Below are 288,358 nucleotides of genomic sequence, written 5' to 3' on the forward strand. Positions count from 1 at the left end.
TGTAGCTGTCCAGTTTTCCAGCACCACTTACTAAAGAGACTGTCTTATTTCCATTGTATATTCTTGCCTTCTTTGTTGTAGATTAATTGACCATAAGTGCAGGGGTTTATTTCTGGGCTCTCTGTTTTGTTCCACTGATCTATGTGTCTCTTTTTGTGCCAGTACCATGCTGATTGATTATTGTAGTCTGAAGTCAGGGGCTGATTCCTCCAGCTCTGTTCTTCCTCAAGATTGTTTTGGCTATTTGGGGTCTTTTGTGTTTCCATACAATTATTGAAATTATTTTTTCTATTTCTGTGAAAAATGCCCTTGGTATTTTGATAGAGATTGCGTTGAATCTGAAGATTGCCTTGGGTAGTATGGTCATTTTAACAATATTTTTCCAATCTATGAACATGGTATATCTTTCCATTTGTGTCATCTTCAGTTTCTTTCATCAGTGTTCAAGTACAGGTCTTTTACCTCCTTAGATATGTTCTCAGCCCCTTTCTCTCTCTCTTCTCCTTCTGGGACCCCTGTAATGTGAATATTAGTCCACTTGATGTTGTCCCAGAGGTCTCTTAAACTGTTCTCATTTCTTTTTATTGTTTTTTTCTATTTCCTGTTCAGAACAGTGATTTCCACTACTCTGTCTTCCAGCTTGCTGATCCATGCCTCTGTATCACTAAGTATACTGTTGATTCCTTCTAGCGTATTTTTCATTTGTTATTGTATTCTTCATTTCTGTTTGGTTGTTCTTTATATTTTCTAATTCTTTTTTAAAGCTTCTAACTTATCTCTCTGTGCATCCATTCTTCTCCTGAGTTATTTGATCATCTTTATGATAACTGCCCTAACTCTTTTTTTTTTTTTTTTTGCGGTATGCAGGCCTCTCACTGTTGTGACCTCTCCCGTTGTGGAGCACAGGCTCCGGATGCACAGGCTCAGTGGCCATGGCTCACGGGCCCAGCTGCTCCGTGGCATGTGGGATCTTCCCAGACTGGGGCACGAACCCATGTCCCCTGCAACGGCAGGTAGACTCTCAACCACTACGCCACCAGGGAAGCCCTGCCCTAACTCTTTATCAAGTAGATTACCTGTTTCCACTTTTAGTTCTTCTGGGGTTTTATCTTGTTCGTTCATTTGGAATGTGTTCCTCTCTTGCCTCATTTTGCCTAAGTTGCTGTTTTTGTTGTAACATAACTGATAAGTTAGTTACATTTCCTGATCTTGGAGAAGTGGCCTTTTGTAGGAGACAAACTATGTGTCCCAGCAGTGTACTTCCCTTTCATCACCCTAGCTTTCTAGGGCTTCCCCCTATGAGGGCTGCATGGGTCCTGCTGTTGTAGTGGGCTGACTATGTGAACAGTCTGGTAGGCTTGGTTGGCCCCTGGTCTGGTTGGTTGCCAGGCCCTGCCTTGTGTGGAGGCTGCTGGCCACTGGTTGGCAGGACCAGGTCACATGGTGGCTGACTGCAGAACCCAGGAGGCCCTGGGGCTAGGGCTGGCTCACTGGTTAGCGGAGTCAGGGTCCAGGAGACTCTGGGGCTGCTGCTCACCCACTAGTGGGTGAAGGTAGGTCCTGGGGTTAGTGCCAGCCTATTGGCAGACAGAGCCAGGTCCTGGAGTCTGGTTGCAGGGCCGGGTCTCAGAGCTAGTGTCAGATAGCTGGTGGATGGGGCTGGTTCCTGACACAGTTGGGTATGGGGTCTGGGGTGTCATGAAGCTTGTGTTGTCCTGCTAGTGGGCAGGCCCCAAGAAAATTCCAATATCTGTTAAATTTTCCTTGGAGTTTCTTATCTAGCCTGTGGAGCTCAGGAGCTTCAGTAGGAATAAGTGCCTATGTTGTGACTGGTGGGGAACTGGCAGTTAGGCAAAGTAGGACCAACATTCACAGAGATTTTGTTTTCACTGTTAGGGCTTCTGTGGCTGTGCCCTATGAGCTGGAGGAGGTGGGGGCAAACCAGAGGCTCCATTCCTCTCACTCCTGCTTTAATCTGAGCAACTTTGCTTCTATTTATTTCCTTTGTTGGACTTCCAAATAAGAATTTGTTTGACAAAAGAGTTACTTTGAATTCACATAATAGAGAACCAAGTTTTGCTACTGAAATTTGTTGCTTCAACTCTAACTTTTTAGCCGTTTTTTTTATTTCTTATGTAAGAACAGAGTATAAATTAGTTAATTTTTGCAGCTATTGTATTTCTAGTGCTGCTTGAATGTTTTAGGCTTCCAGGTGTTAGGAACAGAAACATGCTCATATAACCTTGAGCAGTATGGGTTTGGTAAGGATATAGAGGGAGGAAAGGAGTCTCATAAACTAACTCATTTGGCCTCATGGAACTGGAATTTCAGGATATAGTGGCCCTAGAATCCCAACAGCACTCTAATATTTGTGCTTTCTCACTGTCATTTGTTTCCAGCCCATCTACCCTCCCCTTCACTCCTTTAACTCAGCTCCCCTCTCCCTATCCCCATCCCTATCCCTCTCCGTCATGGTTCCCACTGCTTCCTTATGCCTTTCCTCTTTTTTAAAAAAATTTATTTATTTTTGGCTGTGTTGGGTCTTTGTTGCGGCATGCGGGCTCTCTCTAGTTGCGGCGAGTGGGGGCTACTCTTTGTTGCGGTGCGTGGGCTTCTCATTGTGGTGGCTTCTCTTGTTGCAGAGCACGGGCTCTAGGCATGCGGGCTTCAGTAGTTATGGCACGCAGGCTCTAGAGCGCAGGCTCAGTAGTTGTGGCGCACGGGCTTAGTTGCTCCGCGGCACGTGGGATCTTCCTGGACCAGGGCTCGAACCCGTGTCCCCTGCATTGGCAGGCGGGTTCTTAACCACTGCGCCACCAGGGAAGCCCCTATGCCTTTACTCTTGACCACTGTGTCTTCACTTTACTTTGCTCTGCCTCAGGACTACGTGAGAGGCTCCTGACTTTCAGACATGTGTGTTACTGCTTCCTCATGCCTGGTCCTGAGCCCTGTCTCTGAAAGGTTAGATACTAGGGAATTGATTCGTTACAGTTTCATATAAATTTTAAATTTTGGGCCAGACCCATCCTAAGCAACTGTTTATCCTATAGAATCTCCTTTTGGCTCAAGCACTGATCCTCAGACTTTACCACTGCAAATAAGGGCAGTAGGCTATTTTGCTTACTTATAATAATAACTTGTAACATTTCTTGAGCACTTGCTGCATGCTAGGTATTTTCTAAACCTTTTACATGTATTCATTCATTTTATCCTTGCAACAGCCCTATGAAGTAGGTTCTATTATTAACTCCATTTTACAAATTGGAAACCAAGGCATAGAGAGGCTGATAAACTTGTCCAAAGGTTACATAGTTTATAAATAAGGTTTTCAGAATTTGAACCCAGGCAGTCTGACCTCTCAGATTCCAAGCTTTCCATTTTAAGTTAGACGCTATAGCCTGCTCACTAAAATTAAGTAGATCATTAAAAGAACCAGGCTTTACTTAGAAATTATTCTAAGCAATTCAGAACAGTGCCCTCATCTCTAGAATGAAAGTTTCATGCTGCAAGAGCAGGAAAATAATGTGTCACCGTTCTGTAGGAAATAAGCTGTCTCATGATTTAAATATTTATTACTGGAATTACTGTATTTCACTGGAAGAAATTCAAGATTAAGTTCTCCAGATTCTCCATATGTATCAAATATTTTAGGGGCCTGTTAGTTCACAGCTTCTTCAGACCCACTCATTCACCTGTCCAGATACAGCTGACTTGATCTGGGTAGAGCTTAAGAGGAATGGCGCCTCCATAATTGGCCAGTAACCAGAAACTTTTATCTTTAATTGAAAATATGAGCAGACTAGTAAAATCAAGAAATGGAAGCTGCCAGTGAGCTAAGGCCATTATACACAGGTGCTAGCTGTGAGACAAGAAAATTTCTACTTTGTCATTTTATGTTCCTGAAGCCTGTTCACTCCAGAATATTGAATATACTACTCAGTCTCCTGCCCTCTACTTTTATTTGCACTCATCTGAAGTAGGTTTGTTCCTTGAAATCGCATGAGTCTTAATGTGTATGTCACCAGTATTGTGATTGGATACCTTTGGGAGTCTAGCCATCACCCACCCATTTAAATTTAAATTGATTTAATTTTAGTTTTTAATGTAAAATTTGACTCATTTTTCGGGCCCTATGTTTCCTTAGGGAGCTTTGACCATGTGCCTTGTATATCTTGGTTTGCTGAAAATTGGCACTGTCTCTTCCTTCTACAAGTGGCCATGTTAGCTTAGTGACCCAGTATGGGCCTGGGATTAAACTAGGTTTGAATCCCAGCTCCTCCACTCAGCAGTTGAGTGACATTGGGTAAGCTATTTCCTCTCTCTGGTACAGTGTCGTCAAATGTAAAGTGATGACAATAGTCCCTCTTTCATAGGGTTGTTACGAGAATAAAACGAGTTAATACATGTAAAATGTTTGTAAAGCACCAACCACATAGTAAGGGCTCAAAATCGAAAACATCTTACCATTATGATGATGATGGTTATGATAGATGATATTTTTGCTGCCATGCTGCATTTGGCACTGAAGCCATTTGATGGGCTTCGAGAAATGGTTCTTAAGTTCATATTGTCGTGTGTGACTTGACTGCAGGACATTCTGATTTATTAGGTCTAAGAGAGTCCAGGAATCTGTTTTCAAACCACCTCCACTCCCCCCACAACATCCTTAGCTCCCCATGATTCGGAACAAAAGATAACGTACTGTGATTCCATTTATATGAAGTGTCCAGAATAGACAAGTGTAGAGACAGAAAGTACATTAGTGGTTGCCTGGGACTGGGAGGGTGAGGGAATGGGCAGTGACTGCAGTAGATGTGGAGTTTCTTTTGGGGGTGATGAAAATGTTCTAAATTTAGATTGTGGCGATGGTTGCACAACTGTGAATATACTAAAAATCAGTGAATTTTACACCTTGAATAAGTGACTTGTATAGTATGTGAATTATATCAATAAAGATGTTTTTAAAAATGGGAAGGGAATAGTTGAAACCGGGGGAAAGGATGCAAACTGGAAGCCTGGAAAGAGGTTTTTTAAAAAATCCTTTTTCTTTTTATTCACTAACACAAACACATAATAATCCAGTTATCTGAAAGTTAGACTTCTGGGAACTTCACCTCTTGGAAAACTGCCCTGTAAAGGAAATAAGTTTAAAAGAGAAAAAGAAAGCCTTTTGAGTTCAGAAAACACCTGTACTAACGCCAGGGAAGGAATCATTCAAAGGTAACGAATGGTGCTGGAGAAAAGCCTCAAAATAAATTCAACTAAAATAGAGACCAAAAAATTCATAGTAAAAGTTTCTAAATGAATTTTTATATTTGACAGATTTTAGATTATAATTCCAACTGAGCTAATTCTTAGAATAAATAACCAGTTGGTGTTTTTTCCCCTTGGCGTAGGCATGGCACAGATTTATACATAAAATAGAGGTGGTAGGAGAGCACAATAAGATATCCTTTACTTTCTGTCTGACTCACAACAAAAAAATAAGTCAGTTTTGGGCTTCCCAGGTGGCGCAGTGGTTGAGAGTCCGCCTGCTGATGCAGGGAACACGGGTTTGTGCCCTGGTCTGGGAAGATCCCACATGCCGTGGAGCGGCTGGGCCCGTGAGCCATGGCCGCTGGGCCTGTGCGTCCGGAGCCTGTGCTCCTCAATGGGAGAGGCCACAGCAGTGAGAGGCCCGCGTACCGCAAAAAAAAAAAAAAAAAAGTCAGTTTTGTAAAAAATAATTATGGACTTAATCATTTCTCTGAATGGCCTTAGTCATTTAGTGTTTAAATCATTCTTTATTTGAAGCACATGTCATTACCCTGTAGCTTTCTCTTTGGTTATTAACTGGTCTGAGTCTTCTGTCACTTTTCACTGGCTTTGCTTTGATTCAGCCATCTCCAGTATCACCTTTAAAGGCTTCCTGGGAGCCTGTTTGTTTTGCAAGATTTGCAGTTTCATTTCACAGCTCATTTGCCTTGTGTTGTTGGATCATCTGTGAGAGCCTGATAGAAGCTAAGTTAATTATTAGGAAGAGACGAGTCTGGGATTAATTTTATAAGGAGACAGTTTGTTAGTAGTTGTTTTTAAATGACAGCTTTGTATCCCAGGTAACAAACGTTCATGTAAAATGGTGTATCTGTATTTGTTGGAGTGCTGATTTACTGAGGTGCTAACTCAAAACTTGTGATTCTTATTAAGTACACAGTTTATAAAAAATAAGATCATCTGTTCTCAATGTATTAGAATTGGAGAGGTAGCTGGTGCAAGGTGCGGGTGAAGATTAGGGGTTAGGTGGCACTGCCTGATGTTGAGGGAAGGGAACTGATTTGCTATATAATAATGCATACAATAATTCTGTTTTACCAGTGAGGAAACTTTGTGTCTAGAGAGGCTAAGTAATTTGCTCAAAATACCACTATTAACTCAGTTGGGCCCATCTTATTTCAAAGTCCATGTTTTTTTAAAATTATACTGTCCTGTCTTTTTTTTTTTGCGGTACGCGGGCCTCTCACTGTTGTGACCTCTCCCGTTGCAGAGCACAGGCTCTGGACGCGCAGGCTCAGCGGCCATGGCTAACGGGCCTAGCCGCACCGCGGCATGCGAGATCTTCCCGGACCGGGGCATGAACCCGTGTCCCCTGCATCGGCAGGCGGACTCCGAACCACTGCGCCACCAGGGAAGCCCCTCTATCCTGTCTTTTTAACAAAGTTTTAGCTATCTGGAAAAGTCTGTTCTCACCAGTTAATAACATGTAATTTCCAGTTTTATATAATTTAGTCTAAAAGCATTATAGAATAAATGATATTGATGTCAACTATTCATCAGACCTTAATTTTTTTTTTTTTTTTTTTTTGCGGTACGCGGGACTCTCACTGTTGTGGCCTCTCCCGTTGCGGAGCACAGGCTCCGGACGTGCAGGCTCAGTGGCCATGGCTCATGGGCCCAGCCGCTCTGCGGCATGTGGGATCTTCCTGGACCGGGGCACGAACCTGTGTCGCCTGTATCGGCAGGCGGACTCTCAACCACTGCGCCACCAGGGAAGCCCCAGACCTTAATATTTTAATAACTAACACTTATATGATGCTTGTTAGTTTACAAAAGCACTTTTTCATCATAAATTTCATATAATTCCTATAAAAACCTATGAAGTAATCCTTGTTTTACTAGTGGGTTTAGGCTTCAAATCTAAAAGACAGTTGCACAGAATTATGACCCCAAAACATTAGGGCCCAGCTCTTTAGCTTCCAGATCTGATTTTTCTGTTATACTACACTGCTTCTTTGTAGAATGACAGAAGCCCTACAAATATCCCTTTTGTGGCAATAAAATAGCCCGAAAATCTTACTGTCCATGATGTCTGTTGGACTGGTTTACTATATCATATTTAAATGATGTGTTTTAATGAAATTCTAAAATTGTGGTATGGTAGAACTATATACCTTAACATTAATTTCTGTGGATTTGATAACAATGTCTATCCTTTTACTTCTTAATAGTTAATGATATATGTTTAAGTAGATTGGTTTATAATGGAAATCTATGTATAATCTAATTTTTTTTAATCTAGTCTCTATAGAAGCTGAAATCCATCAATCTTCGTTCTTCAAAATGCAATGGAATGTACCAAAGACTGTATTCCGACTGGCACATAGGACATGCATGGAACCAGATAAAGCTGGTCTTTTGGGACACTGTCAAAACATGAAGGGACCATTACTTTTGTATACCTTGGAATCCAGAGTGGTTTGGGTACAGGGCCCTCAGAAACGATGGCTGCACTTACCTGCTGCCCAGTGTGTTGCAAAGGAAAGGAAGCCATTCATTGCTCACCCACCCCAACCAGGGGTCCATAAACAGTGGGAGCAGGATATCTTATCCAAGAGGGTTCTGTCATCCAGTGCTACATCCCCAGGAACTCCCTCTGAAAAAAAGGAAGAACCTGATCCTTTACAAGACAGATCAATTAGTCTTTATCAACGATTTAAGAAAACATTTAGACAATATGGAAAAGTTTTGATTCCAGTGCATCTAATAACTTCTGGTGTTTGGTTTGGAACGTTTTATTATGCAGCCATAAAGTAAGTTTTTGCTTGATTGAGCACCTTTCCCTGTTTTATCAGAATGTTAATTGTACTAATGAAAGCCTTTAAGTAGTTTTTTAAATGCTTTAATGTCTTCAGTTGATAGAGGATGACTATTTTTCATAGCAGTTTTCCACATTTTAATAACAGTAGCTAACATTTGCTTACTGTGTACAGCAGGTATTATGCTAAAATTTTTATAACTGTATCATCTCATTTAATTCTCACAGCAACCGTATGAAGCAGGCAGTGCAATTATTCCCAGTTTATTAATGAGAAAACAGATTAAGCAAGAATAAGTAAAAATAACTTAGTTTTTCCCAAAATAACTCGGAATCTGATTTCAAACCTTAATCACTATGCAACATATAGGATAGCACAGGAGTAAAATGACAGCTTCCAGAGATTTGGCAGCACCATGAGTTAGTTCCGTACTTATATGTTTCTTACAGTGTTTATCAACGTGAAAAGATAACTTATTTTGCCATGTGTATGGTTTTGGTTGGAAATTAGTAAGATTTTGCAAAGCCTGGCTTGTATCTGTTGTAGACACAAAAATGAACAAATTACAGACTTAGGCTTTAATGTTACATCTGATGAATGTCAAGGTAAGGTCTTTTGTTCTGATCAGAAGTTGATTTGTTGTGCACTTAAAATCTTGTTAAGCGGGAGGGTATATCTCATGTTAGGTATTTTTTACTACAATAAAATAAATGTTTTTTTAAAAGTTAATTTAGTGGGGCTTCCCTGGTGGCGCAGTGGTTGAGAGTCCGCCTGCCGATGCAGGGGACACGGGTTCGTGCCCCGGTCTGGGAAGATCCCACATGCCGCGGAGCGGCTAGGCCCGTGAGCCATGGCTACTGGGCCTGCGCGTCCAGAGCCTGTGCTCCGCAACGGGAGAGACCACAGCAGTGAGAAGCCCACGTAATGCAAAAAAAAAAAAAAAAAAAAAAGTTAATTTAGTGGTCCTAGCCTCCAGGTATTATAAAACATAGAATTTCTAAATGTACCTTTCTTGTTAATTACTGTTCCTTTCTTTTAAAGTGAGTTGTATCATTCACACTGTTTTAGGAGCAGGAGTACAAGTAGAAAACAGATTCCCAGTGATTTCCAGTTTCTTTCTGCCACCAGCAGAACTGAGTGTGCCAGCGTGTGCCTGTCCCGAGTGCTCTGTGGCTTTTCTTGCTGTGGCCTGGGTGTGACCTACGAACAGTATGCTCACCATCCTGCAGGCAGTGAGATGCACAGTGAAGACCACTTTGATGTTTTTGTAAACTCCCCTGATGGGTTTAGAATTATTTTATACTTTCCAAAAGTCCACTGATTTTCAGTTTTTGGTTATATTTAATGGTTTGTTAGTAAGGTATTAAATATTTTAATGTAAAGCTCACTCATTGGAAAAAGCTTATCATTTATTAAATTAAAAGATGATGGAATGGAGACTTCTTATTCTTGGGAAACATGGGATTAGAATTGTTTCTTTACAAAAGTTCTATTGAATAAAAGGATTTTTTTTTAACCTTGTGTAATTGATGCTGTTCTGTTTCTTTTCATATCTTTCTATTTAGTTCTTGTTATTCAGTTATTTCCTTCTTCATTATGTATTATTATTTTCTTTAAGAATTCTTTTCTTTGCAGAGATTCTTTTTTTTTTTTTTTTTTTTTTTTTGCGGTACGCGGGCCTCTCACTGTTGTGGCCACTCCCGTTGCAGAGCACAGGCTCCGGACGCGCAGGCTCAGCGGCCATGGCTCACGGGCCCAGCCGCTCCGCGGCATGTGGGATCTTCCCAGACCGGGGCACGAACCCGTATCCCCTGCATCGGCAGGCGGACTCTCAACCACTGCGCCACCAGGGAAGCCCTGCAGAGATTCTTATATGTGCATTTTATGGAATTATCTTTTTGTTTATTAATGACATTTTCTGGACATATATAAAAATATTTATAGAAATCTTCAGAACTGCCCTTAGTTTTTTAACAGAGCCTAAAATCATGTACCATTTTGCATAAAAATTTCATAGGCATTCAGTTCTTCTATTTAATGAATAGTTTTCTACATATTGAATTTTCTTTTTTGAGGTGTTTAGGATTTTTCTGATTCGGTGTTGTGGATGATGATGAGTTTCTTCCATGTTTCTTTTGCCTTCGCTAGGTTGTCTTTAATAAGCATTCAGCCTCCTGGCCTCAGGGGGAGAAATCTAAGTTTTTAATAATTGAATATGAGATTCTTATTTAGACTATAAAAAAGAGTACTTTTGTTCCTTTTACTTTTCTTTGCCTTCAGTAAAAGAGTTCTGTAACCCAAAACACAGACCTTCAAATAACCTAGTAATATTAATTAGACTTAGGACGTTTTCGGTGGTGTCTGCACTGATGCAGTTGTGGTGACGTTCTGCTGTCCCCTGTAGAGTGCACCTTTCTTGGTTTTGTCCTTCTCCCTCTTTTTTCTGTGAATGCCTGTGTGTAAATGTGGTGGGACTGTCCACTTTAAAGTCAGATACCTTATCCATCACCGCCTGCCTTTGGCTCTTTGTCAGCATGGAAATTTGGTTCCCAGACCCAGCTCTGCTGCCCCACCATGACCACTGGTCCAGTTGTGTTACAGCATCACATAGCTAAGTTATATTAGGTAGGATGTGTTGCTTTCCAGAACAGTCCCTAATGTTTTTTTAAATCCTTAATGCTTGAGAAATTGAAAGTTGATTTGTTCTAAGGGAAGTGATACTTAGAAAATATTAGTGTATGTTTGCATGGCAGTGTATCTTTCACTGTGAGATGATTTTATTCTGATATTGGAGCTGATTGTGTTAAATACAGGTTTTCAATTCAACTGACTAGAGGCTGGGTTTATTTTATTTGGTTTTAGCTGGAAAAAGTTCGTTCTCTGTTATTTGCTTGTTGCCTACTTACTATTAAAAGAAAAGGGAAAACATAGTTTGTAACTTGAGGGACAGCTAGCATTACTGCCTCTCAGCACCACAGAGCAAAATGCCATTCTGTATTTAGTTAACGCAGTGATGAAGATCTCAGGCTTTTGAAACATTTTATTTCAGGGAGATCTAAATTGTGCATCCTCATAGATTTTATTTATTTATTTATTTATTTTTAAAATTTATATTATATTTTTGGCGGCATTGGGTCTTTGTTGCTGCGCACGGGCTTTCTCTAGTTGTGGCCAGCGGGGGCTACTCTTCCTTGTGGTGAGTGGGCTTCTCATTGTGGTGGCTTCTCTTGTTGTGGAGCATGGGCTCTAGGCACACGGGCTTCAGTAGTTGTGGCGCGTGAGCTCAGTAGTTGTGGCTTGTGGGCTCTAGAGCGCAGGCTCAGTAGTTGTGGTGCACGGGCTTAGTTTTAGTTGGTCTGCAGCATGTGGGATCTTCCCAGACCAGGGCTCGAGCCCGTGTCCCCAGCATTGGCAGGCGGATTCTTAACCACTGCGCCACCAGGGAAGTCCATACATTTTATTTTAAACTAAGCTTTGTTGTTGCTTCTCTCTGGAAAAGTTGCAGAGATCTTTCATCTTCTAACAAGAAGTTCTCTGTTTGGTCAAATAAAGCTCTTTGATGATGGCTTTGTCTCTACGTTTAGATGCCTTGTGTTTGGGCCTCAAGTTTCTAAAGTTACAGATCCATTCTGAGACACAGTCCTGACTGGTTTTCACTGCACTTCATCCAGACTGTGGATGTACTTTTGCATCATTTGGAACATCCATAAAGCTGGTGGTTTGTGAAGCACAGGTTTCTCTCAGGCTGAGGGAACTTTTGTGACGAAAGTGGATATTACTGTTTGGATCAGACCCTCATTAATGCTTCATATTTAATAACTCCAAAGGAAATGAAAGTTATTTTTTAAAAGTTAAGTCATCAAATCAATAGTTTAGAAAAAAGTGGGACCAGGTGGTTGCTTCTTTATTTTACACAGGATACTTGTGCAAGATATCTTGGTCATTATTGTTTGTTTTTATGATAGTTTTTTTTGCGGTACGCAGACCTCTCACTGTTATGGCCTCTCCCGTTGCGGAGCACAGGCTCCGGACGTGCAGGCTCAGCGGCCATGGCTCACGGGCCCAGCTGCTCTGTGGCATGTGGGATCTTCCCGGACCGGGGCACGAACCCATGTCCCCTGCATCGGCAGGCGGACTCTCAACCACTGCGCCACCAGGGAAGCCCTATGATAGTTTTTTTTTTTAAGATTTATTATTTATTTATTTATTTTTGGCTGTGTTGGGTCTTAGTTGCAGCACGTGGGATCTTTGTTGAGGCATGCGGGATCTTTCGTTGCGGCGCAAGTGCTCTTCGTTGTGGTGTGCAGGCTCCTCTCTAGTTGTGCTCGGGCTTCTCTCTAGTTGTGGCCTGCGGGTTTTCTCTTTAGGTGTGGTGCATGGGTTCCAGGGCACGTGGGCTCTGTAGTTTGTGGCACACAGGTTCCAGAGCTTGTGGGCTCTGTAGTTTGCGGCACATGGGCTACATGTTGAGGCGCACGAGCTCAGTAGTTGTGGCACGTGGGCTTAGTTGCCCTGCGGCATGTGGGATCCTAGTTCCCTGACCAGGGATCGAACCCGCATCCCCTGCATTGTAAGGCAGATTCTTTACCACTGGACCACCAGGGAAGTCCCAGTTGTTTTTTGTGTTTTTAAATCACTCCGTTTTGTCTTATATTTAGCCAAATGTTTGTCTTTTCCCCCCGCTGCATGATTGCCATTAAATATGTAGATTTTACATACTGGGCTTAGTCTGAACTAAGAAATGATTAATGAAATAATTTGGTAATTGTACGGGTACCAGAAGAGATGATTAGCATGTTATGGTAGGATGTTATTGTACCTAGTGACTTGATTAGATCCACAGAATCGCTAAATCTTTGTAGTACTAAGTCTTGCTTCAGTGGGGTTCTGTTGTTTAAGAGATTTGAAAAGGAAATGAGGGTGGAGATAAAAGAAACTGGATTGGACTTGTAGTTGATTTTAAAATCTAACTCTTTAAAGTTTCCTTCAGTTATCTGGTTTCCTCTTGTATAGATGGCCAGTGATTCCTGGTGATGATCATCCATATCTATTGAGATTAGTCTCTGATCTCCTAGTATTATAGTGAAATCAGAGAGGGACTTTTCCCCAGTTAAGCAAATTATTTTTTAATATTAAAAATAAACTAGGAGATTACTACTACTGTAATAATAATGGATCCAGGCTGTTCCCTTTCTTAATTACAAAGAGAAAGAGTACTTGTACAGAGGAGCAACCTGTGGACCCGAACTTAACCACAAGTCAGACTCACACCACAAGTCAAACACCAGGTCAAACTCACAGGACAGACTGAGTGTGTGGCTCCTGTTGTGATGCTCTGAGATGGACATAGAATCAACTCTGCAGCTTTCCTATCTGAAAACATTTACCCCAAATTTAATCATGAGGAAACAATCAGACAAATCCAAATGAAAGGCTGTTCTACCACAAAGCTGGCCTGGGAGCTTCAAAAATCTCAGCATCAAAAAAGACATCCTGCCTTCCTCCTCAACAGAAAGTGCTGAGCAGCGCTTCTGGAGAAGAACTGGAAGACATGACAAGATAGTGACAAGGGACTCACCGGACAACTCAGGGAATTTTAACATTAAATAACGCACTGTTGTATTAACTATATACTGTCCTACATGTTAAGTTTCCTGGCTGTGATGATTATATTATCTTCATGAAGGAGAAGCACAGAACAAGAACCTTGTTGTGGTTTGAGGTGAAGGCTCACAACGTCTGCAAAACTACAGGCAGTGAGGGAGAGACTGGGAGAGCATGAGTGTTCTGGCGTGGCAAACTTGACACTCAGGGAAACTAAAAAGAAATTAGGGCTTACGAGTTGGATTAGAGACTTTTTCTGCCTTCTTTCCCTCCCTCCAAAAATTTGTTGCAATTCATGGTAATTGCTTCTTTACCTGCCTTTTAAGTCTGATAATAGAATAGAAGCATCTTTTTAGAATAATTGAAGTTTTCATGAAACCCATAGAATCATTTATTTTTTGCATAATAACAGTAAGTGGTGTTATAATATCACTTGTTTTTATGATAATAGTATAGTTTGACATGTAATTTTAGAGGTAAAAAAATCTTAGGTCTTAAACTTTGAGTTGGATCATTCTAAGGAACTAAAGATTCTAAGATCAGGAGAATGATTAGAATCATTTCTGATCATTTCTCTTAGGTTACTTAATGCTATTAATTTTTCTCTGATAAATGATTCTATTTTTCTCAGTGTGCTAATTAGGGTTGTCCATGAACAAAAGCTGTGAACAGTGAGACACAGCAGGACGCTGGTGTTCATGCACATGTTGTTCCTTTAGAGTGAAATTAGAGTGCTTGGTGGTGTAGAATTGACTTTTAAACAGAATTTGGTTTTGATGTTTTCAGATAATCTTTTGGAAATATTTATCCCTAGAAGTTTATCTATATGTATATATAAATTACTTTCTGTTTCTTTCTTAGAGGAGTGAATGTCGTTCCTTTTCTAGAACTTATTGGGTTACCTGACAGCGTAGTAAACATTCTGAAAAATTCCCAGAGTGGAAATGCACTAACAGCATATGCCCTGTTTAAGGTAGGTACTGCTGTGGGTAGATGGCTCCTCACGCTGAACCTCTGTAACACTCTGTGCTTGCTCCCAGGGTTACCTTTGTAACTTAAAATACTGTGTTTCATCTCTTACATGTCTAATGATTAAAAGTAAACTAAAATTTTTAAGGGTAAATAAAATGGTGGTTTAGGAAGAATTGCCTTAAGAATAGGTAGGTTTTTCATAACCTGCTGTGATGAGACAAAGTGAGATTTCTGAATTTCTAATGAACAGGTTGTCCCTGTGACATTTCTCCTATTGATAGTACATTAATTTTCCTTTTTCAGAGATCCACATGCCACCTGACATGTTAGTGAAATTTAGCATTTATTTTACTGTTCATACTAGTTTATCTTTCTAAAAAGTAAAATAGTAAAGTTTAATCAAATTGTTTTATGTGATAAACCTTAGACTTAGTTGTTGATGTAATGTATGTTTCATTTTGGAGTTCATTGTCTTTACAGTTGTTGTCTGGATTCAGACAATGACATCTTTTTAAATAGATCGTTTTTACACTTATGGGTCGTTATTTTGGAAGAGAAGACTCATTATTGTAAATTGTGGAATTTAGCTATATTAATCTAATTTTTCTCAACTGACAAAAAATAAGGTTCTATGTAGCTTTATCCTAAGAAAACAGGTAGAAGACATTGGGAAACTAGATGTTATTTTACTTCTGTTATGAAAATACTTAGAATTACGGGTGTATAGTAGTACTCAAAAATAGTGTTGTTTTATTCTGTCATCCTCATTAAAATCCTCTGAAATATTGAGAGATTTCTTATATGATAATTTTGACTAGAGGGCTAAAGCTTAATTGCTGAGTTTTTCAACATTAAAACGTATTAAATTAATAAATTATCAAGTTTTTAGTTAACAGTGTGTATAATTTAACCTTAATCCAACTGTCATGATGGTTGAAACCATTTCCCTAATTATAACTGTTCCTTATCCCATGCTCTCATTTCACTGTGTGTTAGGTCTTTTTTTAATGTCTGTTGTCTTTGATCATGAGCTCCTAGGAATTTAGAGTTATGTCTTCTTTCTTTGTGTTTCCACTGTGCCTGTGCTGTGCTCTGGAGGCACATCAGTGCTCAGTGCCTGTTGGCCTGCTTGGAATTAAAACACAAGGCTGGCACGCAGGTGGGCTGGTGTCAGCAGGGGCTCTGCTCATGTTCCTGTGCAAGGAAGGAGGTGTGGAGGGTCCATCTGGGTGTTTGGTTTCTGTAACCTGGTTTCTCAGGTAGAGCAGCAGACACTGAGGTTTCTTGCCTCAGAATGTGATGCAGCCTCTGCTCTTAAAATTCTCCCTTTGTACCAGTTCATCTACTAGTTAGTTTGGGACCTTAAACCTCTGGTCAGTTGACATGTGTACATGTCTCCTATAGGTGTGCCATTTTACCACTTTTTGGCCTCATGGAAGTTCCTGGTTGGGATGCCAAGCCCAGCATGGACTGTAATGAGAAAGTAGCATAAAGCCTGGAACAGCCAAAGAAAAGAGATTTGGAAGTGAAACTAAACTAAACTCAGTGAAGAACAAACATTTGGCCCGGGTTTGCCCCTCAGTTTGGTTCCGGTTTAGATGAACAATATGTGCAGGTCGGCAGGGTTTCTGGGGAGTGGAAATGCATGTGCCTTTGTTATAGGGAGGGTCCTGAGCCCTTCCTCTGGTTCTCAGTGAGTCTTCCCCCCAGGTTCACTAGCACATGGGTACAGAACTTTGGTGCTGCCCCTGTTCTCTAATCCTGGGTCAGTGTCTCGGTGACAAATACGGAATGTTAGGAGGGAAAACCATATAGCATATAACAGCCTTATGAAGCAATAAAGTAATTGATAGTTTGGTTATTAACAAGAATTTTAACTTCACACTTTTTGCTTAAGACAACAGTTATAATCAGTACTGATCTGCCCATTTCATTTTCCCGCAGATTGCAACGCCCGCGCGGTACACTGTGACCCTGGGGGGGACCTCCTTCACTGTGAGGTATCTGCGCAGCCGTGGCTACATGTCGACGCCACCTCCTGTGAAGGAGTATCTGCAGGACAGGATGGAGGAGACAAAGGAGCTCCTCACAGAGAAGATGGAGGAGACAAAGGACAGACTCACTGAAAAACTGCAAGAAACCAAAGGAAAGGTTTCTTTTAAGAAAAAAGTGGAATAGGGTGCCTTATATACCAGATTATAGACAGTTCCTGCACTTTAACCCTTGGGGACTATGGACAAAGGTACATGCTCTTGATTATTTTTTTGGTTAGCAGCCTAAATATAGCAGTTCTCTGAGGGTTAAAGAACTAAGATAACTTCTTTTTTTTTTTTTTTTTTTTTTGTGGTACGCGGGCCTCTCACTGTTGTGGCCTCTCCCGTTGCGGAGCACAGGCTCCGGACGCGCAGGATCAGCGGCCATGGCTCACGGGCCCAGCCGCTCCACGGCATGCAGGATCTTCCCGGACCGGGGCACGAACCCGTGTCCCCTGCATCGGCAGGCGGACTCTCAACCACTGTGCCACCAGGGAAGCCCTAAGATAACTTTTTAAAGTTAAACATCACTAGAAAAATCAGTGTTTTTTGAAAAGAAAAAATGAACCCAGTATAAGAATTTCATGTCAGTAGCAGCGTTAAGCAGTGGTCCATGTCTTCAGTCATCCTTGCTTTGTGTTTAGATAGCTGCTGACTCCTTGAATAGCTGGTGTGGCCCTACACAGATGTAACACTGGGTCTTCATATTTGTTATTCTTTGAGGTTTTAATGATATTCACTTCTCAATGTGGAGACAAACTTATCATCAGAACTGCCTGTGAATAAGAGGATATTTAGTGTTTCTCTAAAGATAGTATATAACGGTTATATACCAGTTAAAATGTAGACTTCATATAAAGAAAGCTGAATGAAAATAGGGTCATATATATGTAAATAAGGTATATTGGTTATATGTAAATGAAAAATTGACCCTTTAAAAATGATTTTTACCTGAAGCTTGCCATAATCAAATTTTTTAAGCAAATCTGTGCGGTCATAGCACTTTCTCACCCAGAATGTAAAACTGTTATTCCTGCATCATGTCCTCTCCAACTGATCTCTCAGAGGAAAAGGGAAAATCATTACACCTTAAGTTTATGGTGGAGATCAGATACCCTTAGCAGTGCCTGCAGCTTGTGGTTCTCGGCAGTGCAGGTTTGGGAGGATGGGACCTGCCTGTCCCTGCCACCTGGTCTCCACCAGCCAGAGTCGGTCTTGATTCCATTATGGAGTAAAATTTTAAGATTGTAGCTGCTGTTTTCCTCTTGCATTGAAACATCCTTACTTGAATTTTTTAAATAGCAAAGCTGTCATTAAAACCTGCTTGGAATAAAATTCAGTCGTCGTCAGATGTGAAAGTTGCCACGATTTGTGTGGGTGTGTTTGAGGATGTGGTTGTGTGTTTCTTTTTGCTCTAACTGCCTTTACTTCAGTTCTAACCTTTGAGTTGAAAGAGGGAATGGCCTCTTTCTAGATTGTCTTTGTTGTGAGTGATCTGATAAGGCCTCAGGCATCACTGCTGTGAGGCAGGGTTTTCGTATTAAATACTGAGTTTGGCCAAATTTAGAGAATACTTTAAAGGGAAAAAAATGTTTGCATTTGATACGTCTCATCATTATATTGGCTGTGCTGTGGTTGGACTCTTCTTTGTGGGGGTGGGTGGAGTGGTGAGGGGGCAGGGCTCACTCTGCCACATGCAGGCCCGATCAGGCAGGATGGTTTGTCTCCTGATACAGATCAAACGTGTGATTTCAAATTGACAGCACATTTTCAAATCCAAAAACAGTGAACATGTTTTAGCTTGTTTATTAAATAATTCACATTTTTGCATATATTAAATGCTAAGATGGATACTAACAAATTTCTTGTTTGTTTATTTTTAACCACTGAGACTGCTTGGTTTAAAATCATGTGTTATATGAAACTTTCTTTTTACTTTTCACGTTGCATAGGGCGTGTTTTCCAATGAGGATAAATTGTGGGTCTTAGAAGCACTAATAACCCTGAGTTTCCACCTTTGGTTCAGCCCGTTTGAGATTTGTTGCCATCCAGTTTCATAATTGTGTTGTGTTTGTCCAGTTACAGAAAGTGAGATACTAGGGAGTGCTTTGAAATTCTCTAGTAAAACATTCCTCTGAAGGTGTAAGAAGTTCTTTTGTCATTATTTGGTATCAGGAATATCTGATCTTGTCAAATGCTGCTGCTCTCATCTTGCTAACCTAGTCCTTAAGGGAAGCTACAAAGAGCCGAAAGGGGGACCCCTGGAATATGCGTATGGAGTATTCGTAGCAAGCCAACAGCACATAGTGGGCATTGAGTTCAATTATCCGGGTGTGTGTGTGATAAATATCATAACCATTTCATTTACCATAAGCCTTATACTTGCTGTGTCTGGTGTGCACATCTGTATTTAAGTAGGATTTTTGACAGGGTAAAGAGGGAGCCATGGCTGAGATTTAATTTAACACCTATAAAATAGATTAAAAGTGTTTGCTCAGCAAATTAACAATTGAAATGAAAAATAGATTAGGTAAAAAAAGACTTAGTTTATTCAAGAAAAATAGCAAAACCAACCTTTAAAAGTACCACAAAAATGTCTCTTACTGAACCAACATTTTGCATACAGTAGGGTGCTATTTGCAGATTCCAACAAAGGAGAAAGAGTTCATGTATTAAGGTCACCTTCCTGCCACTAGTGAAAATAATAAAACTATGCCTTCAAATATAATCTTCAGCTTATTTGTTATAGAATATGCCTTCCATTTATTTACAGATGGAAGATGTTACTGTAGTCCTTTATGCTCTAGGAAGCAATGGAGCTATTGGCTGTCTTATTTCAGTGACCTCAGAAGGTAATTCCAGGAATTGTATAAACATCTTAACAGTTTGGGCAGAAGAGGTGTTTGAAGAAAAGAAGCAAGTTGTGCGTTAGACATATCTAGCTCTTTCTTGTGTTCTTTCCACTTGGTTCATCTTCAGGATTTCTTATCCAAATTCAGATGTTCTGAACAAAGCCACTGTAGAAGATTGTAGAGTATGGTGATGGTAATGAAATGGACAGAAAATGTTTTAGCAAATGAGTCAGAAAGAGTACGTGCATCTTTCCTGATACCTTTGAGATGATACCGTTTTTATAAAATGCATTGGTGAGATATACATTTCTGAATTATTAAAGGATTCTGTCTGAAAAATACTTGCTTTCAAAGGATTCTGTCTGAAAAATACTTGCTTTCATGGTAATATAGACATATTTCTTCTGTTGGCTACAGCTTACTTTTTAAAATGGGGACCTTCATTTATTTCAGATTTTCAAAATTGAATCTCCATAGGGAACATATGGAGTTAGTTTAGAAGAAAGTAAAATACATTTAGATTAAGATTAAAATACATTTAGATTAAATACATTTAGATTAAAAATATTTAGAAGAAAGTAAAATACATTTAGATTAAGTGTTACCAACATTGGTTTGAAGTAGTTTTTGGTATTAGATGCTTACTCAGTTGGCTTTTCCTGAGCCATGGTCTACGGTGCGTCCAGTCACATTGGCCTAGAGGCCGGAGTTGCACAGGAGTGTTCATAAAAAGTATGGGCCTCTCTACCGCCTTGGAATTTAACCACCTGAACCAGAAATCTGCAGAACCAGAGGTGGGTGCTTTTAATTATTCATTCTGCAAATAGGAGCTTTGTTTGGTCTCTCTTGGTACATCTGTATATTACGGAGTACCCAAAAGATTCTGCCTCCTTGACCCAAAGGAACAATAGAGGCAAGAATTCTCCTTCCCTTAGAGACTTGGCCGGAATTCGTCTTCAGCTGTGAATTTTGGCCTGGCTTTCTGATTTTTGAAAGATATTTGTCCTGCATTTTGAGCTTGTAACTTACATTTGAGAAATGCTAAGTATGCGCCGATTGGGTATAGTTTTCCCTCTTTGAGATTTTTTTCCTTTGTGACTTCCATGTCAGGCTGGTTCATTTTAACTCATTAAAACAAGTTTTTGGTTGTCTTGCTTCTTCAGGGTTAGGCTTTGAAAATCAAGCTGTATTCTCTGTAAATCGCTGGCAGCCACCAACAGTAATGATGACAGATCATAATTATCTTGTGGCAGTTATCTGGCTATTTTGATAAGAATGATTCTCTCAGCAGAGAGAATGCGGCTTGACTTCAGAAGCCTTCAAGGCAGAGTATGACATTATTCCGCTGACTTGGACAGTGCTTGTGGGAAGTGCACAGGCAGCCCCAAAGTCCTCCTCAGCACTTGTGGTTTCTATCTACAGGTAGAGGGCTCATGGAGCCTGAGACAGCAGAAAGCACTTTCACGTTGTGTTTTCTCTGGGACAGCATGGTCCATAAGAGCAGAAGTTGTAGGACAGGTCTGAGATGTTGCACATGTAGCCACAGTATATTCTCATTCTTCCTGACTGTGAGGAATGCATAGAACCTTTCTTCCTTCTTGCCTTACCTCTCCCTCCCTCCCTATGTCCAGCTTTTTCTGCTTTGAATTTTGACCATTTTAAATGGTAGAAACTCTCTTTGAAGTGAAAAAGAAAAAGGCGAGTTTGCATGCAAACGTGCCTGGTTGTCCTGCGGTAGCTGGTATGTGGTTCTCCCTCCCTCTGGTGGGCAGGCGCTATGGCCCACTCCTCAGTAAGAGCGGGACAGAAAACTTGCAGGTATTTCCTGACTTTCTAATCGGGTACCTGCTGAAAGTCAGCCTTTTACTCCATTTGGGTAATTTCATAAGATTACTTTTAAGTGTACCATATATGAAATATATCTAATATTAATCAACAATTAAAATCTACCTAGTATAATCTAAATAGGGTAAAACAATGAGATGTTTCAGATCCTTAACACTAATTGAGGGTTTGTTTTTTTTAAAAAAAGAACATATAGCATTTCCTCTATATACACAAATATTAAGCTGTTATTTTGTGTGCACCTCTAAGTATGAGGTTTGAGATTCTGTAATGATTTGAAGCACATTTTGACTAATTTGTATTTTATTGAATTTGAGTCAATATTTTCTTTGGATACAATCTTGCGACTTAATTATGGCTGTTGCTTTACTTCTCTAAGAATAGTGGCTGTTTGGGTTCTCTCTTTGCAAGGGTCCCAAAGGCACAGTTTGTCCAGTCCTCAAACACTGACTGCCCTGCCATTCACCTTGGTCTGGAGGTAGAGTTACAGGGCTTGGTTGCCATCGTGCTCCATCACCATGTGGTTGTCATTCCCCTCCTGAAGAAGATGGAAGATACGGTAGGTTGTAATTGCATTCCTCACTTCTTTTGGTTTGGAAATAAGGGACGAGTCTTACTTTCCAAAAAAAGTTGAAAATATTATTATCAGTCAAACACTTGTCCACAAAACCTAATGCAACTTCTGTTGATAAATCTAGATCATTTTGTAACTGCATTATTTTGGAAGCATGTTAGATTAATAGAAGTTTTCTCGGTCATAAACCCAATTTTCCCTCTAGTGGGTCACTTCAGAATGTTGAGGCCAGTAGTTGTAGTTGAAGAAAGGTGCAGGAGAGCCGGGTCAGACGTTCAAATCCAGGAACTAAGTAAGGTAAAGGAAGTACCTGCTTTGGAATTTTTAAAATTCTTTGTATTTTTGGAGCTGAAGCCAATTTATGAATATTCCTAATCCCCTGTCCTCTTCTGGTGACTTCCATCATCTTTTCCCTTTTAACTTCATAATTTTCTTTTTTTAAATAAATTTTTATTTATTTGTTTGTTTGTTTTGGCTGCGTCGGGTCTTCGTTGCTGCACACGGGCTTTATCTAGTTGCTGTGAGCAGGGGCTACTCTGTTGTGGTGCTCTGGCTTCTCACTGCAGTGGCTTCTCTTGCTGCGGAGCACGGGCTCTAGGTGTGCAGGCTTCACTAGTTGTGGCTCGCGGGCTCAGTAGCTGTGGCTCACGGGCTCTAGAGCGTAGGCTCAGTAGTTGTGGTGCACGGGCTTAGTTGCTTCATGGCATCATAATTTTCTTTAATTCTTTCTTTAGAGTGATATTTCATTATCCAAAGAGGATTCAGCCTCAGAAAATACCCCATCCTCCCGTGGGAAGAAAGTGAGTTTGCTTTTCCTACTGCACTTGTGTGGAGGGTCATGGTGGTGGTCACAGCACCTGAGCCTGCATTTGCGACACTTGGAACAGCTCAGATTGGAATTTTCCTTTTCCTTGGGGTCAATCGGTGGAACATCTGAAGCATCAGGAGCTGGCTTTTGTGGTAACTTTTCTCACTGGGAAGTTCAGTGTACCCCCGACTAAGAACTGTTAGGCTGGCCTCTCTAGGAGTGGAGAACATGTGTGTGGGAGGTTAACGGGAGGTTGACAGTGAGGCAAAACCATGTGCTCGTGGATGGTTCCAGAAGAAAGGGAGTGTGCCAGCATTGGTGAAGAGGATGCATACGTGGTACAGGATCCCGGCACCAGGGGCCTGGGGTCCATGCGATTTCCTTGAGGCCGTGACAGCACTCAGATCAGTGTTAGCTCCCCCACCCCACACAGAAAGGAAGCCAGAGAAGGAAAAAATGGGGGCAAGGTGGGAAATTATTTTTTTTAAACTATTCTCCCTTCAGATTTTCACATTTTATTGCTAAGGTTGTAAGAACACTCCCCAACACATACACAACATAGTTTGTTAACCAAAAAAGCTGCCCACATCTAGAGTAATGAGAAAAGAAACAGATGTATTTTACTTAAAACCGTGGCGAGGAGGTTTGGGTCCTGGTGGTTCAGTCTCTGCCTTGACACAGGTGCTCCAACCCCCTTGGCACTAACTTGGCCCGTTTCCGTCACTGGCATTTTAAGCTGCAGTGTTAGCGTAGAGAGCATGCCAAGGCAGAGTGCTATTTACAAGTCTGTAGGAATTGGGCGAACCTGGAAAGTGAAAGCTGAACGGCACAGGTCCCTCTATGGGGGCCGCATGTGGCAAGCACACCCTCTCCTCCAGTCTTCGCACAGGTGACCCTGTTGTATGCGTGACATTTGAAGACATTAACCTGAGACAGAGCTAATATTTGAGGCCGCCAGGTCTACAGGCTCCAAAGCCTGTGCTGCCCTTGGACTGTAAGCAGGAAATCTCAAGCAGGACCTCAGGGTCCCCCACCGAAGTCGGGGTAGCAGACACAGCCTGGCTTAGGTGGGGCCAAGGGGATGGGTCCCTGGCCTGCCACGTGTGAGAGGCCAAAGTCAGCACTTTGATTTGAAAGCATGCTTACTCTGTCTGCTAGTGTAGACTGCTAGAATATTTTGTGCTTCCAGATTCTGGTGGTAGTACCACAGTAAACTCTATAAATGCAAATGGCTTTGTAAACAGGTTAAGTCATATAGGAGCAGTACACAAATGTGTGTAAATGTATATATACTGCTTCCTGGTAAAGCCTTTTGGAAGTCTGTATTGCAGTTAACACCACGCTGTGTTCAAATTACTAAGACTGTAGCTTTTGAATTTTTTAAAGTAGGGTGAATGAGGTTTACATTATTAGGGCAAAAGCCCAAAGTCTGGACAGACATGCCATCAAAACAATGAAATTTACAAATGCACAGCTTTTACCTTTTGGCTGCTATTTTAAAACATGCATTTTAATTAGAATCCATTCAAAGCAAAACGTCAAAACAGTGTAACGAGAGAAATCTAACTATGATGTTTTAAGTAACAGGCTCGTTATAAACTGTTTTGTGCAAGTGTCATCATGGAGAGTCAGAAATAAGTGTTTGTTCCAAGGCCACTGTGAGTGGCTCTCTGAAGGATTCTGGAGGTTTCTTTCGAGCACACTGCTTTTCTAGATGTCCTCAAGGGTGCAGGGAGAGGGCTGCCTGAGTTGCTAGTCCATCTCCTTAGCTGTTGGCAGCTCTGCTGTTTCACAAACGACCCAATGAACAGAAGTCGGTACAAGAAAGCCAGAGACTGATGGGGTATGGGATCTGGTGCAGGCCCTGAAGTGCAGTGGGGGCTCCCCATGTACCAGGTGGGTCAGCAGGGAGCCTGTCGCCAGGGAGGGAGGTGTTGGGCTCTGTTATGTCCTGTGCTGAGTGTAGCCTGAGCAGAAAACGGTGGGTCCAGACCCTGGTGTCTCCCTCCCTGGCTGGTGGTGCCTCGGCTTTCGAGGGCCCACAGGGGCTCCTTGGCCTCTGGCACTTGAGCTCCAGCCCGATGGACAGCTCCTGGGTCACGGGCAGCCTCCAGGCCTATTGTCTGTTTTTGGCCTGGGGCTTCCTCTGAAGTCTTCAGAGCCTTCTCAGTGCACAGCCAGGGCTGCAGGAAGGGGTCCCACAGGCCCCCGACAGTGGAGATCAGTGTCCCGCCTCCTGTCCTCCAGGAGTGTAGTCTCTGGTTTCTCAGCACCACACTGAGCCCCGCGCTGCCCAGATGGACACCAGTGGGCCCACCCTGACCATCTCCTGCCTCCTCCAGAGCAGCTCCAAGTAACCTTCCTGCACCCAGACCCTAGACCCAGCCAACCAGGTGACCTCATATAGAAATGGGTTTACTGAACCCAATCCAGTAGGAATCAAGCCTGGAATCTCCTCTCCTTCTGTGACGAAAGTTTATACTGGTCTTACCTTCACTGAGGGATATAAGTTTGGGGAATATTCTTTAAAATTTCTCAAATATCTGCTGAATAAGAGATTATAGAATTTATTCAAGAGCATAATGTGGTTTATCAGTGACTATTTGCTGTTTTAATAGAAATCCTTTTCTTACAGCTATTTTCCTCCTTATACCTTTCTAATCCCCTTTCAAAAATTGTCTTAAAAAATTAATTCAGAATCTAAAATGGGTTTTATGGGAGCTCCTTAGCGGTCCAGTGGTTAGGACTTGGCGCTTTCACTGCCGTGGCCCAGGTTCAATCCCTGATCAGGGAACTAAGATCCCACAAGCTGCGGGGTGTGGCCAAAAAGTTTTATAACTAGAGTTTGGGGCCCATACAGTTACATTTAAATGGTATTTTAAGATTTCAGTTTCCAAAGTTCATTTGTTTCCACAGTTCATTACTAACGTATAGAAATGCAAAAATATTTTAATTGTATTTCCTGCAACCAAGCTAAACTCACTTATTCTAGTAGTTTGGTAGGTTGTATGAAGTTTTATACATTCACAATTATGTAATCTGTGAATCCATATACTTACTTAGAGCTTAGAGGTATCATTCTAATCTCTCAGTGAAGGAAACTTAGATTCCTTTTGCTCCATCATCGCGAACTGAAAACCTCTGATGCCAATGACCTTATTAGCCTCTGAGGGTGTCTGCTGAACAATTCTCTTAGAAGTCTTGCTCACGTTTTGGGCTGAGTTGACTCAGTTTGTCTGTCACAGCTTCCAGAAGCCTGAAGGTGACACCTCATCTCAGGTGACGATCCCTGAGTGTTCTTTGTAGAACCCAGAACTGTATGATGTGATCTGCCAGGGTTTATAGCAAATATAATGATTTCTGAAAAGTCAGAGTGAATAAGAACTGAATGGGACAGTTACCTGGGGAACCATAAGAACCGTTTCTGAGACGGGTTTTTAAATACAAGTAGTTTCCCCCCCCCGCCCCCCAACATATGTGCTTTGTCTGTGAAGTATTTTTTTAAAAAAACAGGAGACGTGTATCAGTGATCATTTTTAATGATTTTGAGCTGTGGTTCGAACACAGCATTAAGAACAAGCAGAAGAGGCTGATTTCATAACACACAGCACTTAGAGCAACATCTTCCTTTAAAAGTCCGGATTGCGGTTACAGACCTTGGGTCTAAGAACTACATCCCCTCGCTCAGTTAAAGAGGCAGATACATGACAGCTGGAAATCTTTCTCTGTGTATAACTGGGAATTATGTTGAACAGTAAGCACAAATGTCTGTTTAAAAAAAAGACTTTAACAACTTCAGATTATTATAGATCACGTGAACAACTGTTGCAAAGTTCAGATACAGTTGTACTTTTTCACTATAAAGCAGCCTAGTGAAAATTAAGTGAATTAAATGCTATGAATAGTATTGTACATATTTAAAAACAGCTTTTACACCAGAAGGTGTGATTTTTGAAAGCCATGAAATGAAGAATAGCAATATACCAGCAAGCACATTAAGATGAACCAGTATAATTAACAGTAAAGTTTAAGCCTCTATTAGTCCTGTAGAAAAGCCATGACGTGGTAACAAATTTAGTGCCTTTGAGTCCAGAACATCATCAGATGACACTCCTGCTCAGCAGTCCTCCCAAGAGGTGAAGCCTGGGGGAGTTTTTCTAACAGGGAGGAGCCTCCACCCTTGACCTGAACCACCAGGGCCGCTGCCATTGGCAGTGAGCAGACAGCGGGGGCAGTGGGTGCAGAAAACACAGATCCCCATCTTCTTGTGGGCCTTGCAAAGCACAAAGAAGGGCTGACCTCTGGTCCATTAGCATCAAGAGGTGCAGAGATGTTTTCAGTTTAAGGATAATCAGTAATTGTTTTGTGGAGGACAAGAGTATGACTCTGTCGTGATTCTCAAAATCAAAACATACACTACGGAACAAATAAAAAACGAATTATTAGAATTTACATCCTCTGATGACAGAATAAACTGGAAATATGGATCGGGTGGGCAGAATTTCACGAAACTGTGGATGGCACTGGGAAGGATGCCCACACCCACGATTTCATCCATGGTTTTAATGAACATTGTCATAGGCTCTTCTTTTTTCTTTTTTCAAGATTAGAATATTTGAAGATAAATGCAGAGGTCACCGTCAGCCACTAAAGACAGAGCTGTAAGTAGATGCTGAGTCAGGGGGTGTGACGTGGTCCCTGGTCAGTGGCAAAGCCTAGTCTGTTTCTGGGGTCGTGATCACCAGGAGACACCAAAAGGAAGGGACAGGACATAAGAATTCACTCGGCTGGCTGATGTGCCAATCTGCTAATTATAACCCATAACAAATCTTTCTGAGACTGGGGTCTTCTCAAGTGGACTGGTTTGTCCTAAGTTATTTTTCCTGCAAATGCTACTGTTCATTCACTGGTTCCACAGCTTCCGTTTGTCAAAAAGGCACAGAAAGACAGATGGTCACAAATGCGTCTGGACTGCACAGTCCTCTGCTGCAGGCTAATGTGCTCACTCTGACCTAAGTTTTGCAGTTTCAGTGAAAAGTGCACTCTTCACTGGGTTTACCCTCTTCATTCTACAACATGAGATAGAATATTTTTTCATAAAGCAAGTTGAAAAATCCACATTTTTTTCTGATTATAGCTAATACTGGTCCAACTGAACATTATCGAAGGGATTAAAATAAGCATCTGGTGACTCCAAAAGGCTGTGGTATTTTAAAAAATTATTTCTTAAGTGTTTTCACAGCAAAGATGCAGCTCTGATTGCTGTACATATGTTGTTCATAGGCTGTGCTTGCTTGTTCAGACTTGTTTCCCTTGTGTTATAATACTGATATTTATTAATAAACTACATAGACTTTTATCTGTATGCATCCATTTGCAAATTTCCTTATAAAAGAGGACAAAGCACATAGGCATTCACAAATTCTATGCCATTTCTGTTAAAATTGGTATCTATACCTTATATTGCAGTATTAACAAAGTTTTGTTCTACCCATTGGGTAGGATATGTGCGTAATATAGTCAAGTTATATACAGCACCTTACAAATGAACGCCTGACAGACACTGAAAGCACCATCGTGAGTGAGGCACAACAAAGGGGGCTGGGTTCCCGCATCTGCAGAAGTTAGAACATGAGACACCTTGGCCGCTTAAAAACTACTGCCACGCTGAGCTCTATGAAAGGACGTGGATCTTCACCATCTGCATCTTTGTACAGCTCTCACCCCAGCACCTCACACACACTGAGGACAGCGCTGCTCACAAGGCGTCCCTCCCTGCACACCAGCCTCAAGGCAGGAGCAGCAAGTGGCCGTCTAACCCTGGCCGTGAACATAAAATCCTGATACCTGTGGAATTCGCACAATTCAGGTGAGCTGCTGGGACCCATTTGTGGTCGGGATGAGAGCAGGTCTTTCATCTGCTTTTGTTGGGCCCCTTTAGACACAGCGTCCTCACACTGGGGAGGACTTGCCAATGCATCTCCATTTCGCCAAGGCCATGGTAACCAAGGTGACCGTGCAGAAGGGGAGCCTGGTCCCTGCTTCTCCACCAAGGTTGGGGGTGGGGGCTGTCACCGCAAGGCCCTGCGCCCCACACCAAGTATCTTTCCCAGTTTTTCCTTCACAGACACTGCTCAGCTCTGGAAATTTTAAGAAAAATGAATGGTACACTAACATGTTGCTGTTCTAAGCAGCAGACCTCAAGCAGCAGCCTTGGCACAGTGAACACAAGGCTTAGAGAGCAGCCCCTAGCCGCTGCCTCGCAGCCAGACCAGTGTGGGAGCCTGGTGGCCAGCAGCAAATGGAAGCTGCTTTGGAGGGGCTCGTGGACCCGGACAGTCTCTGCAAGGACTCTCTGGACCGAAGAGCAGGTGGAGGTAAGATCCAGGCCCACCTGTCAGGATGCAGCCACTGGTTCTGAGGAGGGTGGGAATTTGAATGGATTCTTCCAGATCTGAGCTGCTTTTGAAAAGTGCTTGCCTTTGAGCCCTTCTCATTCTTATGATGATAAAATACAGGTGAAGAGGGGGATAATTTGAAGCTGGAGACACGCTCATCTGAGTACAGGTCCCTATGCTGGGATAGAAGGCCCCCCGCTTCCTGCTGGCCGCTGTGTCCTCCTCTCCCAGCTGCAGTTAGTGGACTTAAGTGTCGTCCTCATGACAAACCTTCCCAAGTTTTGCACATTCTCCTCTGCTGTCTGGGCTGTGTGTCCAAGTGAATTTGTGGTACGGAGGACAGAGGGTATGCTTGTCAAGCTTTTTTAACACTGAATTTTGGTCACAGATAGAACTTTGTGTTGGGTTGGCCAAAAAGTTCGTTCAGGTTTTTCCATAACATGGAAAAACCTGAACGAACTTTTTGGCCAGCGCAATAAATGCACAGTTTCTTCAGCAAAATCTCTTTTGTAGTAAAGGACAACCTTAGTGTCTGAGGAACACTAGCCTTTCTGAAGCCAACAGACACATGAGTGTTCCTATAAGTGGGACTCATGGTGCCTGGAGTTCATATCCAGGGAGTCGCTAAGACGATGGAGCCCAGCTCCCACCCACTGCTCACTGATTCCCTAACCGTCTGGTTTCTAACCTGGACCCTCAGGCCCCACTGATCAAGCTGCAGCTTCACAGTCATGCCTCTTTCCACACCATGTCAGCCACAACCTTCAAAAGAGCAGAGGTCTAAATCACCTTTTTCCTGTGTTGAAGGGAAATTGACTGTTAATTCAATTTATGACCTTGGCTTTTAAACTAATTCATTACAGAGCCCCAGCCTCAGAGACCATTCAAGTCATGGTTTGATATGTCTGCATCATTAAATAACTATTTACATTAGAGGCAATTATCTAATAGGGTGGCCGAAAGGGAGCAATCTCGGTTTTGAAGAACAATTAAAGTTATTTGAATTAAATAATTGTTTTACCAGTACTGTGAACATGTGCAAAATGTTCAGGTACTTGCAAAGTGACTAAGGAGTTTATAAGTTTCTGAGCATAACTCACCATTTTGAGCTAGAACTACTGGGCGTGTTCACCCACTCTACCAGAAGTGCAGGTGAGGTTTGGAATGATGACACCATCAGCCAACCTCCTCATTCTGCACCTAAGGGGAACGCCTGACTGATAATCTGCCTGAAGATGGGGAGGACAGGCACCTTCCCATCTTCACCAGCAACACAAGGGGAAACCTCACACCACGCAGAGTCCCAGCCTCCTTTAAGCACAGGCTTGAGGTCGAGGCCATCTGATACGGTGGGTGGGCGGGGGTCCTCTGGTCAGGCCCCCAGGACTCTGCCCGTCCCAGAGCTCCTGCCATGGCCCTCAGCGTGCACACTGCTCAACAGGATCTGAAGCATGAGTGACAGTTGTTGACCACCATCTTCTCCTTTTAAGAGATTGACTACTTGTGTGGATGTTACTGTCTGAAATGGATGAAGATTCCAATTCTCCAAACAAAACCCAGGGACCTACCAACCAAGAGGAACCTCGGAAAGGAGCAGCAGAAAGCAGTTTGAGAGCTTTCTGCCAGCAGCACGAGGGCACCTCACCGGGCAGCCACCTCCGAGACCACGATAGCAGACACCCGGAACTGCAGGTCAGAGTCCTAAGTCATCCCTCCAGCCCTCGGTCCCTGCGAGAGCGGGCTGCACAGAAGCACCCCACCCGGGTGCAGCAAAGGCAGATGCTTCTGTAGAAGGAAGTTACTTATTTTAGGTGAGAATGTTACAATATTTAAGGTTTTCTAGTTGATTTTAGCTGCAAGTTGTGCTTTTTACCCTGTGCTCTGAGTTGCTCCCCACCCAGTTCTGGCCTCCACCGCAGAGGCTTAGTGACCCCTGGGAGCGCATCTGGTTCTGAGCACTGCATTCCTCCCGGGTGCTGGTCTGCATACTTGGCCACATGGGTCCCTTCCTCAGTCCCAGGGGCTTCTATACAGAATCTGCAGCCAGCGTCATGCACATGCCAGGGCAGCGGGCTGCACAGAAGCAACTGCTGAGTCTTGCTTACCAGCCATCCAGGCCTGAACTCCACTATCCGGGAAGGAGAGACCGCAGGAACACACTGGAGTCATGTGTTTCAACAGTATAAAAATAGCCACCTTGCATTTTAAACAATTTATTGCATAAAATAGTGTATTATCTGAGTATATTTCATGCTACAGTGAAAAAAATGTAAATTACCACAGAAACTGCACTGCTGGAGGACCAGGGCAGCACTGCGTGGTGTGTAAATGCAGGTGTAAAACACGCAGCCTGAGGCTGGAGGGACTCAACACACCAGGGATGCAGGAGTTTACTCCATCCAGAGTCTCCAGGTGCCTCAGTGACGCATTCACTACTGTGTGGTGACTTTCTTGGTGAATGTAAGTAAGTGACGTACGTTAGGCTACCTCCCCAAACACCCTTTCCTGCATGATTATGGGGGAGATGATTATGGGGCCTAATTATAATCCACAGGTGAAAAGACAACATACAGAACTTTGCGTAAAGCTTCCTCATCTTAAACATGAAGATAGTGCAACTTTTAAAACACAGCATCACAACACTGATTAACCCCTTGCATTCATCTGACTTCTCCACTTTATACCTTGGCACATAAAACAGGAATTTAGAATCATATTTTTAAAACAAAAGTTCCACGGTTTGGGGGTGGGAAGCAAACTGGCGATTCTTCCCCATAATGTATAATAACGTTTTCCTCTTTATTCAGTTAATTGTAAAGCAGGCCATTCTGGCCTCTTCCCCTGCTGCGTCTGCTTTCATAATCAAGTCAGATGCCTCTGTGGGTTTTATTTCATGATGTCTTCAAAGCACTCCTTTGTATTCTCATGCCCACCCTTTGCCAAAACCTGCCCTTTCCTATCACTGCCCCAGATGAACACCGTTTGCGGCCAGACTGGAGGAGGTTTGTACTATTTCAGCCTGCATGCGGCTCCTGTGGAAGGAATCATTCTGTTTTACTGAACTTGCTGTGCTGGGGATGGAGGAGTAGTGCCACCACCTCCCTCCTCCTTTCTTAAGTCAGGTATGCACGCAGGTCAGATGAGGTTCCCGGGCTTCCTGTCCTTGCCCTGGACGGGCAGCTCGGTGCCCCCCAGGGCCGTCCCGCTGGAGTGGCAGTCTGCTCCCCCTGTGTGTGCTGCTGTGCTGGGGGTGGAAGAGAGTGGCGCCCAGGCAGTGGCCCATCACCTCACTGTAGGCCGGGGGTGGCCCCTCCATCCTCCTGTTACTGCTGCAGGTGCTGGCACTTATGCCTGAATTGCTGCTGGGTGGGCGTGGGCCCCCGCTGTAGACGGACACATCTATCAAATCGCTGTCAAATATGGTTCGGTTGGGCGGGGCCCTCACAGACTCTCGGTTGAGTTCCATCTGCTGTTCGGGATCCCGGAGCTGCAGGGTGCAGGGCCCCTGGTAAGGAGGTGGCTCCTCCCCGTCCGACAGGGAGATGGTGGGGGGAAGGTCGATCTCGTGTTGCACGTAGGGGTAGGTGGGCTGGAATCGGCTGAACCGATCCCTCTGGAGAAAGGTTGGGGCAGTCCCCCCATTCCTGGACTGCGGGGCATACATGATCTGCAGGGAAAAGAGCAACACCTGGGAGACGTTCTTGGCACAGTGATGACCACGGACGTGATGGCAGCAAGGAAATTCACGTCTGTTCTCACCCATCTGAAAACTTTTCCCCCCCAAAAACATGTAAAGGCTATTCCAGAAAAGCAGAGGTTTCTCGTTCCTAATGACTTACATCACTCACCTTGCCAAACCCAGGATGGTTCAGCAATGGATAATTGCGGTTACCTGAAAATGTAGGCTTAATGGAGTTACTGTGTACATTTCCCACTGGTCAAGGAGAATACAGGAGCCCCCCACCCCGGCCCGCCCACCATGTGACCTTCTCCGGGCCCCACTCCTGTGTTTCAGAGGAGTATAGAGGGTGAAGAATTTTCATTGTAAATGTAAGTTGTAACTTCACAGGATGGTACTTGGAGCAGGTACAAGACATTGGGTCAATTTATGAGTTATTTATAGGAGCTTGTTGCCCTATCAATTACTTTAAAATATGGAACAACTGACATGAAAACTTTTATATTCCAAAGTAAGTATGATTATAGATTTTTTTTCCCCCAAAAGAATCCAGGTACTCTCTTTCTTGCATAACTTCGCATCTATATTCCACCATCTCATTTTCTTCTAGAGGAAGGACATATGTATATAAAGATATACATCCGTCAACTTCTCTCACACCATGTTTTTAACTTAAAGGCAAAAAACGTTATTTTTACAATCATACTATTAAACTGAGAGATGGGGTGAATCAAGCGGTGATGTTTATAAGCTACGCTGACACCCACCACCTCATTATCAGCAGCCTAAGGCATCAAGTGAAGATCCTGGATTCTCGACCTGTTTTCTGGAAGGAGCTCTGGCCAGGCACAAAGAATCCTTGGGAGAGTCTAGGGAAGACCCCTCCCCCACCTCTTAAACCAAGTTACAGGCACAGGCCTTGATCTTCGTCTGTGCTGGCACGTTCAACCCTTCCACCAATTTTGTTCATCCCCCTTTACGCATCTCCTGCCACCCACACCCCGCCTGTGTCCAACCCCTTACCTCTGAGGTGGGCCGAGGTCCAGATCTGTCTGAAGGCCACAGGCGCCCTTCCTGGTTGGGGGGTGGGGGACATCACAGGAAGATCATTAGTCTCATTCAGCAGCACCCAAAGCCAAGGGATCACACTCAGCTGAGCGCAGGCTGTTTAACACCCGGAACAACAAAGCCCCAGCCTTTTGTTACCTACCTGCACTCCCAGAGGAGTCATGGCCACAGGAAAGTCAAATAGTTCGGGTCTCCCCACAGTAGCCTTGAAGGGTGTGCCCATCCACACCGGTTGGCTTTCAGACTGTTCCCCAAACTTCAGAGCCCTCTGTGCATCTTCTCATGAATTGATTCGTCAGTGCAAATGCTCACGAGGAGTGTGGAACCTGACGTCTAGTTGCTTAGTAATCTTTCAGAAATGGCCAGGGACTTTCCTGGTGGTGCAGTGGTTAAGACTCCACGCTCCCATTGCAGGGGGCCTGGGTTCAATGCCTGGTCAGGGAACTAGATCCCACATGCATGCCACACCTAAGAGTTCGCGTGCCGCAACTAAAGGAGCTTGCATGCTGCAACTAAGGAGCTGATGAGCCACAACTAAGACCCAGCGCAACCAAAAAAAAAAAAAACCAGACCAACAAGGTGATGAGCAAACAGTAGGCATGATTAAGGATCACTTCTAACACCATAAACTTGTCTACAGAGCATTTCAGTGTGGTATCCCTTTTGAACCCCAATTGTTGGCTATAGCAGGGTCTGCGGGGCTTTTGTGACTAGTAAGAGAAGAACGGGGTGGGGGGTAGAGAAGTGCCTGTATTTTTGGATTCCCAGGAATGTGCACGTACGACCTCCTGCCATCATGGCCTCCTGTGACCTGAAAGTGCCCACCGGTAGACTTGGGAGGTCAAACAGCCCCAGGTCTTCAGAAGTGAAAGCGACCTCCCCTGCTCCTTGCAGGTGGGCATCCACCACGGCCCCCCTCGCTGTGAGCAGGTGGCATCCCTAGATCTGACTATACAACTATGTAACGGCGACAGAGTGGCTCTAACCAGGTGTCCGAGCCCTAGGCATGCTTCTTTGCGTCAAGGGAGATGTCACTCCTGCGTTGAGAACAGCACAGAGCATCCTTCACTATTCCTAAGAATTCCACCCTTGGCAACAGCAGATTAAAGCACAGGGCGCAGCCTGTCACAGCACCAAATGAAGTGGGCAGGAAGGGACCCAGAAGAGGGGTAGTAGCACGTTTTCTGAAAACGGCAATAACTATTCTCAATGGCTTTATTTCCCTAGAAATTAGCAAAACTGGAAAAATGCCTAAAAAAATCCACACCAAGCCTTGCACACACAATCCTGTATTTCACCAAATTCACACCAACCTACCTGTTTCTAAATCCACGCGCTTCCCGGCCTCCTCCCAGGCTTCCTGCTGCCCCTCCCCTTGACCCCACCCCTCCTGGTCCCTCCCGACCTCTCTGGCCACTTGGCCTGCTCGTCGCGGGGTGGGGGGCGGGGGACGGGGACGGACAGGCGCCTCCAGGTCTGCTCAGGTGGAATGTTGTGGTTCCGCAGGGACCCCCTCCTCTCCAGGGGCCATCGTCACGGGAAGGGTCTGCACCGCCACAGCCTCCGCTCCTCCCCTTGGCCACCGCCCCTGCTGCTGACTTAGCTGCTCGCTGGCGGCTGCCTTGAGCTCAGGCTTCGGAGGGGAGGCCCTGAGGTTGGCCTCTTCTGGTGCACCAGGAACAGCCCTGCGAGACGACGGACCGGCCGCCCCGCAACCCATCGCGGGAAGCTGGGTCCTCTGACCACGACGGTATAAGCTGGGAAATAAGATAGCAGCTCACAGAGTTTTGAACAACAGGAACAAAATCTTGCTAGTATGGCTACGTGGGCCCATACACACTGCGTCTTTCGTAGCTGTTTGCTTGTGAGAACTGTTCCCTCATGCCGCGTTGCATCCACAGAGCACCTCCGGCGCCCTTGCGTCCCTGGTAGCCCTGAAGACGCCTCCGTGGGTGCCCCGGGGAGCATGGCCACAAGGACCCAGGCCCACAAAAGCCTTGGGCCACCCTGAGGGGCTCTAGTAGTGAATCTGCATCTTCTGAAAAAGGGACACAGGACAACTCCGGATCTCGCAGGCTTGAAGATGTGCATTTTCAGATTCCTTTACCCTCAAGGAATCTGCATTGTATTTTCCTCCTTCTGAATGGTAAACAGCCACGTGGCCAGAAAATTTTCCCATAAGTTGAATCTGCCTGACACTAAAGATAAAACGTCTGCATTAAAGATAAAAAAATCACGTGCTCTTCCAAGTGATTGTCTTTATGATCCCAACGATCCAGATGTGTCATCTGCAGGCCTGGAACACAATGACTGGATTTTTTCCTTTTAAATCTATTTGGCACTTTCTGTGGGCTGGGTGGTGAGTGGAAAATCAAAATTGTCTTTTCTAAAGTTGTGGTAAATTATACATTTACTATTTTAATCATTTGAAAGCATACAGTTCTGTGGCATTAAGTATATCCTCGTTGCCACGCACCCATCACCCCCATCCATCTCCAGAATTTGTCTTCTTCCCAAACTGAAAACGCTACTCACTGAACACTAACACCCCATTCCTTCCTCCCCTCAGCCCCTGGTGACCACCATTCTACCTTCTGTCTCTGTGAATCTGACTATTCTAGGAACCTTGTCTAAGTGGAATTGTACAATACTGTCCTTATTTCACTGAGCATAATGTCTTTAAGATTCATCCATGTTGCAGCCTGTGTCAGCATCTCATTCCTTTTTAAGGCTAATATACTCCATTGTAGGTACATACCATATTTTGTTATTCATAGATATCTTGGTTGTTTCCCCTTTTTGGCTATCATGAATAATGCTGCTATGAACAGGGGTGTATAAATATCTCTTTGAATCTCTGCTTTTCATTCTTTTGAGGATACACCCAGAAGTAAAATTTCTGGATCATACGGTAATTCTATATTTAATTTGGGGTAGGGGGGAACCACTACTGTTTTCCGTAGCAGTGGTACCATTTCGGTTCCAATTTCATCACATCCTTGCCAACACTTGTTATTTTCTGGTTTCTTGCTAATAGTCACTCCAGTGGGTGTGATGTGGCATCTCACTATGCTTTTTTTAAAAAAATAAATTTTTGGCTGAGTTGGGTCTTTGTTGCTAAGCACGGGCTTTCTCTAGTTGTGGCGGGCGGGGGCTACGCTTCGTTGCGGTTTGCGGGCTTCTCACTGTGGTGGCTTCTCTTGTTGCAGAGCATGGGCTCTAAGCACGTGGGCTTCAGTGGTTGTGGCTCACGGGCTTCAGAGTGCAGGCTGAGTAGTTGTGGTGGACGGGCTTAGTTGCACCGTGGCATGTGGGATCTTCCCGGCCCAGGGCTTGAACCCGTGTCCCCTGCATTGCCAGGTGGATTCTTAACCACGGTGCCACCAGGGAAGCCCCTCTCACTATGGTTTTGATTCGTGTATGATTAGTGTATTAAGTCAGGGTTCTCCAGAGAAACAGAACCAATAGGAGATTGATTGATTGATTATAGGAATTGGCTGCATGTTTCTGGAGGCAGAGAAGTCCCACAATCTGCTCTGCGCAAGATGGAGACCCAGAAAAGCCAGGGGTAAAATTCAGTCCAAATACAAAGGGCTGAGAACTGTGGGGGGGGGTGTCCACTGGTATATGTCTTGGACTCTTAAGACCCAAAAACCAGGAGCTCTGATGTCCAAAGGCAGGAGAAAATCGACATCCCAGCTCAAGAAAAGAGAGGAAGAAAGAACTTGCCCTTCCTCCATTTTTTTTTTTTTTTAAACTCAGGTCCTCAAGGGATTGGATGATGCTCACCCACATTGGTGAGGGCAGATTTTCTTCACTCCATCTACTGAGTCAAATGGTAATCTCTTTGGGAATTACTCCCATAGACACATTGCTTAGCTCAGTCAAGTTGACACATAAAATTAACCATCACAATTAGTGATCTGAGCTCTTCTCATGTGCTTATTGGCCATCTGTATATCTTCCTTGGAGAAATACCTACTCAGGTCCTTTGCCTATTTTAAAATTAGGTTCACTTATTTTGTTGCTGAGTTGTACATGTTCTTTATATTTTTTGGATATTAATCCCTTATCAGATACCTGATTTGCAAATATTTTCTCCCATTCTACGAGTTGCCTTTTCACTCTCTTGATAGTGTCCTTTGACAAGTTTAAATTTTTAATTTTTGAAGTCCAATTTACCTATTTTTTTCTTTGGTTGCTTGTGCTTTTAGTGTCAGATCCAAGATATCATTGCCAAATCCAACATCATGAAGCTTTTGCCCTATTGTTTAAGAGTTTAATAGTTTTAGCTCTTACATTCAGGTTTTGATACATTTTGAATTAATTTTTTGTATATGGTAGCAGATAAGGGTTCAATGTCATTATTTTGTAGTGAATATCCAGTTTTCCCAACACCATTTTTTTGTTTTTTTTTTGTTTTTCTTGCTGCATGCGGGCCTCTCACTGCTGTGGCCTCCCCCATTGCGGAGCACAGGCTCCGGACGCGCAGGCCCAGCGGCCACGGCCCACGGGCCCAGCCGCTCTGCAGCATGTGGGATCCTCCCGGACCGGGGCACCAACCCGCGTCCCCTGCATCGGCAGGCGGACTCTCAACCACTGCGCCACCAGGGAAGCCCCCCAACACCATTTTTTAAGACTGTCCTTTTTCCTTGAATGGTCTTGGCACCCTTGTTGAAAATCATTTGACCATACATCGGAGAGTTTATTTCTGGGCTCTCTATTCTATTCTGTTGGTCTAAAAGTTTGTCTTTATGCCGGCACCACACTGTTTTGTTATTGTAGCTTTGTAGTAACTTTTGAAATCAAGACGTGTGAAACTTCCAACTTTGTTATTCTTTTTCAGTATTATTTTGGCTGTAGGTGGGGATGGGGGTTCCTTGTGATAGCACAAGGATTTTTAGGATGGGCTTTTTTTTTCTGTTCTTTTTTTTTTTTGCGGTACGCGGGCCTCTCACTGTTGTGGCCTCTCCCGTTGCGGAGCACAGGCTCCGGACACGCAGGCTCAGCAGCCGTGGCTCACGGGCCCAGCCGCTCCGCGGCATGTGGGATTTTCCCGGACCGGGGCACAAACCCGTGTCCCCTGCATCGGCAGGTGGACTCTCACCCACTGCGCCACCAGGGAAGCCCTAGGATGGGCTTTTCTATTTCTGCAGAAAAACATCATTGGGATTTTGACAGGGATTACACTGATTCTGTAGATTGCTTTGGGTAGTACTAACATCTTAACAGGATCAAGTCTTCAGGTCCATGAATACAAGATGAATACAAGATGTCTTCCATTTATTTGTGTCTAATTTCTTTCAGCAACGCTGTATAGTTGTCAGTGTACAAACCCTTCATATCCTTGGTTAAGTTAAAATCCTAAGTATTTTGTTCTATTTGATACTATCGTAAATTGAACTGTTTTCTTAATTTCTTTTTGGATTGATCATTGTAAGTGTAAAGAAATGCAACTGATTTTAGGGGGCTGACTTTGTGTCCTGCAACTTTGCTGAATTTATTAGTTCTAGTGGAGCTTTTTGTGTGTTTATTAGTTAATTGGAACGTTTAGGCTTTTCCACGCATAAGATCATGTCATCTACAAAGAGAGATAATTTTACTTTTTTTCCTTTCTCACCGGAATACTTTTTCTGCCTTGTTGCTCTAGCTAAAACTTATAATAAATACTATGTTGGACAGAAGTGGTGAAAGCATGCCTGCATCCTTGCCTTTTTCCTGATCTGAGAGGGAAAGCTTTCAGTCTTTCACCATTGAGTGTGATGTTCGCTGTGGGCTTTTCATAGATGATCTTTATTATGTTGAGGTAGTTTCCTTTTATCTTAGTTTGTTGAATGTTTTTATTATGAAAGGGTGTTGAATTCTGTCAGATACTTTTTCTGCATCAATGAGATGATCATGTAGTTTTTTTCCTTTCATTCTGTTAATGAGGTGCATTACATTGATTGATTTCATAATGTGGAAACATCCTTGTATTCCAGGAATAAACCCCACTTGGTCATGGTGTATAATCCTTTTGTTATGCTGCTGAATTCAGTTTACTAGTATTTTGTTGAGGATTTCTGCATCAGTATTCATATGGGATATTGGTCTTTGGTTTTTCTTTTCCTGTTGTGTCTTTGTCTGGGGCTTTGGTATTGGAGTAATGCTGGCCTCATAAAATGAGTTAGAAGGTGTTCCATCCTTTTCAGTTTTGGGGAAGAATCTGAAAAGGACTGGTGTCAGTTCTTTAAATGTTTTGTAGAAATCACCAGTGAAGCCAGCTAGTCTAGGAATTTTCTTTGTTGGGAGGTTTTTGATTATTGTTTCAATCTCCTTACTAGTTACAGATCTATTCATATTTTCTATTTCTTCATGAGTCGGTCTTAGTAGGGTGTGTTTCTAGGAATCTTTCCATTTCATCTGGGTTATTCAATTTGTTGATATACAGTTGCTCACAGTACTCTTATAATCTTTATTTCTGTATCTCTTAGACCTTTTTCCACCCAAAGGATACAATGCTTATAGCGTTGAAAGAGCGTCATCTGTGACCATGACTCACGGGCTTCTGCTGTGAGCTGCGGCTGAAGCCTGCTTGCTGCCTTGGGTCCTTGGGCACCACATGTGAGACCACCACATGTGAGACCACCACATGTGAGACCACCCCATGCTCTGAACTTTCTTGGTTTAGCTCTCAGCTAAACTCTCCTTTCCACACACAAAGGACCACAGGGATCATCAGATTTGGGGACTGGAAAGACCCAATATAGTGTTTTTCAAACTGAGTTGCAGCCTCTTAGCTGGAAAATCAATTTAAGTGGGTCACAGCCAGCATTCCACAGATAAAACAGAAAACATCTTGAGTACATTTTAAGTACTGTTTGGTCAAAGTTCTGCCTCAGTTGCGTGTGAATATTGTGGATTGTGATGTAAAATGTGTTTCCTATACATTTGGTCAGAGGGGTCAAAAGCAGTCTGAAAGGTCTCTGATCTAAGCTAGTTCTCCCTCATTTTGGATGGGAGGAAACTGGAGCCCAAGGAGGGTATACGACTCACTGGAGGTGACATGGCCAGTTTGTGTAAAGCAAGGCCATTGCTGGATATTTTGGCTTCTACCCAAGGGTTCCGCCCAGTGCATGAACATATCATATGGCCTCAAATATTTGAAAATCGATTTTACTCCCTTTCCCAGGGTGAATTTCAAAGCATAGCTAAAACTGATGTTTGGATATTCAGCAACATCTTTGCCTTCTGATAAAATCACTTTTCTCTTGTTTCTTCCCTTTTCCCAGGCAACTTCTCCACCATCCAGATGCTTTACTAGTTCTGACTTTTCCACCCTAGACAGCAGTAACAGCTTAGATGCTAATGACTCTTCTCTCCAGCATTTCCCCTTTATCCTCCTTGGGATTCCATCATCAGACTTCTCAAGACTATTTCCCTCCCAACTTTACTCAATCTAGGGCACATCCCTTAAGAGAAAGACAAATCAAGAAGGAAGCTCTGCTGGGAAGAAAAGAAAGGGAATCCTTTATATTTCCACAACAATCAATAGCTCTGGGAGGCCTACAGGCCCCTAAGAGCAAGCAGAAAAGGAGGAATGTGATGCCTCCTGGGGCTGGTGGTGGGGGAGAGTGAGCAATCAGGCTTCAAGAGAAAGCAGCCTGGAATCAGAAAGCTCAGGGCGACGTGGAACCACACACTGTGAGCCTCCTTTCACGCGTGAGCGGCACAAGCCAAGTGCCTTCCCCGCGGTCTCGGAATTGGTAGGGGAGTAACAGAGCCGGATCCCAGCTACCTCCCATGCAGTCTCTGACGGCCCTGCACACCTCCCCAACAAGGGCCTCTCAGAATTAGGATAATTTAGAGAGCTTTTTTTTTCCCCCCAGAACAAACCACACCAGTTTTTTTTTTTTTTTTTTTTTTTTTTTTTTTTTTTTTTTTTTTTTTTTTTTTTTTTTTTGTGGTATGCGGGCCTCTCACTGTTGTGGCCTCTCCCGTTGCGGAGCACAGGCTCCGGATGCGCAGGCTCAGCAGCCATGGCTCACGGGCCCAGCCGCTCCGCGGCATATGGGATCCTCCCAGACCGGGGCACGAACCCGTATCCCCTGCATCGGCAGGCGGACTCTCAACCACTGCGCCACCAGGGAGGCCCCACACCAGTTTTTAAGGACTAAGTAAAAACAAACTAAACAAACTTTACCATTAGATTATTAATGCTAATGCCTATTTAGGTTACTAAAAATTGTTTATAAAATTTTTTATCAATTTTATTAAAAAATCTAATTTTAGCATACTTTTGTCACAATACCAACCGTGTAGATTACAGATGCTCAGAATGTTATTGAAACTGTCTTCGGCATCAGTTTATGTGAGCATAGTGTGTCTTTTAATTGCAAAAGTAATGCATGAACACATCCTCATCACAAGAGCCTTAACAACACAGACAAGGCCCTCTGTCCACCTCCCCCTTCCTGGGTCCTTCCTGGCCTTTCTCTGTACCATCAGCTTGTAGCGTGAACAGCATCAGCCTTACTAATGGTCACATTTGACTTTGAACCAAAATTGTATCAGTAACTTGATGAGCTACATCTAAATGGATTTTGGCTGGTACCAAAAATCAAAGCCAGCCTCAGAGAACAAATTAAAAAAAGGAAGGCTTGCCATCACTGAGAATTTTTTTTAAATGTCTCTTGAAAATTTTACTAAAAATGACCTGTAAGCTTTGAAGGTAATTTTAAAAGTCTTCTGAGCAACATCAACAGCAGAAGGATGATCTAAGTTACTAGCTTTAAAGATCTTGGAGATTCTGCTGTGTAACAGCTATGGCCCAGGATCCTTATCCAATTTTCGCCAGCAATTTGGCCTCCTTTCTCTTACTTGAAGGAGACATTCTCATTTCAAGCTGTTAAAATTGTTTATCTTCTAATGCTTCAACGGTAAAACCTTTTCAATGGCCAGTCTGCAAATGCCCCGCTCCTGCTGAGACAAATAGAAGGCAGACAGTAGGATCCCATGCTTGATGCTTAAAGGAGGCCTGACCTGCTGCCTGTGGCCCCTGGACACTTGGAAATGCTCATGAAACGAGGTGGGCAGCAACACCCCCAGTCTCACAGTTCAGCAAGAATCCACCTGCTGCAGGGAGCCTGCGCCCTGGACCAGCCGATGCTACACTCAGACCGTCACAGACTCGCCTCCTCCACCTGCATTATCAGGCTCATTTTTTGCGCCTTCCTGAAAATGGTTCCTTCCTGTTTTAGAAATGCTTTCCTAACACAGGCTGAAGTAGGTAGAAATGAGACTAGGCAGGTGCGCAGTTGCCGGGCTCTCAGCCACAGTGGGAGTGAGCTGTGTGGGGCCCCAGGACACACCTGCACGGAACTGCCGGCCCTGGTTCGCAAGGTGTCCGGGCCAGTGGAGAGGAGCCCAGACCCCGTCACAGAGAGGAGGGCCCTGCTCCGAGCGCGGGACTGGTCAGCAGGCCCGGGACACACTGTCCTGTGACCCAGACTCACCTCACCTGGCCGAACCACTCATCTCATAGGAATGATCTTTACTTCCACAAGGAAGTTAGCCCATTTTTTGGAAGCCAGTGGCCCCCTTGGTCCATCTCTGTTTTCATTTTTGTGGTAGAGGCATGAATGCAGAAGAATGTTTGCTCCAAAAAACATCACCTCTGTGCAAACCGGCCCACCTCTGAGGCCCGTGCAGGGGCTGAGACCACAGCAGAAGGTGAGCACAGGCTGCTTGGCAGCCCTGGCCTGGGGGAGCCAAGCAGGAATACAGGCCAGTGTGGCCGATATGCTCACTTTTCAAGGAAAGATGTAAATTTCTATTTTTACGTGAAATCTCCCAGTTTTTTCAAGTTGGATCAAGTTTTGTCAAAATACCCTGAGGGGGGAACCACACACACACTGGCCACACCCTCGCCCAGGTCTGGCCATCTGCAGGGAGGGTCTTTGGACCTGGACTTGCCCCACACCCGAGTTTCTGCAACACAGACCCGTCCCTCCCCACGGGGCTGGTGCACCCACTGCCCGCCAGGCGCTGCTCTGGCTCCAGGGAGGCCGGGCACTGCACTTTCACAATTGATTTAATTCCTGCAGCATTTGGTCATGAAGAAATGCCTGATATGACTCCTTTTGTTAATTTTTAAAATTGAAATTGCTGCTTTTATAGGTCAAAATGGCTGAACACCCACAATTTCATATGATTCAAACTAAGTACAACGTTCCCGTCCCTCTGCTGTTCCTGGTAGGTGGGCAGCCACCTCTGCCTTGCCCGCCGTCCAGGCAGGTTGGTGGGCCTTACGGGGTGGCCTACAGGCAAGGCTGTCAGAAAAGGCCATGCGGGCCTCCCCTGGCTCGGGAAAGAAAGGCTCCAGCGACGTGTGTGAACATCTCTCAGGGCTGCGTCTGGAATATTTATGCCCTTTAATTGTTTTCCTATTACTTGGTGGTCTAAGATGATGAAAAGAAACCTAGACAGTCTCAAAGTTCCGAACTCACGTAAGCCAGGCTCTAAACACTAAGGCAAGGCTCCCTCAGAAAGAACACGTACGGCTTTTTATCACAAACCCACTCACTGCTGCTGCCACTATTTAAGCATTTACTTTTGTTGAAACTTAACTGAAGCGGATCACTCTTTTTCATTTTCATCCAGAAGTGGCTGCTTCCACCAAATTCAGGCTGGTCCATCCCATCCCCCTGCTCCCCTGGAATGGCGTCTCAGGGACACTGTGGTGATGCAGGCTGACTGGCCTCGGCCAACACAGACTCCATCCGTCCCTCCCTTGGCACAGAAGTGTGTCCTCCCATAGGCATTGGAGGTGGCAAGGGGCCACGTGAGGAAGGGGCTGTGACTGCACAAAGCAACCCCCCCGAATCAGGGCAAACGGGGCCCAAAGGGGCAACTGGTCCAACCCACCTTTTTCCAGAGGACTCTCCCTGGGAACCAGGGAAAGCCCATTAGTGCAGAGAGGGAGTCAAGTTTCCTCAACCACATCAGAACATCTACATGTTCAGCCTCTTTCTCAAGAACAAAAGCCAGGGACTTCCCTGGTGGTCCAGTGGTCAAGAATCCGCCTTCCAACACAGGGGATGTGGGTTCAATCCCTGGACAGGGAACTAAGATCCCACATGCTGCAGAGCAACTAAGCCAGTGCACCACAACTACAGAGCCCGCGCACTCTAGAGCCCATGTGTCACAACTAGAGAAGCCCGCGTGCCGCAACAAAGATCCCGAGTGCCGCAACTGAGACCTGACGCAGCCAAAAAAAAAAAAAAAATCCCAACTACTGTCCTGTATTTTTCCATCTTGACTATCAAGTCTAACATAGGAAATACATAAAGGTAACCTTAACCAATAGTGTTAAGCCAGATCACCTAGAAGCTGACAAATTAGATGCCCAGCCCTTCTCATAGCAGTTTAAAATAAACACACTTTTTACTAACATGGTCATGGAGACCTCACACAGTTCTGGAACAAACAGGCCAAAAGGCCCCCAGAAGTGCGGAGGTCCCAGCAACGCATAGGCTCAGAGCCATGGACGCTTATCCATGGTGAGGCCAGCAGGGGGCACCCCACACCCACCAGCTGCCAAACAGCAGGCACAGCAGCTCCTGGGATGCGGGCCTTTGATGCTCCTGGGATGCTCTGAAAGCAGACACGGAACCACCCTGACAACGGCGACCCCAGGCACCTCCAGCCTCAGCCACCTTCTCCCTAGGAGAGCACAAACCACACAAGGCCACGGGCAGCCTGCCCCTCTAAGCCCCTCGGGAGGAGGCTGGTTGGATGCTGGGGGCAGGGCAGGGGGCCACCCAGAAGGGCACCTTGAAGCTGCTCCACCCCACACCCTTCTACGGTTTACGGCCTCCTGATGTGCACCCCTCCCCCCACACAAATGGCCCCTGGAGACCCCTTGGCCTCCCTCAAGATTGAGAAAATACCACCAAGCCAGGTGGGCGCTGCTGATGGGGGGAGGCTGGGGCTCGCTGAATCATTTCTTCCTTGTCTGGTGGGTGCCAGGCTCACATCCACTGATTGACAGAGTGAGCAAAGGAAGGCAGAGCCCAGACCAAAACCGTCTGATGGGGCAGGTTCCCTGTGGACACCTCCCACCCCCACCGAGCTGTCAGCAAGGGCTCTCTTCACTCTGCTGACGCCCCCGAGCCTGCCATGTGATCCACGTGTATTAACAGCATCCCCATCTCATGCTGAAGGGCCCCCAGGGAGGATGGCAGGGCCGCCCCATAAGCTGAGGACGTTCAGAGCATCCCTGCAACACCGTCCCTGAGCCATCGCCGAAGGTCCCCTGGTCAGGAACAATGAGTATGAAAGAAAGGATCACACTGCTCTCCCAGAGCCCGATGAAGGGAAGCAGCATCTCTTAGAAACCGCGAGGGAGGAGGTACTTAGGAGGCAAGAAGCCCAGCCCGGTGGGGGGCCCGTTCCCAGGCAGTGACCCCCAGTGCTCCTGGGATCTGGATCTATGTCCCTGTCCAGGAGAGTGAGGCTTCTCCTCTGGACTAGACATGAAATGGAGGTCTGGCCTGCGCCTAAACTGTCTCTGGTCACTGTGTAAAAGTACATCATGAGTTTGTGAAACCTCAGTGAGCAGTATCCACACTCCCATTTTATCAGAAGGAAAACCCAAGCCTCGGGACACACCTGCCCTGCACGGGCCGCAGGGAGGAAACACAGCAGGGAGGGAACAGCAGAGGATGAGGGAAAGCCAGAGGGAGAGAGTGTCTTCCTCAGGGCTGAGCTGCAGCCCCCAGCACCCATCTCGTCCCTGTGGGTCTGGGGGCAGCACACAGCAGCCTCACCCTTCCCCCCAGCTCTGCCTGCCACGGACACAGGACACTGGGCAAACCTCAGCTCTACCCATGGGGACAGCAGACCCAAAGGCTGGCCGAGCGACTCTGGCCCCGATGAAGTGTGTGGGGGGGTCACCCCAGGACAGCTGCCCCCACACTCAGGGCAGCCTCCCTAGGCCAGTCACCAGGCAGCCCTAGTCCCAACATGCTTGGGGATTCAGCCTCCTTCATCCACCACAGAAGTCAAGAATATAAAATTGTTTAAACTCAGTGTCCCCAAGCTCTCACTGACAGCCACTGGAACCACAGACAGCAAAGCCAGCTTGGACCTGAACCTTCCATGGCCCCTGGGCTCCTGCCTTAGATCACAGAGCAGTTTAGCTGAATATCAGTGTTTTATTTCCCAGAGGAAGGCGGTGATTCAGGGCAGGAAGTAGCTAGGAATTTAAAAAAAAAAAAAAAACCAACCTGAAGAGCCTTGCTGTTCTGTGAGGCCCACACAACCTGCCCACCCTTGTGCCCCAGAGGGCCCAACCCCCTCCCTGTCCTGCCCCGCTGAGCCCCCGTCTCATGGGCGTAGGTGGGGATGCAGGATGCGTTGCTGACCCTGGACCATATCCCAGCGTGGATGGAATTCACATGTATGACACTGAGGGAAGGAAGCCAGACGTGGAGAGGCAGGGACTGCACGGTCCATAGAGTTCAGAGCAGCAGAAATGAGTGTGCTGACTGCCGTCCAGGCAGTGGTGACTGTGCTGGGGGTGGGGGGCGGGGACTGGCCTTACGGTCGGGCCCCCGGACTGGGCATTCTGTGTGTGGGATTCACACGCTGAGCCCAGGGCCATCCTGCACCCAGGCTCCCGGCCCCGCTCAGCCCACACTTACCGGCTGCGGCCCGTCCTGCCTCCGGCCCTGCCCCGGGTGGTGGATAAAGGACCGGGTGGAGACTCTGTAGTGGTTCAGCAGGCAGACGACAACCACGACCATCACCGTGACCACCACCACCACGACGACCACCTGGGCGAACTCCAGCTCCGCTGTGACGAAGAGGAGAGTGCGTCAGCCGGGCCCAGGGCCACCCCGCTCCCCGGACCCTCCTGGGACAGAAACGGCTTCCCCCAGGCCTGCTGCCCGAGAGCCCCGCTGTGTGGCTAGCAGGTGATGGAGGGAGGCCCAGCTGCATGGACAGACCTCATCTTTGCGGTTCTGTCCTGAGAAGGGCCTGGTCGAGTGTGTCCCACTGGCCCCACGGGACCTCCCGAAGGGCTGCGCTGCGATGGGCCGGTATCACACAGGACACCAGGTCCAGCCCTGTGTGCACAGCACGGGCAGCCACCACACAGGGACCTTCCCAGGGCAGGCAGCTCCTGGGTGCCATCTCCTGGGAAACAAGAAGCTCTGGGGCCCCATCCCTGCCAGATCCCCCAACCCCCAGGGGGGTGGAAACTATGATTCCCAAAGCACCTCCACGCAGGGGCCGTGCAGCACACTGGAGGTGTGCTGACAAAGAGCCCCAGCTCCGCTCTGCGAAGGCCCCACCAGGGGAGGTGATTGAGGAGACGCATCTCCATGGTCTCCAGCCCTGTGGCACTACTGGGTTCTGACCGCACCGTTACAGAAGTCCGTCTAAACCGCTACCACGCACTCCCCACTGGGCGCCTTCACGGGCAGTTCGAGGAGAGGGTGCCAGTTCGAGGAGAGGCTTCTCAGGAGAAGCGGAGCCCAGGGCCAAGGTCAGTCCAGACTTCCCGCTCCCGCCAGGCCAAGTGCTGCCCTGTTCTCCCCACACTTGGAGCGGAGGTGGCTGTGCAGGGGGCGGGGGGCGGGCACAGTGCAGGAAGGGCGAGAGGGGGACAGCCCTGTCTGCGGTGGTGCTGCCTGGGATGCACATACGTGTGGACACGGGCACACGAATGTGCACACACGTAGATACACACACACGTGCACGCACGGCACACCCTCTTGTTACAGCAGGGCTCAGGCCACCGGCCAGTGGGTACACTGCTCTCAGGTGCGGGCTCACACCTGCGCAACGCAGGCAGGGGCTGGATGCCGCCCCACATCCACCCCGTTGGGGTAGAGGGAGAGTCTTCCTGGATCCCACTGTGTCCTGTCCTGTGGCGCCATCCTCCACCCCGGCTCTCCACCCCGCACACCTGATGGACAAAGACTTACAAACATGCCTGCTGGACTGGGCGGGAAGGCCAGTGGCCCCAGGCAGGGGAGGGGGTGCGCTGCAGAACAGATGGTGAGTGTGAGGCCGTGGGGAGCAGCAGGGCCCAGGCGGGTGTGCTGGACGCACCCCTGGCTGGAGGCTGAGCAGGTGTGGGAGGCAAAGCCCCAGCAGCAGGAGGGGCAGGGCCGCTGGGCCCACACGTTGGGCTCCGCACCGTAGCTTTCTGCTCTGGATGCCCAGAGTCCTCGTGGCTGATGGGCAGGAGATTGCGCTTGTACTTCCTCTGGGGAGGAAGCCCCCAGGGAGCCACCCAAGTACCTCCCAGGGACGATCAGAATCTTCAAGGTGGAGTCTCCAGGAAACTGAAATCACTCTCTGTCAGAGGGTCTAGGCTGGGACTTTGCAGCTGGGGTACAAGACACCAGCGTGACCTCGTTTATCCTCACATGCTATGGGGTGTGTGACACACCTGTGAGGGAGAAACACGTCTTCACAACCGCCTGCCTTTGCAGACAACTGTCCCATGTCCAGGACACCCTGTGTCACAAGGTGCCCACGCATCTGGACCCCAAACCTCGTCATCGACGACACAGGATGAGGCTGTGTGTGTAAGCGATGAGGGACCTGCCTCCATCACCTTGTGTTCCTGGCATCAGGCATGGGCGGGCCCAGTGTCATCATGAAGAGGTGGACTGAGGACAGGCTCTGGAGCCCACTGCACAGGTGCCCACGTAGAGGACGGCTCCCGCAGGCAGGGGGTGAGGCCCGCCCTGGCTGCCAAGCACAAGGGGGCATCTCAGGAGATGAATGGAGGGTGAGCCACCAACCCACAGACCCCTGCTCCAGGGACAAGCAGATAAGAAGCAGGGAGTCAAGGGTGACTAATGCAGCATGAAGACTGAACCCAAAATAATGCTTTGTTTTACCAACTTTTATTTTTATTTTGTGAATGAACAGCAGAGTATTCAAAACTTGCCTTTCAGACAAGTTTCAGGTTTAACCTTTCAGGTTAAATCGTGCCCTGGAATTGACAAATGTTTCCTCTTCTTAAGAAAAGTGCTTTGCTTTTTGGATGATGATTACGGCGAGGGGCCCCGCACACATCTTTGCGTGTTAATTCTTCACTTGGAGGATGTCATTCTAGGTCATCTTTTCTTGAATATGGAAGGCTATGCAGATGACCATTTGCAGCAAAACAATCAAATTACATTTTCATAATTCTATGCACATTTGGGGGTATATATGTGTTTCACTTGAAAAGCATTTTTATTATAAAAATAATGAAGACTTCCTTAAAATTCAAAGAACATAGATGGAAATAGTGTGTAACGTGTAAGTTCCCCTGCACAGGCCGGCAGCTCTCACTGCGACCCCAACGCCTACGCCGTCCGAGAAACAATTCACCCGTTGTGTGTATCTGTGTGTTGCCTGTTGAATAAGGGCTTTCTTCTTTTTAATGAATGGAATCACTGTACAAATATATTGTTCTTTTTTCCACTCAATACATCACAGACACCTTTAAACAAGAAAATACGTAAACCAACCTCATTCCCTGTGGTGCCGCTGGTTCCTAAACACAGAACACTGGGACTTGCATTCTCCAAGCGATGGGTGTTAGGTGGTTGGGTTTTGCTTTTTTTTTCTACCATGACCAAAAGATTGTGTGTGACCCACATTTGTAAGCATCCCTACGAAAAAATTCCAAAAACTGATACAACCTTGTAAATGCTCCTCTTGTCAAGGAGGAGGCAGGGTGTCTCCTGCCTCATGGCCCCAGACCCTCGGTCCTTTCCTCGTGTACTAATCTGATGGGCAAAAACACGTATCTTGTTTTAATTTGTATTTCTCTGGTTACTAGTGATTGTGATCCTTCTCTATGATTACTAGTAAGTTTGTATTTTTCTTTTTCATAATATTAGTTTATAATTAGTTTATTTGTAGTTTTCTCATTTATTTTATTTGTAAGCAGTCTTTACATATTATGGCTATAAATCTTTATCCGCTACATGTGTTGCAAATATTTTCTCCTGGTCTGTCACTTCTTTAAACTTTGGTATGAGTTTCTCTGTAGATGATATAATTTTTTTTAATTTTTATGTCATCAAATATTGTCGCAATCTTTTTCCTTTATGGCTTCTAAGCTTCCCATTGATTAGGAAGGTCTTCTCTCTAGTATTCTAAAAATATTTTTCTTCTAAGATTTTTCTGTTCAGATCTTTATTTGCTCTGGATTTTATTTCTTCTGGTCTGAGACAGCAGCATGTAGAACCCTTTATGTTGTCTGATAGGCATGAATCTTCTGATCTAATACCAAACTAAAAAGTTCAGCACAAGTAAGGGTAAGACAGACTTCAGCTGTGGGAAACTGTATAGAAGCTCCCACCTTTCTTTCAAAGGGAACCACCTGCCCTCAGGCTGTGGTCGGCGTGCCCTGGGCCCTGGGCCCTGCCGCGTCCCTGCTGAGGCGCCAGCACCAGAAGTGTCCCCCCACGTGTCCAGACTGGCAGAGCTTCCTCCCCAGACCCCCCCTCCTGCTCTGAGACCAGCCGCCCTTAAGGGCTTTGGTCCCAGGGCTGCTCTGTACAGCAACATGACCAATTACCCCAAAGACCTCTGTGTGGATGACGTCTACCAGTATTTACCATATTTGAAATTAAAACTTGAAGATGTTAAATATTTATTCATTAAAAAATAAACTCACCACATGTTAACACATGTAACAAAATAACTTCCCATTGCCACACTTTACACATGCCCACCTCTTTACTCCCAGTGGCCTCCCCTCTGCTTCACCTGCACCGGCGGGGACATGTGGCTGAGGTACAAGGAGGAGGTCTCGCCTCACTGACCCCTGGGAGGGTCTTGGGGTCCCTGGGGGTCCTGTGGCCACAGCTGGAGGACGGGTGGTCCACACAGACTGATGACAGGCCCTCTAGTACAAACGTTAACGCCGGGACTCGAGATGTGCTCGGAGCAGCTCCTGGGAGCCCGGGCACAGGATGGCAGGAACCGGCCCCCAGGGCGCCACTAGCTGAGGCTGGCAGCCCTGGGTGACAGAAGCCCTTCACTTTGAACTCTGGGCGAACCAGTCCGTGGAAACAGACTGCTTTTTCAAACGCTAACGACTGGAAAGTGCGAGGCCTTACTTTCTTTGGGGCCACACATACTCCCCCTCCCTCCCCCGCAAGAGTGGTCCAGAGTGAAAACTGGAGGAAACAGAGATGGTTCCTGGGGAGAAGCATGGTGTCATCCAGACCCAGTTCCTGTGCTACCAACAGCCCCTCTGAGCTTAGCAGGGGGTATGTGGGCACCCCTGTCCTCCCACGGCCTCCTTCACTTTAAGCAGGAACATCCTACTAAAAACACTTCATAAAAGGCGAACTATGTAAAGACCACACATGGCAGGACATCTGAAGCTGGGATGGTAGGTGGGAAGGGGCTTAGAGACCCCCAAAGCCAGCTGCTACCCCCACATACATTCTGTAGTAACAGTGACAGATGAGTGACTCCCGTCCCCTCTTCCTTCACGATTCCTGAGCCCCTCTCCCCCTCCCGCCACCCCGCTGTGGAGACGGCTCAGAGGCACTCAGCCCCAAAGTGTTTACCAGCCCCCGGATGTGGCTCTGTCGCCAACGGCCTGACTTTACACCTTCTCAAGAAAATAACTTCCACAGGACAAGTAGAGAAGCTTCACATTAAAAAACAAAAACAAAGCCCTGCATTCCCCACTTTTGAATGGAAGAATCGGATGAAATTCAGCACACCTGTTCATCACGGTGTCGTCTCCAGATTTCTCACTTCTGGTCTCAACCACAGACGTTGCGGGGCTTCTGGGGCCCGAAGCCCAGCCACACCCTGGACTGCAGTCAGGGCTCCCCGCGTCCTCTGAGACCACCGCCCTCCTCAGGAGCAGTTTCCCCACGCGGGCGCACACACACACCCGCCGCCTCACACCGCATTCATTTATCCCCAATTTCCCCCCAGCCCGGGAGGCCCAGGGTGCCGGCTGTGCACAGCGCTGCAGAAGGTGCGGTGAGGCCTGTCACCTGCCCCCTGGGGAACTCCCAACAGGCCCTGAAGAGCTGCACCCATGGGACAGACTCGAGCCCACCATGGCTTCCCAAGAACCGAGGGGGCACCCAGCCCTAGGCCTGGGCGACACAGAAGTGTGGCAGGTGGGGCCCTGCTGCCTCTCCTACCCTGTCCGCCCGCGCCCAGCCCCGCAGGATGTGATAGGGGAGGGGATGTGCAATGGGGGTACACAGAAAGCAAGGGTGGGGAGGCCAGGGGAAGAAGAGAATGAATTCTGGAAGAACTATTAAAACAAGTATACAGGAACCATAGTATTCTGAGAAAGTAACAGAATCCCTCAGGGTTTCCAAATTTTCAAAATGGAGTCTGAACACAGCCCACTGGGCAGTTCTTGATTCCAACAGGTACCGACGTCAGCAGAAGGACGCCAAAAAGCAGGCCACGAAGGGAAGACTTTTAGACCAAAGTCAAATGTTCACGCCCCCTGCTTTCCAGGGCCTGTAGGCTGATGACGCTGTAGTGATGAGTCACTGCCACCCAACCAGGGGTTTTACAGCATCGCGTCTCAAGTTCACAGGAAGACATCTCAGACCTTGATTTCATCTCTCACAGTGACAGGGACAAGGTGATGATGGCATCTCCCTATTTTTATGGAAACGTCTCCAAGAAACTCCAGGCTGCACGGAGAATTCCAGCAGCAAGAGAAGCACATCGTCCAGGGAGGGCTGGGCTGACTCTGCCAGAGGCACGAGTGTCTGGGCTATTTTTAAAGAACGCGGGGCCTGTTTCTGCTGCCTGAGGCCCCCAACACAACAGTCGCTTCTGCTTTCGGGAGGGTGGACCCCCCATCCATTCCACGAGGCCTGTCCCCCAACGAATGCATCATCCTCCACACACGCCCTCTTGTCAACATTTAACTACTCTGAAGCCCCAGATGTATAGTTTATGCCCTTACAGCCCTGATAATGGGGCGGGGGGCAGGCGGACACCTCGGCCACACTCAGAGGAGGCATCACACAAAACACGATGACGTCACAAGACCTGGGGTTGCTGTCCCCACCCCCCATGGCAGCACCCCCATCGCTCCCCCAAGTGCTGGAACCTACAGGGACGTGGAGACCCCAGGGCTGCCCTCCAGGTGGCTTCTCCCAGGCCCCCGTGTCCACTGGGGCACAGGAACTGTGCCCTGTGTCTCCCTGGGCATGAGTGTGGTGATGACAGCCTTGGGGTGTCTTATTCTTACGGCTCTGTGACACTCGTAAAGTGCTAGATGTTCCTAAAGGCCAGTGAATTCTTTCCCAGATCCTACAGACATGGGGCAGTGGGGGGCAGGGAGACTGTGGGAGCAGGGGGTGGAGTCTACAGACCAAAAGTGCCTCAAGTCTGTGAACTCAGTATAAAGATACTCTTGGAGACTTTAGCGGCTGAATGAAAATTCACACTTATTAAACACTGTGGTCAAGGGGGGAAATTCAGCCCGTGTTATATGAATACCTTCACAGTTTGAAGTTCAGAAGGCAAAACAGTTAAGAGCCATCATCAGGATGATTATATTCCATACTTTGAATTTTCTTTTCCTTGGGGTGGGCTGGCTACTCTCATCCATCCTACGACAAGTAGAACAACACAAGGGGCAAAGAGCCACCCCCAGAAACCCCAGCTACGGTGCCACCCTGGCTTCCACTTCCTTCAGACGCCCCCTCACAGCGCCTTAAGAGCGGGCTTGCAGCCCCGGACCAGCGCCAGCATGGAGCGACCCTGGGGCACATCGCGCTCTGTTGCGGGGTCCCCGGCAGGCAGCACCTCAGGGCTCGTGACAGACAAAGCGAGGAAGAAATGCCACCTGCTCTGGACAGTGTTGGCACAGAACCCCACTCCACCAAACCCTCGCTGACAAATTCCGTGCTGCCCAGGTTCTGCTAAAGGCTCTCACCTGTAACCACCCCCTGCCATCCCGCTGGGCTGTTACTGCTCCTCAGGAGCCCCACGGTTGATAAAAGTTACTGTTTCTATTCATATGTTTACCTAAAATGTCTTGCCTGATAATAGAAGTGGGAGGTGATACCTACTGTCTGTGGGAGGAGAGAGGGGAGCCAAGCACAGGGCCTCTGGGGCAGGTGTGCCCGCACCACGCCTGCTGACGCCAGGCCAAGGCTGGGGGACGTGGACGCACCAGCGGGCAGGCGGTGACAGTTACACTGCGAGTCCATCCAGCTAGAAGAGCATCTTTCTAATCTACTGAGGTCCAAGCAGGCACCCAATACAGCTCTTCATGCATTTTATAATCTAGAGCTTCATGATCTCTTCAGAAAGAAATTCAGTTAAATATGTTCCCATCAAAGATGATTGACAGGATTTTATGAAAACATAGAAGAGGACTAAGAGCAATTACAAACCTTTTAAACGTCTATCCCTTTGCTATCAATAGGGGGAAATGCATACATAAAACCATAATTTCCTCCACAGGGTTCACTTAAAATCCACCCTCACCTCCACCCCCACGTCATTAATTTAGCAAAGTGTATCAGGAAGAAACACAGCTGCACAAGTCACTGCCTTGTTCACGGTTAAGAGCAGTCGCGTCTGAGGGCTCCCCAGCTGGCATCCATCTGTCTGTCCGTCTCTCCCTGTCAGGGTCACGGTTCTCCTTCCTAACCTCTGCTGTTACTCCACTGCTGACCTGAGAAACTGCCCAATAAACCCCCCACATCCTGAGAAATGCATCTTTCCTTTAAAATGCTGTTTTCAAAGAGTCAGGGTGAAAAAAACAGTACCCACACGTGTGGCAGCAAGTGACAGAATTTCCAGGGGAGGTTTCAGCCTCAGGCACAGAGCATCTGAACAAACAAAACTCCAAACTGACAACCGTTTGCACTGTGCTCCTCCCCCTAGGAAACAAAGAGCCTAGAGCACACCTTCCTCAGGAGGGCCAGCCCTGCAGGGTTCCCAGGGCAACAGACCCTCCAGGCAGACGCCAGCTTCTCTGGAAAGAGTTTCTACTCTTCTCAGCTCTGTCCTCAGACCAAACTCTGCGAACCACTGCAAGCCCAAGAGCAGCCTCCCCGGCTGGCCTGGAATGTACCTTTTTTCAAGACCAGGTTTTTAAATGGGGCTTCCTTCAGGGTACCATTGCCCAGGGGCTCAGTGGACATAATCGGTCCTCTGCCGGGGGTCCTGCCGTGACGCAGCCCCCTACCCCCCCCACCCCGCCCCCGCTGAAAGCATCCCTTCGGCTCCAGGCCGCCTCCTCGCCTGCCTCCCGGAGCTACAGTGGGAGCCTGCGGGAGGTGGGGGGCTGTCTGCCTGTCCCTGCCTCACCTCATCACATCATATCAGCGCCCAGCCCGTGTGCCAGACTCAAGCGCCGTGGCTCCAACCACAGGCCATGGCCACCAATTATCAACAGCCGCCCAGGAATCAGGACTGTGGCGGGAAGCAGGGTGTCACAGGGTCTCGGAGCGCCCCGCCCCCCAGGGCAGCTGACCACCCGGCGATGGGCTGACAACACAAAGCAAAGACCCGCCTGCACCAACCGCCTGGCCTCCCTCGGGCCAGACAAGACAGAAAGGGGGGTACCTGCACGTCAAATACCACACTCCTGCCCTTAATCTCCGCTAGAAGCTCGCCAAGTTGGAGAAGTGGAGAGAGCGCCCACAGAGCGCTGACCTTGGCAGGTTGGGTCGCCTGGCCGCATGAGCACGGCATCCCTCCCGCAGCCCAGAGCCTGGCCAACCGGCTCCTCGTGCCCCAGGGCCGCTTGCCTCTGAGAGCAGCTGTAAGGCCCCTGCGGCTAAGCTCCAGCGGCCGCAGCCCAGCTGGCAAAGTCAGGGCCACAGCGGGGAAGCCTTGCTGGCTGCCTCCCTCCACCCTCTCCTCCCCCACCACCACGGGTCTCTCTCTCTCCTTTCTCCGCCACCCATCACCGCCTCGGGGAGCACAAATAGACCACAGAGAAGTGATACAGTGAGGACGCCCCTTACTACCCAGTGTTACTTTACAAGAACTCCAGGTAATGAGAAGAGCAGAGCTTGTCCCCGGAGGAGACTTCTCTCTGCAGGGTCTAGACAGCTTGTTTCATGCACAGAAAATACCTCCAGTGGTTCTGCTATCCTGGGGCTGCGGGGAAAGGGCATCAGGCCAGCCCCCGCCCAGTAACCCCGCCACAAGCACTGCTCGGGACCCAGAATAGCCTCTGTTTTCCTTATTTAGGGTAAATAGCAATGGCACGTGGGCCACAGGATGTGTGGTCAAAGCAAAACTAAACTCTGTTGGAACGACCAGCAGAGAAACAGGACAGTGAGTCGGCCCCGCCCCGTGGTCAGCGGTCAGGGGCTTGATGTCCACCGGCCCCGGGTCGGCCAGAGACACCACCCCTCTGTTCTAATTACTGGGGACAGGCAGGGAAGGAACAAAAGGATCATCTAGAAGATTTTTCAGAGATTTCACGTGGATAAAAGAAATGGGAATTTCAGTAGGAAAATTAAGTTGTACACATTTGCACGTGCCACTCAACACAGCCTGACTTTTCTTGAGCAAAAATCCTAAAACATAACTCCCCTCCCTGTGTTACACTTTCCCTGATTTCTTCTCAGTCATAGGCTGGGTGAGGACCCTCCCTGTCCCTGCAGCTGAGGTCCTGGCCGGCAGTTCCAGTCAGCTCAGGCAGGGACGTTCATAAGACCCCAAGTGACTTGGTTCTTGAAAAGTAGGGGTTTTATCAACTTGAGACCTGAAAACCTGTTCTGTCCTTTGCTGAGGGACATAACTGCATTTTGAAATGGTTGCAAAGAGTCCACTTTGGGGTTTAACTTTTTTTTTTTTTTTTTTGCGGTACGCGGGCCTCTCACTGTCGTGGCCTCTCCCGTTGAGGAGCACAGGCTCCGGACGCGCAGGCTCAGCGGCCATGGCTCACGGGCCCAGCCGCTCCGTGGCATGTGGGATCTTCCCGGACCGGGGCACGAACCCATGTCCCCTGCATCGGCAGGCGGACTCTCAACCACTGCGCCACCAGGGAAGCCCTAATGTTATTTAAGATGTATATTTCACGCATCAAAACAATCAACATTTTTTCATTTTTGGTGGCCGCTGGGCCCCCTCTGCCTTTACACACCCACTCGTTGGGCTGGCTTCCTCACCACAGGGCATTTTGGAGGCAGGGGAGTCTATCTAAATTAAGCCCCTTGTTCATTTTGTTTAATCGTTTAAAAATCACTTAAACAGGCTTGTCTTTATGGATGGCAGGCACCCACACCCCAGAGCGGGTGCACGCTGTCTGGCTGCGCCCGGCCGAGGGGAGCCCAGCAGGGCCAGTCTGGCCTGTGAGCCTCGCTGCCTGGTTGATGCGGGCCCGGCCCCGCTCCTTGGCCTCAGTGAAGACTGGCAGGGCTAAGCCTCAGGAACTGGTCTCACTTTTGTTCCTCTGCCCTTTTAAGCAGTGGCCTCAGGAGGACGCTTTGGGAGGAACGCAGGACTGCCTGACCTGATCCAGGAGTCTGGCCCTAACACTCACTCACTCCCGCTGGCCCTGACAACGTTTTTAGCTGACAGGTGCCGGGATTTCTTCTCCCTTCACTCAGAGAACACAGCAGCACCCACGCGAGAAGGGTGTGGGGAGAGTGCTCGGCTGAACACAAACACACAAGCAGGAAAGTGTAAAACCATGTGCGGCCAAGAACTCTTTGCTCCCTCCTCACTGTACACGTACATCTTTAAAATGAGTGCTCTGATGGGCTGATTTCACTAATGTGACAAAACGTCTCCGAGCTGCCTGAGGCTGCCTATGTGCAACGAGGCCCTGGAGACGGTGCCAGGAAGGGGCACCTAAGACACACACTTTCACGAGGGGCTGTGATGGCAACCAGGACCAAAGCCTCTGCCTTCATCCCCATGGTTCCCTCCGCGAAGGTCCTCCGTTCATCGATCCGTGTGACACATACACACCATGTGGACAGTCCTTAGGAGGAAATGTATGGACCTTGAACGTGACTGACAGGCAGGCATTCGCTGTCGGGTGGACTCGTCCTGGGTTCTGTCTGCAGACAGTTGCTGATCTAAGGAACTGAATAAGCTCCAGGCATTGGCTTCCAGCCAAGATCCAAACATGACAAGCGGAGTGACCTGAATCGCCAAACGAGGCAGCACAGGGCAGGGATTTTACCTCAGAGCTCATAAGCTTCAGAGAAAATCTCGGGTGGCAAAGAGCTGCTCTGCTAGGCCAGAATCTCTGTCACAGAGAACCTGGGTCGGCATCCAGCCTGGTCCAGTCTTCCCATTTACTCACCATGGGCGTCTTGGCCCTGCCTGCTGTGTCCCCACCAAGTTCCACACCCCATGGGTGTCCCACAGACTTTCACAGGTAAACACCATTTGGAGAGTTAGGAATGTCTTTACGTGGCTGCATAGCAAATTAGCATCTGTCAACCTTCAGGAAGAGGCACTGCTCTGTTCTAGGTACTTTCAAGCAGGGCATATCACCTCATTCCCACCTTACAGGGGAGGGAGCGAGGCTCGGGGAGGGTGAGCATGTTGTCCAAGGTTCAAGGGCTGCGGAGAGGCAGGCTGGGAGCTCAGAATTCCCCACCCACAAACGAAGGGCCCTGAAACTAACCGAAGGAGGTCAGCAGATCGCTGTGGACTTACTTGGATTCCTTTGAGGCACTAACTTGCAAAACCATGTTAAAGATTCTGTATCTCTACATGTTGCCAGAGGCCCTTGGAGCCATTTAAGTGTCTCATATGCCTGTTAACGCGACTCCAGTAAGAGTCGATGCCTCTGTCCATTACAAATTCCCGTTCTCTGAGGTTTATGACTACGCTGTAAAAGTCTGACCTGAGATGAAATTTTCCACATAAAACTTAAGCCCTGGAATTTGGCATTTAAAAAACAAAACAGTACATTTTAGTAAGTTTGCGACACTTAAAGTCATGAATGAGGATTTTAAAAGAACACAAACTTTATATTCCTGCAGACTCAAAACACAGTAATAGTTTACTTGATATTTGTGGACGTCAGCCTAGAGCAGGGAATAATACAGTAATGTATTCTTAGTGCTTAAAAAACTGCAACACAGAGAAGTTCTTATATAGAAATGTGAATGCCCTATATGTGCTCCAACCACAGCACCTGACGCCCATCATTTTGTAGAAAAGTCTTGCAGCATGACAGAGCTAGCAAGCTGACAGCGGATTAAACATTTATTAAATAAATCAGTCTAAATTACATAGCCCTAAAATAGTTTCCTAACATGCAATGATACCCCTATATTAACAGACCATGGAGTTTACCTACACACTGTCGATGCTATTATGGTACTTTTTCCCTCTATTGGAAAAAAAAATTACTGTTATTCTGCGTTTATGGTAGTATTGATTTTCACAACAGCTAAGCTACTCCTTACTAAGTGGCTTTTACTCCTGTGAGAACAGCAGCTACTCTTGCAAACCCAGAAGAAAATGGAAAGCAGTATGAAGTCTTTATAGTGGATAAATTCAGGGCAGTTAGACCCCAGTCTGGGTTCCAGTCCTGCCACCTGACTCTATCAGCTGTGAAGCCCGTTTCCTCATCTGTAAAATGAGGCTAAGAGTCCTCCATCAAACAGCCATTGGGAAGGCGAAATAAAACAACCCATCTAAGCCTTGCACTCAAAGTGTGGTCCAAGGAGCTGGTTAGAAATGCAGGATCTCGGGCACCACCCCTACCCTGGCTCAACCAGAGCGTGCGTTTAAACAAAACCCCCAGGTTGCTTCTGAAACTTTGGACCAATCCAAACCCCTCATTTGGATTAAATTAGCAAACTGGGGCTCAGAGAATCTGTGACCTGTGCGCACCACACAGAGGAAACAAGGCAGAATCAGGGCCCAAGTGATTGCTACTCAACACAATTTTCAAGAGTGGTGCTCAGCACGCACACGTCTGTGTGCACACGTGTAAACTGGGCATGCTGCCCCCTGGGCTAGGGCAGCCCTGGTCCACAGGGCAGGTGCTTCCCGCTGTCCTCCCACCATGCTGACCCATCACACCCTTTGGGCGGACGGTGCTGTCAGGGCTCACGAGAACGGCACAGCCAACCAGCTTGTGGTAACAGAGGCTATGGTGTCGGAATACAATTTCTGGGATATTTAGCAATCTGCATAAGAACTCCAAAAGTCCCTCAGGAAAGAAGAAAGAATTCTAATTTTGCCTCTGGAAAAACTCAATCGCCAGAAGCAGACTCTTTCTAAAGACAGAGTTATGCAGCTGCCATCGGTCCCTCCCTATGACCTGGCCTAGCTCTCTCACCAGCCTCCCCAGCCTGAGAAAGTCAGACGCCAGGAAAGTAGAGTCCTGGCTGGAAAGTTCCAGAAACAGCTTCCATGTCTGCTGCATGCGTTCTGCCAGTGGTCAGCTCAGGGCACTCCCAAGCTGCCTTCCCCACCAGCAGGGCTGTGTGGTGGTGCCCTCACAAAACTGACACCAGGGTCAAGGGAGGCCCTAAACTGACACCAGGGTCAAGGGAGGCCCTTTCAAGAGGTGGTGGAAATGTCTGCTCTGCCACTTCACATTTCAGGTGAAAGGTATATGTATCGTAGTTTAAAACCCACTGAATATTTTAATATTTAAAATATTCAAAGTGGCTATTCAGAAAAATGTTTTATTTTGCTTTTCAAATATATTACATTTCTCAATTTCATCCAAAGGCTGGAAGGCTGAAAAACCTTCACAAGTCTGGGCGGGCCATAACTATGGTGTAACTCAGATCCTAGACACAACTATGCCAGTTCCCACAGAACTCCGACTGTCTCAGGAGAGCCGGCACCCACTGCATTAGCCTGCACTCCACATGGGCGCCGTGACTCTGCACACACGGCTGTGGCACGCGCCGTGTCCACGTTTGGTGTGTGTTGTTGCTAAATTACAGAGCAGCGCTGGGATCACTATTCTGGAAGATTCTAAGGCAGTGGTCCCTCCGCAACCACAAGCCTTTCTCGGAGGATCTGAATGAGGAGAGAGGTGCCCGCAATCGTCTCTGGGGCTCCTCTTCATCTTGCTTATAAATTCTGGGACATGTCCAGACAGTTCTGAGACCTTTTAGGTTCCTGGTTTTGGCAAAAGCATTAATTTCTTCAAAAGTTGAGATAAAGTCACAGCACATTCCAGGGTTTTAGTTACTGTGTTAGAGCACAGGCCAAACACTGGAAAAATCACAGGCCAAAATACCGAGTTAACCCCAGTCTCCCCGGACTGGACACCTGCCCTCTGCTCTCACCCTCGGCTCCTCCAGCCCCACGAGTCACACAGATGCTCCAAGACAAGAAGCACGGCTCTCCGGTCTCAGTCACCTTTGAAAACGGGAGGTCAGTCCAGAGCCGAGCAGTGACCATACGCCAGTCAGTGTGAGGGGACAGGGGTACAAAGAGAGAGACAGCTGTCCTATTCCTCGTCCAGGTGAGTGGGCAGATGGGTGAGGGTCCTGTGGGAGTAGCACAAAGCAGGACGCTTAACCTAAACAACCACATAAACCCCGCACAATGGGCACGCTGCTTCCTTTGTGTCAGGCAGTATTCCAATGCACTCGACTCGTTTAATCAAGCCAGGGAAGCCCTACGAGTGTCTCAGGAGACCGAGGACATGTGACTGCCTGTCTCACAGAGAGAGAACGTGTGACCTGCCCGGTGTCACACAGTGACTGTGGCCGTGCCGGGACCTGAATCAGAAGTCTCCTCTGGAATCTACTCCTGACCGCTTGTCAGAATGGCTCTGCTCATGGCAGGTCCCAGGATGGCCCCTGAGCCAAATCCTATTTTTAGAAGGGCCCTGGTATACAAGCTCTGTGTAGAAGATTCAAGGAATGAATCACCCCTCTGAGACCCAGGCTCCTGAGAGGGCTGGAGTTGCACAGACAGAACCTTGACCTCCATCAGTGGAGAAGGGAGTCTGCACACCTCAGGGGAGACAGTGCTGGATGCAGAATGAACTGTATCTGTGGGCATTTCCTTCCTGTTAAATTAGACCTGCCCTCCGGTAAATTATCTATCTTACAAATGTAAAAAGGATTATAACAGAATATACATAAACAACTGTATGCCAACAAATTAGACAACAGATAAAATGGAAAAATTCCTAGAAAGGCACTACCAAAACTGACTCAAGAAGAAACAGAAAATCTGAATAGACTTATAAAAAGAGATTAAATTAGTAATTTCATAACTTCCCACAAAGAAAAGCCCAGGCTAAATGGCTTTATTGGTGAATTCTACCAAACATTTAAAGAAGAATTAACACTAAGTCTTTACAAATTCTTCTGAAAAATAAAAAAGGAGAAAACACTTCTCAATTCATCCTATGAGATTAATATTACCCTGATAACAGAACCATAAAAAGACATCACAGGAACAGAAAATCACAAATTAGATGCAAAAATGTTCAACAAAATACTAGCAAACTGAATCCAGCAATATATAAAAAGGATTATGCATCATGACCAACTGGGATTTATTCTAGGACTGCAAGGTTGGCTTAACACCCAAAAATCAATTGAAGTGATACACTGCTATCAATAAACAAAGGACAAAAACCACATGATCATCTCAAAAGATATGGAGAAAATATTTGGCAAAACTCCAACACCCTTTTATCATAAAAACACTCAACAAACCCGGAATAGAAGGGCATCTATAAAAAGTTCACAGCTAATATCATACTTAGTGGTGAAAAGTTGGCTTTCTAACTAGATCAGGAATAAGACAAGGATCTCCACTCTTACTACTTCTATTCAACATTTTAATGGAGGTTCTAGCCAGGGAAAGTAAACAGCAAAAAGAAATAGAAGTCATCAAGATTAAGAAGGAAGAAGTAAAGCTATCTGTATTTACAGATGACATGATCTTGTACATGAAAAATCCTATGGAATCCACTAAAAAACTGTTAAAACTAATAGGCCCATCAAGGTTGCAGGACATTAGTTCAATAGACAAAAGCCAAGCATATTTCTATTCACTAGCAATAAACAACTTGCAAGTGATATTAAGAGAACAATTCCACTTTCAATAGCACCAATATAAGAAAATACTCAGGAATAAATTTAACAAAGAAGTATAAAACATATACTCTTCCAATTGCAAAATATCATTGAAAGAAACTGAGGAAGACCCACTTAAACGGAATATTCCCCATACTCATGGACTGGAAGACTTAATGTTGCTAAGATGCCAATACTTCACATATTAATCTAGAAATTTAACATAATCCCTATCAAAACCCCAGTTGGCTTTTTTTTTTCCCCCAGAAATTGACAAGCTGATCCTAAAATTCATATGGAAATTCAAGGGACCCAGAATAGCCAAAGCAAGTAATCCAATGATGACATACTGGCATAAGGCTGAGCATTATCAATGGAATCGAACTGAGAGTCCAGAAATAAACCTTCACATTTACAGTTCGTTCATTTTGACAAAAGTGCCATGACCGGTCTTTGGGGAAGGAGAGTCTCTTCAACAGATGGTGCTGGGAAAACCGGATGTCCACACTCAGAAGAGGGAGGCTGAGTCTCCTCCCCAAACCAAACACAAAAACTAACACAAAATGGATCACAGATCTAAATGGAAGAACTAAAAAACTAGAACTCTTAGAAAGAAACACACCAGTAAATCTTTGTTATCTGTAATCGGGCAAAGCCTTCTTAGTTATTCCACAAAAAGCACAAGCAACAAAAGCAAAATAGATTGGACTACGTCAAAATTAAAAACTTTTGTGCTTTAAAGGACACCATCAAGGAAAAGGGAAAAGACAGCCCACAGAATGAGAAAATTTTTTTACAAATCATAGAGCCGATAAGGGACTTAATACCAAGAATATATAAAAAACTTTTACAACTCAATAATAAAAAGGTACAATTAAAAATGGGCAAAGGGTCTAAATAGATAGTTTTTCAAAGAATCTGTACAAGTGGCCAACAAGCACATGAAAAGATGCATTATTACTCATCAGGGAAATGCAAATCAATGCCACATTGAGATTCCACTCCACACCCACCAGGGTGACGAGAATCAAAAGACATTAACAAGTGTTGGTGAGAACACGGAGAACTGGAAACCTCCTGCATCGTGCGTGGGGTGCGAACGGGGCAGCTGCTGTGAAGAACAGTCTGGCAGCTCCTCACCAAGTTAGACAGACAGTTACTACACGACCCAGCAAGTCCACTCTAGGTATACACCCAAAAGAAATGAACACATATGTCCTTACAAATCCTGTAATACTCATAACAGCCAAAAAGTGGAAACAACTCAAATGTCCATCCATAGGTGAATGGATAAACAAATGCCATATATCCACAGAATGAAATATTGTTCAGCCATCAAAAGAAATGAAGCACTGATACATGATACCACATGAGTGACCTTGAAAATATCACGCTAAGTGAAAGAAGCCTGTCACAAAAGACCATTTACATGAAATGTCCCAAATAGGCAAATTTACAGAGACAAAAAGTAGATGAGTGGTTGGCTAGAGCTGGGAGCTTGGGAGAAAAGGTAGATGACTGGTAATGGGCTTGAGGTTTCTTTTTAGACTGACAGAAATGTTCTAAATTTAGACCATGGTGATGGTTGTGTAATTCTGTGAATATACTAAAAACAACTGAATTGTACACTTTACATGGGGGAATTGTATGGCATATGTGAATTATATCTCAATAAAGCTGTATAATAAAAAAGAACTATGAAATGAAATTATAACATTAACAATTAACAATCACTTTTAATGATGTTTACACTTTTTGTATTTCCAGGTTTAATAATCAATGGGCTTGTTTTTGTAATATTTCTGTTTTGTGCCATTGATTGCGAGCATCTTTCTAAGCTGTGGATGATCTTTATTCTCAATAAATATAAAATTAACCTGCATATAATTATCAACATATTTTTCCTCTTTAACATTAAATTTTGAAAACAGAAACCAGAAACCAGAAAAACCAGAATAGTATCATTATTCTGATATTCCATTATCAGTATCATGGAACACAGAGACCCGAGACCACACTAAAAGAAATCTGCAGAGCGATTATGATTTTTAACGTCCTCACTAGTATTTCAACATTAGTGTTTCTTTGTTAACCAGTGGTTCACAAAGGGTATAAATTAAACATTGCTTAGAGAAAGGTCTAGTTGAACCAGTAGGGTCAGAATCCACTGTGGTGGCTGGCAGTGTCAGCTGAGTGGCAGACCGACCAAGGGACGGAACCAGGAGCTGCCTCGGAGGGGCGAGCGGCCCCCCAGTACCGCTCTGGAGATACAGGCTCTCTGGGACCCTGGGATGGGTGTGCACATACGATACGGGCGAAGGTTAAATGAGGTCAGTGATGGAAAATCAGGGTATAAGGAAGTTCAGAAGGAAAAGAAAAATGTAGAAAGGCTGCCGACGCCCCAACGCCGTGCTCCTGCACAACACTCCTCGGTTTCTGCATGCAGGCCAGACCCCCAGGGTCTGTAACCACCACCGTGCAGCATGTGGACGAACAGGAACTGCCACGGCCAGGCGAGCTCACAAAACCTCACAGTCTTGCTGGGGAAACAAGACTAGGCCAAAAAAAAAAAATCAAGCTATTAGAGAAATTTTTAAAAATACTATTATTTTGCAAATAGCACTTCATAAGTTTAAAAATATCTTTACATGTAAATGCTCATTCCTACAACCAAGTTTTAAACTATGAGAGTCAGATAATAAATTCATAAGAAACAGCTCAAACTTAGATCACTTCACCAAGTTCCGGTTTCCTTCTGTACTCCAACTGGGAACCATGACTTCCAGAAAAAACTAAATTCCTTCTAAACTATTTGTAGATTATACATTTTATCTTTTGTGGCCCTGTTTCTCATCTCGGATTTCCAAGAGTTAAATGCAACATTAAAAACTGAAGGGCTCACACCATTCATCATCCCACCTTGGAAAAATCATACCTACACTCTTTATTGTGTAAGAATTTTCCTTAAAAGGGTCAAAAGCCTAGTTGACCACCCAGTGCCAAGCCCATCAAGCATACAAGTGACAATACATCTTATACATTCTACCAAATACTACTAATGTTTTGGCCCACAGCACATCTTCCCGCATGGCTGTGGAAGACAGCTCACCCCCTTCCCTAACCATCAGGTTACCCTTCTGGCCTTCAGAGAGAAAGGAAACTGAACAGTGATTTTTAAGCCCAGGCTCACAATCCACTAGGCAGTCAGTGCAATAGTGCATTTAAAGACACAAAATAGAATGGAAAATATCAGAGAGCAAATAGTGAGGATAAGCACTGTGGAAGGTGTGCTTGGGCTCTGCATGTATGCATCTGTGTTTGAACTGGGTTGGGATAAGAGATGTATTTCTCACTGTAGGTCAGAGTTAAAAAAGTTTGAAATGGGCTTCCCTGGTGGCACAGTGGTTGAGAGTCCGCCTGCCGATGCAGGGGACACGGGTTCGTGCCCCGGTCTGGGAAGATCCCACATGCCGCAGAGTGGCTGGGCCCGTGAGCCATGGCCGCTGGGCCTGCACGTCCGGAGCCTGTACTCTGCAACGGGAGAGGCCACAACAGTGAGAGGCCCGCATACAGCAAAAAAAAAAAAAAAACAGTTTGAAGGGTACCCATTGAAAAAGTAACTGACTATTCATGTATTTCATTTCTCCCAATTAAACAAGGTAAGTCAGCTTCTTCCCCAAAACTCCATCTTCATGGGAAACGTACTATAAATACATTGATGATAGTCTGACCTGCCTGAGCCACACAACCTTCTTCCTCATCACCCCTACATGCCCTAAGAGTGTCATAAAAGGTCAAATAAAACCACGTGTGTGTAAGTGTCAGACAACTACAGGGTGCGTCACGTCTCATTGCCTCAGCCACAGGTGACCGCTGAGCTCTGCACTGTTGTTGTCATACCTGCTAACACAACATACATTCTGCAGCCCAAGGATCAAGGAGTAAGTCTTGACTTTCAAGTCTTATCATTTAAGAAATACATTTCGTAAGACTATAGCTGCCATGGTGATTCCTCTGATGGATCTGGGCACAGTAAATTGAAAACCTTCTGGAAAGGATTTACATTCTAGATGCCATTAAGAACATTCATGATTCATGAAAAGAGTTCAAAATATCAACATTAATAGGAGTTTAGCAGAAGGTGATTCCAACCCTCAAGGATGAGTTTGAGAGGTTTAAGACTTCAGTGGAGGGGAGTAACTGCAGATGTGGTGGAAACAACAAGAGAATTAGAATTAGAAATGAAGCTTGAAGATGTGACTGAACTGATGCAATCTAATGACAAAACTTGAACAGATGAGGAGTTCCTTCTTAAGGATGAGCAAAGAATATGGTTTCTTGAGATGGATCCTACTCCTGGTGAAGATACTATGACTAGTGTTGAAATGATGATGAAGGACTTAGAATATTGCCTAAACTTAGTTGACAAAGCAGGGGCAGGATTTGAGATGACTGACTCCAATTCTGAAAGAAGCTCAGTGGGTAAAATGCTATCAAACAGAATTGCATGCTACAGAGAAATCATTCATGAAGGGAAGAGTCCATCAATGCAGCAAACTTCATGGATATTTTAAGAAACTGCCAGAGCCACCCAACCTTCAGCAACCACCTCCCTGATCAGTCAGCAGCCAGCAAAAATGAGGCAAGACCCTATAACAGCAAAAAACTGTGACTTGTCAAAGGCTTAGATGATGGTTAGCATGTTTTAGCAATAAAGTATATTAATTAAGTATTTGGATATAATGCTACTGTACACTTAATAGACTACAGTATTGTGTAAAAATAACTTTTATATGCACTGGAAACTGAAAAATTCGTGTGACTCACTTTATTGTGATATTTGCTTTCGTGCAGTGGTCAGGAATCGAACCTGCAATATCTCTGAGGTATGCCTGAATATACAAATATCCAATCATTATGTTGTATACCTGAATCTAATAAAATGTTATACATCAGTTATTTCTCAATAAAAAAGAAGTTATCATGGTTTAAAAAAAAAAAGACAGAGTAGGGGCTTCCCTGGTGGCGCAGTGTTTGGGAGTCTGCCTGCCAATGCAGGGGACACGGGTTCGAGCCCTGGTCCAGGAAGATCCCACATGTCATGGAGCAACTAAGCCCGTGCACCACAACTACTGAGCCTGCGCTATTGAGCCCGCGAGCCACAACTACTGAAGCCCGCGTGCCTAGAGTCCGTGTTCCGCATCAAGAGAAGCCACCACAACGAGAAGCCTGCGCACCACAATGAAGGGTAGCCCCCGCTCGCTGCAACTAGAGAAAGCCTGTGCGCAGCAACAAAGACCCAACTTAGCCAAAAATAAATAAATAAATGAATAAATTTATTTAAAAAAAAAGACAGAGTGACAAGAAACAGTAACCCTTCAGGTACCCAGGGTAAGCCATCAGGTCTGTGCCCAAACAGTCAGAAATGGGAAGTTGGGGTTTAAGCTTCCTCCACTCCTAACCAAGGAATGACCGACCGTGCTAGGGACACTAGAGCAAGCAGAACAGTCTCAGTCTAGAGGGGAGAGCCATTCAAGTCTCATCTACTTTAAGTCTGCAGCACAGGAAACCTGGCAGCTGAACGTTTCCAGAAGCCAGGGCGCCACTTCCCGCCTTCAGCTCACACACGAGGGCACAGCCTGGGAGAAACAGGGGTTCCATGCACGGGAGGGCGCCAACTCAGAACTTCCATCTCTCATAAGTTCATCAACATCCTGTCAATGGCCTTTACTGAATTTTTTTAATTGAAATTCATTGAAAACAAATTTGAAACGGAAAAGGACATAATTAAGAGGGTGGAGAAATGAGAGGAGCTCAGATTGAACTGAGTTAACGTCAGTTTCAAAGTCCCAAGGTGGCCAGTCTGGGGGCCAGGGATGATGTCGTCCAGGGCAGCCCCTCGACCAAACACAGGGCTCATCATCATCGACGCCCACAGCAGTCTACCTATAAAGCAGGCATGTTGTCACCTTTCACAGATGAAGAAACAGAAGTGTACAGGTACCAAACAACTTGCCTGAGGGCAAACAAAGTTATGAATCTGGGGCCTGAATCTCCTTAACCCCAAAGTTCTCAATCACTCTGCTATCCCAGAGGTGATGCCAGATAGCTGAGTAAAATTAAGGATGTATATAACGCTTATTAGATATTTTAAGACTTTCTACTTTTTCCTTCTTACTATTATTCGCTGTTGTACGTCCTCGGTTTTAAAGTTTTTTCTAGTATATAAAACAATAAGTATTTATAATTACACGAGGATTTGACAATCAGAAGAACCTTTAGGTTCATAGTGTATCCTCCTAATATGCTGGATCACTAGAGTAAACCATGCACATTTTCATGCCTGATCTCCCACAAGGCCCAAGGACCATCAGCGTAAATCCTCCATCAAATAAAGGTAATTTTCACGGCATGTGCTCATAAATGGGCATCACCACACTCTAGGTCTCTGGACAGCTGTCCTGAACTACCATTAGGACAGCCCTTGGGATGGTGGTGAAGTGCACTTCCAAAAACACCTCCGCTGCTCATCAAGTATCTCAGCCGCACTGTTTAATCACATGGCAGAAACCGCTTATCCTCTCATATACTTCTTCCTGAAAAATCTTAATTATCTCATCTGCTCCAATATAAAAATGGTGCTCAAAAATTTAATTACAAGCACAAGATCTTAAGGAGCTGTAAGTGTGTATCTATTTCTCATTGAGAAATTTTCAGAATTCCAAATTCTATGACCTGAGGAAACATAAGTGGGTGGTGCCCTAAGGAAAGGGTAAAGTGCAACAGATACACTAAGAGGCCCATTTCAAAAGGACAAACAAAACGAATTATCTACATATTGTCCCCTAAATAACATGAACTGTCCAGTTAAAAACCCTAAAATCTTTCAGTCTTTCAAACACAGAACCTAAAGAATAGCTACAGGGCAGGGCCCCTAATACCTACTTGGGACGTCCCCTGAAATGGTAAGACCTGCAAACTGGGGTGTTTTACACACCCCCAAGGCACAGGACACCATCAGAAGCCATTTTACAAGTGAGAAAACAAAGCTCTCGAGACTCTCCTAAGGTCATACAGGTCATGTGGAAACACAGGATTAGATTCATGGTCTTCCTTTATTCCACACATACTTGACAGCTTTGTGTCAAAAGACCACAGTTACGGCACCGACCAGCTAGCTCACTGCTCACCTGCAGACTCTGACGGGTAACTTCAACCCCAGCTCCGCATTCCAAGCCCTACATCTCATCAACCACATCAACAGGAGCGAGCCCCACTTCTTCCTGCCAGTCTGGAGACAGTACTTAAGATGCAGGCTCTTTGGGGGCTGGCAAAGACAGAGTCACGGCCCAGGAAGTAAGGACCAGATTCCCTTTGGTTCTGAGATTGTGCCGAGTTACCTATCACTTCCGAAAACCTGCTCAGAAGCCACAGCAGAAAAGCCAGCAGCCATACAGACTCTTAGTGATTTGCGGTTCTTGCTGTAGCCACCTGGCCTACAGTATCTGGGGACGTGGCTGGCACCTGCCAACAGACACAAAAGCAAAGGGACACTCGTGCAATCACCTCACCTACTGAGGGCTTCAAATCCCTGAAGATAATTCCCTGGTTCCTCTATTTGTTTTGAACAACATAATTTTGGAAAGAAAAAATAGAATCAAACCAGGAACTGAGGAGTTCTACCCTTACTGCTAACACTTAACCTAAAAGCTAGAAAGTTCCAAGCAGACGAGAAAACTATCAGACGGAAGGAGTAGTCAAGGGATCCTTGCTGCAGGTTTCAACACCCAACCCGGTAGATTCCAAATGGCAAACTGGACATTTCACAGGCAGAGACTGACACCCTGCCCTGGTTAGAGGGCATTAGGGCACTGCCCAGATACAGGAGTAATCTCAAAAACCATGTGATCTTGGAACTAGAAGAGGCCTCACTGATCTCTATCAGCTCCTCAGACGAGGAATCTGAGGCCAGGAAAAGGCATGATTTAGCCAAGGTCATTGAAAAAGTAATTTTTGGAGCTGCTATGAGAACTCAGTTTACTGACGCTCAAGCAGTGTGACCTTGGTATCCAGACTTTGAGGAAATAATATGTAGATTATGTGTACATATATGTACACACATACATACAGATGTGTTTATCCATATGTGCATATATACATACAAACATGTATATGCACACACACACATATATATTTAGAAATTCCAACTCTAGACAAATAGAGGCTAATACTCCTGTTGCAGTTTTTAGTGGACTGGGCTTCATATGTAATTAACAATTTATAAAAATAACTTGGCTGAAGCATCTAGACATTTTCCATGAATGCTGTTTTAAGGCAGGTGCCATTCCCAGGTCCCTGCTGTTCCTTCATCCCTTCCCAGGCCAGGGGGTGACTCCCACAAGAAGCTGGCAACGCCTCAGAGCCCTGTCGTGAAGCTGCTGTTGTTCTAATCACCACTGGACTCTGGAGGAACCCTTTGTTAGTAATTAGTCAACAATTATTTATTGAGGAAAAATCAAAGTAGGGATTTGCTCTTTTTTTCAAGAGACCTTCAGAGCCACTAACGATTGGTGATTCACCGTCAAGACTCATGGGTTCCTTTCAGCTACAGCAGCTCACGGTGGCCTTGCCGACAACAGAGGCAACCGCATTCCCCAGGAGCAGCGCCTCTCCCCGGCATTTCAGCAGCTGCCCCGCTGGCCAGAGAAGCCGGGTGAGGACCGAGAAGCGGGGCCACAGCAGTGCCCATCCTGGGCTGGTCTCCCAGGGAGTCTTCCTCCTCATGAGAACTCATTGCTTCTTGTTTTCTTCTTCCAGAGACACGCCTCCTGGAAGGTATGCTTGAGTGCGGTGCTGCTCCATTCTCCCTGGTCTATAGTTGTACAAGGGTAAGAATTTCAACCAGCTTGGATAACATACAAGTTGTATAATGTGCAGATAAATCTGGCAGTGGTTGGTTAGAAACTGATTAACAGTACAATCAATAGGCAATCTCCCAGAGTGGCCTATACCAACATCTTTTAAAGTGCCGAAGGTTGCAAAACCATTCATTATATGAATGGCTTCAACATATGAAATTCCTTATACCTTGAAAAATGATTAGATTTTGTTTTTGTTTTAAAAATTTTTTTAAAATTCAAATTCAAAGTGGAAATAATGAGATTGGTTATCAAGAATTTGGGTATGCTGGTGTCCAGTATCTGGGAGCTTCAGCTATTCAATGAGAGTGAAGATGATGATGATGATGAAGGTGATGTTGGAAATGAAGCCTGACATTTACACAGTAATGAGTCCACACCAGTCGCTAAGACAAGTGTCATTTCTTAACTCATTTCTTTAACAACTTCTGGTCTTCCTATAACAAACCTTGCCTAAAGGAAACTACCTTTAGGTACTAGTTTTTAAGAAGGTCAAGTTTAGATGAGGATCTTTTTCAAAGTGTAGGTAAAGTTTAGTGTTTGTTTACTATTTTCTTAGGCCTGATAACTGGTCTGGAATATCCATGACTTTCATCACAATATGTTGATAATACCTATGTTTTATAGAGCATTAACCACCCCTTAAAGGGTGGCTCCCTTTGGATAAGGGGAAGACAGTAACTTTACAGTGAAGAGAGCTGACAAACACGACCTCAACCACGTTGAGGGCCGGTATCCACAGTCATAAATCACATTGACAATATCACCCTTGATCTGATGTATGAAGACTAGGAGGTTCAGCAACAGCCAATCCCCATCATGGAATTTTCCAAATATATTTCAACTTTCCCCACTGGTATGTCTTTCTTTAACAGGTGAAATTCCTTTCTCCCCAAAGGCATCCTGCACCTCTGGAAACCTACTGACATTGAAGACCCAGCCTCCAGGCCACCGGCTCCACAGAGCCATCCTTGCTCTCAGAAAGAAGTCCCTACGTGGCCATCTGATCTAGGCCCATAACTCCTCCTCTTATGAAAAGCTTATCTGGTTCAGGCAGAGCCAAGCCCACCTCTCCCAAAGCATCCTCATTACTCCTCACCTATGTATTTCACATGCTTCAAGAGACATATATTACATGTGCTTCTTTGGACTGCAAAGTTCTTGAAAGCAGAGTTTATATCTATTTAATTTCTGCCAATTCAAACATACGCATTCCAGTGAGGCCCTGTGACCTCCTGACAACATGTAGAAAGGATGATGACCCCATCACAAGAAGGAAAGCTCTGCTCACTAAAAATGTTCCCTGATTGAAATAACCAATAGTCTCAGAAATTCAAAGTGACAATAAATAGCTCATACTTAAATCAAGTTTCCAGACATGATGAATTATAGAAAACAACATACACTGATGCTTAAGAAGATAGGGTGTTTTTACCCAATTTACGAGTATGCAAGTTATCACTCTCAATGACTGACCAGATAGGGTAGGAATGCTTTCCAAAACCATCATCTGCCTCAGGCCAGATGGGTAATAAGTCTAACACCTAACACAGACTCACGTTCTCTCTATAATAACGAAGCCACAAGGAAGACTCTGATGAAGCTATTAAAACAGGATGGAAGAGACTAATCCATACACAAAAAACTACCTACCCACCTTCTCAGAAGATAATACAACTGCCAAACAAGCTCTAGGTTATCATCTAACTCTGGATTTACTCCACCTATGAAGTAAGATAATTCAACTATATACCCTATAAGCTTCTCTCTCAACTTATAATTCTGAGTCTTTGTCTGAAAAACAGTGAGTTTCTCTGAGGCACACCTGGCTTGCTTATTAGGACAGACCAAGTAATTTTTCAACTCAAAACCCAACTCATCTACATTTCTTTGTGCCCTAAGGTAACAAACGCTTTCCATCTTACTGAGCCACACAACAAAATTTAGACATTTAGAGTCTACTATCTTCTAGCCCATTTCAAATGAAAATAGTAACCTGAAAATCAGCAGTTTATCTAATATTGCATCCCACAGGTAAGAGAACATCAAGACATTTAATCAGAAGTAATCTATCAGAATAATTTCTTAAAAAAGGAAGAGGAGAGAAAGAGATGAGGAGGAGGTGGGAGGAGGCGGGCCACGACGGATCTTATCACAACCGTTCTGGATGCTGTGTCCCGAACTAACTCAGAAAGGCAGCAGGACTCAACTGGATGTCAGCCTTCCTCTTATGGATTACAATTCAAAGAAAAATCAACTGAAGTCCACAGTGTATTTATATTTCCTTTTTTACATAATGTCCTTTTCCTGTTCCAGGACACCATCCGGGACACCATGTTACATTATGTCATCACATCTCCTTAGGCTCCCCTGGCTGTGACAAGTTTCTCAGACTTCCCTTGTTTTTGATAACCTCAGCAGTTTTGAGCAGGGCTGGTCAGGTATTTTGTTGAATTCCCCTTGACTGGGATTTGTCTGATTTTTTCCCCTGTGTGATTAGAATGCATGTTTGGGTCTTGTGGAGGAAGACCATAAAGGCCCAGAGTCATCTCTGTGATGTCATATCAAAAGCCAGTGCTCTCAACATGACTCATTGCTGCCATCCTGCCCTGGCCGAGCTTGTGGCTGTCAGGTCTCTCCACTGTGACGTTCCTCTTCACCCTTCGTGTGCCACCCACTTGGAAGGCAGGCAGTACGCATAGCCCCTCCCTAAGGAGTAAGGAGTTAGGCTCCATCCTTGGGGATGCAACATTTACATAAATTACTGATTACCTTTTGAAAATATGTGCAAGTGGAAGTTACTCATTAAAATATTATTTTTAGTGGTCAAGGTACCAAAATTTAAATTCTGTTACAATGTTCCTGAACATCAGTTTTCCCTAAAGGAAATAATAATATTAAAGGGCAATAGTTCACTGTAGCAAAAATTAAATAGCTCATTTGCAGATGTTCTTGGCCCCTGCGCCTTTGGTGTCCAGACAGCCCACACACTCCCTTTCCAAATCAGACCTGAAGGTGAACTATGAACAGAAGAGGCCCCGTTTAAAGCCATGTTTTAAACTAAATGCTTGAAACAGCACTAAAAGTGTACAACTATTTTATTGAACATACATGGGCTTCCTGACTTAGAAAAACACATAAACAACTAATCTGTTACATTATCAGTTATATACATTACCATGGTCTAATTTTCAATTTTGGCCATAATTTGTAATATTTTTACACGGGAATTATGTTTTTAAGTTTGAACACCTGATGTTGAGCTAACAGCTGGAATACAGAATGTATGTAATGCCTGCACAGTCTCTGACCCGTCCATCAGTCTATTGGCTTAATAACCATTTGTGTATGAGCGCCCACTGTGCACCAGGCTCAGGGAAGGAGAGAAAAATAAGGCAATTCTATGATCTATTCAAGCACAAGACAGACAACAAGTGGGATAATGGGATTAAATTCCAGCCATGTGACTAGAATAATTAGAAGAAATAAAACATCCTGAGGGTGAAAATGGGCTAGGCAGAGACACCCAGACAGAGCCTTGGATGGTGAGACTTACTCAGTAATTTGCTGTATGAATGGCAACTTCAGTGAACAAATACCAGATAGACTTACAAAAGGGAGAGATCAGCTAACCTGACCTGCTTCCAGGTCAAGACCACATCATGAGAGCAGCCAGGACTGCCACCTGTCTTGACACCCAGGCTGTGGTTTTATGTGAAGGACACTGCTGTCAGCAGGAGAAATGGAGAAGAGCCACTGTGTCTGAGCTGGTCAGGATCCAGATAATCAAGGTACCAGAGAACTGAAGATTAATCAATTTCCATGTTTTTAATAGTAATTGCCCCTGTTCTTGGTTCAGCTCACGGAACATAATGTTTCAGCTTCAGAAGAGGAAAAAGTGATGTTCAAACCATGCAAATAATTATTTTCAAAGACAGAAATCCTTTTAATTTAAGATATTTCTAGGTCTGTAATTTAATTTACTTCTGTGTTAAGAGGCAGTTTGCAGACACATTTTAAGAGTGTCATTCTTTAAAATCTTGTCTCTCATATCTTCAGACGGTTTTCTGTCACTATAACCAGTGTCTAGACACCCAAATTAAGTACTGTAAACCCAGCAATGACCAAAATGTCCTAGTGCCTTAGATAGTGTGTACACAAGGTCATAAACACTTCAGTGTACAAATATTTTCAACATGCACAAAACAGGGGACCTTTATTTGTGGACAAAAATATTGATGTTGCTAAGTGATACTGAACAAATCACTAATTATAAGTCTTTTTTATTTACTTCCATCTATTTCCCACTCATAAACAATTTCAACACTGTTCCAAGTCTTAGACTCAACTAGAACACCACACTTACTAAAAATATATAATAACAAAATACCAACCTTTTATCATTTTTCAATCCTTTCTTAAGAATATTTTAAGAATGGGTGAATTCTCAACTAATCCACATAATAAAGTAAATGAAACAAATAAAATGATTATGGTTAGTTTCAACCTAACTCCATGTCCTTTTGGCCCAGCAAACTCTTACTTTTTCTTAACAAGAGAGAAATAAATTCAGGGAAAGAAAACCCATAGGGCAATACCACCAGCTTTGACTTATGCCAGCATCAAATCCCTGCACAGATCCATTACAGGTTCCAGATTTTCGTTTCCATCCAACAAAATTTGCATAACACCAATCAGGTGAAGCTTTTCTTTCACTGGCTTTTGCTTTCTTACAGAAATTAAACAATTCTGTGGGTGAAATCATCCCCTGTTAATGAGCAGAGTCTCTGCTCAGGGCTGTGTTTTTATCTCCTCGCAAAGCCATGCTTTACTCTCCACAGAACCAGCACAACATTCTGTTGGAACTTTTTATGTGGTCTTTCTCACTTTCTGATGTAAACTGTTCTCAAGTCTTACATTAAGTAGATAATAAGCCCTCTGAAGGCAGCAATGGTGTCTGATTTCTCTTTGTGGACATGGCCAGTGGTCCCAAAGGAAAGTCTGAGTAATGAAGAGGTGCTGGCTGGATGACGGCAACAGTTCAGAACTACCCACGAAGCCGGTCATAGCATCTCCATCCTACAGGGTAAACACAGCCCAGAGAAATTAAGAAACTTGCCCACATTCTCTGGTTTCTCAAGGGCAGGGCACGAATTTGAACTTAGTTTTGCTTGATAGCAAAATTGCCTTCTTGACCACCCTGCTGATGGCTCCACTGGAAAAACCCAAAAAGCAAGAACTAGAAAAGCTGGGAGCTGTGAAACTCCACAGGCTAACCCATGACAGCCCTGCCTGACCAGGGCACTGTCAGCACCAGTGCCCCGGCTGACCTGGACGCCCTCATCCTCCTAAGTTTGTCCCCCGGGGCTTCACCGAGCCTTGCGGCCACAGCCTTTGAATGCATCATTCTTCCAGCCCAAATACTCAGACTCAGTTCCCTTTGCTTAGATACGTAAAAACACAATTATGTATTTGCTCCTCAGTTTAAATACCTCTGTGAGTAAAATAAATTCAACAGAACCACTGGTCTTTTTGAATCTTACTCACAAAACCCCCTGCCCTTTGGCGCCCCGGCCAGACATACCCCCAGCACCTCCCAGGAGCTGCATCTCAGCCTGTGACCTGGGCCGGCTCCCCATCCAGTGCTGATTCCTCCACCGCGTGACTTTCACTGCTTCTGAGAGATGAAGACAGCTGTTTTCATTATGGTTTTAGCCTAAACAAAACTCCAACTTCTTATTATAAATGTTTAATAAAATCAACAGGGCATTAAAAACTGCCAGCAGGGACCTTAGCGAATTAGAGCCTTGCATGGTGCCTCCCTCTGTGCCTCGATGCAAATGTTTCTTATCTCGACTCAGCTTCTCTGAGGCACCCCCCAAATGTGACTGCCTCAGCACCACTTTACGATGACAGTGAAATTCAACTAGGCGGCTGCTTGCTTTGGGGGAAATTCAGGAAGTTGCTTTAAGACTGGAAATGCTTATGAGAGCCCCAACTGGGGAGGAAGAAAGGGGAACATGCAGTACTCCATCCACGATGCCATCTAGGACTTATCACGGACTAACTGCTAGACATTGATGGATTTTCCAACATGTTTAAGACTCTGTTCTTACGCTCCAGTAGCTTGTGCAGGAAGTTAATTTTTCAGATAGTTGTAGTTTTCAAAGACCGGAATATGTAATTCCAACTTTAAGGTATAAAGAACCATGTGTTCTAAATGGATGCTACTCGAGTAAATAATGGATTGCATTTTCACCAAAGTTCACCAAGCCTCTCCCCAACTGTTACTTCTGAGGAGCAGTGTGGTTCCATGCAGGCCCAGCAATTTAGACTCAGTGCCAGGACTGAGGGTGCGCAGGGCTGGGCTTGGTCCCATGGTGACTCCCAGCGCGCGCGCGTCTGTGCGCACGCACGTGGGCCGGCGTCTTCAGCCAGCCTCGTCCTCGCCTCCCTGGACACCCACCTCATGTCAGGGCTGTGCTGGTTCCCCTCACGGACGTTTCCTTAGCTACCCTCCCAGCAGCCCTGCTGGAGGTAGTCATTAGGTTGTTATTGAAGAAACTGTGGCTCAGAAATGTTAACTGACTTCCCTAAGGGTGAAAAGCCGATGATAAAGGGTCGTGTTTGGATTTGAACCAGGGTCTGGCTGACCTCACAGGCTGCCTCTCACTCACCAACAAATTCCAGGTGACTCCACCAATCCAGCTCTGAGACCTGATGTAACACAGACCAAGAGGGTCAAGGCACAAAGGCAGCTTATAAATGCTCATCAAGGGATGGGACACTAAATTTAACAATAATGCAAAAGTACAAATTCTCTCCAGTTGAAAAAGGTCTCTTTCTTCAGTCTGTTAAGCCTCCTTCAAGGTCCTCAGATCTTTTAGACCCTTTAACCACCCACGTCCTTGGCCCCTGTCCCCACCCGCCCACATTCAGTAAACAAAAGCACTGCTGCACATGGTCGGTCCACAGGCTCAGGAGCAAATGGATAAAACCCTAAGGAAAGAGCCAGATGGTCCTGGAATTCACATGGCTCCGCATCCAGAAGGCTCCCAGCTGCTGGGAGTGTGCCTAACAGGAGAAGGCTGCAGAGGCAGGTGGAGGTATTTTAAGAGCAGGTGCCCAAGGCCTTCAGCTCCAGCCTGACTCAGACCTGTGCTTGTCTCAGGAGGGCACCAGGACACAGGAACCTGCTGCTCACATGCACACTTGAACCCTCATCCGACAGCTTCCAAGGGGGGACTGGGATTTAACTGGTAGGACTGAATAGGAAGAGCCACACTCAATAAACCTGCAAGGAACATAAACGCATGATCCCTGACCTGCCTCCATGAGCACCCCCCAGCACAGCAGGGGTGCCCTATCGTCCAGGTTAACGGTCCTGATCCATCCAGAGAAGTGATTCTCCCTTAACACCTGGGCAACCAGGCTAAATGGAAAGGGGAACAACATCAGGAGGGACTCAGAGCGGGTACGGGCAAAGAAAAGGGAGGCACCTTCTATGCCTTGGAGCTTGGACACACGAGACACCTCTCTCTTTGCAAACACAGAGAACCAGCAGATCTGTGCTCAAACAAGCCTCAGTGGCCAGAGGAAAACTCCAGGGAGAGGTTTTGTTTAAAAACACCAAGGACTCACAAGAAAGAGCAACACGAGAAGGAGGATGGAAAGGGTTTTGTGTTTCTGGAGCAGAACCCCTACCCTCACCCGCACCCCGGCTGTTCCTGAGGCTGCCACGGAGAGCACAGGTGTGGAGGGAGACGGTGCCAGGATTGTCCTAGACACCGTGGAGACCGAGGAGGAATCAGCAGGTTCTGCCTACAGGGTCAGGGACGGTGTTGCCAAGGACGGGACCTGATCCCATCGCGGGGAAGAGGTGCGTGGGGTGGAGGGAAGGCACCTGGGAAGCAAGCGGACAAGAGGGAGCAAGGGAGGTGGTACTGTGGATGGCAAGCTCTGGTCCAAAGTGGCTGTTAAAGAACTTCTCCACGAAATACACTGGCTCACGTTCTGAATCAAACAACTTTTTAAACCACTAACTGAATCCCCAATGCAAACCACACAACATCAGTTCTGTGAGTAGAGCCTCACTACTGTTGGAGGTAGGATTTGAGATAAATTATTTTTTCACATTATATTCCATATGCTAAACTTCTCAAAGTGGACGAGGTCCAAAGGTAGCGCACACTTTACAGACTGAGAGCATTTCCAGGCACTGGGCTTGTGGGAGAGTGTCCCGAGGCATCTCAGCAGCAGCAGCGCCCAGTGTCAACTGGAAACACGCTGGCCACTGGGCACTTCCAGTGGGAAACATCAGTGCAGGTCTCCGTGAGCTCACATCTCAGAGGAAGCCAGGCACTCCCACCACCTGAAAAAGCCACCACCCACGTTTGGTGGTTATTCTTCCTCACATCTCTGTGCACACTTGTGTGCACACACACTTTTACATAAGAGATCAAAGGGCTCTTGCTGCCTTTTTTTTTTTTCTTCCACTCAGCAATCTGTTGAATCTCTTTCTGTAATTTCCTAAACCAAGTCCCCACTGTTGGCACTGTGTGAATCTGAGTTCTCAGTAATTTAAAGGGAACCATTTTAAACTGTTATAACAAGCACCATTAAATATTTATCTTTTGCACTGGTCTAAACTGCATATTTTACATTTTGCTACATCTTCCCCCAAATCTTCCAAAATGGCAGCCCCAGTTTATATCCTGGTGGGAATGCCTTGTTGGGTCAGGTTGGTCCTGCAGGTGAGGGAGAGACCTTGGCTCCCTGCCTTTGGAGGGGGTCCCCCAAGGGGCAAGCCCATCACAGAGAGTGGACAGTAAAGGCCCCGTGCATCTCATGCTTGCGCCTTCCACCCCATGCACAGGCGGCGGCAGTGCCCATGAACAGGAGCTGGCACTGTCTCTGCCCCGTCCCCAAGTGGGAGCGTCAACAGACTTGACGGGACCAGAGTGGGCAAACCTCCCGGCAGCCCTGGAGTAAGAGCAGAGGAAACACCCTGCTGAGACACAGACAGAGACTCCCATCTTAGATCCTTCTCCTGACACACTGTAACTAAGAACACTAACAACGGTGTGTAGTTTCCTTCAAATCACCTTTCCTACTGCTCCTTACAGTCTGAAGCGATTTACAATGTTCCCAAGAATCACACTGGTTTAGTTCCAGCCAGCAGCTGTTGAAGCCCAGCTGTAGAAGCCCCACTGAACTCTCAGAAAGCTGTAAATATATTTAACAACCCACAGCATAAACACAGCTCCAGCCCCCAACCAGGACTGAATCTCTTTCAGAAACTCTGTTACTTAGGAACATACATGAAGGAAAAAAGGCTCTATGGGACACATCTGGAATGCCTGTTTCTTCCAGAAAAAATACAAGTCCCAGCACTTCCTGTTCCCCTTACCCTGCCCTTAACAGATGCAGACATCTGCAAGCATGAGTGCCCTTACACACACTAAGTTTATTCAATGTCCACTTAATTTTAGATACAGATCTGCTTTGCCTTAGAGATTAAACAAAGAATTATGGAGTTCTCAGTTTCTTGGCCCAGGGCTCTTACCAGTTTTTCTTTAACTTATATCTTTTAACAAAAAATAAATACAGATAAATCAGAAAGATCTGGTGCAAAAACCAAAAAAATCAAACCAAACCAAACCAAACCAAACCAAAAAACCAGCCCTGTTTTACGTAACCTCCACTGGTAGCTGGTCGTGTAATTTTCAATTGTGTTTTTCTTATTTCCTTGTTCTTTGGCCAGAAAGAACCCTAGCATGTTGATGCCTGCCATTCGGTCTTCCCACACCCCCCAGGGATGTCAGGGCCTCCAGAGCTGTACCAGTGGGCCTGGCCGTGGTTTTCAAGGGCCCAGTAGGCCACAGCTAGCCCAGGGCACAGCTGCCTGGCCTTATATCAGGACATCTGTCTACCATCTCAGCACATATTCCTCCTCTCCAGTAGGACACTGCTTATACTTCCTTTTCACGCACCTGAGATTGTCTTTTCGAAATAAGAATTATATTTAGAGTGTGGACTCTTTACCTGTTGCATGCACTTAAATCCAGGACATGACTAAGCAAACATGCAAGTATTAATCCTGATGTTAGTCCCATAAATTTCTGATGTAACTTCTTTCCTCCAACAAGACACAGCGATCACAACAGCTAATTCATGTGTTATGCCTATTTGGGCAAAAAAGAAAATGCAAATACTCTAACAGTGATGAATACTGAAATAGGTGGGGTGGGAGAGGTAGTATAGATTGTCTTTAAAGAGGTGAACCGGGGTGGAAAATAATCTCTGTTTATCTGCAGCACACACAGAGCTTTCTACAGTGAAGGATGCTGAGTCAGAAGAGCTTGAGTCTGCGTTTCCTGTTGGCAAAACTCAAGCTTCTTCAAGCTCTGGTCCCTCCCTTGAGTAGCTCTATTTCTATGTCAATAAAACAAGATGAAATTGAACTGCATTTAGTGACTGAAAAACTACTCTACTAAACTTCCTCCTTCAGCTCATCATTCCTCAGACAGGCCCCCAGCTGCTCATGGTGTGGTCTCCACATGCACTCAGGACCCCAAATCTCTCCAGAGATAAAATAAAGTGCTGCTAGGAAGGCATTACGAAGGCTTTCACTACTCCAACAGACCTGTAAGAGCAATCGGTCTACCTTGAGAAAAAATGTGGCAGGAACCACTTGAGCTTTTTTCCCCCTTTGTGATCAGGGGAGGAGAATTAAACCAAAGCAAAGTTACACTAAAGGAAACTGAATTTCTCATTAAGAACCTCAATGTACCTTTTAGGGACAAATAAGGAAAAGATGAGTCATCACGCCTTCAAAGGCTTCATTAAGTGGATAAACCCTATGGCCCTGAACACTGACCAGAGCCAAACTTCCCTAAAGAAAGCTTTTCACGGTAACAACAAGAGTCATAGAAAGAAATCAGAAATTTAAATGACACCCTTCACATTAAAAAAAATCTATGAATGGAAAGCTGTCTTTTGCTCCCATTTACACTATACTGTCCCCCTCTTTAAAATAATTCTTTAATGGTGCTTGGTCATCTGCACAACTATCCACATACATTAATTTGGTTTGAGATAAATACAAATGTATTCTTATCCTCACTTCACAGGTGAAGAAATCAAGGATCAAGAGCATGATCAAGGTTCCACATACTATATTTATCCTGGATTGCAGCAACCAGGATGCCTGATGAACTTGGTCCAGAAAAGTCTGACTTGGGCTTCCCTGGTGGCACAGTGGTTAAGAATCTGCCTGCCAATTCAGGGGACACAGGTTCGAACCCTGGACTGGGAAGATTCCACATGCTGCGGAGCAACTAAGCCCATGTGCCACAACTACTGAGCCTGCACTCTAGAGCCCGTGAGCCACAACTACTGAGCCCGCGTGCCCAGAGCCCGTGCTCCGCAACAAGAGAAGACACCTCAATGAGAAGCCTGTGCACTGCAACGAAGAGTAGCCCCTGCTTGCTGCGACTAGAGAAAGCCCACTCACAGCAACAGAGACCCAGTGCAGCCAAAAATAAACAAATAAAAATAAATAAATAAATTTATTAAAAAAAAAAAAAAAGAAAACCCTGACCAAAATGCCGGTTCTCACTTCCCTCAGTTTCCAGGCAGTTTCCTCAGTCTCCATTCCCATAAGACACTTTTCACTTTTCTCCATACCCCATCTAATCCTTTAACCAAATTTCACAAATAACAACAGCTTCAAGTAAATCGACTGAAAAGATATACAACACAAATAGTGAGAAGGCTGGAAGGACAATGTTAATATCAAATACATGGACTTCATGACAAAAAGTATCATCAGAGATAAAAAGGGACATTTCACTATGATAAAAGGTCAATTCATCAGGAGAACACAGCAGTCATAAATGTGTATGCATCTGAAAAAAGAACAACAAAACACACAAAGCAAAAACAGAATCAAAGGGAGAGAGAGATGATTCCAGCTATCATTAAAATAAGGTTTTAATCCTCCCTCTCACCAGTCACTGGGACAACTTGGAGACCAGCTAACTTTTTCTATAAAGGACCAGATAGGATATATCATAGCCTTTCTGGGCCATACAGTCTCTGTCACTATTTAACTCATCTTTGGTAGTGCAAAAGCAGCCAGAGATGATATATAAAAAAATGGATGTAGCTGTATTCCAATAAAACTTTATTTATAAAAATAGGCAGCAGGATACATTTAGCCATGTAGTTTTCTTACTCCTAAACTAATACTAATACTACTACTAATAATAAAAATAAGAAGAAGAAGAAGGAGAAGAAGAAGAAGAAAATTGCAAATACATAAAAGATCTGAAAAACACTATCAGCCACCAGGACTTTTAAAGACATTACAACTGCATAATAGACATTCTTTTCAAGTATATGTGGAAAGACCATATGCTAGGCCTAAAAACACGTAGTAATTAATTTTAAACACCAAAGTCATACAAAATGAACTGTCTGACCACAATGGAATTAAATTAGGAGTTAACAATATTAAGATACTAGGAAAGCCCCAAATATTTGGAAATTGAACAATTTATTTCTAAATAATCCATGGGTCAAAGAAGAGATCATGGAGGGAAATTAGAAGATATTCTGAAATGAATAATAAAACATTTCAAAATTTGTGGGATACAGCTAAAGCAGTACTTAGAGGCATGTCTATAGCTTTTAATGCTTATATTAGAAAAGAAGATATAAAAACAATAATCTGAGTTCACACTTTAAAAAATCACAAAAAGAAGAGCAAACTAAATCCAAAGTAAGTAAATGGAAGGAAATAATAAAGATAAGAACTGAATCAATGAAATAAAAAACAGAAAAGTAATACAGAAAATTATGAAGAGAAAAGCTGGTTATTTGACAAGTTCAATATTTATTTATTTAGTATTTATTTATTTATTTAGTATTGATTGATTGATTGATTGATTGATTGATTTATGGCTGCATTGGATCTTCGTTGCTGCACACGGGCTTTTCTGTAGTTGTGGCGAGCAGGGGCTACTCTTTGTTGCGGTGCGCTGGCTTCTCTTGTTGCTGAGCACGGGCTCTAGGCACACAGATTTCAGTAGTTGTGGCTCACAGGCTCTAGAGCACAGGCTCAGTAGTTGTGGCACACAGGCTTAGTTGCTCCGCGGCATGTGGGATCTTCCCGGACCGGGGTTTGAACCCGTGTCCCCTGCACTGGCAGGCGGATTCTTAACCACTGCGCCACCAGGGAAGTCCCAAATTCAATAAAACTGATAAACCTCTAGCTAGACTTGTCAAGAAGACAGAAGACACAAATTACCAATATTTGGAATTATAGAGGAAATACCACTAACAGATCTTACAAATATTGAAAGGATGATATAAAACACTATGAACAATTCTGTGCCAATAAATTTGACAATGTAGATGAAAAGGGACAAATTTCTTGAACGACATATGAATGCAAGAAAGAAAAGAAAAAATGAAGAGCCCTACATCAATTAAATAATTTGAATATGTAATTAAATATCTTTCTCCCTCCCTCCCTCCCTCTCTCTCCTTTTCTCTCTTTCCCCTCTCCTTCTTCCCTCCCTGTCTCCCCTTCCCTCATCCCGCCCTCCCTCTCCAGGCCCCAGATGGCTTCTCTGATGAATTCTATCAAATATTTAAAGAATAAACAATACCAACCACACACAAATTATTTCAGAAAAAAGAAGGATCATTTCTCATATCATTTTATGAGGCCAATATTAGTCTAATACAAAACCTGATAAAGACATCACAAAAAAAGGAAAATGATAGGTCAATTTCTCTCATGAACCCAGATGCAAAAATCCTTGACAAAATATTAGCAAATAGAATCCAACAATATATAAAAAGAATACTACACCTGCCCAAATGGGTTTTTTTTTTTAACATCTTTATTGGAGTATAATTGCTTTACAATGGTGTGTTAGTTTCTGCTTTATAACAAAGTGCCAAATGGGGTTTATCCCAAGAATGGGAGGTTGATTTAACATCTGAAAGTCAATGTAATTAATCACATTTATAGAATAACATTTTTTAAAACATATGATCATTTCAATAGATGCAGAAAAATTATGTGACAAATTTCAACATCCATACATGATTAAAAAAAAAAAAAACTCCCAGCAAAGTAGAAATAGAAGGAAATTTCGTCAACCTGATTAAAAGTGTCTAAAAAAAATACAGCTAATATTTTATATTCAGTTGTGAAAGGTTCAGTGCTTTCTACCTAAGATTTGGAATAAGGTAAGGATGTCCTTTTTTTATTTTAACCACTTTCATTCATCATTGTACTGAAGATCTGGCCAGTGTGATAAGGCAAGAGAAAGAATGGGAGGCATATAGGTTGGAAAGAAAGAAGTAAAATAGTCTCTCTGAGCACATGATATAACTTTGTAGAGAAAACTCTACAGAATCCACCAAAGTGATGCTAGAACAAACAAATGAATTTATCAAGTCCCAGGGTATAAGGTTAATGTACAAAAATCTATTGTCGGGCCTCCCTGGTGGCGCAGTGGTTGAGAGTCCGCTTGCCGATGCAGGGGATACGGGTTCGTGCCCCGGTCTGGGAGGATCCCATATGCCGCGGAGCGGCTGGGCCCGTGAGCCATGGCTGCTGAGCCTGCGCATCCGGAGCCTGTGCTCCGCAACGGGAGAGGCCACAACAGTGAGAGGCCCGCGTACCACAAAAAAAAAAAAAAAAAATCTATTGTATTTCTTTAAACTAGCAATACTGACTTAGAAATGAAAAATTTTAAACAATTCCATTTACAATAGCATAAAATATTCCTAGGAGTAAATTTAATGAATGATCTGTATGATGAAAACTTTACATAGGAAAATCAAAGTAGACCTCATAATATGGAGAGATATACAATGCTAACAGACGGAAGATTCAATATTATTAAGATAGCAATTCTTCCCCAATTAATATTTAAATTCAGTCAATTACAATTAAAATCCTAGAATGCTTTTCCAAACAGACTGACAAACTAAGTTGAAAATTTATATGGAAAGGAAAAGGACCTAAAGCCAAAAGCATGGTGAAAAAGGATAAGGTTGGAGGACTTGTACTACCTAATTTCAAGAGGCCTTATAAAGTTGCAGTAGTCAAGAAAGTGTATTTAGTGTCAGAATAGATATACAGATCAATGGAACAGAATAGTGTGTCCCAAAAAAGACCCATCCTTATATGGCCTATTGAGCTTCAATAAAGGTGCCATGGTTTTTCAATGGGGCAAAGACAGACTCTTCACCAAATGGAAATGTATGGATAAAAGTGAACTTGACTCTTACACCTCACACACAGATTAACTGAATAGGGATCACAGAACTAAACACAAGAGCCAAGACTATTAAACTTATAGAAGAAAATATATAAGAGAACCTTTGTGACGTTAGGTTAGGCAAATATTTCTTATATAAGCCACAAAAACTACAACCTGTATTTTAAAAATTATAAAATGGACTTCATAAAAATTAAACTCTGCTCTTTGAAACACAGCTAAGAAAACAAAAAGCCAAGCCACAGCCTAGGAGAGACTATTTGCAAAATATATTTTTGACAAAAGCTTATATACAGAGTATATACAGATGTCTTACAAATCAATAAAAAAGCAAACAACCCAAATAAAAATGAGCAAAAGATTTTAACAGACACGTCACAAAAGTAAATACAGAAATAACCAATAAACTCATGAAGAGATGCTCAACATCAGAAATGCTCAATCAGGGAAATGTGTACCAAAACAGCTTGATGTATTACACAACCACCAAAATGACTAACAGTAAAAAGACTAACCATGTCAAGTGTTAGAGTGTGGAGCAACTGGAACTCTCCCTCATTGCTGGTTGGGATGCCACTTTGAAAACCAGTACGGCATTACCTTTTTTTAAAAACATATACTTAAACATATACTTACCATAGGACCTGGCCAGTCAACTCTTGGGTATTTACCAAAAAGAAATGAAAATGTATGTCCACACAAAACTTCTGTGTGGATATTTATAGAAGCATTATTCATAATAGCCCCCAACTGGAAACATCAACTGATGAAGGGATAAACAAATTATAGCATAGCCGTACCATGGAACACTACTCAGCAATAAAAAGGAAAAAACATTGATACATACCATCACATGGATGAATCTCAAAATGTCATACTAAATGTAAGCAGTAAAACCAGAAGAATGACATAATGTATGCTTCTATTTATATTATATTCTAGAAAAGGAAAAAAGAGAGTGACAGAGAGCAGATCAGAAGTGGCCTGGGGCCAGGGGAAGAAGTGAGTACAAAGGCAGAGAGCAAACATAAACACATATGTGTTGACTGGCCCAGTGACCACTGTGGTTAAAAACCCATCTGCTGGGCTTCCCTGGTGGCGCAGTGGTTGAGAGTCCGCCTGCCGATGCAGGGGACGCGGGTTCGTGCCCCGGTCTGGGAGGATCCCGCGTGCCGCGGAGCGGTTGGGCCCGTGGGCCATGGCCGTTGAGCCTGCGCGTCCGGAGCCTGTGCTCCGCAATGGGAGAGGCCACAGCAGTGAGAGGCCCACGTACAGCAAAAAAAAAAAAAAAAAAAAAAAAAAACCCATCTGCTCAGTCAGTGACAGTCTCCACGGTCAAGGGCAAAGGAAGTAACCCTCTGGGGGTCTCCGGAGTGTTCAGTGGACAGGGTGGCTTCTCAACACTAACCAGAGGCTTTTATGTCTGTCTCTCTGCCTACCCTTCCTCCCTTTAAAGGAGCCAACTAACATGTAACTAAAAGAGATGAGGATCCAGCAGGCCTGACGCCTCCACGGAGAGAGCGAGCCATGCCTCCAGCTGCCCCACCTCCCCCTCGGCTCGACTGGACCCATGTGGAGCAGCCAAGCAGAGACAGGGATCGACTCCAGCCTCAACCATCAGAGGTGCTGCTGGAGCATTTCTGCTGTTCTTCAAGAGAGATTATAAAACTTTCTAGTCCTCTTTCTTGAAGTCTTCCCTATTTCAAGGTATTTTCCTTCAAACTGCAAAGGAATATAAGCAAACCTTCTCATTTATTTAGGCTAAAAAAGTAAATAACATTCCCGTTTACAAAAAAGATAAACAGTTTCTGTTTACAGGGTGATTTAACTATGGGTCCCATTAAAAATTTAACCAGCTTTCTGAAAATAAATTTGACACATGTGGAGCATCACCAGGAAGCCCAAATACCAAACATACCCAGACTTGCAGTGAGCCAACTACCCTTTGATTTTAAAAAGTGTTGATATATTCATGAGGATGCTACATTAAAGAGAAAGAGAGAGAGTTACAGGGGAGTGCAGGTAAGAATTGCCTTGAAATAATCATCTTATAAAAACTAAAGAAGGCAGCAAAGTATAAAACCGCCAAGAGTTTCAGTGGCAGAAACCAGAAGGAAATGGCTGGTCCTAACAATCCACAGGAAGTACAAGGAGGAAGGCAGCTGGACATCCAGGAGACACATCTGAAGTTACTCCAGGGAACTAAACACAAACACAAACAGGAACCCAACAGCTTCACGGACCACTCAAACTAAATGCACCTTAAAACTGCATTTTAGGGCTTCCCTGGTGGCGCAGTGGTTGGGAGTCCGCCTGCCGATGCAGGGGACACGGGTTCGTGCCCCGGTCCGGGAGGATCCCACATGCCGTGGAGCGGCTGGGCCCATGGGCCATGGCTGCTGAGCCTCCGGGTCCGGAGCCTGTGCTCCACAGCAGGAGAGGCCACAACAGTGAGAGGCCCGCGTGCCGCAAAAAACAAAAAACAAAAAACCCCCTGCATTTTAAATTACTGTGTTTCATACAGTTTTTACAGCATCATTCCATTTTGCCTCTTGTCAAGTAAGAGAGCTGTGCAAGTTTCCTTAGACTTCCCTCAATTCAGGGAAAGACACATTATGTTCAAGAGAGAAACTGAGAAGTCCCTTTAATCCCTAATATAGAACATCATTCACCTATTGAGGCAAGTCATTAAACTCAATTCAAAAAAAGCCTACCCATCCCTCCCTCCCTCCCTCCTTCCTTCCAGCTATAGACATAGACATTTTTAAGCCTCTATTACATAAATTCAGATACATGGAATACTACTTTATGGTAAGGATCAGAGCACAATCACTTCCAAATTATCAATGGTCATGGGCAACCGGGGGTACCACCCATAAATAAAATCAATATTCAAATTAAAGCCAGATATTTAAAACCTTGCTAGGCATAGTGGGGAAATGCTCTAGCTTGTGCAAAAAATGTGAAAAATTGAGATCATAAGCTAAATGTAAATCCTTAATGCTGTTTCTACTTTCTTTCCCATTAAGCCTTTTCTCCTTGAGATGTTCCACAATCCCCAAATCTACTAATTTCACTGTTATTTTATCTTCCCTTCCTTACTTACTCTTTCAAAGAAATCATGGAGAGTTAAGCAATCAAATGTTTGAAAACAGTTGGAGACCAAAAATGTATCAAAATGAATGGATTATCACTCTGACAAATCAATTTTGGGAGAAGAAAAAAATATCCCTCTATGCAGATTAATGCACACAAGTTCATTCAGACAGAGGCTCCTCTGGCTGATACTAAACCTGAGCCCATAACTAGAACAAAGAGCATTAGAGGGGCCCTTGTTCACCAGCTTATCCCTTAACCTTTGACACACAGTAGTTGCTCAGAAAACATGATGGATGAATTAATGGAAACAATGGATGAATTAATAGCTGTTATTAACCAAAACCAAGAAAAACACGATGCATACTATTTTGGCCAAGTGAAGCTCACTTCTATTTCGCTGTTTTGTTTTGCTTTCCAGCCAGCAGGTGTAACAGGGGGACTCTGAGCTCCTGACCAAGGGCTCCTTCTACCGCCCCGGCCCAGGATGGGACCCACTGGCCCTGGCTTTGGAGCCCAGGGCCGAGTGTGCCACTGTGTGGTAGGAACCCAGGCGCAAAGAGGGCTATGCCCTAGGGGTTAGGAATCCAAAATGTTTTACAAGCACTCCTGCTATTAAAGTTATTACACCGATGAACACGCCTCTCTTCTGCTTCTGCCAAGTCTGCCAGCGGCTGAGTCTTCTCCACGAACACAAAACCACATTCGAGGCGATAAGCATCAAAATCTGGGGGTGAGATCAGACTAGTTATCAAGGTCATCTGGTTGCCTGACTGTTTAATTCCTTGGACAAATGTCCTTACTCCAATGCCATGGAGTAAGGCATGCTTCTTTAGCCCTTTCATGCTTCTTTAGCCCGTTAACTTCCAATGGTGTTGGTAACATTTCTCTACGACCAGTCGAGTTTATGGGAATATGTTTGCCTCGGGACCCTGACTGGCTAGTGTTCCAGCTGTCCAGGATTACTGGGATGATCTCAAAGGCAGACCTTCTAAAGTGTTTAAAATTTGAGATTTCAATGGGAGACTCCAAGGGCTGACTGAACACTACACCCTTCATCATCCAGCAAAACAAAACGTTGATGTTCATGTCTCCATTTTACAGACAGGGACACGAACACTCTTGGATGTTAAGTCACTTGCTGAAAGGGACAAAAATAAGAAGTCAGGTCTGCCAACTCCTAAAGCACTCTCTCTCCACCACCATACACTGTTTTCCAGAGGAACACAGCTCAGTGCACCTGAGCACCGGTGTGTCCATGCTTGCCACGAGCATGCACCCATGTAAACCAGGCACACTCAACCTCTCAAACTGACACTCAAGTCACGGGAGGAAAAGCAGCTGTAACTAGGGCAGCCTTAATTTAGAACTGGTGCAGGGTGGAGAATGACACAAGCCAACTTAACTGTCATTTTAATTCTCTTTAACATCAAGAAGATCAAGTCACACTTAAAGCTTCAGAAGCTGAGCATAAAATCATGGGCTTAGTTGTGACTTAAAGAGTGAAGGGCTTCAACCACAGAGGTCCTGCATCAATCAGCAGCCCCCGGTGAGGTGCTGCACAGTCCTCTCCCCAGATCCAACGCCACTGCTTCTGCTGGAATGAGCAGGACTTGCAGTGAAGACGGAGGTGAGGGGGTGTTGGTGACTGAGTGATAGTAAATGATCATTTTTTTATGAGCCCCAGCCCCAGGGTTTCTGGAGTCGTTTGCTACGTGGTATCACTGAGGTACCAGCTAAGTGATGCTGATGCTGGAAGACAGAAGCTTCCCTTTCTAGCACTAAGACGACTCAGCAAGTCAGGGCCAGCCTACTTCAGACTCTACTGACAAACAGGAGTAACCACTCTGCTAAAATACGAATCAGAAGATATGCCTCTATTTAACTGGTTTCATTTTTTTAGAAACATCAAGAAACTTATATTAGTTTTCAAAAAAAATTAAACAAGTATGACAGGATGTGAAATTGGAAGTTTTGAATGAAGCATCAAGATGCAATAATATGTCAAAGCGAGGGTACAGATCAAGTGCGTATTTTCAAAGGAAAGCATAAATTAAAAATAAACAATCAGCACCAGACAGCTGCAAAAGCCTTCAACGCCGACCTGCACCGAAGCACGGAAGGGCCACAGCATCGACTGGGAAGGCTTTCTCTGGCGCTTGAAGGGGAAGAGGAGGGGGCGCCGGGTCCAGACTGATCCAGGGGCCCTGACTCTGGAAGAACTCCGTGAAGAGAAATTCCTCTGGAGAATGTGTGCCGTGCGCCTCACTAGGACCCCTGCCAGGGCACAGGCTCATGGGACCATCCAGAAAGTTTCCAACAGGCCAGGGAGGCTCAGTGGACTGCTGCCTGGTTCCCACCCGAGAAATCTAGAGACAGAGAAACGGGCTGACTGGCTGCTTTGGAGGCAGGGAAGGAAAACAGCTGCTCCTGCTGCCTGGGATGGGGCAGAGGGTTTCCTAATCTGCCAAAGCAAAGGACGAGGGTCACGAGGGATTAAATGCTCCCCAAACAGTCCAACCGGAAAAGCAATGGGATCCCGATAGAAAGAGTCCACTTGCAGGGGGGTTATCCAAACAGCCGGGGTGTGGCCACACCAAGGAAGGGCAGGAGAAGGCTCCCAGCGGGGCCTGCAGAAGCAGCGGGGCGACTTCCCACTGCTGCACAACCAGTCTCCACAAACACGGTGCTTAGCTCTCAACTCACGGTGCTGCAGGCCAGCCCTCTGCTCAGGGTCTCTGAGGCCACCTCTCGGCTGGAACTCAGGACCCCCTTCCACACTCTTCCACACTAGTGGCAAAAGCTGGCTCCCAGCTGTCACAGGACTAAGGTCCTCACTCCTCTCACTTCTTCAAGTTGCTTCTTGTCTCTTTTAAGGACTCATCTGATGAGACCAGGCCCAGACAGGACCTTCCTCACATCTGCCAACTACTATAACCCAATCACGGGAGTGACGATCCTGTCACGGTCTCAGCCCCCACCCACACTCAGGGGAGAGGCAGGAATGTTGGGGACCATCTCAGAAATCTGCCTCACATACCATGAAAGCACACAACAGAGTCAGCTATAAACACACAGAGACCCAAAGAGTGCAACTTGCAATCCATCCTAGGGCCTCACCAGGCAAGCAGGGCATTTCCGCCCCCTGCCCCCCCCACCGCCTCACCATGTGCTCAGGACGTGGGCAGGGGGTGGAAGGATAGATGCCCCCCTCCACCGCCCCCAACTCTCACACACTCTCACACACTCACACACACACACACACACACACACCAGCCGGGGGGGGGGGCAGGGGACGGGTATAGCTTTCAACCACTGGTTGTGACTGTGACCAAGGTCCTGTTTACTGCCTGAAAATGAAGAGGCAGGGGATGCTCCATCTGAGCAGGAAGGTGGAGAAACCAGATGAAGATCTGAGTCCAATCCTCCACCCAAGCAGTGGGTTTAGAAGACGTTTAGTTTTCTTCTTTATGCTTCTGAACTTTAAACACCTAATAAATGTATTAAACACATAGTTCTATACCTTATATATTTAAGATAATATTGTAAAATACTATTTACAAAAAAGGTTGGTAGTGAGTTTCTTACTAAAATTCCAAAACCAAAATTAAAACCAAAAGCACCCTAGAATTCACTGCTGGGTTCTTATGAACTTGGGCTCATTCAAAGAAGTAAAGCTACCTTTGGCCCAGATAAAGAAGACAGGTCTAAACATGCAGGATATGGCTTTGTGGCTGATGTCACATCACTGGCCCCTTTCTGCTGTGGGCAAGCTTCCACCTGAATGACGTAGACAAGGACCGGTGAGTATTTCCAGCAGGTGCCCTGCTCCCCAACACCTCAGAACACACATCTCATCTGCACAGTAATTTCTTAACTGGAATTCAGCCCTCAGGACCACCCAGTGCAGACATGAGGACTGGCCCTCCAAGTATCTGGGAAAATAGGATGTTTACACACATGCTGCTAAGTGCAGTATCATCTACACAAATATAAAAAACTAGTCTGTTGTAGAAGATTGTCTAGACCCATTTGTGGATAATGTTCCATTTCAAGGGGCTGCCTGGGCAGTGGCATCAGAGGCCCGTTCATTCTGTGTCACAGCACGGCCATCAAACAAGTTTATCCAGGGAGCAAGAACTCAGCCTGGTGCCACCAGTGCTAAAGAGTAGATTAGACAGGAAAATGGAAGCATTTCTTACTTCAAACAAAAGAACCAGATCAGAAATATCTTCTTTTTTCCCCTGCTTTAGGAAAAAATGATATAAGCCAACATAATCAACAGGTAACATTTGCTGGTGTGTTGAAAGAGCCAGGAGCAAGCAGGGCTTCAGGGGAGTCACTGCCTGTGACCCCATGAAGGAGGGACAGGAGGCCAGGGCACGGCCCATAGAAACGAAGCCCCGGGTCGGAGAGGTTTCCTCGCCAGCCTTAGAGAAAGCAGGATGGCTATGCAATTTCAAATTACAGCTCCAGGAATGACTGTTACTATTTTATAATTTAATTTTTCCACAGTTCTCATTCTTGTCCTAAGTTATCTCCCAAATTTAAGGTATTTTCAAAAGTCCAAAACACTGAGCAAGTAAGCAACAGGGCTGAGGTAACGCAGATGACTCCTGGTGGTGTGTTCACTGCTGTGGACCCCGGGGCAAGGACAGCCCCAGACCAGAGGCACCCCCTGCCCCCCGCCCACTCACCATACACCAGAGCAGTGACCAAGGGTGACTGTGTCCTGGTGACTCTGGTCCCACCACCCCGTTCATGCCCCTGGCAGGAGGCCCAGCACAGGACTCACGGAGGAGGTGGAGAGAGGCACTAGCGGGCACCTGCCATCTCCTGGTCTGGTTTAGCACCTCCCACTTCTGACGAGAGCAGGAGCCAAAGCCCTCAAGGCTGCGGAATGTCTCCCACTGGTGTAAGTGTGTTTCACAAGACGAGAATCCATCTTCCCAACCAATCTCCCAAACAAGGATTCATAGTTAAGACACAGAACAGCTCCGTTGAGGAGGTTCAGAGAACACACACACACATACATACACATACATACACACACACACACACACACACACACACACACACTCTTGCTATCTAGTTACCGCAGACACACTGGAATCTATTGATACAAAAGCAGAACCTGAGGATAAGGGTCAGTCCTGCGTGGAGAGCATGGATCCAGATCCATCACAGGCACATGAGGGGAGTAAGAAAAGGATGCCAGGAGGGGAGGGCACAAGTGCAGGACACTCGTCCCAAGTCTGGCTCCAGTGAGACCCTGTAGACACACCCCACCGGCAGGTGTATTCTCCATCAGCAACATCTTCTCTGTTTTTTGACAAATTACTGTCTTCTCAGTCTCATGTAAAGCTCTATGTGAGTGCATTTTTCAGTTGCTGTCCTAAAGAACAGGCACCCCTAGATTAAGGCACCCAATATTTTATACTAAGTATAAAATGAGCTACAAGGATATATTGTACAGCACAGGAAATACAGCCAATATTTTATAATAAATGGAGTACAGCCTTTAAAAATTGTGAATCACTATATTGTACACCTGAAACATATAATATTATAACTCAACTATGCCTCAATTTTTAAAAAGCTGTAGAACACTATATACAGTGTATCATTTATGAAAAAAGATAAATATGCTTATACAAAAACATGAATAGCCACCCCTAAGCACTTCCCAGGTGGCATTCCTGAGTAGCTGGGTGCATTCCCACTGTCCCCACCTTGTGTGAATATGGCGCTTCCTTTGTCAGGAGAAACCTATTAACACGTCAGCAAACAGCACTAAAGGCTGGTGGGACACAGCTCAGGAAAACCCAGACAGGAACTACTGAGGTGTTGACTGCCACTCTGTCCCCACCACTAGTCCAGCTCATGCTTCTCGTCACCAGAGAAACCCAACTGGGCCGCTTTCCACTGACACTGGAAGACAGTACTTAGCAGACTTGGAAAGCTGCCTCCAACTGAATGATTAAGAAACCTGGACTCATCCTCTTGAATTCCTCTGAGGGATTATTAGAGCTTACTTCATTGCCCAAGCTCCTAATAAGTGTATTTTCAGAAAGAACTGGTAAACTATAGGGCCTTTAGAGGATACTTACAGTTAAGGACTATTCTTTGTTTTCAAACTCACACACCCTTCCTACTCTGTTCCCATGTATTCATCACCTGTTGCTAGCACGTTTCATTTTACCTAGTAGATTCCAGATATCTATTTTGCACAAGAATACTTGGTTATAAAATACCCTTACAACAACTTGGAGCTCATGAAAATGAAAAAACGGTACGATTCGAAGCTGAGTGAGAGTGCACCAAAGTATCTGGAGGATAGAGATGCACGTAGCCCCTGGAAGAACCCACCTTCAGCCTACGCCTCAGGAATTCCCATAGATACAGTTCTAAGAAATATAAGCTCACATTAAAAAAAAAAAATCACATAACAAACAAGAAACAAAGCTCCATGAATGATAGCCAGCAGAAGCATAAAGCTGAATAAGACCCACAAAGACTTCAGAAATGAAAAGTATCAGATCCAGAAGGTAAAATTAATGTGTTAAAAAGAAGGGATTGGAAACTCTGTATAAGGAGCAAGACACACTTTTAAAAAATGACCAATCCAATTTGAAAAAGAACCAAAGACAACCTTCTAAAATGAAAAATATAATAAATTAAACAAAAATTTATTGGATGGATTTAGTAATATATTGACACAGCTCAGGAGTAACTAGAAGACATTATCCAGAATGAAGCACAGAAAAACAAAAATGAAAAACACAGAAGAGGATGAGCCATGGAGGACAGAGTCAGAAGGAATAACAGCAAATCACAGGAAACAAGAAAGAACAAGGCAGGGACAGTACGTGGGGAGGCAGAAACTGAGGATTTTCCAGAACTGTTGAAAGACATCAGTCCACAGATTTGGGAATCTCACAAAACATGGAGGAAAAGAAGGTGAAGGTGTGGGGGCTGGAGAGGGCAGGAGTGGAGGAAGAGGAGGAGGTAGAGGAAAAGAAATCTATGCAGATGTACTATAGGGAGAACAGAGTATCATATATGAAGACCTTAAAAACAGCTGGAGAGAAAAACTGCCCAACAAGTGTAAACACCACTTTCTTTCCAGGGGCCCCTCATGTGCCTCTAGGACTGTGTTTCTTGCCACCCTCCCCAAAACTGTCACCTGCTCCTTAGAGGTGGCTGTAGGAGACCTCAGAATGCCCAAGGAAACACCAGCAGTAGATCCTGTAACCCTCAGGTCACTGCAGGTTCTCTCCAAGATGAAGCTTCCCTGGGTTACACAGGGGGCTTCTTGGAGGAGTAACCGGTCCGTTATTTACATGCATCCTACAAGGGGAGTCATCCAACTAGAAAAAGTGGAAATAATTTGTCCCTGAACTTAGTGAACAGTGGTCACCCCCAGGGGTCCCAGACGAAGAAAACTTGAGACTCTGCCAAGGTTCATGCTCTTTGTTCTATGAGCAATAAAGTCTCTAACCCAGGAGTCTGGGGTCTTCTGCCATCCTTTTAGTCATCCCTAAAACTGGTGACTACAATAGAACTCAGACTCTTCACAGATCTTGACCCAAACAACCCACAAGAAAATGGGCAAAAAACCCCTGAAGAGGCATTTCACATAAGAAAAACCAGAACCAATAAACACAGCAGGTAGATGCCAATTAGAGCTGCAGTGAGTCGTTCTTTCACCCTCGACAGCCTGACAAAATCAGAGTCTCACGGTGCTGGCGAGGCACAGAAGGAACTCACCGTGGGTGAGTGTAAACTGGCACAGGCCCTAGGGAAAACACTTCACAACTGTCTACCCCTGCATCCCAGCAACATCATTCATGGCAGGTACACGAGTGACTCTCTTGCACACGGACACCGAAAGGCTGCCCTTGCTTTACACAGTTGAGATGTGAAGAAACGTCAGTGACCACAGTTTAGTTAAGTAACACCATGCCTAGCAACAGGGTTCAGATTGCAGCTGTCAGGGTGTGTAACTGTACCTGCAGGAAGCACCAGCGGACAGCCAGCTCCTGGGCCCACAGGTCGCTGTGTGATCAGCTTACGAGGAGGATGACCGGGACCAGTCACAGCACTTCTGGGAGCCGCCACGACACCCAGACAGCCGAGTGGTAGCTGCTGTGCCCGCCTCCCAGGGACACACAAGACGCTCCCCAGAGATGGGTAATCAGAAGAGAGAACCGGCCACCAAGATAAAAGCAAATGGAAAGTGACCGTGCCTGAAGTGAGATGTGACTACACCATAAACGGAGGCACAGAAGAAACAGCTGCGGGGGCTGGGGAGACGGACAGCCAGAGGGACCTGCCAAGGTAGCCTGGCGCCACAGAGAAGGGGTCGGGGACAACTGCAAAAGCCAAGACAGAAGTTAGGAGTGACCTGCTCCTACTGCCTAAGGCAACAGAGAGACACTGTTCCATTTCTTTACTCAGAAGAAACCACCATACCTTGGAGTCCCCACCATGTCCGGGTCTCACCATGTCCGTGTAGACAGGGACTCGGCGACTTGTCCAAGCCACATGGTGGAGCTGGAATCCAAAGGCAGTTCTCCGGACTCCAAGCCACCCTCTCTGCCCACCTGCCCACAGCCAGCCCAGTCCTCTGGCAGGAAGCATGGATATTCCCAAATCAGAATCCATCACAAACAACAACGGCAAGGAACGGGGCATCTTCATGGGAACATCACCACCAGATTATTAACCCATAGCCAGGCCAGGCCTCACACTCCTGCCTCTCACAGAAGGAAAAAAAATCTGTCTTCTACACAGCTTCCTTATCTCTGAGTATGCAGCTGCTCACTTAAAGACGATGGATACTTTGCTTTAAAGCATGGCCTTTCCTTTGTCATCTTCTGCTGATGCACAGTCTACAATGCCCTCTCAGAATGAAACAAAATCCACTTCAGCCCAGGCTCTGCTGTCTGGTCCCTCCAGCCCACGTGGATCCCCCCCACCTTCAATCCTTCTGTTTATGTGGAGCTGCTTTAAACTGAACCCACAGTCTCCTTTGCAGCAAGAAAGCCCCTTCTGATCCTCCTTCCACTTTCCTTTTCATATCTGTTTCCCTTATCTGATATTTAAAGTAGAAAATGCAGAAGATATTAAAAAGTCTCAATTCCCATTTAGAGTCTTTAAGATATTTTTACTTAGAGAGAGAACCTCACACGTGTCAGCTCATGTTCTGGTATCTGGTAGTGGGATGCATGTTGCCAACCGTCTGCAGAAAAGGGTTTCCAAAGGTTGCAGAGAACAGGAATAGTGCCGGAGCGCAGGGTTCAGTGATCTTCAACAACACCATTTATAACAATATGTTGCACCATATTCCATGTAACTGAGGGGAAAAACCATGGAGTAAAATAACTTTAAAAAAAAAACCTCTTAGTGTCCTTTCCAGTATATAAATTGTAAACATTCTTATCACACATCATCAGTTGATAGTGGCCACAGATAAACGCAGAGACAGAATTCACGCACAGCCAAAATTTAAAGCTCTACATAACACCCTCAGCACTCACGCTCGTGTCAATACAAGCAAATAACCCTGACTCATACACCAAACTCTGCTGTTGCCCTTCATTCTCGCACATTTCCTCCAAATTCTTTCTACAACAGCAGACGCTTGCTGTGTCCACTGACCGACAACCACCATCTGGACATGAAGTCCCTGCAGGACAGAAAGGACCCACCCCACGGGGCCTTGGGGAGCCGTCTGAGGAGGTTGGGGCTCAGCTTGTGGACCTGGGGCCACTCCAGGGACAACCACCCGTTCCAGGGACGATGTCCTACAGCTGAGCTAGCTCTCGGAGGCCCCTGGGGAAGTCGGAATCCACCCGAAGCATCGGGAAGACCTGTTCCTTAAGCAGATCACCTCCACAGGCTGGGCCCTGGCAACCCTCCCCACGGGCAGTCCCTCCCAAGATGGCCGAGAACACGTGAGAAGCGAGCTCCAGAGCTGGGCCCACTCTGCCAACAGCAGGAAGCGACTTCATCTTTTCGCCAAGATAAATCTGTCTTCTGTAAAGAGCGATTAAGAATTAAGAATTTATGGGCTTCCCTGGTGGCGCAGTGGTTAAGAATCTGCCTGCTAATGCAGGGGACACGGGTTCGAGCCCTGGTCTGGGAAGATAACACATGCCGCGGAGCAACTAAGCCCGTGCACCACAACTACTGAGCCTGCGCTCTAGAGCCCGTGAGCCACAGCTACTGAGCCTGCGCGCCATAACTACTGAAGCCCACACGCCTAGAGACCATGCTATGCAACAATATAAGCCACCGCAATGAGAAGCCCATGCACCACAACGAAGACCCAATGCAGCCAAAAATAAAATAAATAAATTTTTAAAAAAGTAATACTGTCAGTGAATGGATCTGAGGCTGTATAAACATATGTACCTTCACACGCACTAAGACTTAGTAAAAAAAAAAAAAAAAAAAAAAGAAAAGAATTAAGAATTTACTAGATGGCCATCTTGTATATCTATGAGCTTAGTACTTACATTACTAACATTTTTTTAAATGACTTAGTGGCTGGAATGAACCTCATACACAAAAATTTGGTAATACTCAGGCCAATAATTAGTCTTCACTTGTGGGTGTGTAAAGAAATTAGTACAACTTAAACTCAAATAAGAGCATTTTAGAAAAAATTATCACAAAATGCACCTCAATACAGTCCTAAGAGCTGGTTAATAATCAGGGCCAACACGGAGGCGATTTAGGAATTTTAGAAGATGCGACACCAACTGATAAAACTAAGTCACTTAGTAGTAATAGCACAAAACCTATGTGATGTGAAGGTTTGAGTCAAGATCTAAAGAAAACAAAAGGCAAGCTGGTCCTAGGAGCAGAAGCATGGTTTTCCATAACCTTTTTGGAAAACTTACAGAATATTTGGTACTTTAGTGACAATTCAAAGCCTTCTCAATATTTTCAACATTACCCAAAGATTTTACTTTCTAGCTCAGATTTGTCTATTGTGCTTACCTAGAACTTCTATACTGTATACAGTACTAATTTCAGAGAGGTTTGAGGCCAGTGGAATAAATTATTTTAACTGTTATGTTTTCTTAGAAGTATCAAAAACACATTTTAGTATAATTACAAATGTTTCAAAATATTATTTTAGTTGCTAATTATCTTGAAATTAAACCTCCTTCATTGTGGAATGCCCCCTGTATTTATCATGAATTAAAACAAAACAAAACAAAACAAGAAACCTGTTTCATTAACCTGTCTCTGATTCTTACAAAGTGAGAGAAGCATATGTGCCTGAGTGTGGGGACGTCTGCACACACACATACAAGCACACATGCACACACACACACACAGGTACTTCACTTTTCCTCCCATTAATTCTGATCTTTCAGCTCTCTCTGTTTATTAATACCTGCCCACCTGGCTGGCAGACCTTTTCACAATGTACCCTTCAAGATTAAAAAAATGTGCCCTTCAAGATAAAAAAAAAATCAGCAATTTGAAAATAGACAATGACAACCCTAAGGAGGGCTGGAGAGAGAAAGAGAGGAACTAAGGGTAAGACCCAGACAGACAGACAGAGATGCTCAAAGAAATAGCTTCCCACCAGGGTCTGGGCTATGCAGCCAATCAGGCAGGTACACGCAGCTCTTCATTTCAGCAGACTTGCTTAGCATCGCAATCGGCTGTCTGCCCAGGAGGATGAGGTAATGTCTAGGTTTAATGCCAAAATCTCTCTAACTGGCAGGACACATTGGGTAAATATTTCTACCACAGGAGACCACATTCATTCGATGCTGCTGCCAGTTTTATTATTGTTATTATGCTCATTAATATTAATACTTAACCACTGTACCTGTTTAAGACTGAAGATGGGAAAGTCAGGGTTTTACTGAAACCACGTTAGCAGGTATGGGAGGAAAAGAGTCAGCCTCCCACCCCACTCCCCACCCTCCAGTCTCCCTGAACGATGAGGGAGGCAACTCTGGCCTCCTGAAATCCCTTTCACACACCCTGGGTCGCACACAGACCCGCCTCCCCCTCTCTGCAACTGCCTGTCCTAGTGGCTATAAATCTGGAAACTGCTGGGGTTTCCTCCATTTCATCCTCTCGGTGAGAATGGGAGGGGATCTTGAAACCCACTTCAAGCTGTCTTGATAGTTGTAATATCTGGAAACATAGAAGATTGCCAAGTTTCTTCTCCCATCCAGAAAACAATCTAAATCTGCTCCACCATCCATTTTTGACGACCTGCTTTATGGCCTCACAAGTTACGGCACCACAGTGTGGGGACCTACGGGCCTCCCTTGATGGTCCATCTCTGCATCGACAATGCACATTTCTGCTGTAGCAGATCAGCTTAGAGAAGAAGCATTGACAGAAATGCTCAAGGCTTCTTTAATTTAAATGTTCCCTGTTGTTACTGGATGAGGCCTCTGACATCAGCCTTCATTCAGTTAGAAAGACAGGACTTCTACTCTGGGAGTCAGCACCTGAGTGCCCATCTTCACATGAGTTCACGAAGGACCCACTACAAGGCACGGTCAAAGCCTTCACCAGTCTCACCTCCACTCACCAGAGAGTGGGGAATAATGTTCCCCTCCCAAAGGTATTATTCCAGGAAGGGGCAAGAAAGTGTGATATCGAGGCAAAATCTTCCCTTAAAAGCACTGCGGGCAATTTGTGTGTGAACCGCAGGAACAAACACCTGAGGCCCGAAACCCTCCATCTGCGTCTGTGCTCTGACATGCCTACATCGCTGCATGGGGAGGAGGAGCCAGGAGCCCACTCCCCACATGTGCCAAGGGTCTTGGTCAGGGCTGCCCAGCCCAGCCAGCTGCTAAGACCATGTGCACAGTGGTTCCTGAATGTTTTTTAAAAGAGCAAAGCATCCTCCATACAGAAAGAGTTTCAGGTCATTCCTAACTTGTCCAAATTTCAGTCTTGGACAACATGTCTATACACCAGAGTGTGCCTCTGAGTGGGAAACCAAACTTCCCTGTGAATCAGGAAAGTAATGGGAGGTAATCCATTGTCAATGGGAACAGGAACTGGAGGTGGGAAGCAATGGGACAAAGGTGCTGTGTTTTACATCGTCCCCCCTTATCCGAGGGGGATATGTTCCAAGACCCCCAGTGGATTCCTGAAACCGCAGATAGCACCGAACCCTAAATACTCTGTGTTTTCCTATATATGCTTACCTGTGATAAGGTTTAACTTATAACTAGGCACAGTAAGAGAATATCTGAATTACCAGCATCACTACTCATGTGTCTTGGGGCCATTATTAAGTAAAATAAGAGTTACCTGAATACAAGCACTTGGATACCATGACAGCCCATCTGACTGAGATGGTTATTAAGTGACTAACAGGCGGGACACGGGCACAGAGGGTGATTCACATCCTGGGAAGGAGGGCACAAGGTTTTGTCAAGCTACTCCAACGGTGTGCAACTTAAAGCTCATGGATTGTTTATTTCTGGAATTTTCCATGTAATATTTTTGGACCACGGTTGACTACAGTAACTGAAAACACAGAGAGCAAACCTATGGATGAAAGGGGACGACTGCATCACTGGCAGAACAGAGAGCTGGCTGCTCGTCCCAAGAAGAACACTGGAAGGAGAGCTGAGAGTGAAAGAGGAAGGGCCCGGGAGGGTCCCCATGGCTGGGAAGGCATGTGGGCAGAAGGGTCTCTTCAATGGCCCCCTCACCAGGGCTTCCTCTATCCTGACAGCTGAAAGGACCTCTCCTGCCCCCACCTCCACCCCCTAGCTGACAAAATACTTCACTGTAGCTTTGGTTTTTAGAAGTCATCCTCCTTTCTTCCCCAGAGGGGGACCTTCGCCACATGAAAGAAAATTAAGGCTCCCCAAATGTGTTTTGGTCTCATGTTATGACAAGAAAGGTTGAAAGTGTACAGCATTCACCCTTTTAAAAACGCTAAAAGACCCCTTTTTAAAGCAGTAATGAAAAGAAGCGATAGGAAGTTCCCAGGAGCTGAGAGCCTAAACTTTACTTAGACTGGAGAACACCCAGTATGAGGCAGAGACAGGCTGGATGGAAATTACTAATTAATTGAACATTAGAGCTTTAAAACTCATCGCTTCATCCTACTTAACTGCGTTTCCTGAACATATGCACATTTTTAATGTTTTGTTAAACTAATAAAAACACAGTCCTAAGATTATTAATGAAGAGGCTGGATCCCGTGCTGCCTGGTGACCATGTCCCGGCGATGCTGCAGGCCTGGCCGTCTCTGGACTTGCTGAAGCAGGTGGCTGTGCACCTGACCTTCTACATGCCGGCCTCAGCCCGGGCCAGTGGAACACAGCAGCATGTCTGTAACCACCACAAACCTTGAAATCACACTCTCCCCCGACCTCCCAATCCCTTTACTGACCTCAACACGGAGACCTGGACTTGAACACCAAAACCGAGAGTCAAACTCGTGTGATGTCCTTCTCTCTGAAACCATCATATGATGGGACCCAGTTCAGTGTGGACTCGAGTCCCCTAACTCTAAACACTCCCAATTTAGCTGGACACATTAAAGCTGAATTTCTATCTCCTAGATTCTTTATCTCCACTGGAAACATGGCTTAACTTCCACAGGAAAGATTTAGGTCAGATGGAAAGGTCAACAAAAGACTTGTGAAGCATGAGGCTGCACTACTGACTGTGAAACCTCAGCCCCTGAAAATCTTTTACTAGAATTGAGAGTGAGGATGGGGGGCACCTGGGTCACCCCGACCTCCACACAAAGACCCCACTACACTCATTCTGGGTAGGGAGGCTGCCCGACTTTAAGGTGGTTGCTTTCCCACGATCTTAACAATCTCCTCTAATTCCTGACAGTCTTCAGGACTCAGGACTCATTTCCCTGTGCTTCCCAGATGGCACATCCCTCATTCCCTGTGGGGCCCCCCTCCCACAATGGAAAAGGCAGAGACCCTGTTCAGCCTGCTGCACACCATGTAGGGACGTTAACGATGAAGGGTCGAGATGTGCTGTGTTGATATGAGACTGTTTTTTTACAAATGTCTACCTGGAAGGCACCTGGGATAATTTAAAAATTCCAAGAATTATTTTTCCTGGGACCCAAGCCTGGTGGCTGGCGGTCACTGGCTCTCACAGAATGCATCCATCATGTTCACTTATAGGCATGTGTGTGTGTCCAGCTTGAAGACAGAGGCTTTGGTCAGATGCCCTAAGACAGACATATTTAAAGCTGAATCAGTACTTTATATGTTTGAAAACCATTGAATCTAATTCGTGGACTTCTCTGGTGGCACAGTGGTTAAGAATCCTCCTGCCAAATGCAGGGGAAATGGGTTCAAGCCCTCGTCCGGGAAGATCCCACATGTCGTGGAGCAACTACTGAGCCTGCGCTCTAGAGCCCGCGAGCTACAACTACTGAGCCCGTGTGCCACAACTACTAAAGCCTGCGCACCTAGAGCCCATGCTCTGCAATAAGAGAAGCCACTGCAATGAGAAGCCCACGTACCATAACGAAGAGCAGCCCCTGCTCACCACAACTAGAGAGAGCCTGCACACAGCAACAAAGACCCAATGCAGCCAAAAATTTTAAAAAAATTAATAAATTTATTTAAAAAAAAGAACCTAATTTGTGTCTGTTTCCTTTAAAGATCAGTAGTGTGGAAAGTGTAATATAGTAACCTGTGGTTAAGATGCTAACCTTTGATTTTATAGCAGAAGCAGTGCTGGAGTGTACCGAGGTTTGTATGTAGGCAGTAATAAAGTTAATGTCACAGGGCCCAAAGGTGAGTTTTATACCCATTTTACAGACATGGAATAGGATCTAGAACTAAAGGGCGAGAAAATGGATCTCCTCTTTCTCAGTCCAGTACTAGGGGACAGTGTGAAGGTCTGTGCCTTGTCAGCCAAAGCTGATGAGCACATTGGTGCTCTTGGGTCACTGGCTGTGCAGGACAAAGGGGCTTGCATTACTCACTGATGGAGAAAAAGAGGTGTTTCCACCACCAGTTTGTGGATGGCCAGTGGCTTGACTGGCTGTATCAAGCACCGCATACTATCTCTTATGCATGTAACAACACAATAGAGATCACTGACGTTGCTGCATAGTTCTGCCCCCGATTCACTGTCAGTCCACAGCAGAGTGAATACAGGTGGACAGGCATCCAGGCAGGACTCAGACATGCAGTTCGTCGTTCTGTAAGGTTTGCGGCCCCGCAGGCCAAGTCTGGCCAGGAAAAGGTCATGTTTATGTTCCTTGAATGGTGGGGGTGACTCTTGTAGACCCAGGTGTTCGTTCAAAAGGTGAATCTCCGTGTTTCTCCCCCACGTTCCTGGCCTCCAACCAAGCAGCAAAGCCTGCGGGATGCCTGCAGCCAAACACCCACCTGCAGGCATCCCGCAGGGAAGAGGGGTGAACAGCCGGCCAGGCCGGATGGGCGCCAGGCCACCATGGAGGCCGGTGCCATGCTTCCCGGAGATGGGGACCAAAGTCTGTAAGTTTGCTGAGCTGGAGTCTGGCTGGGAAATGGAAGAAAAATGACTGCCCTCGTAGAAATTTTACAAAGGAAAAAAAGGTCTTTATTTAAAACAAAATTACAAAAATTAAAATGACTAATAAACACAGGAAATAGTCACTAAGTCATCTAGGAAATGCAGAATGAAGCCTTAGTGTAACACCACTGCCAGACCCACTAGCGGCTGGAGGATGAGGCCTGAGGACACCAGGTGCCACCCGAGTTGTGTCTGCCGCCCCAGGGGACACCGACACCACTTGGCCCCCGCAATTCTGCTCCCACATTCCCAGAAAAACCCAGTTCGAGTTAGCTCCATAGGTGGCTGGTCCAGTTCTGCTACTGTTTTTTTTTTTTGTTTGTTTGTTTTTGGTGAAATTCACATTAATATAAAATTAACCACTTTAAAGTGAACATTTCAGTGGCATTTAGTACAGGTATTCAATGTATAAAAAATACAGGGTTTGATATATGCACTTTTCTAATGTATACACTAATTCAATAAAAAAAATTTTTTTTTTTTTTTTAAAGCATGGATCATTCTTTTATTTATTTATTTATTTATGGCTGTGTTGGGTCTTCGTTTCTGTGCGAGGGCTTTCTCTAGTTGCGGCAAGTGGGGGCCACCCTTCATCGCGGTGCGCGGGCCTCTCACTATCGCAGCCTCTCTTGTTGCGGAGCACAGGCTCCAGACGCGCAGGCTCAGTAATTGTGGCTCACGGACCTAGTTGCTCTGCGGCATGTGGGATCTTCCCAGACCAGGGCTCGAGCCCGTGTCCCCTGCATCGGCAGGCAGATTCTCAACCACTGCGCCACCAGGGAAGCCCTTCAATAAAAAATTTAAAAACAGAGAGACAAAATGGGAATGAGGGCTCTTTCCTTGCTTCCAGCCCTTGGAGAACGCCTACTGCAGACGGGGACAAGGCACACGCGGTACTTCCTCTTTTGCCATCTCTGTGTCCTTTCTTCACTCTCCCTGGCAGAACGAGCTTTGGTCGCTTTTGGTTACATCATATCCCTTCTCCTGAACAATTTATGGGTTTTCTGTGCATGTGACAAAACCCATCTGCAACCTTTTCCACAAGGCTTTTGTTTTCAGTCAAGCGAGTACACTTCCAATTCTTTGGAGAAAGCAAACTGTTGCACTTCAGTTCAGGGATAGCTCATAAAAAAGTAATAATAACCAAAATAAATGTGTAGGAAAATTATTTTGCATGTGAAAATCACCTATAATGTCACATATCCCCAGGAACTACGTCAGCAACATGCAAGAGCTTTCATGCCTGGCACTGGCCACGCTAACAGTGCTCAGGGCTCCTGGGGAAATAATGGTGTGTATTTGGTAACTAATTCCTCATTAGATGGTCTCCAAAGCTCCATCTGGTTAGTATTTGGAGAGCAGATAGTGAGGTTAAAATTCAGTTTCCAGGATTACTTCTTAGTTCTTGATCTTTCCAAGTGGCTGGCACATCCCAGACCCTGGGTAATTATCAACAGCTACTTCAGCAGAGGCAGCTTCTGGATTACTACAATACTAAGCCAGGAGAAAAGAAGGGAAAAGGCTCCCTTTAAAGCAATTAATAAGGCTTTATCTTTTTGTATTTTCAATCACAGTTGATGTTTCCTGTTCTTTTTAGTGGTGATATTATTTATCCTGGGTCCTTAATATAAAAATTATATCACACAGTACTCTCTGACATATGGGGAAAATTATTACATTTCTAGCGCTGAAGCACCTAAGCCTGTCAGCAGTGAGAACCCAGTGAGCGGGCAGGGCACCCAGGCGCCCTGGGCCCGGTTAACCCCAGGGTTAACCAAAGAAGTCAGGCCACTACGGGAGCACAGCTGGAGTCCAACCTCAGCCTCCATCTGCAGAGACCTTGCTCCTCAGGGCTGCGTGCAAATCACCTCGTCTGTCCAGAGAGCAGTCATGGGTTAGGATCTCCTCGTCCACGCTTCCTCAGCCAGACGCCCTCTTCCCAGGAGGCAGTGAGCCCACCCAGCTCAGGACGGCTGTGGAAGGAGTCGGGGGATAGCTGGACATGCTGAGGACTGAAGCCACTTCCCCGCCCGCACAACACGTCTGCCTGTGGCCATGAGACCCGGGCTCACTGCGTCCAGGTCAGATCTCCTGGGAAGGCTGACAGGGCTTCACCACATGCTAGATTTCTGCTCAGGTGATCGCTGTGTGTTCTTCCTTGGATGCTGATGCTGGCCACGCCCCTCTGGCTGACGAGGCGACAGCCTGGACATGGGGGATGTGGGTATGTATGCAGCTGAAGTGACTTTCTATGTTCTACTTCAGGTCCTTTGTTTCTGACACATGTCATCACATGTCATGGCCCAAATCTAACTTAAAAAAAATTCTTCTACATTATGAAGCTCTATTCAGGATGCTGTTAATTAAGAGGAAAAATTTGAAAATACTGAACTTTTACACAATAGTAAATATTTACACAATATTTTTAGTAATTTTACTTTGGTATAAGTTACTCTATGATTCCCTCCTTTGCCAAAGTAATCAAATAATTCCCCAGTGAGAATAAGAAAGCCTAATTTGATTTTCCAAATTACAATTACATAGTTATATGTCAGACTCATTTGAAATAGAAATCAATAACCACAGCAACAACACTGCACATGGCATTATAGCCCCAGGGGCAGACATGGCCAGAGCCCCCGCCTGAGGTGATACATGTGCCTGGGACAGTCGGCCGGACCCAGAAGACCCAGCCATGAGAGCCGAAGTGAGTGCCTGCGTGGCTTGACAGTGTCTTACCCCAAGTAACTTTCAAGGCAAGGAAGCCATATAATCTCATCATGAGAGATTATTTTCCCTAAAATAAAGAAGCCAAAAAAGCACCTAACCCTGCTTGGTAGAACAAATCTTTAGTTTTTTAAATCCTGAAAAGTACAATATGATTAAGTCCACTCTTTAAGTCATTCACCTTGACACCTATCGGTCTACTGTGCTTCCTGTGAGTCCGCAGCTCCTGTCTGCACGCGTCCCCTCCACACAGGCCTCTGTGTTCCCTGAACACTCAGCATCAGGGATGATGACACAGAGCTGCCCCTCCGAGGCCCAGCCTCTCTCCCTTTCCTTCCCCAGTCCCCGGATGACCCCAAACCCGCAGCCACATCAGACTCCACTCCAACCACAGCCTTCAAAGCTCTGGGAGCAGTTCCTTCCTTCCTCCAGAGGTCTGGGCACCCAAGTTTCTATTTCTAAAAAGGCAAAATCAGAGGATACTGGTTTAGACCTCGTTATGAGGTGAGACATTTACAAAGAACTTCCCAGAATCTCCAAGCTCAGGGGCTTGGCTTATCTTGGTCGCCACTCAAACCAGCATCATGAAGGCAGGCCAGGCCACCCAGCGCCGCTGCAGAAGATCCTCATCCAGAAACCTCTAAAAAGGCCCAGGCAGCTCTCCAGGCAGAGGGATGCACAACACCAGTGACTCCCAAGCTTTTCTCGTGGAAAACCTGATGCTGAACTTGGGGTCTAATAATCCACAGCTGTGGCTCTTTTGAAGCAGCCCTCTCAGCTATGGGGGCTGTCACCACACCCTCAGAGCAGCCTGTGACCCTGCAGAAAGCACATACATGCTGGCATCACAGCAGCCCGAGGGCCACGTGGACAGCAGGCACAGAGTCCACGAGGGCATGACGCTCCAGAGGACGATGTCTGAACAAAGCCTCGAAGCAGGATGGGTGCTGAGTTGAGGGGCGGGGGGAGGGGAGTCCCCCACAAGCCAATCAGTGCAAGGGACTCAGGAGATCACAGAGGGACAAGGGGTGCCGGGAAGTCACGTGGGGGCCACTGCCAAGGGGTTCGTGTGTGGTAAGCAACGCAGAGCCTGGTGAGGATTCCAGGCGAGGAACTGGCACAGCTGGACTGTTTTCCAACCAGAACTCTGGCTGATGTTCAGAGTGGATGGAAGGAAAACAGGAGTTGGGGGCTCACCCAGGGTGGCGTATCTCAGCCTGGACGTGCATGCTCACCACTGGAGCCCATGTTCACGGGAAGAGTGGGATGCCGTGGGTCTGGGGGTGGGCCCAGGGTTCTGGGCTCCTAACAAAGTTCTCAGATGACACAGAGCCACCAGGCCTCGGGGAGAGAGCGCGCAGTCCGAGCCCAGGCAGTCAGGGAGGAGTGGACACTGCCTTGTCCCTGTGCTGTTCCCCTGCACCCGATTCTCAGAAGTGGGTCCAGAGCAGGACAGAGGGAGCCCAGGGGGTCTGTGAACAGTGGATGAAGGGAACGCGCCTTTGGTGCCCTTGGCTGGCCTGAGACGGGGCATCAGAGCCAGGGACTGAGGAAAAGCCGCTGCCGTCCCCCTGACCACAGTGCCTGCACTGACGTGAAGGATGCTCTGGCTTGCCCATCACAGAGGACGTGTACCTTTCTCCCTCCTAAATGTGCGCATAGCTCACCAAGAGGAATGATTACCTGATGGTCAGAACAGTGGTATCACATCTGTACCTGAACAGCCACTGGGCTCACCACCTCGCTTCCAGACCACAGCTTTTCTCAGCTATGAAAAAAGGGGGGCTGGACTAGAAAATGCCTCCAGTCCTCTGTCCATAGTCCTAAAGCTTTCGAAAGCCTCCCTCTCTGCCCTAAGCACCTACCCACAGGCTGCTCTGCCTGCTCAGTTGGCTTCACAGTTCTCAGCCTCCAGGTGGTGCACAAACTACCCTCCCCGGAAGCGTTCCTGCTTCCGCACTGGTTCTAAGGGTGGATGGGTGGGTGGGGAGGAGCTGTGGTGCTACTTTCCCAGGCAGGCCTGTTTCCCATCCACAAACACCTCTTCCTGGGAAAGTCAGAGCTCCTGCTTTACCCAGACCGAGGAAAGGAAATCTAACACCATAGCCATCTTGCTGGAAGGCAAAATGGGTTCCCCTCTTGGGGAAAATCAGGGCACAATCAGGGTTTCTCACTCCTGGTGTTCCTTCTTTTATTCTTTACCTCAGAAAAACTCCACCAAATTATTAAAGCATTAATATAAATTCAGTCTCCTAAAAAGCCTAGTCCAATTGTGGGGTTAAGTTCAAACATGTTTGTAAAAACTGATTTAAGTAATAACCTTTTTTGTTGTTGTTGTTTTTGGTTTTGGTTTTTTTTGCTGTACGGGCTTCTCACTGTTGTGGCCCCTCCCATTGCGGAGCACAAGCTCCGGACACGCAGGCTCAGCGGCCATGGCTCACGGGCCCAGCCGCTCCGCGGCATGTGGGATCCTCCCGGACCGGGGCACGAACCCGTGTCCCCTGCATCGGCAGGCGGACTCTCAACCACTGCGCCACCAGGGAAGCCCAGTAATAACCTTTTTTTAAAGATTGATACACAGTTGACACGTAATATTATATTAGTTTCAGGTGTGCAATACAATGATTCTATATTTGTATTTATTGTGATGTGATCACGACAGTAAGTCTAGTTAACATCCATCCCCACACACAGTTAACATCCATCCCCACACACAGTTAACAATTTTTTTCTCATGATGGGACCTTTTAAGATCTACTCTCCTAGCAACTTCCAAGTACACAATACAGTTTTGTTAACTGCAGTCACCATGCTGTGTGTTACATCCAAGGGCTTATTTATTTTGACCCCCTTCATGCGTTTTGCATAAGCAACTTTACTTGATACGTCCAAAAGGATAAGACAAAAAAAGTTAGTCAGTAGAGAACTTTTCTGATATAAGGCATGATCTAATCTAACAAATATTATCCACATCACTCCATTCTCTTATTTTAAAATATTAGGCCAGGCAAACACATGCAGGGCCAGATGCACTCACTGCCAGTTGTCCGGCCCACGATTCAGCAAGTGAGGTGGGCTGGGTGGGAGGGAACAGGGGGAGACCCCCATGACACCCACAAAAGACCCTTAGCCTCTGTCATTCACGTGGAGAACTGGCTGCTCCTCGACCCCCACCCAGGACCACCAACAATGCCGGCCCAAAGGCTACTACATCTGCCCATTTTTCAAAAGAGAAATTTGACCAGATTAAAGTGAAATCTCCTAATTTTTTCAATGTTGACAATTTATTCATAATTTTTAAAACCCTCAGAGACAACAGCGTATACAGCAAACCAAACACGTGTCTGGATCTGATGTGGCCCCTGAGGCCAGTGTGCAGCCTCTCACAACAAAGCAACCCCACCCTCAGAAGCCACGTCCAGGGGCCACATTGAGGGTTAATGCTGTCATGGGCTGGAAGATATTCATTGTCTGAGCCCCGGATTAATCCAATTTATGGTGCCTATTCCCCCACAAAACTCCATTCTGGTGAAACCAGCCTTCCACCACCACCAACACGCCGTCCTCATTTCCATCTCTGTTCCTCCCCACATGTTGTTCTGTTCCCAGAAGTGGCCTCTCCCCACCTCCAGTCGTAAGGTACCATCACACAGTTTTCCGTGACGCCTCAGTAAGCGGACCTTTTCTCATCAGATCCACTGGGACGTTTCACGTGGATTCATTCTTTCCTGATGAAGCTGTGAGCTCTGGGTGGTGGGGCGAGGTCTAGCTGGCCATTCATAAGGTCTCATGTTTTTTAAGAGGGTAACAAGGATCCACATGCACCCTAAGACATGAAGGCCTCTGGGACATGAGTCCCAAAACACACACGACATTAATTAACCCAGAACAGAACAGCCACGGCTAACCTGGCACTCCGTCAAGTGGGAGGCAGAGCTGTCCAGCCCACGTGAAAAAGGTCTGCTTAACAGTGCAAAGCACAGAACTGAAAACAGCACCACATCTACACCCCTGGATTCGCCCACCTGCCCTATTTCCCTTTGGAGACAGGTGAGTGCTCGACTGGTCTAAACGTTAGGGACTTTCCAGAAACCAGAAGGCTCCATGGCAGACCCAGGGCAAACTCAGGCCCCAAAACTGCAGTTGCCCAAAGACCATGAACCCCTTAACCCCAGACCAAACAGGACCCATACTCTTGCCAATGAATAGACTCAACTGGAATCCTGAGCCAACCCCACACCTGGAGTCCCCAGTCACCCATTTCCTAGATCAGCCTGAGTCCTCAGAACAGCCAGAGCATATGCTGAGTCAGACACAGCCCACCTGACCTATGGATGCCAAAACCCTGAAAGTGTTTGAATTTGTCTGGGATGCTGCATTCATTCAGAAACCCCCAACGATGGACAAGTGCCTACAACAAAACTAGAGAAGGCGGAGAGGGCAGAGGGCAGAGGGCAGGAACCATCCAGGCAGCATGCGCGTCCCTTCCCACCCAGGACTGCAAGTGGGGCAAGATGACAACTCACCTGGCATATGATCATTAAGCTATAATTAGTTTTGGCTTTTTGTTAACTATATTCTGCCTTCAAGTGTTTAAATCCATCTGATGCGCTGGGGCGGGGATGGGGTGGAGTGGGGCATTTGCTATACTCCTGTAAAGTATTTTCATTTCAGTTGAGAAGCTTAATTAATGTTGATTTCTACAAACAAATGCTGTTCAGAGAATGATGACATACTAAAATTATGAGTAAATTAAAAACACGATCTTTGAACATTTTTATTTATTAAAAAATGTTTAATTTATTTATTTTATTTATTTTTGGCTGTGTTGGGTCTTCGTTGCTGTGTGCAGGCTTTCTCTAGTTGCACTGAGTGGGGGTTACTCTTTGTTGTGGTGCATGGGCTTCTCATTGCAGTGGCTTCTCTTGTTGCGGAGCACAGGCTCTAGGTGTGAGGGCTTCAGTAGTTGTGGCACACAAGCTCAGCAGTTGTGGTTCGTGGGCTCTAGAGCGCAGGATCAGTAGTTGTGGTGCATGGGATTAGTTGCTCCACGGCACATGGGATCTTCCCGGACCAGGGCTCGAACCCGTGTCCCTTTCATTGGCAGGCAGATTCTTAACCACTGTGCCACCAGGGAAGCCCCCAAATATTTTTTTTTTTTTTGCGGTACACGGGCCTCTCACCGTTGTGGCCTCTCCCGTCGCGGAGCACAGGCTCCGGACGCGCAGGCTCGGCGGCCATGGCTCACGGGCGCAGCCGCTCCGCGGCATGTGGGATCCTCCTGGACCGGGGCACGAACCCGTGTGCCCTGCGTCGGCAGGCGGACTCTCAACCACTGCGCCACCAGGGAAGCCTACCCCCAAATATTTTTTAAAAACAGGCAGACATATCACCAAAGGAAAAGAGATGTGGTTTTGCTCATAAATGCCCACACTGTGAACTACGAAACCTGCCCCTCCTCATCCACTGACAACAAATATGGAATATATTTGTGGAACAAGATTATATATGTGATAATACAAAATTCTGTAGTGCACTGACCTGGGACCTATGTGACTCCTAAATGAACCATATTATTGCACTTGACCTTCAACTCCCTCTCCATCCCCTTCCTGCCAACATTCAGGTCCGGCACGCTAGGTAAGAAGCCAGTGAGGACGGGAACAGAGGAGGAGCCCATCTCATCTCGGGGGCTGTGCGTCAGCCGGGGGCGCCCACGCCCTCAGGTTCGGCTCCAGCCTCTGCAGGTCAGGCTCCTGCAGCCTCCATGGCGCCGCTGCTTTGTTCAGACGCCAGCGTGTTTCACAGGGCAGAACGGAAGCCACACGTCGGGCACCCCCTCTTTTGCTGCCTCCCCAGCTCCCTCGTGCTTCTGCCCTTCTGCCGAGTAGTCTGCCGAGCGTGGTCCCCACAACATGGCGGCGGCGGCAGCAGCAGCATCTGCAGACTCGTAAGAAACACAAACGCTCAGAACATCCCAGGTCTTCCGAATCTCAGAGGATGGAGTCAACTGACGCATGGAAAATTGGAGAACCTTTTTCCAAAGTGCCTCAGCCCTTTCCTCCCTCTTTCTCCCCCTTAAAAAAGAAGAGCAGTGCTTGGCTTCTTCCTGATGGTGACGCCGCCGCCTTCTGTGGAGGAGCCTGCTAAGTGCTTCACACCCTCATGCGTGCGGCACTCATGCAGCGACAGACTGTTAACGGCGGGATCCTGATCCACGTTCTATGATGACTGCACCTGGCCTCAACCAGATCAAGGGCGTGAGTCTGAGTCTTAGAGATGCCCATTTATGCTGGGCCTCTCTGAGGCTACAAAAGGCAGCCTTCAGTCTGAGGCAGACACTGGTCGTAAGACACAGGCATGGGACCCATGGAAAGGCCACAGATCAGCCCACAGGGAGACCAGCACCCGTCGCTGGAACACACTAAGGGCTGCATACCCACGATGCCACTGTCAGTGATCCAGAAGCCTTCCCACAAAGCTCTTCATCTTCAGGAAAGCACCCCGGAGGAGGGTGTGCAGACAAGCTTCTCCGCCTGTCAGCCTGGCAGGGGGCAGGGAGCAGGCAGCACTGAGCATGGCTGCAGCGTCGGCAGCAAGAGGAAGGGGCACGTGTCCCCGGAGGGGTCGCAGAGGGCTTGCTGGCCTCCCAGCACCTTGGGGAGAGATGGAAGCTGAAGGCAGGGACAGCACAGGCCAGTGAGGAAGATGCTTCTGCGGCCAAGGGGGAGGCGTCAACTGGGGGAGGGGGACATGACCTCCTCGCACCCTGTCTTTCAGCACTGGCATGGGGTGACAGAAGCAAGAAGCTGCGTCCCCACGGCAACACTGAGCTTTTCAGATCACACTCCTAATTTCCACTCAGAACCGTGGAAAGCAATCCTGCACAGAACCACCACAAGCAGGCACAGATTGAGGGCTGTGGTTTCAGCCCCTCGAGAGCGAGGAGCCATCCACTCACTGCAGGTAGCTCCACGCCCCACGCCCAGCGGGGCAAAGGTGACTGCATCATTCGTGGAGCTTCCGACCCAGGGGCCTCAGGCTGGGCCATTTTGCTCCAGCTTGAATCCAAGTCGTGCGCTGTGAGGGTTGTGCTCAACCCCCAGGCTGGCGAGGGAGTGGCTGGAGGGCTGGGACCTGCATTTCACCCTGACGGTTTTACTCTCTAACCATCCTTACACACACTTGCAAAATGCTGAAAATGTTACTTCTTCATGAAACATGACCATTAAACTTGACGGTGAGAAAAAACACAGGAAACACTTATTTCTCTGAAAATTCTGGACAGAAGGAGACTCTACAAACATTTCTGCAGCCTCCTATTTGGAGATCTGCAAAAATCTTCAGGTACATCCCTTCAGATGTCGAGGGTCTACAGAATATTACTTTCTTGTCATATATAGTCATAGCAGAAGGAGTTTATTATTCAATCTCTTTCGATCCCCAGATCTGTGAGACAGACTGGAGAAGGAGAAATAAAGCTCAACGTTATTATTTCCATTCCAAATAATTCCATTCTTTTTTCTATCTTTTGTGATAAAATATATGTAACAAATTTTGCCATTTTAACCATTTTAAGTATACATTCAGTGGTATTAATTACATTCACACTATTGTCCCACCATCACCACTATGTGTTTCCAAACCTTTTCCAGCATCCCAAACAGAAACTCTGCAACCAAGTAAGTCCCCACGCTCCCCTCTCCCAGCTCCTGGTAACCTCATCTACTTTCTGTCTCTATGAATTTGCCTATTCTAGGTATCTCATATAAGTAGAAATTACACAATAATTGTCTTTTTGTGCCTGGCTTATTTCACTTAGCATGAAGTTTTTCAAGAATTATCCATATTGTAGCCTGTATCAGAATGTCATTCCTTTCTATGGCTGAGTAATATTCCAGTTTATACCCCATCTTATTTATCCATTCATCAGTTGATAGACATTTGGAATGTTTCCAGCTTTTGGCTGTTGTGAATCATGCTACAATGAACACTGGTATACAAGTATGTGTTCACGTTCCTGTTTTCAACTCTTTGGGGTCTATACCTAGGAGGAGAATTCCTGGGTTATATGGTAGTTCTACATTTAGCTTTTGAGGAACTGTCAAACTTTTCCACAGCAACTGCACCATTTTATATTCCCACAAGGAATGTACAAGGGTTCCAATTTCTCCACATCCTTGCCAGTGCCTGTTATTTTCCAGTTTTTGATTACAGTCCCCCTACTAAGTGGTATCTCACTGTAGTTCTGATTTGCATTTCCCTAATGACTTAGTATGTTGAGCATCTTTTCACGTGCTTTTTGTCTATTTGCACTTCCTCTTTGGAGAAATGCCTATTCAAGTCCTTTGCCCGATTTTCTTCCCGATATTTATTTTAAAAATATTTTTCCAGTCTGATTGAAATATAATTGATATACATCACTGCATAAGTTCAACGTAAACAGCATAATGACTTGCCTTACATATACTGTGAAATGTTTACCACGGTAAGTTTAGTTAACATCTGTCATCTTACACAGACAAAAACAGAAAAAGAAAATGGTTTTTCTCCTTGTGATGAGAACTCTTAGGATCTACACTCCTAACAACTCTCATATAAACCATAGAGCAGTGTTAAGTACAGTCATGTTGTACATTACATTCCTTGTTCTTATTTATCTGATAACTGGAAGTTTGCACCTTTTGACCACCTCCCTCTCATCCCCCCACCCACCCTCTGCTTCTGGTAACCACAAGTCTGATCTGTTTCTGTGTTGAGGGTTTTTTCTTTCTTTCGTTTTTAGATTCCACATATAAGTGAAATCATACAGTATTTGTCTTTCTCTGTCTGACTTATTTCACTTAGCATAATGCCCTCAAGGTCCATCCATCTTTTTGCAAATGGCAGGATTTCCTTCTTTTTGTGGCTGAATAACATTCCATAGACATACACACACACACACACACGCACTCACACACACCCCATTATCTTTATCCATTCATCCATTGATACACACCTTAGGTTGTTTCCATGACTTTTTTTTTTGGCTGTGTTGGGTCTTCGTCGCTGTGCATGGGCTTTCTCTAGTTGTGGAGAGTGGGGGCTACTCTTCGTTGCGGTGCGTGGGCTTCTCACTGCGGTGGCTTCTACTACTGAGGAGCATGGGCTCTAGGCACGTGGGCTTAGTTGCTTCGCGGCACGTGGGATCTTCCCGGGCCAGGGCTTCAATCCATGTCCCCTGCATTGGCAGGTGGATTCTCAACCACTGCACCACCAGGGAAGCCCGTTTCCATGTCTTGACTATTGTAAATAATGTCAAAAAACATGGGGGTACAGATATCTCCTTGACACAGTGTTTTCATTTCCTTCAGATATATTCCCAGAAGTGGAATTGTTGGATCATATGGTAGTTCTATTTCCCATTGTTCAAGGAATCTCCATACTGTTTTCCATAGAAACTGGACCAACTTACATTCCCACCAACAGTGCACAAGGGTTTCCTTTTCTCCACATCTTCGTCAGCATTTGTTATCTCTTGTCTTTTTGATGATAGCCATTCTGACAGCTGTGAGGTAATATCGTGGTTCGGATTTGCATTTCCTTTATGATTAGTGATGCTGAGCATCTTTTCATGTACTTTTTGGCCATTTGTATATCTTCTTTGAAAAAATGTCTATTCAGGTCATTTGCCCATTTTAAAATGGGATTATTTGGGTTTTTTGCTACTGAATTGTATGAGTTCTTTATATTGGACATTTGGATATTAACCCCTTATCAGATATACCATTAGCAAATATTTTTTCCCATTCAGTAGGTTGTCTTTTCATTTTGTTTATCATTTCTTTGCTGTCCTACGCCCATTTTTAAATTGGGCTGTCTTTTTGTTAAGTTTTAGTAGTTCTCTATATATTCTGGATAGTAAGCCCTTATCAGATATATGAGTTACAAATATTTTCTCCCATTCTGTAGGATGTCTTTTCAGTTTCTTGATAATGTCTTTAGATGCACAAGAGTTTTTAATTTTGATGAAGACCAATTTATTTTTTCTTTTGCTGCTCATGCTTTTGGTATCATATCTAAGAATCCACTGCCAAATCCGAGATCATGAAGATTTCTCTCTATCTTTTCGTTCAAGAGTTTTGTGGTTTTAACTCTTATTAGGATAATTTTTGCATTTGGCATGAGGTAGGGTTCCAACTTCATTCTCTGGCATGTGGAAATTCAGTTGTCCCAGCACCATTTGTTAAAAAGACTATTCTTTCCCCATTGAATGGACTTGAAACCTTGTCAAAAATCAGTTGGCCATAGATGTATAGGTATACATTTCCAGACTCTCAATTCTATTCCATTGAGGATAGAATTTATGTCTATCCTTATGCCAGTACCACACTGTTTTGATTACTGTAGCTTTATAAATTTTGAAATTGGGAAGTGTGAGTCCTCTGACTTTGTTCCTTTTCAAGATTATTTTGGTTATTTAGGACCCCTTACAATTCTGTACAAAATTTGAGGATCAGCTTTTGCATTTCTGGGGGAAAAAAAGGCTGCTAGAATTTTGATAGGGGTTACACTGAATTTGTGGATCGTTTTGGGTAGTACTGACATCTTAGCAATATTAAGTCTTCCTGCCCATGAATATATGATGATGTCTTTCCATTTAATTAAGGCTTCTTTAAATTTCTGTCTGCAGTGTTTCATAGGTTTCACTGTACAAGTCTTTCCTCCTTGGTTGAATTTATTTCTAGTTATTTTCTTCTTTTAGATGCTATTTTAAATAAAATTACTTTCTTAATTTCCTTTCAGATTGTTCACTGCACACATATAGAAGCAATGGGTTCCTCTGTGTTAATCTTCTTCCCTGCAACTTTGCTGAATTTGTTTATTAGCTCTAGTACCTTTTGTGCGGATTCTTTGGGATTTTCTACAATAGGATCATGTCATCTGCAAATCGGGATCGTTTTAGTTCCTTCTTTGTAATTTGAATGATTATTATTTCTTTTTCTTATCTAAGTGCTCTGACTAGAATTTCCAGTATGATATTGAATAGTAGTGGTGAAACTGGCATCCTTGTCTTGTTCCTTATCTTAGGGGGAAAGCTTTCAGTCTTTCACCATTGAGTATGGTGTTAGCTGTGGGTTTTAATAAACGTCCTTTATTTTGTTGAGGAAGTTCCCTTCTGCACCTGTTTTTTAAGTGTTTATATTATGAAAGGATGTTGGATTTTGTCAAATACCTTTTTTGTTGTTTATTGAGATAAGCATTTTTTTCCTTCATTTTTTAAATGTGGTGTATTACACTGGTTGACTTTTTTATGTTGAACTACAATTTCATTATTTCTTAAAAAGATAATTAATTTCAAAAGATGTATTACTATATAAAAACTATGCTCTGAGCATCATTATTTCATTCAACACATATTAACCGTACACTCTGGCACTGTTCTAAGTACTGAGTGTAGTTCACACCAGTAAATTTAACAGACATATCTACCCTCCTGGAGTAACATCTGGAAGAGGGGACAAAATAAGAAAGATAAGTAAAATACAGAGTATGTTAATTAGTACAAGTGATAAGGAAAGAATATACAGCAGCAAAGGGGGCAGAGAGCATGATGAGGTTGAGATTTTAGATAGAGAGGGCTATCTAACTTGCAACATTACAGTTTACAAACATGTCCATAACTCAGCACTGCTTGAGAAATAGAGAAAAACGCTCTTAGTGAAGAGGAAGAAATTGCCTCAACGAATGTAGTGTCTTTCCCACAAAAATCCCCTGCCAAGCCAAAAGCCTTATTAGGAAATCCCATTTCCTTTTGGCTCCATGTCCTCCACCAACAGGTACTGAGCCTGATGTCAAATATAACGTGGGTTTTGTGTGTTGTGAGCCAGTTAGGACATAAATGGCACAAAATACTGCCCTCCACAACCAGAACAAGGATGCAGAATCCATCAAGTGATAAAAGAGTAGGTCTCCAAAATCATAACCCACCCTTCTAATTGTCATCCCTTTTACTCATTTTTTTTTTTTTTTTTTTTTTTTTTGTGGTATGCGGGCCTTTCACTGCTGTGGCCTCTCCCGTTGCGGAGCACAGGCTCTGGATGCGCAGGCTCCGCGGCCATGGCTCACCGGCCCAGCCGCTCCGCAGCATGTAGGATCTTCCTGGACCAGGGCACGAACCCGTGTCCCCTGCATCGGCAGGCGGACTCTCAACCACTGAGCCACCAGGGAAGCCCCCTTTTACTCACTTTTAATACCTGAAAATATTCAGGACTGTGCATTTGTCCATAACTCCCACAGGCTAGTTTCCTGACACTGAATGATTCTTTTAGAAGTTATAAAAAGTTAAGTCGTCTTTTCATTTCTGACTCCAACATGCTAACAGAATTTGAACATATTCATCTGACCTTCAGAATAAATGAAAAATGTAGCATGAGAATGAAGAGCAGGCATGCTGCTTGATACACTGATTTTAACATGGAAGCTGCAACTGAGTGCCAATTAAGTAAATCATAGAAATAGACAGAAAATATATCCAGGGTTTTTAAGCAGATATTATACAGGTTAAACATTACCTAACTTCAATTACAAAACAGCAGCATACTTCTCAATAGCCATGTAGATTTTTAATAGGGAGCTTCCTAGAGAAGACAATCATCTGACTTTACATCTGAGCAATGTTTCTTTCAGCCTCGTCCAGCTCACTCTCCTCTCTCCCATCAGAGCAGGCAGGATGGGCCATGAGCAACAGGAAATTGCACTTCCCAACCCCATAGCCAGGCCGACGCCAGGGACAGGTACACGCGGGGATGTGGAGTGTAGCCCGTCAGGCCATGAATTCACTAATCCAGCTTTGTCTTAAAACCCTGGGGTGGGGTGGGGCTGAAGGGAAGGAGGGTTTCACACACCCCATCTACAGGCCCCATCTACAGGGATGTGCACCTCAAGCAGTCCGGCTCTGAAGGCCCCAAAGGGTACTTCTGTAGGCAATGGTTCCATCCTTCCACAGCCGGTCACTCCGAGTGGAAGGCCCTAGGTGCACAGTGACCTCCAAACTATCCCCGTGGCAGAGAGTCTTGGTTATGTCGTTCATTTACACACAGAGAAAAGAAAGACTTGCTGTTAAGATTTTGCGCTTAAAAGGCAACAAGTATAACCAGACATTTAATAAGGAAAACTGAAGCATTGAAATGAGGCTACTGGTTGACATGAGCTCAAAAAATGTAGGGGAATGAAAATATGCAACGCCTAATTTTATTAATCAGATTAGAGCAACTCTATAGAAAATTACTATTCTTTGCTCATCAACACAGATAAGGCAATGTAAACACTTCCCTATTGCTACTGTGCCCAAACACTTCTCTGTTGAGCTATTAGCCAGAGTTTCATATTATAAAAATCGTAATAGAAAATTGTGGCCCAACAGCTGGATGCAGAGTTCCCAGCAATATGGAGAAACAGTTGTGTTTATGCAGAGATCAGCCTTTCAAACTGAGAGATCTCCAAAGCTCCATTTGTACTTAAAAGGCTTGGTTTTTTGTTACCCAGTAAATAACTCATTCATATTCTACAAAGAAAACCCTCTAAAATGGGAGAAAAACCCATATTTAACATTAGGGAGGGAAATGGGGCTGAAAGCGAGAAAAGCAGTCTATTTCCCCCAGCTTCTTGGACTAGATTAAAGCTTGCCTTTATAATTTAAAGTAGCCTCTACTTTTTCCACATTTGTAAGAGGCAGAAATTTCATGAAAGGCTGAGAGGCACTATCCACAAGTGCAGAAATTATGCCAGAGAACATGTTGAGAAACATATTTTTTAAAAAAGAGATCATGCGTCCTTTTCTCTTATTCTGCAGCACATTTTCCTTAGCTGCTGTGTTTCGCCAGGATGGAGGGGCAGTTGTCAGGATGGTCTGAAACCTAGCTCCCCGCCAGTGGTCGTCAGGGGTGTCAGGGAACCGTGCCGAGTCAGGATCAAGCGTCAGAGTTGTGCTGGGAGAGCCCACCACAGGGTGTAAATCAGAGTCTCTGGAAGACATGGTGTATGTATGCTCATCAACTATCTCAAAAAAAATGACAGTTTGGGAGATGAGTGTCAAGAAGTGTTTTTAAGCCTGTTTGAATATAAAATAAAACAACAGAATGGAGCTGCTTGTTCACAGGCAACAAAGGGAGTACATCCTGTTTGTCCTCAGTCCCGTGGTCGCTGGCTACCTGGCTCTTCCAGACCCAGGCTGGGGGACGGTGCCAACAACTGGACGGCGGGGCCCGGCAGGCCGTGCCCTTCCATAGATGAAGGAAGAGAAAGGCATTCTCTTCGGAGACCAAGAAGAGGCCTGGGAAAAGGAGGGCCCGAGAGTCTGTCCTGCCCGTGCAGGTCCAGGAAGAGGTCAGCCCTCCCCCACAAGCACACACAGCACTGAATCTGGAAACTGCTGTCTGCAGGGAACCACCAATCACTTCACAGAGATTCTGACAGGCGACGGGCCTGAGGGCAGCAAGGCACCCTCAGGCTGCCGCCAAAGGGCTGCACTTGCCTGTCAGCTGCCCCCCAAGAACCAGGAAAGCCCTCAGGGCAGCCCACCTCCGCACAGATCCCCCAGGATCTCCTCTCAGAGAGCACCTTTGCCCTCCTCCAGTCTCGGCAGCGAACTGTTCACCAAAAGGTCTAAGCCTTCTGGCTCCTTCAGCGCAGAGGAGTTCCTGGATGGGGCTCTGCTTGGGGTCTCTGTACTTCCGGCCACATCCTTACTGTCCCCGCTCTGCCCATGAAAAGCCACCAGCACCCAGCCTGCCTGGCCTCCTGGACCACCTCCCTGCTGCGCTTTGCGGCCATGTTCATCTCAGACCACACCTCACTTCTCAGTATTTATCGACTGAGTGAGAAGATCCTAAAAGGACAGAGGCCACGGACAGGGCAGGCTGGGCACAGGGCCTCCTGGGGCTGACTTCCTTCCCTGGAGGTTGAGGAGCACTGATACGGGGCCGCACACCCTCTGGGCATCGCCCCTTACCCCTGTGCCCTGACGCCTCTGCTGAAGCCTTCCTTACACATTTCGTTTGAAACAGCCCAAAGCGCAGATGGCAGATATCACTATCCCGTTTAAGAAAAAAAGAAGGAAAAGAAGGACAGAGAGAAATGGAGGGGAGAGTCAGATGGGAGAGAGGGAAGAGGAAAAAGACGAGGGAATATATGTGTGTTTTGAAGTTTAACTCTGGTGCAGGAAGGTAGGAAGCAGAAAACTAGACGTGTTGTAGCAAAACATCCTCCCAAATCACTGGGAAGATGTGTGAGGAGAGCCTGGAAAAGGGGTGCCTGGGCTCTGACCAGGATCCACGATGAGTTTCCCACACACAGCAGAGCCCTATAAATAAGTTTCCTCAACTACAGTAGTGACTTGACTCCAGGTGGGGCTCCCTGTAGAGAGATGCTCCAGAAGAGCTGGCTCCCAGCACAGACCCAGGCTGGCAGTGGCACCTTTCCGGCCCTGCTCTTCAGGTGAAGGGGCACCTTCTCCCACCCTCTGGTGTGTGCCTGGGCCGGGCTGGGTGCTGGGACCCAGGACACCTTCCTGGGCAGGCGGAGCTGTGCAGAAGCCTGGACTCCCACCCAGAGGGGCTGGGCAGCTCCTCCCTAGGGAGCAGGTGGCACTGCAGGCTGCCCGGGGCCACGCCAGCACCTTTGGGGGCCGCACGACATCCCATGGGAGACGGTGGCTGGGGTTGACTAGTTGATGTGCTGTTGAGTCCTGCGACCTTTCGTTACATGTGTTCATTTCCATTTTGCAGCTTTCTTCTCCTCTCATGAGGCAGTATCATTTCTTCCCCGTTTCCAATATTTGCATGGGCCCTCGAAAAGCTGGGAGACTCCAGGCTCTCTGCCTGCGTCCTGCTCGGATAGAAACCCGGGTCCTGGAGCCAGGACACACAGCAGCTGAAGGGTCCGCCCGGCTGAGAGAGAGAGAGAGAGAGAGAGAGAGAGAGAGGATGTGTGTGTGTGTGTGTGTGTGTGTGTGTGTGTGTGTGCAGGTAACCCAGCATCAGTCTACTTTCTATCCTCTGGAGGTGAGGACCACCAAGTCTAACAGAATCTGGATCGCCCAGCATAGTGACGGGTGCACACGAACCCACTCACTGAACACTGACGGGATACCTGTGAGTTTCCATGCCCTGTGCGTGCCTTGGGGACGCAGCAAAGTGCACCAAGAGGAATACCTGATGAATGGACAAGTGACCCACAGGTGATCGTGACTGTAGCTGTGGCCTCAGGGCTGCTGTACGAACGCAGGGCTTCCTCACTCCCCAGCAGGTATGCCCGAGCCCTAAATGCCATGCACGCGGCACCCTGCCCACCTCACCTCTGCCAGGTGCCAGACCCTGAGGCTCAGGTGAGCTCTGGGGAGGGCCAGGTGGGCTCCTGCACCCTCCCCACAGAGACAGCCATCCTCCAATTTGGACAGACCCAGCGATCTCAGCAGACAAGCCCTGGCTGTCGCCCGCTCACTCAGGTGTCTTTCACCTGACTGACTACTGCAAAGTGAAAGCAAGCAAATAGGGGAGGGTGCACCTTGGTGTTCAAGATTATGAACAGAATGGAGTCATTGGTTAATATGAGCCGGGACAAAACTGTAAGGCAGAAATTCAAAATTCTATATATTTAATTCACTGCAAGGCATTTAAATCATCCCTTTAAACTTGGTATACTGGAATTCTTTTGCGCATTTACATGACACATTTAGAACCTCTTTCTAGAACTCAGATCAACATGTCATCTAGAGAAACATCAACCACGAACAGGACAGAATCTGATCTATTTGATCAAAAGGCCACCTCCTGTCGCCACTGCAAACATCTCTCCTCCTCGTCAACTGCCTTCAGCCCCAACAGTCGTACTAAGGGGCTCTTCTGTCTCCGTAGTTCCAGAAAGGCAGCACAGTTCATCAAGGAGGTGGGCGGTCTCTTTCAGAGACCACCACCACGTAAACAGAACCCACCACCCAACGCGGGGCGGGACTGGCGCCCTCCTGCTCGGCCACATTCGAGCCACAGCAGCCCCGAGACCCCGCGGCTTGAGCGTATTTCACTGCTGCGATCACAGATTTCCATCTCCGCCAGTGTGCAGCTAGGTGCCAGACTGGATTCACACACTGCGTCCTGACTGTCCCCCATGAACAGATTACACAAGAACACTGGGGGCAGGGGCTGGCAAGTGATGACAAGGGTCACAATGGGAAAGGCAGACTCGGTAACGACGGCCGGAGTGAGCGGCACACGGAGGCACTCGTGTGACACCGGGAAACGCTGTCTGCCTGGTGACTTCCAGAAAACACCTGAAAATAATCACATGATTTACAAAGAAACACCTCTTCTGGATAAATGTTGTGTCCAATATTTATCTCATTCAAGTTAATAACAGAAGAAAAGTCACTGATTCAGGTGCTTTTTTGAGCCATGGGGACTTCAGGAATCACAACTGTTTTCCCTGCCAGCAGGTGGAGAAAACCCAGGCCCAAGGTAGTAACGAACCAAGGTCACTGCCCAGAGTAGCAAACAGAGCCTCTGACTCTGATTCTAAGCCACTCGTGTGACAGGAGCAATGCACAAATCTATTGTCATCCACGATAAAAACAAGTTTCAGTGCTGGGCCTCCAAAAAAAATATCGTTAAGGGTCCTTCCCCTTGCAAACGTCACACCCAAAGTTCCCAGGTAACACCATGATACCGTGTCACACTGCAACAACTCCCAGGCCTCCTTACCTCTATGATGTGGGCACTTGAACACACGGCAGCAGCGAAACAAAGTCCATCATCACTTGTTTCCAAAGGGAAAAGAACTGGACCATGTATCTTTCCTCAAATACAGCCCCTGCTGTTATTCAAATGTTAACATTCACACACAATAAAACCCTGTGACACACGCTCACACACATGCGTGCTCACACACATGCATGCGCACACACACACCCCCAGGAGTTAGGAGGGGAACAGGGAGGAACTAACTGGTAAAGGAAACAGACATCCGGCTGTAAGATGAATAAGGTCTAAGGACCTACCGTACAACACGGTGACTACAGGTGGCAACACTGTTGTACGAATGAAATTTTTGCTAAGAGTAGAACTTAAATATTCTCACCAAAAAAAAAAAGGGACAAAAGCGGTAAATATGTGAGGTGATAGATGTGATAATTTACTAGGTGGCGGAAATCCTTTCACAATGTGTACATATATCAAATCACCACAAGGTACACGTTAAACATCTTACAATTTTGTCAACTATACCTCAATAAAGCTGACGTTTTAAAAAATTTAAAGCAAGCTGCAAAATACAACCATGACTTTTGACTGTTCTGACTGTGTTTCTTCAACTCCCAGCCCTGGCTGACTCGTAACTGCAGATCCCAGACCCCAGCTCCCTGGTGGCTCCGTTCGTTCCCCCAGCCCATGAGCTGAGCGTCTGCCCGAGTCTCCCGGGATCAGGCCTCTCCCCTCGGAGGCTGGATCACCCTCCAGTGACTCCATTCCATGGCCTCCGCCCTGAAATAACCACACTCCCCTCCCTCGCTCCCCAGCAGTGAGACCCCCGAATGGGGGCGGGCTGGGTGGGGGGACCCCTCCTAACTGGGGCAGCTCTGACTATGTATCTATTCAACTCCTGATGTGCTTTCACACCCATTCCTTCAAACTCTTTTTTTTTCTTTTTTTACATAATCATAACAATCACAGCAATAAGACTCTTTTCAAAACCTGTTGAAAAGCAGACCCCTCCCCCTTTTATCTTCCCTGTAGTGTCTCAGATGGCGACTTCGAGTTCACCTGAAGGCCACCTGCTCTGTGGACAAGGCAGGGTCCTTCCAGGGGCTCCCCCTCTGTTCTCCATCTATAAGGTTCCCTTGCCTATAAGGTGGGGCTCAGAGCTAGATGCTCTCTCAGGACCTGCATGGGTATAACTGCCTTGTCTCACAGCCTCACTCTCCTACTCAAAACCCTTCAATGACTTCCTTCAGAACAGAGAATAAAAACTACTTGGCCCGACATCCTGGCTTTCTGTAATCTGGCCCCAATCTACCTTTCTAGTAATGCTCCTTAAAATCAGCCCTGACCTCCAAGCAAGCTGGCTTTTTGTGACCATTCCCACACCTGCCAGGCTGCTCAGGAAAGAGAGTTCTCCAAGGCCCCCACCCACGATGGGTCTGCCTTGGGCACCCATGCGCCAGTGCTGTCCCACACCTGGCACTGGAGAAATTGCCCCAAACCTCTATGGATCTTCTCAAGGGCACCAGTTTACCACTAGATGGAGACCACATCCTGTACCCCTGCACCCCCCCATACTCTGCACCCTGTGCCCATCACATGCTCAACACTCAACAAAAATACCCTCCACAAAATACACCCCCAAAGGATGTGTTGCTACTACTTAGGGTACCTTTTTTTTTTTTTTTTTTTTGCGGTACGCGGGCCTCTCACTGTTGTGGCCTCTCCCGTGGTGGAGTGCAGGCTCCGGATGCGCAGGCTCAGCGGCCATGGCTCATGGGCCCAGCCGCTCCGCGGCATGTGGGATCTTCCCAGACCGGGGCACGAACCCGTGTCCCCTGCATCGGCAGGCGGACTCTCAACCACTGCGCCACCAGGGAAGCCCCTAGGGTACCATTTTCTATGAGTAACCACCCCAAACACATTTTCTCTAGAGCACTCTCCAGCCCCCTGTCCTGTTCTGAAATTAATCAGTCCTGGCACCTGGTTTTTCTGGGAGAAGCTACCTGCACTGTCCATCAGTCCCTGTTACTCCAGGTTAAATGTCCTGACACGAGAACGAATGCAGAGCCACAAGGGACTGAGGAGGCAGCAGCCATGGCTCCTGGGGGCTTGTGGGGTTGCAGGTGCCCTGGGACATCTTTAAAACCCTCTCCATTTTTTAAGGTCAGACTGGCCTTTAAGAACTTGGATTCATGCAAGTCCCCTCCGCAAGAAGCAGATGACACTCGGCATTTCTATCTTCCAAGCACACATAACAGAAAGGGGCTGCATTTTCTTGATTGTCCTTCTGTGGAAACTATATCAAGTCACAGACATAGACCTGAATCAAGTAGCAGAAGGTACATCACTGTCCTTGCCTGGCTCAGCCACCCGCACCTCCCAAGACAGGGAGAGCAGCCTGCTTCCAACCCTGATGGCTGGAGAGGCTGCCGGTCTGAGCACATTCTCAGGAACAACACATGGGTTCCCCCAGGGATATAAGGAGAAAAGGGTCAGAGGTTAGCTCAAGTTCCTTTTTCTCCCATTTTTTTAGAATAAGTGAATAAAGGAAGCCCAGAAGCCCCAGTGAAGACGAAGGGATAAAGATAAGGAAGGAACACGCCCAGGCATCCCTTCGGAAACAGGTGCTGCCAATGTGAGGGTGGGGCCTCTCCCCAAAGAGGGGAACCACACCTCACTGTTCCAGCCAAGTCCCCCCAGGAAATCTCGGGGGCCCCTGACACGGGCAGACAACGTTCTGCTCCTCTGATGACGTGAACAGAACCAAGAGGTGTTGCGGTTCACTCTCCAGACACCCAGGCTGTCATCAGCTGGCATCACACCCCGCATGGCACCCAGATGCCACGATGAATGCTCCTTGCAGCTTGTCCAAAGCGGGGAGAATTTATGCCCTACATGTAGCTGATGGGACGGCAGGCAAGAGATTCAGGGAAGGGCGAAGCATCTCTGAGAGATGGCTATGCCTTCGGGACGACCCAGAAGACACTTCTAAGAGCCACCCTGGGAGATCGGCTCGCTTGCTGCCTGTGGCTCCAGCTCCTGAACACAAGAGCTCATTCCTTCTTTTCCAGGGATCGTGTGCTTCATGATTAGTTTTCACCTTTGATTTCCTTTTTCTTTCCAGGCAGGACGAAGCAAAGACCACTTAGCTTTCCTGCTGCTGTTAGCTCTTAGGACATGACGAGAATGGATGGAGTGAAAAAATGATTATTGCTAAACTTAGGTTGCTGGGAGTTTTTTTCCAAACCAAAAGCCTACACTGGCGTCTGCTCTGAGACGTAACTAAAAGAGCTCCAAGCCGGGTGGCTGATTCTGTGGTTGGGCCTGCGGGGGGTGGGGGTGGGGTACCTTCTGCAGGACAGGACACATGCTGTGATGACTGAATCTCAGCTCTATTTCTGCAGTTCCTCAAAGAGGGTCCCTTCCAAGCTTTACTGCAGACCCTTTTGGGTAATTTTTCTGAGGCAAATACATGACTAAGGACATGGAGTCCAACAATGAGGCCCCTCCCAGCTGAGCTGCACCGGCTCCGCCTGTCAGTGCCCCTCCCCCCATAACTTCATCCTGAGAGCACAGACCCACCCCACCCCCACCCCATTCAGACTGTGAGTTTTTGTGGGTAGAAAGTCACTACTTATGTCACATAAACCCCACTCCTGGCACTGGGGAAACACTGAGCAAAGCGACCATCGGAAGGTGCCGTGTCCCAGGGTGCAGCCGAGCGGGTGCTCACGAGGGCTCCACCTCCCTGCCTCCAGCACCATTAGAAGAGTGGCCGGTCACAAGAGCCAGCTCTGGAACGTTCTCAGAGATTCATCAGAAAAGAAAGCATGCCAGGTGAGTCTCTAAAACCCTCCCTAATTAAGAGGCTAAACCCTGGAAATGAACAGTTAGGACAAACGGTGTCAACTGGAGTAGCACCAGGCTCAGGAACACACGACCGATCCGGTTCCTCATCTGCGTCCCACCGTCCAGGGCAGGGCGTGTCTGGGTGAGATCACTCGGCATCCTGAAGCGGCGGAGCGCAGTCTAAATCAACAGCACCATCCACTTACACCTCTCCCTTCACGCTCTCCCTAATGCCTGATATTAGTTGAGTTTGTACGAAAACTGATCCGAAAGAGAGGGCCTCTTCTCTCCCCCAACACCGCATCCCCCTCCCCCAGGAAGCAGGCTTGCATTGATTTCTGTCTGATTACACGGAGGCCTGCCCTGACTTTCTCGTTACTTAAGCCGGCGTCTCAGTGCGTGTCCTCAGAGACCGGGCTCCGCTCAGGCAGGGCCGTCTAGACAGTATTCATGACCCATCTGTCTGGCAGGCCCGCGGACGGCAAACTCTATTAGAACTGAAGCCGCGCCTCCCGCCCGCTCTCCCTTTGCAAAGCAGGAATCTGACACTGAAAATTACTATCATTGTTGCAGTTCTCAAAATAGCACTGCCAGACTTTCATTAACATCCACGCTAGACTACTAAATATTTAAAGAAGTGGATAAATTTCATCTGAAGTGGGACAGCCCCGTACACATGAAAGCAGTAACAGAATCAATAAGAGGTAGTTTTTATCCAGTAAATTTAGTGTCACAGCAGGAGGAAAGGAAGCCTAGGGTTTACTGAAACTCCCTCCCATTTGTTCTCTGCCTTTGTTTATTTGAAAAGGCAGAGTTGCCTTCCAAGACCTTACAAGATTTTAATTGACAGAAAACCGTCTTGGAGAAACAGAGGCACAAACCAAAGGGGCGGGCGGGGAGGGGCCCTTCTGGCATGAAGGAGGAGGGTGAGCCTGCCCCTCTGTGGGCGGCGGGGAAGCTGCTGCACCCTGACCTTGTTTAAATGCCATCCTGGGTCATTTACACACAAGCCAGTAATTGTTTCGCCATGGATTCTTTTTTTAAGTTGAAAAAGGGGTGGGTAGCCCTGTCAAAAGAACACACACTGCTGTGCAGAACAGCTTGGTTCAAGGCGAGCGGCCTCTACTACTGGCCTTGACCAAGGCAGGAGCCACCCCACCAACATCCCTACCCTGGGGCAACACAACGCACTGGGAGACCATCCCACCCTCCCTGTGGAGGCCACATCAGAGTGTGATCCACTGAGGGCATCTGGAGGGGCCACAGAGCTCACAAGACCCGGCGATGCATCAGGGGTACAGGGCTAACAGCCCATGTCTGGCCAAGGGGGGGGCTCTGTGCTCACAGCAGGTGAAGGGGAGTAAGCAGTGGCAGAAATGGAGGCACCCTGTTCACTGGATCCCACCAGCTCCCGTGTTCACATTTCCACCCTCCTGATCAGAAAGGAAAACGGAAAGGGGAACTGAATTCCTGCAGGTCATATATATATAGGACACAGCCGGGCGGAACTGAAGAAGGGATTAATTACTCCATCAATCTGTAGAGGAAACCTGAAGGAACTCGACAAAACCAATGATCCCTGATACAGTAGGGATCCTGGGTTAATATTTTGGAATCTACTTGAAAATCCAGGATGAAACGAAGATTACCATCGTCTATATATCAATTAAAAACTGCCATATAAACAATTGCTCTTGGAGCCCTCACTTCTATGGGCCTTCATAATAATACATTGTTTGTTTGATCTGCACCCTACAAACCTTTAAAAACTGATGTGTAAATCCTTATCCTACTAAAAAAAAATCATGAAAAAACAAAAAACAAACACCTAGAAGCAAAAACAAACAAACAAAAACCACAGCCTGAATTTAGTTCCTCGCTTCAACATGTTCTAGCGGGGTGACACAATAAATTACTTAACCTCTCTGAGCACTGTTCCCTAGTCAACCTTTCTAGATTTCTAGGTTTTGAGATAAATGACATGATGCATGTAAACAGCCGGCACTCAGCAAATGGCAGCTCTCTGCCCATCTCATCCCCATCCTAAGAAGCCATAGGCCTTCAGATAAACTCCTTGCACCACTAATCATCAGAGAAGTACAGCCATGTTGCTGCTTTGCTTTTGGTAAGTGGTGATGAGATGAGTGGGAAGCAGCAGTGGGTGAAGCCCCAGCTGGTGCGTCCTGGAGCCCGGCTGTCAACATTTAAGATGAGGAGGGAGTGGAGGGCTGGCCCAGCACAGCGCCCTCCACAGCAGCATTCAGGCTACTCTTCCACGGGGCCTTTGCTGAGAAACACAAACTACTTCGAAAGACAAGATTGAGGGCAACAGCAAGAGTTTAATGTGGACTGTCTGTCACAAAGTAGTACTGTGTCAACGTTACATTTTCTGGGCTTTGGTAACTACACTATGGTTATGGAAGAGAATGTCTTTTTCTTAGGAAATACAAATTTAAGTACTTCGGGGTGCAGAGACATGGTGTCTGCAACTTACTACGTGCAAGGCATTATTCTAACTGCTTTACCTAAACTATTTTACTAAATCCTTAGAACAATCCTTTGAGGGAGATACCAATACTATTATTGTCTTCGTTTCACAAAGGAGAAAAATCAAGGTATAAGGAGGTTAAGCAACTTGCCTAAAGCCACAATCAGTGAGTGGGGACTGAAGACTGTAACTCAGGGCCTCATCTTGGATTTTCTAGCTGGAACAAACTGCAGGCCCAGCACCGTTTGCAGGGCTGTTTACAGCACAGCCAGCAGCAGTACAAAGCCGGTCCCGGGGACACACTGGCAGGAAGTGGGACCTGCACTGGTAGACTGACCAGGTCACTGATGCGACAGGCAGCACACCCACACATGCCAGCGCACGCGCACCTAATCTAGTCAAGTCTCCTCTGGGCCCTGCACAAACCAGCCCTTCCTGTGCCCCAGGAGGGCTTGTCTCCCAGGGGCTCTGCACTGGGAAACCGAGACCCCAGTAGAGCACAGGGCATCCTGCCACACTGCTGGCCACAGAATGAACCCCAACTAGAGTAGGGACATACTCCAGTGAGTTTGGGTGTTGGCAGCAACCAATATACACCATAATGACAGACAATTTGGGGAACAGACCTTACGTCCCCTCTCTCTGTGTCCTATCACGCAGGCTGCCAGGGCTGAATAAGTATTCTCACCCTCCAGGTCTACTTGCAGGGCACTAGGCCATGCAAAACACAAGTGTTTTTTTATCCTCTGGTCCGACTTGAGTTTTCAAAAATAATCACATTCAATAATCTGCAAAAATACTGATTCACTATGCTGTACACCTGAAACTAACACAATATTGTAAACCAACTATACTTGCATAAACAATTTTTCTTTAATTTTTAAAAAGCTTATCAAGTAGGAACAGAGCCCTATAGCTAATACAGAAATTAAATTTGCAGTTAAAAGCATCTGTACAAAGAAAACCCTAAGCCCAGATGGCTTCAATGGTGTATTTTATAAAATATTTGAAGAAGAAATAATAGCAATTCTACATAATCTCTAAACTATTGATGCATATAACACAGAAGAAAATCAAAATTATTATGCTGGATGAAAGAAGCCAAACAGAAGAGTGCACACATTATGATTCCAGTTATATAAACTCTAGAAAATACAAGCCAATCTATAGAGACACCAATCCATCAGTGGTCGCCTGGGGTGCAGACAGGGAGGTAAGACAGGAAGGGACCACAGGGGAGTGACAAACATGTTGGGCAGATGGACACACCATGGTTAATTTGTGATGGTTTCATGGGTATATTCCTATGTAAAGCTTACCAAATTGTAATTGCTAAATATGTGCACTTTCCTGTGTGTCAGTTATACCACAAAAGCTGTTTAAGGATAGATATATAGCCAACTGAAAAAACAAAGAGAAAAAAAAATCACATTTATCCATTCACTCAGCACGTATTTATAGGGCCACTCACTGTATATTGTATACGCCACACACTGTATACTATATATGCCATGCAATGTATACTATATATGCCACGCACTATGGGAGGCACTAAGGCTACAGCTGAAACTCTTGTAGTCACTGTTCAACTAAGGGCCATGCTGACAGCTTGCTGGGAAGTAGCAGAGGAAGGATAAATGGTTTTCAATTCAATTCAACAGATCCTTTTCAAGCGCCGACATGTACAGTCCGTGCTTCATTAGGAGTGTCAGGGCTTCCAAAGATGTGAGCATAGCCTCTGTCTTCAAAGAGCTTAACACCTGAAATCATTCTTGTCCACATGTGATGATGAAGCAGAACAGTCAACACCTTAAGAGGGACACAAGATGTTGTAGGGTTCCAAGAAGGAGAAATTATTTCTGGCAAGGGATAGTGACCAATCAGGAAAGTGACCAGCCTGATGTAACTGGCAAAACTCTAAGACAGAAAATACCAAAAGAACTGTCTGGTCTGGGGGTGGAGGAAGAAATAACTGGTTCAGCTTTGAATGCTCAGGAGTTGGAAAGGTTTGGGAGAAGTCTTACGAGCAGAGTTGGATACTTCGTCTGAGCTGGAGATAAGAATACGGGCGTGGCTTTGATGCCAAGTGGTGTCTAGAATTCCACAGACAAGGGCAAGGACCAGGCTGGAACCTGGCGGACAGAGGAGCCACCACAGAGAAGGAGCAGCTGGAGGTGTCCAGGGAGACCCGGACCCTAAGGGAACGGAGAATCTCAAAGAGGGGATGATCAACCTTACCGACTATGGAGAAAAGGCCAGAAAGAGAAGAAATGGGAAAAAAAAAAAAATCCATGGGATCTGGCCGTGAACAAGCAACCCAGCAAAAGCAGCCAGGGGAGAGCAGTGGTGAGTAAGAAGGGGCTGGAGAGGGCGGGCGGGGGCGAGCTGAGCTGCTCCGAGAGAGAAAGGGGCAGGGCAGGCCCGGCCAGGGCAAGCACAGGGGAGGGCAGGGGAGGGCTCCAGCCCGGAACTGGCAAGGACCTGAGGGCTGCTGGGGGCCCTCCCTAACAGACGCCATGCTGCCCTTAGGTCTGCGAGGCTGATGCAGCAGCGGGCAGTGGGCTCAGAGGCACAGGGCAGTCAGAAGGCACTTGGGGAAGTCAGAGGGAGGAAGGTGAAGGTGAGGGGCCTGGAGGAGAAGGAAGGATCAGCCAGGGGAGGTGACAGAGCGGCTGGTGAGACCCCTGGTGCTAGGGAACAGGACCCTGCACTCCTGGAGTCTCACTTCCTTGAAGTTAAACAGGCCACTGAGAATCACAGAATCCTAGATAAAATTGTAACAGGGAGGAGCCAATCCTGACTCCATCTTGGATCTGTTTCTTTTACTTTAACCTTTGCTGCCCGCTGCTTTTGTTCACTAAAAGGATACTGTCTAGCAGACCTACTAGAGAATGGACTTGAGGACATGGGGAGCGGGAAAGGTAAGCTGCGACAAAGTGAGAGAGTGGCATGGACATATATACACTACCAAACGTAAAATAGATAGCTAGTGGGAAGCAGCCGCATAGCACAGGGAGATCAGCTAGGTGGTTTGTGACCACCTAGAGGGGTGGGGTAGGGAGGGCGGGAGGAAGGGAGATGCAAGAGGGAAGAGATATGGGGGGATATATGTATATGTATAATTGATTCACTTTGTTATAAAGCAGAAACTAACACACCATTGTAAAGCAATTATACTCCAATAAAGATGTTTTAAAAAAAAAAAAAGGATACTGTCTATACACAGTGGCCTGCCTCAGGGAACCCTGCCCCTCTGCCTGAATGTTAAACTAAAGTGCCTTTGTTCAGGGAAGCATTCGGACCCTGTCCACCTGTGGATGGCTGCAAGAAAGAAGACACATCCCCTCCCCAAGGCTGGCCATTCCAGGGGATATTTGCAAAACTTATGGCCTTTTTACTTTACTTCCTCATTTCCTCCCCCTCTCTGTTCTAGGAAAGAAACAGGCATCCAAACCCCATAAGATGGTTTTTCGGACACACTAGTCTGTCATCTTCTCTGTCTGCCGGCTGTCCGAATAAAGTCGTATTCCTTGCCTCAGCACCTCGTCTCCCAATTTACTGGCCTGTCATGCAGTGAGCAGAGCGAGCTTGGACTCGGTGACAAAACCTGGGAGCTGGTCACACCCAAGTGCAGCAGAAGTTGTTCCTAAAAAGGTTCCGTGTACACAACTAGACATTTTAATTCATCCGTTCAGAATGACACTGATCACCTCTGAAGCGCTAGAGGGAACCTTCTCATTATTAAGAAAACTGATGCAATATGAGATCTACTTCCTGGTAATCACATAGTAAATGGGAGTTTCTCTTTATAGAAGTATCCCCACTAGTAAATGGAGAAAAAAGGGCAGAATTAGGTCATGACTGCTTTGCAACCCCCCAATGACTGATGATAATCACATAACAGGACGAGCCCCCCAATGTGGACAGCAGGACCTCAGAGTGGCTTCACTCACACCTGAGCCTCCCCAAACTTGGAGACCCGACCACTGACAGACAGGAAGCCTGAGAGGTGGTGAGCACACGTCCCGGGGAAGCGGGGCACAATCTGGAGCGTGAGACACTGCCACCAGACAGTCCAGACCTTCCACCCAGATCACGGCGGCGAGGGGGGGGCCGTCGGGGGGGGAGTGCGTGGCCCACACAGGAAACACTCCTCAGGGGACAGCACAGCATCCTGGAACAACGCTTAGGGCCCCTTTGGATCCTGCTTCAAACAAACTGTCAACAGGACAAAACAATTTATAAGACAGCTGGAGGAATATGAATGTTATTAGAGAATTATCGTTAATGAAATAAACAGAAAAAATAAAGGTCCGGTCTCTGTGAAGCCTGGTTGTGAACAGGTTTCTACATGGTTACGAACATGGTCCCAAATACACAGTGCTGATGTTCAGTGACTCGCTGTGCGGATGTCTCTGTACACTGTACGCGACTCAAGATGTCACGCTGAGGGCTTCCCTGGTGGCGCAGTGGTTGAGGGTCCGCCTGCCGATGCAGGGCACACGGGTTCGTGCCCCGGACCGGGAGGATTCCGCGTGCCGCGGAGCGGCTGGGCCCGTGGGCCATGGCCGCTGAGCCTGCGCGTCCGGAGCCTGTGCTCCGCAATGGGAGAGGCCACAACAGTGAGAAGCCCGCGTACCGCAAAAAAAAAAAAAAAACATGTCACGCTGACACCTTGAACTCACAGTGCTGTGTGTCAACTCTATCTCGACAAAGCTGAGAGAGTGGATGAAGGAATAAAGTCCTGGGGAGGTGGGGAGCAGACAGCCAGACATGGGGCACAGGGGAGCACAGCTCCGTGACAAGGAGAGTGCCAGTCCCTTTGGAAAAAACTGACGAAGGTGGGAAGAGCTGGAGAGCTGGTTTGGGAAGAAAGACACACAGCTCAGATTTTAATGTGCTGAATTTATCTTATTTGGTTGTTATTACCCTAAACAGCCCTGGGAAAAAAAAACAGTTTCCTTCTGAAAAGTCCCGAAGTTAAAATCCTGGCTGAATCGGGGAACTTTACTAGCATCAGCTCATCTGACTTTGAGATTAGGTTTACTAGGCCACCAATGAAGAAAGAAGCAAAGAGCCACCAGTAATGGTGAGAGTGCCACCCTCTCCTCCCACACACACCCCCATGTCGGACCCCCTCATTCACTGGAGGTGAAGCTGTCACAGGGACCCCTCTGTGCTCCCCAGCTCCAGGGCATGACTCCTGAGCAGTGACTGAGGAAGGCCTGCTCTTGCCTTCAAAGCACATGGTTCCTCCAAGGCTGCTCAATGCCTGCTTCTCAGAAGCCAGAGAAACTGCTCCCACCACCAAGATGTGGCACAGGGGCTTCAAAGGGTAGTGGGTTTGCGGAGCCGAAGCCCAGTGAGGAGGGCCAGCATCACAGGCGACGGGCAGGCTGTGCAGCTAGGGACCCGAGATCCATCCCTTCAGTTACAAGGGCAGGAGGTGTGGCGTGACTGGCTCGCTCTCTGCCTCCAGCCACCCGCCAAGGCCTCACTCACCCACACTCCACCGTCCTTGGCCCTGACACCCAGCACGCCTCCTCTGCGAAGCCACCGTGACCACGTTCCAGCAGAACGGTCCTCTGTGGACTCCTGGACCACGAATTGCTGGGACCACTCGGCTTGGTAGCCTGTGTTCATGTTGAGTCGTCTTTGTAGAAGTGTTTTTTGGTTCCCCAAGCTGACTGTCAAGCACCTTGATAACAGGATCTGTTGTCCTGCATTCCCCAGAATGCTTGGTACAATGATCAAAGAAGGCACTTACAAACTGTATCTGTAAATATAATAATTTGCGTAATTTTATTTGTAAAAATAATTTTTTCGCATAATTTGTATCTTTAGTGCTCAGAAGTACAATTTTTTTTTTTTTTTTTTTGGCTGCATTGGGTCTTCGTTGCTGCGCACCGGCTTTCTATAGTTGCTGCAAGCAGGGCTACTCTTCGTTGCGGTGCACGGGCTTCTCATTGAGGTGGCTTCTCTTGTTGCAGAGCATGGGCTCTGGGTGTGCAGGCTTCAGCAGTTGTGGCTCGCGGGCTCTAGAGCACAGGCTCAGCAGTTGTGGCGCACGGGCTTAGCTGCTCCATGGCATGGGGGATCTTCCTGGACCAGGGCTCGAACCCGTGTCCCCTGCATTGGCAGGTGGATTCATAACCACTGCGCCATCAGGGAATTCCCTCAGAAGTACAATGTTTTGATGGAGGAAGAGAAAAGACATGGGAAAAGCTGGCCACAGTGTTTCCCTCTTCTGTAGAAAGATGAACCAGCAAGACGCTTTCCCCGTGAAACACTCGGCACAGCCCCGTCCCCACATCTGTGCAGGGCCTCGCCTCAGGCCACGGATCAGCAAGGCAGAGAAGCAGTGAGACCACTCAGGAAGGAAAAGTTTCTTACAGCTACTATAAGGGCTTCTATTATCATTAGCACTGCTGCCTTCACAAATGACAGTGACATTTTCTTTCTAACCTTAATTCATTTTAAATTTTAGCAAATATGAAATGAGAAAGAGGACCAAGACACCTGAGCCAGGGCGCATGCCCACAGCCGACAACACAGGCAGAAAACTGATTCCACCCTTCTTGAACCTAAGTGCGATCAAAGAGCAGAACACTGAGTGTTTCCCTTACTTGGGTACAAAGCAGATCAAGTAAATGACTCTTGTTCTTAGACAGGAATAAGGAGAAAGCACTCTTTGTTTTCTTAGAATGCATCAGTCTATAGACAAGAAGTCCTGTAATATTCCAAGTTCCCAAGGCAGGGAGGAAGTGGCACCCCCAACAGAGGTACGTCTGCTGCAGCCGCAGGCTGGTGGGCCCTGCAGACCCCCTCCCAAGTGGAGAGCATCCAAGCCCTACTGGGCAGCTGAGGGGGAGTAGAACAGCCTTTGCTCTGTGCTCTTGCCTGGCAGACCAAGGGAAGGAGAGTGCAGTCATTTGGTACCCGATCACCCTCCAGCAGCACAGAGAAGAGAGCAGCCACAACAAACCCATTTGTGATGAGTGGCCCCTGAGCCAGCAGGGGAGCGAGGACTGTGGGCCAGGCCCAGCAAACCCCCTTCAGCTGGCGGCTCCCCAGCAGGCCTTCTGCAGGGGCAGAGGAGGTGGGAAATGCCCAGAACCTCTGAGGATGAACTCGCCTGTGGATGCCTGGAACCCATGCTCCACCTGAAGGAGGCTCTGCTGTGCAGACAGACGGCAGCAGTCACGGAGGTCCCCTCCCCAAGACGTCCCACATGGCAAGCAGGGACGAAGACAGCAATGAGATGATGATGCAGACCACACTCTTCATGTGTGTTATTTCATGTAAATCCTCATAGCAACCTTATATGGCAGAAATTATTCTCATTTTGCAGACAGAGAAACTAAGCCTTAAAGGGGTTCAGCTGCTTCCTTAAGCTAGAACTAGAACCCAGGTTAACCTGAAGCCACAGCCCTCATCCTGCCCTTGGTCATTGTGTCTCCTGACTTTCTGATCTTCTTAAAAGACAGCACACTGTAAACAGCTTCCCATTTTGGCTACAAGGGCACAAGCCTAGTTACATCTGAACACTAGGGACCAATAGTTTGCCAACAGGATCTTAAGATTCCTCTATTAGGATACAAACTGCTATATATAAAAAAGATAAACAACAAGGTCCTACTGTACAGCACAGGGAACTATATTCAATATCCTGTGAGAAACCATAATGGAAAAGGATATATATATGTACAACTGAATCACTTTACTGTACAGCAGAAATTAACACAACATTGTAAATCAACTATACAAACTCTCGGAGCTCCTAGGGCAACGCTGAGCCATTTACAGATGTAACTGCTTCACCTAGCTTCTAAGCAAAATTAAAGTGTTCACATTTTTTAAAATGAATGGAAAAAATATCTGGAAATCCGTTTTACAAACCAGGAAATACTGATGAGAAAGGGGAAGAGGCTGGGAGGAAGGGACACTGCAGGACTGCAGCAGTGACAGGACCTATGTGAAGGGGAAACACCTCCGGGAAGTGCCCCTGGGCAGAGGCCAGAGGTGTGTCCTGCCTGCTTTTCACAGGAGCTCCAATCAGGCGAGACCCCATGCAGGGTCCTGATGTCCTACCCAACATCTGTTGTGTAAGTGTGTACGTTACTCAAGTCTAGAGAACACAAGTGAGATGTTGCCTCTACTCTGCTCTTCTCCTTCTAAGACCCCGGCTTGAGGCTGACTGGCCTGTATCAAGTGCTCGGTACCAGCCAGACTCTAAGTGCTTCCCATGGACCATCCCACTTAATCCTCACGCCCCCCATGCAGATGAGGCTCAGAGCTGCTGGACGGGGCCACGGCAGGCATGGCTCACTGAGGGGTCCCTTCCTCCCCTGGGTCTAGGCAGGCATACTGAGCAAATTACAGTGTTGACGACCACAAAGGCTACTGCAGAGAACATCGCCGGAGGAAGCACATGGACTAAACACCAAGAAAGCACACAGCTCACCTTAAACTGTCTTCTCAAAGTATCGAGATGGGACTCTATAAGAACGCTCGATATAAGAAAATGCAAACTGACACAACAGAAACGACAGCACAATTAGACTCCCGATTTAGCAGGAATAAGTAGCAGGCTTAAAACTCACAGCTTTCCCCCAACATAAAAACACAGTGGGAATAGAGAAAACTGCTTCTCTTTTAAAATCCCCTCCCATTTCACATTATAGGATCAGTATTACGTAGTCTGATCTCTAGAACAAAAATTTTAGAATCTGTAAATAAAAACAAATATAACTTCTCACAATAATGTCAGTAAAAGTGGGGAGAGAAGCCACATGTTTCCTGAGATGATCTCAGTGGGAAGACCCCTGACGAGGGTCAGTGCTGTAAAACATCCGTGACCTCAACCCGCTTCCCTCAGCCCAGGAAACACAGGAGGCAACAAGCCACTTCCCTACGAGAAGTTTTCCCTAAGAGAAGTCCGGCAGTGTTCCCAAACCGTCTTCTTGCTCCTTCCTCTTCATAAAAGCCAAGAGATCAAAAATGAATGAACTTTGTACTCGGATTTCACCTTCCTCCAGTTCAAGAAATGCTCACAGCTTCAGTCTGGGGATTCACACAGGGAAACATCTCACTCAGGTTCAAGAAATGCTCACAGCCTCAGTCTGGGGATTCACACAGGGAAACATCTCACTCAGGTTGCTTTCCACCCAATATCAAATAGAAAAACACATCATCGCAACCTTTTTTAAAAGTCCCATATAAACTTTTTCTATTTTCTTATTTTAATTACTAGTTTAATTGTGGACCCTCTATGTACCTTTCTTTGTTTATTTAAAATTATTTTAAAATTACTCTAAAAAATTCTACAAAACCAGTATGAAGAATACTAAGTCAATATATTATTTCTTGGGATCAGTCAGTGCTTCTAAGATAAGCAGTAGAAAGCCTCTCCCAAAACACAGGCCACTCAAAGTGGAAGGAACTTCTGACTCTCAGACACACCATATTTCTACCTTAAAAGAAAACATTCCCTTTGTGAAAACGCAAACCTCTTCTGTTAACCAAAAAACAACATCCTTCCCACTTCCCCAGGTCGCTGCCTCCTAACCATCCCCAAACACAACCCAACTGAATGATACCGAGGTGAGCGGGAGGGACTTACAGCTGAAGATGCCCGGAGGTGGATGTTCAGTCACCAGGAGACAGTTTTCTTCATCACTGTTGTCCCCACAGTCATTCTGTTGGTTACAGACCAGTGAACCAAGATACAAGCATTGCCCGCTGGTGCAGGTGAATTTGCACTCTGAAAAAGCACAATATAAAGCATGCAGTTGTCAATGCCAGCCTGATGCTCTTCAGCTGCTACTTCTCCTTCCCTATCTGTGTGCCGTGATGGTCTGGGCACTCAGTCTACCTGGAGAGCCCAGGGAACAGAACGCAGACAGGGACTCTTTCGGTAAGAGCTCAGGGGCACTCGGGGCCTGCCATACCTCACTCACCCCACGCCTCTGACCCACAAAATAGTAACATGATGTGGCCAGCAAGTCATGACTATGGAACTCTTCCTTTGCTTGAAAAAATCCTTGGCGGTTTTCCCCGCCACCAAGGATGAGGGAGCTAGTGCAGCAGCAGCCCGGGCGGCAGCAGGACTCAGGAGCTCAGGCTGGACAAAAGGAGGCTCATACATTTTATTTCCAACTTGTCACTGGATGTTGTGAGGCTCTGGGCAAAACATTTAACCTCACTGGTGTTCGTTCATCTCATGCCTAAGAAGAACCAGGTTTATTACCAGGCAGGCGCAGCACTGACTTTATAACATAAAACATGGGAACACAACGTGTGCCCTCTGCTGAGAAGCATCCGTACCAAGGGCCCGTAAGTGACTTAAAGAACAGGATGGAGCCCAACCCAATGCCTGTAGGCTTCACTGGGCATGGGATGTCTGCAACCTGTGCAAATCAGTATTTGAAAATGGAATTTACTTTTATAAGACAAAATAAATTTGCAAACTTAACACATTACTATAAATTTAAGCAATTAAGGATAAAGGAAATTACACAATTACATACACATGGGCGCATAAACATCTATGTATATCTTACATTGACTATCACCCTAATTCTGACCGAGAGCTTTTCCCTAGGAGCACCCACAGAAGCTGGTGGGATTCACACAGGACATCCCACTCAGTGAGCAGCCAGTAGAAAAAAACTCACAGAAAGTGATCAGGACCCCCACTGACACTGACCATCACAGCCTCTTCATTTCTCCTTGGTTTTGTCTGTCTAGAACATGGGTGGCAGGTCCTTTCCACTCTAAAATTCCATTATTCAAATAAATAATAAAAGACTAGACATCAGCACGCAAGACCTCCACCCACTATGCTAACGACACAGAGGGGCTGCAAAGAGAACCCCTTATCTGCAGTAAAGAGACAACTTAAATCCTCAGTATTTCTGCAACCCAGTGTGAAAGTGCCATCACAATTCTCTGTGTTCACATCTTCCTAACAGAGTCTAGAAAGAGACAACAACCAAAGCCCTGACCTAGTTCAGACCCACACGTGAACACCCCCCAAATGCACATCCACAGCTAGTGACTGGCTGCAACGTCCAGGTGAAAACTCCGTGTGCTGACTGTGAACCAGGCCACATGTCAGGAGCTCTGCTGAAGCCCAACTCTGCTGCCATAAGCGGCACAGACTCAAATCCAGCTGCTTGAAATTACATTGATGAAGTGACTTTTTTTTTTTTTAACTTAATGGAGAAAATGGATGTCAAGGAAAGAATTTATCTTCCTTTCCAAAAGAAATATTGGAGTTTGGATTACTACCCAACATGAAAAGGACATTAGCCAAAAACAGTACTCCTGATGTTATTGAAATGGTGATTGGAAAGAAGGGAACACTAACCTAAACTGAATCGAACTCCAAGTAAAAAGTTAAGCACCGCTGCGGTTTGAAAGGATCCCAGGTTAAACTCCCATGTTCAAGTTCGTGTGGAACTTTAAACGAGCGCAGAAACGAAACCACATCCACACTTCACTCTGATCTCAGCTTGTTTAAAGGAGACCCTGTCTAGAGTAACAAAATATTTTCAAGGAAATGAATTATGTGATTCAGTTATTCATACAACCAGTATTTTAGCTCCTTCTGTGTTCAGTGCCAGGCCCAGAGACACAGAAACACAGAGATGAAAGAGCAAGCCCTCTTCAAAGGACTACGACACGAACTTTTGTAAATGTGAGCAGCAACTAACACATGTGCTCACTCCTTCTGAGGACCCATTTTCCTTCTTTGTGTCCCTCACAGTGAGACCGCTGCCCAGCGAGGAACAGGCCCTTGGTGAGTCACCTGTTTGTTGAATAAACATATGACCTCATCTGAGCCTCATAAGAACCCTGTGAAATTATTAGGGTAGATACTATTATTCCCACTTTACAGATGAGGAAATTAAGACTCAGATTAAGTGACCTGCCCATAATTAAACTGCGAATAAATGGCAAAATGCAGACGTGTGTCCAGGTCCTCCACCTCTGGTCTCAGGCTCTCTAATTGCTGCCTCTCAGTTTCCAAATCTGTTTTCATGAACGTGTAAAATTCATTTGTAATGAGGATGACATGTATGTGACAAAGTTCTCAAAACAGTTTATCTTAAGTAGGCTTAACATTACTCAGAATGCATTAAAAAGGTATGTGCTTAGAAAGCTTTTAGTTCTTAGATAATGGAAATACCAACATCAACCCACTGAATTTCAATTTCGTAATATCTAAATCTTCTCAATGGTGAGTCATTAGCTGAATATCAAACTAAAAATCTCTCCACCTCACGGCCACTTGAATCAAAACAACTGAATTGAAATTTTGCACCAACTTTGGCTTCTTGATATATCTAGAAATCTGCTATAATGTTATTAAGTGTTAAAGATTAATGCTAAAGCTGGAATGAAACTGCAGACCAGAGTCAAACACCTGTCCAAGGTAACCTAACTGTATTATCGAGGCAGGCTTCCAACTCAGTCCTGACTCACCCTGCAAGATCATCTCTACCACACTTTCTACCCCAAAGCCCAGTGTGTTCAGACATTAGGGGTGGTCCCTAGTAACTAGGTTATTGTGATAGTTCAAACAAACTAAGAACCCCAAATGAGAGGCTCTAACCATGGCCGCCTATGGAATCCCTGGGCTGATCTTTCAACACCAGCCTGGACCACTGCGCTCCCTGGTGTGAGGTGTGGCCTGGATAGTGGGTGGTTCCTAGGGATCCTTAGACTGATTCTGATGGGCAGCCAAGAAAAGCCACTGCCTCATGAGAAGCAGAGAACTCATTCATGTGAAGCCCTCACTCCAGCTAACAGTATTGTGTAGTTGTGGAATATTTAGTTGGTATTTGCTAATTTACTTAAAAAAAACTAATATCTTAAAATGGGCAGGTATTTTCACGACTCCTGGATATAGGGCCTGGTTGCTATAACTTTGTACTGTCGATGGGATATTTCAGAAACTTTGGGACCACAGGTATGACCTGCAAACTACATTTTGACACAATACAGAGCCAGGAAACATCCTCAATGAAATAAAACAAGTCAGAGAAAGAAGACAGAAGAATTTTTCCAAATGTTTTCTTTTATTTTGTCCATTCTTTGTGAAACTTGTTGAGTATTCCTGCTAAGCAAGAAGTTGAAGGAAATCGAAGACTGTTAACATCAGAAACATTTTGGTTACAAATTAATGGTGATTTCAGATGTATAATATTGGAATAGAATATAGAATCAACAACCAGGAACCAGTTTTTCCTGCAAGAGCTATATATTTAATTTTAAAATTTGTAATATTTAAATAATTCCTCTTCTTTAAAGTCAGGGTTTTTTAGGTAAAGAAAATGGCATTCCCTTCTGCCATAATTCTCTATTTGATTTTTTATTTTAAAAAATCTAGAATCAGCAATAGATTTTACAATCACTTTATTTGCTTTTAGTAATACAGAATTTTCTCCAAATTTGGAGAATTCTTTAGTTTCTCTACACTCCTACATAAAGCTTCTGATGAATTTCAGTGACTCTGAACTGTCACAGATTCATAAAATTCTAATGCTGAGAAGGCCCTAGAGACACAGTGGACCGTCCTCTCAGGTCACAGATGAGAGAATTCCTGACTCACCCAAAGTCAGGGAACAAACCTTCCTGTAATGGAACTTAACACCCACAATTTCTACCGAATTTGGGGAAAAACACTTTTTGTCCTAAATGTCATTCCTATTAGGTACAAACTAATACTAACCATTTGGAGTACACCATGTGAAAAAGGAGAAAGGAAAAGAATGATTAAGAGAATTTCCTTTGTTACTTTGAATTTTATTACCTTTGAAAAAAACAAGCAATTTTAACAGTCCTGAAAGCAGGAAAGAAATGGAATATCCTAGAGTGATCTGTGAATTCCAAACTTTTACACACACAAAAAAAAACTATATTAAAAAAAGTTTTAAGGACCAGTAGCTTAACAATTTGAATATTCTAAAACTAAACTTGGACAGGGGTAAATACTCAATCTTGACCTGCAGGAGAACAAATCTGCATCTCAGAGGCCAAAGTTAATCCACTTGGTAGAGTCAACATTCTATTAGTTAAAAGGCAAAAAAAAAAGGTACTTGAAAGTTGCTAAGAGTAAATCTTAAATGTTCTCACCACAAAAAAAAGGAATAGTAATTAGGTGACATGATGCAGGTGTCAGCTAACCACTGTGGTCTTCATTTTGCAATATACACGTGTGTCAAATCACGTTGTCCACCTTAAACTTACACAATGTTGTGCATCAGTCACATCTCTATAAAGCTGGGGGAAAAGGCAACAAAAAGTTGTTCTCAGTTTTTCCTATGCCCTTTTTAAAGCCTTAGTTTTCACAGATATGACCTCAGTCACAAAGTAATGCAGCACTGCATCACAGCCGTAGAATCAGCCTCTTTTGTGAACAGGCAAAGTGGTCCATGGCAGCTATTTCTGTGAGAGTTCATACAGCACCATGGGCTCACTCAGCTCACATGTCCGTCACTCACACACCAGAAAACTGGGAATGATTCTGGCCCCAAAATTTCTGGTGTTAAATCTAGAACTTGTTCTCAGTAATGGGGCCTTCTTAATATACTTACATTGTAGATAACAGAGACTAAACTTAGCTGCTAGGGACCTATAAGTGAAGGACTAATAAGGTTCTAAAATTAGCACAAATAATTTTACCACGACCAATATAAGTTTATATTTCCTACTATCGCGATGACAATACTTTTATTGGTTTATTCATACACTGCCTACTCCCCTGCAAGGCACAAGATTATCTACCATAAAAGCAAAGTTGCACAGAAATGAAAACAGTGAGTAAAAGCCAAAAACCACGACCTAGAAATGCAGGGGATGGAGGAAACCTGTGACCATAGAGAGCTCTAGTGACCGGTCACTAAACCCAGCTCCAAGCAAAGGGGCTGCCGCAGACGGGTGGAGACCAGAGGCCTGGCAGCGAGCGCTCGCTGGCCCACAGCAGGAGGCGCTGCAGTCAGTCGGAAACAGACTTTCTCCTGCTTCTCAGACCTGAGAGGATCAGTCACTCTTTTTATTACAGGGCGCTGTACAACACGGAGGTCACCTCGACACCAACTTTGTCCAAAAAGGGAAAAGGGCTCCTCAGATTGTTCTTTCCTGTGTGACCACCTGTGAGGCTGGAATATTAGACTGGTTTCTATTGAAGGAGCCAGAATGACAGGGTCCAGAAAGTAGCTATTTAGCAAATTACGAAGATAAAGCTTTGAGACTCTTCAGAAATGAAAAGTTAATCCTTAGGGCTATTCATCTCAAATGTCAGCTTTTGACACCATGTGAAAGGCAGAAGGATGATAAATGCATGTTCTTCTGCAACATTTTTCAACACAAGGAATACATTTTGAGTAACCCGTAAGAGACTCAATATCTCACATAACATCAACACTGATCTCCACGCACATCTGAGGAAAGAGGTCTGAGACACTGTGGGTGCCTCACCTGGCATCACTAACAACGTGCTCCCCTCACTCAAAGATGGTGCTGACTTTGCCGGTCATAAATTTGAGACAAAGGAGAATTTAATTTGAAGGTTTACATTCTATGTAATGAATTAAATTAACAAGCACTTAATAAAAGTCGTATCTTAAGTAGTGCTGTTGAAACCATAGTTATCCTCCAGAAAGATGACTGTGACATGATAAAAGGACATTTGCCCATATAGTAAGATTAACAGAGAAGAATCTCGCATCAAAGGTAGTAATAAAATTTTTTTATCTCAATCCATTTTATGATGTGGCTTATCACTCTCACTATGGTGCTGAAAACATTTTTAATGTGTCTAAAATTCTCTAACAACCATGAGTGAAAAATGGGCCTTTAAAAGTCCAAGGTACTTTGGCTTTAGACTTCCAGTCTTAAAATTATCCTTTAGAGCAGCTTGAAAAAATCACCCCCATGGGCAGAGCAGCAGTAACAGCACACACACCAGCTGGCAGTTCCCGCCTGAGGACCTGCTGGGGGAGCTCTGGGGGACGGGGGGCCAGTCCCATAGAGCCACAGCCCACAATGTGGAAATAAGGCTGAGGGCCAGATGTGCGGTCATGGAGCGCCCTGGACACCCTGCTGAGGACCAGGCCCAGTGCTCCATCTACAGGCTTTAAGTAAAGGCCTCTGAACAGGATGTAACCCCACAGCCCTGAGCATTTAATGCACACCTGTAAAGACTAACCCTGCACACCCCGCTCAATACAGCTCCACGGAGCAGCAACAAGAGTTCTAAGCTGTCCAGTGACATACACGTTTGAGGTGCACGGCTGTGAGGACCACACCCAGCCTGCAGGACCCACCTAGATGGATGCACAGGTGTTTATGGCACAAACCTGGACCCCAAGGGGGAACCACAGGGGTGAAAGGGTGGCATCGATTCTCAGGTACTGCAACCGCTGAGCTTCGGGACTCTTCCCCTCAAGCCACTCTTTCATTCATTCTTTCACTCAAGAGTCCTGCACTGCTCTAGCGAGGAGCATGGCCACAGGTGCCAAGGACAGAACAGACAGTCCATTGTCCTAAGACTCAGGAAACTGGCTTCTCCTCCAGCTCTTAAACTAAATATTGTGTTTATCCTCAGGCAAGAACAAGAATCTTAACCTCTAAACTCCTTCCTGGTAAATGTGGTACCTGGATTAAAGCAGTAGTTCTGCATCTTTCCCTGACAGCCCCGGGGACCCCTTGAGGACTCAGGGTCTCCAGCAGGAGGTGGGTTGCAGGGTCAGTGAGGAGTCCCTGCAGGATTGCTGCATCTGTGTGCAGGGTAGCTTTCCGTGAGATTCCACTGGAAAACAGCATCCCCCAGCTAAAAAATCTGAAAGCTACCTACTGCCTTTAGTCCTTTCAGTTCTTAGGATCCATGATTCAAAGAATTTTAAGAAAGAAATTTTAAAGAATGAAATTCTACTTGAGCCCTTTGGTACTTCTGTTGCCCACTCTTGATTATTCTAACGATTATCCAAATAACAGGTGCTTTTAAAGTTTCTGAGTTCTGGACATTTGGATACACACTGAGTATCAATACCACCTCTAGGGGATCTTTCACATCAGCCTTACAAACATGCTATAACCTCCCCCACCTTTAAAATAAAAATGCTTTGGGCCCCACTCTCCATGTCTCCACTCCCAAGGCTCAAGCATGTAGCTGTGCAGGCTTTGGCTCCATCACTGCGCACCCCCCATCACCGCGCCAAAACTGCTTCTCCAGGCTGCGAATGACCTCCATGTCATTAACTCCAGTGCAGCCACGCAGGCCGCATCTCGCTAGACCCACCTTTGACAGCCGGCCACTACTACCGCCCGGAACCAAGTGCTTGGTGGGTACAAGGACACGTTCCCCCCTCACCGATCCACCTCCCTCCCTGACTTGCTGCCCTCTTTTCTTGGCCATACACCCAGGCCCTGTGGTCTCAAGCCATCCAGCCTCTCCATGCCGATAACCACATGTCACCATCCCTCCAGTCACCTGATGGCATCTCCAGGTGATGTAACACACCTGAACTCACCACAGCCAAGCCCAAAGCACCATCTTTCTGTGCCAGCTGGCTCTGCTCACAACCCCCCATGTCTCGAGAACATATCCTCCCAGCTGCTCAAGGAACAACAGTGCAGTCACCTGCGACTCTTTCCCTTCTCTAATCCAGCAGGAAATTCTGTTAGCTTCACCTTTAAAATATGTCTGGAAACCGGCCCCTTCCCGCCATCTCACTACAGTCACCCTGGTCTAAGGGCCATCACCGCTCACCTGGATGACCCCGACAGTCTCCTGACCAGCCCCCCAGCTGCTCCCCGTATCCTTTCCACCAGAGTCTGGTCCCGAGAGGGGACCCAGGACAACTCTGCTCAAAACTCTCAAACGGCTTCTTCTATTTCACTCAGAGATTAAACCAGGGTCCCTACAATGAACCCCACACAACCCCCCATCAACAGGCCCCATCCACTCCCTGGCCTCTCCTGTCGCCGAGTTGGCCCTGGGCACACGGGCCTCCTCGCTGTCCCTTGAAAACACCCGGCTCACTCAGGCTCGCTGTTCCTCTGCCTGGAACACTCTCTCCCGAGGAATCTGCTATGCTAATAACTCCCTCACTTCCGTCAGGCCCGCGCTCAGACGTCACATCTCTGTGGGCTTTTCTCTGGCCACTCTGTTTAAAGTTGGATCCCCTCCCCAAGACCCCACCCTTACTCCTGGCCCTTCCTATTTGCTTTCCTGCTGGATTTTTCTCCATAGCTCTCTATTTCCATCTAACATTACATCTAATGACATGCATAACATTTCTTACCTTTTTTTTCCCACTAGAACATGAGGGTGGGTAGGGATTTTTGTCTGCCTGGTTTTACTGATGAATTCCCAGAGTCTGAAAAGGACCTGGTATACAGTAAGCATTCAATAAGTATTCGTTAAATAAATCAATGAGCAGAAGTAAAAGCTTGTCGGGAAGTTCTTCTGGGAACCACAATTTACTACTGCTATCCCTTTGAGTCAGAAAAGTTTTCTCTGCACATATATCCTCAATAGGGAGGGAGGGAGGGAGGGAGGGAGGGAGGGAGGGAGTGTGTGTGTGTGTGTGTGTGTGTGTGTGTGTGTGTGTGTGTGTGTGTGTGTGTGTGTGTGTGTGTGTGTGTGTGTGTGTGTGTGTATACACATATGAAAAATGAGGTAGAAAGAAGACAAAAAGATGAAAATAAAATTCAAATCTATCATTAGCAAATTACACGAGAATTTTTAAAGCAAAGGGTTAGTTAAAATTATTAGCCAAAATAGATCTTTAATTACCTGTGGTCTTCATTGATGGAAACAATCTCTCTCTAGTTGTCAATGTCATAAACGTTTAGGCTTTTTCCCATCTGTCCCTTCCCCATCCTCTGGCCTAATTCCTAAATCACGGAGTTCCCTCTCAGGGCAACCCGTGTGTTCTGGCTGAAGCACTGGCTTGTCTACCCAGGAAGCAGCAGCCCCTCGCACACAGCTGCCAGCATCCTGAGAGAGAGTTGGGTGTGGGCACCGACCCCCCTGCATGTCTTACTTTTAATTGCCACAAACAGGCTCAGGGGCCGGGGAGCAAGGCAGGTGTTTAGGATTCACAGCATTGCTGACCCTGCGTCATCCTCAAGGTGACCCCACCTAGCTATTTTTACTATTTGGGTGAAAACCGCCTCACCTTCTTGCCTTGAGCCTCCAGCGGCTGTCTGCCTGGGGTCCTCCAGCTGCCATCAAATTCGCCCTTTACGAAGTTCCCTTCTTGAAAATGTCCACCTTTGGAGAACTCCACAGAATCAGACCTGGCTGCCCAAGTGCTGCATGAACCCCCGTGTTCCCTGCTGCCTGAAGCCAACCCAAACAAGGTGTGCAGTGGTATCCTCGTGCTTTCTGATGGACAGCATGGCGCTCTACTGCGAGGAGAACTCCCCTGCCCCGTTTTGTCTTATTTCCCCTACTGGTTCCCTAGAAGCCCTTCTTTGTCCCCTCAGATAAACTTCCTACTTCAGGCCTTATTCAGCCCTCCTGTTCCCCAGGAGAAGCTGACGGCTGCATGTTCTTGATGGCGCCCTACCCAGCCAAGTCCCCAAGCTCTCCCACCACACACGGCCCTCAGGGATGTTGGTAGACAGAGCTGTCCCTTCGTCCTCCAAGGGAGACCTTCAAATACTGAAAATAATGGCCTTTGGTTTCCATGACTAATCAAACTCCAGGTCAGGGATCAGTGTGGGTGGGAAGCCATTGCCACACTCCCTGAATGCCACACGTTAGAGGGAAGAGGCTCCCTTTGGCCCTGCACTCCACCCACCCCGCCCATGCTCACTGCTTTACTGGAGAAAACAGTCTATGTCTGATGATCTAGCCCAGGTTAGAATCCCACAATCACAAGGACAAGACTTTTGTGCCCTGAACATGCTCATCTGAAGCCTTTCATAAAGAACTTTTCTTTACAGCACCGTGGGCCAATCTAGGATTTCCGGAATCCCTCTGCCCGTCTCCCCAGTAACCAGAGAGACTGCTTCTGGTAGAAGACATAGGAGACTTCAGAACAATCTGACTAATAATCAGGACCAGGGTCTTAAACCCGCCCTCCCCAATGGAGAGCACGTGCTGGTAACATTGTTACCTTCTGAAATTAACAGCCCACCTGACTTTCTGCTCACCTCTCCCGACGGCACAACAGCAGGGGGCCTGTTCCATGGGTGGTGTGACTTGACACCCAGGACCCAGAGCTCTGGGCATCCTGCTGCTCTTGGTCATCTGGTCTCAAATCTCCTCCCGCCGACTGCCCTCCTGGATCTGTGTCCCATCCCAGGCTGTCACCACGCTCCACCTTCACCCGGCTTCCCTGCTGGCCCCCTTGTGACAGGACGGGCCTCAAACACCTCTATGCCCAACTCCACGGACCCACTCACTGCTACTACGGCTGAGCCCTGATCAGCTGAACTGGTCACCAGAGCAGTTCCCAGTGACCCTCTAAGTGTGGAAGCATGACCACCCACTCCTGTGTAGACAAAACACGTCTGTCCTCACTCCAGCCTCGCCGCTCCCACTGAAGCAAGCCCTTTCCATCCTGTTCTGTCCTTAATGCAGACAGAATAGCTGGTCCAGACTGAAAACTCCTCCCTCGAACACAGTTCCGCTTTCTTATCTCCAGACTCCAACCTCTCATACTATCCACATCACTGGAAGGAGCAAACACACAAAGTAGACACAGAGTCAGGGTCTAATTCTATTTTACAGCCAGTAGAGGAGGTCTTCCCAATACTTCTTCTGTAAACATGGTTATAAAACAGCAAGAAGAATTGACATGAAAAAGAGACAAATGTGGATAGAATCTGAGTCCTAAAACACACACTGAAAACAAATTCATTGAAAAAATACAAAACAAAGTAATTTTTATTTATATTCAAGTATAACAAAGCACCCTGATTAAAAACGTACCCCTTCCCACCTGTGTCCAAGACTCCCTATCTACGTTCCTTGCTTTATTTTTCCGTAGAACTTAACACCTTTTAATAAATGCCATAATTAACCTTCTGTTTTGCTCACTGTCTCTCCTCACTAGAATATAAGTTCACCTCAATGTACGAAGGGCATTTATTGTGTACTGTTACTTTCCTGAGGCCTAGAACGTCTGCAGGTAACAGCTTCTCAAAAAAACATTTGGTGGGACTTCCCTGGTGGCACAGTTGTTAAGAATCTGCCTGCCAATGCAGGGGACACGGGTTCGAGCCCTGGTCCGGGAAGATCCCACATGCTGCAGAGCAACTAAGCCCGTGAGCCACAACTACTGAGCCTGTGCTCTAGAGCCTGCGAGCCACAACTACTGAGCCTGTGTGCCGCAACTACTGAAGCTCATGCGCCTAGAGCCCGTGCTCCATGACAAGAGAAGCCACCGCAAGGAGAAGCCTGTGCACCGCAACGAAGGGTAGCCCCCGCTCGCCGCAACTAGAGAAAGCCCGCGCGCAGCAATGAAGACCCAACGCAGCCAAAAATAAAATAAATAAGTATTTTTTAAAAAAACAGACTTTATACATTTAAAAAAATTTTTGGTGGATGAAGGAAAGTTTATTCTATCAAGTCAATTGTTATTTCTAAAACATAAATGTCATGTCATCCCTTTACTTTAAACCTTCAGCACGTAGTTTGTGTTAGCTGGGCACATAACAGCCTTCCTCCTGACATGGACCTGACCATCTTTCCAACCTTACTTTCCAGCTCCTCTACACATGCCCTGGAAGCTGGACACACCAGAACACGAGGACAATCTTCAGCACACACAGCTCCTGTCACAGTGCCTTGGTGCACGCTACTGCTCCTGCCTAGAGTGACTCACTCCCCCCACTTGACAAATGCTGATGACCTTTCAGCCAAAAAAGAAAAAAAGGGGGGGGCCGTGTCTATGACACCTTCCCCAACCTCCCCACCCCATCCACAATTAAACACGGCTGCCTCTGTGCTCCCATGGCAACCTGTGCATCCCTCCAGTACAGCGTTTGTCACATGGCTATCGTTATTTCTCTATTTGTCTGTCTCACCCACGGCAAGACCTCCAGAGCCCAGAATACATGACATCATTGTACCCCCACCTCTAGCACAGCAGGTAATTAACAATTGCTTTGACTTAACTGAATCAAGAGCATGGGGGGCGGGGCAGAGAGAAGTGCACTCTGGGGTCAGTTTTCTTTCTTTCACGTTAAATTTGTCCTTCCACACAGACACACCAGGTAAAGAGAAGGGTGTCAAGAGAGCAGGATGTGCCCCACGCCACAACTTTCAGGCTGAACCAGCAGGGCCATTTGTCTTCGATAATTCGAGGGGTCAGAGCTGTGTAATCACACAAACTAGCATCCACGCCTCCTCTGCACTTCATGTCCAAACCAGGAGCCAAGAGACACTAGAAGGTAACTTAAGTGCATATGTGCGCACACAGGGCAGGACCCTGAGATAAACCAAACCAAATACGGACTCAGAACCAGGCAAAGCAAGATCACTGGCCAAAGGAAACCTGGAAGAAATGCCACACATAAGTGATTCAGACCACCATGAGGGCACAACTCTCTCTCTGAGCCCACCCAGTGTCTCTATCCACACGTACTCTTTTTCCTCCTAACAAACATTACTTATTTCTGTACTTTCTGCCTCTATGTGGAAATTCATTTCTATTCAGCTGATGGGTCAGGGCCTTGCCCCTGGTGGTCTAGTGGCTAGGATTCAGCACTCTCACTGCCACAGCCTGACTTCAATCTCTGGCTAGGAATTGAAACTCTGCTTCAAGCTGCCATATGCCGAGGTCACCAAAGAACAGAACCAGAAGCCCCTTTCTAACTGTGGCTCTCCCCTTCCCCTACCAGTGGGAGCCCCATGGGACCAGGGCGCTGAGGTGTTTTTCGATAATGATGAATGTCTGATGAATAAAGGAATGACCTGTCCTCCCCTGAGAACCACAACAGCAGAGCTGGAAGGAGCCCCTGAAGCTGTGCAACCCAACTCCCTCACTTCAGACATGAGGACTTTCAGGCCCAAAGAAGGGAGGAGCTGAACATGGTGAAACTGAGCCAAACTGCCAGGCTCAAATCTCAGAGTGACCTTTCTCACCTGTGCAAGCCTGGGCAAGCTGGGTCACCTCTCTAGGTCACAGTCTGCATGCCTGGACAATACAGACCACACTCCACCTCACAGGGATGTTTTAAGGATAAAATTATATAATTCATGTAAAGAACTTAGAAGACCCCCCAGATACACAATATTATACTCGAAATGAAGTTTGGGCCAAACCATGATCCAAGACTTTGATTTTTCAATGACCTCCAGGCTAACTGCTTTTCTACTTGGATCATCACTTATAATGCACAAACGTGGTAAAATGACACAAAGACTGAACATCAAAGCATATATCCATGTTACCCATGTCTGTATACAGAGGTCCTTGCCCCACAACTTACGTGTATTCCCAAATACCACTATAGCATATTATTTCCCCCAATAAAATGCAGGAAAGTATAACTGAAAATTTTAAGGGACCCCTTTAGACAATGATTCTATAAATAAAGCCATAAGATAATTTATGAAGCTAATAAAACACATTCCACCTGAAACATTTATTGCAAGTTTATACTGTTGGCAACAAAAGTACATGAGGAAGTTTTCTGTCGTACAATCAAGCCACTACTGAATTCAATAATCTTTGCTTTCATTTATACAAAATTTCTATTTTCTGGTCTTGAGACCCATATAGAGTCTGAAGGCGGCAGGGCTGGACTGAGAGCCCCGAGGTGGGAGTCACGTGTGCCTGGCCTGCACACCATCTCTGGCCCACGAATAGATGCTTCTGAAACCAAACTGCTGTCTGGCAGGCGATGCTGGCAAACCATGCTCAAAATGCGTGTTCATCAGCCGCTGTTAAACTCTGGCACACCAAAGGTGGCTTAGGGGCCTCAACGAGCAATGCACAGGAGTTCAGCTTATTCTAAAGCTGACCACATTAGCCCTGAGGGCTCTCCACAGGGACAAGGGTCTGCAACAAAGACCCAGAACCATAAGACATGAGGCTGGGGACAGAGAAAATATGAGAAGACGTCCAGAGCAGCAATGGAAGACGTAGTTTTAAGGGCCCTTCAGGCAGAAAGAATGATCTAGAAGAGGCCTGTCTCAGGCCAGGTGCCACGGCGTGAGCCTCCATGTCCCATGTGGCAAGTCAGACGGAGCACAGGGCCTGTGAGTCAATGGAACCGAGCTGGCCCCTGGAGGCGAGTGTCCAGGCAGGGTTGCAGTCCTAGCACAGGCTCAGTGGCCAGGAATGGAGAGTACCATGGAGCCTGCCCCTCATACCACGAGCACACCCAGGGCTGGGCTGGGTGGCGGAGGAGAGACTCTCAGCGAAGAGGCTACAGAGGGGGTGGGACAAACCTGTGAGGGTCTCGGGTGACCAGCAGGTGTGCCAGGGCTCAGCAGGGACACAGGACTCCTAACCATCTGGGAAGCCAGAACTCCAGGACTACCGTGGCTTGAACAGAGGTGAGCTGAGGTCTGCAAAGGCCTCTCATCTCCGAGGCCTCTCTTCCTCAGTGGGTGAGTGTGGTCGAGCGACACAGACCAGACCAGTGGCATCAGGATTTGGCATGTTGTAAAACATACAGTAAAGAAGGTAGATAAAAGGAAACACAAAAAAAATTACCTACAATAAATGAATTGAGCTAAAAGGAATCCTGACACCTCCAGGCAACTGCAATGAGGGCATGATTTTGTGTGGTTTGAAATATTTCAAACCATCAAATCATTAAATTATTTGATGGTTTGAAATATTTCAAACCGCAAAAAATCATGTGTGGCCATCATGCCAAAGTAGAAAAAGTGGTTTGGTGGCCAGCTGCATTCCTGTCATTTGGCCCAGGAGCGGCCCTCTGACCTCTGACTGGCCAGTTACACCAAAGGAGGGTGACCATGGACAGAGATGCTGGCACAGCTCCTTCCCGGGGATGGAGGAGGGTGACTGGAGACACCTGTGCAGCCCATCGCAGGGTTAACACAAAGCCTCAGCACTGCCGGAGTGCTGCAGAAACTGGGTCAAAACTACCCAAGACAACCCCACCACCCTCAATAAACCCACTGTTACCAGGAGGAGGACCATGGCATTTTCCTGTAAGCTAGATTACATGTATGTCTCTAATAAAAAAGAAACTAGAGCAGCTGTGGAACCACACTCAGGTTGGCCTTCATGGTAAGCAGGTGATGTACAGCAGTGATGCACAGTAACACATGCGTTTAAAATAAGCCTGGGTGCCGTCCACAGAGCTCTCTCCCACACTTGTTCTCAGATTCTCCAACAAACCTCTTCAGAGGAAAAACAGTCAGAGTCTTTAAAATCCACAGCACCACAAGCTTCGTTTATTATCCTCTGCAGTGCGTCAGACCACGTTAAATTTATGAGCCACATGGAAGAGCAGAAGCCAACAGTCCTGGCCTGAAATTGCCATTAATAAACAGTCACTTGCTGTTATTGCTGAATCAGTGTCTGGGCTCCAAAGGTCAAGGACTCAAATCCACCTTCAATCACTGCACCACCTGATCCTTAGCACCCTGACAATCATAACTCACCTCACAGACCGACGGCCTGGAGGACACGCACTTGGCCCCGTGAGCCACCTCCCACATGTCCCCTCGCCAGTGCACGTGGGGACCGCACCTGAGGTCCCAGGGCAAGCAGGGGCAGGCGAGAGTCACTGGGGAGAATGGCGGCTCTGTGGCTGGCTCTGCCCCAGCCCCACACAAGTTTCCCCTTCAGGGCAGCAGGACAACTGAGTGCGTCTGGGGCTCCAGGGCGGGCAGGTCCAGCACTACAGGAAAGCATGCTCCCCAGAAAGCAAAGTCTCCATGTGCTCCCCAACGTGGGTGGGACGGACAACAGTGTCCTCTCAACATACCATCCTGTCTGGGTTCTGCACAATGCCAGACCCTCCGTCATCCCTGTAACAAAGAAAATATCCCGCTGGCATTGCTCACGTCACCTCTTAATAAATATGGGTTTACAGGCCACTGTCATTTCAGAAAACCACAAAACCTCAGGACCATTTCCCAGTCAAGACACTCGATCCTCACCAGCTGGGGTCTCGAGGTCACCTGGGGGCTGGGGACTCGCCAGGTGTCAGTGGTCAGGAAGGCGGGTCCTTCTGGGTCCCAGTCAGACCACAGCATGAAATGTGCTGTACAACCAGAGGCGACTTTATCAGCTGCCATAAAGACACATGAAATTGGTGTTTTGAAAGTTGCATAAGGATCATCACAAAACCTTCACTCAGTCCAAAGAAAAGGATTTAGGGAGGAATAATCTCTCACAATGAAGTGAACCATCTGCTTTAGAGGAAAGAAAAGAAGTGTCAATGGGAGAGGGTCCAGGAGCACCTGGGTGCTCATGCCCACCCTGGCACCATGACACACCTTCCAGGTGGGCGAAGGCCAAACAGGTCAATGGTGAAACACTCACAAACCCACACACCAACATTCTCTCACTCAAAGTAACTTTTGTGCCCATGGTACTGACATATGAGATAGAGAAAAAGACTTGTGGCTGAGATCAAATTATTGTGACAGAGTTGTCCTTAAAGAGGTGGTGACACCCTCTTGTGAGTTTATAGCCTCCATCTTTCAGAACATCGTATATACTAGTTAAGGTTATGGGTTTGGATACAAATTCCAACTCTGCCATCAACAAGCTGCACTGCACCGTCTCCTTAAGCCTCAGTTTTTTTTTGTGAATGAAATACCTACTTATTAAGGTTGCTGAGAAGATTAAACAAAATACTATACATGCAGTGCCCAGTACAGTGTCTGACCCATGGCACACGTACAATAAAACGGAGGCTAACAACATATTTGATATTATTATCATTATCATCACCTCAAAAAACAAATCGGGAGCTACAGTTAAGACATCCATGCAATTTCCCCAGCGGTTCCCTCTGCATCAGGAGTGGCAGTACCATCCCTCAAGAAAGAGGCTGCTACATCATATCTACTTTTTTTTTTTTTTTTTTTGTGGTACATGGGCCTCTCACTGTTGTGGCCCCTCCTGCTGCGGAGCACAGGCTCCGGATGCACAGGTTCAGCGGCCATGGCTCACGGGCCCAGCCACTCCGCGGCATGTGGGATCCTCCCAGGCCAGGGCATGAACCCGTGTCCCCTGCATCAGCAGGCAGACCCTCAACCACTGTGCCACCAGAGAAGCCCAGGTCTACTTTTAAAATAAAAGTATGTCTTCACTAGGTTTCTCTCACACTACATTTTTCTTTCATTACTTTTATAACCCATATATTAGTGATTTCTGTTCTTTGCATGAATTTCTAAAATATTACAGACAACTGAAATGAACCTTTCAATAGTTCCTGAATTTGTATAATTACTTTTAAAAAATCTAAACGTAAATTTTTTTTGTTTTAATTAATTAACTGATTGATTGATTTTTGGCTATGTTCAGTTTTTGTTGCTGCACACGGGCTTTCTCTAGTTGCGGCGAGCAGGGGCTACTCTTCGTTGCCGTACACAGGCTTCTCACTGCAGTGACTTGTCTTTGTTGCAGGGCACGGGCTCTAGAGTGCACAGGCTTCAGTAGCTGTGGCACGCGGGCTCAGTAGTTGTGGCTACCGTGCCAGAGCACAGGCTCAGTAGTCGTGGCGCACGGGCTTAGTTGCTCCGTGGCATGTGGGATCTTCCCGGGCCAGGGCTCGAACCCATGTCCCCTACATTGGCAGGTGGATTCTTAACCACTGCACCACCAGGGAAGCCCCGTAAATTTAAAATAACAACTAAACGTAGATCTTTGGGAGAAAATCTTGCGAAGCAACAGTTCCCGTGGACCATGCTCTGACAGGTGAGCACGCCTGTTGACTCACACCGTGACCAGCTCCACACCTGGCACAGTGGACGCTCTCGTGAACAAGCCAGGCCAGGGAGGGTGCCAATGCTGAGCCCAGGTCGAGGGCACAGGTCACCGCACCCCATGCCCTCAGACATCTGGACACGACTTTAGGGGGCACAGCAAACAGTGCAGATACAGAGCAAAGTGACAGCAAAGCTGCCTAAGACACAGAACACACCTCTGACTAGAGAGTTCAATTCACAATGTAAAATCATGCATCCAAAATGTTCAAGAACGGATTCCAGTCTCCAAGGCACCTCTCAACCTTATAGGACATTGATCAAGAAATAACAGAATTTGAAATCTCTGGCTTCTTAGTAAAATATACTTAGAAGGGGAAGTAAAAGTCATTTCCCAGACCACACTAACCATGCGGGTGAGGGCTGGGACTGTGACCTTGAGATTTATAATAAGAAATATATATTTGGTCTTAGTCACAGTTTCTGGCACAGAGCTCCTAAAACTCTTGGAATTTCCTAAGTGATAAGAGCCATAAAGGTACCCTTCGTTATTCATAAAAAGGCCCTGGTTAACTGACTTTTCGGAAGCCCCTAAGGATGGGGCTGGTTGCCAGGGGAACCACCTGTGATCAGAGGGTTGGCACTTTCAGCCCCACCCCCAGGCCTCTGGGGAGGGAGAGGGGCTGCAGACTGAGCCAGTTGCCAATGGCCAGTGAGCTCACCATTCCTGCCAGTGTAATGAGGCCTCCCCAAAACCCCCGAGGACAGGGTCAGTGGGCTTTCGGCTTGGTGAACACGGGGGCGGGGGGGGGTTTTGGAGATTTAAGGAGGGTGGTGCCTGGAGAGGGCATAAAGTTCCACGCTCTTTCCTTATACTACCTTGCCCTTGTTTTTCCCTGAGTTTTATCCTTTAAAATAAATCAGTAATCTAGTAAGTAAACTGTCTTCCAGAGTTCTCTGAGCTGTTCCAGCAAATTTATCGAATCTGAGGAGGGGCCACAGGAGCCTCCAATTTATAGCCAGTTGGTCAGAAGCACAGGTGACAACCCGGACTTGCGACTGGAGTCTGAAGGGGGCAGTGCTGTGGGGCCGAGTCCCGGACCTGCGGGGTCCAAGCCACTCCCGGCAGACAGGGTCTGAACTGACAAGTCGCAGGACAGCCAGCTGTGTCCCAGAGTTGCTTGGTGTGGGAAACACCCACACATGTGGCGGCCAGAAGTGTGAGTGTTGTGTGTAGACATGGAAAACAGAGGAGTTCTTTCCTTTACCAACAAAAACCCGAGCCCTGGCCACCAGCCTGCATTCAGCAACAAGGCTGGCCAGTCTATTGTACCCGGACGTCCTCATCCTCCTCCCAGGCCCTGCCACTCTTCCGTCATCTTGGGCTTACACACAACAGGCAAAACCCATTTTAGGGCCACATACTCCCCATGCCTTTCTTGTAGAAATAAAACCTATGAGGAAGAATCTAAGCTCTGCTGCTTATACTCCGGGTCCTATAAAGACACAGCCGTGAGATTTCTGCTCAGCAGGAAGATATCCCCCAATGAAAGACAACTGCAGAAGGCTGGGACACAGTGGTACAGAATCATACAAATCACACAGTTCACCATCATATTAATGTCTGATTTCACAGAGAAACTGAGGTCCAGAAAAGTTAGGTAACTCACCCAAGCTCACAAAACTATGTAAGGAAAGAACTGCCAACATACCCCTCACTGTCCTCTGGTCCCAAAGCAAACAACCAGGGTTTTAGTATCTGTTCTCAGACATACTCTTTTTTTTTTTTTTTTTTTTTTTTTGCATTACGTGGGCTTCTCACTGCTATGGCCTCTCCCGTTGCGGAGCACAGGCTCCGGACGCGCAGGCCCAGCAGCCATGGCTCACGGGCCTAGTCGCTCCGCAGCATGTGGGATCTTCCCAGACCGGGGCACGAACCCGTGTCCCCTGCATCGGCAGGCGGACTCTCAACCACTGCGCCACCAGGGAAGCCCAGACATACTCTTTTAATAATAATAATATTACAAAGCAATTATATTAAACTATACTAGACATATGCAAATGATTGTTTTTTACCACAAAGGAACAGTTATTACAGGCTCATTATTTTTGTAAAACATTTTTATTTTTACTTAAAAAAATTTGGAGGATATGGAGAAGTAAGTCTAAGAAAGTAAACCTTACATCTAATGCTATCGCTCAGAGGTAGCCACTAGTAATGTTTTGGTGCACATCCATCTATACTGTCTTTGTTCCTTGAGTATAAAAAAATAAAAGGATCATCCTCTTCATATTTCTTTATGACCTACTTTTTTTTTTTTTGCGGTACGCAGGCCTCTCACTGTTGTGGCCTCTCTCGTTGTGGAGCACAGGCACCGGACGCGCAGGCTCAGCGGCCATGGCTCACGGGCCCAGCTGCTCCACGGCATGTGGGATCCTCCCAGACCGGGGCACGAACCCGTGTCCCGTGCATCGGCAGGCGGACTCTCAACCACTGGGCCACCAGGGAAGCCCATGACCTACTTTTTTTGCTTAAAAATATAAGCGTTTCTCCAGGACATGAAATACTCTTCTCAAACATCCTTTGTAATAGCTGCAGGGAGTTTCATCATAAGGACGTACCATTATTATTTAACCATGTGTTATTCTGGGACTGGTTCATCATATTTTAATATTGCTATGTTTCTAAATTTCAATTCTGTCACCAGTGATAGCAATTCCTTTTAGTCTCCGGTCATCTGCAAATTTGATAAGCATGTTTTTTATCACCTTCACCCAAGTGCTTGACGAAAGCATGGGGATGTAGCCATTAGAGAGTCCCTGCCTGGTTGATGCTATTCATTCATCAGCATGCTTTGGGATCACCAGTTAGGAATTCAAACTATGCAAGAGTTCCCCAATCATGACAAATATCTGGTGTTTCATTCATTCACTATATGTACTAACTGCTGTCTATAAAGAGCACTGACATAGGAGCTATAAAAATGTCTGCAAAGTGTCAGGAATAATTACATAAATGAGAACTTCTATGACTCCTGATCACAAAAATATACCCAGATTTGGCATTCCAAAAGTTATAATGTATTTCACTTAAAAATCAAAGAGATTAAAAATTTTTTTCATATATGTCTTTTTGATTAAAAAATATCCCTGCAATGCCAGAAGCTGTTTTGGAAACATATCTAGATTATTAAAATCGTTCAAGTTACTGGAGATAAAAATCTTATAATTCAAGATTTAGCTACTGGGCAACTACCATTGCTAAGCCATGAGCTTCTGGAAATGGGTGATTATATGAAAGCATGAATTCAGGCCACAGTAGCAAGGTCCTGTAACCAGAGCAGCAGCTTTGTTTTTGAAGAAAGGGCAACAAGCTGTAGCGTCTTCTTCAAAGAAACAAAGAAACTCACATGGTTAAGGCAAAAAGGAACCAAGAGCCAAAAGCCTCTGAGAGAAGAGCTGGAAGAGAAGGACTAAGAATATTTTTGGTTCATATCTCTTTAAAAGGCAGTATTTAATCCTGAAAATATCATGAAAAGTGCATCAGATGTTCTCATTTTAACTGAAAAGAGACAAAGTATGGCAAGATTAAAAACAGATTTGGCAAAGTCCCTTGGTGCCGATTCCCATCACTATTTTATGATGTCGTTTCCCCAGATAAGGACAAACTACGCTTGGAAACTGCCTGTGAGGTCAGTCCAGCAGCCCAAGAGCAACACATTCCAGTGTGAACCGGTGGTGCTACCTGCCAGCAGGGTGGCGTCTGCAAGGAGGCGTAATGAGACAGCCTTGGTGTTGGCTGAGGGGCCCGGTTTGGAAGAGAACCAGAGCTGGAAACAAATCCCGTTCTCCACCTATCTGGTCCAAAATGATGCCCCTGCCCCTGACGGACAAAGCTGGGGGTTCTGGGCCTGAGCAAAGTGTCTGTCCGGCCCTCTTGCCCCTGGGCCTCTGCCCGGCCCTCACGAGCGTCTTCACACCCATGTCTCAGGGACTGACGAGACACTGCCGAGCCTCGACCTGCGCTTGTTCCTCTCACACTTGTACCAACACTGCCTGAGCAGTGTGCTTGGAAAGTGCCAGAAAATAGAGACTGAAGGCCAAGAACTGACTTCGAATATATAAGTCCTTCTAGTGAACTCAGTGTTTGGGAGATGGACAATATTTAAACAGCAATTATTCAAAATGAGACATAATTTAAATGTACTAAACATATAGCAAACAGTGCTAGCCAAAATACACAGATTCTCACCCGCATTTGAAGAGGACAGTGCCCCGAGCCCTCCGCCCAGAACTCCTTCCCTCCCTTTTCCTTGGGGAGGCCTTCCCTGGTCACCCCTTCAGTAATGGTCACTCCCCACCATCTCTCATCTCCTTCCCCACTTGATTTTCCACCTGAAGTCACATGATTTGCTTGTTTATTTATCTGTCTCCCTGGTCAACTGGTAAATTCCTTGAATGCAGGGACTTTCTCTGTCTTGTTCACCCCTGTATCCTCAGTACAACTACAGTGCCTGATATACAGCAAGTGCTCAATAAACATGTGTTAAACAGATAAATCTAAGAGTGAGCCTCATGCTGTGGACCCATAAGTAAGTCACAGCCATTCCTCCATCATCCCTCAAAGTAGGGCTTTATCCTGGTCAAAGCGTTTTCAGAGAACGTACGAGAGAAGAAAGATCTGCTCCCACACACGGTCTCAATCCTGATCAACTTATAAAAATACAGGTGAACACAACTGGGTTTGTTAGCACCTGGTTCATTTCCAGCCATGGGCTCCCATCGTAAAAACTCTTTTCTTGGAGTGTCTCCTTCCCTGTTATAACACTTAAGAGTTCTGTCTGCTCACCTGTGAACGACGCTACTTAAACACAGGGACTTGCCCGGTGCCAGCAAGTCTGGGCTCCACACCAAGTACCGAGAGTCCCAGCTTCCTGGGGGTGCAACCCGAAATTCACCCCTCTGGACTTTGACCCAAGCCCAAATTCCTGCTGCAAACGGAAATTCCTAAAGGCCTCCAGGATCTTAAAGGAACATAGGGAAGTACATAAAAACCCTCATGGCACTCTTTTAAAATGCAGAAATAAAATCACCAGATCGGGGCCTCCCTGGTGGCGCAGTGGTTGAGAGTCCGCCTGCCGATGCAGGGGATACGGGTTCGTGCCCCGGTCTGGGAGGATCCCATATGCCGCGGAGCGGCTGGGCCCGTGAGCCATGGCTGCTGGGCCTGCGCATCCGGAGCCTGTGCTCCGCAACGGGAGAGGCCACGACAGTGAGAGGCCCGCATACCACAAAAAAAAAAAAAAAAAAAAAAAAAAAAAAAAAAATCACCAGATCGTGCATGCTTCCCTTTCTCTTTCTTTCCACAGTTAAGAATAACTTAATTGTACAAACATATATGACATGGGCATGCTGCCCAGGAGAAGCCTGCGTCCAAGTAAACTATGCGGTGCTTTTATTAAATAAAACGCTGTCCTGTTTTGTAAGTCATTTCGCCATTATAGTCCCAGTGCCTAGCTTGGTGCCTGCGTGAAATTCAGTAAAAATCAATGAGAGAACCAGCGCTGATGGTCTCTTCAACCCAGGAATGTTCTGCACATCAAGCAGGAAGAATAGTAACAGGAAAGATATAGAATCTAAACTGCTTAGCAGCATGTATGTTTAAATTACATTTATGCCTTATTATAAACTATAGCAAAAATGTATTTAAAAGACAAATATGTACTAAAGATTCTCACTGTAGGGGGAAATCCATCTTCACAGAACTCATTCAGGACAATTAATTGTGTGAGAATATTAAGTTCAACAAACAAGGAGTAACCAAGATCAGAGGTTTGCTTAGCAAATGAACTAGAAAGGCATATATTCACAGGGTATATTCACACCACAAATTTCAATACTGTCGCCATCATTCAAAACCCTTTCGAACAGCTCTTCTGGAAATGTCTTCAGATCCCATGGGTAAACTCCACTGACAGTGGGTTGAGGTTTTCAGAGGCAGCAAAATTCATTTGGAGGCCAAGTCGTGTAAATGAGATGAGTCTACGGCTAACAACTGCCTGTTGCCGTACAGTCAGGTGTTGAGTAACAGCAGCATCCTTGAGATAACAGTAACTATTTATCACATATTTACCATATGTCTGTGTTTACCTGCATAAACTCATGCATTTTGCAAACAACAATGATAATGAATATTATCATTATTCTCATGTTATAGGTGAGGAAAAGTGAGGCACAGAGAGGTTAAGTTACTCACCCCATGCCACACAGGCTGCTATGGCAGAGGCAGGATTTGAATCCAGGTAGTCTGGAAAAGAGGTCACGTATGTTTAAGCACACTACTGTCCTAACTCTCTCTAAAGAAAAAAAAAAATACACACACACACACACACACAGCATGACTTAAGATGACTACTACTTAGAATATCACTGATTTAGATATCAAAGTTTTAGATACCTTGTGGAAAAGGGTCATAAATGAGATATGTGTATGTTATGGTTGGGGAGTAGGTAGAAAGAGCTTTCTTCTTCCAGTGAGACTCCTGAGAAGGCGGCTAAGAATCTAGCCACCATCTCACTGGTGGGCTTTACATCCTGGTTTTATGAGAATTAGCATGACCAATCTTATAGGCAGATAAGAAACACTAAACAATCAAAGCAATCTTAAGAAGAACAAAGCCGGAGGCAACATGCTCCCTGGTTTCAAACTATATTACAAAGATTTACTTAAAACAATGTGGTATTTATTGACATAAAAACAGAACACAGATCAATGGAACAGAACAGAGAGCCCAGAAATAAACCTATACATACATGATCAATTAATTTACAACAAAGGAACTGAGAATATACAATGGGGAGATGATAATCTCTTCAATAAATGATGTTAGGAAAATTGGATATCTACATGCAAAAGAATGAAACTGGACCACTACCTTACACCATACATAAAAATCAATTCAAAATGGATTAAAGACTTGAATGCAAGACCTGAAACCATGAAACTCCTAGAAGAAAATATAGGCAGTAAGCTCCTTGACATCAGTCTTGTTAATGAGTTTTTGAATCTGACACCAAAAGCAAAAGCAGCAAAAGCAACAAAAGCAAAAACAAATTAAGTGGGACTACATCAGACTAAAAAGTTTCTGCACGACAAAGGAAACCATCAACAGAATGAAAAGGCAACCTATGGAATGGGAGAAAATACTTGTAGGTCATTTATCTGATAAGGGGCTAATACCTAAACTATATAAGAACTCATACAACTCAACAGAAACATAACAATCAGATTTTTTTTAATGGGCAGATCTGAATAGACATTTCCCCAAAGAAGATATACAGATGGTCAACAGGCACATGAAAAGATGCTCAACATCACTAATCATCAGGGAAATGCAAACCAAAACTAGGAGATACCACCTCACACCTGTCAGAATGGCTATCATGAAAAAGAAATAACAAGTGTTCGCAAGGATGTGGAGAAAGGGAGCAGTCGTGCACTGCTGGGGTAAAGTAAATTGGTCAGCCACTGTGGAAAACAGTATGGAGTTTCCTCAAAAAATTAAAAATAGAACTACCATATGGCCCAGCAATTCCACTCCTGGGTATTCATCCAGAGAAAATGAAAACACTAATTTGAAAAGATACACGCACCCCAATGTTCACTGCAGCATTATTTACAATAGCCAAGGCATGGAGACAACCTAAGTGTCCACTGAAGGATGAATGGATAAAGACAGTTATGTGTTAACTGACTTTCCAGACATTATATATATGGCGTGTGTATGTACGAGTGTTTGTATGTGTATGCATAGAGTGAGGAGAGAGAGCTAATATATATACTGTCTACACACTTTACACCATTTCCCACTACAGGCTTGTGGTGAAGAGGGGCCGGTCCCCCTCGGCCGAACTAACGCAGCCCTACCCGACACGCACTTCTAGTGGGTGCAGTCTGCCCTCGATATAACTGATTCATACTTTCCTTCGCATTCTCACTCTCTTCTTTCCTCTTTAACTATTCCTTTCACTGTTTATCAATCTTTGTCTTTTCTTAAATTCCCTCGTTTCAGAGTCCAAAATGTTATACCAATGGAGAGATTTTATCAGGGTTAGGTTAGGTTTGGGGTTGGTGCTGGAAGAGACAGTTTCTGGTATAAAACAACAGGAACAAAACCCTATGTCCTATCCTCTCACCATTACTTCTGTGCTGGCACACACAGTAATGCTTTTCTGTTCACCAAGCTAAGCCCACTGTCCTCTTTGTAGCTAAATGATCTACATACAGTCGCCCCTCCATACCCTCGTGGGACTGGTTCCAGGACCCCAGCAGATACCAAAACCTGCGGATGCTCAAGTCCCACAGTCAGGAGTCTGCATCTTTCGATTCAGCATCCAGAGGCCATGGACAAGGAGTCAACTGTACATAAACTTTCAAAATATTATGAGGAAAAATATTACGAGAAGCTTAAAAATACAGATATCAGTATTCCTTAGCTACAAGCAACAGTAACAAACTCAGTTGCTAACTAAAGCACAGAAGAAAGAAAAGAGAAAAAAAAGAAAGAACAAGCAAGCTGGTCAGGTGGATTTATGGTCTGGTGGCTGAAGAGCCAGGCACGGGCACTGCGGTGATCTGTACAGCAGGAGCTGCCATCAGATGGTCCGGTTCTAACTGCCTTCCCGGCCTGCATGTCTGTGCTCTTGACCGCTCTGGCGTAGCTGGTCTCTGGGGCCCGTGGCTGACAGCTCCTTAGAACCAGGCAGAGGGCCAGAAGGACAGCACCCATGAGGAATGGGTGCTGGGAAAGAGACGGAAGTCCACACATTCTAACAACTGACTGGACAACATACACAGATGCCCTTCTTTCCATAAACACTATTTGAAAGTATTTCCAGTATAATGCAAATCTTTCAGGAAAAAATACACTAAACAAAGAAAAAACAACTCCCCCTACCCCACACTGCCTGACTGCCAACCCCATGTTGTCATGTTGCTGAATTCCCATGAATCGGCTCTACAGTGGTTCTGTCCACCACAGCTGGAGTCACTGGGGGCTAAGGGGGGGGGACCAGTGTGGGGGGGTGCAAGGGCAGAGCTGGCCCAGGTCCTCTCTCTCCAGACCCGGAGGGGTTGGTGGGTTGTCTCCAGCACACGTGGTCACACATGGAACCTCTCCTTAGCTGTTCCGAACCAAGGCATGGACCTGAGGAGTCCCCAGGGCTCAGGTCCGGTTGGTTGGACCTTTCCTAAGAGAGCGAGGAGGCTGTGGCAGCTGTGGGGGTTGAATGGGGGGCCCCAGAAACAAAGGCTGTTCTCTGCTAACTTCAAAGGCAGCCAGGGATTGCCTGGGCTGGAATAACACACAGGGCACCGGTACAGAATTCCTTCTCCTGCTCCAGGCCTAACGGCCTGCCTGTCTGCCAACAAGCTCCCGGATGTGAGGTGAACACTGGGCAGGAGGGTCTCAGTCCCTCCCAGAATCTGGTCTTTTCTCTCCCTCCGGCCTAGGGAGGGGCTTCATTTCCACCTCACGGCCACGCTGCACCCCTGTGGAGCCTCCTCTGCAAAGGTGGGAAGAGGCTCCGATCTGGCCGCCAATTGCTCTGAGGGCACCCACGACTCCGTGTGTCTGAATCTGACATGTGCTCTCTGGCGGCCTGGTCCCCGTACCTCCTTCACCCAGCCCTCCCCCTCAGCCCTTCCTCCGGCACTGAACTTCAAGAGACAGAACTGTGCACACTCCCTGACTCTGCTTCCTCAGTGTCCAGCCCCACATCCACCCAGTCCCCTTGGGCCACATCCTGGCAGCTGCCCTCAACGGCCCATGCCCTGCTGAACCCTCCATGGGGCACATTCCACCCCAGCCCCTCTCTCCTTGGCTCTGAGCCATCACTCTGTAACTTCATCCCCTCTTGCCCTCACTGATTACCCTATGAAAAGTACCCTGTTGCTTCCACGCAGAAGCACTAGAAATAAGATGAAGCTTATGAAGCTTGTTATCCAAGATGAGGCCCGTAAAGTGGACGTCCCTTTCAGAAAGGCCCAGCGCAGCCTCCACCTCTCAGATGCCAGTGGGCTCTGGGCGAGGTCTGGAAGCATGTTTGTGACAATGGGCAGCAACAGAGCCCGTGGGCTTGACTGTCTCCGGGCAGTAAATGCAGGGTCCTCGGGAGACGTTGAGTGTGCGCACATGTGTACATGGCTGCAAGCAGAGCCGAGGACTCAGGAGAAATGGGAACGCAGTGTCAGCTCCCATGGCCCTGAGACCACGGGGGAACATGCTCTGGGGCACCACCCACAGGGACCTGGCGTCAAGGCTCCACTTGACGGTGGAGTTCGTGGGTCCTGCTCCATGATGGGGGGGTGGATGCCAGGGTGACGGAAGCAGGAAGCGGGCTCTCCTGGAAGGGAGGAAGGCATTTTACAGGGAAGGCCTCAGACATCTCTCTGAAGAGGTAGAGATGGAGCTGCCTCCACACAGGAGGCAGCAGGAGGAGGCTGTGCCCGTGAGAGGGTCACCTGTGAAGCGTGTAACCTGCTTTTCTGCCTAAGTCTGTAGATCTCCGTATTTGATGTATTCAGTGTGCATTGTAAATGGTTTCCTCCTATCTTGTAGCTCCAGCCACTACCTGCAGCCATCGGTAAAGTGCTGGCCTCACCTCTGCGAGAAGGGCTGGCTGGTCAGCATGGGCATCAGCTGGAGGGCAGCCCCAGGCTCGCCTATGGGAGCCATCGGGGCGGTGGGGGGCGGGGAGCAGGCCTCTGCAGCGTACACAGCGCTCAGCCACACACTGCCCATCCCAAACCCCACGCCCGGCCTTGATGACAGCTGGACACGCAGGTTCACACCATACCACACGCCCAACGTTTCCACCAACACGTCCCGAAGTACCTCGACTCAATTCAACCGCGACTACACAAGGCGTCCCTGCCACACTTTGTCCTCCCCCTCCCACCTGGCTCAGGAGACCCCCACCTGTCCTCCAGGCGGCTCAGCTGGACATCTCGCCCCAGCCTTGGCGCGTCCTCTCCCTCGTAGCCGTCTCCAGGCAGTCTCTGCGCCTGCCCCAGAGTCGGTCGTCTCTCGCTCACGCCCCTTCCCAGCGCCAACAAGGTCTGGCCCTGCTCACAGCCCACCTCCCTGCAAACTCTGCTCCTCCCGGGATACCCCTACCCCACCCGCTCCCTCACCAGGTCAAAGCCTACCTCTAACTCTGTTCCCTGATGCCCTGATGCTGTGCAGCTGATCCTACAGCTAAGCCTCGCAGCCTGGACAGGGCGATGGGGACGGGAGCAGTCTCCCTCTTCAACCTCTCTCACACCCTACACACCTGCACACCCCTGCGGCAGAGGGGAGCCTGGTCAGCCCTCCTCACCAGGCTACCTACACAGAGCCGCCGTTCCCAGTGGGGTTTAACATGGATGAGCTGAGGCCACGCACATACTCTTCAATATGATGAAAGTCCTCTCTCCACCGAGAGCCTCTAATATTTTGATAACTTCGTTGAGCAATTGTCTTTTTAAGGAAGATACACAAAGTCTACCAATAAAAAATAGGAACATTGGGCTTCCCTGGTGGCACAGTGGTTGGGAGTCCGCCTGCCAATGCAGGGGACACGGGTTCGCGCCCCAGTCCCGGAGGATCCCACGTGCCGTGGAGCGGCTTGGCCCGTGAGCCATGGCCGCTGAGCCTGCACGTCCAGAGCCTGTGCTCCGCAATGGGAGAGGCCGCAGCAGTGAGAGGCCCGCGTACCGCAAAAAAAATAAATAAATAAATAAGGAACGTTAATCCCAACTTGGTTTTGATCGTCCCACTTCCTTCTGCTAAAACACTGAGCTGAGTGAAGCACCCAGAGTTGTCTGCCGTCTCACAGCCACCTGAACAACCAGATAAAAGGTGCTTTTAAGACAATGTGCTCCATTCTATTAGCTAAACTTATACAACTTATTATTTGCAGGTTATTCTACTTCGGGGGAAAAGTGATATTTATGATGTACGTATCTTAACTGTTTTTCATCCTGACCACTCTCTGAATGCTGACAGGTCTTCACCAATCTTAGTCATGCTCTGGCTTTGAGCAAGAGGGAAAACAGGTTCTTTACACTCAGAAGAAGTGCGTGCCTTTGAGATGGAGAGACACAGCTGTGAGCCTTGCCTAGGAACGTGGAGGAGAGGTGAATGGGAACAGAAACATGCCCCCGAGCTGAGCAGCACCTCCTCCCTCCTGCCCAGGCTCCATCCCCGTGCCCTCTGGGGACGTGGCTGCCACGGCAGCTCTGAGTCAGTCACTGCACCTGACATCTTCAAAGGCTCTTCACTCGCCTCCGAATGAACCCTGAGCCCGCCTCCACGTGCCTGCCCTGCACCTCCCTCTCAGGGATCCGGGCTCAACTCCTCCTCCCTGAGCCCCCAGGATCCTCCCCCAGGAGCCCGCAGAGCTGCATCAGGGCATTGCCTCGCACCCGGAACCTTCTGCTTCGGGTTGCAGTTGTTCTGTCCACTGTGCTGGTTCTCTCTCCTCACTGCTCCTCCGTCTCTGGCCAAGCACAGCTGATTAACAGAGGCCGGCAACAAGCAAACAGTGGCACTAGGCACTGCAGCAAGACCAAGGCCTCTGCTAACGAAGCAAAAACAAACTGAGCAGTTTCTGTGGTGCGTGATGAACTCCTTGGCGCTTCCCCTCGGCTGCCTCTCCCCTTACTCATGACCAGGCACCCAATTCAGCAGTTCAGTCAAAGTGGAACATCATACTTACTTAGTGGATAGTTTGGCTTATAATTCTTAACGTTAAAAAAAAAAAAACCAAACTTTAATTCCAACTAACATTTACTTGCACACACATGTGCTTATGCGAGGCATTCTGCTGGGAACTTTGACAAACCCAAGGGACAGGGGTGGACCCCACTCTCACCGCCACAGCTGGTTGGGGGGCCCAGATGCTGCGATGGTGGGTCAACACCACTCCCACCATATCTTGCTGCTGAGAGTTGACCTCCCAGTTACAAATGCTTCACTGACTAGAAACCTTTATTTCTGAGAAAGCCATCTTCACACATGGCTGTTGCTGACGAGGCAGAGTGAAGACAGGCCAGGAGAGCCCAGAGGAGAGACACTACTCCTCACTACTCCTCACTACTCGGAGCCAGAGGAGAGTCGCTCCTTTGTGGGGCCATCAGCCACTTTGGATGGATTTAAGAGAGACAGAGCTGCCTGTCAAATGCATCCATACCTAAGCCCCTCACCCCGTCTGCCTATGGGTCCCAGCACCTCGGCCACCGGGACAGGGGCAGCACTAGCCAGAACTGATTCTTTTTTCATAACTTTTTGTTTTTATTGTAGCAAGATACGCGTAATACAAAATGTACCATTTTCACCACTTTCAGGAATATACCACCCTGTGGACTAAGCACGTTCACAGGCTGGGCAGTCACCACCACCCTGGTCCACGCTTGCTCCCACCCCTCAGCACTGCAGGAGCAGGAGGACATGGCCCGGCGAGGCCACGTCAGGAGGCAGCCACAAAGCGGCTGTGTTTTCCAAGATGGAACACAGACAACACTGACAAGCACTTCACCAGAGAGCTCGGCATGGGGCGTCACCACCTGTCTCTCCCCACCCCACCCCACTCTGCACTGGATTCTGAAGGACCCAAGTCTCGGGGGAGCTGGGGCAGCAGGTGGGAGACACCGGGATCCAGCTCCATTGTGGGCAGAGCTGCGGCCGCTGGTCCACGTGGCCTCAAGCAGGCCTGCTTCAGGCTGTGCTGCTCCCTCACTGATAAACCTGGGTCGCTATGCACACCTCCCAGGGCTGTCACAAGGGAGGTGAATGAGACCACGTGTGTGAAAGCACCTGGCGTGACAATTAATGTTCACTCCCGTCAGCCCTGTGAAATATGACATCTGAGCTCAATGAGAGCATAATTCCAAAAGGGCAAGGAAAACAAGTAAGTTTAGACAGTTTTCCGTCTTACTTCTGGCAGAAGGAGCCTGAGCCCAAACACTGCCAGCAGGTGTGGACCATCCACTGCCCTCCTGCATCTGGAGCCAAGAGGTGCCTTCCTTATGCTATTCTGGAAACATTCTAGAATAATACCAAAGTGATTATTCTGTTACCAGATTCATTGTTGTTGGTTCAAATTTTAAAATGGAACCACGAAACATCCACCCAGATGGTAAACGTGTTTATTTCTGCATCCCGTTTCTAGGTTTTCACGTTTGAATATGGTGTCCCAAAAAGTAGCAGATGAGATCTGTGACCCCATCTTAGGCTCAACGAGGCACATGACACCCTCAGCCTGTGTGACACCTATATAGGGCCACTGCACCCAAGGCCTCTGGAGGAGAAACCATCCCCCAATGGCCATCTCTGAGCACAGGCAGGTCAAGGGTCCCGAGTGTGAAGGCAGAAACCCTACCACATGGAATATAAGTGAATGAGAGAGGAAGCCATGCGCTGGAGATTTCCAGGAGCAGAGGCCGGGGTCTGAGCAAACTCCTCAGCCCTCTGGACCACACTCCCAGCTCCAGGACAGCACGTGACACGACTGCACTGCACCAGGTAATGGTGTAGCTCAGGACGCCATCAGAGCGGGCACCTCAGGGAGAGGCGTCAGAGTGCCGGTCGTGAACCCCCCACAGGTATGGCGTGAGCTCCCATCAAACATTGGCTCAATGAGCCCCCAGTTTTTCTAAGGTCTTTATGTGTAACTAACCTCTTGAAGGTGGTGAGGGGAGAAAAAGAACATTTACTGAGCAACAACTATATGCCAGGCTCTATGCTTGATACTTTGCATGCCAATTCATTCAACCCTTATCAAAACATTACTTTGTACTTATTATTATTTCCACTTGGCTGTTGTAAAAAGTGCACCTCAGAGAGGTCAGCCACTTTGTCAAGTTCACAGAGCAGGAACTGGAGGGAGGACTACCCAGGACCTTCCTGCTGGAAGCCAGACCCTCTCTGGCCCCTGAGCTCGACCTGCAACAGTAAGCACGGGAGAGTCCACATGAAGACTCTAGAAACACCTGCGCACCAACAAAGCAAGAGTCTAGAACCCAAGAAAGGAATTCAGGAGCAAGCAGTCGCTTGCTTTCTGCACACGTCTCTGACTTCTCCCGAGCTAAATGGCTCCCTTCAGGGGTAACTTTAACATTCAAGTTTCAGAAATATGATGGACAAAAGCCAACATGTTTCAAAGAACCCAGTGAAATTTGTAGGTCATTTCTGACCCTGGATATTCAGCGACAAGGAATTCATCTTAAACCAACACTGATTACTTAACTGATAGTAAAAAGCCCTGACTTTTGTGTATATATCCTAAAATCTAGCAAGGAGTTGCTAGATTAGAGTTGCCCTTTAGGATTTACTGTTATAAATAAAAAGAGCTAGAAAATGGAAGGTTTCAGCAAAACAAAAACATTTGTCAGACTAAATAATAATTTGAATGTTTTTGACCTTGTAATTCTTTTTTTTTTTTTTTTTTGCAGTATGCAGGCCTCTCACTGCTGTGGCCTCTCCCGCTGCGGAGCAAGGCTCTGGACGCGCAGGCTCAGCAGCCATGGCTCACGGGCCCAGCCGCTCCACGGCATGCGGGATCTTCCCAGACCGGGGAACGAACCCGTGTCCCCTGCATCGGCAGGCAGACTCCCAACCACTGCGCCACCAGGGAAGCCCTGACCTTGTAATTCTTATAATATTTATTTTAATGTTATAGCTACTTAAGAGCTATAAAAATAAGGAGTTTATAATTATCTTTATGTTGTACATATTTAAGTAACCTTAAAATGAATACAATTTCAGGCAACATTGAATTTCTTCCTATCCTTATTTAAAATGGGTATGCACACTCTCCTCAGACATTAGGCTACCGTAATACCATAATGCCTCTAGAAAAGAAGATAATCACACTTGTCACAGCAGGAAAACTCTGGGAACAGTGGCGAATGATTTACAGGGAAGACAGTGGGGCTGCGTTTGGGACTGTAAATTGTGTGTTATTTACACAAAGAAACGACGTTATTAAGGAAGGGGCAGGTTTGTAACCAAGGACCAGATGCCAGCCTATACGGGGTGACCTAAGACCAGGCACGCACCAGCGTGCTCTGACATCTCTCAGTAAACTCACTTCCTTCAAGGCAAAGCATGTGAGATTTTACAGAATGCCACTGTCATCTGTCTTTTTACATCTATTAAACCACAATGAAGAAGATCACCTGGGCTTCTCCCATGCACATCACAAAAGATTCCATGGACTTGAGACAGACCTTGGAGACAGAGAGGAAGATGGCAGAAGGACGGAGTCTAAGTGAAACTGCACAACCCAGATTGGGACTTGAACCCACTGTCTTTTAATTGAGATCATACACCTGGTCTCAGGACTTAATGAAGTTCAGGTTCTTTATGTCTCATCACAGAAAGAATTCAGCAAGAGGCAAAGTGATAGGTAAGAAGTGGATTTATTTAGAGAGAAACACTTTCCACAGACAGGTGGTCTGTCTCAAAAGGTGAGAGCAGCCCTAGGGTATGGGGTCATCTTAGAAAGTGAGAGCAGCCCTGGGAGAAACATACCCCACAGACAGAGTGTGGGCCATCTCAGAAGGTGAGAAATCTCAAAACATGGGGTGGTTAGTTTTTACAGGCTGGGTAATTTCATAGGCTAACGAGTAGGAGGATTATTCCAACTATTTCAGGGAAGGGACGGGGATTTCCAGGAATTGGGCCACCACCCACTTTTTGGCCTTTTCTGGCTGGCCTCAGAACTGTCATGGCACTGGTGGATGTGTCATACAGCTGATGTATTACAGTGAGCTCAAGGTCCACTACAAGTTGAATCTTACGCCATCTTGGACCTAATTGGTTCTAACCAGTTTATGTCACACCCTCAAGGGCTATGTCATTCTTTTAGAGGTTGTGTCCTGCCCCCTTCCCTCCGATTTCATTAGGGGGATGAGAAAGCATCACTAACAGTATCAAGGTATTTCAAAATGCAGAAACCATCTGCGTATGGACCAGGGGTCCACTTTGTCCAGAACTTCAGTCACAGCAAGACAACGAAGAAAGACATCACCAGGGGGCCTTGAACTACGGGCTGAGGAGTCTAGACTCTTTAGGAAGCAAGAAGAAGCCACGGAAAGTTTGGGGGCAAGAGCAGGTATAATTAAAGCTGCACTTTCAAGAATACAGGCAAAACTCAGACAGGGGAGAATGGAGACAGTAAAGCTGCCTGGGTCCTACTGGCAGCACCTACACACGTCTGGCAAGAGCTCCCTGAACAGGCCTGGGTAAAAGCAGCCCCCCTACGGCCCGGCACCAGCAGGACAAGGTCGCATGAACTACAGACACAAGGAGAAGCACATGCTGTGGGGAGCTGTCCCTCCATGGTTTTCTTTCTAAAACGCCTTCAAGGTCTTGTCACTGGGAAATATTGCCCACTGGCTGCCCATTTGGAACCTCCATACTTTCATACTGCAGTCTCTTTCCTAATAAAGAACTGAAAAAAGTTATGCAGTAAAGAAACCAATTTTTCTTCTAGAATTTGGCCATCAATCCATCAACCCCTTTTATTGAAAAACAGCTCTCTATCTCCTAAAACTAGCATCCTCCAGGCAGCTTTGGAAAGCATGGGCTAATAACCAACCTGGCAGCCTTGAAGGGCTGAGTTATGAGCTGAAGGTCAGGGTGATGAGAAGCGGGTGGTCAGGATCCCTCAGGGCTGCTCCACGGCTGGAACAGTACAGACCTGTTCAGGCCACCGAGGCAGCCATATCCACCCTGTGCAGGGTCCCGCACTCCTGCTGGTGTGAGAAAAATCCCACTGTGTGGGGGTGCGGACAGGCATCCCAGCAGTTCAGTTCAAGTGCTTCTTGCATTCTGCTCATTAGGCTAAGAAAACCTGGTCAGCAGCATCCTAGAATAGCTCTCTTTCAGATGCCTGAAGACTTATATCCACTCTCATCTTTCTCCTTTATGAGTAAAATAACCTTAATTTATTTAACAACTAGGTCAGGTTATCCTTTTCACAAGAAAGACTTGTAAACTCTGCAGAAAGTTGGTTCATCTACCCAGTTATCCAAGGCCGAATGTCTTTCTGCATTGAATGGAAAGATTCAGAGCCTCAGAAGGTTAACTGAGCATCTAAGGGCGGCCCTGGGGGCAGGGAGGAGCAGGGTCTCAAACCCGCATCAGCTTTAGGTGACAACCCAGGCAGGATGCTTTCCACTCACCAGAGTACAGTGAATCTCAGAGGAAATCTCCCACGGCTGGGACGCTTCAGCAGAGGGCCGGCTGTACCCCACTGGAAGGATTTCCATTTCTCTCTGCCCAGAGGCGCTGCAGGTTTGATGTCACAGGAGTCTATCCACTTACATCACTGCCTGCGTGAACCAAAGCTCAGTGGGAGGAACCAAATCAGAGACCCCAGGTCACCTGCCTTCTCACCTGCCTGAATGAAATAGCAGCACTGTCGTTGGGCCTTGTGATACTCAGGAGACCCTCCTGGGGGCGGCGTGCTACAGAGTCGCCAACATGTGTGACTCTCAGGACAGGCTGCAGCGCCGTGGATGGGCACCTGGGCACTGAGCTCAGCCAGCCTCAGAAGCTGGGACCAACCAATCCCTTCAGAAATTCAATCACACACCTTAATAAAGTTCACATCTTTGACCCAATAATTCTTTTTCTGGGAGTTTATCCAAAGGAAATAGCCCAATATACAGAAGAGCTTTTTGCACAAAGGTGTTCACCAAAGCATTATTTATAAGGATAAAAGCTGTCCAAAACTGCAATATCCAACAATAAGAGCACAATTTTGAAACTCAAGTACACTTACATAAAAGAATATTATGCAACAATTTAAAATCAAACTTATAATGAAAATGCTCATAATGTAAAGTTAAAAGGGAATGAGCAGATTATAAAATTGAATATATATTATGAACACAGTTCTGTAAGAAGAAACTTGCACAGGAAAGACTGAAAGGACACAAGCCAGAATGTTAACAATGGGAAAGCTTCACACGGTAGGACTGTGTGTGGCCAAGTATTTGTCTTCATTCAACTTTCCTGTGCTTTCCAAATTTTCTTACAATGAGCAGGCATTATTTGTAAAAGGAAAAACTTGAGTTTGTTAAAAAGAATAGTATCTGATTAAAATAATTTCTAAATTACATGTGCTGAGAAAATTTAAAACAATGTATAAATTCCTGTATGCAAGGATTAGCCAAAGAAAATCATAATTAGAAAGCTGAATTTGCAGTACGTATCCATGTGGGTACACCTGCATGCACACAGGAAGCAAGACATAGAGGGGACTTCTAACCACGTGGGCAGGCAGGCAGCCAGCAGTGCATGGCGGAGGGGGCTTCCCAGCTTCTACCACCTTCAAGGTAATTTCACATGCTCCAAACAAGCATGGGCTTGCCATGCAAACACGGCTTCGCACAGGTCTCCCAGCCTCCCTCCCAGCCAGACTGCAGCCGCTAAGCCCTTCCTTACATCCTAAGAAATGTGGAGCCCCTCCCACCCCCACTTCCAAGAGAATCAGAACATAAAATACAAACTGACAAATTTTTTTCAGTGGAGGTATGGTTAACTGTATAGTGACTTTTGTCTAGCAAAAACAAGATTTAAGCCAAGGAAAAATGCCTTAACCCCTTTATCATTTAAGATACGTAAGGCAAGACTTTTTTTCATTAGCATCTTCAATTCCAGCAGCTAAGATGATAGTCTTCAGCTGCCCTGGGATAAGAAAGACTAAAGTCAAAAAACATAAGAACAGTAAATCAAGCGGGGAGGGGAAGCCCCCTGCTCAACTCCATCTGAGACCACAGCTCAACCCGCCCACGGGGCAGGGATGCAGGTTCAGCCCCTTCATCCTACGCCACCGCCACCGTAAGTAACTGTTACCAACTATGCAGACAAAGAATGACGAAGAGCAGGCAGAGAACAAATTCATAAGCTGAGTCCCCAGGGACCCACCTCGAGAGAAGGCCAGCACTTAGGTCTCCTTTCCTTTTATCACTTGTTACTTCCTAGAGATACTGGGAAGCTAAAACCACTGCCCCGGTGTGCCCAGCTCTGATAAATAACAGTCAGCACTCGACAGCTTTCTGAAGGGTGGGTCGATTAGTTAATTCAATCATTCCTGTTGAAGGAATAGGACAAGTCGGTTCCTTTTTTCAAGAACTGACTCTGGAACCTGCCCCTCAACTCTGACACCTGCCCCACGATGCTCCCAGTGCTTCCCAGACTTTCCTGTGCCCCAAGCACCTGGGCTCTTGTTAGGATGCAGCCCTAACATAGCAGGACTAAGTGCGCAGAGACCAGTTAGCTTCCCATCTCTGAGAATGAGACCCAGTCAGTGGTAAGGCTCCCCAGGTGACCCCTGTATGCAGCCAGGGTCGCACATACCACTAGGAGGTTTGGAAAGGCCACCAGCTCAGTCTAACTCCTGGCTACTCTGAGTGTGCCCCCTGCGCAGTGACACCAGCACACCAACACCGGCCTCAGAGATGCGGTGAAGAAGGGCGGGGCAACACAGCTAGAACATCAGGTCGGCCACAGTTACCGTTTCACTACTGCCAGTAGTATGATTATTATTCAGGTGGGCTGACACAGCTGGGACAAGGCCAAATTTGTGAAGAAACAGAGTTCTTGGGAAAACTATGAGTTAAAGGAAGATAAGAAAATAAGAGCTGGGGAGGACCTCCGAGAGGGTGGCTCAGGGCAAGTGTGTGGGGAGCTGACAGAGGGCCGTGTGCATGGCCCACAACTGGGGCAGGAACAGTCACAACAGCGACCACTTACCTGGGCCTGAACTAACGGGGCAGGCACTGTCCTAACTACCCCCAGTTCTCCAGGCTGAACCATTCTTGCTTTCCATTCTTTAGCGCCTACTATCTCAAGGCCCCCTGACGGGCTGGGGGCTTCCCCTCCCGGGGGGCAGAAGAGCTAACCACCTAGGGGAAACCGGCAGTGAGCTGGGAGCCTCGGGAGCCAGGCGGGGCACGCTCTTCACCCCTGGGGGGGCAGTGACACAGTGGAGGAGTGTGGGGACAGGCTCGTCTACATTTTGGACTGTGAGCTGCGTGCCCCTCCTCAGGTTCTTTCTGTCCCACCCTCTCTTCCTTCTCTTCTTCCCTCTTCCTCTCGGAGCTGCTTTACGAGCTGCCTTCCACGGCCTCACAGGCAACTCTCTCGGCAGCTGCGTCCCAGGGCTGCAGCTCCTGGGATGGACAGCTGAGGCACGAGCCCTAGGGAGGACCGGAGGAGGGGTTTCCGGTTGGGCTGGCCAGCTGAGGAGGGCCTAGAGAGCTGGGCTCCGCGTACTCTTCTGAAACAGCCATCTCACTCGTCTTCCGGGGCCCTGACCACTCCGGGGGACCTTCCCCAGCTGGCCCCCAGGAGGGGGGTCCCCTGTTACACATGCCCAGCTCCTCCAGCCCTCATTCTCCTGTGAGAGCTGCACATGACCACATTCACTGTCAAACCAGCCGGCGGGGAGCAGGAACAACACGTGACTGTCAGGAGCAGAGCTCCAGCCAGCGGGGAGGAAGAGCCCCACGCTCTCTCCCCAGCAACCCGAGCTGCCCGCTATACACGACTGGAAAACCTGCCAACTTTTAGGATTCACAGAGCCAGAGAATACAGGCACTTCTTGTAATTTTCCTACCATCCTTCCTTTAAAAAAAAAAACAAAACTCTTTTTACATAAAACTGTTTTCCCTGGACTCCACGAGGTCCTTCAACTTCACGGCCCCCATTCTATAAATAAGGAGGCAGAGGCCCAGAAGCATTAGTGGCTTTCTGGGATGTTAAGTGAATCAGACAAAGAACCAGGATCCAAATTCAAAAGCCCCGTGGCTCAGGCCCTGGCTCTGGGCACCAGCCAGACTGAGTGGTTCCCTGCGAAGGGAGCAAATCAGACCCGGGGGGAGAACATCCGCGTGGAAGAGTGACACGGGGCTTCTCCACGAGTCCTTTACAGGAGAAGGTCAGCGCTCAGAGTCGCCGCCCCACTACCGTCTGCACAAGAGCGAGTCTCAGGACGAAAACTAACGACGCGGAGGGAGAGGTTACTATTCCCTCCAAGTCTTCCCAGCTCTGGACAGAAAGACACCCCAACACACTGCTCTGCAAGGGATGGATTTTCTTCAAGGAACGGCGGCTCGCCGGATACTATGTGTGCCCTACAACTCAACAAAGCAGAATCGTAAAATGTCTGATGCTCTTTCAAATTCCTCTCTACAGAAAAGAACACGCCATAGTTTTGCCAAAATCAGTCACCACGGCAGCCTGAGCCCCTTGCCGCTGTGTGGGCTTCAGTTCCTAAATGTAGACATATATTCATTTCATACAGTTGTTTGTTATCTTATTACCTATCGACTAAGAGATGAAATAAAGTTTTCAGTTAAGTGTGGCGGATTCTCACCTGTGAAAGCATTTGTGGCCTGAAAGCCAGCTTCCTGCATACTGCTCCCCGGCAGGCCTGTGTTCCAACTTGTCGGCTGTCCTGTCACCAGGAACATCCAGGAGGCCTCAGGTCACCTCCATCTCAGCTTGCAGGAGGCCATCACTCTGCCTGTCCGGTTTCTGGTAGCATTGGACACCAACCTGCCCTGCTCCCAGCCTCTGAGAGCAGGTGGTAGCTGGGACGGCACCCAGTCCAGCAGTGTGCACGCTCGGGGCACCGGTCACATCAGCCGTCCAGCCAGAGAGTGGAGGCCATGGTGGGCCCAGGAGCGAGGAAGCTGTCCCATGGACACCAGCCTACCCACCTCAGAGGAAGGACCCCCCCAGCCGCCTGGCAGCCAGCATTCTCCAGGGGTCTCACTTGCTCCGGGGGGTTCAGGAGGGTCTGATCTGCAGCTCTCTATGCTTCGCCTCTCCCCTTGCTGAAATTAAAAACAAAGAGATCATTTTCCTGAGGACCTGTAGAACATGAAACTCAGTAGACCCACAGAGGCCAAAAAAGAAAAAGAAGAAGCCCCCAGAGCCGTGCCCATGACCACACTATGTGGGAAGTGGGGCACATATAGCACTTCTCCTGCTGCTTGAGAAGGGGTGGGGGGCCGGGGGGGACTCCTACACCCAGAACAAGATGGGGCCAGCTGCTCCAAGCCGTTCTAGGAACAGTTACAAAGGTCACACGCATTCAAATGTCCTCCCCAGGCTACCCTAGGCCACAGACACATGAAGGAGAAATCCATTTCCTAAGCAGTTTCCTGAGGTTTTACAAGTGGGATCTGAGGTTCATGCCCACTGCTGTCAGCACGCCAGAAAGAACTTGGGTTGAGCTGTTTCACAAAGTGACTCTCGGGACTTCCCTGGTGGTCCAGTGGCTAACACTCCAGGCTCCCAATGCAGGGGGCCCGGGTTCGATCCCTGGTCAGGGAACTAGATCCCACATGCTGCAACTAAAGATCTTGCATGACCCAACTAAGACCCGGTGCAGCCAAATACATAAATTAAAAAATATTTTTTTAAGTGACTCTTAAGTGGGAAGAAAAGGTCAGTGATAATTTTTTTAAAAGAATAGGAAGGAAAAGCAAATTTAATCTATCAATATAAGCTGTTCCATATATATTACATATCCCATAATAATAAAAGCATTTTACAAATACTCATATATTTTAATGTTGTTATACTAGCAACATTAACTACAAGAATGTTAGAAGTCCAAAGGACCAGACTTTTTTTTTCTGGCTGCATTGGGTCTTCATTGCTGTGCGTGGGCTTTCTCTAGCTGCGGCAAGTGGGGGCTACTCTTCATTGTGGTGCGCGGGCTTCTCATTGCAGTGGCTTCTCTTGTTGTGGAGCACGGGCTCTAGGCGCGTGGGCTTCAGTAGTTGTGGCACGTGGGTTCAGTAGTTGTGGCTTGTGGGATCTAGAGCACAGGCTCAGTAGTTGTGGCGCACAGGCTCAGTTGCTCCGTGGCATGTGGGATCTTCCTGCACCAGGGATCGAACCCGTGTCCCCTGCATTGGCAGACGGATTCTTAACCACTGCACCAGCCCAAGGACCAGGCTTTTGGGTTTTTTAAATTTTATTTTTATTTATTTATTTTTAACATCTTTATTGTAGTATAATTGCTTTAAAATGGTGTGTTAGTTTCTGCTGTATAACAAAGTGAATCAGCTATACATATACATACATCCCCATATCTCCTCACTCTTGCGTCTCCTTCCCACCCTCCCTATCCCACCCCTCTAGGTGGACACAAAGCACCGAGCTGATCTCCCTGTGTTATGCAGCTGCTTTCCACTAGCTATCTATTTTACATTTGGTAGTGTATATATGTCCACGCCACTCTCTCACTTCGTCCCAGCTTACCCTTCCCCCTCCCCGTGTCCTCAAGTCCATTCTCTACATAGGACCAGACTTTTAAAATAGAATCCCAAATATGAATCTCTGGTATTAGAGAAAAGGAACCTTTTCCATTATTATCACTTCATCTTAAACAATTTATAGCTAATTTTTAGAAAATGTAACTTTATTCCTCTTTTTCACCATCAAACTAGAGAAAAGAAAAAATTTAAGAAAACAGCACATAACAGAAAGGAACCCTCTGTTAAAGCCCTCTTACTGTAAACATAAGGTAATAAAGTAAAACATCACTAATTCAGACTAACTGGAAGGAAGCCCTAGTGTATTAAGGAAGCACCTTAATTACACTGAGAAAGAAATTAAACTGCATTGCCTTCATGTACTTGCAGTAACAATCTCAGTTAATAAAGTGCAGCCTGTAGGAGTCCTCAAGTTTAATGAATAGGTAAAAAATTTAATTAAAAATCATTTATGTAAATGGTGGTTCTGAAGTGCTTGAAAATGTGAGAAAAATGTTTGTTCTCTGAATTTAAACATTCCATATCAAATGACCAGTACAGTTATCAATGTCCCAAGGTCCTACACCAACATCCAGAGTAAAGGACCATGTGCACTGTAGTTATCTACTTTAGGGAATGGAATTGCCAGTTAAAAATAAAAGCCCACCTGCCCTAAAACCTTGATTACCTTTACTCTTTCTATGATGCTTTCAATGCACAGAAATACTAGACTGTATTTGTTCTCTTTTCCTGAACTCAAAGACAAACTAAAGTGTGGTGATGTTTTTGTTGTTTTATTGAGGGGTTTTGCTTAATTATCTTGTTCCATTGCAAAAGGCATGCTCCCAAATTTTTTTAAAAAACCAAGCTATACATTTCAAAAGGCTATAGGAAAGATTGAGGCTGATGTGGATAGAAATAGAAGAAACAACAAACTCTTCTTTTTTTTCTCTTACTGTCTCTGTCACACTCACCGATACTTAACTTTACTTCTAAAAGAGAGGGAAGACGGCAGGTGTGTAACAGCTCCCCCTGAGGTCTTGGGCACGGTCCTGGCCTGGATGTTTAGAGCATGACATGTGTGGTTCCCAACACAGGCTGAAGGGCCAAAATTTATTTTAACGTGCATATTCTTACATACATTTGGAGTCTCCTTAATATGCAATTTTCAAGTGAAAGTGAACCTGTAACTGCCATAAAATGTTTTCTTCCTCACCACTAACAACACAGATAAGATACCTTTTCTAGAAAAACAAAAAAAAGAGGAGTGGGGGTTTTCCTGTTGGCGCAGTGGTTGAGAGTCCGCCTGCCAATGCGGGGGACGCAGGTTCATGCCCCAGTCCAGGAAGATCCCACATGCCGCAGAGCGGCTGGGCCCGTGAGCCATGGCCGCTGAGCCTGCGCGTCCGGAGCCTGTGCTCCGCAACGGGAGAGGCCACAGCAGTGAGAGGCCCGCGTACCGCAAAAAAAAAAAAAAAAAAAAAAAAAAGAGGAGTGGGTCCCCAGAACCTGGAGTCTGTTCTGTTCAGCGAGGGACCGACCAAAGGGAACAGGGTCAGGCAGCCATGCTCAGGAGGAAAGTACAGATGACCCAGCAGGCTGGAGAACAGGTGGGTAACTGGGACCCAGAATTGGCAGAAGTACCACACATCGGCTTTCACAGCTCGGCAGCCAACCAAGAATCAGGAAAAAGGTGCAGAAGCTGAACACATCGCTGTCCTGCCTGCCTCCCGCCCTCGAGGGCCCTGCTTACCTTCTAGTCTCAGATGTGGCACCTCGCCCACCCCGGGACTAAATGCAGAGCCCGGTAACCTGGCTCGCTGGCCCTGGCCGCAGCTGTGGCTGCATGCAGGGGTGCTGATCGCTCAGCACCATCTCTCCGCTGAGCTGTAAGCCCCACGGGGACGTTTCCCTTGAGCACCTAAGGCACTGCCTGGTGCCCAGTGGACATCAGTAGGACGAGTCTACTGAACGATGGATGGGTGGACCAAGGCTGCTGGTGTTTGGACGAGGCGCACAGAGAGGCTCGGCAGACCCTGCAAACCAACCCGCTGCCCCGAGCCATGCTGATGGATGCCATCCCCAGGCTGAGAGGCTGTTCACACCTCTGGCTCTGAGCCTCTGAACTGGCAAGGCTTTTGCTACCACCCCACTAGTCAAGGTGACACAAGGATAATGAGCAATGACTCCCCTGCACTCACACTTCACAGCAAAGTACCCAGCACAGGCCCATGGAGGTCACTGCTCTAAATCCTCTCAAGCCACAGAGAAAACTCTAGCCCCACAGAGGTTACATGACTTAGCCCCAAGCTAGCGCTCAGGAGTTGGGACTAACGCCTGGTTTCTTGCCCTCCAGCCACTGTTATTCCCATGCTACTTCTGAATCTCAGGTAGTTTCCTAAACCGAAGTGCCTTAACGCTGGTAATGCTCAAATCAGGAAAATCTAGGGGGGAAAAGAGGAAAAATAAAGAAAGAGGCAACTTACCCAGGATGCAAGGTCACAGAGTAACCCTGAACCCATTCAAGAGCCCCTCTACAGCAAGCACACTACCACCATCCTGCCATGGACATATGGACATACACATGCACACACACGTTCTACTTACACTGGGAAGATGGGCAGGACTAACCAGGAAATAAATTAATTCAATACTGCACTTGAAACATGTCGTTAAGTCCCTCCCATAATGGAGCAACAGTTACTAAGGAAATAGAGCACACAAAAGGGAAAAACACCCCCACAACAAGGGACATTCTTAAAAACATGAACGCCCACGAAACCTAACCAAATAAGTTGTGGAATACGTTTGCTTTACCACTTGTTCACAAAAACTCATACGACACACAGCCTCTCTAGAATCACTGGGGAGTGAAAAGAACTGCATTCCACAGATGACACCTATCATGAAAGTTCAGTGCGGAAAGACTCGCGATTCAGGAAACACAGGGTCACACGCTGGGCACAGAGGCCAACTCAACAGAAAAGTCAAACAACCTTTTCTCAAAATCTAGTAACACTAGTATAAGTATAGTGCATAAAGAATCAATACTGTGGGCTTCCCTGGTGGCGCAGTGGTTGAGAGTCCGTCTGCTGATGCAGGGGACACAGGTTCGTGCCCCAGTCTGGGAAGATCCCACATGCCGCGGAGCGGCTGGGCCCATGAGCCATGGCCGCTGAGCCTGCGCGTCCAGAGCCTGTGCTCCGCAATAGGAGAGGCCACAACAGTGAGAGGCCCGCGTACCACAAAAAAAAAAAAAAAAAAAAATCAATACCGCAGTTTCATTTCTGATTTCCTTGCACCATGGACAGACTGCCTCGCTGGTACCTTGGTTACCTAGGTGACGGCCACCTGGGTGATGGCCAGACCGAGCAGCCTCAGGCTCCAGGCCGCAGAGGTCCCACCTGTCTGAGGACGGGCACTGCTCCACCCTCGGAGGAAGGAGCATGGAGAGGTGAAGGGATGGTCCCAACCCCGACAAAACCATGACACTGTTGCAAAACTCAGAAAACAGAAATAAATAGGTTGAGAGTGTGCCACACTGCTTACTGGATCAACTACTGGCTTGTTCATCTAAGGTCAAAGTGGCAACGGACTCTGAGCGAGACAGAGGTGAGGAAAAGTGGGACAAGAAACCTGAGGGTCTGCTTCTGGCCCGAGCTTGGAGCCCTCCGCCCCGTGGATAGACACACAGACCTGGGAAGTGCTGGTCAGTCTAGGTATTCCTCACGGCAGCCAGTGGCCCTGCCCTGCCCTGGGCCAGGCTCAGCCAGGCTACCACATCCTCATGCACCATGAGGGGTGAGAGCTCGAGGTCCCTTCTGATCTGAGCAGGCCTCAGTGATCATGTCTCCAGTCAAGGGAGACGGGACAGATGTGCATGAAAAGGACACTGTGAACCAGCACAGATAATCTGCACAGAAACCAAGTCTGAGAACAACTCAGACAAAGGGCCATCTGCACAGCAGTACAGATCCTTCTCACTGCTCTTAATTTCTGTAATTTGGGGTGTATGACAATTGCAGCTTTTATAACACGACCTCAAAGCCATCGAGCCCTGGGCAGCTCAACGGGCTCCAGGTACTCAGGTCACCACTTCAGGAAGCAAGTACAAAATCTAAAACCCTCTTCAAATATGCACACAAGATGCAAACAGGGAAGGTAGCAATTCTATTAGACCATCCTTTAAAATGTCACCTCGAAAATCCGACACTTGATAAAACCTGAAGAATCTACAGTCTGAGCTCTACCCAAACCAAGCTGGAGAACATTTCCCCCAGATAATTAAGTAGGAAAACTGCCCCTAATAAACAGTACAGGTACCACTACCTCCTCACACTACCTATGGGCAGGGGAGGCCATGGGGTCGCCATTCATTTTATGGAGGAGGAGACGGTGGCCCAGGGAGGAGAGGGAATACACTGCAGGATGAGGGCAAAGCTGGACCAGAACCAGGTGTCAGTCTGGGCCCAAGCTCCAGGCTCTCCCGTAGATGCAAACTGGTCAAAGGAAGAAGCTGAGAAAGGCGCACAGGGCACACATGGACCCCTGCCTGTGGGGCTCAGGGGATCCTGAAATGATCCCCACTTTCCCAAGCCCAGATCGGGCCATGCCCATGACACCAACACACCCCAAAGAGAAGGCGCAGAAGGGCCAGGGCCTTGGGGCAGGGGCAGAGTCAGAGTCCTCGGGCGGACGTGCACTGACCGAAGGTCCCCTGACCTAGTCTGAGCACGTCACAGTCACCCCGACAGTGGATGCCAGCTGAGCAGAGGTCACTCCTCCCAGCCTGGTGTGAGGGACACAGGCCGGCTCTGCACTTAGCACTCTCCTCCACCCCAATTTTCTTCAGATAAAACCAGCTTACAATGGGCATGGCAGGCCAAGAAAAGGGGGCGCTGCAGGGGTAACGAGTGTGAACAGCAAGGGAAGGGGGCTGAGAGCAGAAGGGAACGTGGGCCCACAGTTCCACCCTCCCTGCACATGCTCCTGCACCCCCGTCACCCATCAGGGCTGCTGGGCCAGCACCTGCACCCCGGTGCCTTGCCCATGACCTCCTCCCCGCTCTCTGGCCTAAAGAACACCACACAAGCTGCATCTTCTCATTCAGCTGCTTGTGGGGTCACTACTCTAGCACGGCACTATTTGAGGTGCCTGCACTCTCCTATCTCTGTCTATGGAGGTATTTCTAATGGAAACCTTTTCTTGCTAATCTTTGCATCCACAGCACTGTCCATGGGGACTAGCATACAGCAAGTACCCAATAAATGCTGGTTATACTGCACTGAATCACACCTGAGCTTCGGCTGGGTCACCCCCTTGTCACTCTACTCTCTCTGCCCTGCCTCAGCTGCACGAAGCACCAAGGGCCTGGGACCCAAGGAGGCTGCTGGCCACAGGGCATGCACACCGGGAGGGTGCTCCTTGTTGGAGGGTCAGGCTGGGCGTGTGGAGCACTGGCAAGGCCAACCCTCCACCACTTAAAACACACTGGAAGGAGAGCTTTCCATGCAAACAGGCCAGAGGACAAAAGGCCAGACTCAGGCCGACCGCCTTGGGTGCACCTCATTCTAGGCCACATGCAACTCTGGCAGTTATTTAACCCTGAGCCTCAACTTCCTCATCTGTAGAGTGGGAGCAACAATGACACTCATAGAATTATTGTGAATTATTGTGCATTTAATGAGGGGCCATGTACAAAACACTGGTCTCCAATCAATGTTAAACAGTGCACCTGGGCAGATGCCTGATGCGGGGCTGGAGAGCATGGCCCGCCCTCCCTCCTCCAGCTCCATCCCACCCAGCCAGACACGACAGAGCGTTCGACCTCATATTTCCTCACATGATTTGTCTTGATATTTTTTAAGTTCTTGATAGATAAAAATCTAAGCTCACAAACACCCTACGTCAGCTAAAGTTAATAAAAGAAAGAAAAGGGAGGGCTTCCCTGGTGGCGCAGTGGTTGAGAGTCCGCCTGCCGATGCAGGGGACACAGGTTCATGCTCCGGTCCGGGAGGATCCCACATGCCGTGGAGCGGCTGGGCCCGTGAGCCATGGCCGCTGAGCCTGCGCGTCTGGAGCCTGTGCTCCGCAATGGGAGAGGCCACAGCTGTGAGAGGCCCGCGTACCGCAAAAAAAAAAAAAAAAAAAAAAAGAAAGAAAGAAAGAAAAGTGAAAGGATACAAAAGTAAAGAAAATGTGTAGGTGAGGTATTTGGTATGAAATGTGGTAGAATAACATTTTGTTATTATTATTTAGTTAAACAAATGACAAAAAAGAAACTCGTCTTTAAAAGGAAAAAGAGTCTCGATATTCAATTTTTCTTCATGTTTACATATTGAAATATCACATTTTAAAAACAGCAATAGATGGTAATAAATAAATTTGACCCAGGTTTTACATCTCCTTACTAGAAAATAACCAGGCAGGGTCCAATCTGCCTTTCTTCTGTCCTTCACCCTGTTTGGTTTGTACCTTTGTAAAGTGCTGACTTTTTAAGTCCTTTTACGTATATTTCTGAAGCTTTCCCAAGGCCTCAAGAATGAAATTCTGCACAGAGAGGACATCCCACCAAGTGCCCTCTGCATGACAGGAGGTGTTGGAACAGGGCCACTGGCACCTGAAAAGCTAATATAATGACCAACAATGAAACAGCCGGTGCTCCTACAGAAACGAACCATCTGCACAACGCCAGGCGCTCGCGTTAGCAAATGTTTCGTAAGTGTCCCTTGTGCACGAAGCCCCAGACCAGCTCCACATCTGCTTTCTAATCAAACACACAGCGGATACCTAAACGTTCATCAAGTAGCTTTGCCTTGTATGCTCATATTCATTTTCTGAAAAATATATTTCTCTAGGAAAAAGAAAACTTTCCACATTATATTACAATAACCTGTTTGAGGTGGGTGGCAGTGGACTAAACACTGCAATAAAATTCTTCTTAGATGTTTCCAAAGAAAAGTCCACATGGTCTGGGACAGACATGGGAGAAGGGAGATGCGTGATGTGAGCCCTGACAGGCACCTGCCCACACCAGGGCCCACGAGGCTCCGACCAGAGGCCAATTTAACACAGGTGCACTGTAGGTCACACACACAGGGCTGCTTAGTGACCGGTGCCCTGGCAGAGAGATAACGAAACCGAGAAGGAGCCCGCTTAGCTCTGCAGAGAGGAGGTGGGCAGAGAGCTCATAGACACGGACCCACCCGCACCTCTCAGGACCTGCACTTCCTTCCACTCAACCACCCCGCTGCCTCTCTCGTTTAAGGGAAGCAGAAGCAGCAGCACACGCCACGTGTCCACCATTCCAGGAGGAGGAAGACCCTGTGACTGCCCCAGACAGACCACAGGTTCACAGAGAACTCAAAGATCATCTCTGGACCAGCCTCTCAAGACGACGTGGAATTCAACCCAGAAAGCCACCACGGGAGCCACGCCAAATTCTGGAAGCAGAACTCATTTAGCCCAGTCAGCACTGGTGGAACAACTCAGTCTGATCACAGAAGCCCAAGGACACATTTCAGCAGACATCCAAGGATACAACACAAAATGGTACAGTCTGAGGTTGGCCCCTGGAGCTGATGTCACCACAGCAGCTGGCCCGAGAGTGTGACACAGGGGCTCTGGGTGGCACTGGAGCACAAGAGCGAGCTCCCCCTCTGGGAAAGGCCCCAGCACACTAAGCCACAGACGAGCAGTGCCCAACTCCACAGCCGTTAGGGAAACACTGAGAGTTTCCCGGCCTCCTGGAAGGCTGGATGGGGCAGGGCCATGAAAGTGCACCTGTCCTGAAAAGCAGCTGCTGAAGGGGCAGAGAATTCAGGGGAAAGCTTGAGTGTTATTTGACTAATGGGACTACACAACCCAACCCCGTGTGTCTGGAGGCCTCCAGCCAAGCAGACAGGGCTCATCAGACCAGTTTCCGCTGCCTTGGTAACAAAGGCCCACGCGTGTGCTCGTCACAGCAGAAGCAAACAGGTGTTATTCATGAGGGAGGCACCACCGCGGGTACCATGTGTCCTACCAAGCGTCCCCCGTGGGGGAGACGTACCTCCTGTAACACAGGACTGGCCCTCCTGACACGGTGTCCCGCAGCACCTGGGCCTGTGTGTTTGCAGTCCGCTGAGTTTCCGCAGCTTCAGAGCACGTACCACCGCTACAGAAACCACCCCACCCTGAACAGTGCACCAAGCCCATGTCAGTGTTCCTGACACTGAGTGAAGCTGTCTGTTTAACGTGTCCACCATCAGATCTGGACAAGAGGGTTCCTATGAAACCACCCAAGAAAACCACAGGGCTCCGGCAGCAGGAGGAAATTTTAAGCACCAAGTTTGGAGCCTGACATCACTGTTCCTGTTCCCATCACTCCCCACACTTGGCCAGTGTCTGATGGTGTTGCAGGACTAAGTACTCCGCGGCCCTGTCAGCCTGACTGGCAACTTTCTCCCCATTGAAAAGAGCATCTTCTTTCAGTTCTTCCTTTCCCTCTAAAACCAGCCCTTATTTATTCCCTTCCCCTCTGGAGCCAACGAGTAGGAACTGACCCATTCCCTCCTGCTCTGCAGTGGGCCCTCAGGAGTCCCTGGCAGTGGTGGGGAGGAGTGGGGGGCAACAGGAGGCCTCACCACAATCACAGCAGCACCTCCCGTCTCCTGGCCCCCACTGTGCCCTCTAACAGTGAGGAGGAGGATGTGATCGTGCTCCTCACAGAAGGGCAAGCTTTTACTGTTTTTCACCCAAACACTCTCTCCAAGCCAGCGTTCCCCCTAATGTCCCTAGAGGAAACATGCAGTCATCAAAACTAAATTTTGCCTGTTTTGACTGAATCCATTGATAAATACATTTGAAATAGGAAAATAACCGTAAGTAAATACACAAGACTAATGTCAAAGAGCAAGGAGCTGCCTGTTTATTTGGGCTGGGGTCAGAGGCCATGACAGAGAGAGAATGAGGGTCGGGGCTGACAAGCTCTGACACAGCCGCTCACTCCACAGAGGTGCTGTGCTCAGAGGAGTAAGCGCAGCTTTGGGGTCAAACAGACGGGGCTCAGAATGACCATTCTGCTGAGCAGCCTGCCACCCTACCTGGGCAGGCTACACAGCCTCTCTGAGCCTCAGTCTCCTCATCTGTCAAGTGGGACATTAATGTAGCTGTAAGGCAGTGGTGCTGAGAAAATACACGACAGCATGGACACAGCCTCAGAACAGCCAACAGGCCCTCAAAACACAGCAAAGGGAGGAACGGGGAGCAGGGAAGAAGGGCAGGGGCAACACTGCCCTGGCTGGCAGACCCTTGGGAGCCGTGTAGATGGTGTGGTCAGTCGACTGGGCTGTAAGCGGGTGGGGACCACTGAATGCCACTCCATGGATGACCACTCAAAGTTAAAATCTAGGGCCTGCTAGATTGGAATTTAATATTCTCATCTTCAAACAATTATTTAAATAGGTCGCCATCAGGTATGCTCCTTTTTCCTTACCACAGGCCAAGACTTCCATCTGACTTGGCCCTGCTGTTCACCCCACGAGGCCCTCATCTCCACCCCAACACACGAGCCAGGCAATATTCACAGCTCATCCACCAACCATAGGGATTCCACACATCAGAGAAATTACCACTATTGAAATGACTCATCTGTTCACTTCCTCTGAATAAAAACATGTTGTTATGTTCAACAGAACAATCCAAGAAATAATAGCTAAGGGTGACACTTCAGTAACTTAAACCAACACCTAGAAATGGTGGCCTGGGAGAAAAGGAAGTGACTGGCACCTTCAAGGGTGCTCTATGAGCCCTGTCTTTCCCCTCCCCGACCCACTGTCCCCAGGTGAGTGTCAGCCACACTCAACCACACAGGCCCTGAGCCCAGAGGTACACTTGGGCAGAAGAGGGTTGTGTGTGAGGACGAGGCTGCTGTTGAGACTGAAAAGCAGTCTAGCTATTCCATTATCATCCCTTTCCCTTCTGGTTCCCATGGTAACAAACAGACCTCAGATCCCCAAAACAGAGTAAAGATAGCACCGTGCCCAGTTTCCCTGCAATCTGTTTCCATAGGAACTGGAAGAGACGGGGATGGAGGCTGGGTAGCTGGAGTGCCTGTAAATCTGTGTTCCCATCAGATGAGCTGCACATGGTGGCTGGCACGCTGGTCCAGTGGCCTGCAGGCCTCCAGGGCTCTTCAGGAGTGACATGTCCACTCAAGGATGGAGGCCCAGAGAAAGGGAAGTTCACAGCAGGCTAGACGTGAGTCCCTCCCAACACACACTCAGAAGGTGATTCACCCTTTCTCTCAAGGGGCCCTCACCAGCCAGGGGTGATCCATTTCAGACCAGCAGTTCCACATCCAGCTGGGTCACCCCAGACCTAGTGAATCAATCTCTCAGGGGGCTGGGACTAGGATTCTGTAGTTTTCAACCAGCTCCAAAGGTGATTCTGATGCTCAGCCGTCTGGGAAACCAATGACCTGGACCTGAGCTTCCTGAAGTTTAAGGCAGTCATGCAACCCGAGAGGACCCTGGTGAAATGCAGATTCTGGGTCCGCAGGTCTGCATTTCGAACTAGCTCCCAGAGGATGCTGATGCTGCTGGTCCTTGGACCACATCTGAGTAGCCAGGATCTAGACTCCAGTGAGTCTGGCTCTAGAACCTTCTCACAGACCCAAGACAGAGACTCAAGCCATTCCCATGGGGCAGCCTATTCCCATCTTCAGCCATCAGTCCACACTGGGCTGGGCCGCAAAGGCCAACAGCTCTGGGGTCAGGGCCTACAAAGGAGTTGAGCCATGCTTCATATTACCCTCCCTCTGCCTGTTTTCTCAGCCTCCAGAGACAATCCTGTGTGGATAAGAAGGTAACAGAATAGTCAAAATTTATGTACAATCATCAGAGAAAACGTGATTGCCTCCTCCAAATCTGATTCCTCGAAGAAAGGTAAAAGCAAATTCTGCATAGTTGAGGATTAAACTAGTGGTGGAAAATGTGTAAATAGTTAGAATATTTATAAATATAGATGTATTATCAAAGAAGAATGGAAGTGTTCACATATCTTAAAAGAAATGAAAATTTTGAAAAACTCTACAATTATTATAAAGTAGCTCAGCTAGCCTTAAAATCCCTATTCTGAAAAAAAAAGGACAGAATAAATAAGCCAGACTTCACTTTTCAGCTAAAAGTATGCAGAGTAATCAAAAGTAACATTTATTTCAATATTAAACCCACAAAATAGTTTTAAACCACATAAAATACCAGTGTGTTACTCAAAAGCAAGTTACTGATTTTCTGTAATATTTTAAGAAATCTCCATTTTGCTTATATATAAAAAGGAAGTTTTAGTTTGTTTCATTTAATACATTTTATATCTTTTTCTTCAAAAAGCATAACATAGGGACTTCCCTGTAGGTCTAGTGGTTAAGACTCTGTACTCCCAGTGTAGGGGGCACAAGTTTGATCCCTGGTCGGGGAACTAAGATTCTGCATGCCGCACAGCGTGGCCAAGAAAGAAAAGCATAACATATACCAATCTTTGAAAATTAAAATATGAACAAAGAATCCAACTATAAATCACTGAATTATGTTGTAGCTTACTTGAAAAATAATCTTCCAATTCTAAACATGTAAAAGGGAAAAAATCAGTTCTTTGATTAGTCAGCACACAAGCAACAAAGAGAGCTCAGCGTCTGCACAGCCCTGTAACTGCGGGCAGCCAAAGAAAACTTCACACACACAGTCTGTAACACACATTTTCATTCCCATGAGGCAAAAATATACATATATTTATTTATACATGCATGTATAATGTCACACATAAACTTTAAAATAAACATGAGTTAGTTTCGAGACTCAGTTGTTTTTAGTAAAGTTCCCAAAGCACATGAAGCCAGTGTGACAAAAAGCACATGAAGCCAGTGTGACAAGTGCTGTGATGAGAAAATGAAGTCAGAAATAGGGATTTCTGCATTTGCTTAAAAGACAATAAACACTCCCCCCCACAAAACCACGGGTGACACAGCCACGGCAGAGGACACCGCCGGAGTGTGGGCTATCAAGTGCGCCATTAAAAAGGATAAGAACAGCTGGGAATAAACGCAGAGACATGCCCACACCCTGCTTCCTGAACCCTGGGAGTCCAAGACACTGGCTGGAGAATCCGCGGTGGTGTTCACTGGGTCCGTGAGTTTACTCCCTATTGACATGAAGAAGCAATACTTCCTGTGAATGGCCGGACTGCAGCTGGTCTGCAGGGCCCGCAGTCTCTGTCCCTATACCCAACACTGTCCTCACAGTGCAGACCACACAGCACAAGCTCGACGCGTCACTGGGAGGCTCACTTCATTCAGACGAGCAGCGGCCAGGCCGTGGCCTCCGAGACCTAGACGGCACACTGCCTCTTTGGGGGGAATGTCTCATTCGACTTCCTCATCACAGCTTCAGGGACGGGGAGGGTGGGGGAGGCTGCTGGATCTGTCTCAGATCCGGTTCCCATCGCCCCAGGAGCCCCCGGGCTCTCAGGAGCCCAAGTGTCCCCGCGCTTCCCTGGGACCCCAGCCCTGCGCAGCCTCTACTGACGAACATCTGATGGTCTGCCGTGTTCTGTGCTCTTCATTTATCACATCTCCTTCACAGATTCTAACAGTCTCAAGGCCAAGGCTTTTTTATTTGCATTTTCCCTCCAAATTTAGCCTAGTATTCAGCAAAAGATACTGCTGACAAATTCTCCCTTCTTCTCAAAGAGTAGGTAAAAATACGGCTAAACAGAAAAAAAATCACCACCTTTTATGTTGACCCCCACGCACCTGCAGCAGAGGATGATGGCAGGTCTACCCCATGAAGGCCCTGAGGCTACTGCTCGTGGAAACACCCCCTGAGTTCAACAACACATACGTAGACGGGGAACTGCATGGTGAACTAAACTGATTTCATACACTGGAACAAAACTGTGGGATCTGGGAATAGGAAATGCTCTAAGATATCATCCAGTTCAACTCATCGTCCCATGTAAGTAGAAATTACAGCTCAGATATCGCAAGTCATGCAGAGCTGAGTCTAGAACGGAATATAAAATTGGGCTAAATCTAATGCCCTTTAAACATAACACAGGCATATCCCATTTTATTGCATGTTGCTTTATTGTGCTTTTGCAGATACTGTACTTTTTACAAATGGAAGGTTTGTGGCAACCCTGCATCAAGCAAGTCTATTGGCACCATTTTTCCAACAGCATCTGCTCACTTCGTGTCTATGTCACATTTTGGTAATTCTTGCAATATTTCACTCTTTTTCATTATTGTTATATTTGTTGCAGTGATCTGTGATCTTTGATATTACTATTACAATTGTTTTGGGGCGCCACGAACCACGCCCATGTAAGATGTCAAACTTAACTGGTAAATGCTGTGTGTGTTCTGACTGCTCCACTGTTCCCCCATCCCTCTCTTCGGGTCTAATTCCTGAGACACAACAGAATTAGAATTAGGTCAATGAGTAACCCTACAATGGCCACTAAGCATTCAAGTAAAAGGAAGAGTCACACATCTCTCATTTTAAATCAAAAGCTAGACATGGGCTTCCCTGGTGGCGCAGTGGTTGAGAGTCCGCCTGCCAATGCAGGGGACACAGGTTCGTGCCCCGGTTCGGGAAGATTCCGCATGCCACGGAGCGGCTAGGCCCGTGAGCCATGGCCGCTGAGCCTGCGCGTCCGGAGCCTGTGCTCCACAACAGGAGAGGCCACAATGGTGAGAGGCCCGCGTACCGCAAAAGAAAAAAAAAAAAAAAAAAGGCTAGACATGATTAATTAAGCTAAGTGAGGGAGGCATGGCGAAAGCCAAGAGAGCCCAAAAGCTAGCCTCCTACACCAAACAATTAGCCAAGCTATGAATGCAAAAGTAAAACTCCTAAAGGAAATTAGAAGTGCTACTGCAGGGAACACAGGAATGATAAGAAAGCAAAACAGCCTTACTATTGATATGGAGAAAGTTTTAGGGGTCTGGATGAAAGACCAAACCAGCCACAACATTCCCCTCAGCCAAAGCCTAATCCAGAACAAGCCCCTAACTTTCTTCAATTCTATGAAGGCTGAAAGGTAAGGAAGCTGCAGAAGATAAATTTGAAGCCAGCAGAGGCTGGTTCATGAGGTTTAAGGAAAGAAGCCGTCTCCATGACATAAAAGTGCAAGGTGAAGCAGCAAGTGCTGATATAGAAGATGCCACAAGCTATCCAGAAGATCTAGCTAAGATCATTAATGAAGATGCTACACTAAACAACAGATTTTCAATGTAGATGAAACAGGCTTCTATTGGAAAAAGGTACCATCCAGGACTTCCATAGCTAGAGAGGAAAAGTCACTGCCTGGCTTCAAAGCTTTGAAAGACAGGCTGACTCTTGCTAGGAGCTAATGCAGCTGGTGACTTTAAGTTAAAGCCAATGCTCATTTACCATTCTGAAAATTCTAGGGTGCTCAAGAATTATGTTAAATCTACTCTGCCTATGCTCTAGAAATGGAACAACAAAGCCTGGATGACAGCAAATCTGTTTATAACATGGTTTACCTAATATTTTAAGCCAGTTGTTGAAAAAACAGTTCCTTTCAAAATATTACTGCTCATTGACAATGCACCTGGTTACCTAAGAGCTCCGATGGAGACGGACAAGGAGATTGTTTTCACGCCTGCTAACACAACATGCATTCTGCAATCCATGGATCAAGGAGTCATTTCGACTTTCAAGTCTTGTTATTTAAGAAATTCAGGGAGGATGGGAGGGAGACACAAGAGGGAGGAGATATGGAGATGTATGTATATGTATAGCTGATTCACCTTGTTATAAAGCAGAAACTAACACACCATTGTAAAGCAATTATACTCCAATAAAGATGTTAAAAAATTTTTTAAATCAAAATCAAATCAAATATAAATGATAAAAAAAAGATTCAGTTCATAAGGCTATAGCTGCCATTGACAGTGATTCCTCTGATGGATCTAGGCATAGTCAATTGAAACCCTCTGGAAAGGATTCACCATTCTAGATGTCATTAAGAACACTCATGATTCACGGGAAGAGGTCAAAATATCAATGTTAACAGGAGTTTGGAAGGAGTTGATTCCAACCCTCATAGATGACTTTGAGGGGTTCAAACCTTCAGCAGAGGAAGTAACTGCAGATGTGGTAGAAACAGCAAAAGAACTAGAATTAGAAGTGAAGCCTGACAATGTGACTCAATTGCTTCAATCTCATGATAAAACTTGAACAGATGAGGAGTTACTTCTTATGGATAATCAAAGAAACTGGTTTCTTGAAATATAATCTACTCCTGGTGAAGATGCTGTGAAGACTGTCAAAATGACAATAAAGGATTTAGAAAACTCCGTAAGCTTAGTTGATATAGCAGCAGCAGGGTTTGAGAGGACTGAATCCAATTTTGAAAGAAATTCTACTGTGGGTTAAATGCTGTCAAACAGCACTGCATGCTACAAGGAAATCGTTCCTGAAAGGAAGAGTCAATCAATGCAGCAAACTTCATTGCTGTCTTATTTTAAGAAATAGCTGCAGCCACCCCAACCTTGAACACCACTTCCCTGATCAGTCAGCAGCCAGCAACATTGAGGGAAGACCCTCCACCAGCAAAAAGATTATGACTCACTGAAGGCTCAGATAATGATTAGCATTTTTTAGCAATAAAGTATTTTAAAATTAAGTTATATATCTTGTTTTTTTAGACATAAAGCTACTACACACTTAATAGACTACAGTCTAGTGTAAATATAACTTTTATATGCACTGCGAAACCAAAATATTCATGCAACTTGCTTTATTGTGATATTCACTTAATTGTGGTCGCCTAGAACCAAACTTGCAATATCTCCAAGGTATGCCTGTATAGAAATTCCTGATGTCTTAAGGAATCCTATAACGAATCTCCCCTTATAAATAAAAACATATGCTTGCAGCAACATGGATGCAACTAGAGATTATCATACTAAGTGAAGCAAGTCAGAAAGAGAAAGATAAACACCATATGATATCACTTATATGTGAAATCTAAAATATGACACAAATGAACTTATCTATGAAACAGAAACAGATTCATGGACATAGAGAACAGACTTGTGGTTGCCAAGGGGGAGGGGGTTGGAGGAGGGATGGAGTGGGAGGCTGGAAATAGCAGATGCAAACTAGTATATATAGAACAGATAAATAACAAGGTCCTACTGTAGAGCATGGAGAACTATATTCAATATCCTATGATAAACCATAATGGAAAAGAATATTTAAAAAAAGAATGTATACATATGTATAACTGAATCACTTTGCTGTGCACCAAAAATTAACACAACACTGTATATCAACTATACTTCAATTTAAAATTTTTTTTAAATTAAAAATTAAGGGACTTCTCTGATGGCATAGTAGTTAAGAATCCGCCTGCCAATGCAGGGGACATGGGTTCGAGCCCTGGTCTGGGAAGATCCCACATGCCGTGGAGCAACTAAGCCCGTGTGCCACAACTACTGAGCCTGTGCTCTAGAGCCCACAAGCCACAACTACTGAGCCCGCGTGCCACAGCTACTGAAGCCTGCAAGCCTAGAGCCTGTGCTCCACAACAAGAGAAGCCACCGCAATCAGAAGCCCACGCACCACAAAGAAGAGTAGCCCCTGCTCGCTGCAACTAGAGAAGGCCCGCGCACAGCAATGAAGACCCAACACAGCCAAAAAAAAATAATCAATTAATTAATTAATTTTTAAAAATTCATACTTTATTAAAAAAAATTTAAATAAAATAAAATAAAAACATATGCATTGGTAAAAAGATGTCTGTTCCCTGGTTAAGCAGTTCCTTGAATCTAGGTTCTGACAGACTAGGTCTGCCTACTGGAAGGCACAGTGTTTCCACAGGGGATTAGGACAGTCCGCAGCAAAGCAGAGGAGACGACATCAAGTTGTGGCTTGGGGTCCAGCAGCAGCAGGGATGGAATGCTGTGCCGCTGGGGACGGCCCTGATCTTAGCGCACACTACACCATCCCGTGTCTTAGCTGCATTTCGCAGACCTGGCTCCTCAATGTCAGTTTCTCTGTAGACTGTTCCCAAGAAGCATCAGAGAGAGATGAACACAGGCAGCAATTCAGGAGCCATCCAAACCCCAGAGGAAAGCCTCCCCAACAGCCATCTCTACTTCCGCCATTGGAACCTGTTTTCTCAAGGAGAGCAAAACTTTCCTGGTGCCACTAGCTTAGTCTGAACACCTTGGTAGCATATTCTGATGAGAAAAGGTAGAAGGACCATGAAGGAGACATTGCCCACATCTAAAAATGAGGCAAGTCTTGATGTCACAGAAAGCAGACAGCTCCATGGACCATTCCAAACTTTCTCTTGGCCACTCTGGCAGAACAGAAAATGGACAGAGCATCGCCTTTTGCATTTTTATTATGAATAATATATAAAAGTGGCCCTATAGGGCTGATGCAAACGCTAAACTACGTAGGGTCTACGTAAAGTGCCTGACACAGGAATCACTCAGCAGTATTATTATCACACTGAGCATCAGCACAGAAGGAATCATCCAGGACAGTCTACATGGTCAACTCAAGTGAATAAAGGCAAAGTGAAAACTTGTTTTCAAATGTGTTCATGTGTTCACATGGGCTCACTGATGATGGCATTCAGCCCCAACCCAGACTCCCCGTGATACCTAACACGGCTGCACGTGTCCCCCTGCATCCTCCGCTCTGTCCACACACACGAGGAAACGCCACAGCAGTGTCCAGTACCCAGGACTGTAAGTTCCTACAGCAGCAGTCCCCAACCTTTTTGGCACCACGGACCAGTCTTGTGGAAGACAATTTTTCCACAGACCTGGGCGGGGGGATGGTTTTGCGATGATTCAAGTGCATTATGTTTATTGTGCACTTTATTTCTATTATTATTACACTGTAATATATAATGAAATAATCATACAACTCACCATAATGCTGAATCAGTGGGAGCCCTGAGCTTGTTTCCACTTGCCACTCACTGATAGGGTTTTGATGTGAGTTTGCAAGCAATTGAATAATTATGGTCTCTGTGCAGTCAAACCTCTCTGCTAATGATAATCTGTATTTGCAGCCGCTCCCCAGCACTAGCATCACTGCCTCAGCTCTACCTCAGATCATCAGGCATTAGATTCTCGTAAGGGGCGTGCAAACTAGATCCCTTTCATGCACAGTTCCCAGTAGAGTTCGAGCTCCTATGAGAATCTAATGCTGCCACTGATCTGACAGGAGGCAGAGCTCAGGCGGTAATGCGAGCGACAGGGAGTGGCTGTAAATACAGATGAAGCTTCGCTGGCCTGCCTCTCACCTCCTGCTGTGCAGCCGGGTTCCTAACAGGCCACAGACCTGTACTGGTCTATGGCCCAGGAATTGGGGACCCTTGTCCCACAGGACAATGTTTTCCAGCTTTGGGTTATGATCCATTAGTGAGCTTTGAAATTAATTAAGTAGATCATAACCAATACTTTCTAACAGTGGGAAAGAGTACATCTTAGTAAGTAAGGGTGAGGATTGCTTCAAGAAACTTCCATCCAGGGGACTTCCCTGGTGATCCAGTGGCTAAGACTCCACACTCCCAATGCAGGGGGCCCGGGTTCAATCCCTGGTCAGGGAACTAGATCCCGCATGCCACAACTAAAAGATCCTGTAGGCTGAAATGAAGATTCCGCACGCAGCAACAAAGACCCTGCGTGCTGCAACTAAGACCCAATGCAGAGGAAGGGAGGGAGGGAGGAAGGGAGGGAGGGAGGGAGGGAGGGAGGGAGGGAAGGAAGGAAGGAAGGAGAGAAAGAAGGGAGGGAGGGAGGGAGGGAAGGAAGGAAGGAAGGAAGGAAGGAAGGAAGGAAGGAAGGAAGGAAGGAAGGAACTTCCGTCCAGTGGTGTGTATGTGGGGACTGGTATGTGCGCACTGGGTCACAACATAACATTTATTTCTTACTGTGAATCTTGGTCAGGATATAAAACTCATTTCTCACTGATAAATACTATGCTATCAACACAGATCCCTGAGTGAACAGTAACTTACAATCAGGAATTTGATAACTGTGTTGGCTGAGTATTAAAAATGTCCATGCACTAACTACTCCAGACTAATGGGGACACAGCGTAGTGACAAGAGCTCAGAAATGCCCCAGAACCTCCAGAGCTCCAAGGCTGAGCCTGCCCCTAGGCAGCAGAGCTGGGCTGAAAGGGACAATCTTCACAATTACCCCTGATGTGAAAATGAGGCAGTCTGGCTACACAAGCCCACTCAGTGTTTATTAGAAGTCTGACATCAGTGGAAAAGACACTCAAGGAAAGGCTATTTATCTACAGAACACGAAGTTCATTTCCAGTACTTATTAAGAGATAACCAGAGCACTTATCAAAGGTCTGGGGCATAGAAGTGGCTCTCTGAAATGCAAATCTCATCAGGCTGCTTCCCTGCTCAGTGTTGCTCAGTTGCTCCCTGCTGTCTTGAGGATGTAGTTCACCCTCGGGAGCATCCACGGCCTTTTGTAGTCCAGCCGCTGCCTCCCTTCCAGTTCTCATCTTCCTCCACTGCGACCCCCACGCTCCAGCCAATCCTAAGCATCTCCACGAGGCACCCCTGCCAGCAATACCCTCACCTGGACCTGGCCCCCACGCCACGGCCAGCCTGGGCCTCGGTCCTGCAGGGCTCCCATCACACGCAGCCCTCTCTTACAGCACTGCTACCCCAGTTCACTTTCCACTTGTCTGTCTCCACCAGGCAGGGTAGCTCCTTGAGGGCGAGAAACACACATCATTCCTATGCCCCCAGCACCAAACACAGGGCTCCAGTGGTAACAGGTGCTCTGTAATGCTGAGCCGAATGAAAACCCTGAGTTATAAAAAAGAAACTAACACACCATGGTAAAGCAATTATACTCCAATAAAGATGTTAAAAACAAACAAACAAACAAAGAAAAACAAATGGAAACCCTGAGAAGGAGGGTGAGGGGCTGCCATTTCTCAGTCCACACATGCCCGGCCTGTGTGAGCCTGGCCTCAGCATCCAGTTCATGTCCACTGGCCGAAGGCCAGGCTGGCCTCCATTCTTCATCTTGATGTCCAGCTCACTGTTGGAGACACGTGCACTGACTGAGCTTTCTCTCACAAAAAGAACTGTGGCCTCCTTCTCCACTGACCCTCTGCCCCACCTTGAGAGAAAGTCACAACACACACCAACGGGGTGACCAGAAAAGAGAACAGACAGCTCCTAAGGCCAACACACAGCTCAGAGGTAAGGACTTGAGCTGGTAAGGACTGTTACAGGGAACAGGTGAACACATCTTCCTGACATATAAAGACTGTATATTATGTACAAATTATACATGTTATATATTGTACATTATGTATTATATACATAGAGCATTATGTGAGTATGTGAGTGTGTGGAGACAGAGATAAAACATACCCATCAATAATGATGAATTGGGCTTCCCTGGTGGCACAGTGGTTAAGAATCCGCCTGCCAACGCAGGGGACACGGGTTCAAGCCCTGGTCCGGGAAGATCCCACATGCCGCAGAGCAACTAAGCCCATGCACCACAACTACCGAGCCTGTGCTCTAGAGTCCGTGAGTCACAACTACTGAACCCACGTGCCACAACGAATGAAGCCCGCGTGCCTAGAGCCTGTGCTCCACAACAAAAGAAGCCACCGCAATGAGAGGCCTGCGCACTACAAGGAAGAGTAGCCCCCGCTCGCCACAACTAGAAAAAAGAAAGCCCGCGTGCAGCAACAAAGACCCAACGCAGCCAAAAATAACTAAATAAATAAATTCTAAAAAAAAAAAATAATGATGATGATGAATTAATACATGGCTTTGGGAGAAAGAGTCACACATACCAGGTTCATCTCAACAAGATGACAAATTCATTCCCAAAATCCAACAGACAACTGACTCTTCTGAAGTTATAATAAACATTAGAAACAGCAGCTATTACAAGTGACAAAGCCATTATTGAAAAACACCCCAAACCTATATCTGGCAAGCTTCTGGGGACAATGCAACATGACTCCACCCAGCCATCGTGCTCCCAATGGCACTCTCACCCGTGCCGAGCCTGCTCTGCCCACATTCTAGGGAAGCGGAAACTCATCACCTGCTCAGCCATGCCACTCACTCACCTGGGTGGGCCATGGGCAGGAAGGCAAATCCGACCTGTTTTTGAAGGACTGTGTGGGATTAAAGGACAGGAGAGCCTGGCTCCTGGTCCCTGTCTCTGAAACGGGAGAACTTTTAAGCAAGAGAGTAAATCTCATCTTCTCGCCCATGATGGGCCAAGCCCACCCTTCTGGCCTGGTCCCAACCCACATGGGAAACCCTGCCTGCTTCTTCCGAAGAACAGGGGATATTACTACCCAAGGAGACAAGAAGAAACAGGAGCTGCCCCCGTAGCTGGGACTGACAAACCCCCAACACAGGTGAAAACTCAGTGTGTCTAATCCAGTGTGTGACTTGTCAGAGCCTGGACACCATGCTCCCTGCTGCAGCACACTTATCCATGGAGATTCAGAGCACTTAGGAACCCTTGTTAACCCCTCCCAGCTTTCACAAAGGAAAGGGAGAGGGGGTTGTTCAGGATGGCACTCAGCTACAAACCATTCTGCACACCACCAGCAGCATGATCAGCAGGGCTAGGGCATCTCAGAGCCTCCTGCCCCGTGCCCCACCTAGCTTCCTGCCACATCTGCCTCCGGTGGGGGGGAGGGAAGTGCGGGGTGAGGCGGACACGCACTCCGTGGGGCTCAGCAGAAGCTTTGCTCCTTCCCAGTCCCCGCCTCTGTGGTGACCCCCTCCAGTCACCTACCCCCAGACGCTCCCCATACAGACTCCCTGAATCACAGAACTTCAAGCTGTCAAACACCTCATCTTAAAGAAGACTCCTGAGTCATTTTTAAGTTCTGACGGGCATTTCAAATAATAACAAAATAATAACATACCTGTATGTATTTCTTTACACTGTAATATTGTTTCACATCTATTACATGGCTGGTCTTTCCCCACAGTCAAGTAATTTTACCCACCTCTCCTTTATAGACAGGTAAGACCAGAGTCAGAAAGCTGAAGGCTGCGAGGTTAGACTGTCACAAGATTCAACTTTCCCACTGGAAAGCCAGCCTCTGGACCGCACCAGTGTGGCTTCTCCAGAGAAGCAGGACCAGGCTGCAGCACCCTCGTGACCTCCCCACCACGAAAGCGAAGAATAAGAGCCCTTCCCCTGCCCAGGGGACTCAGGCCCTCAGCCTCTGCACTCCACACCCCCGGCAACCATGTCTATGCAGAAGCTGTGCAGCTGGACCAAACACCCACAGTAACAAACAATAAAGAGAAATAAACCAAGAAAGCCATACAGTTTGTCCTCTATCTCTCCAACTAAAGTAGTTCAGAAAGCATGAACAGCAGACACACAAAAAAACCACGGAAGAAAGTCCTAGAACTTTGCTGGACAAACAAATTCAGGTGAAAGAGGGGGCAAGCAAGAGGGAGAAGGCACTTGTCAGGTTAGGAGTGCAGACAATGGGTCACTGAGGCCTAGGCTCCTGCCACCCGCCCCGTGACCTTGACAACGAAGCGAACTTCTCTGTTTTCAAGTGCCCCCCCCAGGTAAAGGGCCAGATGGAACTAGAAAGCCTGTCAGAGGTCCTTTTCACCCCAAAATGCATGAAAGAAGAAATCCATGGACAGCGCAAATTAAACCACTTATCAATAGTCTCTATAAAGTTCAAACAGGCCTTCCAAAACTTAAGGTGTTCCTAAACGACCTGGTCCCAAAACACGTACAAGAAAGTGCCTAGAGAAATAGCAAAAATGAAGTGGATCAGGAGCCATCTGGGAGGAGCCGGGGAGGAGGGGAGGAATGGAGGCCGTTTGCCCCACCCACGCAAGCCCAGGAAGCCTGCTGGGCTCCCAGGTGAGGTCCCCCGCCCTCTGAGACCAGGAATGGGGGGCACGCCTGGGTCCCTTATGTTCCTTGAGCCTAAGCCCCACCCCTGACAGCCCCCAGGGCCTTTTCCAGCCCTGTGGGTCCTGAGCACTGGCCCCGCCCACCACCCAAACCTCAGCCCTTGCTTACGCCCCACCCTCCACAGCCAAGGCCTTTCCCCGCCCACTTTTTTTTTCTTTTCCCTTCTCTTTTTTACTATTTTGGTACTGTTGTACCTTCTGGTTATTGATTCATCTATATTTTTATTTTTATATTCTTCCTAACATAATTGTTAGTTTCCTAGTCTGATTTTATTTTTTGCTTTATTATTGTTCTCTCTCTCTCTTTTTTTTTTTTTTTTGGCCACACTACTTGGCTTGCAGGATCTTGGTTCATGAGCCAGGGGTCGGGCCAAAACTTCTGTGGTGGGAGCTCCATGTCGGAACCACTGGACTAACAGAGAACCTCAGACCCCAGGGAATATTCATTGGAGTGAGGTCTCATGGAGGTCCTCATCTCAGCACCAAGACCCAGCTCTACCCAACAGCCTAAAAACTACAGTGTTGGAAGCCTCAGGCCAAACACCCAGTAAGACAGGAACACAATCCCACTCATATAAAAAAAAAAAAAAAAAAAAAGACATGGCAAAAAAATACATCACAGATGAAGGAGCAAGGTAAAAACCTACAAGACCAAATAAATGAAGAGGAAATAGGCCATCTACCTGAAAAAGAATTAAGAGTTATGATAGTAAAGATGATCCAGAAACTCGGAAATAGAATGCAGGCATGGATTGAGAAAATACAAGAAATGTTTAACAAAGATCTAGAAGAACTAAAGAACAAACAAACAGAGATGAACAACACAATAACTGAAATGAAAAATATACTAGAAGGAATCAATAACAGAATAACTGAGGCAGAAGAACGAATAAGTGAGCTGGAAGACAAAAATAGTGGAAATAACTGCTGAGGAGCAGAATAAAGAAAAAAGAATGAAAAGAATTGAAGACAATCTCAGAGACCTCTGGGACAACACTAAACGCACCAACATCTGAATTATAGGGGTCCCAGAAGAAGAGAAAAAGAAAGGGTCTGAGAAAATATTTGAAGAGATTATAGTCGAAAACTTCCCTAACATGGGAAAGGAAATAGTCACCCAAGTCCAAGAAGCACAGAGAGTCCCATACAGGAAAAACCCTAGGAAAAACAGAAGACACATATTAATCAAACTAAAAAAAATTAAATTCAAAGAAAAATTATTGAAAGCAGCAAGGGAAAAACAAAAAATAACATACAAAGGAATCCCCATAAGGTTATCAGCTGATTTTCCAGCAGAAACTCTGCAGGCCAGAAGGGACTCGTAGGATATACTTAAAGTGATGAAAGAGAAAAACCTACAACCAAGATTACTCTACCCAGCAAGGATCTCATTCAGATTCGACAGAGAAATCAAAAGCTTTACAGACAACCAAAAGCTAAGAGAATTCAGAACCACCAAACCAGCTCTACAACAAACGCTAAGGAAGCTTCTCTAGGCGGGAAACACAAGAGAAGAAAAAGACCCACAAAAACAAACCCAAAACAATTAAGAAAATGGTAATAGGAACATACATATCGATAATAACCTTGAACGTAAATGGATTAAATGCCCCAACCAAAAGACATAAACTGGCTGAATGGATACAAAAACAAGACCCGTATATATGCTGTCTACAAGAGACACACTTCAGACCTAGGGGCACATACAGACTGAAGGTGAAGGGATGGAAAAAGATATTCCACACAAATGGAAATCAAAAGAAAGCTGGAGTAGCAATACTCGTATCAAATAAAATAGACTTTAAAATAAAGACTGTTACAAGAGATAAGGAGGGACACTACATAATGATCAAAGGATCAATCCAAGAAGATATAACAATTATAAATGTTTATGCACCCAACATAGGAGCACCTCAATACATAAGGCAAATGCTAACAACCACGAAAGGAGAAATCAACAGTAATACAATAATAGTAGGGGACTTTAACACACCACTTACACCAATGGACAGATCAGCCAAACAGAAAATAAATAAGGAAACACAAGCTTTAAATGACACAACAGACCACATAGATTTAATTGATATTTATAGAACATTCCACCCAAAAATGGTAGAATACACTTTCTTCTCACGTGCACACGGAACATTCTCCAGGATAGATCAAATCTTGGGTCACAAATCAAGCCTCGGAAAATTTAAGAAAATTGAAATCGTATCAAGCATCTTTTCTGACCACAGTGCTATGAGACAGGAAATCCATTACAGGAAAAAAAAACTGTAAAAAACACAAACCATGGAGGGTAAACAGTGCGCTACTAAATAACCAAGAGATCACTGAAGAAATCACTGAAGAAATCAAAAAATACATAGAAACAAATGACAATGAAAACACGACAACCCAAAACCTATGGGACGGAGCAAAAGCAGTTCTAATAGGGAAGTTTATAGCAATTCAATCTCACCTCAAGAAACAAGAAAAATCTCAAATAAACAATCTAACCCTACACTTAAAACAGCTAGAGAAAGAGGAACAAAGAAAACCCAAAGTCAGTAGAAGGAAAGAAATCATAAACATCAGGGCAGAAATAAATGAAATAGAAATGAAGAAAACAATAGCAAAGATCAATAAAAATAAAAGCTGGTTCTTTGAGAAGATAAACAAAATTGGTAAACCCTTAGCCAGACTCATCAAGGAAAAAAAGGGAGAGGATGCAAATCAATAAAATTAGAAATGAAAAAGGAGAAATCACAACTGACACTGCAGAAATACAAAGGATTATAAGAGACTACTATAAACAACTATATGCCAATAAAATGGACAACCACTAAGAAATGGACAAATCTCTTGGAAAGGTACAATTTTCCAAGACTGAACCAGGAAGAACTAGAAAATATAAACAGACCTATCACAAGTAATGAAATTGAAACCATAATTAAAAATCTTCCAACAAACAAAAGTCCAGGACCAGATGGCTTCACAGGTGAATTCTATCAAACATTTAGAGAACAGCTAACATCCATCCTTCTCAAACTCTTCCAAAAAATTGCAGAGGGAGACACACTCCCAAATTCATTCTATGGAGCCACAATCAGCCTGATACCAAAAACCAGAAAAAGATATCACAAAAAAAGAAAATTATAGACCAATATTACTGATGAACATAGATGCAAAAATCCTCAACAAAATACTAGCAAGCAGAATCTAACAACACATATTAATCATACAACATGATCAAGTGGGATTATCCCAGGGATGCAAGGATTCTTCAATATACACAAATCAATCATGTGATACACCACATTAACAAATTAAGGAATAAAAACCATATGATCATCTCAATAGATGCAGAAAAAGCTGTTGACAAAATTCAACACCCATTTATGATAAAAACTCACCAGAAAATGGGCATAGAGGGAAACTACTTCAACATAATAAAGGCCATATATGACAAACCCACAGCAAGCATCATACTCAATGGTGAAAAACTGAAAGCATTTCCTCTAAGATCAGGAACAAGACAAGGATGTCCACTCTCACCACTATTATTCAACATAGTTTTGGAAGTCCTAGCCATGGCAATCAGAGAAGAAGAAGAAATAAAAGGAATACAAATTGGAAAAGAAGAAGTAAAACTGTCACTGTTTACGGATGACATGATACTATACATAGAAAATCCTAAAGATGCCACCAGAAAACTACTAGAACTAATCAATGAATTTGGTAAGGTTGCAGGATACAAAATTAATGCACAGAAATCTCTGGCATTCCTATACACCAACAACGGAAAATCAGGAAGAAAAATTAAGGAAACAATCCCATTTACCATTGCAACAAAAAGAACAAAATACCTAGGAATAAACCTGCTTAATGAGGTGACAGGCTCGTACTCAGAAAACTATAAAACACTGAGGAAGAAAATCAAAGATGACATCAACAGATGGAGAGATATACCATTCTTGGATTGGAAGAATCAATATTGTGAAAATGCCTATACTACCCAAAGCAATCTACAGATTCAATGCAATCCCTATCAAATTACCAATGGCATTTTTTACAGAACTAGAACAAAAAGTCTTAAAATTTGTATGGAAACACAAAAGACTCCAAATAGCCAAAGCAATCTTGAGAAAGAAAAATGGAGTTGGAGGAATCAGGCTCCCAGACTTCAAACTATACCACAAAGCTTCAGTAATTAAGACAGTATGGTACTGGCACAAAAACAGCAATATAGATCAATGGTACAGGATAGAATGCCCAGAGATAAACCCACGCACATATGGTCACCTTATTTTTGATAAAGGAGGCAAGAACATACAATGGAGAAAAGAGAGCCTCTTCAATAAGTGGTGCTGGGAAAACTGGACAGTTACATGTAAAAGAATGAAATTAGAACACTCCCTAACACCATACACAAAACTAAACTCCAAATGGATTAAAGACCTAAATGTAATACCAGACACTATAAAACTCTTAGAGGAAAACATAGGAAAAACACTCCGACATAAACCACAGGAAGATCTGTTTGACCCACCTCCCAGAGTAACGGAAATAAAAACAAAAATAAACAAATGGGACTTAATTAAACTTAAAAACTTTTGCACAGCAAAGGAAACCATAAACGAGATAAAAAGACAACCCTTAGAATGGGAGAAAATATTTGCAAATGAAACAACAAAGGGTTAATCTCCAAAATATACAAACAGTTCATGGAGCTCAGTATCAAAACACCAAACAATCCAATTAAAAAATGGGTGGAAGACCTAAATAGACATTTCACCAAGGAAGACATACAGATGGCCAGAGGCACATGAAAAGATGCTTAACATCACTAATTATTAGACAAATGCAAATCAAAATGACAGTGAGGTATCACCTCACGCTGGTTGGCTATTATTAAAAAATCTAGAAACATTAAATGCTGGAAAGGGTGTGGTGAAAAGGGAACCCTCCTGCATTGTTGGTGGGAATGTAAATTAATACAACCACTATGGAAAACAGTATGGAGGTTCCTTAAAAAACTAAAAATAGAACTACCATACGACCCAGCAATGCCACTACTTGGCATATACCCTGAGAAAATCATAATTCAAAAAGAGACATGTACCACAATGCTCACTGCAGCACTATTTCCAATAGCTAGGACATGGAACCAACCTAAATGTCCATCGACAGATGAATGGATAAAGAAGATGTGGCACATATGTACGATGGAATATTACTCAGCCATAAAAAGAAACAAAATTGAATTATTTGTAGTGAGATGGATGGACCTAGAGACTGTCATAAAGTAAGCCAGAAAGAGAAGAACAAATACCGTATTCTAACGCATATATATGGAATCTAAAAAAAAAAAACAAAAAAAATGGTACTGATGAACACAGTTGCAGGGCAGGAATAAAGATGTAGACATAGCAAATGGACTTGAGGACACAGGGTGGGAGGAGGAAGCTGGGGCGAGGTGAAAGTAGCATCGACATATATACACTACCAAATGTAAAACAGTTAGCTAGTGAGAAGCAGGAGCACAGCACAGGGAGATCAGCTCGGTGCTTTGCGATGACCTAGTGGGGTGGGATAGGGAGGATGGGAGGGAGGCTCAAGAGGGAGGGAATATGGGGACATATGTATGCATATACCTGATTCACTTTGGTGTACAAGAGAAACTAACACAGTACTGTGAAGCAATTATACTCCGTAAAGATCTATTTAAAAAAGAAGAAAGAAAACTCACTGGCTTTGAAATAAACACATAATTTACTATGAGTCCAGGACTTACAGGAACAGATTTTTACTTTGAATTTCAAGTAATCAGTGTATCCTTATGGTCAAAAAAATAATAAAACCCAGCCAGGGAATCTCTGTGACTTTGAGACAGAGAGCCTTTGAACAAAGTGACTTCAATCTAACAGGCTTTTACTGTAAGTACATTTCAGTGTCCTATCAGTTTACTCTTATGATATTTCCCCATGTCTAGATACAAATGGGTGTTGTCAGAAGAGGAAACTGTCCGTGGGAAGGATTCATATGCACAGGCTGTCTTCTAAGCGACACTGCTGAATTCTTACGAGCGAAGGGTGAAGAAGGTTCTTTATAATGAACTTCATCACCCTCCACAGAGCACGACAAATCCTGACAGTGCTCATTTCTGTCACAGTGACTCCAGAACGAAAAGCGGCATGACTGTGTGGGAATGATCCGTTTGCTTCCCACAACCCCACGTCCACTCTCAGGTGGCATCAGTGAAGATGCGGGAGGGGACAGCGTCTTCCCTGGGTCAACCAAAAGGCAGCACCCAGATCTGGTTAATAGAACTTTCCACCCTAGTAACTCTCTGCACTTCTGGACACTGAGCTGATTCCCAGGGACTCCACGCCCTCACCTTCGGCCGCCACCTGCAGAGCCGCGCCACATTCGTTCATGCTCTGCGGCCACTCCCTGGGAGCACTTCATGCACACAGTTCCACAGGCCTGCTTGCCGGACTCCTAACCTTCCTCCAATGACGAATTACTGAGAGACTCCTATATAAACAATACTATTCAAAGTACGGTCATCTGTGGGAATGCAAGAAACAGAACAAAGTGCCTCCGCGGAGGATTTTTAAATGGACTTGCTACTTGTATAACATGTGCCCCAACACAAAAAATCAAATAATACCTGTCATTAAAGAACACTTTTTAAAAAAGCAATAATGTTCAGTGGAGAAAACAATGGAAAAAAACAGATAAATTTAAAAATGAATACATACAATCCCATCACCAAAGCTAACCAGTATTAGTATGACGTGTATCCTTCAGTTAACTATGTGTGTAATATATATACTTTTAACAAAAGTAATATCATAGGGCTTTCCTGGTGGCACAGTGGTTGAGAGTCTGCCTGCCGATGCAGGGGACACAGGTTCGTGCCCCGGTCTGGGAAGATCCCACATGCCGCAGAGTGGCTGTGCCCGTGAGCCATGGCCACTGAGCCTGCGCGTCCGGAGCCTGTGCTCCGCAACGGGAGAGGCCACAACAGTGAGAGGCCCGCGTACCGCAAAAAAAAAAAAAAAAAAGTAATATCATATTATAGACTTGTATAATGTCTTCATTTAATATATATTTAAACTCATTCTATGTTAATTATTCTTTGAAACAGAACATTTATATGACCTCAGTATATTTGAGGACAATCTTTTTGGTTTTTTGTAATTTATTTTTTTTATTTTTTATTTTTTTGGCTATGTTGGGTCTTCGTTGCTGCACGTGGGCTTTCACTAGTTGTGGCAAGCGGGGGCTACTCTTCGTTGCGGTGCGCATGCTTACTGAAGTGGCTTCTCTGGTTGTGGAGCACGGGCTCTAGGCCGGCAGGCTTCAGTAGCTGCAGCACACAGGCTCAGTAGTTGTGGCACGCAGGCCCTAAAGCACATGGGCTTCAGTAGTTGTGGCTCGCAGGCTCTAGAGCGCAGGCTCAGTAGTTGTGGCGCACGGGCTTAGTTGCTCCACAGCATGTGGGATCTTCCAGGACCAGGGATCAAACCAGTGTCCCCTGCATTGGCAGGTGGATTCTTAACCACTGCACCACCAGGGAAGTCCTGAGGACAAACTTTTAAAATTCAGAGTAAAACTGATCTTCACTCGCTGCTGATAACAAGACCAGGCCTTGGTAGAGAACAGGCACAGTACATGATTACTAAGAGAACTTCAACACTGACGGGCACTGCAAAAAGTGAAGTGTCGAGCTGTATAATGACTCCACTTAAAAGAGCGTTCCTGTGCTGTTAATTTGGCAATTAAAATGTTTCACATTTTTAAAAATGATACTTACTTATAATTATAAAGGCTTAAGGTATCTATGAGGCCAGAACCAACATTTATTTTATTTTTATTAAAGTACTACTCCTGACACTACATATTTTATCATGGAAATGAGAACTATGATTATCTTTGTCAGCTGCCAAAACACTTCCTGAAAGCCAAGGTCATAAGTCAAAACTAAGTCAAAGACAACACGATAGTTAAAAATGCAAAACAGAGGGGCTTCCCTGGTGGCGCAGTGGTTGAGAGTCCGCCTGCGGATGCAGGGGACATGGGTTCGTGCCTCGGTCTGGGAAGATCCCACATGCCGCGGAGCGGCTAGGCCTGTGAGCCATGGCCGCTGAGCCTGTGCATCCGGAGCCTGTGCTCCACAATGGGAGAGGCCATAACAGTGAGAGGCCCGCATATTGCCAAAAAAAAAAAAAAAATGCAAAACAGAGATGAATGGATAAAGAAGATGTGGCACATATATACAATGGAATATTACTCAGCCATAAAAAGAAACAAAACTGAGTTATTTGTAGTGAGGTGGATGGACCTAGAGTCTGTCATACAGAGTAAAGTAAGTCAGAAAGAGAAAAACAAATACCGTATGCTAACACATATATATGGAATCTAAAAAAAAAAAAAAAAAAAAATGGTTCTGAAGAACCTAGGGGCAGGACAGGAATAAAGATGCAGATGTAGAGGATGGACTTGAGGACATGGGGAGGGGGAAGTGTAAGCTGGGACGAAGTGAGAGAGTGGCATGGACATATATACACTACCAAATGTAAAACAGATAGCTAGTGGAAAGCAGCCGCATAGTACAGGGAGATGAGCTCGTTGCTCTGTGACCACCTAGAGGGGTGGGATAGGGAGGATGGGAGGGAGACACAAGAGGGAGGAGATATGGGGATATATGTATATGTATAGCTGATTCACTTTGTTATAAAGCAGAAACTAACACACCATTGTAAAGCAATTATACTCCAATAAAGATGTTTAAAAAAAAAGGAGAAAGCAATGAAACAGAAAGTACCAAGTGTTGACAAGGACATGGAGAAATAGGAACACTTGTGCGTTGCTGGTAGGAATGAATAATGGTACAGCTGTGGAAAACAGTCTGGCAATTCCTCAAAAAATTAAACAGGGGCTCCCCTGGTGGCAGAGTGGTTAAGAGTTGCCAATGCAGGGGACATGGGTTCGAGCCCTGGTCTGGGAAGATCTCACATGCCATGGAGCAACTAAGCCCATGCACCACAACTACTGAAGCCCGTATGCCACAACTACTGAAGCCTGCGTGCCTAGAGCCTGTGCTCCACAATAAGAGAAGCCACCGCAATGAGAAGCCGTGGCACCGCAACGAAGAGTAGCCCCCACTTGCGGCAACTAGAGAAAGCCCGCGCATAACAACGGAAGACCCAACGCAGCCAAAAAATAAATAAATAAATAAAATCTATTAAAAAAAAATTAAACAGAATTACCATATGCTCCAGCAATTTGACTTCTGGGTATATACCTAAAAGAACTGAAAGCAGAAACTTGAACAGATATATCTACACCAAGGTTCATAGCAGCATTATTCACAGTAACCAAAAGGTAGAAACAACTCGGGTGTCCTTAAAAGTATGAATGGATAAACAAAACATAGTATATACATACAAAGGAGTATTATTCAGCCTTAGAAAAAGAAGGAAATTCTGACATTTGGTACAACATGGATGAACCTTGAAGACATTATGCTAAGTAAAACAAGCCAAACACAAAAGGACAAATACTATCTGATTCCACTCAGATGAGGTCCCTGGCGTAGTCAAATTCATAGAGACAAAGTAGAACGGTGGTTGCCAAGGAGTTAGTGGAGGGGGAAAGGAGGACTTAGTGTTTAATGGAAACTGTGTTTCAGTTTGGGAAGAAGAAAAAGTCCTGGAGATGGATGGTGGTGGTATTTGCAAAACACTGAGAAGGCACTTAATGTCATGGAGCTATACAATTAAAAATAGTTAGGGCTTCCCTGGTGGCGCAGTGGTTGAGAGTCCGCCTGCCGATGCAGGGGACACGGGTTCATGCCCCGGTCCGGGAAGATCCCACATGCCGCTCAAAAAAAAAAAAAAAAAAGTTAAAATGGGGGATTCCCCTGGTGGTCCAGTGGTAACGAATCCACCTTCCAATGCAGGGGACATGGGTTAGATCCCTGGTCCGGGAACTAAGATCCCATATGCTGTGGGGCAACTAAGCCCATGAGCCAAAACTAGAGAGCCCACGTGCCGCAAACTACAGAGCCCATGCGCTCTGGAGTCCATGTGCCACAACTACGGAGCCCACACACCCTGGAGCCCCCGCACCACAACTAGAGAGAGAAAACCCGCACGCCACAACTAGAGAGAAACCTGAGCAGACCGTGAACCATAATGGAATTTAAAAAAAAAGATCCCACATGCGTCAACAAAGATCCCATGTGCCAAGTGCCACCATTAAGACCCAACGCAAAAAAATAAATAAATAATAAGGAAAATAAATTAAATAAATATTTTTTAAAATAATTAAAATGGTAAATTTTGTTATGTATATTTAATCACAATGTTAAAAAATTAACAATTTAAAAAACATTGATGGCTACCTCCAAGAAGTAAGACTGATTATTTCCCTTTTAAAATTGTTTATCTCTATTTTCAAAATGTTTTCATAATCTTTTATTATCATCTTAATAAAAGAAAAAACCTTCTTGTTTCATTGCTTTTTATTTATTTATTTATTTTTAGAAGATGTTGGGGGTAGGAGTTTATTAATTAATTTATTTATTTTTGGCTGTGTTGGGTCTTCGTTTCTGTGCGAGGGCTTTCTCTAGTTGTGGCGAGTGGGGGCCACTCTTCATCGCGGTGCGCGGGCCTTTCACTGTCGTGGCCTCTCTTGTTGCGGAGCACAGGCTCCAGATGCGCAGGCTCAGTAGTTGTGGCTCACGGGCCTAGTTGCTCCGCGGCATGTGGGATCCTCCCAGACCAGGGCTCGAACCTGTGTCCCCTGCATTAGCAGGCAGATTCTCAACCACTGCGCCACCAGGGAAGCCCTTTACTTATGTTTTTATGCTAACTTTTTACCTTTATATACGAAAAGGGCACAAAATTAAGAAATAGATATATAAAAGGAAAACAGATTTAAAGAGATGGCATGCTCACCATATAATGCATTAATTTTTAAAAAGCCATTATTTTCATCAGTGAATGTTATTCTCAGCTGCAATGGAAAGTAGTCCCTGATATATGGGAAATAAAACTATCAAATGTTTCCCTCTTACCTACCGATATGTGCAGCTATGTCATAAGTATTATAAATTAAGCATAAACAAAATTTTAAATTATTTTATGAATTCTTAAAAAATGTGTCTTTTCCCTCGTCCAATCCTGAAACAGACTCATACCCACAAAAAATAATAATACCCTAGACTCACCTCTGTCCTCTTCAGAGGAAACAAAGTCAATGGAAAGCATGGTTTTGAAACACCATCATCTTCTCTGTCTACTGTCCACCCTGAGTCTCTCACAAATCTACCCAGATAAAAACAAAAAAAACACACAAGCCAAAATTTGTATACAGGACCCGTACATACAAGCAACTAAGTTTGATCCTACAATGACCCTAAGTGTTAGCAATTAAGCCTTTTTTTTTTTAATAGAGTAACAACCACCAATAGTCTCTGAAAACTAGACTGTTTTTCACAAAAATACTAAGATGGAGAACATGGCACAGTTCAATTCTATTTTCACCAGAACCTTATCTTTACAGAGTAAACATATGTGTGAGGGTAACCTTTATACTCTCAGAAACAGTCACAAACAAATCCACCAGCACTGTATTTAAGAAGGGCACAGCAATGTTCAGGGCTGAGAAGCCTGTCAGAGTCAACAGCAGCAGTTACTGTTTTTAGATCTCTCTGTTTCAGGAAGCTCAACCACTCTAAACTTGTGAAACCAGACAAGAAAAGAAATCTGATATTACCCACTCATCCCGCAGCTCCACATAAAGTCTGACTGGAGTTCCCCTTTAACAAATCAAAGGGAGAACACATATTAATGAGTCCAGTTTGAAAAAGAAAATAGAAAATGAGAATAAAGAGCTTTATCTACCTATAGTCTCCTTTTTGGGTCACACAGAAGGAAGGAAGAAATGAAAGTGGGGGTGGGGGCGGGTGGTGAGAGGAGAGGAAACTTGAAGCTATAGAAGACCATGAAGTTCTCAGTGGTCCACTAAATGAAATTTCAAAAATGTTCCAGGACCATCACTTGCTACTTAGATGCATCTACCTCTGTGACAAATATCCAGTGAGACTAAGGTTCCTTTGACCATATAACTGCTCTCTTCTATGACTATATTTCCAGTCCTAAAGAAACACCATGGTATAGTAACAGAGCATAAGCTTTTAAACTCAGTTTTGAATCCTCACTCTGCCTTTTGCTGGCTGAAAGGATCAAGTTACTTAATGTTTGTGAAACTACTTTCCTTATCTAGAATAAAAGAAACAAAACTATTTCCTATTTCGTCTGAATATGAAAAAGACAATGAAAAAAAGTTGTATTGGGCTTCCGTGGTGGCGCGGTGGTTGAGGGTCCGCCTGCTGATGCGGGGGACGCAGGTTCGTGCCCCGGTCCGGGAGGATCCCACATGCCGCGGAGTGGCTGGGCCCGTGGGCCATGGCCGCTGAGCCTGCGCTTCCGGAGCCTGTGCTCCGCAACAGGAGAGGCCACAACAGTGAGAGGCCCGCGTACCGCATAAAAAACAAAAACAAAAACAAAAACAAAAGTTGTATGAAGTTTCAAACTCCATTTTCAATGGAACTAGGAGGCTTAAATCCATGTAATGAAAGGGCACACAGGACATCCCATGTGACAAGGAAACTGACCCAGAATGGTTAGCATCCAGACATATTCTAGTAAAATTGGACTTATTAAGTTTGGACTTCCAAAATAAGAAACAACTCTTTGGGGCAGCTGGGCAAAAAGAAAGAAATCAAGTCACCTATCAGAGGTAAATGCATTCATCTGGCTTCACACTTCTTCACAGTAATATACAATGCCATGTATCAGTAGAATAAATCTTTAAAATTCTTAAAATATTGATACTTAAGAAAATAAAGTGTGAGCCAAGGATTTCATATCCAGCCTGGTATTCCTTCAAGTATAAAGACCACAGACTAATAGTCTTGAACACATTGGAACTCAGAAACTATTGTCCCCTTGACCCCAAAAGACAACTGGGGAAGCAAAGACAAAAGAACTGGCAACTGAATTCACTTCACTGTAGAACTAAGATTAAAACAAATATAAAGATTAAAGTGATAAGCCAAATATAAGTTTTATAATGTGTGATAATGTAAAAATGATACAACAAACAAAAATTATGACAGTGTAGGAGAGTGGTGAAAGATGGTAGGAGACACGGTAATGCCACTGCCTAGTGGCTGAGAATCAAAAGATATTTAAATTTGACAAAAAAGTAATAAGACAGATAAGCATAGGTAACAATATGAAAATAAATACTAATAAGATAATATAATTGACTAACATCAAGCACAGAAGGGGACAGAGAGGACAAGAAGGAGGAAGACAGGTGCTAAACATCATTGCTCATAGTAGGAGTTTTTCTCCAACAAAGGAGAGGAGTACTGGCATTTAATTAAGTTATAATCAAAAAGGTTACTACTAGAAAAAGATACAAACAACTGTAAATATCAAAAAATAAAACATAAATTTTAAAAAGACCCCATAACAAGAGACTTAAAATTTTCTTAACAGAAAACATAAAATAGCATGACAGAACTCAGGCCAAACATATAAGCATAAATAAATAGGTCACATGAAAATGACTTAAAGAAAACCATAAAAACATACAATGGAACAGAATTTAAACCAAATATACCTATCATATCAATAATGAACTTAAATACAAAGTAAATAAACTTAATTTACCAATTTAAAAATTTTTCAGATGAGGCCATGAAGCAAAATTCAACTCATTCTCACCAAACCAGGAATAGAGGGGAACTTCCTCAACCTAATAAAGAACATCGAACACCTAGAAGAAACCTATAGCTAACATCATACTTAATGGTGAGAAACTAGCTTTCCTGCTAAGATCAGGAACAAGGCAAGGATGTCCTCTCTCATCACTCCTTTTCAACATTGTACTGCAAGTTCTAGCTAACTTAGTAAGACCAAAAAAAAGGGGGGGGGGAGGTCAACAGATTGGGACAGAAGAAATAAAATTGTCTATGTAGAAAAAAAAAAAGATGAAAAACTCTTGAAAACTGATAAGCAATTATAGCAAGGTGGCAGGACATAAGGTTAATATATAAAAGTCAATCACGGGCTTCCCTGTTGGTGCAGTGGTTGAGAGTCCGCCTGCCGGTGCAGGGGACACGGGTTCGTGCCCCGGTCCGGCCGTGGAGGGGACACGGTTTCGTGCCCTGGTCCGGGAGGATCCCGCGTGCCGCGGAGCGGCTGGGCCCGTGAGCCGCGGCCGCTGGGCCTGCACGTCCGGAGCCTGTGCTCCGCAGCGCGAGGGGCCACAGCAGTGAGAGGCCCACATACCGCAAAAAAAAAAAAAAAAAGTCAATCACTTGCCTAGTGCCAGCAATAAGCAAGTAGAATTTGAAATTAAAAACAATATCATTTAGATTAGCACCCCCAAAATAAAAAACTTAGGAATAAATCTAACAAAATATGTACAAAATCTATTTGAGTAAAACTATAAAACTCTGATGAATGAAATTTTAAAAAACTAGATAAATGGAGAGATAGTCCATGCTCCTGGAAAGGAAGACCCAGCATTGTCAAGATGTCAGTTCTTTCTAGCTCAGTCTAAGGGGTCAATTAAATCTCAGTCAAAATCACAGCAAGTTATTCTGTGGACATCAACAAACTGATTCTAAAGCTTATATGGAGAGGCAAAAGAACCAGAATAACCAACATGATATTGAAGGAGAAGAACAAAGTCAGAGAATAGACACTACCTGACTTCAAGATTTACTATAAAGCTATAGTATTCAAGACAGTGTGATACTGATTAAAGAATAAACAGACAGATCAATAGGACAGAATAAAAGCCCAGATAGACCCACATAAATACAGTTAGCTGGCCTTTGACAAAGGAGTAAACACAATACAATGGAGGGGAAAAATACTCTTTTCAACAAATGGTGCTGGAACAACTGAACACCCATATGCAAAAAATAAATCTAGATCCAGACCTCACACCCTCCACAAAAAATAGCTCAAATTGGCCTATAGACCTAAATGTAAAATGCAAAACTATAAAACTCCTAAAAGATAACATAGGAGAAAATCTAAATGACATCGGGTATGGTGATGAGTTTTTAACACAACACCAAAGTCATGACCCATGAAAGAAACAACTGAGAAGCTAGACTCTGCTAAAATTTAGAACTTCTCTCTGTGAAAGACACTCTTAAGAGAATGAGAAGACAAGCCACACACTGGGAGGAAATATTTGTAAAAAACATATCTAATAAAGGACTATTATCCAAAATATACAAAGAACTCCTAAAATTTAACAGTAAGAAATGAACAACCTGACTAAAAAATGGGCAAAAGAACTGAGCAGATACCTCACCAAAGAAAATATACAGATGGCAAATAAGCATATGAAAAGATGCTCAACATCATGTCATTAGGGAATTAGAAATTAAAACAACAATGAGGTATCACTAAACATCTATTAGAATAGCCAAAACCCAAAACACTGACACCACCAACTGCTGGTGAGGATGTAGAGAAATAGGAACATTCATTTATTGCTGGTGGGAATGCTAAATGGTACAGATACTCTAGAAGACAGTTTGGTAGTTTCTTACAAAATTAAACATACTCTTACCATATGATCCAGCAATTGCACTCTTTAGTATATACTCAAATGAGTTGAAATCTTATATCCACACAAAAACCTGGACATATATGCTTACAGCCACTTTATACAACATTACCCAAATTTGAAAGCAACCAAGACGTCCTTCAGTAGATAAATGGATAAACTGTGGTACATCCTCACAATGGAATATTATTCAGCACTAAAAAGAAATGAGCTATCAAGTCATGAAAAGACATGGAAGAACCTTAAATGTGTATTATTAAATGAAAGAAGCCAATCTGAACAGACTACATATTGTATGATTCTAACTTTATGACTTTCTGGAAAAGACAAAACTATGGAGACAATGAAAGAATCAGTGGTTACCAAGGATTGGGGAGAGGAATGAATGAACAGGCAGAACACAGAGCATTTTTAGGGTAGTAAAACTATTCTGTATGGTACTATAATGGTGGATACGTGTCATTATACATTTATCAAAACCCATAGAATGTACAAAACCAAGAGTGGACCGTAATGTAAACTAAGGACTTTGAGTAAGAATCACGTGTCACTGACAGGATATCCCAGGATAGCATAAGAAGTACCTCTGATTCTGCAACAATGTGGACACCACTGTTCCAAGTCAAAACAAAAATATTTCAGGAATTCCCTAACAGTCCAGTGGTTAGGACTCCATGCTTTCACTGCCAAGGGCGAAAGTTCAATCCCTGATCAGGGAACTAAGATCCCGCAAACTACGCAGTGCGACCAAATTAAAAAATATATATATATGTATATATTTTTTATGGCCCATGAATTAGCCATATACAGCTATTTTGGTCTTTTTTCTTCTTCATCCCCTCTTTCACTGGGGAATATAAGTCAAGAATTCTTTTATTTGTAAAATTATCATTAAAAAAATAGTAACAATTCAACATAGTGATCCTGAGTAATGCTCCTGATCTGAGCATTACACCATATCAGTTTTAGAGCCAGAAACCAACCACGTCCTGAAATACACACATTGAGAGGTCATTTCATTCAAGGTTCCCAAAATTTCAGTCACTTGGGGGCCCTCTTTTCTGTTTCTACAATAGCTACAGACCAACTGTACTATTTACTATAAATCTAATCACTTTCTGGCTGAAAATAAGATTATGTAAAAGAAGAGTTCTTGTTCCCGGAGCTAGTGGTGCCCTAGCTGACTGGCTTCAGCCTCAAGCCCTGCGTGAATTACCCGCCCCAGTGGGCACAGACGCACCCGTGAAGGCTGAACACCTCTTTTGGAAGCAGCTGCATCTGCTTCAAGAAGGATGTCGGGCTTCCCTGGTGGCGCAGTGGTTGAGAGTCCGCCTGCCGATGCAGGGGACACGGGTTCGTGCCCCGGTCTGGGAAGATCCCACATGCCGCGGAGCGGATGGGCCCGTGACCCATGGCCGCTGAGCCTGCGCGTCCGGAGCCTGTGCTCCACAATGGGAGAGGCCACAACAGTGAGAGGCCCGCATACCGCAAAAAAAAAAAAAAAAAAAAGAAGAAGGATGTCAAGGACAGGACTTCTCACCCTGAGCTCCTAGAAAAGTACAGCTTTGAGCCCATACAGGAAGGCAAGCTTTTCCAGCCATACCCCCAAGAACTTCCTATGCCAGGAGCAGAGAAGCAGTGACCCCTGGGTTTGCCTGTGACTTGAGGACTGCTCAGAACCATCCTCACCAACCACTAATCCTGGGGAGGGCAGGGCACTAATAGGGAGACATTTCCCTCCTTTAGTTTCTATTAAAGATCTTGGCTGCAATACCAAAAAAAGGGAGCTGTCTATCAGTACCATAAACAGAAATCCAGTATCACCAGTCATGAATTAAAAGCAAATCTAAAAATAGATAACAATGAAAAAAATAATCCAGTAGGGCTTCCCTGGTGGCGCAGTGGTTGAGAGTCTGCCTGCCAATGCAGGGGACATGGGTTCGAGCCCGGGTCTGGGAGGATCCCACATGCCACGGAGCAACTGGGCCCGTGAGCCACAATTACTGAGCCTGCGCATCTGGAGCCTGTGCTCCACAGCGAGAGCCCGCGACAGTGAGAGGCCCACGCACTGCAATGAAGAGTGGCCCCCGCTCGCCGCAACTGGAGAAAGCCCTCGCACAGAAAACGAAGACCCAACCCAGCCAAAAATAAATTAATTAATTTTAAAAAATCCAGTAATAACTTTTAGGAAGAAACACTTAAACTGAATGTTAACAAGGGTCTCAAATGAATAATGAACTTGGCTTCTCTGCAGGGAGAGCGTTCAATTCCTGCTTCCTTCAACCTCTAAAACTCCAGCTTTCCCGATCCACCAGGGATCCAGAAGCAGCTTGGTATCTGTAAACAAAGTATCATCAGACCAAAACTAGAAAACTCAGGCTCTACTCCTGGCTGTAGGACCCTGGGCAAGCCATTCTACCCCCGCACACCTGTTTCCTGTCAGTGAACTGGGACTAATAACACCTCCCATCGCTACTTCACAGGGCCATTGTTCATTATGAGGATCAATTCATGCTTTTATAAACCATAAAGCCCACACAAACAAAAGGTGGTACTGCAGAGAGGAGTAGCAATACATTACTCGATACATGTAAAATATTTAACCAACATTAAGGGCTTCATGAAGAATAAGAGCAGCAACAGCATTTAAAAAAATCCAACCAGTGAATGACCTCACACACTAATAAGCTTGACGTGTTACAGATGCAGCAGGACCCGAGTTCACCAACAATTCTTTTTTTTTTTTTTTTTTTTGTGGTACGCGGGCCTCTCACTGTTATGGCCTCTCCCATTGTGGAGCACAGGCTCTGGACACGCAGGTTCAGCGGCCATGGCTCACGGGCCCAGCCACTCCGCTGCATGTGGGATCTTCCTGGACCGGGGCACGAACCCGTGTCCCCTGCATCAGCAGGCGGACTCTCAACCACTGCGCCACCAGGGAAGCCCCACCAACAATTCTTGCAAGCATTTTTCCCTATTAGTTCTGGGCTTTCCTCATTTAGACCCTGAGAACTTTGTGCAATAGTCAAGTCCTCCTCCAACTCCAAGACAAGATGGGTGACTGTTAGGGCCAGGGCCAGGCTAAGGAATCAATAAAGCCGTTAATGCGCAAATGAAGAGATGTTCCTTCAGCCATCACTCTCTGCATATAAAGTGAGCTCTTGGGGAGAAAGTGTGGAACTCCAGCTGCCCCGAGGAGATGCGACTGCAGGGGAGCTGCACCCAGAACCAGTAACCAGAACCAGGAAAAACAAGCTTCCGATGCCCCCCCCGAGATAAAAGGGGACACTGAATCCAGAGAAAAGAGGGGACCACTATCCTTGATGGAGAGGAAACCTGATTTAGTCCGAAGCAAGAGGGCTTTTCTAACCTGGGTGGCAAGAGCACTGCCCACGTTCACCCACGAGTGCACTTGACAACAACTCCAGCAACAACTCAGGACCCAGCATCCTCCTTGGGTCTGTGGCCTTTGTAGCACCACATCACCACATTGGCTTGGAATCACTGGAACACCTAACATCATATTAAAAGTAGCACGGGGCTTCCCTGGTGGCGCAGTGGTTGGGAGTCCGCCTGCCAATGCAGGGGACGCGGGTTCGTGCCCCAGTCTGGGAGGATCCCACATGCCACGGAGTGGCTGGGCCCGTGGGCCATGGCCACTGAGCCTGAGCATCCGGAGCCTGTGCTCCGCAACTGGAGAGGCCACAGCAGTGAGAGGCCCACGTACCGCAAAAAAAAAAAAAAAAAAAAAAAGTAGCACAAAGCTTCCCATTGTCATCCAGGTCCATTTAACAGTCAGATGAAGAAAAAATAATAACTTTTAGCCTTACTGATGGGCATTTTTTCTAGTTTTTGAGGACACGCTGAAGATCCACCAAGAATTAAAGCTCCATGCCTCAAAACGCAGATGGCCACAGGCAGAAGCGAAGGCAGGAGTGGTGCTATAAACTGGGAGCTACAGATAGGGCATAGCCTCACCTCTGAGGGGCTCCACTCCTGTGTCAGAGAAAACTCCTAACACTGACAGCTAAAGGAACAATCCCCTTAGCAAGGGATATGAGGAAAGGTCAGGTACATTGTACAAATGGGTCAATTCATTCAAAACAGCAGATATTCAACTATGCGATAATACAAAAAATTCTATTTTTCCAAATGACATTAACAGAAAAATATTTAACACAATGTGAAATCTAACTATGTACATTAATAAAGATTAAAAGAAGACAGATTCTCCTGGTAGAAATAGCTGGTGTCATATAATAAAGTGTTTTTTCTCAATTTTTATATTTACCACCTGAGTAATAAATGTTTGTTGGAAAAAATACAAAAGTACAGAAAACAGGGAAGATAAAATCACCCATAATCTTTACATTCAGATAGAAACATTATTTCTATTTTGGTGCATTCTCCCAGACTTTTTTCTATATGAATATAACAGACACATTTTTAACTCAAGTGGGATCGTAGTGTACATACTGTGTTGTAACTTGCTTTTTTTTTTTTAACATTTTCCATGTTCAAAGATCATCAACAATACTGTAAGGTCTTTCTAGCAGTGCCACAGAACAGACACAGGTTTACTCAACCAATCTGTAATTGTTGTGAATTTATTAAAAAGGTACAGGATAACCAATTTCAATTGTTAACTTTTTTTTAGTGATACATGCCTCCCAGTGGAGAAATGCTATTTGTAAATCCATCAAAATGAATTCAGACACACTTGAAATACTCCTTCTCCTTTAAAAAAAAAAAAATCATCTCCATAGCTGAGCAGGCAAGCTTCTTCTATCCAAATTGCCTTTAGGGATGTGTGCATGATGCTTAAGGCTGAAGAAGTTGGGAGTCTTTACTGACTGAAACTGTCCCTAAGAGCTGGGTATATCTGGGAGAAATTTAAGGACTATCCCTTTGTGGCTATAGATCCTGCCTTTAGGTTAAATTATCTTCCTTGGGAATTCACACTCTATCATTATAAAATGTCTCTATCTTTAGCAATATTCACTGACTTAAAGTCTATCTCATCTGACATTAGTGTACAGCTATAACATTGTTTTGGTTGGTGTATTGGTATAGTGTATCTTTTTCCACCCTTTTATTGTCAAATCCTTCTGTGTCAAATACCTTTTATTTAAGGTATACCTATACTAAGCAACAATTGTTTGTTTAAATATCCAGATCTACAATCTTTGTCAAGTAAACAAAGTATCTAGTCCAGCTGCATTTCATGTCTGAGTGAAAATCGACCATGCTGCTATTTGTTTTCTGTTCAGTCACACTATTTGTTTCTCTCTCCTTTCTTACTTTCTTTGAATTAAGTACTTTCTACCATTTCAATTTCCCTTCTGTTACTACCTCCATCATACATGATTATCATAGTGATTACGATGGAGATTACAACATTAACATCTTCTCTTAACAACGGAAGTGCCTTCAACTCCACTCTCATCTTTTACGCTATTATCAAGTATTTTAAGTCTACATACATATTACACCCCCACAAGACATTATAGCAGTAGTTGTTGTTCTATGTTCAATATTCATGCAGAATTATCCACATATTTATTGTTTGTGTTACCGTTCATTTCTTCCTTCATTTCAATGCATCCATTTAGGACCATTTTTCCCTCTGCGTGAAGAATTTTCTTTAGGATGTCTTTTCCTACAGGTCTTCTGAAAATTCTCTCTGCCTTTGTTTGTATGAAAATGACCTTCAGTTGCCTTCATTTTTTATTTTTATTTATTTTTTTAAATTAATTCTTTCTTTTCAGCTGCGTCAGGTCTTTCTTAGTTGCAGCATGACAGTGCGCTGGCTTCTCTCTAGTTGTGGTGCATAGGCACAGGCTTCTCTCTAGTTGTGGTGAGTAGATTCCAGACCATGTGGGCTCTGTAGTTGTGGCTCATGGGCTCTCTAGTTGCGGTGCACGGGCTTAGTTGCCTTGCGGCATGTGGGATCTTAGTTCCCCAACCAGGGATCGAACCAGCGTCCCCTGCATTACAAGACAGATTCTTAACCACTGGACCACAAGAGAAGTCCCGCCTTCATTTTTTTTTTTTTGCGGTACACAGGTCTCTCACCATTGTGGCCTCTCCTGTTGCGGAGCACAGGCTCCGGACACACAGGCTCAGCGGCCATGGCTCACGGGCCTAGCCACTCCGCAGCATGTGGGATCTTCCCGGACCGGGACACAAACCCATGTCCCCTGCATCGGCAGGTGGACTCTCAACCACTGCGCCACCAGGGAAGCCCCCGCCTTCATTTTTTAAAGATATTTTCAGAAGGAAGTGAATTCCAAGTTGACACTTTCTTCATCACTTTAAAGGTTAATCATTTCAGAAGAATGTGTTTGAAATGAAAGAAGAAGGAAAGTAGGTAGGGGATTAAGAGGTACAAACTATTAGGTATAAAATAATCTACAAGAATATATGGTATAGCCCAAGGAATATAGCCAATATTTTATAATAATTATAAATGGAGTGTATAACCTTTAAAAATTGTGAATCACTCTGTTGTACACCTGAAACTTATATCGCAAATCAACTATAGCTCAAAAAAAAACCAAAAACCAAAAACCTACGGTGGGGGGAACCTTAAGGAAACTGAGACAGTTTACCTAATAAAGAGTTCAAAGCAACAGTCATAAAAATGCTCATCAAAAAGTGAACTCTCCTACACTGTTGGGGGAAACGTAAATTGGTGCAGCCACTAAGGAGAAGAGTATGGAGATCCCTTAAAAACTAAAACTAGAGTTACCATATGATCCAGCAATCCCACTCCTGGTCATATATCCAGAAAATATGAAAACTCTAATTCAAAAAGATACATGCACCCCAGTGTTCACTGCAGCACTATTTACAATAGCCAAGACATGGAAGCGACCTGAATGTCCATCTACAGATGAATGGATAAAGCAGATGTGGTATATATATACAATGGAATATTACTCAGCCATAAAAAAGAATGGAATTATGCCATTTGCAGCAACACAGATGGACCAAGAGATTATCATACTAAGTGAAGTAAGTCAGACAAAGGACAAATATTATATCACTTATCATTAAAAAAGCGATACAAATGAACTTATTTACAAAACAGAAAGAGACTCACCAACACAGAAAACAAACTTATGGTTACCGATGGGGTAGGGGGGAGATAAGTTAGGAATTTGGGATTAAAAGATACTATACATAAAGACTTCCCTGGTGGCACAGTGGTTAAGAATCTGCCTGCCAATGCAGGGGATACAAGTTCAATCCCTGGTCCGGGAAGATCTCACATGCCGCAGAGCAACTAAGCCTGTGCACCAAAACTGATGAGCCTGCTCTCTAGAGCCTGTGTGCCACAACTACTGAAGCCCGCGCACCCTAGAGCCTGTGCACCACAACTACTGAGCTGACACACTGCAACTACTTAAGTCCGCACGCTCTAGGGCCCACGTGCTGCAACTACTGAGCCCACGAACTGCAACTACTGAAGCCCACGCGCCGCAACAAGAGAAGTCATCACAATGAGAAGCCTGTGCACCACCACAAAGAGCAGCCCCCGCTTCCCTCAACTAGAGAAAAGCCCGCGCACAGCAATGAAGACCCAACGCAGCCAAAAAAAAAAAAAACCAGATACTATGTATGTGTGTGTGTATATATATATATATATATATATATATATATATATATAAACTGAATAAACAAGGACCTACTGTATACCACAGGGAACTATAGTCAATATCTTGTAATAACCTGCAATGGAAAAGAATCTGAAAAAGTGTGTGTGATATATGTATATATGTATGTACATGTAACTGAATCACCTTGCTGTACACTTGAAACACTGTAAATCAACTATACATCAATAAAAAAAAATAAATTAGGGCTTCCCTGGTGGCGCAGTGGTTGAGAGTCTGCCTTCCTATGCAGGGGACATGGGTTCGTGCCCCGGTCCGGGAAGATCCCACATGCCGCAGCACGGCTGGGCCCGTGAGCCATGGCCACTGGGCCTGCGCGTCCGGAGCCTGTGCTCCGCAACGGGAGAGGCCACAACAGTGAGAGGCCTGCATACTGCAAAAAAAAAAAAACAATAATTAATTAATTAATTAATTTTAAAAATGTTCATTGAACTCAGGAGAACACAGGAACACTAGTGAGAACTTCAACAAAGAATTAGAAAATACAAAAAAGAACCAATCAGAGCTGAAGAATACAATAACTGAAATTAGAAAAGTACACTAGAGGGAGTCAACAGCAGACTGGGTGATACAGAATAATGCATAAGCAACATGGAAGACGGAATAGTGGAAATCACCCAATCAAAACACCAAAAATAGAAAAGAATTTTTTAAATTACCTTAAGGGACCTCTGAGACAACACCAAGAATACTAACATTCACGTTACAGGGATCCCAGAAGGAGAAGAGCGAGAAAAGGGGGCAGAAAACATATCTGAGGAAATAATGGCTGAAAAGTTCCCTAACCTGGGGAAGGAAACAGATTTTCAGGTCCAGAAAACACAAAAAATCCCAAACAAGATGAACCAACGAGATACAAGACAAATCATAAATGGCAAAAGTGAAACATAAAAATGGAATTTTAAAGGCAGTAAGAGAAAAACAAACAGTCACATACAACGTAAACTCCATAAGGCTATCATCTGATTTAAAAAAATTTTTTTTGAAGTATAGTTGATGTACAATATTATAAAAGTTACAGGTGTACAATATAGTGATTCACAATTTTTAAAGGTTATACTCCATTTACAGCTATTACAAAATATTCACTATATTCCCTGTGCTGTATAATGTACCCTGGTAGCTTCTTTTATATGTAACAGTTTGCACCTCTGAATCTACTACCCCTATATGGCCCCTTTCCCACCCACTCTCCCACCCCCCTCCCACCTCCTCTCCCACCCCTCTCCCATCCCCTCTCCCCAGTGGTAACCACTAGTTTGTTCTCTTTATCTGTAAGTCTGTTTCTTTTTTGTTACATTCAGTAGTTTGTTGTATTTTTTAGATTTCACAAATAAGTGTTATCATACAGTCTTTGTCTTTCTCTATCTAACTTACTTCACTTAGCATAATACCCTCCAAGTCCATCCATGTTGTTGCAAGTGGCAAAATCTCTTTCTTTTTATGGCTGAGTAGTATTCCATTATATACATGTGTGTGTCATCTTCTTTATCCATTCATCTGTTGATGGACACTTAGCTTGCTTCCATATCCTGGCAATTGTAAATAATTCTGCTCTGAACACTGAGGTGCATGTATCTCTTCAAATTAGTGTTTTCATTTTTTCAGGATATATACCCAGGAGTGGAATTGCTGGGTCATATAGTAGTTCTGTTTTTAGTGTTTTGAGAAACCTCCATACTGTTTTCCACAGTAGCTGCACCAATTTACATTCCCACCAACAGTGTACAAGGGTTTCCATTTCTCCACATCCTTGCCAACATTTGTTATTTGTGTTCTTTTTCATGATGAACTATCAGAAAGAGAAATTAAAGAAACAATCCTATTTACCATCACATCAAAAAGAATACCTAGGAATAAACTTACCTAAGGAGGTAAAAGACCGATACTCAGAAAACTATAAGACACTGATGAAACAAATTGAAGTTAATATATACAGGTGGGATATACCATGTTCTTGGGCTGGAGGAATTAATACCATTAAAATGACCATACTACCCAAGGCAATCTACAGATTCAATGCAATCCCTATCAAAACGCCAGCGGCATTTTTCACAGAACTAGAACAAATAATTCTAAAATTTGTATGGAAACACAAAAGACCCTGAATACCCTAAAACGGTCTTGAGAAAGAAGAGCAGAGCTGGAAGAATCATGCTCCTTGACTTCAGACTATTCTACATAGCTATGGTCATCAAAACAGTATGGTACTGGCACAGAAACAGACACATAGATCAATGGAACAGAATAGTAAGCCCAGAAATGAACCCACACTTATATGGTCAGTTAATCTACAACAAAGGAGGCAAGAATATACAATGGGGAAAAGACAGCCTCTTCAATAGATGGCGTTGGGAAAACTGGACAGCTACCTGTGAAAGAATCAAACTGGACTACTCTCTCAGACCATATACAAAAATAAACTCAAAATGTATTAAAGCCCTAAACGTAAGACCTGAAATCATAAAACTCCTAGAAGAAAACTTAGGCAGTATGCTCTTTAACATCAATCTTAGCAATATTGTTTTCGGGTCTATCTCCTCAGGCAAGGGCAACAAAAAGCAAAAATAAACAAATGGGACCACATCAAATTAAAAAGCTTTTGCACAGCAAAGGAACCTATCAACAAAATGAAAAGGCCACCTACTGAATGGGAGAAGATATTTACAAGCAATATATACGATAAAGGGTTAATACTGAAAATATATAAAGAACTCACACAACTCAGTATCAAAAAACAAACAACCCAGGCTTCCCTGGTGGCGCAGTGGTTGAGAGTCCGCCTGCCGATGCAGGGGATGCGGGTTCATGCCCCGGTCTGGGAGGATCCCACGTGCCGCGGAGCGGCTGGGCCCGTGAGCCATGGCTGCTGAGCCTGCACATCCGGAGCCTGTGCTCCGCAACAGGAGAGGCCACAACAGTGAGAGGCCCGCGTACCGCCAAAAAAAAAAAAAACCAACCCAATTAAAAAATGGGCAGAGGACCTGACTACACATTTCTCCAAAGAAGAAATACAGATGGCCAACAGACACATCATGAGAAGATGCTCAACATCACTAATCATCAGAGAAATGCAAATAAAAAACACAGTGAGATATCACCTCACACCTCTCAGAATGGTTATTATCAAAAAGACAAGAAATAACAAGAGTTGGAAAGAACGTGGAGAAATGGGAACCCTCATGCACTTTCAGTGGGAATGTAAACTGGTGCAGCTACTATAGAAAATAGTATGGAGGTTCCTCAAAAAACTAAACACAGAATTACCATATGACCAAGCAATTCCACTCCTGGGTATTTATCGGAAGAAAACAAAAACACTAACTAGAAAAGATACATACATCCCTATGTTCACTGCAGCATTATTTACAATAGCCAAGATATGGAAGCAACCCAAGTGCCCATCAATAGATAAATGGCTAAAGAAGATGTGGTATATATATACATATATATATATACACAATGGAATATTATTCAATCATAAAAAGAATGAAATCTTGTCATTTGCAATAACATGGATAGACCTAGAGAGTGTTATGCTAACTAAACTAAGCCAGAGAAAGACAAATGCTGTGTGTTTTCATTTATATATTGAATCTAAAAAAACAAAACAAATGAGTAAACAAAACAGAAACAGATTCAAAGATACAGAGAACAAATCAATGGTCTCCAGAGGGGTGAGTGGAAGAGAGATGGGCGAAATAGGTGAAGGGGATTAACAGGTCCCAACTACCAGCTATTAAAAAAATAAGTCATAGGGATGTAATGCACAGCAAAGGGAATACAGTCATAATATTATAATAACTTTGTACAGTGCATAATCTATAAAAATATCAAATCACTGTTTTACATCTGAAACTAATATATTTTAAGTCAAATATACATCAAATTTTTAAAAGATTAATCATTTCATTGTCTTCTGATTTTTTCTGAAATGTCAGCTGTCAGTCTTATAATAGCCTCTTTAAGATAATGTGTGTTTTTTCCCTCTGGCTGCCATTCACCAAGAAAAAGAAAGACTCTAACAACTGGGGTATAAAAAGAAACACAAATTAATTTTAACATTAACTATAAACTGAAAAAGTCACTAAGTTTTCCCCTCCAAAAAAACATGAGCATTCCAAAGCCAGATAAAAATAATCTTGTATTTTCCCCCTACCATATATAATATAAAAACAAATATATTTATACTTTTGTCTTAAGAATGAAGGCATTTTTGAGCCTAGAAAATATGTGCTTTCATACTTTGCATAATATACTACACAGTTGATGCTTATTAAATAACACTGATTTTAGCACCAGTAATATTTAACATACAAAAATATTTTAACCCGGGCTTCGCTGGTGGCGCAGTGGTTGAGAGTCCGCCTGCCGATGTAGGGAACACGGGTTCGTGCCCTGGTCCGGGAAGATCCCACATGCCGCGAAGCGGCTGGGCCCGTGAGCCATGGCCGCTGAGCCTGCGCATCCGGAGCCTGTGCTCCGCAATGGGAGAGGCCACAACAGTGAGAGGCCCGCGTACCGCAAAAAAATATATATATATTTTTTAATCCATATATTACATAGCAACTGTGTTCTAAGGTTTGCCAAATTTTTCCCATTTATATCTAACAGGCAGACTATGCCATTTTCTAATAAATGGAGAAATTTAATCCTTATTTTCTTTGTTTTTCAAGACTGGACTTTTTCAATGTATCCCACACCTGGGGGTCTTCTCATGAACTGCTCAGGAAGCTGAACTTAAGGGAGTCAGCAGTCGTTTGAGCACGATTCTGTCCTCCACCACAGCAGAAATCCTCATTTACACATATGGGAATAACTTGATGGACTGACTTTCATCCCTAAAGCCCAAGGATTCAAGTTGGCTTTAGGTCCTCAATGTCACAAAGCTGTCTGGGGACAAGGGCCTTTGTCAGAGGGACTCCTCAGAGTTGCTGTGACATGGTGTCACCTCCCCAGGGTGCAAGGAGCAGGCTGCCGCTGCTGGCAAATGTGCAGGCCACTTCATCATGCTGGCTGCACTGAGAAGGCTACAACTGCAGCCTGAGGTCTATATAGGTGGATCACAGGGTCACAGGATCCTTTAAGCAAGGGTGATTCTCAAGTGAGAGTCCTTCCAGGGCCGCTATATATACAGGTAGAGGTGAAGGGAAGGAGAATAGAATAAGCTCTCTGAGGGTCTTATTTGCGTACATTCCTGGAACCGACCTTTTGCTAACCACGCCCAGGACTTCTTCTCTCCCTTTCTCTGTGGTAAGGCTTGTGCCCCTCACTAATCTGAAATTAAGCAAAGGTAATCACAATCTGTATCTCAGTCTGACACACGAAGGTTCTCCTCTGTGTGCACAGAAATCCCTTGTTGGTAAGTTGTGCATACTTGAAGGTACTTATTGTATAACACGCACGAGGCCACACTATCACAAAACTGGCGATTTGTTTGTGCTTGACTTCGCTCTGCAATCAATTTAAACACCTTTAAAAACAGAATCAGGGCTTCCCTGGTGGCGCAGTGGTTGGGAGTCCGCCTGCCAATGCAGGGTTCGTGCCCCGGTCTGGGAGGATCCCACGTGCCGCGGGGCGGCTGGGCCTGTGGGCCGTGGCCGCTGGGCCTGCGCGTCCAGAGCCTGTGCTCCGCAACGGGAGAGGCCACAACAGTGAGAGGCCCGTGTACCTCAAAAAGAAGAAAAAAACCAGAATCAGAGTACATCATTATTTTACTAGGTACTGTGGATTGAGGTTTGGGCAAAATAAGAGAAAACACATTCCTATTTCTCCAAAGACCACAATCCGAATTTAACAAGAAAGGCTCGTGACAGACAATACACTGCGATACGACCTATTTCACTTCCCAACACAATAGAACTGGTTGGTCAGCCATAGGCTGAAAAGTTTTAGTCAAAGGTAAGAAGCTCCTCTGAATTCTGACTCAAGAAGGGGTCTTTCTAATCACCAAGTTGTGCTGAGCAGTTGTCACTGGTCTTATCACTTTGAGCACATCGCTGCCTCTTCATCTATGAAATGCTTCTGAGGACATTATTCCTAAGGACTTGACAGTGTTTACTTTCTATAAATCAGTGGACACAACTGCTGCCCTGACACCCTTAGTACCCAAGGTCACCATCTATGTGGTAACTGAATCGACAACCCTCCACCTAAGAGATGTGTGTACTGAGAGGATGCCAAAGGAAAACCAAAAATTACCTATTGATAGGGTCAAAATGCAGGAAGAAATCTGGAAGACGACAGCCACTGGATTATTTTAAGGCCCAGATGGCTAAAGTCTGAGCTGACTGGACAAATAGCAAAACACCTTCTGAAAGTCATTCAGAGCCTCCTAACAGCCATACCATTAAATTAACATCAACCCCAAAGATGAGGCAAGGAAGGTCTTCAAAGTTTAACCACCACCTGCCAGGGAAGGCAGATATGGCCCCAGTTCTGAAGTTGTTGAAAAAGCGAAGGAGAAGGAATCCCAAGGGAAGATTTGGGGGAGCCCTGAGACATAAGACAACAGTGAGAATTTTTTAATGCATTTCCTGGTCCACATTCACACATGGAACACTGGAAAGGGAAGGAACTAAAACTGAATATGAATCCAACTCCCTTCTGGCCAGGTGAAAAAGCTCCTGGAAAGAGAAATGTCTCAGAGCTTGGGAGCTAAAGGGTCCACAGCCTTCCATTGAGGGAGGCTGTGGACCCTTCGCACCACTCCAGACTCTGGCTACCCACCTAGAAGCCTCAGAGAACATGTTCCTGTGAATTCAATGTTGGGAGGGGTGGGGGGCAGCAGTTACCTGTTTACACCCCTCAAGCAGGTCTCTTCTTTCCCATGGACTCCAAGGCACACAAGCCCGTGGTCCATTGCTCCAACCACCATTCCCTCTGCTAGTGAACCCACTGTGCTACACATACACTAGTGCACACACCTGGCTACAAAGCCTGCCTTACACATCACAGAAACAGGAGTTCTATGGGACTTTGGGAGTCAGCAGACTCGTATTTTGAAGGCTTGGTGCCTCATTAGTAACTCTTATGGCCTGAAGGAAATACACAAGAAAAAATAGGTGGAGCTTGCTTTATCCAAGCCAGTGACCTAAGATGCTGTGAGCTCCTCCAGGAAGGTGAGCAGCTCCACTGGGTCACACAGAGCCAGTCTGTGCCCCATTTAGCAAAGTTCTGCTGCCTAGACGCAGAGGGCACAACGTTCTGATGGGAAGTTGAACAGCTGGTTTCACAGTCATCTCTGTGACGTGCACCCAACGCGATGAGCTACCATTCAAGCAGCTCTAAAGTGCACTGGGCCGACAGTTGATGACACTTTTCCATCAAATATATGGGGTTTTATGTTAATTTTTAAAATTATTTATTTATTTATTTATTTATTTTTGGCTGCATTGGGTCTTTGTTGCATGCAGGCTTTCTCTATTTGCGGCGAACAGGGGCTACTCTTCGTTGCACTGCGCGGGGTTCTCACTGTGGTGGCTTCTCTTCTTGCAGAGCACAGGCTCTAGGTCTGCAGGCTTCAGTAGTTGTGGCACGTGAGTTCAGTAATTGTGGTTCGTGGGCTCTAGAGCACAGGCTCAGTAGTTGCAGCCCATGGGTTTAGCTGCTCCGCAGCATGTGGGATCTTCCCGGACCAGGGCTCGAACCCATGTCCCCTGCATTGGCAGGCAGATTCTTTTTTTTTTTTTTTTTTTTGCGGTACACGGGCCTCTCACTGTTGTGGCCTCTCCCGTTGCAGAGCAACAGGCTCCAGACACGCAGGCTCAGCGGCCATGGCTCACGGGCCTAGCCGCTCTACGGCATGTGGGATCTTCCCAGACCGGGGCACGAACCCGTGTCCCCTGCATCAGCAGGCGGACTGTCAACCACTGCGCCACCAGGGAAGCCCGACAGGCAGTTTCTTAACCACTGCACCACCAGGGAAGTCCTATGTTAATTTTTTAAATGTAGTTAAGACTCCCTCTTGCAAGAGCACCAGAATCACAACTAACTGCTGAACAATCACTGACAAGAAGACACTGCAACTCACCAAAAAAGATACCCCACATCCAAAGACAAAGGAGAAGCCACAATAAGATGGTGGTGGTGGGGGCGCGCAATCACAATAAAATCAAATCCCATAACTGCTGGGTGGGTGATTCACAAACTGGAGAACACTTATACCACAGAAGTCCACCCACTGGAGTGAAGGTTCTGAGCCCCACGTCAGGCTTCCCAACCTGGGGGTCTGGCAACACAAGGAGAAACTCCCAGAGAATTAGACTTTCAAGGCTAGTGGAATTTGACTGCAGGACCTCGACAGGACAGGGGGAAACAGAGACTCCACTCCTGGAGGACATACACAAAGTAGTGTGTGCATCAGGACCCAGGGGGAAGGAGCAGTGACCCCACAGGAGACTGAACCAGACCTACCTGCTAGTGTTGGAGGGTCTCCTGCAAAGGTTGGGGGTGGCTGTGGCTCACCGCAGGGACAAGGACACTGGCAGCAGAAGTTCTGGGAAGTGCTCCTTGGCATGAACCCTCCCGCAGTCTGCCATTAGCCCCACCAAAGAGCCCATAGCCTCCAGTGCTGGGTCGCCTCAGGCCAAACAACCAAGAGGGAGGGAACTCAGCCCCACCCACCAGAAAACAAGAGGATTAAAGTTTTACTGAGCTCCACCCACCAGAGCAACACCCAGCTCTACCCACCACCACTCCCTCCCATCAGGAAGCTTGCACAAGCCTCTTAGATAGCCTCATCTACCAGAGGGCAGACAGCAGAAGCAAGGAGAACTACAATCCTGCAGCCTGTGGAATGAAAACCACATTCACAGAAAGATAGACAAAACGGAAAAGCAGAGGACTATGTACCAGATGAAGGAACAAAATAAAACCCCAGAAAAACAACTAAATTAAGTGGAGATAGGCAACCTTCCAGAAAAAGAATTCAGAATAATGACAGTGAAGATGATCCAGGACCTCGGAAACAGAATGCAGGCAAATCGAGAGAAGATGCAAGAAATATTTAACAAAGACTTAGAAGAATTAAACAACAAACACCTAAAAGAACTAAAGAACAAACAAACAGAGATGAACAATATAATAACTTAATGAAAAATACACTAGAAGGAATCAACAGCAGAATAACTGAGGCAGAAGAATGGATAAGTGACCTGCAAGACAGAATGGAAGAATTCACTGCTGTGAAACAGAATAAAGAAACAAGAATGAAAAGAAATGAAGACAGCCTAAGAGACCTCTGGGACAACATTAAATGCACCAACATTCACATTATAGGGGTCCAGAAGGATAACAGAAAGAGAAAGGACCCAAGAAACTATATGAAGAGATTATAGTTGACAACTTCCCTAACATGGGAAAGGAAACAGCCACCCAAGTCCAGGAAGTGCAGAGAGTCCCAGGCAGGATAAACCCAAGGAGAAACACGCTGAGACACACAGTAATCAAACTGACAAAAATTAAAGACAAAGAAAAATTATTAAAAGCAACAAGGGAAAAAAGACAAATAACATACAGGGGAACTCCCATAAGGTTAACAGCTGATTTCTCAGCAGAAACTCTACAAGCCAGAAGGGAGTGGCATGATATACTTAAAGCGATGAAAGGGAAGAACCTACAATCAAGATTACTGTACCCGTCAAGGATCTCATTCAGATTTGACAGAGAAATCAAAAGCTTTACAGACAAGCAAAAGCTAAGAGATTCAGAACCACCAAACCAGCTCTACAACAAATGCTAAAGGAACTTCTCTAAGTGGGAAACACAAGAGAAAAAAAAGGACCTAGAAAAACAAACCCAAAACAATTAAGAAAATGTTAATAGGAATATACATATTGATAATTACCTTACATGTGAATGGACTGAATGCTCCAACCAAAAGACACAGGCTCACTGAAAGGATACAAAAACAAGACCCATATATATGCTGTCTACAAGAGATCCACTTCAGACCTAGGGACACATGCAGACTGAAAGCGAGGGGATGGAAAAAGATATTCCATGCAAATGGAAATCAAAAGAAGGTTGAAGTAGCAATACTCATATCAGATAAAGTAGACTTTAAAATAAAGAATGCTACAAGAGACAAGGAAGGACACTACATAATGATCAAGGGATCAATCCAAGAAGATATAACAATTACAAATATATATGCACCCAACATAAGAGCACCTCAATACATAAGGCAAATGCTAACAGCTATAAAAGAGGAAATTGACAGTAACACAATAATAGTGTGGGACTTTAACACCTCACTTACACCAATGGACAGATCATCCAGAGAGAAAATTAATAAGGAAACACAAGCTTTAAATGACACAATAGACCAGATAAATTTAATTGATATTTACAGGACATTCCATCCAAAAACAGCAGATTACACTTTCTTCTCAAGTGCACGTGGAACATTCTCCAGGACAGATCACATCTTGGGTCTCAAATCAGGCCTCAGTAAATTTAAGAAAATTGAAATCATATCAAGCATCTTTTCTGACCACAATGCGATGAGATTAGAAATCAATTACAGGGAAAAAATCGTAAAAAACACAAACACATGGAGGCTAAACAATATGTTACTAAATAACCAAGAGATCACTGAAGAAGTCAAAGAGGAAATCAAAAAATACCTAGACAAAAAAAAAAAAAAAATACCTAGAGACAAATGCCAACGAAAACATGATGATCCAAAACCTACGGGATACAGCAAAAGCAGTTCTAAGAGGGAAGTTTATAGCAATACAATCCCACCTCAAGAAACAAGAAAAATCTCAAATAACAATCTAACCTTACACCTAAAGGAACAAGAGAAAGAACAAACAAAACCCAAAGTTAGTAGAACAAAAGAAATCATAAAGATCAGAGCAGAAATAAATGAAATAAGAAACAAAAAAAAGAGCAAAGATCAATAAAACTAAAAGCTGGTTCTTTGAGAGGATAAACAAAATTGATAAACCTTTAGCCAGACTCATCAAGAAAAAGAGGGAAAGGACTCAAACCAATAAAATTAGAAATGAAAAAGGAGAAGTTACAATGGACACCACAGAAATACAAAGCATCCTAAGAGACTACTTCAAGCAACTCTATGCCAATAAAATGGACAACCTGGAAGAAATGGACAAATTCTTAAAAGGTATAACCTTCCAAGACTGAACCAGGACAAAACAGAAAATATGAACAGACCAATCACAAGTAATGAAATTGAAACTGTGATTAAAAATCTTCCAACAAACAGAAGCCCAGGACCAGATGGCTTCACAGGTAAATTCTATCAAACATTTAGAGAACAGCTAACACCCATCCTTCTCAAACTCTTCCAAAAAATAGCAGAGGAAGGAACACTCCCAAACTCATTCTACAAGGCCACCATCACCCTGATACCAAAACCAGACAAAGATACTACAAAAAAAAGAAAATTACTGACCACTATCACTGATGAATATAGATGCAAAAATCCTCAACAAAATACTAGCAAACAGAATCCAACAACACATTAAAAGGATCATTCACCATGATCAAGTGGGATTTATCCCAGGGATGCAAGAATTCTTCAATATGCAAATCTATCAATGTGATACACCATATTAACAAACTGAAGAATAAAAACCATATGATCATCTCAGTAGATGCAGAAAAGGCTTTTGACAAAATTCAACACCCATTTATGATAAAAACTCTCCAGAAAGTGGGCACAGAGGGAACCTACCTCAACACAATAAACGCCATATACAACAAACCCACAGCAAACATCATTCTCAATGGTGAAAAACTGAAAGCATTTCCTCTAAGATAAGGAACAAGACAAGGATGTCCACTCTCACCACTATTATTCAACATAGTTTTGGAAGTCCTAGCCACGGCAATCAGAGAAGAAAAAGAAATACAAATTGGAAAAGAAGAAGTAAAACTGTCACTGTTTGCAGATGACATGATACTATACATAGAGAATCCTAAAGATGCCACCAGAAAACTACTAGAGCTAATCAATGAAGTTGGTAAAGTTGCAGGATACAAAATTAATGCACAGAAATCTCTTGCATTCCTATACACTAACAACAAAAGATCAGAAAGAGAAATTAAGGAAACAATCTCATTCACCACTGCAACAAAAAGAATAAAATACCTAGGAATAAACCTACCTAAGGAGGTAAAAGACCTGTACTCAGAAAACTATAAGACACTAATGAAAGAAATCAAAGATGACACACACAGATGTAGAGATATACCGTGTTCTTGGATTGTAATAATCAATATTGTGAAAATGACTATACTACCCAAAGCAATCTATAGATTCAATGCAATCCCTATCAAACTACCAATGGCAATTTTCACAGAAGTAGAACAAAAAAATCTTAAATTTTGCAATGGAGATACAAAAGACCCAGAAGAGCCAAAGCAATCTTGAGGGGAAAAAACAGAGCTGGAGGAATCAGACTCCCTGACTTCAGACTATACTACAAAGCTACAGTAATCAAGACAATATGCTACTGGCACAAAAACAGAAATATAGATCAATGGAACAGGATAGAAAGCCCAGAGATAAACCCATGCACCTATTGTCAACTAATCTATGACAAAGGAGGTAAGGATATACAATGGAGAAAAGACAGTCTCTTCAATAAGTGGTGCTGGGAAAACTGGACAGTTACATGTAAAAGAATGAAATTAGAACACTCCCTACCTCCATACACAAAAGTAAACACAAAATGGATTAAAGACCTAAATGCAAGACTGGACACTATAAAACTCTTAGAGGAAAACATAGAAAGAACACTCTTTGACATAAATCACAGCAAGATCTTTTTTGACCCACCTCCTAGAGTAATGGAAATAAAAACAAAAATATACAGATGGGACCTAATGAATCTTAAAAGCTTTTGCCCAGCAAAGGAAACCATAAACAAAACGAAAAGACAACCCTCAGAATGGGAGAAAATATTTGCAAAAGAATCAATGGACAAAGGATTCATCTCCAAAATATATAAACAGCTTATGCAGCTCAATATGAAAAAAACAAACAACCCCCCCAAAAATGGGCAGAAGACCTAAATAGACATCTCTCCAAAGAAGACATACAGATGGCCAAGAGGCACATGAAAAGCTGCTCAACATCTCTAATTACTAGAGAAATGTAAATCAAAACTACAATGAGCTATCACCTCACACTGGTTAGAATGGGCATCATCAGAAAATCTACAAACAACAAATGCCAGAGAGGGTGTGGAGAAAAGGGAACCCTCCTGCACGGTTGGTGTGAATGTAAATTGATACAGCCACTATGGAAAGCAATATAGAGGTTCCTTAAAAAACTAAAAATAGAACTACCGTATGACTGAGCAATCCCACTACTGGGCATATACCCAGAGAAAACCATAATTCAAAAAGACACATGCACCCCAATGTTCATTGCAGCACTATTTACAATAGCCAGGTCATGGAAGCAACCTAAATGCCCATCAACAGATGAATGGATAAAGAAGATGTGGTACATATATACAATGGAATATTACTCAGCCATAAAAAGGAACAAAACAGGGTCATTTGTAGAGTCGTGGATGGACCTAGAGACTGTCATACAGAGTGAAGTAAGTCAGAAAGAGAAAAATAAATATCATATATTAACACATATATGTGGAATCTAGAAAAATGGTACAGATGAACTGGTTTGCAAGGCAGAAATAGAGACACAGATGTAGAGAACAAACGTATGGACACCAAGAGGGGAAAGCAGCTGGGGAATGGGTGGGGGTGGTGGTGGTGGGATGAATTGGGAGATTTGGATTGACATATATACACTAATATGTATAAAATAACTAATAAGAACCTGCTGTATAAAAAAATAAATTAAATTTTAAAAAATACAGTTAAGTCATTTTTATTCCTCACACATACATACATATTATTATAAAAGTAACAGCCATGTCACAATAGTGTTAAAATTAAGAGAGCACTTTTAAAATAAATTATTTGGCATGGCTGAACCATATAAAAACAATTACAACTTTTCCAGAAAACAACTCACAGCTCTTTGCTACCTCTAATTCATAAAACATTCCACTGAGTCAGGTCAAAACAGTCTCTTTTAAAGTGTCCCTTGGGACAAACCACTAGTGACTGAGAAATCCCAAGCCATTAGGAAATGCAACAAAACCACCATAAATCGCACCAAGATATTTCCCTTCCAGCCCCACTGATTCCCAAAATCATTACAGAGAAGACCTGAAGGTGTTGCTTCTTCACCTGATAACAGACATTTAAACACTGAGTTTGGGCTGAATCTCTTCAGGCCACATTACTAAAGCAAGGGTAGAGAGCAGTGGAAAGACATTTTTTGGTTGAATTTAGTTCACAGTAAAACAATTATGATTTCTCCTGCTTTCCTCCCTTTCTGATTTCTCAGACATAAAAACTGGAAAAAGAAACAACTCTCCTGAACCCAAGCACTGAAATATTCAGGGAGGAGAGGAGCAGGCCACCCCAGCACACAGCTGGGTTGAGAACACAGCCATGCAGACTGGCATGAAACCGTCACAAACCGTCACTGTCCTCAAAGTCCTTGTGGTTTAGGAGAGGGAAAAAATTCAAAGAAAACAGCTGTGAACAATTAAAAAGCAGTACATCAACAGGTGCAAAATGTTCTTGTTCAAATGAAATGCACACAAGAGTGCCAAGGAAACTAAGTTCATGCTCCCCGACAGAGAAGAAGGCAGTCCTTTAAACAGCTGTTTACCTCGGGGAAATCAGGGTCACCCAGAGATGGAAACACCCCAAATTTGCACTCTTGACACAGGAAGAAAACGGCTCAAGGTCACATCTGAATGGTACTTGCAGCCCACGTCCACCTCCTTTTCACTGCACAGCTGAGGCCCGGGGGACTCAGTAAGCTGCCTGCTAGCTGGCTGTTTGTGGCACAGTAAGAATCAGGAATAACTGACTCCAGTCTCTGCTGCCAGGCTAGCAAGGCAAGTGTCCTAACCCAAAGAGGAAGGCCGGACACCACACGCTGACTCACTCGAGTCTCTGTGCAAATAAGGACACAAAAAGCTTTGCAAGCTTGTCCTTCCCTCCAGAGACTAGAGGTGTTGTAAAATGAACGCAGTAACAGATTCCTTCCAGTGGCCCCAAAATTCTATGAGGCACGTGGCCCTCTTTAGCACTTAGCCTTCAAAAATCCTTCCCTGTGTAGAATAAGCCCTGCAGCTGAATGCAAAGCAGACCAACCCCCACCATTGTTAACCAAGTCATTAAAAAGATCATAGGTAAAAAACAAAAATGAAAAACACAAACAGAACTTTGTGTTATTTTATTACCATCTTTTTCAAGCTCTAGGCTTAAACAGTCAAAAAATGTCTTATAAGACACATATAATGCAACTGAGGCTTAGAGTTTTCCCCAGTGGTTTTATAATTATGATTATTTAAGATATCTCATTCATATAAATGTAATGGGAAAATTATGCAGTGTTATCTTTAACCTTGAACTCATTTCTTAAAATTTCTTTATTTATTTATTATTTATTTTGGGCTGCGTTGGGTCTTCATTGCTGCACGCGGTCTTTCTCTAGTCGCGGCAAGCGGGGGCTACTCTTCGTTGTGGTGCACGGGTTTCTCATTGCAGTGGCTCCTCTTGTTGCGGAGCACAGGCTCTAGGCGCCTGGGCTTCAGTAGTTGTGGATCGCAGGCTCTACAGCCCAGGCTCAGTAGTTGTGGCGCACGGGCTTAGTTGCTCCGCGGCATGTGGGATCTTCCCGGACCAGGGCTCGAACCCGTGTCCCCTACATTGGCAGGCGGGTTCTTAACCATTGCACCACCAGGGAAGCCCCTGAACTCATTTTTTTAAATGATGCTCTCCTATAGCTCCTTTAAGTACACAGCTATTCCTATCGACTTTTATTTTCAGGTTAGCCCGGGCAGCCTGAATGACTGGGAGGATTTTTTCACAGCAACCTGACAATGCAGGACTCCCCCTGGTCAGGCCTGTGAGCACTTCCTCCACCGCCAGGCTAATCCACCACCTTCCCTACAGAGTGTGACAAGGAAACCAGACACACTGCCAGTTGTCACTGTGCCAACACAGTCAGCTTTTGAAGACCTCCATAAAGGTTATTCTGAAATCTCCCCTGAGAACACTGTAATAACCAACTGAAAACAGCATTCCATTCAGTGGTTTGCATTCCTGAGGATGACACTGGAGTAAAAGTCACCTCCGCTGGCCAATGCAAGGAGTGCCACCTATGACCGGGAAGAATAATGAGATTTGATGGACATCAGAGCTTCTCGCCACCGCCACCCTGCCTGGTGTTGCCACCAGGACACACAAGAACCCTCCCCCACGAAGGACAGTTCTACAGGCAGAGAGTGTCTGGGGGCCCAGAGGGGACTCCACTGATGCACGCTGACAAGACTAAAGTCAGTCCCCTGAGTAGCTCTTTGTCAGTGGGACAGAATTTCATTTGTGTTTGTGTCCCACCCATCACAGGTCCTGGCATATAGGAAGCTCCCCATAAACTCTGACTCAACAGTAAAATGGATACATGAATGAATGGATTTGAAATGTAAAACAGGAAAGGTCATGTGGACCCTCTGCCTTCCCCAAAAATATAGTCATAGCTTTTAATTTGTTCCGAACTTGACAATAGCCCTCCCGGTAGGCACTGCTCTCCCCATTTTGTGGAGCAGGGGACTGAGGCTCAGTGAGTTAAATAATTTGTCTAAGGCCACAGTAATGCTACGGGGTAGAGCACAAATGTGAATCTATATCTCTCTAGTTCCAAAACCTGCACCTTTCCAATATACCAAATCGTCTTAATGAAAGTATGACTCTGCGAAGTTTCCCAAGTAAAAGAAAAGAATAAGCAAAGTAAATATGTTAATTTCAGAATTAAAAAATATTTCTCTTGGTGTAAATAATATAAACCAAAACATGTCAAAACACAAAACTAAGATCAAAACCCATCTGGAAGCTGTTATTCCAGATGGAAACAGCAACTGAAGCCTGGAAACCTCAAGGCCCAGTGAGGAAGAACTCAGGTCTGGGCGAATGAAGAGGAAGAGTCTAGGGGATGAGAAAGGAGCATGGCTGCCTCCGCCCACCCTCCCTGAGGGAGAATTTACTGATCAGTCCACATCAGTGCCCACGGCCTCTCTGATCAAATCAGACTGTAAAATCTCTGAGGCTAAGAACTGTGTCTTCTACCTATATATTTTTTCTGACCAGATCTATCACCACACTGTACATATCACAAGAGTTCAAAACCAGTTGGATTAGAATTAGCAAATGAATAAATGAATGGTGAACTCTGTAAGCAAATCGAAAAAAGTAAAAGCAAGAAAGAACTGAAGTGCTCGCTGGCAACTGAAAGGGTTATGCTTTCTTTTGGTTATTAGAGCAAACACAGTCCTGCTCTTCCCTCTGCCCTGACCGCAAGCCCAAGCGGGCTTACCCGCAGCTCCTCTCTCCATTCTGATAGTAAAGAAGTGGGTAATGCCAGTTTGAAGACCACAAACACTACCATCTTGGCCATTTATCTAGCTCTGTGACGTGTCCTGATGCATCATTCAGTGATCCTGTCATCATTCTATCAATGGTTTAAAGTTCAGTGATGGGCTTCTCTGGAGAAGGTACATCCTGTAGAGTGAAGGCCATGACAAAGGGCAATAATCCACCCAAATTCACTGCTTGGTGTCCTCATAAATCTCAAATAGAAACTATTTTTTTAAACTCCATGTTTGGCAGTTGGTTGGAAGTAAGTCACATGGGAACTGTACATCCCACCAGCAGACCCAATGACAACTTTGTGAGCACTGACGGAGTAGTTCACAGGCACGGACACTCTTGATTGAACGATGGCCTCCACGGGTCAGCCTTTCCTTTCAACAGTGTCTGTGAGGCAGGAAATCATGAAACTGAGCGGGATGTTCAGCCCTCATCCCACAGCCAGGCTTCTGGAAGTGCTCTGGCAAAGCTCTCCGGCACCCTCCTAAGCTCCAAATCCAAAGAGCCTCATCAGGTCCCCGTCGCCTGTGCCTCTCAGAAGCACCTCATGTGCTGACAGCACCTGCCCGGCCCTCCACAGTCACCAGGACTCCACGTCGCCTCTCTCTGATCATCCGCGTCTCTGACACCCTCACCAGCATCTTTCCTCCACTGAGCCCCTAAAATTTGCTGCTGCCTGGAATGCTGTCCTCAGCAAAATCGTCCTTGCTGAATTTTACTGACTTTACCTAAGTTTGCTCACCAGTGGAGAAATGCTACCTGGACAGCAGGAAGAAGGGAGTGAGAGAAGGAAGAAGCAGGAGAGGATGAACCAGAGGCTTGCTCACCTACACCCGTGTAACTGCACCACATGGCTGACATTCAACCGTGTACAAATTTAGTTTTGGCTGTCCTGTGGTAGGAATTCAAGGCCTAACACTGAGAAACAACCTTCAGTTGCTTTGTCACTGTATTTAGTTAAATGACATACAGTTAAAAGGGCTGCCTGCTAACAGACAAGCACAGCAAGAGAACCTCACTACAGGTGACACAACAGTGCCCAGGACAGGCTGACAGGAGCCCCAGCAAGGACAAGCTGAGTCCTCAACAGATCATTCTTCAAAAAGGCAGGCACGGAACCACCCAGTGTTTTTCAAGTCTTAAATACAATCATCCCAAAGTCCATCTCTCCCATCTCTCCCATATCCCTCCCTGTGTCTCTCAGACCCAACTCTCATCCAACATTCCAAGTCGCAGAAAATACTTACTCCACAAAGACAGATCCCACATAAGATCTTATTTTAAGTGGTCAAGGTCTAAACAGTTTTCCGACTGACGTTAATTTGTTTTTTAAGGTCCTTAACATCTTTAATACATAGTATTAAGAGTGCTGAGAGCCTGCTGGAGATGGGGTGCTATGTCCTATGAGACTCATTCCCACAAACCAACTCCCAAGTCCTCAGTTAACTCACAGAGAGAAAAGTAAAATTATAAGTAATAACATAACAGGCTGGCACATCTAATAATTACTTGCAAGAGAAACTGGAACAAGGCTGCACAGAGAACAACATACCTGGAATTAGATTTTCATTGGCAAATCATCCTCATCCAACTGATCAATTCCCAAAGCCACTTGTTAGGTATTTGTTACCAGCATTCTGAGGCCTCAAGAATCACAATCAGAGCCTACTCCCCAGCAGAGCTGAAGGTCTCTCCAGTGACATTGCACCGTCCACGCCAGGGGGCACATGGAGGGCAGGGCAAGTCACTCACAGGCCTCCTGGCCACGTACACCAACAAGTCTAATCCACCAGACTGAGAGCATTTCTACTCTGGGTGGCAACTACAATCTCTTTCCAGTTATGGGGAATGGAAAAATGCAGCAAAGATATCTTATTATATTAAATAAAGTCTAGCAGAGAGAACAAAAGCAAAGTATACAGGAAACAAAAAGCAAATATAACTTGAATAACCTGTGTTATTTTGGGGAAACCAACAAAATATCTAAAACCAGCTAATCCTAAACAACAGGGTGGTTCTGCAGCCATATTGGAAATTCCTTCCTAACGACAACTCAAAATCCAGAAGCCACAAAAGAAAAGATTGATAATATAACCACATAAACATCAAAAACTTCAGCCCGGTAAACATCAAAGTTAAAAGACAAATGACAAAAACTTGGAAACAGTATTTGCAAGTTTTATCACAAAATCTACTTCTCTAACATATAAAACGCTCCTAGAAATCCAAGAGAGAAAAAAAAGTACAACAACCCACAAATACAAACAGCTCTAAAACTCATATGAAAGATGCACACTCACTCATAAAAATAGAAATGTAAATTAAAAGTACATTTAGATAACATTTTCCACCTATCAGGTTGGTAAACTCCAAAACCATGGTAAAATGCTCTATTCCTGAGGATGTGGTAAAACAGGCACCCTCACCCACTGCTGACTGATGGGGTGTGCTAGTGCCACCCCAGGGAGCTTGACTGGCAATGTCAACCAAAACCACAAATGCACCTGCTCTTCGACTTGACAGTTCCAGTTGGTAACTTATCCTAAAGGTACACTTGCACATAATTAAGTACAATGAAATTAAGCAAAATAAAATATGTTATTTACTGTATTTTGTTTGTATAAGCAAAATTTGGAAATAAGTCAAATGTTCATCAATAAAGAACTGGTTCAACAAATTACGGTGCATCTATTAAATGGGACACCAGACAGCTGTAAATAGGAGGGAAAGGGAGGGGAGGGGAAAGGAGGAGAGAGGTGAGGAAGGAAGCTTTCTATGTACTGATGTGAAGGGTCTCCAAACCATGTTAAGTATAAAAAGCGGTGCAGGAAAATGGGTGTGACACGTTCTAGATAAACAGAGGTGGTGATGGTCAACACACTTTCAAGTCTGTCATGAATGATTAAAATGATTCTAGAAAGATACGTAAGAAACTAATGACAGTGACTGTGGGACAGGACAGGCACAGAGTGGACAGAGTAGACCTCTGAAACAATACATTTTTTTTAAAGTCTTTATTGAATTTGTTACAATATTGCTCCTGGCTTTTTTTTTTTTATGTTTTGGTTTTTTGGCCGTGAGGCATGTAGGATCTTAGCTCCCTGACCAGGGATCGAACCCGTACCACCCGCACTGGAAGGCGAAGTCTTAACCACTGGACCACCAGGGAAGTCCCAAATCAATACCTTTTGACAACTGATTTTATTTTTGAACCATGTGATGATATTGCCTAATTGAAAATAAAATAGTAATAATAATAATAGTTTTTTACACATGACATGATAGCTTTCAACCCAGACTCCATATCATAAAGCTGCGGCTCAGACGACAGTGAGTCCACCTTCCTCAGACGACCCTTTGTCTCCCACGTTGTTTACAGCCCCCCATCCTCAGGGGACCCTTAACATCCTTTCACAGTACTTGGTTTGCCAGTCCTCTATCCTCAAGTCTGTTTCTATGACAAGGATTTTCAGAAAACATAAATTATTCTTTAATATCATAATTTGAAACTAAAACAGAAGGAATCCCTTTTCCTAAGCCTGCACCAGGTAAACCTGAAAGAGCTGAACCCTCTTGGGTTTAATCATGAGAGCAGCTGGCTGATCTTACACTGAGTGAGTCTGCGAGACACCCATCCTCCCCAGAACTTTTCCAGGTGCTCTAACCCACAGCCTGCACCTGTGCCGACCTTCAGGGACATGTAAGGTCCAACGCCTTGAACAACGTCAACCAAGACAGGCTGAGCACAGAAACCTGGAAGCCGTCCACACCCCTAGTGGGAGAGCCCCTGCACTGGGGTCCACGACGACCACCAGGACGCAGGTGCCTACATTCACCCCCACAGCACAGAACTGCACTCAAACCTTTCCAACTATTCACCTTTACTTAAAAACCCAGAAACTACTCTCCCTGCTGACAAACTGCACTGTCTGACAACACTTCAGGCCACAGTTTTTGCCTATGGCCTCTGTACAACCTAAGCTAGCTCCTTCTTATCATCATATCCTACAGAACAACTAGGACCATTTTAATTCTTTTACTATTAGAACCTAGCGCCCATATATCTAAACCCTTTTATCAAGAGCTGCACAGAACAATACATATGCATCCCTTTCACAAGAGAGTTTTGTTTGTTTGTTTTTTAACTTACTCCCTCTTCTGTAGAGTCGAGGAGAGTAAGGGCAGGAGGGTCAGTTTAGAAAGATTTAGCTCATGCATAAAATAGCTTTTGATGAATGAAAAAAGGAATTAAGTCCTCAGAGGGCAAAGTTATTTTATTTCCCTCTCAGTGGAAAGGAGAAGACAAATGGGAACCTCCAAGACAGCTGGGCCTAAGGCATGCTTGCCCCGTGCTGTACTCCCGCGCGCCTGTCCTGTTGGCAACTCTGGGGTCAACAGAGCAGGCAGAGTGAGACAGCACACACCCTGCAGAAATCCGGAGAACCCCTTTATTCATTAAAGACTACCCCAACAAATCTTATAAAAGAGAAGGAACCAAAAGCTTTCCTTTGGGACCATGGCTGAGTTCTTTTATAGTCAGATCCCAGCACTCCAAAACAGAAACAGTCACTTCATATTTTCCTCTTTTCCCTCTGCAGCTGGAGAGCTAGCATGAAGTCCGGAGGGAGAGGCCACAGGGCCCCGCAGGAGCCTCTCGCCCGCCTGCCCCTTTCCAAGGAACCACTGCAAACATTTTCCTTTCACTCCAGAGAACAAAATCCCAAAAGGCACTCATCTGCATTCGGCCTCCACGAATATCAGTAAATATATAAACTACAAATGTGAAACATCTCCCAGGAATAACAGTGCAGCAAATAAAACAATGTAAGCCTCTTTACCCTACCCCCAAATTACCTGTTCTCCTCCTCAAGAATCACTCTCCTCAGGTAGCATCAAACCATCCTGAAGCAGTTGCTTCTAACAGTTTTCTTGGAAAGTCAATACCACCCAAGCAAGCTGTTACTCCCCTCCGCAGAGCTGCTGGAAACGAGTCCCCAAGCTGCCAACACCAGGTTTGGCAAACTTCGGCTCCAGAAAACCATTAATCTCGTTATGGCATTTGGAGGTCTCAACAAAATCGCATTTCCAAATGAAATAAACCCAGTCTCCCAAACTGGGCTGCATTGGAACAAGGAAACAAACAGCAGGGAGACAGCAATGAATTACAAATGGCATGCTAATTACCAGTCTACTTCCAGAAATAGCTGAAGACTGCAGGATTTTTGCTGTTGTTGTTGTTAAAATAACTACAGCCTTTATTCTAGGGCTGGGCAAAAGCATCTGATTTATTCAAATGCTTCAGCTTCTAAACATAATCACATTTATATGTACTTATCTGGGAGGGGGAGTAGGTGGAGACAAACCTTGGGGGCTGGGGCATGGGTCCCCAGAGACAGCAGTGGGGGCCAGGGGAGAGCTGACCAGCCGTGATTAGGCATGTCTACCGGCATCACCAAACCCACCACCAGTGTGGCTGACAGAGAGGGACCCTCCTGCTTGCTCTCTCAGTGGCGCCCATCTCAGACCCTATGGAGAAAGGAGGGGGCAAAGGTAACCAAGTCTCGACAAAGTGTCTCAGCACTTTCAGCACTTACTCCGAATGGTAGGTAGATGAGCAGCAATGGTACCTAGCGAGTTTCACAGAATTTAGATTAGAGTCCTGCTTTCAAGAAACAATCTGCTAAAGAGAAAAACAGGAGAAAGTGCAAGAGCACAACAGAAACATGGTCATTTCATGCCACTGCCCTTGCTTCCCTAAGGACAAGATGCACACCTCTCCCTGCGTGAGTGCAACTCAAGGGATGAACACCTCACCCCAGATTCCTATTTGTGCTATGGATGCAGAGCCTACAGGTTTAACTGCAGAATTTGGAGTCTGAGCCCTGTTTAGAGACCAACCCACCGCCCCCCACCCCTGCCCCAAACCTTCTGCCACCTCCTTATGCCTCTAAATATGGCCCATCCTCCCACCCCTGCTCTCAAATTTCAGAATGTTCCAGCAGGAAGTCTCCTTCAAGCTCATCTCTTCCAGCAAAAGTTCCCCCAGGTTTAACAAAGCCATAGGAAGAGTGTTCTTGGGTCAAAAAAGTTTAGGAGAGGGACTTCCCTGGCGGTCCAGTGGTTAAGACTCTGCACTTCCAATGCAGGGGGCGCAGGTTCCATCCCTGGTTGGGGAACTAAGATCCCACATGCCACGCAGTGCAGCCAAAAAAAAAAAAAGAGAGAGAGAGAAAAATTTAGGAGATTCTGGGTTAAACAACACTACAGCTTTCTTTCCTGTCAAACTTCTCCAAGCCTCTAATATGCTAAAGGTACGTTAAGAATCTCCAAGAAGGGGATCTAACAGGCAACCTTTATAGACTTGATGGACTAGAAACCTTTTCTCTTGCCACCTCCTGAGACCAATACTCCTCTGAGTGCCACACGCTCTCCAGCCACCTTCTTCACTGCTGAGCAAACATCTGCTGAGCACCCACTCCAGCCAGCCACACAGTGGCTGCTGAGGACACAAAAATGGAGAAGACACATGGGCCTCCAGGCACTCACGACTGAGGATTCCGAGACTCTGGGGGATGAGATGCTCAAAGCCATGCAGATAATTACTGGCTGGTCTCAGAGCTCAAACTAGTTGCCAGCTGCCAGTCCACCACACTTTGTTCCTTGCCACACCCATCTCTGATTAGAAGAGGTGTTCAGCCATGGAAACCTGTTGATCAGATGGAGTTCTCCAGAGAGACGTCAGCAGCAGCCAAGATCCCCCATTAAAACAGGACACACCAGGGCTTCCCTGGTGGCGCAGTGGTTGAGAGTCCACCTGCCGATGCAGGGGACACGGGTTCGTGCCCCGGTCTGGGAAGATCCCACATGCCGCGGAGCGGCTGGGCCCGTGAGCCATGGCCGCTGAGCCTGAGCGTCCAGAGCCTGTGCTCCACAACGGGAGAGGCCACAGCAGTGAGAGGCCCACGTACCGCAAAAAAAAAAACAAAAAACAGGACACACCGCATTTGCTTTGCCTACTTGAATGACCCTGTTTAGTGTTAATACAGCAACTTGAGCATGGAGGCACCAGGTGAACACACGTAGGCAGTCTGTCAACCCACCCCTCCCAGGGGAACACCACCCCACAGGAGCCCAGGGGCACTGGACTCCCCTGTGTTTCTACACCATACACAGGGACCCTAAAGCATACAGACATCACCGACAGCACCTGTTGGAGGCCATAAGGCTAAATGTCTCCCTGGAATTCACTTGTAATTGTCATGCCAGCCTGGTCTCCCCAGTAAAAACTAAAAGTTGTATCACAGAGGGCTTTAGTCTCAAATCCAGGACTGATGCAAGAGTGCTCTAGTCCCAGTTCTACACGTCTCTGGACCATGTAGTTAGTTATGGGGGCTTTCTCTTCCTCTGAAGTATGGAGGGTTTGGGGGGCGAATGCCCCTTAACTCGATGATGTGAGGAAGAAGCAGGTGTTCCAAAAACAAAACTCTAAAGAAAAATTTTTAATGTTTTTGCTTTAAGATATCAAACAGGCACACCATAAACTCGAAAAGCTCCACTACTTCTATTGAAATTTGTTTAATTTCCAGAAAGAAGGTCTGGCCCAGCATTAATCTTCTGCAGTCACACACACCAACATCCACATCCACAGCAGGGGGTGCAGCTGACTGTGAGGGCCACTCGGATGTTCCTACACTAACTGGGGGAGTGGGGGGGTCAGAAAAATGATCTTCACTTTTCAAAGGAAATCAAGCTCCACCTTTTTTTAACTACAAACATCACTTAAAATGCCGACATGCTATACAAAACCATCACTCTAAGCATTCCATCCTAGAATTTGAGAAGGAAATTCCCCGAGAATTTCAAGAACAGTGTAACTTTGGACAACATGTGTTCGCACTACACGTGGCTTGCCGGAGTGTCCTCACAGCTCCGGCCTGCCCAAGACTCAAAACAGTGTCCGGCAGCAATAGGAGGGCCCCACAGCTCAGCAGCAAGTCCTGCCGGTGCCGGCCTGACCCCAGGAGCTGGGCCTGGCACTGTTCTGATCAGAGCGCATTTTTGTCCAAGCTTCCCAGAATTTCTACCGGAGTCTACAGAATGCCAGCTTCCTGTTAACAAATGCTTCGGGTCTCTTGTCTGTAAAAGCTAACCCACTCTTGCATACCTCACGCCAGGACCAGAGCCCACCCCTGAACACGAGCAGGAAGTGCCCCTCCACAGCTACCTGGCTCCCTGTGGCTGTGCCAGGCCTCTGGCACCGCGGTACCCTGTGCAGCCTACTGCATGCCTGCTCCAGGGAGCCCTCCTGGTCAGCACCTATAAATAGGACGGGTCCCACTCTACTTCCAGCTTCCAAATCCTGGCCCCACACCATATACCTTCTTGTCTAAAGAAAGGCTTGTCCGTCATCTTAGACACAACAGATAGGCCTGGTAAAAACCTGACATCAGACTTGAAATTCAGGCACCAATATCATGGCTCTGGAGCTCATGAAAATATGTTTTGGTAACTGGAACAGGTACTTCCCTTCAATCTGGTCCCCGTGTTTACCAGGCGTTATCATCTCAGCCCTCTACAGGACGCTAGAGAAAAGGCTGGAGGACCTCTCCTGGGCAGGAAAACACCAAAGTACACAGCATCCCCCTCCCCTTTCCCCCCTCCCCACAGGTCAGCAAAGCAAAGGCCCCTCCAAGATGTAGAGACCCTTAGGGTCCCAAGTCACTCAGTCCCAACCCCCCCGTGTAAACATTCTCCATGGCCATCCATGGGGACTGGGGACTCCTCTTATAAAGAAGGTGGCCATTTCCTTTCAGACCAGGCAGCAAAAAAACAAATGCCAAAGGGAGGGCATTAAGCCGTGAAAGGTACACCCTGAAAGGCCACAAAAGGCCAGGCACTTCCTGTACAACATCTCCCCAACTCTACAAGAATCCTGTGTGAGTTCCAGGTATTATCTCATTCTGCAGATGGAGAAACTGAAATGCACAGAGTGAAGGAACCTGCCCAAGGTCATTTAACGAGTAAATGATAGGCTCCAAAATCCAACCCAGATCTGTCTGCCTCCAAAGACCATGAACTTTTCTCACAGCCATGTGATTACGACCTTGTAGAAAGCACATATTATAAATTTTTAAATATTAAAAGACTGAAAAGAAATGCACAGAAAGGAAAATAGTGGTTATGTGAAAACAATGAAACCATGGGTGACTTTTGCCCTTTTCTTTGTATCTAAATTTTCTTGCTTCTATTATTTTTAAATGTTTTAAAAAATAAAATGCTGTTTACAAATCAAAACTACAAGTTTATCAGTGAAAGGGTACTGTCCATTAGTTCTATTATGATTTCTTAAGAAAACAAAGTGGGGCCTGCCAGTGGTCAGTGCCACCCCTGGACAGGCATGTGGAGGTGAAGACCCTGGCCGCCATGGTTAGAGGTCACTTCTGGGCCAGAGCCTGGACTTGCTGGGACAAGACTTTCCAGAGTTCCCTTTCCCTATTTTATGTAAGCTGATCTTTAAGAATTCCAGAAGTTTCATTTTGAGATCACCTTGCTAAGTGAAAGTAACTGGCTGCATCCTATTCCTGCCATGATGTGGTGGGTCAGGCCGCCTTTGTCTCAGCACAACACCACCCCTCCCCCCACACCCCCCACCTCCCCCACCCCCCGCGCCCTGCGGTGAACTGCAGGGCCGGCAAAGACAGCCCATCAGGACACCAGGAGCCTGGGCTGGAAGGGCAGGAGCTGTGTCTGCTCCTGTGTCTAGACCAGTGGCTACAAGGCCCTGCACAATCACTCAGCCTCTCTAGGCTTCAGGTTTTCTTCTTTGTACAATGCAAAAAATGGAATCGGTGACCTTCACAGTTACTTCAAGTTCTAAAACTTTAATTTTATAATTTCTGCCTTTGTCAGTGTGTGCCGTGCTCAATCTTCCACACAAACACAAATTAAACTCTTTTTGTACAATCATTAAAAGCACACCCACCAAAATATACATTAGAGTTCACTTCTACTGGGGAAGTCTTAGAACCTCATAAGAATATGTATATTAAACAACAGTGGCTATGCCCTTTGTTCCAGATATTCAAGAATAGGTATCACCTGAAACAACAGTATAAAGATTCTCTACCCACTTGGAAGTCAGCAGACCCCCACCCCTCCACAATGCACTAAGTATACAGTGCTGACCACTTCAAGGTGTCAGGTGATCCTTTAAAATTCATTCTACTTCTACAGGTCTAAGCTCACATACAAGCCATCTGGAGATACGTTTCATGTTGAGTGAAATCCCAGCTACAGGCTGCCCTGTGCCCACACTTGGACTCCAGAGGCAGGAGCCGCTGGTTTTTCCTGGGTAGGGCTCAGGCACCTCCGTGGGGATGAGTCTACAGAAGGGTCAATTTCTAGGTTTCCCCAGTCACCAGGTTCATCACAGCTCCCCAGGATGTTGGGCACATTACACAAGGTCCCAGGTGCTGAGGGAAGGCCCCTGTATGAGGGAAAATTCCAAGCAAGAGAGTAAATGTCTCGAGCTTCTACAAAGTCCAGATGCCAAAAGGGGCTTCACTACTGCTGATGCTTCTGTCGAAGCCACTTCCCTTAGGTGTTTAACTCCTCAGTTGCAAACAAAGATTGCACAGCTCATTTCTTTAAGGGAAGGAGGGTTTACCTACAAATCAAATGCTTGATTTTCACTGTGTTTGATTACTACACTATATTTTTATGCATGTCCCTAAAATCTGACCAGCCAGTCACCAAAATGCTCTTTGGTCCTAAGCATTTTCTAATAACTAACGAACAAATCTGACAGAATTCACTTGTATATCCCTTGAGAGTACTGACAATCTCACAGCTATTCCATGTAAGACCAAACTAAAAAGATACACATTTTTGACTAAACAATGGGATGGCACGCAGACAAGTAGGTAGGCTGTTCTAACGTCAATTATGATGTAAAAAAGAGTGTAACCAGAATTTTCCTAGCAACCATTAAAAATACCATTTTCAGCTGGCCTTACAACATCCTCCATCTACATCCTCCAGTGTAGGATGGGGTCTACAAGGGCAGAGGCTGCAATGAAGCCTCTCACATCAAGGCTCACTCCACCACTTACTAAGGGTCTGACCTTAGGCAAGTCACTTAAGGTCGCTGACTTCCACTTCCTTACTTGTAAATGAAGTTTCTGAATACATATGATAGCTGTGGTCTCTTTCGTTCTAAAGAAAAAGACATAACTTCCTCTCCAGTTAATAATACTAGCACAGACCTCATCCTTTTGATGAGAAAAATCTCTTGCTATGTATTCAGATTGAGTTATTAAGACTTTTTAAGAGATCATTTGTCATAATTATCTCCTATTTAAGCCATTTCTGGCCCAATCCTTCTGATGTGCTCCCAGCCTAGAGCCTCAAAGTGACAGTCACCTTGACCATCATCAGCCCTTTCAGCATGGGCAGAAACTAGTGTTTAACATGTATATTCCTTAGCTTACTTCATAGGTTAAAAGTAGAGTCACTAGGACAAATCTGTCATTCCAACCTCAGAAATCATTTAGTGTGAACTAAGAAAGAGCTAGCACTGAACTTGTTCTAAAGGACTCCTCCAGCCCCCAGCCTGTGAGCCTGACTCCTCCAAGATCCCTAAGGAGGATGGGACAAGCTTCCAACAGTGCACGTGGAAGCAAGCTTCCAACAATTTACATGTGATTTTCTGGGACTGAAAGCAAGGTAAAATGCAATTTTTAAAAACGTTTAAAAGAAATTTTAAAAGTAGCTTCAAAGGGTGATTAGGAGAGATGACAATGACTAATGAGGTAATACTAACACCTGAAAATTCACATGCAATGTGAAAAGAATGAAGGAAGGTGACATCCATCTAAGACTTCTTACTTAGTGAGGCAGTCACTTTTTAAAAGAAAAAGTATCCTAAAGTTATGATTTAATCCAAAAGTGAACCATAAGATAACTGTACTCCCATATGTCTTCTTCTGTGACACAATGAAGGACAGGTGTGAAACAATATTCCAGTCCAGCCAAGACAGCTCATTTGTACAGGATTTGCATGTATCTGCATAACTTCTTCATGAGTAGGTGTTCTCATCATGCATCTAAATTTTTTTAAGTATTTTTTTAAGATATTTATTTATTTAGGCTGCACTGGGTCTTAGTTGCGGCACGCGGACTCTTAGTTGCAGCATGCATGTGGGATTTAGTTCCCCGACCAGGGATCAAACCCGGGTTCCCTGCATTGGGAGCACGGATTCTTACCCACTGGACCACCACAGAAGTTCCCGTGCATCTAAATTTAATTAAATAATTTCCATATCTGTAAATGTCACAGTCAAACTACTGCTGACTTAGAGAAAATGCACACACACATACACCAACACATAGGATCAGCTACAGTTTGTAGTCTACATGGCAAGAGCTTCCCAGCAGCAACCTAGAAATAATGTCTTCTCTCCACCAAATTACTCTGTCCACAAAAAGACCAGGTTTCCAGAACTGGAAAACTGATTACTTCTATAGAGGCCATAGAAAGGATGTAAAACTGAATTACAAGAAATGCCAACCCGGGCTTCCCTGGTGGCGCAGTGGTTGAGAGTCCGCCTGCTGATGCAGGGGACGCGGGTTCGTGCCCCGGTCCGGGAGGATCCCACATGCCGCGGAGCAGCTAGGCCCGTGAGCCATGGCCGCTGAGCCGGCGTGTCTGGAGCCTGTGCTCCGCAGTGGGAGAGGCCACGGCAGTGAGAGGCCCGTGTACTGCAAAAAAAAAAAAAAAAAAAGAAAAAAAGAAATGCCAACCCATGCCAACTTGTCAAAAAATATGTAACTTTGCCAAGATCTAAACCAGTGATTTCAGGTTCACATTTTCACTATGTGTCTACCTTAAAAGAAGTCAGCAATGAAGGTTCACAGTATTCCTTTGATGGGGTGCCCAAGCCCCAGAACCAAAGCACATCTGCCTCAGGAGCCACCTCACCAATGCCCAGAATTGACCTCCTAGAGTCCACACTGTCTCCACTGTCATCCCATTCCCAAGTGGCCCCTGAATTGGAAAGATCACAGATCTCTCTCCAGTGGTCTTTGTACCCCAGAATGATCAGGGAACAAGTAAAGGGGTAGCAAAGAAAAAATCTTAGATCAAGACTGTTGATCTCTCACAAAACTGATGGCACCTTATTACTGCCTCCCTTATTACAAAATAAATCCTCCATGTAATAGCCACAAAACAATGTACTGCTAACTCAGGTGGAGAAAGCAGAAACCAAGAAATCTCTACCTTCCAGGCTTCATGAGAGTCAATCACGTAGCTCTCTTATGCTTCAATTTCTTCACCTGGTTAAAGACTTTTCACACATCCACTATAAATTCTGGAGTAGAACTGGGTGTGAGAAAACAAACCCCAAGAGTACCCTCTCGCCTTTCTCAACATGCACTAGAGATGTTTCATTTCATTTGATACTGTGAAGGGTACCTCAAAGTCTAAAGACTGGAAAATGTCTAGGACATTTCTAGATGCTAAAAATGTTTTATAACTCAAGTTTCCATCATCTATACTCATCTCAAGCCATATGATCACCTGAAGTGGCTGGCAAAAACAACAGGAATAGAGTATGGGTCACAGAATCACAAATACACACATAACACACCCAGGAATAATGTCAGCAGCCTACCCACGGATCACCTATGTTCGCACCCAACACTGTTGTTACTGTTTGCCATCTGCTTTTGAAACACCTAAGACAATGAGCCAAGGAAAACATCAGGCCTTCAGAAATGCTGTATTATTCTCTCTATCCACTCCACCATCCAGCCAAACAGCAGCCAAATAGCTCCCTGAAGCCAGGAAACTTCTGAACCCCACCACACTTCCTTATCGCCTGCTGAGCCCTTGATGGAACACAACTACTGCATGAAGACTGACTAAACTAAAACACCCAAGGCTGAGCATTTCTTTTTGGTAGCCTCGAAGGGAAAATTTTATTTCACTGGATATTTTCCAAAATTTCATCTGATTGGCTCAAAAGTACCATAATCAGCTAGACCAACAGATCTTGGGGCAGTATTTCCCTGGTAAACAGGAAATGCCCTATGCTGTGGCCTCTACTTGGGACACCCTGTCCACCTCAAGCATAAAGAGCACAATTTTCAAAAACAGAATTGTGAGGTTAAGAATGGAAGAGAAAATTACACTGGCCATGAGATGACACACTTCTATTCCTCAGAAACACTGCTTTGTCAAAATTCAGTAATTCTTAAAGATAAACCACATTTACATTGAATGAGATGCTTCACTGTTCCCAAGAATCCTAAGATCTTAGTGGCTAAGGTTTGGAACAGAGCAGCTGCGATTCAGACCAGGCCAGTCTACAGGGTCTGCTGTGGGAGAAAGAAGGGCTGAGCCTGAGGTGAGGCAAAAGGTGCCCGAGGGCCCCAGAGACCTGAGCCGGGTCCCTGCAGCTCCATTCGAGGGCGCTGTGGCCACGAGCAAATCGCTGCACCTGCCGGAGCCACAGCCTCTCTAACCACTTCATTCCATTTGTAAAAGGTCTTTGCCAGGACTAATACTGTATGGTTTCAATCAAGTACGCAGTAATTATTTGCTGAGTGAATGCATGAGTGAACATATAAAAAGAATGAAAATACTAACAGCCGATTTTGCCTTCAGATGCCTCTCCTGGTGGCAGAGGTGCTCTACTGCCGATTATACTGTTCATCATTCTGTTCCTGGAACACAAGAGGCTGAGCCTGAGTTGAGAGGTGTGAGGACTTCTGTGAACACAGACTGGCTGGGGGAGGAGGAGGAGCAGGGTGTTCACGCACCTGCTCACACATACTCCCTGGAGGGGCCCAAACTCCATCCAGGCTTGATACATAGTCCCTTTCAGTTTCGTTTAGGTTTTTATTGCCTGGAAACTGAGAAAATACCTCAGAATTTAGTTAGCCTCAGGAAATTAAAATCCCTGTGTGTCACAACAGGTCCAGATGTGGCCCCTGCATGGGTTGACTTTCTCAGGGGGCCGCAGTGCAGAGCAAGGCCTCTGATTTGCCCACTGGTGCTGGCAGTGACAGTCCTTATGTCAGTGACTGTACCCTCTTATATTCTTACAGGCCTACCTTAGAGGCAAAGGTTTGGTATAAATCAGCTTCAGTTTAAATTTAGGAATAAGAGGCTTTTTCATTTTTGTGGTATACTGTAACTTCTTAGAACATACACAGCGTTTGACTTTTACCTAGTTTTATATCTCACTAACTGCTTTGCTGCTGCCCATGAATAAGCAGTAGGTCACACATCTGATGGTAGACAACAGAACTCTTTCAAGATACCGATTTTGCTTCTTATCAAAAAAGAAAATACACACACACTCATACAGAAATAAGGCATAAAAAGATGCCTAAAACAAACCTTATCTTTTTTTTTTAAGAATATTTGCCTGGAGAATAAATAAAGAAAATGATAAAACTGAAGAAAGCAAATAAATAGAATCTTTATTAGTTATCAATTCTAGCCAAGCAAAGTTTGGATAGTATTCTAATGGCTTCAGGATTATTTTATCCAAAATAAGTTAGATATGCAAAGAAGTAGATGTTGAGATAGTAGGAGAAGACTTAATATAAACATAATCAGATTAATGAAGAAGCTGCTGAAAATTCTCCAGAGAAACAGGACCAAAAGGGGACACACACACACGCACACACACACACACACACAAAGAGAGGGGAGAGAGAGAGATTTATTATGAGGAGCTGGCTCACACAATTATGGTGGCTGAGAAGTCCCTCGATCTGCCATCTGCAAGCTGCAGACCCAGGGAAGCCAGTGGTGTCAAAGGCCTGAGAACAGGCGAGCCGACTGTGTAAACCCCAGTCCCAGGGCAGGATGTCACACCTGAAGCAGGCAGGCAGGAAGCAAGAGGGCCAAATTCCCCTTTCTTCTGCCTTCTGTTCTATGCAGGCCTTCAACGGACTGGACGATGTCCACCCACACTGGGGAGGCCTGAGTCTGACTCATCTGGAAACACTCTCACAGACATACCCAGAAATGTTTAATCTGCCCACCTGCAGGCTACAATGCGTGCTTTAAGACCCACTTCACACGTCATCACCTCCGTGAGTGTGTCCACAAACCTTCCCAATAGGGTGTACACGGCCCTCTCTGCCCTGGGCCCCTTCAGCACCACGTGTTGAGCGCAAGTCACTGTGGACTGTGACCAGGAACATGTTGTGGGTCTCCTCCATCAGATCACGAGTCCCTCTGTGAGGTAGGGCCTGTTTCCCAGTCATCTTTGTGCTCAAGCCCCGCAGAGGGCCAGCACACAGCTGGAGCTCTGATGTGGGTTAAAGATAAACTTTAACACCAACAGCTGGTCATTGTCCCCACTGCTCCTCTTCCAATAACAGCTTCTCTGTCTTGGTGACATAAGCATCTTCCCACACTTTTGAAAGCCAAGGTTTGCCCAGATTGAGACGAATCCCCTCACCTGTTAGCTTTCTTTCTTGATTTGACCAGGCGATTCATGCTCTAAAGACAATGGAGGCGCAGGAGGCAGGCTCCTGAGGGTGAGGCTCCCATCGTCCACACAGACGGCGCTTACACCATAGAAAACCTTCCCACTGCACAGGATTCTAGAAGTCATTCCAGTAAAAGTCTTGTGGAATTCTTATCACAAATAATGTACTGTTATCCATAAAAGGTCACAATTTAAAATTTTTCCAATTTTCAGGAAAAACAAGAGTCTGACCAGAAATTCTCCCGTTTTTCCTTTTTTTTTCACATTTCCTGTCCGTCTCCCCATCAGCACCCTGACAACACAAGAACAACATGCAGGCCAAGTGGGTTGTTCCTGGAAGTTGGCCCTACCTGGAGTCTTGTCTAAGGAATAATGCTTCACTCAGAACATGTACGAGAGGCCTGCTGGCCCGAATAATATTTATTACCTCTATAGGAAAGGATAGCTCTCAATTCTATTCTTTCACTTCCCTTTAATTAGTTCATATTTTCAAATCTTGTAATTTTAAGATCACCTCCATACTTCAGCATATCTTTCTTTTGGATTCCTAATGGTGTCTAATTGAGAGTGTGCTTTAAAAAATAAGTTTGGGGAGTATTTTTTTAAAACGAGGATACCCAAAGAACTGAAAGCAAGGATTTGAAGAGATATTTGGACACCCATGTTCAGCACAACAGCCAAAAGGTGGAAGCTACCCAAGTGTCCATTGACGGACAAATGGATAAACGAAATGTGGTCTATATAGACCATGGAATATTATTCAGTCTTAAAAAGGAAGGAAATTCTGACACTTGCGATAACATGGATGAGCCTTGAGGACACTATGCTAAGTAAAGTGAGCCAGTCACAAAAGGACAAATACTCTATGATCCCACTTGTATCAGGTCTTGAGCAGTCAAGTTCCTGGAGACAGAAAGTAGAAGTGGTTCCCAGGGGCTGGGAGTGGGGGGAATGGGCGTTAGTGTTTAATGGGAATAGAGTTCAAGTTTTTCAAGATGAAAATAGTTCTGGGGATGGATGCAGGTGATGATTGCACAACAATGTGAATGTACTTAATGCCACTAAACTGTACACTTTAAAATGGTTAAAACATACTGTTTTCCACAGCAACACTACCATTTTTCATTACCACCAGCAGGGCACAGGGTTCCAAATTCTCTGTTATGTATTTTCCACCACACTTTTTGAAAAAGGGGAGCAGCAGAATGTTTGAGAACCAATTAAGGATCAAAAAATAGATAACTGATTTAAATACCACAATACTAAGTGGTAAAAAGTTCTTTTAATGATGACTCAAAAGCATCCTTATATCTTGCAAAGTACTAAAAAATACTTCACACGGCTTCCCTGGTGGAGCAGTGGTTGAGAGTCCGCCTGCCGATGCAGGGGACATGGGTTCGTGCCCCGGTTCGGGAAGATCCCACATGCCACGGAGCGGCTGGGCCCGTGAGCCATGGCCGCTGAGCCTGCACGTCCAGAGCCTGTGCTCCGCAACGGGAGAGGCCACAACAGTGAGAGGCCCACGTACCGCAAAAAATAAATAAATAAATAAATAAAAATAAAAAATACTTCACAAACCCATCTGAACCTGTAAAACAAATTTTCTCAAATGACTGAAGAATCTCAGCACATTCTCTTATTTTTATGAAGTCAACAGGGGTACCGAGAGATGAGGAGTGAGGTGACAGGACGTGTGGCAGCTACCAGACTAGCACCACAGGAAGCAGAACTCCCTGCCCAGTCATTGCACTGGGCAAACGTGGATCAATCCAAGCAGAGAAATAAAGAAAGCCAACAGCATCATTATTCTTGGAATATAACTGCATAGGTGAAATGTTACAACAGAACAGAACCTGCATATCAGGTAGCAGCTTTGGAACTTTTAAAAAGCAAACATAGAGGCAGGTCGTGTTTGGGACGAGTCCTCCCTGCTCTAATTCGCTCTAGCTCTAAGGCACCCCTGACATCCTGCTCTGGAAGAGAGGTGCCTGGGTAACCTCCCCGGCTCCTCCGGCTCCACCCGAGGACTCAACAGACACACTTCTGCTCCCGGTGGACCATGAGGCCCAGGCAGCATGGGCACCACCCCTGACCCGTCCCACACGGTCTTCGGGCAGCTGTAACGCTTTGTGTTTGCAAGTGATCTGCACACTTATCCAGCGATCCTGTCCCCCAAAGGCGACTGGCCACTCAGACAGAAGGCGCTGAAGTGGGCACCACTGAGCAGCGCCAAAGCCACGGCGAGCTGTGGATGAGGAGGTGAAGCACTCGTCGCCTGAGGTTTCCTCCACTGTCCTCTGGACAGCTTCTGGCCTATCGTAATCACCCCCAAGCGAGTCGCCAGAAAAACTGTAGAGAACAAGGCACAGCAGATCCAGGGAAAGAGGGGGAAACTGCTAATTAAATGCTGGGCTGAATCCACACAGACCCCAGATGACCTGCAAGCAGCCGGCCCCCTTCCCAAGTGCCAAGCTCGCGAAGGTAACCAAGCACTGGCAAGCGGCCTTCGGCAGGAACCATCCCCAACATAATATTACAGGAAGTTCAAGAAGAAAGCCCACAAAGAAAAACCCCAGCAGATGGGGTCCCCTCTTGTGTTGTCACACAATTTACTAAGCGGACCCCTCTCCTCCTCTGCCCGTCCTCTTCAATCCTGCCAACACCTCCCTCTCCCGACACTCACTATGCTTCCAAAATGATTTTCCCGAGTTAAATGAACTTTACCTCATGCTCTATTGCAAAAGCTCTTAACCTTTCTGGAGGTCAAAATCTTACCGAGAATCCCATCAAAGCCCTGGCCTTCTCTGAAGGAAGAGGCACAATTTCCAGGAATTCGCGTATGTCCTGGGTCCCATGGGGGTTAAAAGCCTCTGCCCAGTGGCTGCCTCCTTCCATTTCCTTCCTGCATTGAATCTGAGAAACACTGGGCAACCGACCTCCATCTGTAAGAATGATGTAACTCTAACAAATGTCAAGAATCCTTAAGGACTCCTTTTGAAGGGATGGCCCACTGAACCCGCTGGTATTAAGGCTCGAAGCGGAGGCCACCTCACAGAGACTCAGGAGGCCCAGCCAGCCAGACACGCAGCAGCCTTGGAGGACGCCCTCCCAGATCACGACCCCTGTGCCCGGCACCTGCCCTCGCACGTGCACTGGTGTGACTTTGTGGGGATCGCTGAGGCTCTGTTTGCTACATTTGGCATCCGCTGCAACAGGCACATCCTCACAAGAGCCTGACCTTGGTGAGCACATTCACACGTGAGCGCCGTTCACCCAGATGACACCCGCCGGGGCGGACGGGCAGGAAGATAGATAGGCGCTGCCCCCACCCCACGGGCTGCAGGAGCCGCCTCACCCACACACACAGATCGAGCCCACGAAGCCACATTTTTGAGCTGCTGCTGAGAATCCCATAAAAAGCAATGCTATTTCTAACCTCCCGCACCATGGAAAAATACACACGCCACCAAGCAACCCAGAATCTCTGAAAGATTTATTTTTATACTCTCCCCCATGCCCCCCACCTTTACCTCCCCGACAAAATTTTTACGTGGAAAATTTGCTAGCTTTTTAGCAGTTTAACGCTGTGCTAGGCACTGACTGATGAAATTGCTGTGTTTCAGTTTAAAGCGAAACATAAAGGTGTTTTTCTAATACAACTCTGAATGTCTACTTAATAACAAAATAATATAGTCTAACAATAGAAGGACATCATCCAACACACAGGCAGAGAAAATTCCCAAGTTCCCAGGCCACAGACAGAAACAGCAGAGGTAACAAGGTTCTCTTCCCAGCCTCTAAAAGTGGTGTCCTGCCTGCTGGCCTTCCTCTTTGCATTGCTAGGTTTTCCTAACTCAAACACAGCACATGGCATCCCTGATGCCCTTGCTGAGTTCCAATTTTTCTCAGTGCCAGTCTTAACCTTAAAGTGGAAGAATGAGGGAAAAGCAGTGAGATGGGGCTCAGATCTGAGTCCCCTTACACTGCACAGACATGGGGTGGGCAGGAGGAAGGGAGGAGGAGGAGAAGAGAGAGGAAGCAGGAGGTGGAAGGGCCTGAATGAGGCCTAAAGAACCCAGAAACTCTATCACAAGCCAAGAGGGACCCTGGAACTAGTCTACCTGGGATCTGTCCCAGGACCCCTCCCACTGGAAACCTTGGTGTCACTTCCTTGATGACAACCTGGAAGGCGAGACAGGCACCAACCCACCACTGTCCAGCTTCTCACACAGCCAGGATGTCTTGGTGCAGCCTCTGAATGACCCCAACCTAACTGTAAGGCAGAGTTTAAATCCTCCTTCAAGTTAGGGAACTCCCAGCACAAACCTTTCATGGTTTAATCGACTTTGCTGGACACTGGCGAAAATACATCTGGAGAAAATAAGCATTCCTGTAGACAGTGTAGACAGCAGAGACTTACACTCAAAGGTGATGCTTCTCGCAACACTACTGATCCTCTGTGATGTACCTTGAAAATTTAAATTTAACACAAAGACAGAAGTCCAGGTCAGGTTGCATCACCTGTATCTACGGTTATTTTTTGACTGCTAGACCATCTCCCCACTGGGACCACAGGTCTCACAATGCAGGACTCCCACTTGGCTCCCCGGTCCTCACCATCTACTTCAGATCCCTTAAGGACCTTGAAGGAAACCAAAAAAAAAGAGATGGGACTTTCCCCATCTGAACCTTTCTCACCTGTGCTGAGAGCCAACCCCGTCTAAGTCTCTCAAAGAGGACACGAAAAGGTGCAAAAAGCTCGAATTAATGGTTTGTTTACCTCCATCCCAGCGGCTTTGTGCTCGGACAGGGCACAGGCACTCCACCCACCTGACTCCAGCAAGATGTCCCATGAAATTACTCAGCAAACCTCCTTAGTCCTGCAAGAGAATGGAAAGCTCCGCCCCTTTTCTCTTCCTCTGATCCGGCCAGCCATGGTCCTTGGGTAAGAGCTGCCATTGGGTTGGAAAACAATAACTGACATTTCATCAAGCTCCTACTACGCACTGAATGCTGAGTTAGGCATCTTCACAATAATTCCACAAAACAATTACTATCCTACTTAAAGATGAGAAAACCTGAAACTCAGAGGAGGTTAGGACTTGCCAGAGTAACAAAGTGAGTAAAAGCACAGAATTCAAGCCAAAGGCCATGTTTCCAAATATACCTTACAGATATGATAAGGCAAAGAGGGACTTGTCTTCAGATTTATCAAGGAGGTCAAAATTTTGAAGTACATTTAATAACAACCTAGACATGGGGACCCAACCCGATTTTACAACCAAGGCCAAAAAAATCCACTGTACAGTAAGACAGGCACATTCTGCAGTTAACAAAAAGCCCAGAATTCCTCGGGCCTTCCCATCCCAGCAGACAGAGCAGAGTGGTAATGCCTCCAGTCTGTCCTATCAGCACGTAGGAATGTCTCCCGTTCCAGCCGTGAGCTTTAAGAGACAGAATTTTACAAGTAACAGAACAAATATAAATTCCAGGACAATCAGCTGTAAGAACCTATCTTAGAGGTGTGAAAGCTCTTACAACACCTCAGAACCCAAGTATGTGCCTGGAAATGACCTGTACTGCACAAGGTGACATGAAGTTCTGCAGAAAGGAATCTGTTCTTAACTGCTGTTATGTTCAGAAGGAGCAATGCACTTTACTTTTAATTTAAAATCCATATACAGTAATGTAGTCAAGAAAAAGTTTTCCATTACCAATTCTGAAAGTTGCTTAAAATAGCTGACAGAATGAGGTAACTCCATATACGGGAGAGAATAGGGTAGTTATGTAATTTGCAAGATTTCTACTTCTGTCAAAATTCTGCAAATCAAGCTGCATAGTCCTTAGGGGCAGAGTCCAGTGGTGTGTTCAGTTACCCAGTAAAATTCTACATGAAGACAGTTCAGTTTTTGGTGGGCAAAGTCAAAGAGGACTACATCTGAGATGATGATGAGAAACCATGCTGTGCCCACACTCTCTCTGGCTCTGGTATAGACAAGCTGCCACCTCCTGCTTCGAGCTGGTGATGGGTATGCCAATTTATGGAAGAAAAATGGCGCACCTCAGCAATACCACGTCTGGGAAGGTAAGGGATTCTCAAACATCATGCTGTCCTGTCAGGTAATGAAGAACCACGTGAACAAAAAGTGTTCCATCAGTCACTGACCACTGGCGAGGCATGCGGCCTGAGTGCCCCCCACGGAAGCTTACCACCCACCCTGTGAGAGCCTACTGAATGGGCTCCACATTTGCAGATCCCTGATTGTGAAATCCACTCAGGAAAGAACTACGTAGGAACTGCACCCAACAGTGACTCAGAGAGTCTGTTAAGTACCGCATGGTTCTGAGCACCTACAATTTCAGGAAGCTTCCAACCTGTGAAAAGTCCACATAAGTTCAAGGGTCTGTGTGCCTTAGTGAGGAAGCACATTAAATCCCTCGTGATTCTCCAACTGCCTCATCTATTTCCAACAACCACCATGAATAAAAAGGCTTGGGTAAGCTCTGAAAGCCTCCAGGGGGATCTCCATCAATCATTTCCTCTGACGAAAGTCTCACTGAACTCCTCCTAGTTAGCAGGCACCATTTCAAGCCCTGGAGGAAAAAACAAGTGGGAGGGAGGGACATTCTTGCCCTTATCAAGCTTACATTCTAGTAAAGAATATGGCATAAACAATGAGTCATGCCTGGCACATTAAAAATTTAGGGGAGGGACTTCCCTGGTGGTGCAGTGGTTAAGAACCCCCCTGCCAATGCAGGGGACATGGGTTCGAGCCCTGGCCCGGGAAGATCCCACATGACGCGTAGCAATTAAGTCCGTGCGCCACAACTACTGAGCCTGCGCTCTAGAGCCCGCAAGCCACAACTACTGAGCCCGCGTGCCGCAACTACTGAAGCCCGCGCACCTAGAGCCCATGCTCTGCAACAAGAGAAGCCACCGCAATGAGAAGCCAGCACACCACAACAAGGAGTAGCCCCCACTCGCCACAGCTAGAGAAAGCCCACGCGCAGCAACGAAGACCCAACACAGCCAAAAATAATAAAGAAAATAAATAAATTTTTTAAAAATTTAGTGGAAAAGAACCTTATGTTGTACAGAATGTTTTCACTTTGCTGAAGACTCTCATATATTTCTTCATCTGATGTTCTCCACAGCCTGGCAATTAGGCAGGACAGGAATCACTAAAATACTTAAGAGTTGACAAAATAGAGGCAAAGAGAGGTGAAGAGACATGCTAAAGGGTAAAGCTGGGCAGGCAAGCTGAGGCAGGTAGGATGCTCCTGGTACCACCCCCCGCCAGGCACCTTCACTAACTGTCCCCCACTGGGGCTGGCTCTGAATTGGGCTTTGGGTCTGAGGATGCCCAGAGGTGACCAAAACGTGTGTCATCTAAGCTTCTACTTCCAGATACCCTGAAATTTATACCCCAGGCCACTGACACCCCACCCTTCAAGAAGAAACACAAAGGAACACAAACACAGCAAATTAGGAGGTCAACGCCCCCCTACAGTACAAATCACGTGTGCTACCGACACACAGAGAGGAAAACCTGCTCACTTGCTGTTACAACAGCCAGGAGAAAGAGAAGTTGACATCCGTTCAGTGTGCGCTACATGCCGGGTGCTGTATGAAGCATGGTGGCTCATCACGTCCCATGGCAATCCCGTGATTATTCCCATTTTATGTAGTTGGAAACCAAGCAGAACAAAAAATTTAGAATGAGAAAGAAAGAATCCCATTTCTCACCAATCTTAAACGTTTTTAAACATCTGGGTATTAAATGCTCAGGCTCAGCAATAAATAGAAATTGAATAGTAAGATTATTTTCCTTCAGATATTCTAGTAAATCTAGAAATATGTATTTTATATACATTCACAGCCCACTATGAATACACTTGGGTATTAAACAAAAAAGAAAAGTCACATTTAATCTGATATCATACAACTTTCCTCCAATCACAAAAAGTTACATTGGGAAGATAGTTTTTGCATCTAGGAGTTGGGACCACTTTCTTGAGAGGGACACAATCTCAGAACAGTCAGTGCTGTGACAAGCTCTGCTTCACAAACATTATCAAAGAGAAGAGTCTCAAGCTCTACTCACCTTTTAAGCTGTTATGAAAACTGACGCGAGTTTCTGAAAACAGTCCAATCAGGAGATGGCACTTTGATGTTACAGATATAGAGCTTGAAGTGCTGAAAGGAAAAATAAAGAATTCCAGTGAACCATTTCTTGGTTTCTTTAAGTGTACCATCCCCTTCTCCAAGTTCTGAAAAATACTTGAGGACTGTCACAATAAAAGGCACAGATACCAAAATGAATAAAATAAGCATCATATAATGAACAGAAGAGAGAAGACCCCCAGCACACAATCTGGGTACGGGGTATGACTGAACTGGGGATAAGTTCTCCAGCAGCCACAGGGCCACCAGGTTCTCAGCTTCCAATCAAAGGACACACACTTGTTCCTTCAAAGTCACAGGCTTTTTCTCCAACAAGGGGTCATGAACCTGTAATTGACAATGTCTTTATTGGATTAGGGATTTTTTAAATTATAGACATCCTAAATATGGCTGTCTGAAGAACCCAAAGTATCTGTCGACCACATGGATCCACCAATCCTTAACTATAAAGGGAGGCAGGCCCAGCAGCACTTTTTCCTCCCCTGAAACACGTTTAATTTTGTGGGAGCAACAGTGACCCCTGCTTAGTGAAGACCCAGCTAAGGTGACAACTTCTGTGATTGTGTCTGCTAGGCCATCTTAACCCCTGCCCTCCACCCTGTTGGCAGGACGTCCTCCCGACTCTGTCTGGTTCCAGTTCACACAATCTGTCACCAGCATCCTCCTTCCAGCCTGATGAGTACACTGTCCTTCTCGCCACTCCAGGTCATGTCAGGTGACCGCCTCAGGCCTGACAAAGCAGTACCAGGTAAACTCAGTTGGCTCTGCCTCAGATGGCACAAGCACCTCTCAGCACCCAGCTGGCCAATGTGCAGAATTACACTCTGGTCCAAGGGTGAATAAGCCACCATCTGTCTAGCTTGTGTGCTGCAATGTACTCTCCAGGAGACTTGCACCCCGAAGCATGTTCCTGCCATATGTCACTCCTGAGTGATCAGCCGATGCTAAGACATCCAGATAAAAAATGACTGCGTCTAGCCAGAGGACCCTGTGAAATTCCTGTGGACATCCACCCCCAAACACATGAGCCAGACGCCCCACTGCTTTTATGTAACTCCTTCCTACCAATGTGGTGAACCTACAAACATTACTTTGTCCTCCTGACTTTTACCTATACTGAGAGAAGAAAACAACCCACTTCTGACTTTCCGGATGACAGTTTTATTCCTCAACTGGGACTACTCTCATCAGTCTTCCTGAGATTCAAATGCTGATTTCTAGGGAACAGAAGTCAGTGGAATAACCAGAAATGTATGTGGTGGATAGAATTCTAAGGTGACCCCCAGTGGGGCCACACCTTTGCATAATTCCCTCCTGTTGAGTGCAGGCAGAACCAAAAGAACATGACAAAAGTAATGGGATGAACCAAAAGAACATGACAAAAGTAATGGGATGCCATTCCCTTGATCAGGTTACGCTATGTAAGACTCCACAAGTGAGGGACTCCCTTTCTGGTTTTGAAGAAGTGAGCGGCCATGTCTGAAGGGCCTGTGAGGGGGCCACACGGCAAGGAAGTGCAAGGGCCTCTAGGAGCCAAGAACAGTCCCCAGCTGACGGCAGCAAAGAAACAGGGACATCAGACCTACAGTTACAAGGAACTGAATTCTGCCCACTTAAATGAGCTTAGAAGTGGATTCTTCCCCCACTCACACCTCCAGAAGAGAACACAACTGGGCTGAGAGCTTGTCTGCAGCCTTCTGAAATCCTGAGCAGAGAACCAACTAAGCCATTCTCACACTCCCAACCCATGGAAACTGTAAAATAATATGTGAGTATTGGTTTAAGCTATTATGTTTTTGGTCATTTGTTTTGCAGCAATAGTAAATAAATTTAATTTGGCAATTAATTAAATATAGGAGTATATAAAACACATCTGTATATATTAAATGCACACATAACTAACACATCAAAACAGCCCTCCCTACTGCCTCATCCATCCATAAGCAAAAACTCATTTCTCCTACTTGACTATGAGCTCTCTGTGGGCAAGAACCAACATCACCATGACCCTGGCATCACCAAGACTGTGAAGAGTATGTGGCACGTAGGGGGCTTCCCTGGTAGCGCAGTGGTTAAGAATCCGCCTGCCAATGCAGGGGACATGGGCTCGAGCCCTGGACCAGGAAGATCGCACATGCCGTGGAGCAACTAAGCCCGTGCGCCACAACTACTGAGCCTGCGCTCTAGAGCCCGTGAGCCACAACTACTGAAGCCTGTGCGCCTAGAGCCTGTGCTCTGCAATGAGAAGCCACCGCAATGAGAAGCCCGCACACCGTAACGCAGAGTGGCAAGCCCGTGAACGAAGAGTGGCAAGCCCGTGCGCAGCAACTAAGACCCAGCGCAGCCAAAAATAATAAATAAAATAAATAAGTTTATTTTTTAAAAAAAGAGTATGTGGCACGTGGGATGCCCTTAATATATTTTTTAAATAAGCCAAATTAAAAGAATTATGATTTGTCAATTTCTAGTTACTGCAATAAGGCCAAAACAATAGAATTTGTGCAATCCTTCAAAGCAGAGCTCAGAGCCTCAAAATTAATGTCAAAATAGGTGGAAGATACTAAGCCTCATATTCTACCCCCAAATGATGAGTGGATAATTTCTCCAGGACTGGTTATGTCATTTTACCTGTGAACCTGAGTCACTGCTTAGAAATTTTGCTCCACAGTTATCGCTTTTGCTAAATATCCTTGCCCCTTCTTGGGCATTTAGCTATCAGCTGAAGGTTAAAAACAAAAAAATTCCCTAAGAAAATTTCCAAAGTAAGAATGTGTGAATCACTCTTCTTTTTAAAATAAATTTTTATTTATTTATTTATTTTTGGCTGCGTTGGGTCTTTGTTGCTCTCTAGTTGCGGCGAGCGGGGGCTGCTCCTCGTTGTGGTGCGCGGGCTTCTCACTGCGGTGGCTTCTCTTGTTGCGGAGCACAGGCTTCAATAGTTGTGGAGTGTGGGCTTCAGCAGTTGTGGCGTGCGGGCTTCAGCAGTTGTGGCTCGCGGGCTCTAGAGTGCAGGCTCAGTAGTTGTGGCCCACGGGCTTAGTTGCTCCGCGGCATGTGGGATCTTCCCGGACCAGGGCCTGAACCCGTATCCCCTGCAATGGCAGGCGGATTCTTAACCTCTGTGCCACCAGGGAAGCCCATGTGCATCACTCTTAATTTTCCATTTGTATTGATAATTCATTCCCAACCACAACGGAAAATCCTGTGTAGGTCAAATGCCCTGACTCTAATTCTGAAACAAAATGCTTATGTCAACTTCATGACAACCTATTTCAAAGGTTCTTTAAGATTTTTTATTTTTAAACTGCTGACGTGTAATTCTTTTAAGCAAGATTTTATTTAAGCTCTGCTTAAAATAAAAGTTGAATGCATAAATCATCCAGTTTCTGCTATCCTTGAGAGATAAATTATTGGTTTTTTAATTACAAAGAATATTACAACTCAAGTTGTGTCTATTTTAGATGTCAAAAGAACTAGTATAATAAAAGGGAGATTTTAAAATATTCAAATCAGTTAAATTACTGAAGGGAGTACAAAATAAAAACTCCATTCATTACAGAAGCACATCATACTCTCTTAAAATCTATACTCAAGATCTTATTATAAAAAAGAAATCTTATTATATATTCTTACTCCCTCATAAATCACTCAATAAACCTGAACATTATCTCCAACGTTTATCCCTTGGTGCTCAGCCTCTCAGGCAGCAGAATGCTCACACTCAAACCAAGAAAAACTAAAAACACCAGTTCCATGACATATGAGGCAGAGAATTTCAATAAACTCACCACTTCTCAGCATAATTTTAACTCTCTTGGGCCCATCTCTATGTGTGAAAATAGCCAATGACCCACAGCAGGGAACTGGAGGGGTCACTGAGTGACCCCTCCCCAGGCAGAGGAAGAAACAGGCCCAGAGGACAGAACCCACCCAGTTCCCTCCACCCTCAGCTCTAGTAAGTGCAGGCCTTTTCCATCATCTCACAAAGCACAGCTCCACACAAAGCCCAATGCTTCAGAGAAAGAAAACTGCGCAAGAATATTACACCCAGGAAACTAAGCCTTTGCAAGAGTGGTTCACTCAAGAGAATTAGTAAGCACAGGCGCTCACACAGTGTGCTGGCGGCGGTCCTCCTGTACCATGCCCCGTGCTCCGAGCACCTGCGGATGGTCCTGCTGGGCTGAGGATGTCACCAGCCCCAAACCGCCTCCTGAAAGCCACCTCCTGACCCGTTTCCAGCAGTCAGTGGCTGCAGCTGGGGAGCCGGTGAGAAGCAGGGCGAGAAGCGGCGGGGCGCTGGTATCCCTGCAGAGGAGCACGCGAACAGGGCCCCTCGCACGGGAGGGGCCCACACGAGGGACAGAAGGCTGAACTCACGGGGGAAGTGAGGCACGATCCTTCTTAACCCTCACAACCTCCTCGCTTTCTCTAAGGTAACAGAATACTGAGGTTGGGAGAGAAGCCCGGCCCCGGATCCTGGGTCACAGGAGGAGGGGCCCCTGAGAACACGACGTCCCCGGGGACAAGGGCAGGGTCTCCGCCATGGGCGGCCGGTCTGCGGGACGGGGACGAGCACGAAGCCGTAGGTGTGGACTTCAGTTACGGAAAGACGAGGGTAACAGAAGGCGTCTCCTACCTAAACTGTCGCGGAACGCAGAGGCGGCCAGCGGCACGGCCCGAACGGACGCAGGACCAGGCGCAGGCCGCATCCGGTCCTCCGACCACGCAAGGGTCGTTTTCTCCCTGGGGCCAAGTTGTTCCAGAGCAAATGGACCGGGGTGGTGCCGGCCTCCTGGGAGCCAAGCCGAGCCCAGGGCAGCCCCTGCACAGGCCGGGCCCACAGCAGGAGCTGCCTCCAGAGAAAGGTCGGGCCTTCTCAGAGCAAACGGCCAGTCACCTGAGGCGAAACTGCACAGGATGGTGTCCTATCTCCGTTCCGCTCTGGACCGACTGCCTCGAGCTGTTCAGAAGCTTCATCGCCCAACCTTACACAGGCCAGAACCACCTGTTAGGGAACCAGGCCATGACCACCAGGGAAACGCTGCACTGCGATGCCACACCATGGCCGACATGGCAGCCGTGCCGCGCTTCTGAGGCGCGCACAAGCACGCAAGCACACGCACGCCCACAGGGGAGCACGCACACGGGGGCGCGCACGCATTTGCGCACATGCAACAGGGGCTTAAAAGCCCTTAGGGCGGAGGCTTCCGGATCCCAAAAGCGATATATAAACGTCCCGAAGCCAGAAGAGCAAAAGTTTTCAGCAAAGCTAGAAAGAGCACCTTAAGGAAACATCAAAAAAGATGCCGGTTTCTTTTAAGTGATGTTCTGGTCCAAGGGGGTTAGCTTCCTGCTTACAACTGACCCTTGAACAGGGGTTTGAGCGGCAGGTCCGCTCAAATGCGGGTTTTTTCCAGCTTCCACTTTACAGATCTTTAAGGTCACTAAGTGTGGGGGAAAGTCTGTGTTGGAATAGAGGTCACAGCGTGAGGAATCAAAAGGAGGAGGGTCCGAGTCCTGATTCCACCCAAACTGTGCATCTTCCTGCCCTTGGGCCATTACCCGTCCATCCCTTTGTTTTGGGGACAGTTCGCGGGTTGGCGCCCCAACCCCAGATGCTTGATTTCCAAACTCAAGGGAAGAAGAAAGGCAAAGCCCGACGCCTCCACAAAGATCACCAAGCACTTGAACGGAAGTGTGACGAGGACCGCAGGACGTCAAGTCCTTCTCTGATCTGGAGCCGTGCTGTCTGGTGTCCGGGCCTCCTGGAAGGGTCTCTCATCCAGCTGTCCTCTGTACAAGAGGCCTTGCACACATCCAAATGCAGATGCTGTGGACCACGTGGGCGGGCCAGAGTCCTGACCCCCAAAGGCTGGGTGGGGTTGGGGCCACAGCAGGCTCAACCCAGGCTGGGGAAGCAGCGGCGTTTTGAAGACCCCTTATGTCCCAAACTTCCTGCAACGTGCTCTCAAAAAATAAGGAAAACCTAGGTTGTCATTCCCCTAAAAACCCAAAATGTAACGGGAAGCAGGACAGACACAAGCAAGCCTGTGCTGTCATAATAAAATGTCAAGACCAGTTTTCATAAGCCAGAGATAAAAACTGTCCTCCATTTTTTTACCGACTTCTGTTAATAGTTAACATCCAAAACAAACACAGTTCTTGGTAGAGAGCTGTTCCTGTGAGCCGGGTCCCTGGTCCTGGGAGGGAGCGGATGCTCAACACCAGGAAGAGACGGGAGGCGGGAAGCAGCAACCCGAGCGCGTCCAAACCCACCCGAACCCCTGGACCAGCATCAGGCAGTCAGGTGCACGAGCGCCAGATGCGACTTAGCCCCACTCCCACCCCCGGGCACCTGCAGGTGGAGGCGGCCGGACCGTGGAGGCGCCCGTGCGGGCGCATCCCCGCAAAGCTGGAAGGAGGCCAGGGGGTAACAGGGGGGTCTTGGGGGGAGGTTCTGGAACAAGGACAGGTGCTGAGCAGAGTGAACTAGGACGAGGGTACCGGAAATGAAGTCGGAGAGGCCGTGGGCCCGGGGCTCGTACGTAGTCGTAGGGACTGGCTTTGACTGGAGAGGAAGGAGGAGCCGTCATTCCACAAGGGCTTCCACATCTCAACACCCGGGCCCTGGGCCAGATGCTGAGGCCACGGGAAGAGGCAAAATCAGGCTCTTCCACCCTCAGTGGCGGCTACGGTCTCCATTCAGTGGGCTGAGTAGTGGGGGCCCGGGAGCCAGCGTCCTGTCAGCTCCTCTCCACCCTTTACTCACACAGATGCTGAGCCTTCACCACGGCAACCAGAGATACAGGAGGTCCTAAAGGTGTCCAAACCAGCATGAAGCAAATTAAGTTCAAGATCATTTTAGTCTTGACTATACCTCACTGAATTCTAAATATTTAAGTCTATCAACGGTAATATGATAGTTCTATATTAACCACAAAGGTTTGAAAATCATAACATCCTATTTCCCAGCATTTCTGAACAGCAAAAAAATGTTTACTGTTCACTGATATCTAGATACGAATTTGTCATTTTGGTAAATTGAGCCAATAATAAACATCTATGTTTGGTCTTTCTCCTTCATTAAACTACACAGACTATATCTTGTAATACTTCCTCCATAACCCCTCCATAATATTAGTCACGTTGTACTTTCATTTTTAATGCAATATATGTGTGCATGTATATGCATACATACCTATATACACATGCATAATAAATACACATGCATATACATGTATATACATACACATACACTGAGTTGTGATAGTAAATATTTATATATACTTATCACATGTATAGCTTAAAAGTTTTGGAAACTACTCAGCCTTACTATGTGACCTACATTCTACCTTCCGTTGCAAGTCACTTCTTTAAATTGCTGGTTGTGAACTAATAAAATAAGTTCATGACTTGCCAATTAGTTGGGACTGGTAGTTCTCAAACCCTGGTCTGGGCACTTAAATAACTAAGGCACTTAATTAATGACTATTAATGAATTAACAACCCCATGTTCATCACAACATCAGCTGTCCCCTCCTGTTCCCCCTACCCTCCCAACCCACAGAGAAGAGCAAACTCCTGTCTACCAGGAAACCTTTAGGGTGTCCTGAAGGACCATCCCTCACAGCACAGCCCTGCAGACTAACCAGAAAGCAGAAAGGAGCCAAACAGAAGTCACCCATCTGCATGATCTGTGCATAAGCTCTTCACATAAAGTCTGGGATCCAGTATCCTGAAATAACTTAATGAAAACACATTCTACTGCTAAAGGATCTTTGCCTTTGGCTTTCAATGCTTCGATAAACTTGTAAATGGTCATTAAAATAGGCCCAGCATGGGCACTACTTTGTACCCTAGAGCAGGACAGATTCACACTCAGCTGGTCTGCAGTGAGCCCCAAGAGTCTGCATTTCTTACGAGCTCCCAGGGGTCCCACTGTGGTGACCCAGTAACAAAGCACTAGACAGCCCTGGTCGTTGGCAGGTCAAGATCCCCCCTTAGGGGCTTCCCAGGTGGCGCAGTGGTTGAGAATCCGCCTGCCGATGCAGGGGACACGGGTTCGTGCCCCGGTCCGGGAAGATCCCACATGCCACGGAGCAGCTGGGCCCATGAGCCATGGCCGCTGAGACTGCGCGTCCGGAGCCTGTGCTCCGCAACGGGAGAGGCCACAGCTGTGAGAGGCCCGCGTACCGCAAAAAAAAAAAAAAAAAAAAAAAAAATCCCCCCTTAGCCCCCTAATAATATGTGTTCATTGCACAGCAGACCCCTCAGCAGAGAGCACCTGCTTGAAGGCAGGTATTCAGGTGACACCCACAGCATGTTCATGTTGGCTTCAGGTGACGGGAGCACCACTGGTGGTGATGGAAGGGCCATCTGGCCAGAGTGGAGGTCAGCACCCAGGTGAGGGAGTGAAAGAATGCAGGGCCAGGCCCAGTGCAGAAACCTATAAACCGCCCAAGGATGAAAAGAGACATCTGTTTGTAAGTAACTCAGACACAACAACTTGGATACACTACACGTGAGCCATGTTCCATCAGATGGGCTCACGAGAGCTGCAGCAGCTGGGAAACGTATGCTAATGATGAAACCATTGTTCAAAGAAACATCCATCTACCCCATTTTATGTGAAAGAAATACAGATACTCCCAATACCCCCATGTTAATCAATCATTTTAATTGAAAATAGGTACATGGTTCTACTACCTCATTAGAGGTCAAGTTTGTTAGAGGTCAACGTCTGGTGGTAAAGACTGGTTGGTCATCAGCCATTTGCTTATATTCCATTAGGTCACAGTTTTTTCTTAAAAAATTACCACACTCCTCTTCATTTTAGACTATTCTTAGAAAATATTTCCCAACATTTTCTCCATGAGATCATCAAAAAATAATTATTGAAGTTGAAATTCTACCCACTTGGAAGCAACTATTAACCAGAGCCTGGACATACTGTTCTTCATGCTACTGAATTAATAAGGGTAAAAATAAAATTCCAGAAAACCTACACAACTCAGCCTTCTCTTATTTGAGGCCATGGAGTCTTTCATCGTTCTTGTGGGTTTCATTAAACTAAGCACAGGACACTGTAAACTGATTTGCTAGTTTCCATACTTGCTGCCAAATTTCCACTTCTGCAAAACCGATTTCAACCAGAAAAAAAAGTAAAGCTAATCTTCTAGCTCTTCACATGGTCCAATTTATTCAGAATGTGGGGTAAAAAGTTGGAAGAAAGGAAATCAATCATTGGCAAATAATGCAAATGTTAATTTATTACCTTTATTATTTTAATCACTACATTGTCTCAGATCATTTCCTCCTCTGAGTTCTGGAAAGCTTTAAAAACATGAACACTGCCAAACAATGACCTTGTTATAAGCCAAAGTTCAGTTATTTTAAGGAATTTACTACCTTTTAGCTGAAGGAGTTCTCCTGAAAATCCTTCCAAACCACTAACTTTGTTAAGAATTTATACAGGTTTACAATATAATACTGCATAGCTTCTAAACGTTTTAAGAGTTTTACTCTGTGCATTACTTTAGCCTTTAACAAAGCAGTACAACCTAAGATTAATGACATAGGTGACGGGAGGGGAGATAGGGAAAGCAGGAAGTGACTTTAGCACAGAAACGCTAGTTACAGAGAATCAAGCCAAGGGCAGGATGCGATGTGTGCGGGATGCTTCAGCTGCAAAGTACCAGAAGGAAGAGTAGTTTTGAAAGCATAACATTTTGCATCCACTGACTTATCAAAATATCCCTCTTCCTCAGCGTCTTCAACAGTAAACTCACATAAGCACCAAGTTTTCAGATCCTCAGATGAAATTAAATCCACTTAGCCAGAACCCAAACAGCTGAGAAATTCAAATAATTGGAATTTTTGTGAGAAGGAAAATCATTACAACCACAAGACCTTAACACACAAAATGACTGGCCAACTTCCCAGTTACAGTGGTTGCCAGGACCAGGAGGGAGAGGGGAGAGGAAGGGAGGGCCAAGCCAAGGGCAGAAAGCCAGAGGAAAGGGACCAGATGCCCCCATTTGGAGAAAACTGAGGCATAGGGAGAGGAACAGACTGAGGGGAAAGGCCAGGAGTCAGCCCTGTCTGCAACCATCCTCAGAGGCACAAAATATCCTGCCACTGACGAAGAAGGTGACAGAAATCATTGTGACGCTGTGGGCTCAGCTTGAAAAGCACGAGAATAAAAAGTCTGGTGAAAGAATGCCCTGGTCTGCACGAGACTTAAACCCAAACTCAGAAAGGACAGTTAGTTTACATCCATTAATCCCATACTTCGCCACCTCCCTCTTCCCTTTGACATCCATAAATTTGTTACAATCTGCCATACATAAAATAGGTAAGCAACAAGGATTTACTGTATAGCACAGGGAATTGTAGCCACCATCTTGTAATAACCTATAATGGAATATAACCTACAAAAAACCCACAAAAACAAAACCGAAGCACTGTGCTGTACATCTGAAACTAACACAATATTGTAAATCACCTATACTTTAATGAAAAAACACAAAACAAAAAACCGACAGTTAGTGACTCACAATCCAAAGCAAGCCACTACCTGGGCCCCAGCACAGCCGCTGGACGCTGCTGCTCGCGCAGGGGTGGCCCCAACCTCCCGAGAGCTGACAGACAACAAGGATGAACGGGACGAGGCTAAGGGGCACCCACGTCTGAAGGGAGGGTGGCTGGTCTCAAGCTACAAGGCAACAGGAGTCAGGTCTGAGCGCAGGGAAGCATCCCAGGCATGCGAGCTGCACAGGTTGTTTTTAGAAAGTGAATTATCATGCGTAGGCTGCCCCTGGAAACCTCCACGATTCCTGAGAAAACTGTCCTTGTTCTTCTCAAATCCCACCACGTGTGAAGGGGGACTGGTGCCGCTGCTTCCAAACAAGCGAGACAGACCACCTTCTGGTGACTGTCGTGCTGCAGGCCTGTGTGTGCGCACACGGGCACACGCACACACACACTCCTCCGGGGCCTGCAAGTACAGTTTCCAAAAGTAACAAACATTTCTTTGATAATTTAAAAGTGCATGACTCTACATGATCGCATGCAGAAGCTGTTTCAAATACACTTAATTATTGGGGTCTTTTTGCAAATACAGGTGTAACTGAAGACCGCAACTCAATTTCAGAAGTCATCTCCGTAACTCAGACTTGCAGTCCGAGGAGCTTCTACTAGCCTCCCACTTGCCACAGGCACCCTGCTGGTTGCGGCCAAGACCTTGGCCAGGACTCGGGAGATGAGGTTATTCCATGTGCAAGAGGATTTATTGGGCAGTAAGCACAGAAGATTTTCAATCTCACTGGAACAGAACAATTGCAGTCTTAGATTTGCTCTTACTCAGAATTCCGTTCATGTCAATTCTACAACTAAGTCAGTGACTCCCACCCTTTTGGGTTGGGATGAAACTGTAGCTAATGCCGGAAGGCAACCCCAAGGAGGGTGGGGCCAGGAGCCCTGCAGGACCTCCGGGCTGAGTGTGCTTTAAAGCAGCTCCCTGCCTTCCATGTACAAGCTGTTGCCAGCTACCATCTCAATGTGAACATCACTTCTGGCAGCTTTCCTTTGATCTAAGACCATTGTTTGGCAATTAAAAAACAACTCATTCTCAGCCACACCCAGCAGAAGCCCAGACCTGGAGTCAGCAGCCACCGCAGACCCTCAGAATTCTTCCGGCCTCTGGACATAGCAGCATCACGCAGGAAAGAAAGGAAAAGGCGAAAGCCCGAGTGTGTGGCCTTCCTCAGTTTGTGGCATGCACTCATCCCCCAGACTATCTGAGCAGAAGAATAAAGCAAATGTCCTGCCCTCAGGGAGCCCATCGTCTGCTTGGGAGTCTCCAGCCTCGAGCGAGTAGCAGGAAGATTTAACACTCTGTAGCAAAATGGCCTTTTATGCTTCTGGGTCCAAAGGAACCCAGAAGGGGGTGGGGTCTGGGCAAGTGCTACTCCCTCCCCCGGACCCTGCCTCCTGGGCACTGTCTCAGCTCCCCTGAGTCAGAATCTCTAGGAATCTGCATTTCAACAAGCTCCCCAAATAATTAGTAAACATACCGACATGTGGAAAACAGAGGTCTAAACCCAAATTAAACTGACCTGTGTGAGGGAGGGAGGGAGGCAGCTCAGCAGTCAGAGGTGGGAGGAGATGCGGGGCTCAGGGCAGCTGAGTGAGGACTGACACCGAGCCACCCCGCCTGGGTGACCGCAGGACCCATGAAAGACCGAGGAAGCGACTGGGGAGGGGGGAGTTCACATCCTGGGTACATACTCCATCCCCAAATGACTGAGGGAGGCCCTCTTACCTTTCCTGGTGATGTAACTGCGCTGGAAAAACAGAGAAGAGGCCTGCCCTGCCCTGAGTGTCTGGAGCAGCTCATTCCAGCAGCTGAAGATGAGCCCAGAGGAGCACGCTCCTCTCCGGGCGACATGCGGCTGCACAGCCAAGGAGGGTGGCCTCCAGGCAGAGGGGCCAGGAAGGGTGTGGTCTGTTGGGTGGCGCTAGAGAAACAGGGTGCCACAGGCTGCAGAGGGAGAGGGGCCAGAGAAAGAGCCCCAAGCCAGGCCACAGTGACCACGTGGTCAGCTGTGTGTCGTTCTGGGGGTCCCAGACCAGGAGCATCAGCTTCCCTGGGGAACACGTGAGAACAAAGTCTCAAGCTCCACTCGCCACCTGCCAGTTCAGAAACTCTGCATTTTAAGGAGCCCTCCAGGTGATTCTGACACACACTGAAATCTGAGATCCTCTTGCTAAAGCACATAAAGGACACTCAAGGAGGGGAGAGAAAAACCAGAGGTCAAAGGCACAGTGGTCTTGGGACTTCCCCGGTGGCGTAGTGGTTAAGAATCTGCCTGACAATACAGGGGACACGGGTTGAAGCCCTGGTCTGGGAAGAACCCACATGTTGCGGAGCAACTAAGCCCGTGTGCCACAACAACTGAGCCTGCGCTCTAGAGTCCATGAGCCACAACTACTGAAGCCTGAGTGCCACAACTAGTGAAGCCCATGCACCTAGAGCCCGTGCTCC

At 45.8% G+C, this 288,358-nt stretch overlaps 2 protein-coding genes across 5 annotated transcripts; one reads left to right on the plus strand and one right to left on the minus strand.

The window, feature by feature from the left end:
* Positions 1-5,110: 5,110 nt before the first annotated feature.
* On the plus strand, positions 5,111-16,826 carry FAM210A (family with sequence similarity 210 member A; the record flags this gene model as incomplete). Its single annotated transcript, XM_079717436.1, has 4 exons — positions 5,111-5,141; positions 7,556-8,066; positions 14,538-14,649; positions 16,593-16,826. The coding sequence occupies exons 2-4, from the start codon at positions 7,597-7,599 to the stop codon at positions 16,824-16,826; spliced, it is 816 nt and encodes a 271-aa protein (XP_079573562.1). The 5' UTR covers positions 5,111-5,141; positions 7,556-7,596.
* Positions 16,827-32,246: 15,420 nt separating this feature from the next.
* Positions 32,247-184,936, minus strand: LDLRAD4 (low density lipoprotein receptor class A domain containing 4; the record flags this gene model as incomplete). Of its 4 annotated transcripts, XM_079717953.1 has the most annotated exons (5): positions 32,247-32,825; positions 33,861-33,911; positions 47,591-47,742; positions 144,199-144,339; positions 184,897-184,936. In XM_079717953.1, 5 exons carry the CDS (start codon positions 184,934-184,936, stop codon positions 32,277-32,279), a joined length of 933 nt encoding a protein of 310 aa, XP_079574079.1. In that variant the 3' UTR covers positions 32,247-32,276. The 4 variants fall into 4 exon arrangements, with proteins under 4 accessions (XP_079574079.1, XP_079574082.1, XP_079574080.1 ...); XM_079717956.1 differs by lacking the exon at positions 144,199-144,339; XM_079717954.1 differs by lacking the exon at positions 33,861-33,911.
* Positions 184,937-288,358: the final 103,422 nt, after the last annotated feature.

Source organism: Hyperoodon ampullatus (genome assembly GCF_949752795.1).
Source record: "Hyperoodon ampullatus genome assembly, chromosome: 13".
NCBI lineage: Eukaryota > Metazoa > Chordata > Mammalia > Artiodactyla > Ziphiidae > Hyperoodon > Hyperoodon ampullatus.